This window comes from Trifolium pratense, linkage group LG2, assembly GCF_020283565.1.
Source record: "Trifolium pratense cultivar HEN17-A07 linkage group LG2, ARS_RC_1.1, whole genome shotgun sequence".
In the NCBI taxonomy this organism is placed as follows: Eukaryota; Viridiplantae; Streptophyta; class Magnoliopsida; order Fabales; family Fabaceae; genus Trifolium; species Trifolium pratense.
The window spans coordinates 33692357-33971368 of record NC_060060.1 but is presented as its reverse complement, the minus strand read 5'-3'; the positions used below and the strand labels follow the sequence as shown (position 1 = coordinate 33971368).

Below are 279012 nucleotides of genomic sequence, written 5' to 3'. Positions count from 1 at the left end.
GAAGTTCCTATCACAAAACAACCATAATCTGAAGTTTCTGCCACAGAAGCACCAACAACAGAAGAAACAACAAAAGAAACTCCAGTTGCTCCAGAAACACAAGATCCACTTGTAGTTGAGACCAAAGAAGTGGTAACAGAAGAAGCCAAGGAAGAGAACTCAGAAGCAGCTAAAGAAACAAAAGAATCAGTTGAAGAAGTGAAGGAAGAGGCAACAATAATAGAGGAGGCTAAAGCAACCGGTCAAGATGAGTCAGCTCCATCACCAGCAGCAACTGTAGTAGAGGATGAGAATAAACCAGTTGAAGAAGTGAAGAGTCAACACTAATAGAGGAGGCTAAAGCAACCAGTGAAGATGAGTCAACTCCACCACCACCACCAATAGTAGAGGATGTGAACAAACAGTTGAATCAGTGGAAGCTCCAGCGACACCAAAAACAGTTCCAGTTGAGACTCCAGAAGCTTAAGGTGGGGAGGAGGGAGACTGGGGGGGAGGTGGCAGAGGGGAGATTTCTAAGGACAAAGAAGAGCGTTACATGGAGGATCGAGGCATTTTCTGCTATTTTATCTATAGCACCTAATACACAAAATAATTGGCATAGAGCTGTATTATTTCATGATATCAATTGTTTTGTTACATGATATTTTGTTTTTATATGCATTTGTGACTTCATGTGATCACTTATAGTAAAGTAGTATGTTTTATATTGATTAATTTTTTTTCCCAGCTCCCCAATGTGATCGGACTCGCATTAGGTACTATTCGAGTTATCTAGTACAGCTACCACAGGCTGGTAGGGAAACCGACATTGACAGAGTTGTTGTCCAGGATGATTTGGGAGGAGACGGGAAGAATTTAGGCGGCATTCCCGTCATTAAGCTAGTGGATGTAGGTGGCCACCTCATAGAGAGGTATCATAGGGAGGTGGTACAATAATTATATAATTTATTTATCACACGCGGACGCACGCACGCACACGCAAGTGCACATACATACTACTTTACTATTACTATTATTATTATTTTTAATTTTTAATTTGTTGCATGCTTCATTAATAACATGTGTGTAGGTACACGCCTGTACGATCCATGCCATTTGCATTTACCGTTTGTCTTATAGTGAGCGCCGTATGATATTAACATTTGCGTGACTATTAAAAAATTAAGCTAATTGCATTATATATTATTATTTTTTGACAAATTAATATATTGATTAATTTTTGTCCCCAACTTCGAGTGTGATTGTACTCACGCTAGGGGCCATTTAGGTTCTCCTGTACGACTACTATTCACGGGTCGAGATGGAAGCCGACGTTGAGAAAGTGGTTGTTCAGGAGGTATTCCCGTCATTAAGCTGGCGGCATTCCCGTCATTAAGCTGGTGGAGGTAGGTGGCCACCTCATAGAGGTAGCTAAAGGAGGTGGTACAATAAGTATATAATTTATTTAACACACATGTACTCAGATTACCACATCTATAATTTATTTAACCCTCCAATTTGATAGACATTATATTATTGATCATAACAAGTTGATAAATAGTATACCATTTTTGTTAGTATTTGTTGTAATAATTCACATGGCCCAAAGTCAGAAGAACACCTTTAATTTCTTGCTTTAGCAAATAGTATTACCAATAATAATATAATATTTTGTAGCCGCCCACAAACTTCCAATTGCAACAGCGCGTGCATGTCACTACACTCTTTCTTTTTAAATTAATGCTTATTTTCAACTCCATCGTCATCTCCAACTTAATCAACATCTTATATATATCTTTTAAATAAAATCTCCAATTTCATTCTCTTACATATGAAAAATGTGATTAGGAGAAAACAAATGATAAGTGGATATTCGTTTAAGTGTAATAGAAATAACAAAGTAACTGAGAGTTAAAAGTGCATAGTATTAACACTACATAATTGCACAATGGAAAAACTAAGAATTATATCATAATTTTTTTCTAAATATAAATTATCTAAAATATTAAAATATAGACTTGTTGACACAATTAAGATATCAATCGATAGTTGGTTCAGTAGTGATTGACAATGAACTTGACAGATAGGACCACATCAGAAGAAAACTAAAATCACGTGATGCCAGAACTGACCTCTGAATCAAATTAGACGGTCTAGTAGACCGGATTATAATGGTGAAAATAAAAGTAACACAATTAAGATCAATCAAAATAGTCAAACTGGTTTAGTGTACATACCAAAAGTAAACCAATTTGGTTCACTTCTTGAACCATCACTAACAGTTTGATTCTTTAGTGATTCAGTTTTCCTCATAAGCAACTCATGAAAACAATTGAATTTTTGTGATGACATGATGATTAGAAACAAACAAAATATCTGCAAGTTGATGTAGCGCGTGGTGTACAATCTCTTGTTGAAAAGTCAGTAAAACAACTTACACACACACACACGACACACCTAACCAACACAACCAGCAGCCAAGAAAAATGACAGAAATGAAAGATCAGATTTTGACCAAACTCACTCATTGATTGTAGTATTCATTTTCTCAACTCATTCATCTCTCTCACTTTCTAGATTCTTCATTTTTTTCTTCACTCACTTACCCTTTTCCTCTTTTGACTCATCAATCATCACCCTCACTTTCCTAAATACAAAGAAAGAAACTTTTCAAACAACATAAGAAAAAAACATCTACCTAAGATTGTGTGAAAAAACACAACACAATCAAAAGATGGAGAAGATTGTTTTTTTTATGTTTATGTTTCTTAGCATAAACATGATGAGTATTTCAGCAGTTCCATCTACATGTCCTATGGACCTTAACTATGTCCTTAGAATACATTGGAATTCTTCTGCTTGTCAAAATTTTGACTCAAAAAAACAAGTAAACACATCAAGCACATGTTGCATATCACTTTTGTCACTTTTTGGAATAGGATTTGCACAACATCTTAAAGAAACTTCTCAATTCAATCTTCAAGACCTTCAAACTTCAATTTCATGCATGAATGATTTTCAATCAAAGCTTAATTCTTTATCACTTTCAAACAACCTTGCTAACTCTTGCTTTCACCCTCAACAATTTGTTATCTCTCGTAACTTTTGTGCAGGTATTGAAACTGTTCATGATTGGAATGAAAAGTTGGGTCAGAATACAAGTTTGAACACTGCTTGTAAACCAGATCTAACTGATCTTTCTCAGTGTGATGTGTGTTTAGCAGCTGGTTTACAGGTTAAGCAGAAGCTTGCTTCAATTGATGGTAATTCAGAAAATTCATTGAATTGTTTCTTACTTACAATTCTTTATGCTGCTGGAATTGTGAATGAGTTTGGACCTGAAAGTAATGGTGCTGTTACTTGTGCTTTTAGTGTACCTGTTTATTCACAAGTTGGTTCTGGTTCAAAGGGTCATCAGGGTCTTGTGTTTGGTTTAACAGGAGCTGGTGTTGCATTGTTTGTTATGTGTTCTTTGTTGGGTTTATATGTTTGGTTTGATAGAAAACGTATGAGGAAGCGAAAGCTTGAAACTTTTCAATTTGATTTTGATCCTGAGGAACAAGGTTCTAGGCGTAGACTAAGGCCTAATACAGGTTCAATTTGGTACAAAATTCAGGAACTTGAGAAAGCTACTGATAATTTTTCATCCAAAAATTTCATAGGGAGAGGTGGGTTTGGTTTGGTTTTTAAAGGAACTTTGGCTGATGGATCTGTTGTTGCTGTTAAGAGGGTTTTAGAATCTGATTTTCAAGGGGATGCTGAGTTTTGTAATGAAGTTGAGATTATTAGTAATCTTAAGCATAGGAATCTGTTGCCTCTTAGAGGTTGTTGTGTGGTTGATGATAATGAGAATTATGGTGATAAGGGAAGTCAAAGATATCTTGTTTATGATTATATGCCAAATGGAAACTTGGAAGATCATCTTTTTGTATCAAAGGATCCTCAAAAAGCAAACAAATCATTGACTTGGCCTCTTAGGAAAAACATTATTTTGGATGTGGCAAAGGGTTTGGCTTATTTGCACTACGGAGTTAAGCCTGCAATTTATCATAGGGATATCAAAGCAACCAATATACTACTTGATGAAGATATGAGGGCAAGAGTTGCTGATTTTGGACTTGCTAAACAAAGTAGGGAAGGTCAGTCTCATCTCACTACTAGAGTTGCCGGAACTCATGGATATTTAGCACCGGAATATGCGTTATATGGTCAACTGACTGAGAAGAGTGATGTGTATAGCTTTGGTGTGGTTGTTTTGGAGATAATGTGTGGGAGGAAGGCTCTTGATTTGTCTTCATCGGGATCACCACGAGCGTTCTTGATCACCGATTGGGCTTGGTCGTTGGTGAAATCGGGGAAAATAGATGAGGCTTTGGATGCTTCTCTTTTGAAAGACGATAATAATGCTAGTGCAAATCCTAAGAGCATAATGGAAAGGTATTTGCTTGTTGGAATTCTATGTTCTCATGTAATGGTTGCTTTAAGGCCAACAATTTCTGATGCTTTGAAGATGATGGAAGGTGATATCGAGGTTCCTCAAATTCCAGATAGGCCAATGCCTCTTGGACATCCTTCGTTTTATAATAATGATAGTAACTGCAACACTTTTAGCATATCCCCGGCATTAAGTGGCCTCAAATTGCAAGCTGGAGACATGCTCAGGTAATTAATTAAGAAGTTACCTTAATCCTTTGTATCGCTTAATAAAATGTAGAAAGGTGGAAGCTGTTTTCGATCTATGGTCTGCCCCAAATATAGTCAAATCGAGGTTAATAAACAGTTGAGAATCTGTATCATGTTACAAATGAATTTACTTCCACCTCCACAATCTGTTCTCAAGATCTCGCGCAGTCACAATTGTGCATCAAGAAACTGTATGTAGTGTTTTAAATAATGTCAACCATGAAGAAACTTAGCAGATAGGAGTAGATGTAATAGTTAGAATACTATCTTGTAAGAAGGTTGCATTAATGCCTTTCAGTCATTTTCTTGTAAAACAAGGCATGTGAAAATAAACCTGTATATAAAGGAAAATGTTTTGTTTGGTGAAAGGTTAGTTAGTTTTATTGGTGTTTTTACAAGTTTAACATGTTTTATAATGTTTGTTCTTAATTTGTCATGTGTATATTGATTGGAATTAAGTAAATGAAATGATATACCGTTTTGCTATGCTTAAAACAGGTCCATTAGTGAGAGATGAAATAGCCTCAAAGGGATCTGCAAAGTCAAGGATCTAGCTTATTTTGTGTATATGAAAACCATTAAAATGGAGCAAAAAACAATGATTTTTTTTGTCCCCTTAATTTTCTTTTTGCTTGTTCCCTATTGAAATAGTTTAGGTATACTTGTAAGTAGTTTATATAGATTTGAAGGTTGGCAAAGTTTCTGTATAAAAAATATGTATATGGTTATGTTTTGAATTAGTGGTGAGAGATTTGGTGGTATATGGTTATATTTAGATTCAAACCTCTCATTCTTTTGCACCTTAGTTTGCAATGACACAAATTTGATTATTGCTCTAAGGACAACTTATAAAGGCATATATACCAACAATGTCAGCCAAGAACCTTATTAAATAACAAACAGATGGGAAATTGGTAGCAAAATACACTCACCCCCATGAAAATATTTTGAACGAGACACCGCGCCCGCAAGTTAAAATGTGAACTCTTCCTTCACCCATGAAAATATCTCGAATGAAGCACCATATGAGTAAGTGACTGAAAAATGCATATTAATATATATGCTATATACCTCCTGTATGTGTGTTTAAAATGCATAACAGAAAAACAATGAAAGGAGGAAGAACCTTGTGTTTCCACTCAACTACCAAAAACTACACAGCATGCTCAAATTTCTTCGCAATCTAAAAACTAAAATAATCCATTGTTCCTCAAAAACTTTTCCTGCCATGTTTCCAACATTTTCATTCTGGTTATATCTTCTTTGTGCTTTCAACTTTTCGTCTAAAACACAATTGCCTCTACCTTAGGAAAGGAGACAGATAACTTGGCATTGCTCAAATTCAAAGAATCAATATCTAATGACCCATATGAAATCTTGGCTGGCCTCTTGGAATACTTCAACTCACTACAAGTTGCATGGCTTCATATCTCCCCATGTCGGCAATCTCTCTTTTTTGATAAATCTCAACCATGCAAACAATAGTTTCTTTGGAAAAATCCGACATGAACTAGGTCGATTGTTCCGATTGAAGAAACTCTCACATACCAATAACTCCACGACAGGTGAGATTCCTACAAAATTGACAATTAAGAGATCAGAAATTTATTTATTTATTTATTTAACTTATTATGTTGTTTTTATGTGCCATGAGCATACATATGGTTACCAAAGTGTTTAATTTGTAAAAGCATGCGTTTTCACTTTTCAAAACTGCTACATATTGGATTAATTAACAGGAATATTGAACAAGAAAATTATGATCTATATCAACTAACCATATTAACTTAAAGAAAGAAACAAAAAGAAAATAGACCAAAAAGTACATATATGAAAAGCCATAACATCAAATGGAGTACATGTGAAAAATATTATATAACTATCATGTAATTTGGATTTATGGATGTTTTCTTACATTTCTTATGATTCATGAAGGCTTCTTGCATGAGCAGACATGTTAAATATATAAAACCATTTATAAATTTGATGTGTCTCCATCCACTCAACAACTTTAAGATTTTGAGTTCCCAACAGACTCTAACTATGAAACATGTGATTTCAATTTTCAAAACTGCTCCATATTGGATTTGACAGAAATATTGAACAGAAAAATTATTATCTATATCAACCAACCATATATTACCTGAAGGAAAGTAAAATGAAAAGGACCCAAAAAGTACATATGAAAAACCATAACATTAAATAGAGTTCATAAAAAAACTCATAGCATCAACATATATACCTTGCAAAATGTAAATGATGCCATTCATGAAGCCCTTCTGGTGACTCTTCCATTCAATTTTTCTATCTGTTGGGGCAGAAAAAGATACTACTAGTTAAGGAATTGTGTTGTCCTAATAATATTTGATCTTCTGTGTTAAGAATACTTGATATGCTCAATGTGAAAACCAGCATAAGGAAATACAAGTTCTTTTATAACCAAAAACTAAATTTATTGATGACAAAAAGCAAGGAACTTTCCATTCAGATTCATAACTTTAACAAAACTTAATGTTCAAGAAGAACACAAACTAAACATGAGTAACTGTCCACACAAAAACTTGAGTACAACTAATAAAATTTATTCAAACATATGTTTTTTCTTTGGCGGTAACTCTATCATTAAAAGGCCTTCGTCAATTTTCCTTTTATTGGAAGGCGGAGTAGAATCATTTTCTGGTGCATTTGTTATCTGAATCAAAATATCCGAGTTCATCTCAGTTTCAGCATTAATCCCTCCATTATTTTCTACACGGTATACCAAACGATTTCCCTCAGGATCAGCATCAATGTAAACCGTTGTATTCTCATCAATTTCTTTTCTTATAAGCATCCTAGACAGCTCTGTCACTACCTTCTTCTCAATCCACCTTCTAATTGGTCTAGCACCATACACCTACACAAGAACAACAATAAAACCTAGTTACAAGCCGTGATGTCAATCGCGGATAGTGGATTTGTTAAAATTCCCCTATGTAATAAGGCTATATAGTACAGTACCACTAAGCCACTATTTGACAACATTTTATACTAAATAGTGTATTGCGAAACATTAGGGGTTTGTCCAAATCATGCTATGCTATAGTATAGTGCCGCTATAGCTGCTATTTAACAACACTTATAAGTAACCTTTTTTTTTATAAGAAAATGATTAAGATGATGATATAATAACACTTACAGGATCATAGCTCTGAGCAAGTATATAATCAAGTGCTGCATCTGTAACTGCCAATGCAACTCCTTTCTCAGCAAGACGATTAGCTACATCCTTCATTTGCAACCTTGAAACCTTCCTCAATTGCTCGTGAGAAAGAGGATCGAATACAACTACTTCGTCCAAACGATTCAACAATTCTGGCCTGAAATGCTTTCGTACTTCCTGCATTACTTGGTTGCGAGCAACTTCCATGGTACATTTTCCTGAAAGTCCACTTAGGAGATGCTCAGCGCCGAGGTTTGAAGTCATGATAATGACTGTGTTCCTAAAATCCACAGTTCTGCCTTGTCCATCAGTTAATCTCCCATCATCTAAGACTTGAAGTAGTGTGTTGAATACAGATGTATGTGCTTTCTCCACTTCATCAAACAGTACCACGCTGTATGGCCTTCTCCTTACAGATTCAGTTAATTGTCCGCCTTCCTCATGTCCGACATACCTAAAAATTCAATTCAAAATAAGGAAGAGAGACACAGGATGCATATTTTAAACTCAAATTTAGTGAAAGACCGACTTTGCAACGAAAAGTACAAGGAGAGAAAAATTTAAGTTATTATAAGGGCCGTTGTTTCTCAGGACATTCAAAATCTCAGAACCGGTCTTGTTTATCTCCAAGCATTAATTTAGGCTTTCACTATAATGAAATTCAGCAGCTGCTAATCCAATAACTTACCCTGGTGGTGCACCGATCAATCTTGATACAGAGTGTTGTTCCATGTATTCCGACATGTCCATTCTAACCATCTGATTTTCATTATCAAAGAATTCTTCAGCAAGAGCCTTGGCAAGTTCTGTTTTACCAACACCAGTTGGACCGAGGAATAGGAAGGAACCAGTTGGTTGTTGAGGTCTTCCTAAACCGGCTCTTGATCTCAATACAGCCTCAGCAACAGCATCAACTGCTTGGTTTTGTCCCACAATTCTATTGTGCAATCTCTCACCAAGTCTGACCAACCTTTCTATCTCATTTTGGCCGAGCCGGGTCACTGGTATACCCGTCCATCGGCTAACAACCTCAGCTATTTGGTCTGGTCCAACAGTTTCTGTCAACATCAAGTTCTCCCCATCAGTGCTACCTTCAAGCTGTTTAATTGCATTTTCCACCTCGTCGATTGCACCATAACGTAGGTCTGCAGCTCTTGCAAGATCATACCTCCTCTCGGCCTCCTCTAAAGACAAGATCAGCTCTTCACGTTTCTGCTTCAGCCTTCGTTTCTCATTGATCCTCTCATTCTCTTTACTATGCTGTGTCTTCAGAGGTTGAAGCTTGTCTCTTAAGTCACCAAGTTCTTTCCGCACCTACAAATAATATCAACAATGAACCATCCAAGTAAGTCAAAAGTAAATAAAAACTAATCTATACTGTGAAAAATACAGTTTAAAACCATTGTCTCACAGTTGCAGAAGCACAACGATAATATATTATAAACTTAAGGTTAAATGAATAATATTTGATTAGTAGTGTCAATCAATCGATAAATAAATTTTAATTGTCAAATACATCATCAAAACTTACAAGTTAAAACAAAAACTCAACATCCATACTTACATCTACAAGACGAGCTTTGCTAGCTTTGTCGTCCTCTTTTTCGAGAGCATGAAGTTCCACTTCCAATTGCATTATCTTCCTTTCAAGGATGTCAATTTCCTCTGGCTGACTATCAAGTTGAACTTTAACATTTGCACAAGCCTCGTCAACTAAATCAATTGCCTTGTCAGGAAGTTGACGTCCTTAACAAACAAAAAACACAAACATACCACCTGTTACCAAAACCATCCACATTCAATCATAGATAATTATAGTTAATATAAACAGAAACAATCATCAATCAAGAGAGTACAAAGAGCACGTATACCAGATATGTACCGACTAGACAACTGAGCTGCAACAACAATTGCGCGATCTTGAATTCTAACACCATGATAACCCTCATATTTCTCTTTTAATCCACGAAGAATACTGATGGTATCAGGCACACTAGGTTCATCAACATAAACCTGTTGAAACCTTCTTTCAAATGCTGCATCCTTTTCAACATATTTCCTATATTCATCAAGTGTTGTTGCACCAATGCATCTAAGTTGGCCGCGAGCAAGCATAGGTTTGAAAAGGTTAGCAGCATCCATTGCTCCTTGAGTTCGACCAGCACCGAGAACAAGATGAATTTCATCAATGAAAAGAACAACCTTCCCTTCAGCATCTTCCACTTCTTTTAAAACTGTCTTCAACCTCTCTTCAAATTCTCCCAAATACTTAGCACCAGCAACTAATGCTCCCATATCCAAAGCAATTAACCGTACATCAGATAGATCTCTAGGAATATCTCCTTTAACTATTCTCTGAGCCAACCCTTCAACAACAGCTGTTTTACCAACACCTGGCTCACCTATAAGTACAGGATTGTTCTTAGTCCTTCTTGACAAAATCCTCACAACCCTTCTTATCTCTTCATCGCGTCCAATAACAGGATCAAGTTTACCTGCTTGTTCAACCAGGTCTCTACCATAAAGTTTCAAAGCTTGAATTGTGTCACCATAAGCACTATCACCTTTCTCCCCTTCCTTAGCACGCTGCTTTTCGACCTCCGATTTAACGTTAGAAACATCCACATTAGATTGTTTCAAAAAGTCTTCAATTTGAGAATCCTCAAGAAGTCCCAATATCAATTGATCAACTCCTAAATGAGTGTCGCCGCGTGACTTCTGTGCTACCTGTGCTCTCTTCATGACATTCATAAGCGAAGTACTTGCAGGTACATCATTTGGCGGAGGAGATTGAGTAGGCAGTTTCTTCAATGATTGTTTTATTACTCTATCGAAAGCGCGTGCAGATTCTTGACCACCAACATTGGAAATTGCTTGAAAAAATATACCATTGGGTTCAGAAATTAGAGTTGATGCAAGGTGTAGGGGATTCAGTAGAACATGTCCTGAAGTTATTGCTAGTTCATGAGCACTGGCAACTGCTTCATTTGTTTTTTGAGTAAACGTTTCTGGATTAATCATTTTTTACCTACTACAACACCAAAAAATATGCAAAATAAATAAATAAAAATACTAACTTGACCAAAGAAATCATATATTTGTGAACAAAAAAAAGAAGACCTAGAACACATGCATGTTTGTTGTCGCATAGAATCATTGCAACCACCGTGATTTTGCAAAAACTATACCATAGTCACTCATATTATTAAATTTATGTTAATTGATATTATCAATCTGAAGTTTATATTAATCATAAATTAAGAGTCAAATTTCCATCAATGAAAAGTTGAGTGTAGGCTGATAGCACATGAGTTTTGTGTATCATAGAGAGAAAACAAGTCACACATCAGAAGTGTACTTAGGTTCCTAAAGCAGTGGTTCGCCGGTACTTAGTTAGATTTAATGAATTCAAAGAGAATTTCGACGAACCAATTCCCAAAAGTACCGCGAACCGGTAGGCGCGAACCTTCGCGGTTCTTCACCTTTTGGGAGAATTATGTGACTATGAACTATACTCTGATTTTATTTTATTTTTGTTGCAAAATCATAGTGATTGGTGGCTCACTGGGATTCTAATACTTGTCGTGATACCAAGCATAGAGTAAATCATTGATCCGGTAAAAACCCTACTTAACTAAAACCATTGTGTCAAACTGAAATGCTATGTTCTTTTCTCGCAACTTACTATATTGTTCTATGTTATTTCTATGTTTTTGCTGATAAACAACCAATAACAAGTTGACAGAAAACATAGAAAAACGACTCTCACAATAAAAAGGGTGTTGAAACATAATAATAGGCAATAAAAAGGGTGTTGAAACATAGAAAAACGACTCTCACAATAAAAAGGGTGTTGAAACATAATAAAAAGGGTGTTTACTTTTCAATCAGTTTTACATTATAATATTTGAAGGGGAAAAAGGCACCAACAAAAACAAAGGGTGTTGAAACATAATAATAAGAGTTTAAGGAAAGCATGTATTGAAAACATAATAAGAGTTTAAGGTTACCTTAGATTGCAAAAGAAAACTTCAAAAGATGAAGTGAGTTTTATTTCTGGATGGAACAATTTTTTTGGTCAGATTATACTTACCTCGCAGCAGAAGTACTCCGAACTACTGGGGTTTCTCCCCCCTAAACGATAAAAAATGAAAAGTGAGTGAGTGAATGAATCAGAATATAAAGTCTCCTACTACTATAGTAGAACGGCGAAGGAAAATTCGCATTTTTCTAAATCTTCAGCGAAATTCGATTTTATTTTTTTCAAAAAGTAAAATAAGACGTTTGGCATGATATGAGAAAAGAATTGATTGAAAGTTAGGGTTGAGTTCCCGGAAAAGAGTTAGAGGATCTGTTTGAGAAAACGTTACCTGAAGAGGGAGGTTCTGCGACGGGAGAGAGGGAGGAGAAGAGAAGAGAAGCAAGCAGCAGCTATGGAAAAGAAAGAAGCGCGCGTATTTGTGTTTGTGTGATACATTTGTGAAAATAGATACACGTTAACCTTAAATAACAAAGTCGGTATTCAATTGAGATTTGTTCATACTTTTAAAATGTTTATTGGTATTCAAAAGTCTATCGATTTTGATGAATTCTTATTTGGAATGAATTTGAGAGACTTTTTAGTTTTAAATATACTTGACAGACTTTTTCAACAATCTCACCAAAAGCCTTGAGACTTCTTTGAACTCTCCAAGACTTTTTACTTTCATCTGTATAAAATTTCTACTTCTTTATTACTTTCACAGTTCATCATCACTGCACCTAATTTTTTCTTCTTTTCTTTGTTCACTTTTTCGACAATCTCCCCAAAAGCCATGAGAATTTTTCAAACTCTTCAAGACTTTTTTACTTTCATCATCATTATACCGATTTTTTTCTTATTATTCTTTATCTATCAAATATGTTTTTTTGCAAAAAAAATATTTTAACAAATTCTACGTTTTTTTTACAAAGTTTAGATTAGTTACAACGGCAAACAAATTTTTTTCGTCACACATTTATCTGTTTCTATTTTCCATCAATGTGGTGGTGGTGATAACCTTTTTATTGGTGATTAGAAACATATACGTAAAAATGTACGTAAAAAAAATTGTAAGTTTTTTTTTAAATCTTTGGATTTCCAAAAAAATATAATTTATTTTATTAAAATTTATTGATTCTTTTAATATTTTCCTAATATACAAAAGTTTCCTAATATATAAAGTGTTATGAAATCTTGATTGTAAAAAAGTCTTTTGAAAAAATCTCTCAAAATCCATTCAAATCATGTGTTAAAAATTTTGATAGTAAAAAAGTCTTTGTAAAAATGTTTTTAAAATCTCACAAAATCAATATAGTCCAACAAAATCTCATAAAATCATCAAGACTTTTTTTTTGCCAAAATTGTCTCATAAAATCTCAATCCAATACACCCTAATAAACGATTGAAGTACTATGATATAAGTCTTAAGTTCGATCTTTAACTTTGTTATAAAAAAAAATAGAAATATACAAAAAAAAAAATTGGTGGAACCGTACCGTTAATCAATGGTGTTAGTGTTACGCCTGATATTTGTTAGTATAATTTTATTGGCTATATGGTCGAAGGCCCCTCCGTGGTATGACCATAAAGCCCATCCTCGTATGATTGTGATTGTGATTGTGCTAGTGAGTAGTGACTATTTCTTAACCTGTTGTTCTTCCTCTTGTTCCTACAATTGCAATTCTAACTAATACGATTCTCTTCTTTTCTGGTAGAGGTAATGGTCAAGACTCTATTTCCCCTAATTCTACTTACATTCTCGACATTTTCTTCATTGTTGAAACGTAGAGAAATCACGAAGAAAAAAAAAACAACATTGAGTGACTCTAAATACATTTCAGATTTTAGAATCCGAACAAAATTAAAGCTTAAGAAAAAAAAAGACAAATTGAAAACACGAGAAAATGTGTATACTAACCTCTTGTTTGAATTTTGAAAACTTAAAAACGTTAATGATTAAAGGTGCATTTGATAAAAAAATAAATAAATGAAGGACCGTGATTGATTTGTTGAGTTTTTTTTTTTTCAAGAGGTTTTAGAAAATGATAAAACAAAAGTGAGAGAGCAAAAGAAGGGGTTTGAATTTTTGAATCACATATATGATATATTCCGATTATATAATCTAAAAAAATGCGTCCGGATTTTAAATTTCAAAAAAGATAATGTTTTGGACTGGCTCGTGGCTCAACCTAACTTCATCCTTAAACCCAAGATCATTGAGTCTCAATCCCTCAAGAACTTTCACACAACTTTGGACCCGCTCAAACTCTCAACAATCCACAACAGATAATTAATCCATAACGCCACTCAATCTCAATATTAATGAACACCGTCTCGTAACAGCCCCATCAATATCCAACGACTCCTCTTCAACGTCTATACAAAAAACCTTTCACAATAAGACAAATGTACGTCACTATATTACCTCTAAACTTCTCACTCTTACTCTCACACTGACTTGAGCTTCATAATCCTTGCATATATTACCTCTAAACTTCTCACTCTTAAGTAGCGGTAGTGGAAGAGTAAAATGAAAAAAACGCATGACGCGCAAGTAACCGATAGGCGGCAAAAGTAAATCTCTTAAGCTGGAGGCTGGAGCAAACAAGTTCCACCTGGGCTGAACCCAAAAGCCCATTTAAGGTGGTCCGGCAAACTTCCAGCTGTAGTGTATGTCCCACTTCTTCATCCACGGAACCAATAACTATAGAGCTACATGTCACAATATTAACGACGTGGCAAATTACCATCAATTCCAATTTCATTAATATTTTTTTTTTCTTTCTCCATCAACAACAAGACCTGAATCACTGAGTCAGCGACCAAGACACACACATACAAGTGCAGAGAAAACAAAGAACAGACACACACACACACACACACACACACCTTAATTTAACCAAACAAAACAAATCTCATATCCATGGTAATGTTATTATGTTAATAAAACCCTAATCAAAGAAATGAGGTTTAGATCTGTTCGTTGTTTTTGTTGTTTTCTGTTTCTAGTTGTAACCACTTTCTCTCTGCTTATTGTTACCGCCGATAATCGAAGACCCAAAAATGTCCAAACTGCCCTTCGCGCTAAATGGTCTGGTACTCCTATTCTTCTAGAAGCTGGGTACGTCGTCGTTTTACTCATTCTCTTAATCTCTTATTCAATCAATCAATCAATTACTTTGATTAATTTTTTATCTAATTAATACTAATGTGATTTTGATTTGATTTTCTTTTTGCTTAAACAGAGAATTATTATCTAAACATCAGCAACACTTTTTCTGGAACTTCATTGATATTTGGATTAATGCTAATCCTGATGCTAATGATGATGTTGATTCTCATACTTACACAGCTAAATATTGTGTTAAGAAGATTCTAGAACATGGTAGTTCTCTTTTAAGTGAACCATTAGCATCATTGTTTGAATTTTCTCTAATTCTGAGATCAGCATCACCTACACTTGTACTTTACCGTCGATTAGCTCATGATTCTCTTTCGTCATTTCCACTGTTACATCATGATCATGAAATCATTGAAACAAAAAACAACACTACTCAATTCGACGGTGTAACTGTCCAAAGTCCTGGAGGGAAATGTTGTTGGATTGATACCGGTGAACACTTGTTTTTCGATGTTTCTGAATTGCAATCGTGGCTCCAAAATCAGAATCATCTTCAACAGTAAGTATTGTATTGTACTGCTATCTATGTTTTAGCCTTGTTCGGATAAACAACTTGTTTTGCAGCTTATTATATAACAGCATATTATATAAGCTATTTCTGTAACTCAAGATAAAATGAAGTCAAACTCTTTTTGTATAATCTATAAACTGTTTTCATAAGCTATACTGTGGTACTTATGTGTCATAAGCTGTTTTCATAAGTTCTTCCAAATAATGTCACATGTGGTTATGTCAGTAGATAAACTCAAGTAAGCCAATTCAAACAGGCTCTTAAATCTTAATTGAATGCTTATGAAATAAAGTTGTAGTGTTTTCATAAGCTATCATGGAGAGCTTATGGAAATAAGCTGAAAAGAGTTTATGCCATTTATCGACATGTCGTAGTTGTTTTTATAAGCTCTCCCGAATAGTCTTGCAGGTGCTTATATCTCAAATAAGTCAATCCAAACATACCTTTATTTCAAGGTTGTTCTTGATTAATGTTTGTGAGGTGCATAAGTTCCAACTAAGGTTTGATTTTTTTTTTCTTCTTCTTGTCATCAGTGTTGGCGATTCGTTTCAGAGTCCTCCGGTGTTTGATTTTGATCATGTCCATTTTGATTCAGCTACTGGGGGTCCAGTTGCTATCCTTTATGGTGCTCTTGGGACCCATTGCTTTAAGGAGTTTCATGTTGCTCTTATTGAAGCTGCTAAACAGGTTAATTATAATTTACAAGTTATCTTAAATTGTTGTTAATAACAACTCTTACGTGCTTCTGATTCCTTCATGGTGATGCTTTTTAGGGAAAAGTTAAGTATGTATTGAGACCAGTCTTGCCAGCTGGATGTGAAGCACATATTGGACAATGTGGTTCTGTTGGTGCGAGTGAGTCAGTAAACTTGGGTGGTTATGGTGTGGAACTTGCTTTGAAGAATATGGAATATAAAGCCATGGACGATAGTGCAATTAAAAAAGGTTCGAATTATTTTCATGTTTTTAAAAATGCAGACTACTACATAAGGTTTTATATTTTGAATGTAGAAGTAATTTTGTTTTAGGTTTGCAATAATTAATGATAAATGTTTTATTCTCGTTTTCATTGTTTAACTTTGGTCCAAATTTTGGAAGTGCTGCTTCTAAAGAAACTATGCAGTAGTATTTCTTTTTGTAAAATTTTGTTTAATATCTCAAAGTTTGCATTGCTACTTGTAGAATATGATTATTTAGTTAATCCCTTTAATGAAAGTTCTCCTTTTCGGGCCTTTGCTTTTTCTTTTCACCTAGGATGTTAATAGCGGCGCTATAGCGTGCGATAGCGCTATAGCGTAGCGTTTTACCACCTCTCTGCTATGCTATAAGGCTGCTTTCCGCTATTTAGAGAAGCGGAAATAGCGGCAGCTATTTGCAGGAAAATAGCGTTTTGGTAGCGGTGGCGTAGCGGTTTGGTAGCGCTATTTGACCGCTTTAGCGTTTTGGAGGGAAAAAAATTGATGAAAATCCTTATTTTGAAAATAAATCATAAGTGAGCGGTTTGGTAGCGCAATGGCACCATCTTCTAGAACTGCTGATAACAGAGGCTTCATTAAGCCTACTGATGACGACCTTGATATAGGTTGCAAGTGGAATTCTTATAAAGACAGCAGCAAGAAAACAATTATTTGTGATTTTTGTTTTCACCCTTCCAATGGAGGAATAACAAGAGCAAAGAAGCATTAGTTGGGGATATCGGGAGAAATAAAATCATGGAATGTTATTAGTCTTTATTTAGAACCTATTTTGATGGTAAATGACAATATTTAGTATAATTATTAAGTAAGAAAGTCCTTTTAATTTTGGGTATTTTTCTATTTTATGCATGTTGGAATTTATGTTTAATTTGTACATGACCGCTATACCACTATAGCGCTACCCGCTATACCGCAATAGCATTTTTGAGGGTCGGCGCTACACGCCGCTATCCGAGATTAACAACATAGCTTTTCACGTCATTTTGTAGTGTAATGTGTACTAATACTGATTGTCTACTAATTCTGTTTTGACTTTGGTTTCAAGTTTGGAAGCTATTGGTTTTGGAAACAGATAGTTGAAAATAAATGTTTCCCTATACAGTTCATTGTAAAATGGTCAAGAACATTTTTTTAATAATAAGCATAGGTTACATGTAGTTGTTAATAACTCTTATTAATACGGTTACAAATTTGGGTTACAGGTGTGACTTTGGAGGATCCCCGCACCGAAGATCTTAGCCAAGAAGTTAGAGGATTCATATTCTCTAAAATTCTGGTTTGTTCAACACCTATATTTGTTTTTCATCACGCACATGAAAAAGAAAACTGATGTTTGTAGCCATTTTTTTAAGCAATTGTAGCCATTTTTAATTAGTTTATGTTATCTGTATCAAATTAAATTAGAATGGGGTGTTTGAAGGTAAAAAAATTATGTAATACATGCATGATAAATCCCCCCTTCTCTTTATTTCAAGTAATGTTCTTTAGTTTGGCAACTAGGAAAGTGGCTTTTAACTTTTATCTGCTTTCATTTGAAGAGAAAAACAAAATGACAGCTGCACCACAATAGAGATTGGAGAATTAATTTGTAAAGGGCCATACATTAGTTAATTTTACTGACAAATTATGTTGAAACTTGAGCATACACACCAATAGGCTCCTGTCATCCATTTTCCTAAATACGGCTTTGTTAGATTTTTATATTGGGCCTAACTCATCCTTACAAAATCCGCTTCTAAGGTGAGGGGTGCCACTCTTTATAAACTATAGTCAGACCTTATCTTAAATCAATGTGGGACTTGGTTTTTCCAATAAACCCCCCTCACGCCCAACACTATTGGGCTTGGTGCGTGAATATAAATGGTGGGTGGCCCGAAACGATAGACTCTGATACCATGTTAGATTTTTATATTGGGCACAAAACCGGCTTGTAAGGTGAGGGTGCCACTCTTTATAAACTATAGTCAGACCTTATCTTTAATCAATGTGGGACTTGATTTTTCCAATAGGCTTTACATTCAAGATATGACAATTCCGGGTTGTTCTCAACGATTATACTTATATTTATATATGCTTCTTATTATGTGTGCATAATGTTAGTCTGGCTCTATATAGTCTGGCTCTAAGTTTACCTTTGTGGTTTTGCTTGTAGGATCGTAAACCTGAGTTAGCATCTGAGATAATGGCTTTCAGGGATTATCTGCTGTCATCAACCGTATCAGATACACTTGATGTTTGGGAACTGAAGGGTATTGGAACCTCTTTTTTCCTGATTATAGGAATTGATTAATTATTTATTTCCATCTTAGTTTGATTTAAGAACTGTGTTGTAATATATATTTTTATAATGACAACAGATCTTGGACATCAAACTGTACAGAGAATAGTCCGTGCTACTGATCCTCTGCAGTCAATGCAGGATATTAATCAAAATTTCCCTACCATAGTTTCTTATTTGTCTCGCATGAAGGTAAATTTTATTGGATCTTCCGATACAAGGCATGTTTGTCGAAAATTATTGACAAATGTTCTTATGGAACTGTGATGCACGGCAGCTTGACGATTCTGTTCGAGATGAAATAACTGCAAACCAGCGGATGATCCCGCCTGGCAAGTCATTAATGGCTCTCAACGGTGCTTTACTCAATGTCGAAGATATTGACCTTAATCTGTAATATTTTTTCTTCCTGCTGATATTGTTTAAATTATGATGAAATGTTTTTATTTATATATCATGTTATGTTATAGGGATACAAAACTCGTAATCCTAAATAAATAGTGAAATCTTACAAGATGCTCTAAGATACTATAAGTAAAATAATGGTTATGGTGTAATAGGTGCATGTCACAAGTTAAAAGAACAATTTCAAACTTACAATGTTTTATTATTTGTCTTTTGTTAGGTTGATTGACTTGGTTCATCAGGATCTGTTGTTGGCTGATCAGTTCTCAAAATTGAAGGTGAATGTCATCTAATCTTAATTTTGGCATATTTTTAGTACTGGACTAATGTCTAGTTTACTTGTTCGTGTTTACAACTATTAGTGGACAGATAAAAATTATCATCCGATGCATTCAAATGCTTGGGAATATATATGGTCAGGCACAATACAAAAACTAGAAGTATATATGATGTCATGTATCTATCAATGATAGGTAGCCTAAGAAAAATTGGGAACAAAGTGGCAGATAAATGGTATTTGCTTTGGGAACAGTTTAACAGTGTCACATTACTCACATATTTTGCTCTTGATTGATGATGTCTTGTTATATATGTATATACTATATAGACTTTAAAATTGATGTTGCTAGTAATTACAGATTCCTCATAGCATTGTGCGAAAACTGCTGTCAACTTTACCTCCGTCAGAGTCTGATACGTTTCGACTTGATTTTCGTTCTACTCATGTTCATTATCTGAACAACTTGGAAGAAGATGGCAAGTACAAATGGTGGAGGTCCAATCTAAATGAGGTCAACTACTGCTTGATTCTCAAACTGGACAATAATATTACTTTCAAAATATCCATGTAAGTTTTCATCTGAACATAGTCTATTTTTATTGTGCAGATCTTGATGCCGGTCTTCCCGGGGCAGCTACGTCAAATCCGTAAAAATCTTTTCCATGCTGTTTTTGTTCTTGATCCAGCAACCACTTGTGGTCTTGAGGCAAGTTTATTTCCTCAAAATTAACATTTTCACGCTGTTCTTTGCATATATTTCCGAGTGAAATCTCTCACCGCATAGCTTATTATTTGAAAACCTTGCAGTCAGTTGATATGATCATATCATTGTATGAGAATAATTTTCCTGTGAGATTTGGGATTGTATTGTATTCTTCAAAGTACATCATGCAGTTAGAGGATCATTCTACCAAAGAGGAGGGAGATAAATTTGAGGACGACATATCTAATATGGTAACTTCACCGCAGCGATTTAAAAATATACATACATTTTTAGGAGTTTACCTGCAGAACTGTGATACGCTGTTTTTGTCATTTCAATTTTCAGATTATACGTCTCTTCAGCTATATCAAGGGGAACTACGGTATTGAAATGGCTTTCAAGTTTTTGAGCAATGTATGGAATTGTTCAGCATAAGCTATCTTCTGTCACGGTGTTTCTACTACCTTGTTGTACTGCTGTTTTTATTTAAGATTTTAAAACCAAAAAATTATATACACAAGATCAACGTGATTGAAATCCCGAAGAGCACATATCAGGAGAATATCGACAGATCAACTTACATATTTCATATGCGTATTCTTCCATTTATCTTGAAACTACCTGTCCAAGGTCATCTTCTGAATCTGTCGAGTTTTCTGTTTTGTCTCGCTTATGATTCACACTTTTTTCTATTCTTCTCCTTTCCTATAACTACAATATTTTTCTAGATAATAACTAACTTATGAATTCAGGGAATTATTACGAATGAAGCCATTAACCTAGTTTGCATGAGAATTCACGGACTCCTATATGTTTCATCCCTACCCTGTTAATAGAGAAAACAAGAAAAAGGCTTATTTATTTTTCATATACACCGCTCTATTTTGTCTGTAAGGTTCCAGTTTAGCTTGTTTTTCCTATTTGGATTAAAATGACATAACTGTACCATGGATAAGCTGTTTGTGAACATATGTTGACATTGTTCCGAGTCATCTAAAACTATGTGCATTATTGTAGGTTAACAGATTACGCGTTGAATCAGATGATCATGTAGAAGATGCTCACCTTGAATCGCACCATGTTGAATCAGCATTTGTGGAAACAATCTTGTGAGTGTTTTTGGACTTTTTGTGGCCATTTGTCTGTGATTTCTCTAATATGACTTTTCTTTTTCAGTAGCATTATGTGTTTTTATTTGTCAGTTATGTAAAGACATGGATGATATTGTGCTGGGACTTCCTCTTAGAAAGGATGTACAGTAGTAGAAATAGGAGGGAAACAGGGGATGAGACTCCTGCATAATTGTGACAGATGTAACTGTTAACTGCAGTTAGTTAGTTAACTGTAGGGTGAGAAGTATAAAAGGGGGGCAGGGAGATAGTATTGGGTACCGAATTAGATCATTGTTGTGAAGAGTACAGGATTATCGAACGCCTGAAAATCAATTTTTACAGTTATTCTATAAAGATTCTTCTTTCTTCTTACTTTTCTGATCTAGTTCTATCATTGGAGTAAATATTCTCACTATTTTCTGTAGACCAAAGGTAAAATCTCCTCCTCAAGAGATATTACTAAAGCTGGAGAAGGAGCCAGAGTTGAAGGAATTGTCCCAAGAAAGCTCCAAGCATGTATTTAATCTTGGTTTGTCTAAGCTTCAATGTTCTCTGTTGATGAATGGGCTTGTTATTGATCCGAATGAGGTAACGAGTAACGTCATTGTGAATGTTTTCCTATACCTCATCTTATTTCCATAACAACTAGTTTAAAAACCTGTCTGCAGTTCAGCTGTTTTTTTTTTTTTTGTTAGTAATTTGGTCGTAGCTAACTTTGCAAAATTTTATACTTTCCTAGGTAGCTGGCCTAAGAATTGCATTCTCTGTTGATGAATGTGTTTTTCCTAAATATGCTCCTTGTATAATCACCAATGGTTAACCACTTCACATTACTCTATAATGTACAGTACACCCTTCTTAAAAAAAATGCACAATACACCCTGTACTGTGGAGGATCAGAATTCATTTTAGGTCCTGTTTGGAGAAGCAATTTAATTAAACATTTATAACATAAAACATTATATAAGTAATTATGTGTATGTCATTTCTATAACAAAAGATAAAATAAAGTTGCATTGTTTTCATAAGATATCCTGGAGAGCTTATGGACATGTCATGGACTGTTTTTATAACCTCTCCCAGACAGTCTCATAGGTGTTTATGCCCTTAGTACTGTGCTTGAAGTCCTGTTTAACTTTTAATATGCTTTATATGCTCAACTTTAGTTTCATTTACTAAATATTTTGTTGTTACTTTAATCAGTATATTTACAATTGATTTTACCAGGAGGCTCTACAAAATGCCTTGAATGATGAGACTCAGAGAATACAGGAGCAAGTATATTTTGGACAAATAAAATCTCACACTGATGTATTGGACAAGTTCCTATCAGAAGCTGGTATTCAACGCTATAATCCTCGGGTATAATATTTTAAAATTTCATATTTTCTGGGAAACTTGTATAATATGTTATGAGGCTAACCAGTTTCTGATTGATATAGATTATTTCTGATAACAAACCAAGGTTCATATCTCTTTCAATGTCTACTTTTGGAGAGGCGTCTATACTGAACGACATTAATTACTTGCACTCTCCTGGAAGTAAGTTGTTGATATACTAGAATAATAAATAGGTTAATTCCTACACACCGGTCTTCTGTCTTATCATTTGGTCTGTTTTTATCCTATGCAGCAACGAATGATTTGAAGCCTGTGACACATCTTCTTGCTGTTGACATCACTTCAGGGAGTGGGATTAAGTTACTTCGCCAAGGCTTAAATTATCTGGTTAATACTGATTTGCATTTCTGTTGAATATTCTTCTACCTTTTAGCCTTATGTCAGTCCTGAGTTGGAGTGTTGGACCTACTTATTCAGTACTTCTATTTTTTATTTGCACATTATGCTACAGATAGAAGGGTCCAAAGATGCTCGTGTAGGTCTTCTGTTTAGTGGCAACCAAACTACAAATTTGTTTAGCCTCCTTTTTGTGAAGGTTTTTGAAATTACTACATCCTCATATAGGTTTGTTTTTATAATTGTTTAACTTGACTTTTAATAATAGATCGATCGGTACTGCATATTTGATTCTGCAGTTTTATGCATTCTTTTCTAAGTTTATTCACAGTTTTTTTATCTATTGTCTAAATGCATGGTTTTGTGCAGCCATAAGAAGAATGCATTAGACTTCTTGGATCAGCTTTCCTCAGTCTATCAGCAGAAATACATCCTTACATCTGCTGTGGAAGTTGATGGGACCCAAGAATTTATTGATGAGATCTGCAAGCTTGCTGAGTCTAATGGGTTACCATCTAAGGGCTATAGGTCTTCCCTCTCAGAATTTTCTGCTGGTGAAGTGAGAAGGCATTTGAGTGAGGTACTTCTGGTTGCTTTGCCCTTTCTGAACTCAATGTCAGCCTTTCAGTGACATTCTTTTTTATTCAGTAACCATGAACGTTTACACTAATGAGGCTTCTTTTTATCAGGTGGAGAAGTTTTTGTATATAGCACTTGGGTCTGAATCTGGTGTTAATGCTGTCTTCACTAATGGAAGGGTAAGGCTGTCTTTATCTCCTGCGGTATTTCTTGTCCCAGTTGTTTGTGTATTCAAATTTGATTAGTTTTTTGTAGAATCTCTGTAAGTCCTCCCTGTGTTAACCTTGGCATTTATGTTTTACAGGTAACTTGTCCTATTGACGAAAGCACATTTTTGAGTGCTGATCTGCATCTTCTTGAATCAATCGAGCTTAAGAAGAGGACAAACCATATTGTGGATATTATTGAAGAGGTGACATGGCAAGATGTGGACCCTGACATGCTGACAAGGTTTCACTTCTTCACTTTTGCTCTTTTAGTTATGTCTTGTGGTTATTACTTGATGTTCTGGTACATCTATCACCTTCCTTTCATAAACATTAAAGTTGAACATTTCTAAGTATATGGCCAGTTATCATCTCTGTGCAAATTATAATATGAACAGCTTGAGTCACATAAAGGTTATAAAAATCGCATTCTGGGTACCTCAAGTTGTTGTGCCTTTTGCTCAATATACCACAGAATGAGATAGGCACAAACATGTGTAGGTTAAGATGGAAATGATAACTTAGGAAGCGTGGAAGTTTGACAACACTTCAATAGTCTTTGTGTAATCAGACAATTTTGAAAATGGCCACAGCATTTTACTTTTCAGGCAATGACAGACAATTTTTTGCAAAAATCATTTATATTGTTGATTCTTTACATGTTTTTGCAATTTCTTTTGCAGCAAATTCATTAGTGATATTATCATGTCTGTATCATCTTCAATGTCTATGAGAGAACGGAGTTCTGAAAGTGCTCGTTTTGAGGTTTTGAGTGATCAACACAGGTAATATTTTAGTTACTGTGAACTCAATTCATATAGATAGAATGGTTAGTAAAAAACTAATGGCACAAATTGTGGTTGATTTTATCTTCCTTTTAAAGGTTTATTCATTTGTTGACTGAAGTTTTAATCATATAGTGATATGAAATATGAAAGTAATATTGTTATACGGTTGTTTGTTCTATGCAGTGCCATTATTCTAAACAATGAAAATTCTAGCATTCATATTGATGCGGTTCTGGATCCTTTAAGTCCAACTAGCCAGAAGTTGTCCGGAATTCTTCGAGTTTTGTGGAAATACATTCAGCCCAGCATGAGGATTGTACTGAATCCATTGGTTGGTTGATATCTATAGTTCTATTTAAATTATAATTATTAAATATTTTTGTTTCTCATCACCTAAGTTATACCTTCTTTAATAGTCTTCTGAAGCCTTTGGGATCAAAATAATGAATAGGAAAAGAGAATTGTAATTATTTTTTCTGATACCTGTAATTTGAAAAGACAAAGTGGTGTCCTTGTGGCTTAACTAGGAACTCCGCTCTAGTTTGGCTTTACTTAGGATAGAGGCCAGCTGTCATGAAGTTGTATGTTACTATGTTTAGGTGTTTTTGAGTTGGCCTTTGTATGTCAACTTCTATCTGAACTGATGCTATCATTTTACTTGATCCGTTTGCATTTCTGTCCAAATAAGGTCGTAGAACTATCTAAGTTTGTTTTTAACACCGTAATCCATAATATATGAAAGTTGGAAATTATAATTCAAGCATTATATTTTGGCTTGACTGCAATTGTGGGGTTAAAGCTGCTTACATCTTACCCTCTAAAGACCCCACAATAGTAATGGAAACCTTTCGTTTATCTATATGTCTTGATTGCTATTTACATATAACCAATTGTATATCTGTTTCAAAAAAATTGTAACAAAAACATCCTGTCGCTATACATTTGGCTTTTATAGAGCATTTGGACCTGCAAGATTTTTTACCCTAATATGGAATTTTCTACTACCAAAGCTATATTTTCTTTAAATTTACCTCCAACACAATACACTAATATTCAATGATATTTTTCATTTTATGCCAGAGTTCCCTTGCTGATCTTCCTCTGAAGAACTATTACAGATATGTAGTACCGTCAATGGTATATCTTACACATTTGGTTTATAGATTATTCTTCACGCTATTTAATCCTTGGGTTCTTAGTTTTTTATTACTTTTGCAGGATGATTTAAGCAACATTGATTCTTCGATAAATGGTCCAAAAGCATTTTTTGCCAACATGCCATTATCTAAGACTCTCACCATGAATCTTGATGTTCCGGAGTCCTGGCTTGTTGAGCCCGTTCTTACTGTGTATGTATTATCTATATGCACTATCCTTAACATTTGTTTGATATAAGGCCACTTATGAGCCTCCATGTATCAGCTTTAGCTTTTAGCGGCATTATATCTTTGAAGATCAAGCTGTTGGGTGGGGGCTCAAGAAGATTGTCTGTTACTATTGATTTACCTTTATTTATTTTAGAGTAAATCACATTGACATCCCTTGTTTTAAAATTTTGGTATAACTGTTGCGTCCGTTATTAGTTCTGTGTTGGACATGCTAAACCGTGCTAGATATTAAAAGTCCCACATTTGATCAAATATTGCCTGGTAATGTGTTTGTATTCTCTTAACAAACTGGTTTTGTAAGGATGGGTTATGCCCAATATAACTTAATATGGTATGAGAGCTTATACAAGATCTTTTGGGCCACCTATTATCAGGTTTCCACTATCGGATCACTCGGGTCACACTCTTGATCCCAGTCTTGGGCATGGGGAGTGTGTGTTACGACTCCCACATTGTTTGAAATATGACCTGAGAATATGTTTATAAGTGGAGGCAGTCATCACCTTACAAGTTGGTTTTGTAAGGTTGAGTTAGGCCCAACCCAAACTCTAAGACTAGACATATTTGATGTTATTATATTTTGTTCAAAAGTACCCTTATATCTGACAATACAGAAGCATGTAATAGATAAGAATAAACTTTTAAACTTTAAAATGGTGTGAACTATGAAGAAGAGCAAATGGCCAAATATTAACATCAGAAAGTACTAAGTATCGCCCTAGGCTGGTGGTCCAATTCCAAAGATTAAAAAGAAAGAAACAGGAGGAGAGAAGAAGAGTGGGGGGAGATAGACCTCTCGAATTGCCTTAGTGGGAGTAATTTTTTGTAGTTCTTGACTGGTTCTTGTCATCTCAGTCGGAACTGGATTACTTTCCTGTCAATAGTTCTTCTTTCCCTTTCTGAACTAGTCTAACAGAATGCTGCATAATTTCTATAATAGAGAAAATTCATTTGTTATTTATTTCTGAAATTAAAGGGGAAGTAGATGCTGTTTTGCCTTTTCTTGAGGAAGGTATATGTAGTTAGCTTTAACTCTCTCTCTCTGTGTATATAATGGCTACCTCTGTGAAATTCATTTTTTTTAGTTTTTAATGTGGTTCCTCATTCTGCAGTCATGATCTGGATAACATTCTGCTTGAGAACCTTGGGGATACAAGAACACTACAAGCAGTTTTTGAACTTGAAGCTCTTGTCCTCACAGGTAAAATTATATTATGTTTATTTAAAATTAAAGATATAGGCTGGAAATTCTTTACGATGTTCTCATTTGTAATTAAATAGCACTAAGTAATGCTTCCTATGAATCTGTTACCGTTCTTATCAATTGTTCATCTAATCAGGTCATTGCTCTGAGAAAGATCATGATCCTCCACGAGGTCTTCAGCTGATTCTTGGAACCAAAACCTCACCCCATTTAGTTGATACCCTTGTGATGGCCAATCTTGGTTATTGGCAAATGAAAGTCTCTCCTGGTGTTTGGTTCTTGCAGCTTGCTCCTGGTAGAAGTTCTGAGCTCTATATTTTTAAGGAAGATGATGACGGAAGTAAGAATAAACAATCATCAAAACTCATCACTATTAATAGTTTACGGGGTAAAGTGGTTCATATGGAAGTAGTGAAAAGAAAGGGCAAGGAACATGAGAAATTACTGATTCCTGATGATGATGACAATCTGCAAGATAAGAAGAAAGTAAGTGCTTGTTTTTAAAATATTATTTTGAAAATTTGGTGTCAGGGTCAAAGAGAACATTATTATTCAAATGCAAATCATGACATTTGTTTTTTGTAGGGAAGTGGCTGGAATTCCAACTTACTAAAATGGGCTTCTGGTTTCATTAGTAGCAGTGAGCAATCTAAAAACGCTGAAAGCAATTCACTTGTGAGTTTCTTTTCTATTTTTTTTTTATTTTCTTTTTTTAAGTTTCTTCATTCCGTCCCTATTTCATGAATTCATTTTTCTCGTGCTAGATTTTGTTGAAGACCTTGTTTTGTGACTCTTAAGTAATTAATTATCAAATTCGGTGGTGTAATAATTTGTTTTGATCTGATTGATGTTACTTTGAGTTATGTAATGCTTTGCTTGAGAATTGAGATAGCTATAATTTAATTCTTGAATGAAAAGGCCATTGTTAGCCTTTGGGATGTGTCCAACCAATTAGGTATTATCAATATACATGATGAGTTTTGAAGTATTTTTTTTGCCCTCTCCCTTTTTCTATTTCGTCATATCAACCTACTCTATTTTACTAGAGTTGTAACCGAGTGAACCTATTTTTCAAAATAGGAGAACGGAAGAGGGGGACGGCATGGAAAAACAATTAATATCTTTTCAATTGCTTCTGGACACCTGTAAGTTGCTCTCTTGTTTCGATATGGTATTATATTTTGCTGTAAATTTTGGCCAAATAGGACTTGTCTCTTATATTTGCTTTCAGTTTCAACTTTTTAACATTTTTTTATATTTAATTTCTATCTTCGATTTCATTTATTTTGTTTGACACATTTTTGCCAGATATGAACGCTTTTTGAAGATTATGATTCTCAGTGTTTTAAAGAATACCAACCGTCCAGTTAAATTTTGGTTCATAAAGAACTATCTCTCTCCATCTTTTAAGGTTAGATATTAATTCTTTTCTACATTAGAAATTCAAAGCAGAATTTAACAAGCTTGCTTGACATGAACTATTTTTGTTGTCATCTGTACACACAGGATCTGATTCCCCACATGTCCGAAGAGTATGGTTTCGAATATGAACTAATCACATACAAATGGCCTACTTGGTTGCATAAGCAGAAAGAGAAGCAACGAATAATTTGGGCATATAAAATTTTGTTCCTGGATGTCATCTTTCCCCTTTCCTTGGAGAAGGTATCATGGTTTTCTTTTCTGCATCAAACTTAATGCTTCTTATATGTTGTCTCCACTCTCAATTTCATTGTGTCACATGCATCACATGTGACATTGACAAGTAATGACAAAGAAAATCCTATGTGAAATTGTGTGTTTAAAGTCTACCTATATTTGCAGGTCATTTTTGTGGATGCTGATCAGATTGTCAGGACTGACATGGGAGAGCTCTATGACATGAATTTAAAAGGAAGACCTCTGGCATATACTCCATTTTGTGATAATAATAGGGAGATGGATGGATATCGGTTTTGGAGACAGGTAAATGCCACTGTTTGATATTATTGTTTATTATATTGTACATCAACGCTTGGTTGTCATCACGCCCACACAATTAAATGTAGGTCAGTATTGAATGCTAATTTTTCTTTGCCTTGTTTTGGTTAGGGTTTCTGGAAGGATCATTTGCGGGGGAGACCGTACCATATTAGGTTGGTAGCTACTTTCTTGATGCTCTTGCCAAAAGATTTGGAGTATATAAATATCATTTCTCTAATAGTTGTTTCCCATTTCCGTGTACTTTCAGTGCTTTGTATGTCGTTGATTTGAAGAAGTTCCGAGAGACTGCTGCTGGAGATAACCTTCGAGTTTTCTATGAAACCCTTAGCAAGGATCCAAATAGTCTAGCTAACTTGGATCAGGTGAGAAATATTTTTTTTATTTTTCTATTTTCCTTTCAAAGAATCACTCAAAAGACTAAGTTGTTAAGTATGGCTGAATGTTTAGTAAAAAGAAAAAGTTTCATTTTTTTGGGTATCTTCCATATCATCAACTCTTCATCGTGGCCGCCATCATGGGTTTTTTCCATGCAAGACCAAACTATCTAGGGCAAGATTATGTTATCTATTCCTCCATATGCAATGTTACGTGATAATTATTTTAAAAAGATAACATAACTGCATGTACTTGTCAGCATATTTTACAGTGGAAGAACTTGATATGTTGGAATTAACACTTGTTTTTTATTACGTTGGAGCTGGCCTTCGCTATTTGCTACATAAAAATTGAATTATTGTTTCATAAAATCACATTAAAAGGCTCATAACTAGATAATTGTACAGTAGAAAGGGTTTAATTTTACACATACACAGGCAACAGTTTCATAAAATGATCTTTTCGTGAACGAATATTAGGTATTTTATGACCATATGGTTGATATATAGGTTTTGGATACCCATTATTTTATTAAGATGGAATCGTTTTCATTTACTTCCAATGTAGCACCCGTCATCATTGGTTAATTTTTGTTTTTTGAGGACCTCGGCTGAAATTTGCTCTCAATGGTTCAGGATCTTCCTAATTATGCACAGCATACTGTGCCCATTTTTTCTTTGCCACAAGAATGGTTATGGTGTGAGTCATGGTGTGGTAATGCTACAAAATCCAAGGCAAAAACTATTGATCTGTGCAACAATCCTATGACTAAAGAGCCCAAACTTCAGGTGAATATTTTCTGTTTCAAGTTTCTTCTGTTCTTTCTAGGAAACTTGCATTATATAACTGCCGATGTTTTTGTATCTCCACTTGTTTCCTGCATATACTTAATTAACTTTTCTCCACTTTGGTCTACAGGGTGCTAGACGAATTGTAGCTGAGTGGCCAGACCTTGATTTGGAGGCGAGAAAATTCACTGCACGAATCTTGGGCGATGACCTAGAACCTATTCAATCCCCTGACCAATCGAAGGATTCAACTAATGACGACTCATTGAAAGAAGAGGACTTGGAATCCAAGGCAGAGTTGTGATGCGTGGACATGATTGACAGAAAGTGTTATGTGCAGGTCAAAGTTCTTGGAAAAAAGCGTCTTATTTGATGCAGTCGGCACCGTATAGCATCACGGTATCTTAATTTATTACCATGGAAGGAGTGTTTGGTTGATATATTATTGGCATGCCACCAAACACTAACAACAGTGAATGCAATGAAGATTTGCCTTCTCTGTTAAGAATTTTTGGTTAGAGGGAAGTGTTGTTGGTATATTTAAATCTAATTTTGTAGACAGAGGTGTCTGTGCCATAATCTCATGAACAATCCTACACACCTCCAACTCTACCCCTAGTTCTTTTCAAGAATAAATCTTTAGAATGTGAGAAGAATGCTAGAATCACAATGTCAAATTTACCATAGTGATAGTGTAACTTTATTTTACATTATTTATCTCTTTTAATGGCTGCATAAACTACACATTCACTGAAGCAATATGATGGTTTAAGTCATAGTAGCAACTTTTAAATGTCATGTAAAATGATTCAATGACATGGAAAGTAAAATAATTACATTTAAAATTGATACAACAAAAATACTCCCAAGTGAACAATAGTGGAAGAAAAGTCTACTAGCACTTTAAACATTGGATGACTGTAATTTTGATTTTAAAAATAATAAAATGACTAACATAATGATTTAGTGAACAATAATCAAAACCAACTCATGAATGGATTTTTTCTTATAAATATACTATTATACCTCACTCAGATTAAATTTCAAAATATCTCACATTTCTCATATGCTTAGACGTAACTTAATCCATACTAAATGAATGCATAATATTTTGTTTGTCTGATAAAATTGTTAGCATGACCCATTTATTAAGTACATTTTTTCTCAAACATATTTATTATTAATTTTATATAATTTCTCTTAAAATACTAAAAAGAAATTTGAATTTAATTTATATGCACCGTCGGTGTGAAGTTATTTTGCACATGCGTCCAATAATATACTGACACATCATGTATGGTAATTAAAAACACATGATGTGTCACATTCATTAAATGATGTGGCAATGCGTCATTGGATGTATGTGTAAAAAAAAATTACACCGACGGTGCACAACAATTAAACTCAAGAAATTTATACAAAGTATACAAAAAAAGTTTTAATAATATGTACATACAAAATGACATTAAATTCAAACAGACTGTGTAAATTATATTTTCGCGGACATCCAATAAAAATTTGTATATTCCTCCACATCATCTATTAAAGTGGAATGTAGGAAGATTTAGCAGAATATATAGTTATGGGTATGCTAACTAGTGTCCCCGGGGCACTAGTTAAGGATACAAAAAAAGCAATTTTTGTATTGTAAATGACACTTTTTATACTTTACAAACATTGACTACACAAGTTTCGATGTAATTTTACTATAATTAGTATCCTTAACTAGTGCCCCGGGGGCACTAGTTAGCATTTAGTTATTACTATGTGACATTGTAGAATTATTTTACACTGTAGGTGATTTTTTTTTTTAAAAGATATGTGAGAAAAATAGTAGAGTTTAATGGACATAAGCCGACAAAATAAAAAACTTGACACACTAAATAAATAAGAATGTTTTAACCTTCCATGTCATATCAAAAAAGTGGAATTAATTGAGATGACATGGCGAAAAACTATTAGTTGAAAATGTAAAATTTTGCATATTCTTTTTTCTCAAAAAAAGTAAAAGTGGTTATATAAAGATCAAAGAGAGGAGTGTTATCTAAACACAAGATTTGGGGACACAAAATTGACACACTTTTTTACCACTCTATGCACGAAAATCAATGCATGCAAATAATATTAAAAAAAAAATGTATATTTATTATATTTTTATTTGAAAATTGTGTTGGAATAACATTTTCAAAAGATCAATAGGAGTACTTTCCCAACTAGCACAAAACTAGATTATAATTATAACTACTCCTTTATTTATACCCTTATTTTTATTTAAAATTACAAAAATACCTAACCCCTCCAACCAAAATTTCATTCCTCTTCTAACTCTCGCTCTCACTGGTGTGCCTCTCATCTCTCGCGACCAAAACCTCTCCGCCACCGCCTAGCGCCACCGTCCACCATCGCCCTTCTCTCATCTCTCCGACGGACCTCTCTCTCCCAGGTTCTCTCTCTTTTTCTTATTTCTTCCGATTTCTGATTTTTTATTGTGTTGTTCTTCCTTTATTTTTCCAGTTAATCTGATAAAATATTCATTATTAGTCAATTTATTTATTGTTTGTTTGTTTGTTGAATCTTCATTGCTAAAATGCTAGTAGAAATTTGTAGGTTTATTTTGATTATGCCTATAAAAAATGCTAATGATATCATAGTAGTAGTGAATTATGATTCATCAAGTAATTTATGATTCAACCTAAAAATTTGATTTGTTTTGTGGCAGATAATTGTTCTCCATATATAATGTCGGAAGAGGTTGGATCCATGTTGGCAGTTTATGATGATCCATCTGACCAACATTCACTGTCTTTCGGCGGCGATACAAGCAGCACCGAGGAATCCCCCGGTGAAACTAGACTCTCCTTGCAACCAACTAATGATCACATTCCATACATTGGTCAAAGATTTTCCACCCATGATGAAGCTTATGAATTCTATAGTGATTTTGCTAAGAGTTGCGGCTTCTCAATTAGACGTCACCGTACAGAGGGAAAAGATGGTGTTGGGAAAGGACTTACTAGACGCTACTTTGTTTGTCATCGTGCTGGTAACACTCCTGCTAAATCAACGAACGAAACTAAACCTCAAAGAAATAGAAAATCTTCTCGATGTGGTTGTCAGGCTTATATGAGGATAAGCAAAACGACGGAGTTTGGACCTCCAGAATGGCGTGTCACTGGTTTTGGTAACCACCATAATCATGAACTTTTGGAACCAAATCAAGTTCGGTTCCTTCCTGCATATAGAACTATATCAGATGTTGACAAAAATCGAATCCTTATGTTTGCCAAAACAGGGATTTCTGTTCATCAAATGATGAGGCTTATGGAGCTTGAGAAGTGCGTGGAACCAGGATATTTGCCTTTTACTGAAAAGGATGTAAGGAATTTACTCCAGTCGTTTAGAAAATTAGATCCAGAAGAAGAAAACCTAGATCTGTTAAGAATGTGCAGAAATATTAAGGAGAGAGATCCTAATTTTAAATTTGAGTACACACTTGATGCAAACAACCGTTTAGAAAATATTGCCTGGTCATATGCCTCGTCGATCCAATTGTATGATATTTTTGGTGATGCCGTGGTATTTGATACAACACATCGTCTGACTGCATTTGACATGCCGTTGGGGATATGGGTTGGAATAAATAATTATGGAATGCCCTGCTTCTTTGGCTGTGTGCTACTGCGAGATGAAACTGTCAGGTCATATTCCTGGGCAATAAAGGTAGTTAATGAAGAACTTATCAGTGTTTGTATAGTTTGGTTTTTTATTCAAATTGTGTTGTGGCCACTCGGATGCTGTTGCTTATTTGTGATATGACAACAAGGTTTTTTATTGTAGCTATAAAAAATAATGCACTGTCTAGGAATAGGATATACTAAATTGGAAGCTAATACAGATCACTGCCACTACAAAGTGTTTCTTGTTGAGTAGCCTACACTTTGTATGCAAACACCTTGTGCTAGTTTTTTTTTTCTTCTTTTTTTTTTCTTCCCAATTATATAACAGACTAGGTATTTTAATTATGGATGATTACATCTTTCTTTTATTTCCACTCCCTTGTGGAATGTTCGTTAATTTTTTAGAAGTTCAAGCATTCTTTAATTTACACTGGTTTTTTTTATTCACCTTCTTGGAAGGCTTTCTTAGGTTTTATGAATGGGAAGGCTCCACAGACTATATTAACCGACCAAAACAGTTGTCTCAAAGATGCACTATCTGCAGAAATGTCGATAACAAAACATGCTTTATGCATATGGATGATAGTAGCAAAGTTTCCATCTTGGTTCAATGCTGTTGTAGGGGAACGCTACAATGAATGGAAGGCTGAGTTTTATAGACTTTATAATCTTGAATCAGTTGAGGATTTTGAACTTGGGTGGAGAGAAATGGTATGTTCTTTTGGGCTGCATACCAATCGGCACATTGTTAATTTATATAGCTTGCGCTCACTTTGGGCATTGCCATATTTAAGAAGCCATTTTCTTGCGGGAATGACTACAACTGGCCTGTCAAAGTCAATTAATGCCTTCATTCAACGGTTTCTAAGTGCACAGACACGACTTGCTCACTTTGTTGAACAGGTATTATATCTTTCTGTCTCGTGTTTTGATACTGTTAAATTGGACTTTCAATGGCTATTCAAATTTAATAGCGACTTTTATCCTACTTTTTGGAGATATTAAATCCTTGAATTTCTGTAAACTTGGGTTTGCTTTGCACAACCAGGTAGCTGTTGCTGTGGATTTTAAAGATCAAACTGGAGAACAACAAACCATGCAGCAGAATCTCCAAAATGTTTGCCTCAAAACAGGAGCCCCCATGGAATCACATGCTGCTACGGTCCTCACGCCTTTTGCCTTTTCCAAGCTTCAAGAAGAACTTGTGTTGGCTGCGCATTATGCATCTTTTTCAGTTGAAGATGGTTTTCTTGTGAGACATCACACAAAAGTTGAAGGAGGTCGCAAAGTTTATTGGTCCCCTCATGAAGGAATTATAAGCTGCAGCTGTCACCAGTTTGAATTTTCTGGAATTTTGTGTAGGCACACTCTGAGAGTTCTTTCAACAGGAAATTGTTTTCAGATTCCAGATACATATCTTCCCATTCGATGGCGTCGTATCAGCGTGCCTTCTTCTAAGCTTGTTCACAATGCACCCAATGATCATGCCGAAAGAGTTAAGTTATTCCAAAATATGGTTTCATCTCTAATTACAGAGTCTGCTAAGTCTAAAGAACGATTAGATACTGCAACAGAACAAGTTTCCATTCTTCTGTCTCGCATAAGAGAGCAGCCAATTTCATTACAATGTGCCAGAGATATTTCAACCATTAATAGGAATCTATGATGAATGAACTGGCAATGTATGGTTTGATGAATATGAGGTACTGGACAATATTTGTGAGAAAGTATGGTAATTGGATTTTGTTGTGATATATCAACACCCCTTCCTCAAGGTGGGGTGTCGCCGTGTCGTATCAAATTATCCTATGGTGAGATTTCCTTAGATTGGTAAACCTTAAACCCCAAATTGCATTGTATTGCAAGGATTCTGTTCTGTACAAAATGTATAGGAAATTTGTTCCCTTTGGTTATTAATTCATGTTTCCTTTAGAATGATATAACATTCATTGAGATTAAGGCAATATGATTAGATTAAGTTATAACTTTTAAATGACATGAAAAGTAAAATTGTTACATTTAATTCACAAATATATTGTCACATCATTAATTAAGTAATTTGTTAGCTCATTTTTTAAACTTGACAAACAAAAATATATCCAAAAAAAAAAAAACTTGACAAACAAAAATATGTCCCAAATTCAATAGTGGGATGGGAAATAAGTAACATTTTAAAAATTGGGGACTGTATTTTTGGTTTTAGAAACAAATGGACTGATTTATTTTTATTTTTGATAGAAAATGGACTGTGATTTAGTCAAAAGAATAATTGAAGCTAACTCGTTAATGGAATTTTTAAATAAAATATACTCATAATATACCTCATTCTCCAATAGAACATCAACATATATATCACTTTTTGCATAGTACATTTTTAGAAATTACACTTTAAAATTGCAACTTCGTTTTTTCAAAATACATTTTGGTTAAGTAAAAAATTGGCTCAGAAAAATTATTTTGTTGGGTTAGCCCACACCGAATCTTAAAATAAAAATTATATGGAGATGAAATTTATTAGAATAAATGACAATAAATTAAAAATTAAGATTGCAAAAATATAAATAGGAGTATCTTTAATCAAGATACAACCTCATTTGTCACTCTTCTGACATGAAAGAAATTTAAATTTATAGAGAAATAATACAGTGATTTTTTAACAAAGGAAATATAGATCAACATATCATTTTTTTTTATCTCGGATGAAGTGATAATCCACTGAAATTAAACTCACATATAATTGTGAGATCCCGGGTACGAACCCGGGTCACGACGTCTGACCTAACAATTTCGACATTTTTACCAATTTAACTAAGACTTATGGGACAATCAACATATCATTTATAATTTTTAACAATATCAACATTAAGTGTATGTTTGGTTGTGTGTCACATTTACAAAAACCAGCAACACATAAACTTGATTTTATATCTTCTTATAATTCACAGTGGAAGCATGATGAATGTGCGTTTGTAGTTTAGATATGCACTGAGCTTGTATATATGGAGGAGGGAGAGAGTCCATTGAACATTAGAACGAAACGACTTTGAGATTAAAGTTTTTCAACAATCTCCACGCTCTTAAAGCACACACCATTGTAGTTGTTGCAATGTGTATGTGTACTATGTTCGTTGTGCCTTGAATTTATTTTTTATTTATATGAAATATTATAAATTATTAATTACTTTATCTTAGCATATCCATCTTATTATCATCTTATTATTAATTTTAAAAAATTTTCAATCTTATAAAATACCTATAGATTTATGAGTTTAAAGAATACAGAGTGAAGTAGAGTGACGTGGCGAAAAACATGATTATAATTTGTTGACAATTTAAAATTACTTTAAATTATTTATCCAAAAAAAAATTTAAATTATTGGTGCATATTCATTTTTCTCTAAATTTATAATATACAAACAAAAAATAATTTGTACTATTTGCACTATATAAGATAAGATTAAACAAGTTTTTTTTTTTTTTTATAGAAAGATAAGATTAAACAAGTTTTTACTAAAAAAAACCCCTTCAATTAATTTTGACATTTTTTTAAAGTAATTTTGACATATTCTTTGTAATATATAACCCATGAATTTGTGTTACCTGAAAAAATAAATCCCCGTCCGTCAAAAATAAAGGCTTAAATGCAGTTTTGGTCCCCTAAGTTTCACAATTGCTTAATTTTGGCCCCCCACGTTTCAATTGTTTGATTTTAATCCCTTAAGTTTCACAATTGCTCGATTTTAGCCCTCCAAGTTTCAATTGCTTGATTTTGGTCCTCCAAATTTATCCCTTTTTGCATTTGCTAGCCCCCGTTGAACTTTTTGATTAAAAATTGGTTATGTGGCATTTTTAAATTAAATAAGTATTTAAAAATATATAAATAAAATAAAAATTGTTTTTTAAAAACAAAATTATAAATATTTTTTTTATTATATGTAGTTTATAAAATAATTTTGTTATATAAAAAGGTAAAAAAAAATTATGAACTATTTCTTAAAAACTTTGTAAACTTTTTTTAAATAAAAAACAATTATTAAACCTTTTATTAAAAAAAACAATTTTTAATACATTTTTATAAAAGCAAATATTATTATTTTTTTAATTAAAACATATTTTAATTATTTTTTAAAATGTCACATAAGCAATTTTTAGTCAAAAAAATCAACGGTGGGGCTAGCAAATGCAAAAGGGGTAAACTTGGGGGTCAAAATCGAGCAATTGAAATTTGGAGGGCTAAAATCAAGCAATTGCGAAACGTAGGGTGTTAAAATCAAGTAATTGAAATGTGGAGGATCAAAATCAAGCAATTGTGAAACTTAAGGACTAAAACTGCATTTAAGCCAAAAATAAATAAAATAAATCCTTTCTTTTTCGTTTTTCCCCTCTTTTTTTTCTTCCATTTATTTACAAAAAAAAATAAATAAACTCTCTTCTTCTTCTCTTTTTCGTTCGCACAAAAGAAAGAAAACGAAAAAACGGCATCTTAGGGTTTTCTCACTCATCTCGACGCCATCATCAACTCGTCTTTCTCTCTCGCTGGTACCTCTCTGTCTTCTACTGATTTACAACTTTTATTCGTGTTTTCTTCACAATTTTTAGGTTCTAAATTCAATTCTGGAATTGATTCATTGTTTATTCAATTAGGTTATGAAATAGATTTTGTGTTTATTCAGTATTCTCAATTGTTGTGAATTCTACTACTTAGCGTAAAATTATAATAACTTATAAATGTGACTTTTATATAGTTGAAGTTAAATATTTTCAATGATACTGTAATTATAATTGCATCGGTTTTCAATGCCATACATACAAGTATATTGTTGCTGATGTGTATATGTGAATTTGTTTTTTTAGGATAAAGTAATGGAAGAAGGAAAACATAAATCGAGTGATTCTAAGAGGAGTCATCGAGATCGTGATAGAACTGGTGAAAGAGGTAAAGATAGAAGTGATGGAAGGCACAAAGATAATAGGGAGAAGAGGGATCGTGAGTCTCGAAGACATGACAGAGAGAAAAGTACTGATTCTGAGGATAAGCATGATAGAGACAGGGAGAAGCGCAGAGATGGTAAAGAGAAGGATAGGGCACGGGTTCATGATGTCGACCGAGAAAAGAGAGATAGGAAAAGGGAAAGAGATAGAGAAGAGAAAGAAAAAGAGAGAGTAAGAGAGAAAGAAAAAGAGAGAGAAGAGAAGGAAAAGGAGAGATTAAGGGAGAAAGAAAGAGATAGGGAAGATAAGGAAAAGGAGAGAATGAGGGAGAAAGAAAGAGAGAGGGAAAGAAGGGAGGAGAAGGAGAGGATTAGAGAGAAAGAAAGGGCAAGGGAAAAGAGGGATCATGAGAGAGAGAAGGAAAAAGAAAAGGAAAGAGATAAAGGCAGGAGAGGACGGGAACGAGAGCGGGAGAAGCATAGAGATGTTGATAGCGATAACAGTGACGGTGAGTTGAGGGAGAGAAATAGAAAGCGACATAAGAAAGACGACGACAGTTATAAGGGGCGGGAGAAGGAAAAGAGTTCTAGCAAGTCAAACAGGAAAGTTGATGGAATTAACGGAAGCCCTAGGAGAAAGAGCGATGGAGATGACTCTGATTCCAAAGAGAAAGAGAAAAGACTTACCCATGAGGAGGAAATGGAAGTTGAACAAAAGAGGTTGGATGATGAAATGGAAAAGCGGAGGAGGAGAGTTCAAGAGTGGCAAGAGCAAAAGAGGAAGCAGGAAGAGGCAGAAAGAGAAAAACAAGGTGAACTAGAGTCTGGAAAGGCATGGACACTTGAAGGGGAGGAATCTGATGATGAAGATGGAACAGGTAGACATACGAGTATGGATGTAGACGAAGACGACAAACTTGCTGATAATGAACCTAGGGAGTCAATGGTGGTAGATATTGACAATGGAACAGTTGCATCCGATTTACAGAATGGAGATGCTGGTGCTCCTGCAGACGATGAGATCGACCCATTGGATGCTTTCATGAATTCTATGGTTCTTCCTGAGGTTGAAAAGTTGAACAATGCTGTTAACTCAACACCTTCTGATAAAGCTTCTGACTTGAAACCTAAGGATAAAGAGGACGAGCGTAGTAATGGTCGACAATCAAGGAAAGGTTCAAATAAATCTATTGGCAGGATAATTCCCGGTGAAGAGTCCGACTCAGATTATGCAGATCCTGATGTTGAGGGGGATCCATTAGATGAAGATGACGACGAGTTCATGAAGAGAGTAAAGAAAACAAAAGTTGAAAAGCTTTCTTTAGTTGATCACTCAAAGATCGACTATATACCATTCAAAAAGAATTTCTATATTGAAGTGAAAGAGATCTCAAAGATGACTCTTGAAGAAGTTGTATTATACAGGAAGCAGTTAGAGTTGAAGATACATGGAAAGGATGTGCCCAAACCTGTAAAGTCATGGAACCAGACTGGACTTACTAGCAAAGTTTTAGAGACAATAAAGAAGGCAAACTTTGAAAAGCCAATGCCTATTCAAGCTCAGGCGTTGCCTGTAATTATGAGTGGTCGAGATTGCATAGGCATTGCCAAAACCGGGTCAGGTAAAACACTTGCTTTTGTTCTGCCAATGTTGAGGCATATCAAGGATCAGCCACCAGTTGTTGCAGGAGATGGACCTATTGGGCTTATTATGGCCCCTACAAGAGAACTTGTTCAACAGATTCATAGTGACATAAAGAAGTTCACAAAGGTAATGGGTATCAGGTGTGTTCCTGTCTATGGAGGTTCTGGTGTTGCTCAACAAATCAGCGAGTTGAAACGTGGTACTGAGATAGTAGTTTGTACTCCAGGTAGGATGATTGACATACTGTGCACCAGTAGTGGAAAAATAACTAACCTGCGTAGAGTAACTTATCTGGTCATGGATGAGGCAGATCGGATGTTTGATATGGGTTTTGAACCACAAATCACAAGAATTGTTCAGAATATTCGGCCAGATCGTCAAACCGTTCTCTTCTCTGCCACTTTCCCACGCCAGGTTGAAATTTTGGCTCGCAAGGTTTTAAATAAACCCGTTGAAATACAAGTTGGTGGGAGGAGTGTTGTGAACAAAGATATAGCACAGTTAGTTGAGGTGAGGCCAGAAAATGAGAGGTTCCTTAGACTCTTGGAACTACTTGGAGAATGGTATGAGAAAGGAAAGATTTTGGTATTTGTCCACTCACAGGATAAATGTGATTCATTGTTCAAGGATCTAATGAAACATGGCTATCCATGTCTTTCTCTTCACGGGGCTAAGGATCAGACAGACCGTGAATCCACAATATCTGATTTTAAAAGCAATGTCTGCAATTTGTTGGTTGCAACAAGTATTGCTGCCAGGGGATTAGATGTCAAGGAGCTCGAATTGGTGATCAATTTTGATGTTCCAAACCACTATGAAGATTATGTACATCGGGTTGGGCGCACTGGCCGCGCTGGCCGAAAGGGTTGTGCTATCACATTTATTTCTGAAGATGATGCAAGATATGCACCAGATCTGGTGAAAGCTCTGGAGCTATCTGAGCAGATTGTTCCTGATGATCTAAAATCCCTCGCCGATGGCTTTATGGCAAAAGTGACTCAAGGATTGGAGCAAGCCCATGGGACTGGTTATGGAGGCAGTGGCTTTAAATTTAATGAAGAGGAAGATGAGGTGAGGAAGGCTGCAAAGAAAGCTCAAGCCAAAGAATATGGATTTGAAGAAGACAAGTCAGATTCTGAAGATGAAGATGATGGTATTAGGAAGGCAGGAGGTGATATTTCACAGCACCCTGCTCTTGCTCAGATTCTTGCTGCGACCAAAGCTCCTCCAGTGCCTACTCCTATCTCTGCAACCCAACTGATTTCAAATGGTGGGCTACCTATTTCTTTGCCATCTGTTGTTGGTCTCCAGACTCCAACAGTCTTGCCTGGTACAGGGCTACCCCTTGCTACACATGACGGGGCAGCTCGAGCTGCATTAGCTGCTATAAACCTGCAGCACAACTTGGCAAAAATACAATCTGAAGCATTGCCAGAGCATTATGAGGCTGAGTTGGAAATAAATGATTTCCCTCAGAATGCTCGCTGGAAAGTCACACACAAGGAAACTTTAGGCCCCATTTCTGAGTGGACCGGAGCTGCTATTACCACAAGGGGACAATATTTCCCACCTGGCAAAGTCGCAGGACCTGGGGATCGCAAACTCTACTTGTTCATTGAGGGTCCTAGCGAGCAGTCAGTTAAGAGAGCCAAAGTAGAATTGAAGCGTGTTTTGGAAGACATCACTAACCAGGCTTTGCAACTACCTGGTGGAACTCAACCGGGCAAATACTCTGTTGTATAAAAGGTAAGATTCTGATACATTTGAGTTTATTAATGCTTATTTTAGTTGCTGTTCTAAGCTTTATGTTAAACACTTTTGAAGGGAAATGTTGGCTGTACAGCTTATTATTTATTGATTTTTGTAATCTTTTCTGTTCGTTGCACCATATAGGTGCACATTATCCTTGGCTATGCCTATATGGTTTTATATGATTAAGTGTTTTTCTCTGTCTTCTCTGGGTGGATTCATTTAGGTTCAGAACTAGCATAAATAATCTTTTCTGAGTTTAACTTGGGAATAATAAACATGATATTTGTATAGCAATGTTCTTGTTTAGTTTTTTTTTTTTAATTGAGAAGTTCTGCAACCTAAGAGTAAATCTACTTTTGGTAGTCAATCTGGAGCGAAAATGAGACACTGTTAAACACTCTTGTCTCGCACCCCAATCGGGGACAAGTTGCGCATATGACTGCCATGCAGCTCATACAGGTATGAGTATTATTATCATGGAAAGTAAACTGATTTTTTTTCTTCTAATTTTGCTATGTGTTTGCTTAGTATTGTAAATTCTTCTAAATTCTAATACTACTTTGCATACCATCTGATGCTGTTTGTTTTTATTAAATTTTAATTGCACAACTTTTCTATCCTCTTCATGGTTTCTTTTTTGTTCATCTTCCGCTTTGATGCAGCTAGGTCTTTCAAGCCTAATCTCGTATATTCAAATATTGTTCCGTCCTTGCACTTGCTTCGTGGATGTCTAAGGTGCCAGTCATGACGCAAAATTTTTCATCTAGTTCCTACTTGATTTCAAGCTAACATCCTTGAAATACTGATTTTTTTTTTCCATGTTATTCCTTGTCCTCAAGTTGTGAGATATTTATGCTATTATTTGTTCCTTTATCTGATTTTATGTGTGTATTTTTCAGGTTTTGGTTCGATGACCGTTTGTCTTGAAAAGGGATACAAAATGTGGTTCACATCTCATGTAATTGGGGAGATCACACAATTCAGTGATTTACGTATTTTCCTAACTGCAATGATTTGGATTTCAGCACATGTACACCATAAAACATATCTTTATATGAAATTTACCATTTAATGGATATGTCTATCATGGTATCCAAATCATCAGTTTAGGCTCATAATTAAGTCATGGCACTTTGCACTTGTCCTTGTTTTTTGTGAACTCAGCAATTCTATATTTTGTGTTGTAATTCAAATCTGTCAAATTTTATTTGGTTTGCTGAAATTCAAACATTATCACATTTATTATTCAAAAATCTACGTTGTGTATGCTTACTGGTCTGTTTTCGTGGGTTTAGTAACTTTATGTTGGATCAGAAGTAGACAAGGTGTGCTCATTCTCTGTTAAACTTATTGGATCAGCTGTGCTCACCCTATCAACATAAATACATCCTTAAATCATCTGTGGAAGTTGATGGCACCCAAGCATTTATTGATTAGAGCTTATGAAGAGCACAAAACATGTGGAAATGTGGAAATTATTAAAGAGGTGAAATGGCTGACATGCTGACAAGGTTTCACTTCTTAATCTCTGCTCTTTCTGTTTTGTCTAGTAGTATCATCATCCTGTCAAAAATTAAACCATATATGCGCATCTTCCTGTCACAAATTAATTTTAAGTCGCTTCGTATATGTGATTTCACCAGTTATTTTCTCTCTGCAAATTCTCATACGATGACCAGCTTGAATCACAGGAAGGTTATCAAGATCAGCATTCTGGAGACCATATTGTCTTTTTCTTAATATACCACTCAATGAGCTAGACAAAAACATAAGGCGAGCATTAGGAGGAAAATGATAGTAGCTTAAAAGGAGTGAAAGTTTGACAAAACTGTTTGGCACAAATGGTGATTAACATACAAAATCTGAATTTACTTTAGTATGTCAAGTCTATGTTCATCATTGCTCCAAAGAAATACTGACACATGATGAGTGTACAAGTGAAAATTTAGGATTCTGATTGTTTTGTAAGCACTTGCTAAACACACCACAATGAAAACCTACATGCATACTCAAAGATTTAAAGTGTATAGTAGTGATATAACCAATTAGAAAGGTGATTTTATTTTCTAAATAACTCTTCATGGAAACGTTCCACGAGGGTAAAAGGGTTATTGGAAAATAATGACATTGAATCTGACAAAAGAAAGTGCTTATATTTCAAACCAATAAACATTGTTTTGTTTTGGTTATATTTGAGACTGGATGAACCGATGAAGTAATCTTTACCCGCGAACCATCTTTGATAGACATGCTTCAAATCTCTGCATTGTTTTCTTTTGTTTTTGTCAAATCGATGTAAATATTCTGTCTCTGTCGTGAAAGCGAAGAAAATAATAATCTTTCTTTTGGGTATTTGGTCAATTGTTCTTAGTGTCTTGGGCAATTTTTAGTTATAATTTCAAGGGTGATCCCTTATCGAAATTGTTTACGATAGAACTAGGGACAAGCTAATATGAACAAACTCATATTGTACGTAGTTGATAAAATGTTGTCTCCCTTTCCTTTTCTCTCTTTTGTCCGCCATCCAAATTGTCTCTTTTCCATCATTTCCGCCACATGCACTATTAGAACTATGGAAAAATTGAATGGCCTAAGCCACTTTAGTTGTGACTAAATTGTGATCATCCTTTCATTTCCTATAACAACATAACATAGCAAGCACAATCACCAATCGACCAAATAGGATACACAAATCAAAAGCAGTACATTCTCTTGTGAGAAATTTACAGAGTAGCAAAAAAAATAAAACTATAGGCAGAACCATAGAAGCAGACATACAAATTCCCTAACCATACTCTAGCTCACCCTTATCGTTGCCATATACAACAACCTCCACCACTTAACCACCATCAACCGCCTCACCACCAATAAACCTACCAAATTCCACAATGAGTAAATTTGCACCACTGTAGTCATGGAGGTACCTTAGGGACCATTGATGTTGTTGCTGATTTGTGCTTCAATTTAAGATAGATGTAATGAATTTCTACATACTAGATGAAAAGATGAAAGAGATTGATGAGGATATTAAAATAAAGAGACAATTTTATGAGATAATGCATATAAAATCCATGAACTCGTATATTCTAACACTCCAAAAATATGATCTATAACTATCCGGAGAGTTTTTGTTTTAGCAAAAAAAAATAAAATAATGGTGTCCATTTAAAGCTACAACTAATTTTACACAATACGATTGTTATTAGATAACGGTGTAAAATTACTCTACATTGTCTATGTGTATCCTATTTTCTCAGTCAAATATGTTATTTATCTTTTTTCATGTCAATCTAATCTTTCATCTTTAAAAATATTTACATAATTTAACTAATTTTAGTTCTTATTTCTTATTTTCCTTCTCTTATAAATAAGAGATTGAAAAGAAAAAAGTTCTATTGTGTTTGATTTTATAACTATTTTCAAAATTGAATAAATTATGAAGCAAGAGGTCAAATAAAAGCTAAAAAATTCGACACTCATTAAACTCCAAGACAACTTTTTATCCCATAGGACATTAATTTTTGGAGTTTAAATTGTCACTTAAGATTTAAACAATTTATAAGTAATTTACACAATTTTACTCCAATGAGATAACACAATAAACAACTTATACCTGACTTCAAGTAATGAATAATTATTAATCTCCCACTTTTTTTGATTTGTTTCTTCAAGTAACATTAGTTCAAAATAAGCAATGCAATGTACCATGTAAGCGAACTCCAATGAAAAAACAAGCTACGCATCAGAACTCAAGAATAAGTAACTATCTAAGTTCAGGCTAATGCTACGTTCATTCTATTGAAAATGCTCTTGGTACACTATAATAAATTATTCAAAAGAATTTATCATGTATCATTTTTTTTAAGGGTCATGCTATGTTAGGCATACTTCAAATAGTAATTTTATCTTAAAAACAACAATGTTTGACTTCCACGTGTTATCAATGGTATTCTCCGCACACATGTGGAGACTAATCATCTCGAGGTAACTAAATTCATCTCTTCTAACAAATACTTCTACATAAGCACCGATCGAAATTCGAATCCAGAATCTCAAGTATCTACCACTTGTATCCCACTATATTTATCATGTGAAGATATTGTCTCCGGTTAAATTTGTCTCCCATGAAATCAAAACCCTTCGTTTCTTTTTTTAAATGTGCTTTAAGGTCCGTTTGGTTATATGAAAAGAAAGTGGAAGGAAAGAAAATTACGCAAACCAATGTATGAACTTGGACTAAAGTTAGTCTAAATTCATGCATTGATATACTTTACATCTATTAATGATTAAAATAATAATAATAATAATCAACATTTTATTTCCTCAAGGGGGATTGTCAACGAAGAAAATACATTCCCGTTTATCATGTATCATTTTATCATGTGTTTCATCATGTACTAATCTTTTGCAATTAGTGTTATACTACTCCCTCCCCGTCCCAATATATAAAACTTACTTTGACTAAATGTACTATTTATTTATCTTGTTTTGACCGTGTTTTTTTAATAACATATAGATGTAAACATTATCATATAAGATTTTTTTTTTGGTACAACATATGAGATATTGTTTGATTTGTTTTGATGAGTATTTTCAAAATATTAAGTTGTTATAGTTTTTACAAATAGACAATTAGAGATATTAGTGATCACAATTGTACATTGGCGTACAGTGGTCAACTGTATATTATACTTTGGGACGGAAGAAGTAATATTTTTGACCCAAGTAGATGTTGGGAACTAAAAAAAAAAAAACCGAAACACAAAAAACTGAAAAATTATTCAACTAAATCCTTTCACACGGCAAAAGTTAATATCCATAAGGGTCTTTTTATGCACAGTGCATAAGGCCTTGGCAACCATTAGATTTTCTTTACACGTGTATTAATCATAGCCTTCTTCAGCTCACACTCACCACTACGATCACGATCTATGCAAGAGGCGGAGCCACCGTGACCTCGCAAACTGAAATCAGACCACCATTCTGATCGCCACTACGATCACGAGCGTGAGCATCACAACCACCAACAAATTCAAGCATGTAACAAAACACAAAAATGAAAACAAAAAGCTTACTCAATTTCGGCCACATTTTACATGCGATTCGATCACCGATTTCGAAAATTAATACCGGAAACATTCATAAAATCGAACGACGATCAAAACGGTATAAAGAACGTTGAGTTTCGTTGATTATTGAGGGAGAACGAACGGGGTCGGTGAACCGGGTCGTCGTGACCCATTTCTGCAGGAAATGGGTGAGGAAGATGATGAACAGTGACGCGCGTCCACGCCCACTCTCACTGGCGGCGCGTGGGGACGCGTGCGGTGCCAAGGAGACTCCAATTTTTTTTATTATTTTTACATAAAAATAGTAAATAATTTTCTGAGAATTTTGGGACCAGTTTTGTATTTTTCTGAGACCTGAAACTATATTTAGTTAATTAAATGAGGTAAATATGTTTTTATAAATATAAGATATTAATAAAATTTTCCCAAAATTTTATTTAGGGTATTTGGAATTATTTGGAACGGTTGGGGATACCTCACTCTCTTCAGTTTTATATCGTCTTAAAAATTTAAATTTATTTCACAATTTTTATTAAGGGTTAAATATGTTTTTGGAGAACAACTCTTTGAAACCATTCCACAGCAAAAATGTTTCATACCGTCATACACTGAAACCATTAGTCTAGTTAAATGGTTTCATGGCGTTATACACCGAAACCATTATTATAGTTAAATGGTTTTATATGAGCATTAGTGTCAAGATGTTATACACTGAAACCATTTGTCTAGTTAAATGGTTTTGATACTGTTATACACTGAAACCATTATTATAGTTAAATGGTTTTATATGAGCATTAGTGTCAAGATGTTATACATTGAAACCATTAGTCCTTTTAATTGGTTTCAAGATGTTATACACTAAAACAATTTGTCTAGTTAAATGGTTTCATACTGTTATACACTGAAACCATTATTCTAGTTAAATGGTTTCATAGCGTTATACACTGAAACCATTAGTCTTGTTATTTGGTTTCAAGATGTTATACACTGAAACCATTAGTCTAGTTAAATGGTTTCATAGCGTTATACACTGAAACCATTATTTTAGTTAAATGGTTTCATATGGGTATTAGTGCCAAAATGTTATACATTGAAACCATTGTTATTAAGTAAAACATCACATAACCATTTTACAAAACCATGCTACATAAAACAAAAAATCATATAAAGCAATTAGGGTTAGTTTAGTTGAAAAAAATTTGGATAGTATGCATGAGATATTGGATTCGATCATTTTTTTATTTTAAAGAAAAATCGATATATATATATATATATATATATATGTAATTAATGTATGAGATTTTATTTATATTGTGATTATGATTGATAAAACTTAAAATTAAATTGTATGTTTGACAAGTATGCTTTATATATACATGAATCATTCGTTATTATGTTGGGCTTCGAGGGGGTGTATGACGAAAATTAATTAAAAATAGATTTTTATAATATATACTTCAAAGAAACAAAAGTTATTATTTAACTGGAAACGGGGGGCGCGCTAGAAATTTGGTGGGGTGCGCTAGAAGTTTGGAGAAGGGAAAAAAATTGGGGACGCGCTAGAAATCTAGGGGAGGAAAAAAAATTGGGGCGCTCACAAGAAATCTAGAAAAAAAAAACTGGGGGTGCGCTAAGCAAATGGGGGGCGCGCAAGTAATGAGGTAGTATATGGGGGGCGCGCGAGTAATGGATTGCCTAATTTTGGGCTTGGACTGACTTTTGGTGTAGGAAGCAAGTTTATGCATGGTGCATAAGTTTGGGCTTATGCACCATAACCACACCCCTTTCACACATACTGATTGATTAGTGCCTAGTAATTATAAACACATTCACATAACGTAATAATAAAAAAAAAACAAAAACTCTCAAAGATATTGCCACAATCTCAGAAGAATTGACGATGTAATTTTTTTTTTTTGAATGATGAAGTAAGAATTTTGCTGTTGTAAAAGAAAAAGTAAATATTTTAGTGACGAATATAGATGAGAACTAAAACTGCCTTAATTAAAATTATTAAAGTTTATAAATGTAAAGAATTACCTTGAGATACAAAAAAAGAATAACTTGACATAAAAAAAAGTTAAACAAAACTTATTTACAACTTTAAATTAAGTTAAACAACTAAAACAATTCTAATTTCGTTTTGCATTTTTCCCTAAATTATAGAAGAGAGATGGAAGAGTTCTTAGCCTTTTTTTAGAAGAAACAAAAAGAAAGAAGAAACTTTGTTTATTTTTCTTGAGAAATTTGAATCTTTGTGGTGTTTGTCCGGTTAAAAAATAAAAGATTGAAAAGAACAAGTTTAATTATATTGTGTTTAATCACAGTCTCAACAAATATTATCAATTTTTAGTTGATCTAGTTTTTTTTTTTTTTTTTATAAATAAAATTAAATTATAAGGAGTATAAGGTGTACTCAACCCTTACAATTCGAAAATCGCCATTAGATGCTATCAAGGCAAGCTATGAGATTATTACACCAATTGACATAAGTATACATGGTATTAGTGTATTACACCCACCTCTACCTAAAAACCAAAACCATGAGATATAGATAATTTGATCCACAAGAGAACTCAAACTCGGCAAAGCTCCCCCAAATATGACGTTACGAAGACGCCAAATACACCACGTTGTAGCGAGCCAAATTAAATGACGAAACTTTGACCCTTTTTTACTTTTCACAAAAGCACCAACCAAGTTAAAGTGATGCAACTTTCCTTCAAAATTAAAGTGGGCTACCTGCATCCAACAACAAATTTTCCTCCATACTTGTTCCGAGAAGCGGCACTGGAAGAACACATTAGTGGTGATTGGCGACTTAGAGAGGACCACAATTCGATCTATCGCAAATGCGATCAAAATGAGTTGGAATCACAGACCCTCGAATCAGATTAGACTAAGTCAGATACTATGTAGCGAAAAACGGAAGAAAAAAAAACTGAAATATTTGATATAAAAAAAAAAAACTGAAATATTCACCTAAATCCTTTATAGTTCACACAGATTAGTGCCTAAACCCTAGTAAATTATAAACACATTCACATAACGTAATTTAAAAAAAAAAACACACTCTCAAAACTCATAATTGTTTTTGTTTATGAGACTGAAGAAGCAGAAGAATATGGGGAGAAGAAACAACGGCGGTGGTGGTGGTGGCGGCGGAGGAGGAGGAAGGTCTCTGCAATTTGCTCTTCGCCGACGAGTTGAATCATGCAAATCAAAGTACACAACCCCCGAAGAAATCGTCGATCATCTTCGCTCCAATTACCCTGATTACCACCGAACTAAGGGCCAACAACTCCTTCGATTTGTTAACGATGCTCTTCAATTCTCCAATAATACTCCCTCACGGAAACCTAACCAGAAAAGCAATGCCGCCGCCGACGAAGATGACGACGATGATGATGAAGAAGAGTATCGAAATTCTTCTCGAAAGAGACGTAAGGATATTATTACCGATGAATGTGAAGCTCGATTGCAGAAAATTGAATCTCTTCATATCAAATCAAGGATGAGTAAGCAGATTCCATCATCTTCCTCCGAACCTGCTTCCAATAACAGTGAAGATGGTGAGGACGGTGCAGTTTCGACTTCAGAGGACGCGATTTATAGTGAGAAAGTTGAACCTGCTTTTGATTTGATGAAAGACATGCTGCGAAATTCATATACAGGGGCGAAAACGGTACCTGTGGTGGTGGCGGAGGAAAAGAATGTCGAATTGGATATGGGGAATTCAAGTAAAGCTACTATTACTGTTAATAGGAATGGCGGTGAACCACCGAAGTTGTATCGGACTACAAAGATACGATTGAAGGGTTTGGGTACGGGTTCTAATGTTGCCGGTGGTGGCGGTGTTGGTGTTGTTGAGATGAAAGGGAAGGAGGGTCCAATGTTTAAGGATTTGGGTGGGATGAAAGATATATTGGAAGAATTGATGATGGATATTGTGTCATTGTGCAATCCTCAATTGCCTAGACATTTGGGAGTGAAACCGGTGACTGGAATTTTGTTACATGGACCACCTGGTTGTGGAAAGACTAGACTTGCTCATGCTATAGCGAATGAAACCGGTCTTCCTTTTCATCATATTTCGGCTACGGAGGTTGTTTCTGGAGTCTCAGGTATTGCTCCAACCTTCCAACTTTGATTTGTGGTTAATTCAATTAGGATCAGTTTGGATTAGCTTTTAGTTTTTGCCGCTTTTGTTACTCTCAAGCTTAGTTTGCAATTTAAATAAATTTATGAATTATATGATTATTGGCTTATGAAAGTGCTAATAGACATAGATAAGTTAGATGATAGTTTCTGAATCAATTGGGCTATGTTATATGTGACTTTATGATTTAAGAAACTCTTAGTTATTACGAGATTGTTTTAATATTTATTTTTCGATAGTAATTGTGAATAAATTTATCCAAACTGATGCTTGGTCTTTAGGTCACTCTTAAGCTAAAGTATACTAAAATGTGTTCATTACCTTTGTTTAAGAATGGAGTTTCAAATTATTTAGCTGGCAACTGCTGAATGTTCTGCATTTTGCAAACCAGTGACTGGCAATGCTTCACTTATACTATTGGATGTATCAGAACTGTTTACATGAATAGTTGTTTCTTTCTTACTTAGGTGCATCCGAAGAATATATTAGGGAGCTTTTTGATAAAGCAAAAAGGACTGCTCCGTCAATTGTCTTTATTGATGAGATTGATGCAATTGCTTCGAAAAGAGAGAATTTACAGCGTGAAATGGAGAAACGAATTGTGACCCAGTTAATGACTTCCATGGATGAGCCGGAGAGTTCTGATGAACCTCGTGGCTATGTTCTTGTAATTGGAGCCACAAATAGGCCTGATTCTCTTGACCCTGCTCTTAGACGGCCTGGTAGGTTTGATCGTGAGTTTTTGGTTGGCGTTCCTGACGAATCTTCCAGGGAGGAGATCCTTTCCGTGCTTACTCGCAATCTTAAACTTGATGGTTCATTTGATCTGCGCAAAATAGCCAGGTCTACGCCAGGATTTGTTGGTGCTGATTTGGCAGCTCTGGCTAACAAAGCTGGTAATCTGGCAATGAAGAGGATAATTGATGAAAGGAAACGTGAATTATCTCAAGATCTCATGAGCGAGAATACAAAAGGCTGGTGGAGAGAACCTTGGTTGCCTGAAGAAATAAATAAGCTTGCTATCAAGATGTCTGATTTTGAGGTGCTTTAGATTTATTTACTTGTCATTATTATTCCCCTGTAGCCTTTTTCTAGATTTGTATTACTATCCTGTGTTTAGAAGGATATCTTATCCTGTACTTTTTATTCTCTCTAATAAAAATTATCTCTCTATACAAAGGATAAAAATGCTGTTATTATTCTTGTATTCTAGTCTTTGATTTTCCGTTAACATATACATGCATATATGACAATCATATTTATCTGGGAATTTACAGGAAGCAGCCAAAATGGTGCAACCTTCAGCAAGAAGAGAAGGGTTCTCTTCCATTCCTAATGTCAAATGGGAAGATGTTGGTGGGCTTGATATTTTAAGGCATGAGTTTGATCGCTACATTGTAAGGCGTATAAAATATCCTGAGTATTATGAGGTAATTTTTTAATACTAAGCAAACTGACTTTTATATCTTTGTGATTGTCTCCATTATGTAGCCAAATCATTCAGTTGAGCTTTTCTCTTTGTTATATAAAAAAGAAAGATATAGCTCTAAATAAAAAGGTATTGAATAAAATAAAGGGTGTGCATTGCATGTTTTGGATTTATGTAATTCCAAACCATAGGAACGATCCCAGACCACCAGGTGTAAGTTAAATATGAGAAAGAAATTCTGTTGGATCCAAGACTGTTGTAAGAGAGATGATTTGTTATGGTGAGGTAGCAGTAGTAGTAGTGTAAATAGGTTTTCGAGGAAGTGAGAGAACCGTGGTAGGGAATCCGTTTTGTGTTGTTGAGGATTATAGCTGAGGCTTGGGACTGGAAACACATTTTTCTTTCATCTAGGGGGTGATACTAGTCCTTTGGATGCCGGACCTTCCAGTCATCTCTGTCTTGATGTAAATAAGTAAACTGCGATCACTCAATTTCAGCAATAATAATCCTTGGCTGAGTTTTTGTTTATTTTCTACCAAAATTTCATTCACTTTTGGATATAATTGTTCTCAAGTGGTTTGGGAAAGGAATTGATGGAGGATCCTATATATTTTGTTTATTTTTGTCTTCACTATTTTCTGAAAATTATGGTAATTTGTATATCACAACTTCACTGATCTGTGTTATTGGATTTAACCATTTCAGGGAATTGGGATGAATCTTGAATCTGGATTCTTGCTTTATGGACCTCCGGGTTGTGGTAAAACACTGATTGCCAAGGCTGTTGCCAATGAGGCTGGAGCTAATTTCATTCATATCAAGGTCTGTCTAAATATTCCATACTTTTATCATTAATTTTGGTTTACAGAAAATGTTCTGCTGTTTTGAATGAAGCATTTTTTTTTTTGGATATTTGAATTGTTTTCATTGAATTCTTAGGGACCTGAGCTTCTAAATAAATATGTTGGGGAAAGTGAGCTTGCAGTGCGGACATTGTTTAATCGTGCAAGGACTTGTGCACCATGTGTACTATTTTTTGATGAGGTTTGTAGTTCTCTTTTCCTAAAAATGTTGGTTAACTCCCTATATTATATCAACACATAATCGTTTGATTTCAAACTTGTGAACTATAACTTCCTATGTTACTCTCTTCCGCATATGTAGCGATCATTGTGCATATTTGGAAAAACAATGTCTTAGTCTAATTTCTTACTCAGTTACTAATTTCTTTTGTCTATGAAGAAGGGCTTATATGAATACTCAACAAACCAAATTTGTTGTAAAATTGTTTGCAATGTAAGTTTCAAACATGTGTAAGATTTGACTTTTGCCATTTTCAGGTTGATGCTCTGACTACTGAACGCGGTAAAGAAGGTGGATGGGTTATTGAAAGACTATTGAACCAGGTCAAAAAAATTCTACTTTTTGGAACTAAATAAAAATGGTCACACTGACTTCTTACTCATTATAACAAGATGAATAAAACGAGACAATTATATGAAATTGCAGTTGCTTATCGAGTTAGATGGCGCTGAGCAGCGGAGAGGCGTTTTTGTGATTGGTGCAACAAATAGGTACCTTTGGTTCATGATCTCTAATTAGTTGTTTGACTTCCACATCTTGTTGTATTCACTTAGTCTCATTTTACAGGCCTGAGGTGATGGACCGCGCTCTCTTACGGCCTGGCAGGTTTGGTAAACTGCTTTATGTTCCTCTTCCAAGTCCAGACGACCGTGTTTTGATTTTGAAAGCTCTTGCAAGAAATAAACATATTGATTCTAGTGTGGATTTGAGTGCCATTGGAAGAATGGAAGCATGTGAAAACCTTAGTGGTGCTGATCTTGCAGAATTGGTATGTATCTACACTTTTTTTTTTTTTGGATTTTTAGTATTATCTCTGCTCTATAAGAAAAAATGGAAAGTAAATTTCGGAATTTGCTGATTTTCTGGTGTATTCAGATGAACGAAGCAGTAATGGCTGCTCTTGATGAGAAGTTGGCCTCAATTGAGACAACTTGTGAATCATTGACCATTAGGACAAGTCATTTTGAAGTAGCACTAAGTAAAGTTTCTCCATCCGTGTCGGACAAGGTACGGTTAATTCTTGTAAATTTATTTTGCTTGTGAAATCTGATATCTTATGTTGGATAAATTAGTTGTAGAAATTTATATAAGTTTTTTCTTCTGAGAGCAGCAAAGGCAGTACTATGAGCGTTTGTCAAGAAGCCTTAAAGCGGCATGAGAGGCACGGGTAGCACGGCGATGCCTTGTTCTGTTTCTTTACAGTAGGTGATTATTATCTTGAGGAGAAGGTGAAGAAAACCATTTTTGTTGGAGTGTAGTGAAGTTAGGTTTTGTATTTGCGTGTTTATGATAAGTATGTTTTTTGTGTAATCAAGATTCATTCGGCAAAAATTTAGGTGATTATTATCCTGAGGAAAAGGTGAAGAAAGCCATTAACAACCAATGCATAAAAAAAAGGCGAAGAAAATAATTTTTGTGGAGTGTAGTGAAGTTTGTGCAACCAAGATTGAATTTTTGCCAAATGGCTGTAATATGGTTCACTTATTCCTTTCACGTAGTATGGGACCTTTCACAATCACATAGTATGGGATTTGTTGCAACCAATGTACTAGAATATCAATAAGAAAAATGACATAAATTGCCTTTCTGCGTTTGCATTTGCATCATATTACTGTGTTTTTACCACTAAGAAAATCATGATAAAACAATGTGGTGTGTTATGGTGCTTTACTTTCATGTTCAAATACTAAGTTGTACTAATATGTTGCTGATCATAGCACTTAATTACTACATACAATTAATTACTCGGACAATGAAATAATTACTACATATGATTAATTATTCGAATATTTGATTTTTTTTGTTTACAATGAAGTTGAGAATCGAACCTACGACTTATAACATACTACCCAAATTTATCAACCAAACCTAGCACCTTTGAACAATGAAATAATTACTGGTACTACATGATTAATTAATCGGATAGTGAAATATTCCATGATGGATAAGTCATAAGTGAAGTGTTAATATTAGTGGTACATCAATTATTAGCGAATTTTTTCTTTTTCCCCATATTTCTCCCAAACCCCCAAATTTACAATTTTACCCTTAAACTTATTTAAGAAAACGTTTTCCTAAGTGCAATTTTTTTTTTTTTTTTTGCGTAAAGAAAAATAGTGTAACTTTATAATGGTTCTTATTTAATGACTCGCATTTCATGGGTGCTGGAAGAAATATGGGTGTGGGGGGAGTGGGGGGCTGGGCAAAGGAAAATTCATTATTAGCAGCATGGCACTGAGTACTCAACCAAATAAGTTAGAGATTATTAAAAAAAAAGAAAAAACACCAATGTATGTTCAAAAATTACGATTGCTCTCTACATCGTTGCATATTTTGAAAGTGTTGCAAGATATTTTCATTTTCAACATTATCAAATATATCAATCCCTATGTATGTGACCAATCGATTATTCAGAAAGTCATCCCTATATGGTTGCCCGTTTGATTCTTCAGAAAACTCATTGCTGAGAAACCCCTTTCTACTATTGTAGTTGCCACGAGCAAAAGTAATGCTAACTTTAGAAGTAAATACACCGTTGGATAAGCAATGTGTTTTTAGTTTCCGCCATCATTCCTGAAAGATCAATACTAATTCCATGTAAATTAGAAAATTGATCACTAGATCGAGCCAAATTAATCAATCTTTCCTTGTCAAATGCAAAAAAAATGAATCTTGTTGACATAAGCTTGCTACACAAATAAGCAATTCACTATTCACCTCTATGAATCTTATATTACGCTCTTGAAGTTTTTTGTCAATCACATGCTAAAATACCTCAAGTTAGGAGGGAGTATCCTTTACTAATGTTTTGAATATAATTTTAACTCCTCTAGACTTTATTTATTTTTAGTTGTTAGGATGTTGACCGTCCAATTAAGATTAGACGATTTAAAGTTAAAAATTGGTAATTTTTATTTAAAAAGAAAAACTTTAAAAAGTTTTTATAGGATCCTTCAATTTCAATAAAACCATTATGTGACCGCATGCAATCAATGAATCACATCTGTTGACTTCTTTTCTCCTGTCACTTCACTCCATACTTCTTTATAATAAAACCAAATATTTGTTCATATGGTTATTTCACACAAACTTTGTGATATGATGGCCTATTAAAAACACAAACTTCGTGATTGGTTTGCATTTCCCAAAAAAAATTGCAAGTGTTTTGATATGCAAAAGCAATTCTTAATTTTTGGTTTACGAAATTTGGGTTACATAAAGGGGGGAATGACACAGTGCATGAGAAATGCATATAACAGTTGCATTTTAAAACTTCCTTCTACTTACACTAAAATAAGCTGGTTCTTTATATTTGAACTAAAATATATACCAAATCCAAACTTCAAATGGTTAAGTTAAAGCTTATCATCATGAAAGCTCTTTTGCACAATTACTCTTCTTTCTTAAACCTATTTGTCATATCCAAAGGTTCAATCACATTTACACAATCAATTGCAGCGATAGCATTAATTTTCATATTACTTTACATTTTTTTCAGATCCACTAGTGTCTACCTTATTGACTATGTTTGTTATTTACCTCCTGATAATTTGAGAATCCCTCATTCCCATTTCATAGAACACTTTCAATTGTGCAACTATGACAAAGAAATCATAGAATTTCATACCAAAGTATTGGAGAAATCCGGTATCGGAGCTGAGGCTTGCGGACCAGAATCAATTCATCAGCTCCCTCCTGGTACTTCTATGAAGCATGCACAAGCCGAAACTGAGATGGTTCTTTTCACAATCGTCAACGATCTTCTTATGAAACACAATGTGCATCCTAAGAGCATTGACATCCTTGTATCAAATTGTAGCCTTTTCTGTCCCACACCATGCATTACCTCAACCATCATTAATAAGTTTGGATTTCGAAGTAACGTAAAGAGTTTCAGCCTAAGTGGAATGGGTTGCAGTGCTGGATTGCTTTCAGTAAGCTTGGTCAAAGATCTTCTAAAAGTTCACAAAAATTCACTGGCTTTAGTTCTAAGCATGGAGGCTGTAGCTCCCAATGGTTATACCGGCAATACAAAATCCAAGCTTATTGCGAATGCATTGTTTCGAATGGGAGGAGCAGCAATTTTACTATCCAACAAAAATCAAGACAGGGGAATAGCCAAATACAAGCTTCAACATCTTGTGCGAACACATTTGGGATCAAAGGACAGGGCATATCAGTCTGTTTATCAAGAACCTGATGAAAACAATATTGTAGGCGTTTCCCTCTCGCGGTCGTTGTTAAGTGTAGCTGCTTCAGCTTTGAGGATCAACATAAAAACCTTAGGGCCTCTTGTCTTGCCTTATTCCGAGCAACTGCAATATGTGTTGTCAATGCTTCGCAGTAAAATTTGGGCAGTGGAGAATAAGGAAATGTATGTGCCGAATTTCAAGAAGGCTTTTGAGCATTTTTGTATTCATGCAGGTGGTAAGACAGTAATAGACGGTATAGTGGAAAATCTGAAGCTGCATAGGGAAGATGGAGAGGCTTCAAGGATGGCATTATATAGATTTGGTAATACTTCATCTTCATCTCTGTGGTATGAACTGAGCTATTTAGAGGCAAAAGGGAGAGTAAAGAAAGGACATAAGGTTTGGCAAATTGGGTTTGGAAGTGGATTCAAGTGCAACAGTGCAGTGTGGAAGTGCCTTTCTGATATTGATCCAAATGTAAGGAGTGTGTGGTCGGATAGAATCCATTTATATCCAGTTGAGATACCTGTGTTTGACTGTTGAAGTTATTGTATAGGTTCAAGAAGTATTGACGGGACCAACAAAGATGAAAATTGGGCACTTAATGACTTATTCATTTTCTTATTTATACCTTATTGTCTTGCCGGTATAATCAGCATTTTCCTATAAGTTACTTTTTCTGTCTACCATAATAAACAGCAGGAATATGTTGATCATCCCTTATATCCTTCATTTAGTCTATTTAATATTTATCATTGTCAGTGTAGTACTAACCACATACAGTTCAATTTCAACATAAGCATTTGAAGTGGGGTTTCAATTTGCAAACCAAGACAGGTTATTGACCAGAGCTCAAAAAAGTAAATGATTTATTTGACATGATACATTTACATCTGTTTATATACATCCATTAGAATTTAGGTGTACAACTACAGGGGTTATCTACCGTAACATAAAAAAAAATAAGGGAAAAAATTAAGTGAGACAATCTATGGTTGCATGGTACTATAGATCTTGGGAACCAAAGAGGATCGAATTATCAGTACAAACCAAGGCTATATAATCAATTGCAAAATTTTGCGAGCTTTATCTAGTGAGATTTTTTAGCTTTTAACTTAACTGGTTGCTTGGACAAAACTTCAGCAATGAGCTGACGACCAAATAAGTGTGAATTCTTGAGGATTAGGTTCCTTGTTGATGGATCAACCACATAACCATGACCTGGCATCCATTGTAGCAAGTGTAGAAGCAAGTCTTTCTTTTCAGGCTGACCTAAATAGCGTGATACAGCCATCTCAAATAAATCCTGCATCCAGGGAGGATATAATTAATTTTGGAGTGAACAGTTAAAACTTGAAACAATATAAAACTCTAATCCTAGCTACAATCTTCTGAAAATGTTTCAACTTGGACCCAGCTGACCACTAAATCAGTTGCTCTAATTTGAACATTTTTATTCAAATTAATATTTTTTTTTAATTCAAATTGAATCCATTTAATGAATATTAGCAAAAGGAATTTCAAACTATAATAAAAAAATTAAGTTTAATTGCAGTGACAAGATATTTAGTTGTAGTTGTTAGTGTGGATGTGGTTATTTTTAAAAAGAAAAAGAAAATTAAGCCATGAACTAATTGTAGTACTAATAACGGTATTCAAATTGCAATACTAGCAAGATTATTACCTGACCAATCTTGAAGCCACAACTATGGAGTGTCTTCATAACATCATTGATCAAGTTGATGTTACCTGACTTCATAAATGCACTTGCGAACTTTTTTGTGGTGGGACCAGAAATAAATATTGCATTATCCTGATTAGGATAAGATTCATCAGACGAACTACAATGCTACAAGAAAGAAACAAATTATTCACTCCTAAAACCTGCGGGAATACCTTGAATACTACATATGCATCTTTCAAAAGCTTTCCTGCTAGGAGAATGTGCAGAATCTTTTCATGAAGTGCCTTGCATATTGTTCTCTTGCTATATTTCAAAATATTGTAAACAGAAAATGCCTCTGAATAAGCACTTTCCTGACCAAGGTGGTATATTAAAGAAGAACAGAGCTCCTATTAATAGAGGAACATATTAGAAATTTTATTTGGTCTCTAAGTCTAAACCGACAATAGATGGAAAAACAATCACAGAAACCTTCATTGAGATAAGGAAAATAAAATAACGATGAACATCAAATAACATTCAGCAGGAAATATAGTTGTAGAAAGCACAAACATACACCAAGGATCAATATTGTGAAAATACTGGACAAGGATGCAAACAGATGTTGGCAAATATTACAAGTCATAAAACAATTAAAACGAAGTATTACAGTCAGATTTCATACAAACACATCAATATGTTAATAAAATAGTGTACCTCCGCTGGTTGATAGCCTTTACTGTTCATGTCCTCCATGGTTCGATAAGCTAATAAATACATGTTTTTCTTACAGAAGTATTTTATTAGAATATTGAAGGTATAGTAATCAGGACTGATTGCTAACTCATCCATCTTTCTTAGTATTTCCATCACACTTTCCATTTCACCTACTCTGCAGAAAGCACAGAGCATTGAATTCATTATAACCACGTCATATTTGTTGAAAGTAGTTTGAAAATCATTGGCCAACTGCATTGCCTCCTGAAAAAGCTTTTCTCGGCAAAATGCGGATATCATGATACTGTGAGCATAGCCATCTGCATGAGGGAATTAAAATTTTAAATTATTACCACGTTAAAGATCCCAATCTTGGAGGGTTGCTAGAACTGATGCTTTAATAATAAAAAAATTAATAATAATAGAAAACTCAGTTAAAAGTTACTATGATATGATATATCTAGGGTCATGCTAAGAGGTAAATTTTGTACTGAAAAGAACATTTTTTATATTTTGAAAAGATGGATTACACAAGTTTCAAGACCATTTTACTATATTAGGCTCCTTAACTAGTGCCCCTGGGGCTCTAGTTAGCATTTTCCGTATATCTATTATTAGCTCCAAGAATAGAGATTCCAGCAGAAATTCAAACAGTGGAACAAATATAGAAACAGAAGGAAAACATGTGAACATATTTGCAGAACTCTTATTGATCTCCATTACATATGAAACTATTAAAGACAACTCTTCTAAAAGCTTAAGCTGATAAGTGGATGCCTAATAATGCCCATATGTAAGCTTTAGATGTTACATAAAGACCCACCAGCCGTATTATATACTAATATACCTAATGGAGAAAATAGATTTGATAAAAAATACTAGAAAACCAATTAAAGGATTTGAGTCTTTCAAGTCCATCATAGCGAAAAATATAAATAGATAACCTGAAACAAATATATATGGCAGATGAAAATTAATACTTTGTTATAATTTGGTCACTTCAAATAGATAGACTAGTCAAATAATCCCTTCAGAATAAGTAAAAGTTTATGTAGATTTCTAGGCACATGGTGCTTTGTTTCATTGAAGGAAACTCTAAACGAAAACTTACCAGACTTGACATTCTTTTTCATCATTTCATCAAAAACTACTTTGGCTTCATGCGTTTGTCTTGCCTTAGCTAGGCCATCCATCAATACACAGTATGACATCTGCATACACATCCAAACTAGTGAAACAAGACATTAAAAAAGAGAAAAACATTGAAAAGGTTAAAAGGATGTATATTTTATGATATTAGTTTAAATTTAGGCATCAAAATAGTATGGATAATGCTATGAAATGATTTAATAACATTTCAGATACAGAAAAAACAACCTTTTGTTGTTCAATTCAGATGTTACTATTACCTCATCTTCAGCATAACCCAAAGATTCCAGTTTGGTTAGTAATTCTCTTGACTTCTCAAACAAACCTCCTCTAACATACACTTTCAGCAAGGTTGTCAAAATTACCTGCAATTATATATATAAAACCACATGTATTATATACTACTTGTCACAAATTTTCGTCTTAAATTTTGTAAAAAGACAAGGAAAACAAACCTTGTTTGGTACTAACCCTTCAGATTCCATATCTTGAATCAACGCATCAGCTTTTTTGACGTTTCTACTTGCTGAATAAGCATTTAGCAAAGAACTGTAGTGATAAACATTTGGAGAATGACCTTCACTCTTCATCTGGTTAAAATAGTTTTCTGCTTCTTCCCATTTACCATTAGAAGCACACACTGCCATTATTGCCCCATAAATTACATCGTCCTTTCGCATTCTATTGTCTTGCAATTCCTGAATTAGCTCCAGTGCCTTAGGATATCCATCTTTTACTTTAACGCAACCTGCAATAAGCTGGGTATGAGAACAAAAATATTAGGCAATAAAGAATTGAATCATAAAATCAGCACGGTATATTTTTAGTTGTGCATACCAAACAATAAAAAGTCAATTTTTAGATAAGAAATAAAAAGCAGGCAGAGAATATTAAAGAAACACAAAACAATGGAGGAAAGAATTACATACAGTGCTATAGGTAACAAGATCCGGAACTAGACCATCTTGTTTCATCTGCTGAAAGAGTTTAATGGCGGTATCAAACTTGCCTTTCTTGATTAGACAACTGAGAACAGAATTACATACATAGACATTGTCCTTCACCGATTCATCTTGAATGTTGTTATACAGTTTTAGCATCGTGGAAGCATCGAGTTTATTGGCCATGAACTTTATATAATGGGAATAAGAATATACATCAAGCTTCTTGTTCTCTTGCATCCATAAAAAAAGCTGCAGCAAATGCAATAGTCATGGTAAATGAGTTTCGTACGAATGCATGAATGATGTAGGGCTAATGACATTAACACTTGTGAGATTGTTTGGAAGAGCTTATGCAAACAGTTTATGTCATTGTCATATGCATAAGCGCCTCAAGATAGCTTATTAAAAGAGCTAACAGAAATAGCTTATGCAAACAGTTTATGTCATTGTCATATGCATAAGCGCTCCAAAATAGCTTATTAAAAGAGCTAACAGAAATAGCTTATATGAAAACAATTTAACTTGGCGTGTCTGGATTAGCTTATTTGAGCTTATCTACTACTGGCATTAGCATTTGTGATCCTGCTCAGTGGGAGAACTTATGGAAACAGCTCATGGCATGTTCATAAGCTGTTTTCAACTTATTTTTTCTAAACTCTACAAGATAACCTATGAAAACAGCTTATAGCGTATACGAAAACAATTTAACTTTATTTTATCTTTTGTCATTTAGAAATAGCTAATACATAAGCACTTATCATAATAAGTGTCTATGCTATAAGCTACATATTGAGCTCTATATCCAAATCTATTGTTACAAAAATAGCTTATACATAAACATATATAAGTGCTTATCCAAACAAAGCCTTAGTAAGAATCAGCAATTACCTGAGAGATATGGTTAAATTTGTTTGAATTACCAAAGTGGTGCAAAGTAGCATTGAGGTCTTTCACTGACAACTTATCTCCTACTCTGTTAATAAGCAATTAATTAAAAATTGTGAAGTGAAGATTGAATAAGATGAAAAGAAGAATAAAAAATAGTACCTTGTAAGAGTAGAAATCAAGTTCAAGTTGGAAGCATGTTGAAGTTGAAGTTTGGGTGATTTTGTTGTTGCGGTTTTAGAATTAGCGAATTTAATAGATTTTGTAGATAAGCGCGTTTGAGAAGAAGAAGAAGACGAAGCTGAAAATGATGATGAATGGCATCGAAACGCCATACTAAATGCAACTGCTGATGATGATATTGATATCTCCATTATTCTTTCATTCACAGTGCTAATTGCTAAAGCTTCGTTGATAATATACTGAAAATGAATTATTAATTTTAATATTAATATTTAATATTATTTATAGAAGAATATTAATTAATCTATTTATTTTGATTGGGCTTCCTCAACAATATATTTTACTAGATACACCACCCTTTTCTAAGGAAGGAGGATTTTTTTTTTTTTTTGTTTGTTAAGTAGCATAGTGTTTAGAATTCTATCAGGTGAATAAGTGGAACAAGGTTTGAATACGTAACATGCACGTTGTTGGGTTTTTCTAAAGATTTAGATTATTAAAAGGATTCATGTGTTTACCTCTTGAAGCGTCAAGGAGATGTCGAAAAAAATTCTATTTATCACGAGCAAAGTGTAGCGATCTACTCATCCACACGAACATAATTTCTCTAATGATCGGTGCTAGCCAAATCGAGTGGAGCTTCAAGAAAAATAGAATTTTGAATTTTAGGACTAACTTTTACGTTAGAAATTCAACACATAGTCCCAACTAGCCGAGCTAAGATCATAAAGTGATAAAACAACGAATTGAATTTCTATCCCACTGTTTAATGTCATCCGGACAAAAAAATAATAATTTAATTCTTCAAAATACATATTGCTTGAGAATTTTGGGTGGAATGAGTAGTAGCTCAACTGGTTAAAACAATGTGTTGAATGAGCAGGAGGTTCGGGGTCAGTCCTAGCAAAGGAAAAAAAAACTAACATAACTTTGTAATACTAACAACTAACATTGCTTATAAAAAAACATATTGATTGAGAATTGTTACTATTCATGCACAAAAAAACATTGGATACAACATGTGAGCTATTTTATGGAACTGATTAGATCGTAAAAAATAAAATGGAACAGTTCAGGAGAGCTCCAAAAATATTATAAAATGAGCATATTTTTGGTCATCAAGGCACATTAAGTTGTCATCCATCGTCTCTCATTTGTTCTCTAGCACAATTATGTTCGTTATATCCCTGAACTTAATTTATGATTTAGTTTTTTATCTTCTTTTTTACATGTCATTTTAGGCATAAATCTGTAATTTTCTTTATTTGTGTGCTCCAAATCATAAATATATGTTATGCTCAAAAAAGACGTGTGGAAAGACTATAAGTCCAAATGGATTTGTTGGTGATCCGTTCAACACTTGTGGAGTGGGAATAACGGTTGTGTTATGGGGTGGAGTCTTATGAAAAGAAGTAAGAGAGTTACTCATTTATGTTTGTAAAATTAAAATTATTCATATTTTTTAGGGGATTTGGATCCTCTCATGTTTTTTCTCTTCGGTCCTCTCTCTCCTATTCATTTTATGTGTCTTTATCTCTCATCATTTTCTTCTCTTTCATCATCATTTCTTTATTCTTAATTTTTTTCCTCACACTCACAAAATAAAAACTGCACTCTTACCGCAAATGAGGGGATCCAAATCCTTTTTTGGGATGTTAATAGATGTACAAACTAATATAGGCTGTATGTAATGCGAAGGAGGTATAAAGATGTTATATTTTGAGTGTCTGAAAAATTATAGGGGTGTTACTTTTCTAGATGAATAGTTGTTTAGCTTACAATCTTATTAGTGGAATGAATAATGATATTACTAATACTCATTCTTTGTTTGATCAGGTTTGGCAATGGCAAGGACCAACTCGAGTTCGCACAATTCTTTGAAAGCTGGTTCATCGATCCTTACTTACTAATGTAGTGAGAGCTCATCAGCAGATGACAAAAAATGACTTGTGCCCTAGGTATCAATCTCAACCTGAAACCATCATGCATATGCTTCGAGATTGTGAAGATGTTCAACAATATTGGAATCAATTCATCACTGAAGACTGTTGGGCTAAATTCTTTAGCCTTGGAGCTAGTAACACCGATTGACCTAGTTTTTTTGGTGTGTCAGTTTGGGCTCTTTGGAAAGATTGTAACAACCTAGTTTTTACTAGAGAGACTGAACTTGGGAACCACCTTACTTCCAAGGTGGTTAATATGGCTTATCAAATCGAGAAAGAGATAAAATGTCCTCTTGCATCTCGGGATGAGAATATATATATATCTAAGGGCAATATTCATTGGATAAGACCTCCTGCTGGTTTTGTTAAAATAAACACTGATGACTCTTACAAAAATGGAAATTCAGGTTGTGGCGGCCTCATTAGAGATCATCGTGGTCATTTTGTGAAGAGTTTTTTTTGCGTAATTTCGGAACAGGAAATGCCTTGCTTGCCGAGTTATGTGGTATTTTATTCGGTTGTCAAATGGCTAGAGATATGCGTTTGACACATGTTATCTTAGAAATTGATTCAACTCATGTCGTCAATATGATCAACAATCGGTTTACTTCCATCTTTTATCTCCAACGTCTTCTCCACGAGGTTATCTCTCTTATCCACCTTCTAGGTTGGACCATCCATGTCAATCATATTCACCATGAGCCAAACTCTTGTGCTGATGCTCTTGCGTTTAAAGGCCATGATGTTGGTTTCACTCATGTTTTGCTAGATTCAATTCCTGATTATATTAGTACTCTTCTTGATAAAGACTTAAGGGGAATCTGTTCCTCTATAATCGTGCATTAGTTTTTTTTCCCTTTATTTATATAAAAAAAAATTAATAGTTGTTTATGTTTCATGCGCTTTATGCCCAACTGAATACCAAAAATAAATAAGAATAAACCTAAAAAAAAATTCGTTGATCCAATAAATTATTGATTGTACTCACAAACTATGTTATGATAAAATGTGTGAGAATAATCACTAAATTATTATTAGTGGTAAAATGTTTGAACTTTGTTCCTGCATGTTCCTAGTAGTTACCATATTTAAGATTAACTAATGTACCAAAGACTAACTATATACTCTCCCTCCGTTTCTTTTTATTTGTCGTTTTAGGGAAAAAAAAATTAAAAAAGTGTATTTTTGCATCTTATCTCTTTATTATACCCTTATTTGAATTTACCAATAATTTTTTATTGTTTTTGCACACACTCTCTCTTTCCAATAAATTTAATATATTATGTACAAAAAAAATTAATATTTTTATGTACCAAAAAAAACTTTAGTTTTCCAATATATATTAAATCTTTTACGATGTTAACAACTACTCCTAAATATTTGGAATTTACTTGAGGGTATAATAGACAACGTATAACCTTAAATTATCAAAACAACAAGTAATTTGTAATAAAATTATTTTTCTAAAACGATAAATAAAAAGGAGGGAGTATATTTTGATCTATTTCAAAAAAAAACTATATATATATTTTGACCTTTTTTTTATGTGAATGAGAAGAAATAAAGATTTCTTGAAAAAATAAATAAATAAAGATTTGTTACTTGATGGATTAAAAAAAAAAAATTGTTACTTGATTGGTAAGTACCCAACCGACTTTACTATCTTTTCAAAAAAAAAAAAAGATTTGCTTAGCTGGATCTTACTCCGTATTTACCGCGAGACAGCAACGAAACAATCCATTAGATATTAAATCTTTTCCATCTAAATCTTTTCCGTTAGATATTATTGACAACAACAAAGCTATAAATACTAATCATCCTCATTATTATCTAAAAACATTACAATAAAATTTTGTGAATCAATTGAGGTGAAATTATCTTTTCCAAAAGAATGGAACTTCTCAGTTCATTGAAGAAAGAAGAGATTTTAGAGGTGCTTTCTCATGGTGGCTTGTGTCATTGCTGTCAAACTCTTGTTCATGATCGAATCGTCGGAACCCTTCATAAAAGTAACACTCTTTTCCTCTGTTTTCCTCTGTTTTTCATTATACGTCTCTTTCTGCAATTTTGTTTTTTAATTACCATAACAATTATCAATTCAAGTTTTCTCCTTTTTATCTTTTGTTAAATGGGTATTTTTAGTACTAATGCTGAATTAAAAGTAACATTTTTATCTTTTCAACACAGGAAAGCGAGGTGAGAATTTGTATCAAGACTTGGAAGATATCAGAAGGAAGAGTCGCAGACACAATTTTGATTCTTCACATAAGGAATTATCTGATTTGGAGGAACCAAAAGAGCTTATAAGATATTCAGAAGTTCACTGCAAAAAAGACTTCACCTACATTGAAAGGATAAATGGGAGAGCCATAAACTTGTTACAGGGTCTTGAACTTCACACTGGTGTTTTCAATGTTATGGAGCAGAATGAGATTGTTGATTATATATACCGGTTGCAACGGCTAGGACAAGAAGGAAGACTTAGAGGTATTTCCAAAGCTTCTTATTTTCTCTGTTTACTCTTTAATTCAGTCACTATTTCTTTGAGTTATTTTTAAACTTTACCATATGTTTTTCATCATTTCATATCATATATGTACATATGTTTGTTGCACCTTTTTGTTATGCTGTTTGTTGATATGATTCTCAAACCAGAACTAATACCAAAATTAGTACACTTTTTTAGGATACAAAATTGTGGAATTAAGTCTGTGTTTTGATTTGTTTTTATAATGTGAATACACTTCCATATATGCAGAAACTGAGATGAGATTCAAAATCAACTACAGTTCAATTTTTAATAACTTTAGATATGCACTAGAATCTATCTAGGAATGTTCTGCACAATAATTGATACTATTATGTGTGATTCTTACATTTATTGGCTTGTCTTGATCACAGATAGAACATATTCAAAACCAAGAAAGTGGATGCGAGGTAAAGGACGCGAAACCATACAGTTCGGCTGTTGTTATAATTATGCGGTGGTAAGTATTAAGCAAGGTGCATCTTAGGTTTTCATTTCATTTCTAACAAGTAGATACCATTTTACCTAATTTATTTTTGTAAAATGTTTCAGGACAAGAATGGTAACCCTCCAGGGATAAGTAGAACTGAAGAAGTCGACCCATTACCACGCCTGTTCAAGCAAATGATAAAGAGGATGGTTCGATGGAATATAATTCCCCCGACATGTATTCCCGATAGCTGCATCGTCAACATATACAATGTAGGCGATTGCATTCCGCCCCACATCGACCATCACGATTTTGTCCGCCCGTTTTATTCGGTATCATTCTTGAGCGAAGCCGAAATCTTGTTTGGTTCAAATTTAAAAGCTATCCGTCCTGGAGAGTTTTCGGGTCCCGCATCCATTTCCTTACCTACAGGGTAAGTTTCTTATGTTCCCTAACTTCTCATGAATAAATTTTGGATCATATGACCTTTAATTTTTATTGCCAATGTATTTATTGTTTAGAAACTTATACTGTACTTATTTTGATCATGCAGGTCAGTGTTTGTTTTGAAAGGCAATGGAGCAGATATTGCTAAACATTGTGTTCCATCTGTGTCATCAAAAAGGTACTTTAAATACCACAAATTCATATACACTTAAAAATCGTTTCTTGTTTTAATGTATGGTTTTTATTTAACATTTGTCTTTTGTTGCAGGATTTCTATTACTTTTAGAAAGATGGATGAAAGAAAGTTGCCCTATAATTTTTCACCTGATCCTGAGCTGGTGGGAATCAAGCCACTTATCAATTCACCTCCAATCAAAACCAGAAAGGAATTCAGAAACACATGACAAAGTATAGATTGATTAATGTTAGCTACTTAACCAATTGTATTAGTTAGTTAGTTAGTTAACTTGCATTACAAGCAAGTAAGTTAGCTTTTGGTTAATTAGATGAGTTAGTTAGGAGTTTGTTAGAAGCTAGCTCATCTATATATATATAGCTCATAACACTTGTACACTTGCTTAATTCAATCAATCAATACAAATCCTTCTTTTATCTCTTTGTTATTATCTTCAAGCTTGAGCTCGTTATCTCCAACAATGGAGTTTTATCTTTACATTTTTGTTGTTATCTGTCACATACTTTGGTATGGTATCAGAGTGTCTCAATTGAGAGCTCTGCTGCGCCATACTTCTCACTTGGAAGCTGTGATAATGAAAAATAAGCTGCGTTTTATGGATGGTTCTTGTCCTAAGCCAGATCAATTTGATCCCACCTATGAGCCATGGATTTGTCTCAACAATTTGGTCTTATTTTGGTTGATGAATTCCATTATCCCTACTATCTCTCAAAGCCTCATGTATACTGACAATGCGTCTCAAGCATGGGATGATCTGAAGGCACGATCGGGTAGGAGTTTCTTCTTTACAAAGGGAAACATATGCTCTTCGTCAAGATACTTGTTCTGTCACTGAATTCTTTAGCAAATTGAAGGGTTTATGGGAGGAATTAGAGTTGTATCGCCTTGTCCCTGATTGTATGTGTGATGCCCAGCAAAATGCCAAGAAGTTTAAAGAAGAAGACTTGGTTCTCTCATTTCTCACTGGCTTGAATGATCACTATGCTATGCTATGGTAAGACCACAGATTCTTTTAATGGAAGCTTTTTCCTCAATTGAATGCTGCTTTTGGATTAGTAGTTCAGCATGAGAGTCTCAATGATTTGGATAATATGGAGGATCAATCTGATAACATTTCTGCTTCCATCAATTTTGCGCGCAAGCCTTATGGCAAGAATCATGCTTCATCCAAAACTGACAAAATGTGTACATATTGTGGATTTTAGATAGTGGGGCCACAGATCATATAAGTGCCTCATTAAGTTTGTTCACCACATATAGAAAAGTTAAAGCTATTCCTGTAAAATTACCTAATGGTAACACAGTTCTCACTGATATAGTAGGATATATCAGCATTACTACTGAGCTTATTTTGAAAAATGTCTTATATATGCCACATTTTAGCTTCAACCTCATATCTGTCTCAAGATTTGGACTGTATTTTTGCCTTCACTGATAACCTGTGCATAATCCTACTCCCCTTGGACATAAGTCTATTGAAGGAAACTCTAAATGAAAACTTACCAGACCTGACATTCTTTTTCATCATTTCATAAATAACTACTTTGGCTTCATGCCTTTGTCTTGACTTAGCTAGCTAGGCCATCCATCAACACACAGTATGGCTAAACATTGTGTATTGCTAAACAAACATTGTGGTATCTGAAAGGTTACTTAAAAAATTTGTGGTATTGCTAAACATTGTGTTCCATCAGTATCATCAAAAAGGTACTTTTAAATACCACAAATTTATAAAAACGTTAAATATATAAATTTGTAGTATTAAATATATAATCAAATTTCTTTTTCTTTTTTGCGTCAAAAAAAAAAAAAATCTTTTATAGATTGATTCAATTTTACTTTCACAACTCTTTACTCTACCAAAAGTAATTGAACCCAATCCAATCTTGATAGTGACTCGCAACTCTTTAACACTAATCTTCTTTTTAACTCTATCCTTTTACTAGAAAATATTTTTTTGATAGAATATTTTTTTTATTTGAAAGAGAGAGAGAGAGAGAGAGGGAACTACCAATTGTGAGGTAGCATGGCCAGAGTACTTCTCTTTTACGGTAATAATAATAAGGCTTGCCTTATGCAATGCAACACCATTTTCTCTCTCTTTTTTTTTTTTTTTTACTAATCAACATATGAAACCATTGTACCACAATATTGTTGCAAGAAACATAGTTGCGCATGTGAAATGGTGAATGTTACTCATGTTAGAAATAATATAAAACTATTGATTTAATTTTATCATAATATTTTAAGTTTTTGGGATAATCGGTTACTTGACATGGTATCATACTATCAGAGTTACTATGACTAAGTGGTCTAGAGTTCGATCTCCACTCCCCTCATTTTCTAATTAAAAAAGTGAATTTAAGCATATGATAAGTGAACATATGTATTATCTACATTTCAAGCCCAAGTGGACTCTTGCGTGAGGGGGCAATGTGACTCAATAATCTATATGAGCTTTAATTGAGACAAACTTTATTTTTACCACAGATAAAGTGTTTCTTTTGCTTTTATTCTTGTGCTATAATTATGCGCTATCAAATTGTAAGCAATTAGTCCACAAGTCTTATCTCAACGGGTAGAAATATTGAAATTGTTAGGTTAGACGTTATGATCGAGATTTGAATCCCACTTTCTACACTTTATGTGTGTGAGTTTGCAATAGTTTTTTTTAGCAAAAGAACCTATTTTTCTGATCTTGGAGCTATCTTAGGTGACTGTAACTATTTTAACTTCTATTCTTGTGAACTCCCATGTTAAGTTCATCAGGAGATAAGCAAATGAAGTTGTTCATAGACTTGTCGGGGCGGCTACATCGTTAGCTAGTTTCCAGAATTGTATGAATTGAAAAAGTTGGTTTGCATCCTTGAAGATCCACTAAATGCATGCACCATTCACTTCCAAAATTTGTTCTGGATTTATTGTCTTCTTGTGCACATGAGAAATGGCTTGGAAATGAATAAGTGTGTGTTTGGTTTCAATTCTATACACTCTAGAATTCATTCTACCGTTAAAATGAAAAAAGATAAAGAAATTGTGTTTGGCTATTCTCCAAAATCAATTCTAGGGTAGTAGAATCAATTTCAGTTGAAGCCACAATTCCTAGCTTTTATGATGGGGAGAATCAATTCTAGATTTATGACATACAAACTTCTCGATTAGTATTTCTTGAAGAAAGCAAAAATAGAAATTATTAAATGTTAATTTGTGCATTTTAACTTTTGAAGCATTAAATTTCTTGTATCATTAAATATTGAGTTTCTATATTGAGATATTTTAACATGTGCCCTTGGGGCAATGACACATGTTAACAAGACCCTTTCTTTAAATGCCCTCTTTAATCAATTCTGAATTATTGTATCCAAACATAAATCAATTCTGTCAAACTCAATTTTGTCAACATCAATTCTCTCAAACTCAATTCTGTCAAAATCAATTTTGTCCACAGCAGAACCAAACACATGAACAATTCAAGAACAAGAATACACAATTGTCACGTGGGTTTGTATGCCTCTATTTGGAATATTCACGGATAGGCGTGGTCTACTACTATTTTAAGACTTTTCTTTTAACAAATTAAAATAAATAAATACAGTTTCATAATTTATAATTTCAATTAATCAATGAACATATAAATAAATAAGTTAATTAATCAATAAACATAAATCAACACTTGAAGGTCATGGCATAGCATTTCAAATGCAAAGCAAGTTGCAACATTCACTTCCAAAAAAAAAAAAAAAAAAAGCACTTGGTCTTTTCCATCACTTTTTCCTCCCAAAGGCATGCACTTCCTTGCTTCCATCTAAAGCTGCATTCAAAAAGGAATAAAGAGTACAATATCTCAACTCAAGGTGATAGACTGATGTACTTGATGAATCATGGCTTGGACTTGAAAGAACTCACTTTTGATTTCTTTGACTCTTGTTTTGGTTATATGTTGTATTTTGCAACCAATAAGAAATTAGTATATACTTTGTTTTTATAGGAAAAAATATAAAATGTATACATTTAGGCTAAGTTTTAGGGATTGGATCCATAGTACACTTTTTAGTCATAGTCAATATTTGAGAAATTGAGATCACTAGCTAACAAAAGAAAAAAGAGACAACAAGAAAGCAAAAAAGAACTGCAATAGCCGCCACACCTCTTTCAGATCAAAAGAAAAACATATTGAAAGGAAAATGTTTGGATATTTTCTCTTCTCACCCTCTCCAAATTTCTCTTTTCATACAGAAAATTTCGAAAAACGTTTTTTAAAATTTTCTGTACGTTTTGCACGATAAGAAAAATTTGAAGGTGGGAAAAAAAACCATCAAATGTTTGTGTTAACCGTCTTGTGCATCTTATAAATGTGTGGATCCACAACAAGACGAAAAACAATGATGAACAATCGTAACTTTTCAAAAACTAATAATCTCGTGCGTTGTTAACAAATTTATTTCTTCAAATACATTGTGATTTCAAACTAACATGCATTTACAAAAAAATATGAATGAATTAATAGAAGCATGTCAACAAGAAGAACAAGCTTGAAGAGAGAGAACGATTATATGAAAAAAAAAAAAAAAAAAAAACAAGGCAAACTATTTTCATAGACCGAAATTTAGCAAGAAAAAAGAAAGTTAGGAATCTGAAACCCTAAAGATGCTACATAGATACTAGATCAGACATCTATTCTGACAAGATGCATAAATTCAAAGTCCTGTAACTTTACATTAGTTAGAAAAAGCTAGTAGTAATAACAATCACACTCACTTCTTTAAAAAAACACAATCACTAACTAATCATAACCCAAGAAAAACAATTATTTACCTGGATTTTGGAGCCTATTTAGTCCAAAAAAAAAATTGTAATATGTTCTCTTGGGAAAATCAGTATATAATTTGTCTAGAATACTATAAATAAAGTACAAAATTATTTTTCAATACAAAATTTCTACACTTGCAAGATCCTTAGTTATTTTTTTTATAAAAAAAATCCAATAATATTAAAACTCTCATTCCCGAGCACAAGGCGTACCTGGAATCGTAGAGATGTTGAAACTTGAAAGAGATGGTGCATAATATATGCAACTAGCACAATATAAAGAAGATGATGAACATAAAGTCATCAAAAATCAAGTCTCGCCATCATATGACTTTATCATGGAAAGAGATCCTGAGAGATCAAGTTGACGGGAATGAAGCCTGGTCCGAGATCACATCTTCAAAATCAAAAACCTTACTTTGAACCTCTCTTATTTTCAAAGACAAAAGAAATTGAGTTAGTTAGTTACCTCGAGCCAAACAACATTCCCATCAACCATAATCTCCCTTTTGCAACCACCATAGCCACAAGCCCACAATAATATGTTTGCATACTATACCTAAAACAATTTAATCAAACCATATAGTATATGATTCTCATATGAAAGATGAAATAGAGAAGCATGTAATAATGTGTAGGCAAATGTAAGTATAACCCATATTTATATATACTCATAAAATCTAACCTAACCTTGTTAATGAGACTTTGATCACGCTGATTCTTAGCACGTGTCATCAACGCTCTTCTTAAATCAACGGTCATTTTTTATTCATTACAAGTACTACTTTGGCATCTTTTGTCAATATTCTCTGTGAATACGGCCAACTTAATTAGGACGTAAATCGTGGAATTTAATACTATCATTCATTCATATTTAATCACTGCCTTATTTAGGATTACTACATGATATTCCTCGATCTTTGCCATTAAATTTTTTAGTGGCAGAATATATCTTTTTTAATTTCTTTTCAAAGAAAAGTACTATACTATATACTTACTTTGCATCGTTTCAAAAGCTCATTTATCTTAAAAGATTCTCAAGACAAAATATTGCTATTATTTAATACAAATTATTTCTAACCAATTTGGCTTTATATAAGCTTTTTCATTTTTCAAGTTAACTACTACGGCAATAAATTTTTATATAATATTACCTCCGATCCTAAATATAAGAGAAAATTCACTTTTTAGATTTATTGATAATCTAATGTATTTGGTCTATATTATAGGCTAAATACATTGAATTATCAATAAATCTAAAAACTTGACTGTCTCTTATATTTAGGACCGGAGGGAGTACTTAGTAACTAGGAAGCACTGACACCTCTATGATTAGGCGTGTCGCGGTGTTCGACACGTGTCGGTGTCCGACACTCGTATGACACTCGTCCAACACGTGTCGGATAACTCATACCGGTGTCGGAAAAAAATCAATTTTTCCTTTAGTTTGACACTCGTTTGATCGGTGTCCGACACCTGTAAGACACTCGTATGACACGTGTCGGACAAGTGTCCCAAAAATAATTATTTTTTCTTTGCTTATACTCTCCTTAGGCACATATCAGATTTGTCTATAAGAGCTAAAGATGTCTAGAAACAACAATATTGATCAATGAAAGATTGAAGACATTACATTTTGATTACGATATTTTTAGTTTTTTCGATCGTAGATGGATAAATAAACGTAAAATACTATCATATCTTGTTTTAAAACTTTTTTTAAAAAATAACTTCCTCAAATTAGATTTACTTGTATATATTTTGATTCTCAATATATGTTTTATAAATATGTAGCGGTCTGTCGGTGTCCTATATTTTTTACATTAACGGTGTCATAGTGCCCGTATTCGTGTCGTGTCGCGATATCCGTGTCGTAGTCCGTACTTCATAGCTTAGTAATAATAGATTAGTTCAAGTGGTAATAGACTAATAGTTTTGACGCTTTAAACATGTGGTTTGCATGCATATGGTAGACAAAAAAAATTACTCGATATATTGAAATGTAAACATTCCTGGTGGGAACACTAAATTAAGTGGTTAATTAGTTTCCTTTAAGACAAATAGTTTGGAATAATCTAAGTTTAATTTTTGATGGAAATAACTTTTAGTCAAATTTTACTTATTTCGCGAAAAAACTCTTGATTATCGAAAATCAAAAGTTAATACCAAAAAAAAATGTAAACACTAAATTTTAAAAAGAGTGAAAAACCCTCACAGTTTTTTTATAGCTCAATTCAGTTCCTAGTAAAAATAAAATTTAAATTAAACTCTAACATATTGGAGACAAATTAATCTATGATAATCTCACCAAAAATGTTAGTCTAACGATGCCACGATGGTACGTAGTAACTACAACATGTCATCATCAATATATAACTTTGTGTACATATTTCACTTATCATAAAACAAATTCTTAAAGATAAAAGGTACGTATATTATCAAGTGAAAAAGGACTTATATGTATTATTATTGACAATGTTATTTTGACAAAAAAATCTCGTAAGTAGCTCAATTGATAGTTATTATGGACATTATTAGAGGGTTGAGATTCGGATCTTGGATTTTTCACTTCTACATGTTTATAGTGTGTGATTATAGCCCTGGCCCTAGCTAGGCTACTAGATAAAAAACACAACAGGTAATAATTTACAATGGAAACATTAATTGTTATACACCGACCTTGTTAAATTATTTATAATTTAATTACATTACATGTTACTTTCATCTTAGAAGTGGTATCTGACTAAAATTTCTAGCATCTGTTGTTCCTTCTATAAGTGAGAGGTGCAATTTATTTTGTGGTGGAATCAATAGAAGTTCGTGAGATGTTGGTGTAGGGTCTTGGTGGTCTGGGTTTTTTTTACCCTTCTTAAAGCAATCCTTTTTCTTTTAGAGCTCTCCTCTTTGCTTTTCAGGTTTTTTTTTTTTGAAGAACATGTGTTTTTGATATTCTTTAGTCTTGTGGTCTAGTATGTTATCGAGACTCATAGACATCAACGGTGATCGATAAAAAATGCATAAAACAATTAATCTTCACTATTTTCTTTCACTAAATAGAGTAATAGGAAATCGGTTAAATTGGTTTAAAAAATTCAATCGCCCACAACTTATTTTCTGTGTCAAACAACGAGCATCATCATCATCATCGTTCAACCACATCCACTTGTCAAACATCCTACGACACTCGTTGTTCGGCTGCACTAGTAAATCACATTCTTTCCAACGACAAAGATGATGGTTACCAACTTACCATTCTTTCCAACGACGAAGGTGACAGTTCTGTCGACCAAACATAAACATAAAGAACAACAAAAATCACAAAACCTCACAAAGAAAGATTCAGGTCTAACCTCTGATCATGTAACTGGTGCTAGAGGTGGTCGGAAAGTTAAAAGAGAAGTTGCACTATTGGTTGGAACAAATCAAATTGACAACATTTTGAATAACTATCTCTCATACTCTCATTATATTTTTGAACATATTAAAAAAAAATCAATTTACAACAAGATGTATAATTGGATACATGTATATGTACAACAATACAAGATATTTTTACTAGAAATTAGAACTGGTACTATTTAAAAATCATCACAACTGCTAACAAAAACCACATGAGAGGACACAACATTACAGTACAATTCATTGATTGAATTGAATTGAATTGAAATGAATTATGCATCACGAGCTCAAATTTTGAATTAATTTGGTGCAGTTTGTGTAGGTGCTGTCAGCTGGCATTTTCATTTGCATCGAGGGGGGGCCTTTCAAGTAAAACAAGATCCACGTACTCTCTCTCTTGACGTGGCACATTTTGGTTGGTTATAACTTGAAAGTGTCAGCATCAATCTGGTTAAGGAAATTATATGTTAATGATGATAAATAAATGTGTGACCCCCCAACACCTTGTTACAGTCTGAAAACCAAGTACTAACTACAACAACACATACCCTTTCTTAATTTCACTCCAATTTATTTATTTCAACAGTGTTTCAAGTTCAGACTTTGTCTTTGACCACTCATTTTTTTAATCGATTATTTACAGTACACAAGCTAGTTTTTTTTAGGAGAATGTTAACATGTGCATATATGGCACATGTTAAGGTAGTAAAAATAGAAATTATGTCTTAAAATTTGTGCATTTTAATATTTCAAGCATTAAATGTCTTGTATCATTAAATGTTAAATTTCTATATTAAGATACTTTATCATGTGTCTTATATGCACATGTTAACAAGACCCTTTTTTTTATTTACCATATAGCTGATGATTGAACTTAATTTTTTTTGGCATATTATCAAATTCCCACCACTAAATCAAAATTATTGGCTTGATACAGAACTTAGTTTTGTATATTGATGATATATTGACTTTAACAACTAAAGTACTAACGAAACAAAAATAACAACTACTATCGGCTAATATATTTTTGAAAGTCGAAAAGACAAATACATCTTGAAAATAGTATTAATTGGTAGTGATGAAAGGATGACGTGGTGCCGGTGGTGGTTTTAATTACAACTACTATCGGCTAATTAATTGGTTTTAATTGGTAGTATTAATTTGTGTATCGATACATAAAAATTAAATCGTGTACCCCAAACGTACTATATTTTAACAAAACGGAAGAGTGCTTCCGCGCCTTATTATTAGAGGATGGTCAATTAACTTTTATGTGTTTGGCGAAAAATGTGAAAAATCAACGAATTGCAAGTGTTCTAGTTTGTTGTGCAAAATTCTTTTTCTTTTTGAAACTGAACAAAATATTATTAAGACTCAGGAGAACAAAGATATGGCATCATATCGTTTTGAATATGACCTACGATGTGAGGGGGTAATAATAAGCCACTTCCTTGGGTAATAATATGACCTACACCATTTTTGTTCCTACTGATCCATTGAACAGAGATTTGGGGTTTTCATCAATTGATTCTTCTCTAATCTTCCCAGCTAAGTGCCCCCATATCAATTGACCCCAAATAACAACTACACCATTTTTAGAAGTATCAATTTGCACAATGAGAGTTTTGAAACAATGAAAACTCAAAATCTATCGATATACGTAGGAGAATGATAAGGAGAGTAATAATAAGCCACTTCCTTGGAAAAAATTCATCATTGTAATTTGTAATTGTTGAATCATTGAATGTATAACCTAATTCATTCTTTTGACTTTTGAGATATTCCATAAACTCTTTGCAGCCAGGGAAATCTCACTAAACTCATAATTTTAACAATGTTTTATCTGGTCCAATTCCTTAAAACCGGTTGGTGTTTTTCGTTTGTCCTTGTTTGAATTCAGAACACATTTTCTTTATGGGACAATAGTTCATTGATTCGAATGTGCTTAAAATACACAATTAAGAGATTGTTAACCATAAGAATTTTCATTAGATATGATGCAAATTAGGATTTCAGGTTCATAAACTTTTTTTTTTGTGAGAAAATTTGAACGAACATGGTCGAAATCGTCTAATGCAGTTACGATGCGGCCGTACACGTGAATTAAAAGTGGCATCTTTATGGGTTGGATTGATGGTCTTCTTTTGTGGTGTGGAGGCCGATGAGTTTCCTTCTAAAAATGAGATTAGAAATGTATCTAGGTGGTTTAGGTTTTAGCTTTATTCATTGGTGTTCCGTTAAAAAAAAAAATCACACCATAATTGTGGGGCCATGATGCGGTTACATGTAAAAATTATTATACAACCTAGCTCTCATTATTCCTTCAAAAAAAAAAAAACCTAGCTCTCATTAATCAAATATAAATTCACAGCCCCTTGGGCACACACACACACATTTAATAATTTCTGTAACATTTTGTATTTTGGATGTGGGAATCATTATATATATGTCCTAACTCCTCATCAATGAAATATAAGTTTACAGCAACTAGAGCTCCTGGGACAGACAGCTAATTTCCTTAACATTTGATGCTTTGCATTCGAATCTATGGAAGATGCACTCTGAACTATCATGGTACGTAATACTTTTGAGTTTTGCATAACATATTCTGCAAATTGAAGCTCACACTTTCTACCTCTCCATTCTTTAAGTAAGCAAGTTCTAAGCTGAGATGAAAGACATTTCGGAATAGTTTCGGGGTCCTGCCAATTGTTCGTATAAATTCCATCTTCTATCAATTCCTGTAAACAATTCAAATAAATTTCCATAAAAAAAAAAAGTATATATTCCATGTCTCATTTGAGTTGTGCGTCGGTTCTTAAGAAAATGATTAACTATGTTGATTTCAGTGATTAAATAAGTTACATTTACTAAAACACTCTTATTAATTATAGTCAGTGAAATAGTTAAAGAGGTATGTTATTCAAACATCAGATTTTACTGACAAAAATACGACAAGGTAGTTCATCCACTCAGACCACTCTATGCACGCACACTGAGACAGCTCAAAAAATTATTAAAAATGTCAAATAGTGCATGTTGTCGTATTTTTTATTGTTATTTGATGTGTCTACATAACATTTCTCATAGTTAAATGCATTGTAAAACCTGACGAAGGGTAAGATGTTGAAGATTGGGACTATGTTGAAGCATTTCCAGCATCCACTTCCACTTCTCATCCCAAGGTTTACCCCTAAAGTTGCAGAAGAATATCTCCAAATGTATTAGATTGTGAAAAATTGGGACTTGGATATATAAGGGAAACATCTGCATGAATTAAAAAGACATGGGTAAATAGTGTCATACCCCCCTGCAAAATAGGCGAGTTTTGCGTTACCCCCTGCAAAATATTTTTTTGAGATTACCCCCCTGCAATGTCAAGATTCCTTGCGTTACCCCCCTGGCTCAACAAGTGGGCATATGACATGGACGAATCTTGACGTGGCATGACACGTGGAAATTAATTTATTTTTTATTTATTTTTAATTGCCAACTCAGTAATTATTATTTTTTTTATTAAAAAAAAATGAAAAAAACTTTTTTTTTTAAAGAAACTTTTTTTTTTACGGTAACTTTTTTTTTAAAGAAATCTTTTTTTTTAAAGAAACTTTTTTTTTTAAAAAAACTTTTTTTTAAAGAAACTTTTTTTTTTAAAGAAATTTTTTTATTTAAAGAAACTTTTTTTTTTCGTTCCGTTCATATGCAGCGATTGTTCTTCGTTTTCAATTTCAATTTGGGGGTTAGGGCAAAGCGATTGTTCTTGCATTACTATGTGATTGCGGTGTTTTTTTTTTGTTACTCTATTATTATTAGTTATTATTATTATTATTATTAGTTTTTTGGTTACTATTATTATTATTAGTTTTTTTTTCATCTTCGTTTTTTTTTTTTGCTTACTCTATTATTAGTTATTATATATATATAAGAATTTTTTTATATATATATAATAACAACTTTTAGTAAAAAAAAAAAAAAAACTTTCTTTTAAGTAAGTTCATAAAAATATAACAACTTTTAAGTTTTTTTTTTTTTCATTTTTTTAATTAAAAACCCACATTAATTAATGAGTTGGCAATTAAAAATAAATAAAAAATTAATTAATTTTCATGTGTCATGCCACATCAAGATTCTTCCATGTCATATGCCCACTTGTTGAGCCAGGGGGGTAACGCAAAGAATCTTGACATTGCAGGGGGGTAATCTCAAAAAAATATTTTGCAGGGGGTAACGCAAAACTCGTCTATTTTGCAGGGGGGTATAACACTATTTACCCAAAAGACATTACATTATAAACCAATCATTTAATTCATATACATCAATGTCAACTTTTACACCGTCGATTAATCTTAATCGTAACAAATATATGATGACTTCAGTTTTTTTTGTTTACAATGAGCTGGGATCGAACTCATGACCTATAGGGTGCGTTTGATTTGCCAAAAATCACGCGACTTGACAGAACAACTTTTGCTGTACTCTGTTTGATTTGAAATTGGTTATGGACTGGACAGATTAGGTAGCAAGGGACAGGACAAAAACAAGATTTTTTGTCCTCACTAAACCACAGGACAACTTTTTGTCCACAGTACAACTATAAAAAATATGAAAACACCCATTTTATTTTCGAATATAAAAATATTGTCGTCCTATATCTTTCCGGTACAAGTTTGTCCTGTCCTGTATTATCTTGTTTTGTCCTGTTCTGTTCGGTCCTTATTGTTTTACGAATCAAACGCATCCATAATGTACTACTCAAATTCCTCACGACTAGACCAAACCTGCTAGTGGCATGATGACTTCAGGTTTTTACACATTCACGGTATATAAAAGATTAAAGTCTTACTTTTAACATTAATATAGAAATAAAATCATACCAGATTAATTCTGAGAATCTGTGCACCAGAAAACAGAAAGAAAGGAATATTTAGATTTGCAAAAATACCCGCTCTCACTAAATTGGGCAAGTATTGAATCGATCCACCAGATGGAATAGTGAATAATAGAGGATTAACGAAAGGAATTAAACATGTAATAAGAGTTTGCAAATCCTCTAGAATGGGACAGCCTAATAGAAACTTAATAATTTCTTTGTAATCCTTGAACATTACTCTAATCAAATGAAGAATCTTAAGCAGAGGAATATGTACTTGGTGAGGAAGATCAATGAGACGTAGATTCTTCAACTTGAGAACCGTGAGTGTCTTGCAATTAAAAATGTTAATATTTAACTTATTTACAAGATGATCATTGGGCCAAGGAAGACACATAATAAGTTCTAGGGTTTGAATTCCTCCTCGATTTAATGCTACATTAACCAAACGGTTAATGTCGTTGATGTTGACTCCATTACAATCCTCGAGGCAGAGTGATAGTGATCGTATTGGTAAGGAAACATCTCGGGACAGCATGACTAGGTATAAGACATGGCGAATGGTGATATAGTTGTTGAAGAAGCTTTCGCCGTTGAAGTGAAGATCAAGAACTGAGAGCCACAATGGCTTCCATCTCTTGGAGAGAATGGATGTGGCCGCGGAGGATTTGGTTGGGAGAAAAGAGAGAATGTGGGAGAGAATTGAGTCCGGAAGAGAGCTAATCCTATCTTCCGTTCGAATCGTTGGATGGTGGTGAGAGGAAGATGTTGACATTGCAATTAACTATTATGTTCAATGGTGCTACACTGCTACTGTGTTGTGTGCAAGACAAAGTTAATCACCCCTTAATTTTAAAATTTAAGATACTTTGATAGGGTTAAAATATTCACATTATTAACATTATGAAATTAAGAAAATAACATTACATATCTTAAGTATTATTAACGAGAATCACTAGTAGAATTATTTCAAAAAATATTGTTAGTATTATCTTAATATGACATTGTTAGTAATATCCAAAAAAAAATATCATAGTAAATTACAGTACATTACATATCTTGGGTATTATTAAAAAAAAAATCAATAGAATTATTATTTCAAAAAATATCGTTAGTATTGTCTTAAAATGACATCATTAGTATTATCCAAAAAATATATATCATAGTGAATTACATTACATATCTTGGGTATTATTAAAAAAATCAATAGTATTATTATTTCAAAAAATATCGTTAGTATTATCTTAAAATGACATCATTAGTATTATCCAAAAAAAATATATCATAGTGAATTACCTTACATATCTTGGGTATTATTTAAAAAAATTCAATAGTATTATTATTTCAAAAAATATCGTTAGTATTATCTTAAAATGACATCATTAGTACTATCCAAAAAAATATATCATAATAAATTACATTACATATCTCGGGTATTATTAAAAAAAAATCAATAGTAATATTATTTCAAAAAATATCTTTAGTATTATTTTAAAATAACATTGTTAGTGCTATCCAAAATAATAAATATAGGATAAAGCAAACGGACAACAAACTGCATCGCTAATCATTTTTGAATGGCAAAATCAACTCCCTCAACCTCGTGTTTAACGTTTAAGAGCAATGTCTTAGCTCAACCATCGAGGTACAATAATTTTATGATCACGACAAGTTTAAGAGTCCTAATTTGAATCACTTAATTTTATAATTTTATTGCTCCATAAATAAGATGATTATGAACTTATAAAAAAAAAGACGATTATGACTTTAATGATACATTGTATATATGAATGAGAAGTCAGAATCTAATGTCACTTGTGAGAAACATTTAGTAAATTAAAGCAAAAAAGCAAGGTATTAGTTTAGAGATATTATCAGTATCATGGACAAATATTATTGTTTTTAAAGATAGGTCATACTAATTAAGTCTCCTCTCCCTGAAGTTGCTCTCACTACTCAGCAGTCACTAGACTTAGTACTAGAGTTCGATTTCACAGTAAATAGTAGTAGTAGTAGCCAAAGACATATATGCAAAACTTAGTGGTTATGAGAAAATCAAATCTAATGCAAATTGGAAACAATAATGATAATGTCACAGTGAAGCCGAGGAGGCTGTGTAATTTTCTTAAATTGCATATGCAAAATACATAATTAAGCACAAAAGCTTTGGATAAACCAAACAAATTGCACAAGGGTCATTTCGATCCAAGGGCAAATGACAATTTTGGTCGGGATTTGTTTTTTCCCAACAACTTTATTTGGTTTATACGTTCTTGTTCCTCCTCCTGTTTCTTCCTCCGCATGGCTTCTTCTTTCTGTCTCTGTAGCTCTTCTAGCTCTCGATAGCGTTCCTCCTCTCTTCTTTGCTGCTCTAATGCTTCCTTTCTCTGAGATTCCTCGATCTTCCTCCTGTTTTCCTCAAGCATCCTTTCAAGATCTTCTTTCTCCTTACGGGCTTGTTCCTGGAAATTAGCACAAATAAATGATTTTAATATAAACTTATTCAGATTGACTCATTTGAGCTTATTTACTGGTCAGTATAAGCACTTGTGAGGCTGTTTGGAAGAATATATGAAGGCATCTTATGAACATGTCATAAACTTTTTTCAGCATATTTCCATAAGATTTTTAGAAAAGCTTATGAAAACAGCTTATAACTTATATGAAAACAATTTCACTTTATATTATCTCTTTTATAGAAATACCTTATATATAAGAACTTATATAAGTGCTTAATTATATAGTTTATCCAAATAGGGCCTGTTTCCTGATGGCATCATGCTTATTCATGTGAAAATATTTTTGCTTGTGCATGAAACAAGTGCCCTTTAGACATAGAAACTAGAAATCTCCAACTCATATTTCATGGAGACATGGACTGACTCAAACTAGCTCTTTGTATTTCGGTAATAAAAATTATCTTTTCATAAATAAGGTAGAAAGTCACCGACGCTTGTTAATCGGATTATCAAAAGAATTAAAATATTAAAGCCTTTGAATGATAACCTTCCTGGACTTATTCTACGTAGAATATAGTATGATTTAAGAGACAAGACAAGTAACCCTATCATAACTCCACCATCATATGATCACCTTTAGTAAACCAAACAAATTTGGAAATTGACAGATTAAAAAGGATCACAAAAAAATTACAATTTTATTTTCTAGCAAAGCAAGACTGAAGATTTGTCAAATAAGAGTGTGATATTCATATCTTGGTCACTCCAAAGAACAGAATTAATCAGAGTATAGTGCAATTTGAAATATATACCTCCTTTTGTCTAGCCTCAATAAGAGCTGCTTCTTTTTCTTTTTCAAGTTGGGCAGCAACTTCATCATTAAGTTTCTTTCTTCCCTCTTCCAACCGCCTTTGAATCTCCACCCGAACCTCCTCAGAATTCAAGCTTTCTTCAACTCTCTTACGAATAGCTTCTTCAACCCTCTTTGCAGTCTCTTCTTCTATTAATTTCAACTCTGCTTCCTGCTGACGCCTGTGAAAACATACAAAATATTAAGCAGGAAACTGGTTACTCAAACAGGGGAATGCCACATATAAGTAGCCTCAATATTGCTTATCATTGGCATCTCACATAGAAACTGGACAATAAACATGTATGCTACAATTTTTTCAACCCTTAACATTTTCCCCTTCCTTTTCAATTTTATACTTTCCTGTAGTACTTAATAGAAAACCACAATCAACGACAAACTAACCTCCATGGTGATAAAGGCACTAAAAATGGTTATGCTTTTAAGGCATACCTCTATTGAATCCTGATCCAAACAAATGTTTCAAAACTGGTGAACAGTAGATAAATGAGGCAGCCAATTTGATCATCAAACATAACAAGTTGAATTATAGCAGTACCTTCCTTCAGATAAGCCTGTGGAGAAGAAATTAAAGTAACATGCTGCAGTTTTAAACTAATCATGGAAATACTAGAATTTTTGCATTATACGTCTCTGCCAACTTAGTTGTTGTAAAATAGGTCAAATTCTTTCGCCAGTTAAGTGATAAAAGCATCAAGGCAATTGACAAACCATGTTTCAGCACAATGTTATACTATTGAAAATAATATTTACTCTTCATAGCCAACAATTTACTCTAATAAAATGCCAAGGTTAAGCTACAAATGAAAAGCAACAAAGGATGAGCATTGCAACCAAAGGGTTGAACTGGGAAAAAAAAATGTCCAAACTTGAAAAGAACCCAGTCTGTAAGCCAGCTTGACACCCAGAACCTTTGAGATGGGTTACAAGGTCAGGTCTATCTCTCATTAGTCAATATCAGTGGTAACAGCAGCAATCACAACGGTGTGTAGCGTAGAAGAGGTCCGGCGCTACACAAAATGCTGTGGCAGAGCTGTCATGTATTGCTGCTGTAGCGCTGCACGTGGAAGCAAAATCGCAGAAGAAACACGCAGAAACCGTGAAGATGAACGCAACAGTGAAGATTAGCAGAAAAGACACAAAAGCCCTTGTTTTAATTATGAAAAAGACACAGACGCCCTCATTTTTAATCAGAAAAAGACACATGCCCACAATGTTTTAGCGTTTTTGACTTCTGCAACCTAAACAACTTATCCTCCTATATGCCTTCGCCCATGACAAATAGTTAAGTGATAAAGGAAACTTAATGAAAACGATTACCACACAACAACCAAATCTTTTCCAAATAGATGGGGGTAAGCTACATGAATCAAAAAACACCACCATAACGCCCTATCATCTAATAAGTTTAAAGATAGAGTCATAATCTCTGGATCTCTTTTAATGGTGTTGAAATATAGTTTCTCTTGGTATTCCCTACCTCTTTCTATTGAACTATCCTATATCCGGTCAGCCTCCTCGAAAGTGACAGTGTTTCTAAAGATCTTCTCGAAACATGCACAAACCACCCAAGACAAGACTCTGCATCTTTTCTACAATGAGAGCTTAAGTTCCCATTAGAGTGTTGTGAAGATCAAATAATCTAACTATGTAACTTTACTTAAGAAGTAGTTCACTCCATTTTACTAAGAAAATGCATTGTATTTAAGTAGATATTCTAACCCTCAAGCCCTCAACAAATAAGTGCCATAAAAGGGTGACATGCTAAGAATGGGACAAGTCATAAAAAAATAATGGTCAATAAGTGCAACATATTTTAATAATTTGACATTTACAGTGTCAAAACGCAGAAATCAAACAACAGAGCTATAGCTCAACTTCCTTTTCCATCTCACACAAATGTGAAGAATTGTATCCCATACAGTTTCAGGGACTCAACAAATATTATGTGGCTGCTGACAGCAGAAAGTAATAAATATAAATTATTTATCGCCTTTTCAGTTTAGTATAATCACACACATTTTGGACCCCGGGGGGTGGAAATGGGGAATGTGGAGGATCAAACTCCCACAAACAACCACAACCCCCTGGTAAAGACCAAGGAAGATAACAGTTTGCTATGCTAAGCTGGTACAAAAATAATAAATTGAGACACGGAATCAATCAATGTGATAATTACTTCCTGCAAGGATTGAGCTTTATCCAGAACTAAGGTCACATGTACAATAGAGAAAGAAAGGAAAGTAAGATGCAACGTTTTCCTTTCCAGGCTGAAAGAAAAAATCCAAACAGAAAAGCAAGGGAGAATAAGAAATCCTCCAAAAACAACCAAAACATAGAGCATTGGGAAAAAAGTAAGAAAAAAATGTATGGCTTCTAATCCCTCTGCAAATTCATGAGAAACCCCAAGAAAGCATGACACCCACAAAGGAGACAGATACGTTCTGCTTCATAAGAAATGCAATATCCTATTGGTTTTACATAATTATTATTTTATTTTTGTTACAGTCAAGAAGACCACCAACTAGTCAAAAATCCTAATGTTCATATTACAAGTCTAAGAAGGGGTGGAAAAGCAATAGGAGCAAAACATAATAGCATGGCCGTTAGCCTACAGATCTGCAAAAGCAGGGAAATTTTCCATTACCTAATACATATGTCTTGAATGATAGCCAACATGTTCTATACAATAAGAAATTAATCATAATACAAATCAATAGAATAGATGCCCTGGAAATAGAGTAAGCCAATTTCCAGCTATGATATATAACAAAAAAAAAAGGAAATGGTTAAAAAGGTTTCCCATAATAACCTTCCTTTCCTAATTCCCAGCCAGTCCGTGTCTTACTGATAATATGCACCTTTTGTGTATAGGAGTTATGTGCATTATAAATAATGTCAATGTTCTATAGTTTCAACAATAAATTATAATTAAAATACTGAAATTCTCATAAAAAACCAGAAGAGCCAACTAATGACGTCCATCTTAACCTTTTCAAAAAAAATGACGTCCATCTTAAAGCATGAATCAAATAAAAGTGAAGTAAAAGCAGAATTAGAACAAAATCATAAGCTTTTAATCTACCTTTTCTTCTCTTCTTCTTTCCTTTGTTTTTCAATTGCAGTTTTCTGCTCTACTGACCCAAGGCTTGAACTAGAAGATTTATGAGCAGGAGACAATGAGGAACTCCTACTTCTTTGTCTTCTGTATCGTTTTGCAGTTGGAGACCGACTTCTGCGACGACGAGTAGTTGTAGAAGGACTTCTGCGGCCTCTTGGTGAAATAGAACGACTTTTTCGCCTGTGGGGTGATACAGATGATCATAAGCAAAGAACCCTCATAAAACCAAACAGCTATCTTAAGTGAATATAAATCCTGCTCACCATCTAGCATGTTAATATGAAAACATGTACAGTTACCTCATAAAACAATCATTGTGTGCTCCATCTTTTATCACACGAAGAAGCAAATGGTACAATCGAGCAATGAAAAAACACTTATCAGAACCCACCACCTGTTCATATCCCTCGCTTTCCATGTTATGTGAAGAAACTGATGTTTCTTATTTCATTATGCATACATCATATATCCTATCTTGTTCTCTACATAATGCTCTATATATGTTTTATTAATGATTTTCAACACACAAATAGGAAACCGCGCGAAAGAAAAAAACCCAATAACAATTAACAAGTAACAAAAAGTACGTGACACCATCACCAGACACTTATTATGACAAGGTCTTCAAATACTTGAATATTAGCAATGTCAATCATCCATCATAACAGCATGCATCTCATTCAGTGTCTCAACTAATCAACGAGCTTAACACAACAGAAGAAGTCCAATGGCATACTAGAATAAATCTAGCCGTCCATTCTTGCCCAATCGATCACGTACAACAAAGAAGCTGAATGATAAAAAACTACGGAGTATATATTGAATTTAAATTACATTCCACCACAACCAGCATTTTATCAACAATGGGGTTTAACATTGACCACCACGTTTTAGTCATAAATACACAATAGCTCTGTAGTACTGAAAGTGTGAGGACTACCTAAGTTTATGTCCTCATCAAAGTGTCAGTATGCATTTCTTCAAACAAAGTAAATAGTCAGTTTTCCGCAAATACTCCCTCAAAGATATTCAAAAATGTATTGTTTTACATGTATTGTTTTACATTTAAATAAGACGTTAATATAACGGAAAGATGAAGAGCCCAACTAAAATGTAATGTTTTACATGTTTGACCTCAGAGCTAACCCCTGGTCAATCAAATAGCCCTTGCCAAAATATCAGTTCAATTATAAATACAACATTTGTAGACTATTATTGTAATAGTATAACACCCTTGTTATGTCCATAGAACATAAAAACTGAAAACAAATCTAATATATATGGTAGAATCAGGGTCTTCCTGAGGTTTTGAGTGCCTTATGCGAACTACGAAAATAATGCCCCATTACTTACTTGAATGATATTATCCTTGCATTATTTTTAAATCATTAATAAAAATAACTCATCCATGTTCAAGGTTCTTTAAGAAATCATTTTTGATAGAAATCAAAGCAAAACTATTTGATATACCTTGTAGCATAGTAGATCATACATGCGATTTTAACAAATTCAATTTAGAAAAACTTCTCACAGTAAATGCAATAGTAACATGATGGTTAATACAATACTCGGAGCTGCAAATAGGTACAGTTTACATCATAAAACATTACAGCAAAATACTGACAAATGAAGCGTTAAAGATACACAGCAAATAATTTGTAAAACACAAGTCTCCTATCACTCTAGCTCAATAAGAGATATATCAGAGAAAAATAAACATCCAAACAGGATCACCTGCTATATGAATATGGAGATCGGCTTCTATCTCGTCTGCTCCTCCTGCTATATCTGTGTCCCACCGGAGACGGTGAATGCCTGCGCCTATAGGGAGGCGACCGGGATCGCGACAAGTCTCTAGGCATCTCCCTAAACCTGATCCCCGATAAGCTTAAACTATCTTTTTCACAATTAGATAACAAATTAAAAGGAAAAAAATTTCCCTGAAAAAGCACAACAAACAAAATACAAAATCAGTATTAACTATTAATCAATGAATTAACCAATTATCAATTAACCGATTATTAAGTTATTAAATGATTATCAGAACCAAAATATACTAATTAATGAATGATTGAAGATGCATGAAATCAAAGCGACAATCCTTTACATGAGTTTGATATACCAATTTAATTTTTTGAAGCATAATGATTAAAAGGGGAAAAAACTAAAAACAAGTTTTCACCTGAAAAATTCAAGGGAAACTTGAAATTGAGCAATAAAGGAACGGAGATGTGGTGGTAAAGAGTTTAATTTCTTGTTATTGAAATGGAAATTGGGATAAATTGCGGTGTTTGAGGGTGAAATTGAAACTCTGAAAACCCTAAGAAAATTGGGGAAGAAAAGAAAGACGAAGAAGGACCAAATACATTTTATATTATATTAGAAGCATTTTACTAAACTCAAAACGACGCGTTTTAGCCAAAGACCAAAAAGTGTAGGATCGTATTCGTAATAGGTACAAAATTGTTAAAAAATACCCTCCACTTGTGGTAATGTACCTTAAGCTATGTTTGGTACAAAAGTACTCCGATGTCGTATGAGTTTTTTTCTAATTTTTATCCTGATTATCTTAATTGAAAAATTCAAAACCGTTTGATATTGACGTACGACAAACTTTTAATAAAATCGTTGAATTTCAATAATCTGAATACATAATTATATTTTTTAATTTTTATAAAAATTTGTGGAGTTGATCTACTCAATAAGATCTTTGAATTCAACGGTTGGATCGAAAAAATATAATGCTGATATCGAGTTATTAAGCGGAGTAAGTCAATGGAGACTTACTCCTGAAGTCAACGGATCCATCCTCTAGATTTATTTATAAGTTTGTTAAGTATTTTATGAAATAATAGCTATGAAGATACAATTTTTACTAGCGAAAACATATGATTTAACATAAAAGCTTATTTATTTGCACAAACTCTAAAATAAACTAATCCAAACGGACCCTAACCCCAAAGGAAGAATCAGTTAAACAACAAATGACTCTAGGGATATTTGTCCTCATAACATCAGCTAGCAACATGTAGCTCAACCTAGAAGGACAATGTTTGTACAATCAAAGTCCATGATCATGCTCACAACTCGTGTTAGCAAGAGCATATGCACATGAATTCGCCGCATGATAAAAATGACAAGCCTTGATTGCCCAATTTAAAGATAGCAAATGGACCTTAGTGCTATTAAGCGCACCACAAGAAAAACAGTGTTTATCTACGACCATTTTTGCCATTACCCACGGCTTCTCTCTGAGTATATGAAATTTATCCATGCTGCCGTCCATCAGAGTTTCTGAGTAAATCGCCACATCCAGCTTAACATCTCCTCCTTGTCTGTTCAAACTAACTCAACTTTCTTCCTGACATTGCCAAGCAATAGCATTTTCCACCTTCTGTTTAGTTGAGAGCACAATACCACTAACATCAACCGGTAATAATTATTAGTTTTTTTTTTATTTGAAGTAAATAATTATTAGTTAAACATATACTTTTATGTCATTTTATTTTCTCCAGCTAGTAAAATTGATAATTTTTACGAACACTTCATATTTAATATATTATTTTAATAGTTAGAATTAAAAAAAAAATTTGAATTTATAATTACCAAATTAGATTTCAATTTTATTTAACTTTGTATACATGAAAACGTTGTTAAAGGGCAAAAATATGATAATATTAGAGTGTCACGGTACTTCTTTGGAATCAATTCCCTTTCAAGTATATTTATTTTGAATATGTATATACGAAAATTCTCTTCAAATTCCCTTTCAACGCAAAAGTTATTCATTCTAACTTCACCTTGAATCGGTTTTAATGCCCAAAATTGCGTCGAATTATACAAAACCAAATATGTGAATTAGCACTAAAATAGCATTTGGCTTCTTCATCAAAAAAAAAAAAAAAAAGCATTTGGCGTCATCGAACTTGCATTTGAGGTTCTTCAACCAAGCAATCACTTAAACAATGGCGTAGTTACTACAAATACTATTATATATATATTTGATTCAAGAACACAAAAGATCGTGAGTTCGTGAGACATCTCCACCAAAAATTTTAATACATTGAATACATAGACAATCTGTTTATACTTTATATACCTGACGTTTAATTCATTCATAATCGATGTAAAATTACAATTACTTGAAGAAAAATAAGGGAGGTGAATGATGAGGTTGACAATTACCAGAAATCCCACTAGCTTTGTGCCCATTAAATTCTACATCTTATGGAGATGGTTATGTGATACAAAACTAGATGTGTTGAAACATATCTTCACACAAAGGAAAATGTTTGTTAAAAAGTAATCCCAGATAAGTAGAGCAGTATCAAGGACACACCTCATGCATTCAGAGATCTAGTAACAAGATTCAAAAGTACAACTTGTTATCTGTTTGACTTCTATATATTCATACGTAATTATCTTGAATATATACTTTAATCTAGCACGGTTGTTTTCAGATTAGATAATTCACAGAATATTCGGACCTTGATTTATTTATTTAAAAAAAATCCAAAATAAATAAATTCGAATCATCTAATCTTGATCCAATAATTATCGATAATTATGCACTACTTAGTGATCTAATTTTCTACTTTTTTCAAAACAAAATGGAAGAAAATGAATTCATAGTTATCAACTACTAAAGAAATATTTTTATTTTTCAATATATAGTAAAGATAAATAGATATATAGAATAGAATTAAGTTACATATATATATATATAGATTAGATTGTGGATACATATACATCAACTATCAAGATGGATGAACCTTGCCAGAAGAGATTCCTTTCCAAGCAGATTTCATAGAAGCAGTAGCTGAATTCAAAGCAGCTTCAATATACTTCTTAGAAGCAACAGAAGCACTTTTTTCCATTAAGTTTCCCATTTTTCTTGCTTTCTCAGCAGTTTCAACTAAACTATCCACTTCATCTCTTGAAATCCTCTCTAACTCTTCTTCAAACCTTCTGAATTCATCCATGGCTCTTTCCATCGCGGACTCGAGTTGTTCCTCGGCTTCTTGCATTGCATCTTCAGCTTCTTCAACTTCTGTCTCTTGCTCAAGTTCTGCAGCTGCCCATGCTTTGTATGATTCGATCTCGAATAGTTTCATTAGATCTTCGATCGTTGATGGATCGAAGGTCTTGTCGTCTAATGATTGGTCTGAGAGGAAGGTGAATTGAGAAAGGAGAGCTTCCATTGTTGTTGCTGAATTGAGAGATCTAGCTAGTATGGTTGGTTCAGTGTTCAGTGGAAGAAAGAGAGAGAAGTGGGGTGGGTGAGTGGGTGTGGAATTATATAAAGGATATGGATACTGTATTATCACACTCACACCCATATTGGATTCTATTTATAGTATTAATTAAATTCTTATGGACACTAAGCATAACCAGTAACATAGATATTATAGAGATTAATTAGTCTATATAAGTTTAGCTCAATTGGTAAATACATCGTATTTTAATACATGAGTTGAAATTCGAACTTCAAACACTCCACTTATTTATTTTATGGTGAAATTTTTAGTCACTGGACTACTGAACCATAAAAAAATAAATATATATGATTAATTAATTTGCAAACTCCAACTCAACATACAAATATTGATATTGTTAAGATGCTCACTTTTACACGAGAACTCGTAGTTGTGTGTTTCATGTATTCTTTAATTTATATTTTTCGTTGTCCAACTATTGTAAATTTGTAATTGAGTGGTAGTGTGGAAAATCACTAATGGTGCGTTTGATTCGTAAAACAATGAGGACCGGACAGAACAGTACAGGACATAATAAGATAATATAGGACAGGACAAACATGTACCGAAAAGATATAGGACGACAATATTTTTATATTCAAAAATAAAATGGGTATTTTTGTATTTTTTATAGTTGTACTGTGGACAAAAAGTTGTCCCGTGGTTTAGTGAGGGACAAAAAATCTTGTTTTTGTCCTGTCTCTTGCTACCTAATTTGTCCAATCTCATAACCAATTTCAAATCAAACAAAGTACAATAAAAGTTGTCAAGTCCAGTCCCCTGTTTTTTCGCAAACCAAACGCACTCTAATGGTGTATATAAATGAAACTTCTAGTGCAGCACAATATTTTTTTGTTTTTGTTAGCTTTTTATAGTTAGCATTGGATTTATAGGTTGATTAAGTTTGTGGTTAAAAATCAGTATAAAAGATCCACTATAGTGACATGCTGTTCACTTTGATGAACTAACCGTTGTATGACTTAGAAAAACTTCATTTTGATGTGAAAAGGACTTAGAATTGAACCGTTGAAGTTTATTCACTTCTTATTCATTCATTCATCATTTTACATAGAAAGGTATGGAATAATCACCTTGTTTTTTCCTCTCTATTATTATGTTGCATTTGGAAGATGGCTTTTTCTTATCTTTATAGTTGTGGAATCTTAATCGTAGTGGTAGAGTGGGCCCGTTGCTTTGAAATTTTGATGTCCTCATAATAATTCTCAAAAAAATATAGATGGAATATTGTGGACTTTTTGCACCTTAGTTAGGGTAAAATAATGACATTGGAATGCATGTTAAAGCAACGGGTCACACAATTATATATGCGACTTACTTAATTCATGATTCAATTTAACTTTGATCATAGTTTGGATTTCATTAAAGCATTGAACATACGTGATTTGTCTAGACTCTAGAGAATTGAGTTGTTAGTTTTAAAGCTCCTTATTAATTATGGCACTCCTTTAATTCTAAAATTAAATAAATTGAAAAAAAAATTGACTTTTTTTAAGCAGAAAAAGAATTTACTTTTGAAGCGTAGATTTTGTTTGGTAGATAGATGAAATAACAAAGTCATGATAAATCCATACACACAAATGAGTGAGCAGGAGTTCGAAATGGCCTAACAACTTCAAACTTTTGAAGCGTAAATATGTTTAAAATAAACTCAGACCAAATAGTAATTACTTATAGTTAACTTTAAGGCTATGTTTGGATTGGTGGTACAAAATGGAATGGAGCGGAATGAAACATAATGGAATGGAGTGGAATGAAGCGGAATGGAGTAAAGATATCATTCCATTGTTTGGCTATATTATATAAATATTCATTCCATTGCATACACCCCAATTTGGAAGGGAAAGAAAATTAGAAGATTGAATGGTATGGGATGGAATGAGTTCCATTGTGTTCCATTTCACTCCATTCATTTTTTACAAATCCAAACAATGAAACTTAGTTAGTTACCACTTCATTCCATTCCATTTCATCCTTTACCATCAATTCAAACATAGCCTAAGGCTGTCTTTTACATAATATTTTTTAAATTAACTAATGTATTTTAATTAGTTCTCTTATAAAAAGAAGTATAAATGTAAAAGATATATATTGAATTAGTGGCTTCGCTAAAGGACTAGACAAACTGTAGTGTAGAGGTGGAAGAACTATGGGGAGCTTGGGATTTAGGATCCAAGCATGTTGAGTTGTCCCCGAACAAAGATTTTGGCGTGTGCATGTTGCAGGTTGGAGTCTTTGTAAATTGTAAAAGGATTTGGAGAATTTTATACTCCCTCCGTTTTTTTTTTTTTAATTGTCCAATTTTGTACCACTCTTGATGGCATGGCAATGGGAGGCGGGGACGGATTTTGTCCTCCTCAAACCCAAATCCATAAGGTCCAGGTTTCCCCAAACTCATCCCAAATTCGAGCGGGGATAAAAATGATAACCCCAAACTCATACCCAACGAGATCGGGTATCTCCATCGAGTTTCGGGTATCCCCATTATACCTCTTTCCACATGAATTTAGATTGTGTTTTAGTATTTTTTTTATTAAGAAAAAGTTAAATGTCTAAAATTATTTTCTCTCAATAATATTTTTTAAAATAAAGAAAAAAAAATAGAGAAAATGGTTTGTTTAATACTCAAATTTAAAATAAAAAATAAATATATGAATGTAATTTAAGAGATTGTTTAAGCGTTTCTAATTTAAAATAGGTGAAATCTAATTATTAATATAAGCGGGGCGGGTTCGAAGACGGTTTCGGGGTGGGTATCAATGTACCCATTACCCGCCTCAAACCCATATTTTGAAATCGGGAAAAACCCAAACCCGAACCCAAACTCAGTTAACTTGAGTTTTCCCCGTCAAAACGGGTATGGTTTAGGCAGATACCCGTGAGTATGAGTTTTATTGCCATGCCTAGTTTTGATTATGATATACTTGAATCTTTATTTAGTTTCAAAATGCAAAAAGCAGTTACGGTGAAGTGAGCATGGATTCGTTATGCTTTCGCGTTTCATGAAATTAAATTTCAATAAAATCATTAAATTTGTTTGACCAAAGCAATTAATTAATTAATTAAAAATACACAAAAAAAAATAATATTTTATAGATTTTTTTAATAAAAATATACTATATTTTAATGGATAAAAAACAAAATAAATATAGAAAAGGAAACAACAAAAAGATAGTCATAGGAACAAGAAGGGAAAAACATAAATTGTAGGAGGCAGAGAGAGAGAGATGTTGTTTTTGGTCTCTTGGTCTTATCGATAGAATTCAAATCAAAATAAAATCAAATCTTAACATTGATAATTAGATTAAACATCGTGCATGTACATAAACATAATAATAAATTAGAGAGAAAATCTTATAAAAAAAATTAAAAGAAAAAAAAAACGGTGAAGGTGTTATGGGGAAGAACAAAGCTTCATCTATATTTTTGGCATTCTTGATTTTCTGTTTCTTCTCAATTTCACAGGCTATATGGATCTCTTTACCTGCCTCAGGTACCAAATGTGTTTCTGAAGAAATTCAACATAACGTTGTTGTTTTGGCTGATTATGTTGTTCTTCAATTTGATCAATCAAGCCACCCCACTGTTGCTGTCAAGGTACATTTTTTTCCCTTAATTCTATCACCCTTTTCAATTTTATTTCATGGGTTGTTCTTAGATTTTAGGGTTTGATCAATTTAGGCCAATTGTATTTTTTTATTTTTTTTTTTAAGGAAGGCCAATTGTATTTGTATTCACATATGCATGTATAATGCTGTTTTTTTTGATAAATTATAGGATTGGATATTTATGTTACATTGATTAAAGGTGTGACCGATTGATAATTTTAGAGAATGAATGGTTTTATTCTGATTATGTGTTTGGGAATTTGTTTCTGAAGATGTTTTGATGGTAGAATAATGTTATGCGTGATTGACCAACAATGAATTGGTCCAAGTGATAAAGGTATTGGTCATTTATGCATGTGGTTAGGGGTTCGATTCCTGAAGAAAATTCAGGTGGGAGGGAAGAACCCATCTTGTGTGCCTTACAAGTTCTCCGACAGAGATTAGTCATCGCTAACGGCGGTGAAAACTTTGTAACAATATCATGGTAACAAAAAAATAAGATCACGTGGATCGATTATTTTACATTGTGGGCTTGTCTTACATATAAATCGTGATTGTATTATATGATTACTTTAAGGACAAAATTGAGGTGTTGTCTTAGTTGTTCCTCGATTATTAAAATAGAGCTTTGTTATTTTGACAAAAAATTTCGACAACAACTTAGATGATTAACGGAATTGAAATATGTGATTAATTATGTTTAGTGGATGATTAATGAATATAACAAGGTATCACAACTTATTAACCATCCATTGACAAATGGAGATTAATGAATATCATGTATATTTGAGCATAGTTTGGATGATTGATGGATGTATGTATATGTGATCAACACAAATTAGATAATCTGATTTGTTGTTACTTTAACCGTGGTGTGAGTGACAGACAACCTTGAGACATTCAAACGTTAAAATTATCTATTTCTTCTAGATTAATGGATGTATGTAACTTGTTTTGTTTAGGTGACATCACCATATGGAAACAATCTTCACCATAATGAGAATGCTACAGTTGGTAATTTTGCCTTTACAACTCAAGAGAGTGGTAACTACCTTGCATGCTTCTGGGTTGATAACCACCATGGAGGTGTAGCTGGAGATGTCAATTTGAACCTTGATTGGAAAATTGGAGTTGCAGCCAAAGATTGGGATTCTGTTGCTAGAAAAGAGAAGATTGAGGTAAACATTTTAATCACACATATATTTAGTAACATGCTCATGAATGTATTGTACAACTTTTGAGTACTGCTTCTCAAGGATTGACATTTACTCAATGGCCTATTACGTGCCCGATCGAAATGTCTTGTTTTTGCTTTATATTCTTCATTTGAGGCCTTGTCAGTTGCTTTCACCAGCTGCGCTTATGCCAGTAGAAAGATAAATGATTTTTTGACATAAAAAATTTGATGTCAAATACGGTGTCATTTGATTTTTATGTGTATTTTTTGATTGCGTGCAAGTTGTAAACAATAAAAAGTAAGAGAGGGATCTAGATAAATATACACAGTGTTCCATACATTGTCTGTATTTTAATGTTCAAATAACACATATCTGACAAATGTGATTGATGTTTAGGGAGTAGAGCTTGAGTTGAGAAAGCTGGAAGGATCAGTGGAAGCCATCCATGAGAATTTGATTTATCTTAAGGGCAGGTAATTTTAATTATGTCAATAGCAAACTACCCTCTTCCTCAAAGTACTCCCTTCGATTTCATATATAAGCAAATATTCATTTTTCAGGTTAATTGAATAACTGATGTATCTCGTCTATGATATGAACCAGATACATCAATTATTCAATGAACCTGAAGAAAAAAAAAATATTTGCTTATATATGAAACTAGATGGAGTAAACTCTATTGCACTTGATCCTAACTTTATGATATAACAATCCTTTATTTTTTGGGATATTTATCAGGGAAGCAGAGATGAGGACAGTGAGTGAAACAACAAATGCAAGAGTGGCATGGTTTAGTATTATGTCCTTGGGAATCTGCATTGCAGTTTCAGTTTTGCAGTTGTGTCATTTGAAAAGATACTTCCAGAAGAAGAAGCTTATTTAGATGCTGCTAGAGTGCTTGTTCAAATTTAAAGATGAAATTTGATGACTTGGAATATTTTTATCACCTTTACTACTTCTTCACATGTAGCAAAAAGAAATTTATATACATGTATTTTGCAAGAGTTTTTCCAACTTTTATCCACAAATTTTGATATAAGGCATTAAAGTGGGTAAGATGATCAATGATAATAAAATACATTTTTTATGTCAATAAGACAGATTGTTAAATTGTTTCTACACTAAATGCGTTTCAGGCTGAATATTAGGTAAGTATTAACACAGACAAACGGCATTACTATAATAATTTAAATTTAGTTATGTAAATTGCCAAGGTAAATTATCTTTTCAATCATCAAGAAAGGCAATGTGTTCACAACATATTTTGCGTCATTGGTTGGATTCACAGTTCAATTTTTTTTGAGCCACATCTCCTTCAAACTTTGGGACAGGAGAACAAAGAAGCATGACCTCCCTGATTTTGGTTTTTAGTTACATAAATTTGAAGCAAATTTGGAGGTATAAACTCTAGGATTTGAAGAGGAGAATTTTAAGATTCATTCTAACTTAGTTTATAGTGAGGACACATCAGATGTCGCGTCATTTTTTTTTTGTCAAGTTGTTTAGTGGCTAGAAATTTCACATTTAAGATAGATAAGTGGGATGACCGAGATTCGAACCCCGACTCCCCTGCATATATAATGTAATGTCCTATCAATTAAGTTAAGTTCACAGGACAATATCGCATAATTTCTTATTAACAACTTTTATGCATTTTTCACATAAAAAATCAATGTAAGGTAACAAAGTAAGGTTAAAGAATCAAAATAACACCTTTTAAATCTACCCAATGTTTTGTGAGTTTAGTATAGTTGGCATTGGATTATATATATAGGGGATTGAGGTTCGAACTCCGGTCATTCCACTTATCTACTTTAATGGTGAGAGTTTTTAGCAACTACTTGACCAAAGAAAATCTACCCAAATTTTTTTTATTAAAAATAAGTTAAAGACACACAAAACGTAATCAAACTTTTAATCTAAGACAAATATTTTAAAAACCTGAAACGGTCAATTATATCTTCTAATTTTTACTGGAACGGTTAAGATAAAAAACTGAAACGGTAAATGTGTGAACTGTGAACGAATGGAAGCCAAGCCACCGACGAGGTGGCCGCCGTCAAATATAGATGTTGGAGCAGCACCACGGGGGATGAAGAAGAGGAGATATGATAGAATCAATTGGACATGTTCTCTTTTTTAATCTAAGCCATTGATGACATCTAATGATTATATTTTAATGGTCCACCAGTGAATCACTTAAGTCAAAATAAGCCGTTAGCTAATAAAAATAAGTTCTAAGCTTCTGAAATTGTTTTTGGGAGTGTGTCATTGTTTAGTAAAGTCCTTCTTTTTTCTTTACTTGCTCGATACTCATTTAATCGGTGTCCGACACTTGTAAAACACTCATACAACACGTATCTGACAAGTGTCCCAAAAAAATTGTTTTTTCTTTGCTTATACTTTCATTAGACACATATCAGACAAATCTACAAGTGTTAAAGATGTGTCAAAACAACAATATTGATCAATGGAGGGATTGAAGACATTACATTTTGACTACAATATTTTTTATTTTTTCGATATTAAATAGATATATAAAGGTAAAATATTATCATAACTTGTTTTAAAGCATTTTTCAAAAAATAATTTGCTCAACTTAGATTTATATATATATATATATATATATATATATATATATATATAGGGGGCTGCTAACTTAGACCCAGTTGGGTCTAAATTAGCAAGGTGCACCTTTTGAGTTGGACAAAAATACCCATTTTTTAATTTTTTGGAAGAATAGAGCAACAGGGGCATTTCTGTAATTTTATGCAACAGTACACGCGCCCCCACTTCTTTTTCCCCCCCAGGACACGTGTCACGCGATTACAGGACAAAAATCACGCGCGTGCATGACACGCGCCGACAGGTGCGCGTGGTGGACAGGATGGGAGGAGAGAGAAACTTTGCTTTTGAAAAAGGCAGCCACGTGTCACGCTATTATTGGGTCTGCGTGATTTTTTTCATTTTATACTTTAAACTCGATTATTTCGTCGTAAATTAATTTTTTATTTTTTAATTTTTATACCAAAATTCATAATTTTTTTTTCTCTACAAATAGAGACTTGGTTTGTTTGATTTGGACACCGAAAAAAAAACGCAATTTTTCACTACTTTAAACTCGATTATTTCGTCGTAAATTAATTTTTTATTTTTTATTTTTTATACCAAAATTCATAATTTTTTTTTCTCTACAAATAGAGACTTGGTTCGTTTGATTTGGACACAGAAAAAAAAAACCCAATTTTTCACTACCTTAATCTCATTTTTCACTACCTTACATCAACTCACTGAAACCATTCTACCAGAAAAATGGTTTCGGAGTACAAATCTCTGAAACCATTCTACAAGCTAAATGGTTTCAGAAGCAAATAACTAATAATCAACTTACTGAAACCATTTTACCAGCAAAATGGTTTCAGTTTACAACTCTCTGAAACCATTCTACCAGATAAATGGTTTCAGAAGCAAACACAATTAATAAATTACTCACTGAAACCATTCTACCAGTAAAATGGTTTCAGAATACAACTATGTGCAACCATTCTACAAGGTAAATGGTTTCAGAAGCAAATAACTAATAATCTACTTACTGAAACCATTCTACCAGCAAAATGGTTTCAGATTACAACTCTCTGAAACCATTGTACCAGATAAATGGTTTCAGAAGCAAACACAATTAATAAATTACTCACTGAAACCATTCTACCAGTAAAATGGTTTCAGAATACAACTATGTGCAACCATTCTACAAGCTAAATGGTTTCAGAAACAAATAACTAATAATCAACTTACTGAAACCATTCTACCAGCAAAATGGTTTCAGATTACAACTCTCTGAAACCATTGTACCAGATAAATGGTTTCAGCAAACATTAGTTTTTAATTATCGTTTTATCTCATTTAAGGTAGTGAAAAATTGCGTTTTTTTTTTCGGTGTCCAAATCGAACGAACCAAATCTCTATTTGTAGGAAAAAAAATTATGAATTTTGGTATAAAAAATAAAAAATAAAAAATTAATTTACGACGAAATAATCGAGTTTAAAGTAGTGAAAAATTGCGTTTTTTTTTCGGTGTCCAAATCAAACAAACCAAGTCTCTATTTGTAGAGAAAAAAAAAATATGAATTTTGGTATAAAAATTAAAAAATAAAAAATTAATTTACGACGAAATAATCGAGTTTAAAGCATAAAATGGAAAAAATCACGCAGACCCATTCATATGCTGACACGTGGCTGCCTTTTTCAAAAGTAAAATTTTCTCTCTCCAGCTTATAATCTAGTGTGGCGCAGACAAGATGGTAGGATGATCTGGGCTGTCTGATCAATCAGACAGCCTTAATGAGATCACATCTTGGCTGTCTGATGGAAATCAACGGTCTGTAACCATGATCCTTCCGTACGCGTGCGACACTGGATCCACGTCTATTAATTTTTAAGAAGGTGGGGGCGCGTGTCAGTATTTTTTTTTTATGTAAAATTACAGAAATGCCCCTGTTGCTCTATTCTTTCAAAAATTAAAAGAATGGGTATTTTGGTCCAATTGAAAAGGTGCACCTTGCTAACTTAGACCTAACTAGGGTCTAAGTTAGAAAACCCCATATATATATATATATATATATATATATATATATATATATCTATATATATATTTTAACTCACAATTTATATTTTTTATAAATATATAGCGGTGTTGGTGTTTTGATGATTTGTAGAGATTGAGTGATTTTGATTTTCTGCCTCTTTTTCAATGCTATATTCTCTTCTCTCTCTCTCTTTTGTTCAATTTTTGTGGTTGGACTTATAGACAAGTTAGTATTAGGGTTTGTTTGATGCAGACAAATGTGGAATCGGAAACACTACCTTTAGAGGTTGGTAAAAGGCTTGCCAATTTGGGGAAAAGGTTAAACCTTTGAGTTTGGAAAAAAAATGGATGTTACTTGAGGGAGAAAGCCAAAAAAAGGATGTTACTTGAGGGAAAAGGTTAAACCTTTGAGTTTGGAAAATAATCACATGCTTACCTATTCTACAATAGTTTTTCCACAAAGAATCAATATTTACACCCATCCAAAAAATGCAGAGCAATTCAATTTCTTAAACCTAGATTTTGAGAATTTTCCCCCAATTTGATTTTGCAACCCTTGCAATTTCAGATGCAATACCAAAATTAGCACTAATTTTTCAAATATTCAATCTCTCTCCAACTCATCATGTATTAAAAAGTTCTAAATAGATTCTACTAATAACTCTACATTTTTATAAGTGATTCCCACAAATACATATTTTAAGAATAATGCTTCTTATAACGAAAGACTCAGTAACGAAAACTAAGATTAACACTGTAACACTAACAAACCACCCGTTTTTTCTGTCAAATTGCGATCTATAAAAAAAGTTATTTAAAAAAAAAATAATTGGTCCTTATACCCACATTTTGAAAATCTCATTTAACATTACTTTGTGATAAATAGCGGTCTGATATTTTAATGAGGAAAGAAAGAGCGCTTATATAAGAAGTATTATCTATTAGATGCTCAAATGTATTTTGTTCTACTGATAGTATCTAATAGATACTCTTATTAAAATAGTACTACCATTAAATAAAGATGGTCTAACCCACTTTCAACCGATCAAGTAAACTAAAGTACAAGAGGAGGTACAAGAGAGGTTTTGGTAACTAACTAGTTAAAACTAATTCCCCAACAAAACAAAATAGACAGTAAAGGGGAGTGATAAAGTGTTGAATGAGTGTTTGGAAACTTAGAACTAAAGTACTAGAGAGGTTTTGGGAACCAGCTAGTTAAAACTAACCCCATAACAAAAAGAAACACTAAAGGGGAGCAATAAGGTGTTGAATGAGTGTTTGGAAAGTTAGAAATATCCCAATACAAGAAAAAACCAATCAAGCAAACTAAAGTACTAGAGACTAATTGTACCAAAAAAAAAGTACTAGAGACTAGAGAGGTTTTGGTACTAACTAGTTAAAACTAATCCCCAACATAAAAACATTAATTAAAGAGGAGCAATAGTTAAAATAAGAAAACGGCAGCGATTTAAAGCTATGGTCCAAAAATAAGGATTAAAATAAGTTGCAACTGCAGGGAGCTGCATGTAGCAGATGATCTGTTTCCAACATTGAACTATGGTATAAAATAAATGACATCAAGTTTAAATTTAAACTCAATTTCTTTATTACAAACAAGGTAAAAAAAACATGACAAAGAGAAATTAGGGCTCAATGCCTCACCAACTTGTGCCCATGGCATCAGCAAGCAATAAGCCATCCATCTCTGTAGAAGGTGAATCAACAATCACCAAAGGAACATTGCTTTCGGCACCCATCTTTGCTAGGAAGTCTACACAATGAGCACAGACTCGGTAACATATTCTTGATCAGCACATTGTCATAACCAAACCTTTGATTCTTTTGGTCCTCCTCCTGAATAAGCTTGATTGTATGCAAGGAATCAGTGTAACATAATTTTCGCAACATTGTTTCACTGTGCTTTTGACAATCATGGGAGATGAGGTAAACCCTTCATTCTCTAAATTAGATAAAAAGAGATTATAAAATTTTAAATGTTCAAAACAATAAATTAGCTCCACAAAGGGAAAGCCATGATCAATTAAGAAGTTCAGCTGAAACTGGAAATCAGAAAGAAATGTCCTGTAATAAAAAATGCATCAAATTTTATTCTATTCGAATAATCTCACGGTGCATGTATCTAAACCGGCAAATCTCATCAAAAAAGTCATCAGCACTGTTATGTGAACCCTTCATCTGAAGAATCTTGATAACCATGGTCCTTAGATTTTTCCCATACTTCAACAAGGATTCAAGAGTACTCATTTTTTGTTCAGCATTTAATGGTGATCTCACAGTGATATAGACCTCCTCCAAACATGGAATCACAAATTCAGAATCAACCTACAAAGTAAATGGATACCTTGTTTAGATAAAATGTTATAGAACGGATCAAGCAGATTCATAAGATCAAAGTTATTATGAGCTTCAAGTCTGTTTTTGCAGTGATTTCAATTCCAATAACAGTCAGGAGATATAACGACAATTTGGTGGTTGGGGTGGAGTGATGAGAAGGTCGGGGGTTTGGTTCTCACAAAAAATGAACAATAACTAACAATATTAATTACTAACATTGGGCGTTTTAAAAAAAAATAAAATCAAGAGCAGTCCTTCCAAAAGCTACAGTTTGTAGATTTCTTGAAATCACGGTTATTAAATACATTGAAATGCAAGAAATTAAGTTTCCAAACATAAACTTACATGTTTTAGACTATTCTTCTGGCATAGTGCTGCAAACATGGCTCCATGGATGTCAAACTTGCGGAGCTTGGGATGGCTATTGAAGAAATCAACAAAATCAATCTCTGGAAAGGGTTGAAGAGCATCATAGTTCCCAGTGAATTCAACCTTCATGTAAAGATGTTTCACATCGCTTGCCAATTTCAGCATTTGACATATTGCAGCCCAGCACCACTGTATCCCCCGCATCGATAGGAACTCCAGGGCTTCCAGGTTTCCAAAATCAACCATGTATACTCTCCCTGGAAGCAATTAACAAGAAAGGAAGCAAAATTGAGCTCACAAAGCCAATAATTTTGTAATATATTACATGGGAGAAATAAAATAAAAAATCCAATAAGAAATATGAAAGTATAAGAATCACTTTAACATTCAACTACCTCCGCTATTAGAAATTGAAAGATTCTTCAAATGATTGGTTTCAGGAACCTTAATCACACTACAGCCTTGTACCTCAAGAGATTCAATTTTAGGGGAGATTAGTGTAAGCGTGCAGTTCCCGAGGCCATAAAAATCCAGCTTACACTGCTCTAGATATGGCAAGTTGATTGAAATTGAATGGACGCCTTCACATCCAAGCAGTAGCAGCCTTGTCAGATTTGGACATGCCTGAATCACTGCATTCACTGCAGCATCCTCCAATCTTGCCCCAACAACTTCAAGGATCCTAAGGTTATGGAACACATCCCACTTAGGGGTACATTCAATCAAGACACCCCACAGTTTTAGGGTTTTCAAATTCATTGCTGCACCAACACAGTCCAATTTTGACGGGCATTCATGTCTAATCGTATTGTCGCCAAGGTTGTCCATTCGAAGCTCGAGATGAGAAAGAGATGGACCTGCAAGTGATAGCCAAGAAGCAAGACCAGATTGGGAGAAAGGACAGTAAACAACTAACTCTTCTAAACGCTCAACTGCCGATACCATTCTTTTCACAATCATGTCAGCATTTTCATTGTGAGAAGGGTTGTCAAATGCATTGCGAGTAAAATAAAGACTTTTGATATAAGCCATAGAGTTCTTCCATCTCTTAGAAACACAATTGCAATATGCAACATCACGGCCATTATTGATATGCGACAATATAAATTGAAGTACCCCATCGGGAAGCAATTCAATTGCTGAGAACAAGAATAAAAAAGAATAGTTGTCAGTATGCGAACAAATCAAATAACATCTTTCCATATTAGCAATATATGAATAACGAGTACAAATTAAAGTTAAAATCGGTTCCGTGAATCACAAGTATTAGAAAAACCTGAAAAACTAAAATCATATAACTCTCATAAACTAATTGAAACATTTCATTCCTCTATCACAAGTCCCAAGTCCCATAACCTCTTTTCAGTTTAGCTCTCATTTCTTTTGTGCTTAAATAGTTTGTCGATGTGGAGACAGATCAAAAAACATATTTCCAAATTGGCAATATATAAATAAAGAAATCGGTGCTGTCAAACACAAGTATTAGAAGAATCTGAAAACCACAATTCATCTTATTCTCACAAACTAATTCAAACATTTCATTCCTCTAATTGTCTCAGTTATCACACATACAAAAAACCCATAACCCCTTTTGAGATTAGCTACAATTTCTTCAAATTACCCTACAAATTAACACCCCCTAATGCCAACTCTGAATTGAAAATAACCAATTAAGCTAAAGTACTTACATTACAATTATCATGAATTCTCTACAAAAGAAGCTCAAAAAATCATTCTTAAATACCATTAGCTTAGCATTGTTAGCAACTAATTAGATTCAAAATAATCTTAGATTGAAAAATAAAACCCAGATTATGAAATATGGAAAACAAATTAAAACACACACAACACAATTAGATAAACCCAATTAAGATCTAATCACCATATCATATCACAATTCGAGTTAACAATGAAACGAAATCTAAAAATTGCATGCAAATAAATAAATACATGAAAATGTTGAATTAATTGTGAGTGAATTGAGCTAAGAAGGATAATTGAGAGTAAGAGAAAGTGCTTACACATGATGAATTGATGAGAAGAGATTGAAGATCTGGAAATTGAGGGTATAGGGTTATTATGAATAACCCTATCTATGTGATTGAGAGAGAAATGTGAGATTATAAATATGTGAGGGTTTTGGATCTAAAATGAAAATTTTGGAGAATTGAAAAAGAGCCCGCGTTTATGTTTTAGATATTTCATTTCAAATTTGTTTGAATTCAATTTCATTTCATTTCATTATTACACGCGCACACAACACAACAAACAAACCTATAGACAAAGAGACTTCTTTTTTATCGGTCAATTTGTGGAAAGATGAGTTAATTATTTCATTTTTACACATGCACTTTATTTAAAACATATATGGTGACATTAATTTTACAAGGAAAATATGAAGAAAAAAAAAATGCACTCACAGAGTAAAATAATTTTACACTATCAACTAATATTAATCATGTTTTCCGTCACAATACTCTACTAAACCTCATTTTCTTAATATGATGTGAAAGAATGTTTCATTCTTATTAGTTATCAATGTAAAATTAATTTACACTGACAGTGCGTAAACTCGAAAATATGATACAAATTTGACTACTATTTTTTACTAATAATAATTTGATAATTTGATTCACTTGTCGGTAAAGAGTTAATCCGTATTCAAATACGCTATATATTGTATTATACAAGAGCATGTGTTTCATTCGTGTGGTTGGTGTAATAGATTCAACTTTATTTAAGAAAGCTCACAACTATAGATTTGAAGAAACTTGAAAGTTACCCTAATAGACTAGCACGGAAAATGTCATCAACTTCTATTTAATTGAGGGATTTAATTGAGACTATTGTTATCCATTATTGACTAAAATAAATTCATTCAAGGTTGGAGTATTTATAGACCAAGTCTTATAATTGGGTATTAGATCTAACTTATCCTTACAAAACCGACTTGTAGGGTGAAGATTCTCTCTTACTTAAAAAACCATTTTTCAGACCAACTTACATCCGATGTTGGTTTTTTTTTTTTCACGGAACATCCAATGTGGGATTTCTTAACACCAAGGTTGGAGTATTTATAGACCAAATCCCTATATTTTATAGTCGAAGTACGAAACAATTTATTCAGATCACAAGATTTTAAACAAGAAATACTTAGTAAGTTCAAAAATCAAACTTTTTTCATAAGTTGATTATTTTTCGGGTTTGTCTAACTTGTACAATATTGCACATGTTAAAGCAACCAAAAGTTGTAACAATTTATTGAAAAAATAACAATTATTTACTAAAAAGTTATGCGTTTAATATAAAATACACAACCTCCAGTACAAACTTACTATTTTAAACTTTTTAACATGTGCAAATTTGGCAAAAATCAGACAAATGAAATATGGCGTGTGTTAGATTGCATTTAATTGGCAAAGTGTAACTTCTATAAATATCGGCGTAACCTTACGACTCGTTCTATCGCACGAATCTCTTACTAGTTTTATAAGGAAAATATGATACAAATTTGATTACTATTAGTTACTAATGATTTGATTCACTTATCGATAAGAAGTTAATTCATATTCAGATACGCTGTCTATTGTACTATACAAGAGCGCGTGTTTCGTACATGTGGTCAACATAATGACCTTTTTGGTAGGTAGTTTGGAAGTACACCGTTTCGCGCGTATCTGTGCGAGCCAACTCACATACTATTTTTTTTTTTTATAGAAGAAAAAGAATTTAATTTAGATTGTCCTTGAACTTGAAATACATTATAGTGAGATTTCAATTTTATTTAAAATGACTATTTTTGGTTAATGAGCTCCCCCTAGAAGGAATCGTTCGGGAGAACCCAAGTTCGAGTTATGGTTAAGAAGAAGACCATGTATTAGGTGTATGATATAGTCTTTCAATATCATTTTTCATCTTTTATTAGGTTGTTTTGATCTAGCCAGTTTACATACCCAAGTTTTGATCTTTCAATATCATATGATCATGCACACCATGTTTCAACTATAAAACTAACAAAATAACAACTAACTAACTATTAACATTTGTCACATTACTCTTATGTAAACATTGAACTATAATAAGCTGACGCATGCGCGACTCTTCATTCTAGTTCTTCTGCATTAGGATTGTCCAATCTATAGGTAGTTCAATCCATCGAGTTGCCATGACACTGCAACAAAATTCACTGAATAAGTGTCTTGAGTTGGATCTGTGATTCCATTTCTGCTGTTAGAACCGTTGATGTTGTTTGCCATTGACGACGAAGAGAGGATTTGATCTAACAGAGTTTACAAGGAACATAAAATGGCAAGATAAAAGTTGTGAGAAATAATGTTGGAGAAGATCGCTGCGAAAGTAGAGTGGAATTCATTCGCTTTGGTACATCTCAGTAAAATAAACGATAATACAATTTGCAACAAAACTTATTGACAGCTTCGTCTAGGCATTTACGTTGCTTTCATCAATTTTAACAAAGACTATATTAACAAGTGTCTAAGATAGATAAATGTTTCTCAATCATTCCATGCCTTCAGAACAAAGCTTTAGCTGATAATATATTCATATCAATACGTAAAGACTTTCGAACAACTTTTAAATCAGTTTTCCACATTCAAGGAAAAGAAAGATGCATTACATTATTATATTGATTCACACTATTTCAATTTACCTAGAAACTTTGTACAGAAAGCACAGTTCCAAAATGCTTCAAGTTAGCTTGCCTTGAATAGTGGTTACACATTGGCTTGCTAGTATAAGTTCCAACTTCAGAAAGAAGAAAACACGATGGCAATAAGGCGCTATCTATATATAGTATATAGTGACAACATATCATGCAGGAACCCGGTAAGATGGATCCACCATTTTCAAGATGAACAAGTTTCCTTTGTCACCTCTTGATACCCTGTCAAAATGAGAAAGTATGAAAACAAGTACTTGATAATATCTATATATATATATACCACATGGTGATAGTAAATCAATTTAAAGTTGAGATTAGGTACACAAGGTCTAATGCAGTTTATAAACATACAAGAATAACGTGCGACTCACCTCAGTTCTTCATCCAAATATGTTATTTCCAGTGAACCGCGAGCTGTATCAGGAGCCTTAACAGGTATCTGCAAATGTAACATTTTGCTGGATCTTGTAAGATAATTAGAATTAGAGGTTCCTAAGCCACCTCATCTAGAAACATTTCAAAATTTGATTTCAATGATGATTATTGAGACTCGATCTGAATACTCACGAAGCCTGCAATTTTGAAGGTGTCGAATTTCACAGCCACTTTTCTTGCATTAAGAGGTGTTAAATCTGCTGTCACCTACACAATATATTGATTCATTTACACATGCAAATGTTAGAGCGAGAACACATAAATGGTGAGAACTTATCTCAATTTCACTTAGTGTTACCTGGTTGAAGAATGGCCTAGATTCCATGTTTTGGGCCCTGAGAGTATCGGCATTGATTGCTTGATAATTTGTAACTGATCTCAAAAACTTTGGCCTCTGTCATTACAGTTTTTGAAAATGTTAGTACACTGTCATTATCTAAGAGATGAAAACCAAAAAGGCAACTAAGCAATCCTTTAACTTCATTCATTATCAGTTTATCTAAGAGAGGAACATATAAAAGTAACACTGCCAAAATGTACCAGGCTAGATCGTAGTTTAGGAGGCATGTTTAAAATTTAAATGAAGTCTTAAACAGGCGAGCCCGAAGACCAGAAAGTTAGCTCACAAAACCGAAACAGAGTAAAAAAAATCAAACCAACCAGTTTTTATGAAATTACGAGCTTACTGTTTTTTTATTCTAAATGTGATTTTTAGTATGTATTTTGTGTAATACAAGTATAAAGTATTGTTAACAGCGAGGCTTAATAAACTAAATCTCTTTTTTTCTTTCCTTTTCTAAATCTATTGAAGAATCCTCTAATCTCACAAAAATGAAAGGGAATAACAAAAGCAAAATATATAACCTAGGAATTAGAGAAAGGTTGTTAAGACTTACGATATAAGTCAAGTTCTGCTGTAAAAGAAATAGACATTGAGCTAGCATTTCCTTCATTATATGAGTATAAATAAAAAACCTATAAAAGCCACTAGCAGCATTGATCAATCTAGATGGGTAGTCAAATGAGTGGATATAGTAGCATATAAATGTTATGTAGCTGCTTACATTTTTCATATGAAATCTAACACACAACAAAGGAGCAATGGCGGATAGAAGTAAACAACATGCAATATATGCTCACAAACATTAGATGCATCATATAATGCCTAACATATATCGAATGATTTATGAGCGCGATACAGATATAAAACCAAAAAGGAATTATGATCTATCTGGATTGACTTATTTGAGCTTATCTACTTTTTTTTTTTTTTTGAAGAAGCTAAATTAAGCCCACCCAAATTGGCACCAGAGAGAATCAAACCTGAGACCTCAAGGAGGAGCACACTCCCAGGTCCCAAGCCAATACCACCAGACCAACCCAAGTGGGTTTTGAGCTTATCTACTTATAGAAATAAGTTATACATAAGCACTTATACAGTAAACTCTTATAGCATAAACGCTTAATTAAACTATTTATCCAAACAAGGCCTACATATATGGTAAGGAAAAAATAAAAATAGTTTACCTGAGTTTGCAAAATAGACTGAGAGGTAGTGTATATAAGCTCCCATTTTCCGTCCAGTAAACTAGATTTGAGTGGCTCCTTTGTTGGATTAACTGCTTCAAGTTTGCGTGCAATCTATTTAATTGAAAATGAATGAATTCCATGAATGAATGAATGAAGAATAAAAATGCATGGATGAACTTCAAAAAGTTGCAGAAAGCAAAGCATATAATAAAAGGCAACCAACCTGATCAACCCTTTGTTGGTCTTCAGGAGTGGCATCAGCTCCTCTATCAAGAGGTTCAATGGCTTCGAGAAGTTCTTCTTTGATGGTATTTGCATCTTTGCCTTTCTTTAAAAAAGCAGGAAAAAATGAAACATTTGTTCTCCATTTATGAGAGATAGTAGCAACTTGGTTGTGATTGTGGTGGATTAAGGGTGGTCTGGTTGGGAAGTGAGGAGAAGAAGAAGAATGGAAATGGAGTAGTGGTGGTTTGAGAAGTGGTGAAGAAGAATAATCAGTGGTGTTGAGAAGTGAAAGGAATGAAGTAGAAGAAGATAAGGCCATGGGATGAGTTTAAAGCGTTGCTTTTACTCTAACTAAGTTCCCACCTCCACCTTTAATTATTGGTTTGGTTTCATAAAAAGTTTTCATTTCCACACATGACATGGGGGGATGTGGGTGTCCAGTGTCCAGTGTCCAGTACGTTCCACCCAAATTTTCACAGTTAGATTCATACTATACCGGGGAACTTGTGGCCACACAAGGTGCCGCAAGGTGGCCCAACCAAATTTTCTCGGAACGCATGAGTTAGGAATCGAACCGCCAACCACATGTTTAAGGAGATCAAAATCTCACATGGACCAATTTATTATTGGTTAATGATTGAGATTTTATTCAATAGATTGGAACATATAAGATTTAACTTGAAATTATTTTTGTGCATCCCTCTTTCATTTTCTTAATGTAATGGTAAATTGAACCATAAAGTTAAAAAAAAAAAAAAAACAGAAGAGAGAAAAATATAATGATAGCATGAGAGAATGGACATAAGATGATAAATGGTGATCGAGATTTACGGTTGAATTTCAATCGGGGTTTAACGCAAAAAAATAATCTATATTGTTAATTTGAAATCGGATCATTCAAATCGTACTTGGCACTATCACCCCACCACCATCAACATAATTACTTACTGGTATATAGATTCGTTATTTATATACCATTTGATCAGAAACTAAGGAAAAGATATATCAGCTATCCAATAAATATAAAAAAATAAAATATTTTTTATATTAAAACAGTAGAGAGTAGATATATAATATATAAGAATTATTTTGGTATGAAATATTTAAAACTGTGTACCATAAACTCCATTGCCGACCAGTATTTTTCAATGTGTATCCAAAGACTAAAATTGTGAACCACAATCTCCATCATGGCCAACAAATAGGTATAAGGTTCCCAAAAAACTAAAAACTCTACACAAACTTCCGAAGGGAAGTTCAATCAACTAATTTTATTATTATTTTTCCAATCTTCATCCGATTATAGTTGCGGGAGATCCAACCGTGATCTTCCTAAACGCTAATGACCACTTAATTGGTTCAATCAACTGACTTTATTAGTCATTAGTGTGTGTTTTGGCACGTGCAATGCCACCTTCACATTTGCTTGCTTCGGTGGCTCTCTCACCTAAATCTAAACACACACACGATAAGTGCAAATAATACTCTATCTCTCTCTCTCTCTCTCTCTCATATGAACAAGAGTGTTTTTTTATTCTTTCTTTCTAGCTTTTTATTGATTTTTACTTGAGCTTCTGCTATGAACTCTAAGCAAAAGCTTAAACTGAATCTTGAATAATCAACAAGTGAAAAAGGTAGTAGAAGAAGAAGAATGGGACCAAAGTTTCCCATGACTCAGTTGAAGACACCCAGTTATCATGTCATTTCTTGTTACAGAAAGCATTCTAGAAGAATACTATCTCAGCAAAAATTTCCATTCAAGTCTTTGGGTGATAAATGGAAGCTCAATGACCTTAGTGCTAGTATGATTACTCTTTTTTCCCTTTACTTTTTAAGTTTTTTTTTTTGGGGGGGGGATAATCACTTATTTATTTCAGTTATTAGATGTGTGTGTTTCTAATGAAATTATTATAAATATTAGTAGTTGTGGTAAAAAAAAATGAATTTTTTATTGTTGTTTATTATAGCAAATTTTCCCTTATATATGATCATGTTTTAGAGGCTACCATTAGTTAAATAAGCATGAAATGAAACACCTTGAGAAGCTACCATTAGTCTAGCCTTGTTTAATTTTTGAATGTCACTTATTGTTAATGTAAATTATAGTTAAGTTCTAAATTCTCCTAATTATCACTTGTTACTCAAAGGAGAAAGTAGGATTTGTATTTTGGATTATAAAAATTGTGTCTTTTTGGATTGACTTATTTGAACTTATCTATTGACATATAAGCCCTTTGTGAGATTATATAGGAGAGCTTTATGGAAAAGCTGACTTGAAAACATATGAATGTCCATAATTTTTTCAGCTTACATGAAAACATATGACATATCCATAAGCTGATTTCAGCTTATTCCCTAAGCTTTTCAGTATGACTTATGAAAACAACTTATAGCTTATATAAGTTAACAATTTGACTTTGTTTTATCTTTTGTACTAGAAATAGCTTATTCATAAGTACTTATATGATAAGTGTGTATGCTATAACTTTTTATCCAAACAAGGCCTTAATACTTTCTGTTTTTTAGCTTATGTATTAGAAGGGGATTGTAAATATAGTATTTCCTAAAATTGTGTAGTGTCTAAGTCTTTCTTTTGTTGTCTCTTTTCTTGGCTATTTCTTCTAATTTTTAACTTTTAACTTCTTTTTCAAAGGTTCTATCCAAGAAAGATTGAATGTATTGATGTCGAGGACCCAAAACTTTTTGAATGAAGTAACTTCTCCGCTTCCAAAACCCGGCCAAATTAAGAAGACTGATCCGGAAAAAGATCCCGGATTTCAAGTTATGGAAGATATATTTATGGTAGAGCAAACAGTTAACCGCAGAACGCCATATGGGACTCTTTCTTTGGCTGCTGTTATATGCATTGAGCAATTCAGCAGGTGAATTACAATATGTGCATCATTCAACTTTTATTTTGTTGGGTGTAGTTCTTCTATATTGCTACTTGGGCCAGTGCATACACCAAATGGATAATATATTAACAAATTCAAGATATAATAGAAGTGTTGTATTACATACTGTTTGAACTTTGGCCCTTGTAATGCACAATACAATTATTTACTCCCAATGCTACAATAAAAACGATGTAGTAAGAGAAGGCATTGAAATGTTTCTATGTAGATTCTGATAATTTCTTGTGTTCTCTTCACAAGTTGATGGCTTCAATTCAAAAATACGATATTTATGATTCTTGTTGTGCTAGCTATGACTAAGTTGGCTTTGTTAATTTAATATCAATTGAAATCTGAATCCTGGAAACTCCCTTAACGATGGCCTTGTCTTTTTGTATTTGTTGCTGACATTTATGCCTATCAACCTGATACAGATACTATTATTTGACTTTTTGGAAATAAGATATGCAGGATGAGTGGATTGACTGGGAAGAAAATGAAGAATATTTTCGAAACACTTGTTCCAGAAACTGTATATAGTGATGCCCGTAATTTGGTTGAATACTGCTGCTTTAGATTTTTGTCAAGGGACGACTCCGATATTCATCCTTCTCTCCAGGTATTGAATACTGTTCTTTGGATGCTATATTGAAAACCATGTTCATTTTCTGTATTGATTTGTATAAGTTCATTGTGGTTTAATCAAACTTGCACTTGGTATTTCTTGGTTTTCCATTTAATCATTTTCCATATAAAGTTTACGGTTAACATTTTAATGCTGCTTATTGCTCTTGGACATGTTTATAGGATCCTGCTTTCCAAAGGCTGATATTCATAACCATGCTTGCTTGGGAAAATCCTTACACTAATTTCATTTCCAGCAATGCAGAGAAAGCTTCTTTACAGGTTCACTTCTCTCCTTTATGAATTTAATTCAGCCACTCTACGAGCATGTGAATACACATCTGATTGGATGCAGGAGATGTGCAAAGAGTGATTTTTTTGTTAGTTGGGAATTCACCCTCTACAACCCATCGTTTGTCCAATGATTAGTAATACAATGTTTAAACTTTTAAGAGTAGTAGACTGAATGTGTCTACTGGAGAGTAGGTCACTTAAAATTCGGATGTTGTCCCCTTGTTGTTGTAGTACCGAAAAAAAGTCATCAGTCAAATTCAACCACTGATGTTCTGATAGAGAATTGGAGTTTCTTGATATTATGATACAAGGGTTTCCTGTTATAATTTTCGCCATAATTGTATTATTGAATTTAGTTCTTTTATCTTTATGATTTTGAGAGATCAGTTTGGGAACTTTGCAGAGTAAACTGGTCACCGAGGAGGCTTTTGTTCGTATTGCTCCTGCAGTCTCTGGTGTGGTTGACCGCCCCACAGTGCACAATCTTTTTAAGGCTCTTGCTGGTGATCAAAAGGGCATTTCTATGGGCACGTGGCTAGCTTACATTCATGAGTTTGTCAAGTGAGTTTCTAATAATGATTATCTTTTTGTTGATGATATTATAATGGCTATAGGAGAAAACATCCAAGCAACATGTGTTTCCGATCCCTAAGTTAAAGATATATTAATGGTGTATGATGATTTGCCAGTTTCAAATGCTTCTAGTTTGCTAGGTGTTCCCACTTTATCTGGATAGTTAGGGCCGTATTCCTCCCATATTTCTGTTTTCATTTTCACTTCAACTAAAATACACATAAGAGAATATAGATCCAACATTTTTCACATAATTTTCTGTTGCAATTTTGGAAAATAGATCAGAAATTTTTTCGAAAATGTCAACATTATTTTCATTTCCTGAAAATGCATTCTTTCTAGATTGTTTTCCATGTTCTCTCTATCACAATTGTTTATTACATTAGTTTTTCATCTCCTTGTTAGCAATTTAAAATAAACTTAACTTTTAGAAAGTGAAAATAGAAAATGTTTTCCGAAAGTAAACAGGCCTTAGTTTTTGAAAGAATTATTCCTTTTACTATTTTACATGACAAGGGGATTAAAATTTTGTCATGAGAACATGTTCTGAAGTTATGCTCATCATTTGATTGTGCTGGAATGCTTTCAGAATACCTAACCAGTCTGTCTCTGGTTCTATAGATTTTCCTGCTGAATTTGTACTGATATTACTGTAGAGTACGTCGAGAACATAGGTCATATCAGATTCCAGAGTTTCCTCAAATTGATGCGGAGAAAATCTTATGCATTGGTTCCAACAATAAGCAGCCTGTTCTGAAATGGGAGAATAATATGGCATGGCCTGGCAAACTCACTCTTACTGATAAAGCAATCTATTTTGAGGTATAATTCCATTAAATGTTCATATATGGTATCTCACAGGTTATGGGATTTTATCTATAGCAATACAAGGCAAATGGATTTCTGTATGCTAAGCACAGCACACTATTACCACTCTTTATAATTTAATTCTGTATACGAGCAAGTATATTACATGACTGAAATGATGTGATTTTAACAATTAGCACATTTAGTTCTTTAGTGGTCTTTTGAGTTTTGAGAACATTCCATATTTTCATAATTAACCATTGCAAGTTATTCAACTGTAAATAATGATTGATTGTATCCATGTTCTAGGCAGCTGGCTTATTGGGAAATAAGAGAGCCATGAGATTGGATCTTACATATGATGGACTGCAGGTAGAGAAGGCAAAAGTTGGGCCTTTAGGGTCTTCACTTTTTGACTCTGCTGTTTCTATTTCTTCTGGTTCAGAGTGCGTAAGCTTCTTCAAGCATTCTTTATAAGTTTTATTGTCTTAGATTTGTGATATACATTGTAAGAAATTTTGATGATCTAATCTAACCATGTGCGCTCATGTTCTGGTTGGGATATGATTATGGTTTATAGTAAATTTTGATAGACTATGTTTATCATATATTTTCTTACTTTGACAGTAAACACAATTGTTTGATTCAAAATTTTCCAATTAGTTAATTTATAATGTATTAAATTTGAATCTTGAGCTGTAGCATTGACACCTCATCTATTCATTTAGTATCATTTTGCCACACCGACAAATTTGCTTATGTATGTATCACCACTAGTCTTTCAGTGTTTTCTTTTTATCAAGGCTTTAGTTATTGTTTGATCTGATAACTATAAGTGAATAACATAAATCATTACTTTAGCAAGCATTCACCATGTATTTAGATCCCGCAATATTTGTCCTCCACTTTTCTATGTTGCTCTTTGCTGCATTTCATCAACTTTAAATAATCTGTTTTTCTATTTTTACTTGCATTCAAACTTAGGTCGAATTGGTGGGTGCTGGAATTCATCGACTTGGGAGGTGAGATGAGGAGGGATGTTTGGCATGCATTGATCAGCGAAGTCATTGCTTTACACAAGTTCATGCATGAGTATGGAGCTGAAGAGTATGGACCTAATGTTTACGGGGCTCGTAAAGGAAAGCAAAGAGCAACAGCCAGTGCCATTAATGGTATAGCTAGACTCCAGGCCCTTCAACATTTGCGGAAGTTGCTTGACGATCCTACCAAGCTCGTTCAGTTCTCATATTTACAGAATGCACCAAACGGTGATATTGTCCTCCAAACTTTAGCTGTTAATTATTGGGGAAGTCAACTAGTTACAGGATTTATGAACACGCGCAATAAGCCAGAAAATCGACCTTCTAATGAAATAGATGACAGCTATAACCATGTTCTTGACATCGATGGAAGTGTCTACTTGCAGAAGTGGATGAAATCTCCATCTTGGGGGTCTAGCACTTCTACTAGTTTTTGGAAGAACACTTCAACAAAAGGTTTAGTATTAGGTAAGAATCATGTTGTGGCTGACCTATCACTCACTGAAAGAGCAGCCAAAACAAGCAAACAAAAGACCCAGGTTGTGGAGAAGACTCAAGCCACCATTGATGCTGCAACACTGAAAGGCATACCCAGCAACATTGATCTTTTCAAGGTTGGGATTTTTCCTTGATTTTGTGTTCCTCTAATGATTTTGAGTAACTGTTAGTTAGACTATGATTATGGAACCATTTAAAGTACTATCTAAACGAGTAATGTAAGCATGCATTTGTTATATTGCTCATTTTCTGGTGATTTGGACTTCCTATTCTCTTTTCCACTAAATAATAGTTTTAACTTGTGATGCAATAACGGAAAACTAGTCGGTGAAAAATCAGTTATGAAAATTTACATTTGGTCATGCTAGCTATGGTAGTAAATCATGAGAAAACCTTGATCAATTCTATTTCTAATCTGATTTTTTTCATTTGTTTGGGTCCCAAAAGTCATACGGTCTTAAACAGTAATACTGTTTCTGTGCAGGAGCTAATATTTCCTATCACCTTAACTGTCAAAAACTTTGAAAAGCTAAGGCACTGGGAGGAACCACACCTGACTATTGGGTTTCTTGGACTTGCCTATACAATGATTTTTAGGTAAATCCACACCTCATTTTTCTCTGATTGCCTTTGAAAAATAACATTACTTTTTTCTAAGGTTGTTTTTTTAATTATTTCTTAATTCATTTTGGTAATTAGTTTTCTCATTTTCAAGGTTTATTTTCTTCTCAAAATTTCTCATAGAACATATTTAAAATTTTGATTTTCAAGTAATTGATGCCGGACCCAGTTGTTTCTGAGCACCTTGTTAATTGATTTTTGAGGTGATGTATATTTGCCTTTCCAGAAACTTGCTGTCATATACGTTTCCAGTGATGCTGATGATCACGGCTGTTGGAATGCTGACAATAAGGGGTCTTAAGGAGCAAGGCCGCCTTGGACGATTTTTTGGTGGAGTCACAATACGTGATCAGCCACCATCAAATACTATACAAAAGATCATTGCTGTAAAAGATGCCATGCGTGACGTTGAGAATATGACACAGAAAGTGAATGTCTCGCTACTCAAAATACGTTCAATTTTACTTTCTGGCAATCCACAGGTATTATAATATCACACATGGTTAATGAGAGATTTAGTTATATAACATTCATTTAAACATCTTCATATTATTATGTTCTTAAGTGGATTTTTATTTGATCTAATCCTTTGTCAGATAACAACTGAGGTTGCTGTGCTGATGTTAACTTGGTCAGCCATTCTCTTCACTGTTCCATTCAAGTACATTCTTTCCTTTCTTCTCTTTGATATGTTTACACGGGAGCTTGAGTTTCGGAGAGAAATGGTTAAGAAATTCATGAAAATGTTAAGAGATCGGTGGCATGCAGTTCCTGCTGCACCAGTAACAGTTTTACCATTTGAAAATGAAGAATCTAGACCAGAAGTTTCCTTAAAGAAAATTGAGAACAAATCAAAGTCACAAGGAAACCAGAGCAGTGGTAAGTCCAAATAGGCAGTGATACCATATTTTTTAGTGTTGCTTATTACACAAAATGTAAAGATGTGAATTTAGTTCTAATTTTTATGTAAATAAAAATAGGAAGCTCTTGTACTAGCCTTTAACTAACTCTTTGGATTTGTCATATTATACGAAATCGTATTGAGTTGGATAGATTTCAGTTTCTTGTCATTTTTTTTAAGGAGAGGAGGATATCATGTTATTGATTATTTAGGGGACACAAGAGGCACTAGACCATAAATATATGATTAATTTAATTACAATTACCAGATAGAATTAGTAACTATCAAGTCATGAATCCTAACTATTCTTTTTTTTTTTTTTTTTTGACACAAGCTAACTATTCTTATTTAAAAACATAAAGTGTCATGTCCTTGTGAATCACAATGTTAAAAAGTTGAATTGGTTTTGTCCCGTAAGTACAACTCAGATGGTAAAAAAACTATAGACACGTTTGATATGTTGGGGCGTGTGTTTTGATTGTTGGAATCGAATATTAGGAAGAAACTTCCCATTCACGGTTTCTACATCACTAAGAAAAGCTGGGTATTATTACCCATACAACTTCCTCAAGAAAACCAAAATTAAAGCACTGTTTGTGTAACTTGTCATCATCATTCAAGCATCTTTTGTTTGCCTTATAAAGAAGAGACTCATTATGTGAGGAAAGCAAAACATGATGACATAAACCAAAGCAGAGATCACCAATAGTAACACACAAATGAAAAGGAATCCCTTTCTTATTGTGGCTTCAAAACCAAAGCCATCCCTTTCACCCTTTTTCTCCTTCCTCAAAACCCACATATAAAATCCTTTCTCCAACATTTTTCTTCCTTCTTCCTCAACAACACACTCCACCTTGTATATCACCATTTCATTTCATCCATAATATGTCTCTCACAGGCCGGCCTCGTGTTGTAGTCAATGGTGTTAGAAGAATGAGAACCTTCCATTATTTCTGGTGTCTCAATTGCCAACGTACTGTCAGAATACCCTCAACAAATACTATAACACATGGCTCTTTTTGCCCATATTGCTTCCATCAATTGCGTTATGAACTTGATATCTCACGGCCAAGGCTTCTCATGAATGTGACTAACAATAACATGGAATCTCCTCCTTCTACTAATCAATTAATGGGTAACTTAGCTTTCATTCTTGATCCATCTCTCAGGAGACAAGATCAAAACAACATAACACCACAATGGGAAACAGAACATGAAGATGATCAAAACCAAAATCAAAATCCACAAGCATGGATTACACTCCGATTCGTAAGACCAACTCGTCCACCAAGGCCTATTGCACCACCGCCACAACCACAAAACTTGGCACCCCAACCCAATGACAATGACGCTCCTTCGTTAGACGAGTTCTTTGATGGGATGATTCACAACAACAGCAGACCAGGGCCACCTCCCGCATCACCTTCCGCCATTGAAGCCTTGCCAATGGTGAAAGTGACAGAATCCCATTTGACAAGTGACCCGAATTGTCCAATATGCAAAGATGAGTTTGAGGTTGATGTGGAAGTGAGAGAGTTACCATGCAAACATTTCTACCATTCTGACTGCATTCTACCTTGGCTTCGCATGCACAACACTTGCCCCGTATGCCGCCATGAGATACAAGGGATCGATAATAGTAATGCTAGTTACTACTTTTCCCATAATGAGAATGAGCAACATGGGTTCATTGGGTTTGAGGAATTTACAAGCAGCATTAACTGGATCTGGAGCCAACTTGCTTTGTTTAGACCTATTCGTGCAGTTCTAGATTGGACGCGGTCCTATTTTGAATTCCATGCCCGTGCTCATAGTAGAAGTAAGATCAAACTCTAATGCTGCTACTACTTTTTACCTTTTGATGATATCAGTTTAATTTAATTATAAGCCAATAACTCCAATCATTAGGCAGGAGGGAGATTATAATTTAATGTTTAAATCCTAACGAAGCCGTCAGAAAACTGTCTGCAGGTAGCTCTTGGTGGCGGGCATTGCTCATTTCGTAGATTCGTCTATGAAATCTCACACTGAAGCATGGTTTTTCATGTTGGGATTATTCCATTGTTTATGGTAATTCATTTGCTCCACTATTGAGGGGTATACTATCAAATTGTGTGATGCACATTATAGTTCCCACTAAATTTGGTGGCTATGAGAGTGTGCATCTCACATGAAATCAATTACACTGTATATCTGATAATGTGCATAAATATATATTCAAAGATTGTTTTTCCTATATTGTTATTAAGGCATATATCCCCTACATTTTGTAGTGTTTTTATTTTCTTCTAAATCTAGTTTCTTCTGTAAGTTTTTTATTGGATTTGCTTGTAAACTTTATTCTGTTTTTGTTTCTTTTGTAAGAAAACTTGAAATTTCTTTAACTCTTTAGTTTTAAATACAAAAGATGAAGAAAAAAAAAAGAACAAGAAAACATGCAGAATAGCAATGTAGCAGAAGTAGTATCATGATTTGTTTAGTGAAGAAGTTTGTGTGTGAAATTGGAAAGAGTACGGTAAATTTCGATGTGCCCCAGCCAACCATCGCCAACGCCGCTTACCTCCATTGCACCAGTCACCATCTCTGCCTTGAGGTTCTTCACTCCTGTTTCAAGGTCTTTTTTCATTTATCATGTGCCTAATTTCACTAAAAATAGGAAAACTTTATTTAGAGTTGAGTTTGAATCAAATTTTATATTAATCATCTTTTCCTCAGTTAGATAATGGAAACCTATTGAAATATGACGATAGGAATGAGAATAGAAAATAGGCTATGGTCAGTATTGTGGCCAAATATATCTTTAAAAAAATGTTGCTATTACATTGATAACTTAGAAAGAATAAATAGATTTTGCAACTACTTTTAGTATGATTCTGCTTGTTTATTGATGTGTTGTATATCAGTATACTTTTATTCTTAGTTAGGGGTACTGCTGCTTTGGTCCACTTCTAATGGTAACTTGTATTTCTCATGCAGGTTGTAGGATTATAATCCATATTGGCATTAAATTTGACAATTGGGGACATGTAAGTATAACATTGCCTTAATACATTTACCAGTTCTTTCTTCAATCAAGAGCGATTGTTTGTAAGTCAACCATTGTATCAACGATTAATTTTCTTATGTCCTCAGATCTTATCTTATAATCTTTGTTCATTTTTTGTGCCTGAAAATTAACATGCAGTCACAAATTTAATCACAAAGCTTCTCCTTATGAACAAGTCATGCAATTACTGCATTTTCTGTGGAGTAGCAGATTTTTAGCAGCTTATCTACCTGCCTATGCTTACTAAGCCACCCTTTATAATTAACTGATGATTCCTTGTGCAGTAAGTAACCTTTGTCAATAAACTAAATCATCATAAAGATCATGCAAGTGCAAACTAAGTAAGTTAAATATAAGTTGTGCACTAAGATAAAGTCAAAGCTCATAGTTCAAACCACCAAATTCAACAATGGCATGGTCGAAGCTAATGAAACAAAAGACAGAATAGATAAACTACTACTGCTGCTACTACTACTACTACTACTACTACTACTTATGTATCATATAAGTTAATAAATTGAAATGAAAGCTGACATGTGGCAGAAGCCCTTGGGAATGATGATAACTTGCTTTCTATTTCAGAGAACCGTTTTCTGTTGCTCCAGATTGTCATGGTTTTCAAAACTCTTGCCTTCTTCATAATAAATGTCGCTAACATAATGAGACTTTCTAGCGTTGTAGATACAAAGTCCCGAATAGTGCAAGTTGTAAGGCTTGATGAAAGACAGATTGGAACAAGCTCTTCATCATCTTTCGTAATGTACTCATCCCTCCAAGCATATTTTAACTTCTGTAAATAATATAGATAAAATGAAACAATACATAAAGGCATGTTAAGAAAAGATAAATTTAAATACGATTCTTAAATTCAACGAACCGGATAAAGTTCAAGATTTCGAAGCTTAGGGCAATGTTGGAGCACTTGTACAGCTAAATTACAATCATAGTTGACCGCCAAGTGAGTCAAATTATGGAATGTAGGAAAACCATCGGGGAGATAAGTATAACCCTACATTATATAAAAAACAAAAAGATAAAGTATTAGAAATTAAGGTAAATTCCCCAAAACTAAAAATACAAATGATTGACATTGTTGTTTTTCATTCCATTGGATTGGAAGACACATATAATCATAATAATCAAACAAACCTTCCATAGTTCTATGCGAAGAAACTCCACATTTGCTAGTGCTTTCACTGGAAAATGGAAATAACAGTCAGTGATATGAGCTCTTTTCAACTTTCTTAAGCTTGAATTTTCAAATTGTTCAAAATCAAAGTGTCTAAAACTTTGAATGAAGTGTATATATGATAGTTGAAGATCTTCAAGAACCGGACATCCATCTAGAAGCAGCATAAAATCTTGACATTTATCAAAGTTCATATCTTTCAAATCTAGAGTTTTGAGTGAGGGAAATCTTAAAGGAAAAGGAGAAACTTTATCCACATAGAACCAACTAAGGTTAAGAACTACAAGGGTTGTACAACTGAGTATACTAGCAGGCAATTTAGGGGGTATTGTTTCGCATTTAAGACGAGCATGAAGATAAAGATGGAGATATTGAATTTTGCTTTGAACAGCAAGGTTGACCCAATTGTTGATATTGGTAATGCTGCTGGGATGATCATAATAAAGAAGTTTAGAGATATCATATTGAATGTCGAGGAAAAAAGTGTTGATGGAATGAGAACTAAGAGAGTTGTCCCGCGAATGCAAAACGGCTTTGACGAATTGGTTGAAGTGATGAATGTCTTGGCTAGAATTGAGTTTCTTGTTGATGAAGTAAAGTGCGGGAACATGGCGCCATAGATGAATCCATCTCTTAGAAAGAATGGAAGTGAAAATGGCTTGTTTGGTGGGAATAAAAGAGAGAATGTGACAAAGAATCTCGTCTGGTAAACCACTGATCCTATCTGTTGCAAGTTTGTGATGAGACATATTCTATTCTATGATAATATGAATGATCACCTTCTTTTTCACAATAGCAATGAAGGCATATTGTTAAGGTAGGTTACCAACAGATTTGATTATTCTAATCCTAAAATCTGGTAACAACCTGCCTCATAGTAAGATTAGACCGACAAACAAGGATTTATAGTTAGCTTAATTGTTTGTTATGACGAAAATTAAGAGTGGGGAACTTTTTATTTACATACGATGAAAAAAAAAAATATTTTTACACGGACAATATTCTCATGTTCTTGTTTTTCTTTCTCATATTTTATTCATAACTATGTAACTCTCTCTATATATAGAACTACATAAAAACAAATTATATATTTTAGGGTTAGGATCAATCGACACTAGAGCTGTCAAAGAGGCCGGTCCGGTCCGGCCTGGCCCAGCCTTGAGAGGCCCGGTCAAATAAAGGGGGCTGACCCAACCCGGCACGTTAACTTCATGGTCTGGCCCGATAAACAAAAGCCTACATGGCCCGATGGACCGGCCCACTAATTTTCATAATATTTTTTTTTTTGAAAAAAAACATATTCTACTAAATTTATGTTATATTTCTCAACTAAATCTTCAAGAAGGTAATTTGTATCCCTATATCTTCTCACATAATCTCCCAAACAACAATATCTTCCTCTTTATCCTCATCAAACAAACAAACAAATCTCTAACAAATAATCTCATTCTAATCCAATAAGTTTTTTGTCATATTATTATTATTACTACAAAAAAAATTTCAAGTTTTATATATTTCATTCATCCATTGTAATTTAAGTAAAAAAAAAACAAAAATATAGAAAGAATATAAAATAAATACAATAAAAAGGTGATAGGCTTAAAATAACCATATTCCAAGTTTTATATTTTTCGTTGTAATTGCACAAAAAAAATAAAATGATATGCTTAAAAATAGGAATAAAACAGATTATAGATAGGAACAAAACACAAATAGTAACAATAAAACAACAAAAAAAATAAAAAAAATAATATATGAATTTATGCATAAAAATAGGACCAAAATATAACAATAAAAAAATTATAAAATTTTTTAAAATAATTTTTTAAATTCTTTAAGGGGCCGACCCAAAAGCCTGTGGGTCGGCCCATGACGGCCCATGGAAAAGCCTGGCCCGATAAGGTCCGGCCCGATAAGGCTCGCCCTCCTTTTTATGAAGCTCGGCCCGTGTAAAAGGATAGGGCTAATGGGTCGGCCCGATAGCCCGACCATTTTTTACAGCTCTAATTTATACCAAGGTGTCAAACTTTAATTTGACACCAAGCTCTGTAACCATTTTTCTTTTTTGGTCATGGACAAATATAGAAAACAATATGCTATTTAAAGAAAGATTGTGAGACAAAATCACTAAATATTTATTGCAATATATTTTAGTGATTATTTTAGGCCGTTAGATTAAATATAAAATGAATGGATGAGATTTAGTGTCAAATTAAAGTTTGACACCTACTGGAGTATAAATCTTAAACCCTCTTATTTTAAATATAAATTTAAATTATATTTAAATATAAAATCGTAAAAAAAAATATTTAGACATTATTCTCGACCGATATTTGAGTTCTTAATATATATTCTATATTTTTTTCACTTCACCCACAACAAATCATACAACATGTATACTGATAATCAGTTATATGATACTAAAATAATTAAAATAACACCCAATAATCCAATTATATTACAGTATATAACAAAGAATATTGAAAGTGAGGAAAATTATAATGTGACAAATCAAAGAATGGCATCGCTAACCAAAGATTACTGACATAGTACATTGTAAACACTATTGCAAATATGGTTCGCAGAAGCTAATGGTAGATGATGACGACTCATTAATCACTTGATTTCAATACCTAACAGATTTGATATTCTAATCCTAACCATCTGGTAACTTAACAATCTTCCTCATAAGATTGAGTTCAAGTAGATTAGACCGACAAACAAGGATTAGACCGACAAATTAAAATCAAACACAATTGTTCAAAACTAGTTAAAATCAACCATTCATATCATAAATCAATAAGACATAGAGTGAAAGTATATGATGACCAGCTTCATAGCAACAGCACATAGTTCATCAAACCACCAAATCCAACAATTGTTTGTGTGGTAGAAGCAAATAAAACAAAAGACAGAATAAAAAATACTACTACTACTTTATCATATATGTTATCAATAAATTGAAAGTTGACATGTTGTAGTTGTAGAAGCCCTTCGACACGAAAATAATTGTCTTTTTATTTCAGACCGTCCCCAGTTGCACCAGATTGTCATGGTTTTTAAAACTCTTGCATTCTTCAAAATAAATCTTGCTAACATAATGTGACATTTGTAAGCCTGCAAATGCAAAGTCCCCAATAGCGCAAGTCGTAAGGTTTAATGAAAGGCAATGTGGAACAAAGTCTGGATCTGCCCAATTTTCGTTATCATCTTTCGTGTAAGTGTGGCGATCGAGTAAGTTCTGTTAATAATACATATGAGATAAAATAATACATAAAAGTATGCTGAGAAAAGATAAATCAAATATGATTCTTAAATTTAAGAGACCTGATAAAGTTCAAGATTTTGAAGCTTAGGACAGTGTTGGAGAACTTGTACAAACTACTATATCCCAATCACAGTAGAGCACCAAATGTGTCAAATTAAGGAATGTAGGAAAATCATATACATGAGTAGTGTAATTGCCCTATATCATGTGGAAAGACAAAGTATTAGAAATTATAGCAAAATTCCCAAAAATTATTAAAATTACAAACATTTTCCATTGGCACGCATCATCATATGCATAATAATCAAACAACCTTCATAGTTGTATGTGAAGAAACTCCAAATTTGAAAGCACTTTCATCGGAAACGGGTAATGTCGGCCGTTAATATATGCTATATTCAGCTTTCTTTTTTTTCATCAATTTATATCACTTGTGATATTCAACAATTTCCTTTTTTTTTTCATCTAAAACTTTAACGTTGCTTGACCTTTCCATTCACCATAGTATTTAACAGAGGATGAAAATATTATTTCCTAGTTCTTTGAATTTGCCCGCATTAACTAGATTGTCTCTAAAAAAAACTTCTACTTTTACTCGAGTGATGATGATGATGGCGAACCGAACCCTTTTCAGTCTTGAACAAGTTGGATACTTTGATCATTGAACATTGTAGAGTTCTAACTCCACAAATTCTATGTATATCAAGTACAACCCTTGTCAATTTAACTATGCATGGATATCAGTACAATTACAAATTTAAGTTATCTACTCCGAGTCTTTGTAACTTTGCTTGAAGTGGCGGTCCAAATCAAAAATTATGTATGAGTCATTCTTATTCTATTAAGCACTTATAATTGATACCAGAAATGATGTAAAAAAAAAATGCTAAATTCCTTCTCAGTTTGGCTCCATGAGCTTGATAATATCAAATCAAAAAGGATGGAGCCAACCGAGTAGGAATATAGTATCCTTTTTGACATCATATCTGGTATCAGTTACATCAATGTATAAGTGCTTAATAGAATAAGAATGACTCGCACATAGTTTTTGATTTGGACCGCCACTAAAAACAAAGTTACAAAGACTCGGAGTAGATAACTTAAATTTGTAATTGTACCGATATCCATGCATAGTTAAATTGACAAGCGTTGTACTTGATATACATAGAATTTGTGGAGTTAAAACTCTACAATGTTCAATGATCAAAGTATCCAACTTGTTCAAGACTGAAAAGGGTACCATCATCATCATCATCATCACTCGAGTAAAAGTAGAAGTTTTTTTTAGAGACAATCTAGTTAATGCGGACAAATTCAAAAAACTGGGATTTCATCCTATGTTGAATACTATGCTGAATGGAAAGGTCAAGCGACTCGAAGTTAAAGTTTGAGATGAAAAAAAAAAAAGCAAGAAGGAAATTGTTGAATATCACAAGTGATAGAAATACGTTCATTACGTGAAACAACATGTTCTACAATACTTTTGAGTATGTCAGGCTCGACGAAATCATGGGATTCCATAAAATCAACCGTGTGGAGTGCCGCATCTGCCCAATTTTCTTGATCATCTTCTTTAATGAACTCAACATTCCGTTAGCATTGTAACTTCTGTTCATAATACAAATAAAATAGAATAAAATAATATGAAATAAAAATATGTTAAGAAAAGACAAAATTAGTATAGGAATGTAGGTAAGTCATAAGAGGGATACATATCCTACAAAAAAGACAAAAATTAATATAGAAAATTAGAGATATACTATTTGAACATCACATTCTGGGACAAAAAAAATGACATCTCTCATCTCCCTCTTTCCCCTCACAAGCATGGAAACTGAGACATGTAAAATTCACCAAAATTAAAAATACAAATGTATCAGATTGTTCATTCTCATTCATCATCATATTCATAATAATCAAACAAACCTCATAGTTGAAAAGTTGTATGCGTAGAAATTCCAAATTTAATAGCGCGATTTTCATCGAAAAAGGGCAACAACAGGCAGTAATATCTGCTATTTTCAAATTTGTTGAAGCTATAATAGTCTGGTAGGTTTTTCGGTTTCGTGTTGGTGAAGTCAAGAACAGGAACAAAACGCCATAGATGATGAGTCCATCTCTTTGAAAGAATGGTTGTAGTAAAGGCTTGTTTGGTGGGAAATGTGACAAAGGAGGGTGTCTTCTGGTAAACTACTGATCCTATCTATTGCCTCTTCTGTTGAGATGATGTCTTCTTCAGACATTCTATTTGTATGTGCCGTTTTTCACAGTGTCAATGAAGACCAAATAAGGGTTTGTGGTTTAGTAAAAAAAACAAGGGTTCATGGTTAGTATTTATATTGTGTAAAACTTTGTTAATTTGTGAGTGAAATCCAATCAAACTCTCTATGCGTATATCATGTGACCTTTTTTTATGTTGTAGTTTCTAAAAACTGTATTAAATAGTTCTTTTTTTTAAAGGGTAAATGATCATTTACCCCCCTGCAAAATAAGCAAATTTTCGTTTACCCCCCTGCACAGATTTTTTTTCTGTTTACCCCCTTGCAAAAAATAGATTCCCTCATTTCACCCCCTGGGTGTACAGCAGGACAAGTGACTATGCAAACCTGTTGACGTGGCTTGTACATGTGGAAAAAATTATTTTTATTTATTTTTTAAATTCCACGTCAGATAATATTTTTTTAAAAAAAAATAAATTTCCTACAAAATAAAAAAAATTCTGTTTTTTTTCCCCAAAATTTTTTAAAAAAATTCCTACAAAAAAAATTAATTTTTTTTTCATACAAATGATTTTAAAAAAATTTCCAACAAAAAAAAAAATTTCCTCCCAAAATAAAAAAAAAATGAATTTTCTTATTTTTCTCCCAAAATAAAGATTTACTCCGAAATAAAAATTTTAAAGATTTATTTTCAAACTTTTTGAATTAAAAAAAACATAATCTTTATTTTTTAAAAACAAAACTTTATTTTTTGTTATTCTTTTTGAATTAAAAAAAATAGAAAAAGATTTTTAAAAAAAATATAAAATAGAAAAACAAGTTTTATTGGTGTTTTCCCCTTCTATCAAAACCATTTGCCTTAAAACTAGAAAAATATAAAGAAGCAGAAGACAATAATGAAGTAGAAGATGATTTCGGCGATTGAAGAAGACGACGACAAATACAATCATGACGGTGGAAGCAAACGATTACGGCGAAGATTCTGTTTTTTTTTTTAATTCAAAAAGATTTGAAAATAAATCTTTATTTTTGGAGTAAAATAAGAAAATTCGTTTTTTATTTTATTTTAGGAAAAAAAAAACTCAATAATTTTGTACGAAAAAAAAAAGTTATTTCTAGGAAATTTTTTTAAAAATTTTGAAAGAAAAAAAAAACAAAATTCGTTTTTTAAATTTTGTATGAAATTTTTTTTTTTTTTTTGAAAAAAAAATTATCTGACGTGGATTTTAAAAATAAATATAAATGATTTTTTTCCATGTGTACCAGCCACGTCAGCAAATTTGCACAGTCACTTGTCCTACTGTACACCCAGGGGGCGAAATGAGAGAATCTATTTTTTGCAGGGGGGTAAACAGAAAAAAAATCTGTGCAAGGGGGTAAATGAAAATTTCCTTATTTTGCAGGGGGGTAAATGATCATTTACCCTTTTTTAAATAATTAACAAAGGGGATTAAGCCCGAAAAAAGAAACTACAACGAGATAAGACATCTTTTTCGTAAAAAAAAAAAAAACCGAGATAAGACCGATAAGAAACACTCACGGCATCATCATCAACAACAGTGCTAGCCATAAACCCTTCTTTGAGTATCATTTTTTTTTGTGATCTAATAAAATAATTTCAAATCTAGAGTTTATGTCGCTTTTTTTTTTTCTTTTTCAAAATTTACCCCAAAAAATATATCTCAAAAAATATAATCAAAGTTTTTTGTCCATTCAAAATAATAATACATTTTTTTATACTAAATATTATTGTGAAATTTATTTATATTTTGAATTTTCAACTTAATTATTAAATATATTAAAATTTGAATAGAAAAAACGGGAGCTTCTACGGTACATTCAAATAATTTGAATGTACCGGTACATCAAGTCAGTAAATTGATAAATTAACGATTATTTTTATGAATTAAAAAACTATTAACCGATTATTATATTTTAAAAATAATAATATCACAAGAAAAAACACAATATATTGTTTATAAGCATGATACTAATTTTTCTAATTTCTTAGAAAAAAAAATTCAATATTGACTATAATGATGAATAAAAATTCAAAAAATATCAAATTTAATATTTTTGACAATTTTGATGAATAATATTTAGTTACTATAATCATTTTAATGATAAGAAAAATGATTTCCTTTAAAAAATATTCATTTACAAATTAATTTAATTACCTGATGTACCGGTACATTAAGAATTATCACATGTACCATAAAATTTGCCTAGAAAAAACACCTTTGTTTGTACAATAAATAAATAAATAAATAAAATCTTGGTAACAGTTGTTGGAAAACTGTTTGTATTTTTTTATTTTATTATTATAATGAGGGTAGATTAAACTAGGGGCAGTAATCCCCATCATATCATCTACAATTAAGTCCTTAATTTGATCAGGACAATCTCATAAAAAAGTGATACCAACCAAAACATCCGCACACTTATTAGTTTCTCTATAAGAGTGTGAAATTTTCCAAGCTAATGACATAATACTTGAATTTTCTTCACCAAAGAATATCCCATAGCACTATGAGTTCTTCCTTCCCTAATAACTTGGACAACCGCAACCGAATCAACATTAAGCTCCACTTGACGAAATCCCATCCTTCATACATACTTCAAACCTTCCACCACACCCCATAGTTCAGCCACATAACTCACTACATGTGCCAAGGAATTTTGAGAAACCACCAATCCATTCCCTATGGTTATCACGCAATAAGCCACCACACCCGGGTATTCTCATATCTTTATAAGCACCATCGGTATTTAACTTCGTCCATCCGACATCTGGAGGCTTCCATCCAATATAGTTAATAATGCTATGCACCTGCGTAACGACATGTGAAACTAAGTAACTAACTAACACTACTTGACAGTTGGCTTGTTACACAAGCAACTGTCTTATTCCTTCACTATCAACAATGTTGGCTGTTTTCGGGATTGATCGATTTTGCTGCATTGGTCTTTTATATATCTTCAGTGTATTGATCTTGTTATGACTCTTTGTATTGCTTTTTTATATACTTTTTACATATCTTGTGCTTAGTGTAGTTGTTAACAATTTTAATCAACAAAGTTTTTCCCCAATGACAAGTTCAAACTAAATCAGTTAAATAGAAGCTAATGAAACAACAGTCATTAAGAAACTGCTACTACTTATATATCCTTATAATATATGTCATCGATAAATTGAAAATAAAAATAAAGTTGACATGTTGCAGAAGCCCTTGGACATGCAGATAATTGTCTTTCTATTTCGGACAGTTCCCTGCTGCACCAGATTGTCATGGTTTCTAAAACTCTTGCATTCTTTAAAATAAATCCTGCTAACATAATGTGACTCTGTAGGTCTGCAAATGCAAAGTCCCGAATAGTGCAAGTCGTAAGGTTTAATGAAAGGCAATCTGGAACAAAGTCTGAAACTGAATCTGCCCAATTTTCTTCATCATTTTTCCGGCAATCGAGTAAGTTCTGTTAATATACATAATACATATGAGATAAAGCAATACATAAAAGTATGCTGAGAAGAAAACATAAATCAAATATGATTCTTAAATTTAACAGACCTGATAAAGTTCAAAATTTTGAAGCTTAGGGCAGTGTTGGAGAACTTGTACAACTATATCCCAATCACATTGGAGCACCAAGTGTGTCAAATTATGGAATGTAGGAAAATCATATACGTCAGTAGTGTAAATATCCTATATCGACGTAGAAAGACAAAGTATTAGAAATTATAGCAAAATTTCCCAAAATTAAAATTACAAACATTTTCCATTGGCATGCATAATATATAATCAAACAAACCTTTGAAAGTTGTATGTGAAGAAACTTCAAATATGAAAGCAGTTTCATCGGAAAGTGGCAACCGCAGCCTTCAATATATGCTTTGTTCAACTTTGTTAAGCTTGAGCTGCTTTCAAAGTGTTCAAAATCACTTTGATTAATAGACTTGATGTATATAAAAGATATTTCTAGATTTTCAAGAACCGGACATCCATCTAGAAACAGCATAAAATCTGAATATTTATTAAAGATGATATCATTCAAATGTAAGGTTTTGAGTGAGGGAAATCTAGAAGAAGAAGGAGAAACTTCATCCATATAGATAGTTTGAAGCTTAAGAACAACTAGAGTTGTACTACTGATAATGGTAGAAGCAAATCTATAACTCAATGGAAGATGTAGACTGAGATATTGAACATTGTTACATTCAACTACATGTTTGATCCAATTGTTGATATAGGTAAGGCTAATTTGCCTATCATGTTTGTCAAGTTTAGAGTGATCGTAATGAATGCCGAGGAAGAAAGTGTGGATGGAACCAGAGGCGGCAGAGGCTTCTGGCGAGAGGAAATTGGTGTTGATAAATTGGTTGAAGCGATAATTATCTTGTTGATTATTAACTTTCGTGTCGAGGAAGTTAAGAACCGGAACAGAACGCCATAGATGAATCCATCTTTTAGAAAGAATGGATGCAATAATGGATTGTTTGGTGGGAAGAAAAGAGAGAATGTGAATCAGGATATCGTCCGGTAAACTGCTTAACCTATCTGCGGAAATTTGCTGCCCAGACATTGTATTCACCAATGGCGGCACAGCACAGCACAGCAGCCTTTGTGTTTAGAATCCTAATAGTAACCAATTGCATAAATAAGCTCCGAAATTTTTTTTTCTACCCAAACAATCTTCTATCTACCCCAACATTTTTTCTAATATTCCCATTATACCCTTATCAAATTTAAATATATTTTATTATTTTTTTACTTTATTAGTTTGTAACTTTTTTGGTAGACTGTTTGCACCCATCACCCAGTGTTCCGGTACGTTTTTTTTTTCAGGTTTGTCGAATTTACCGGAACTCTTTTTCAAAGTGTTCCGATTTGTTAAATTTCCAGTTTATTACCGGAACACTTTTCAAAATCGTTCCGGTATTACAATTTTCCAGAAACGGTTGTGTCTATACCGAACACTTATAAAAGTGTTCCGGTACACAAAAGGTGTTCCGGTATACAACAAAGCGTTCCGGTATACATAAACGTGTTTTGTTGTTTACCGGAACACTTTTCAAAGTATTCCGGTATACAAAAAAGTGTTCCGGTATACAACAAAGTGTTCTGGTATACAAAAAGTGTTCCGGTAATTACATGTGTGTTCCGGTGTGTTGAACAAGTTGTAAAAAGTGTTCCGGTACATTAAAAGTGTTTCGGTATAGCATAGCAGTTTTATTAATTTTATTTTTCTTTATTTTTTTTTAAACAGATATGGCTCAAATCGGCAATACAAGTCAAATATTAGTAGATACTACAGATGTTTTTACAACTGATCAAAAATTTGCTACACCGGATGCTGTTCTCACATGGGCTCGAGATGTTGGAGATGCCAACAAAGTCAGTATTATCATTACTCGGTCAGATAAAAAGAACGGAATAAGAGGTAGAAATGACAAGTTGGTTTTAGGTTGTGATAAAGGTGGAAAGTATGACTCTTCACAAAGTTTCACGACAACTGCATCGAAAAAATGTAACTGTCCATTTAAAATTAGATCTGCACCTTCAACAGATGGTTCAGGATGGAAAGTTCAGGTTATTCATGGAGTTCACAACCACGGGCTACCTGACCAATATCATGGTCATCCTCGCAAGGCATGTTTAACCGCTGATGAAAACAAACGTGTTCAAGATTTGACAAAGCGTAAAGTAGCACCAAGACACATTGTTTTAGATTTGAAAGATCAAAATCCAGAGTCTGTTGTTGATGCCACACTTGTATATAGGAAAAGACACATGATGCAAATACAGGAAAGAGACTCCAGAACAGAGCTGCAACACTTGCTGCAGTTGTTAGACGATGCAAAATATGTCAGCTGGAATAGAAGAAAAGATGATGGCTCCGATGTTTTGAGTGATATTTTTTGGGCGCATCCAGATTCAATCAAGTTGTTGAACTTGTTTCCCATTGTTTTGGTTATGGACTGCACATACAAAACTAATAAATATAGACAGCCACTACTTGAAATTACTGGCATAACATCAACTAACATGACATTTGTTGTTGGATTTGCTTACATGGAATCTGAGAAGACGGCCAATTATCATTGGGCGTTAGGTAAGTTGAAGGAATTGATTACTAAGCAAGATATATTTCCATAGAGTAATTTTGACTAATAGGGAGTTTGCTTTGATGAATGCAATTAAAGATATATTTCCACATACTACTAATATGCTTTGTACGTGGCACATACAAAACTAATAAATATAGACAGTCACTTTTCGTCATTAAAAAATTTGTGTTGGGGTAGATGGAAGATTGTTGGGGTAGAATTTTTTTTTTCATGAGCTCCACTTTTGAGGCCCTGGGCTGGATGCCTGATTTTCCTGGCCCAAAATCGGGACTGTTCACAATTTTTTTAAAGTATTTTAGTGGTTGAGTTGAGATTTTAAACTCACCATCTCTTTAAATGTAGGATTTAATTTAAATACACCGACGGTGTCAAATAATTTTACACCGTCAATCAATACCAACCATGTTTTCCGCCACATCACCCCACTTTCTTGATATGACATGGCAAAATGGTGGTTGTTTATTGGATGATCGTGTAAAACTATTTTACACCGTCGGTGCATATCAATTAAACTCTTAAATGTATAACTTTTAATTAATAAATAATTGTTACTAGTATTAATATTTTTTAATAGTTATTACTTTTAGTCTATGATTGGATTGGTGGTAAAGAATGAAATAGAATGGAATGAAGTGGTAACTAACTAAGTTCCATTGTTTGGATTTGCAAAAAATGAATGGAGTGGAATGGAACACAATGGAACTCATTCCATCTCATACCATCCAATCTTCTAATTTTTTTTCCCCTCCAAATTGGGGTGTATGCAATTGAATGAATATTTATAAAATATATTCAAACAATGGAATGGTATCTTTACTACATTCCGTTCCACTCAATTCCATTATGTTCCATTCCGCTCTATTCCATTTTGTACCACCAATCCAAACATAGCCTTAAGTTACTTTAATATTAATACTATGTGCAATATTGAATGGTTTAGTGGGAAAATTGTGACAGCTATTGAGATAAAGAAATTATGTGTCGATTGGTTTAGCAATCAATGGATAGAATCATAGAAATATTCAACACGGTGAGTGGTTGGGATTTGAAAAACAACCTAAGTCAATTTATGCTATATATATAATATATCCTTTCTCCAATTTATCCAATTTATTATTATTATTATTAAATTAATTAATTAACTTTACAAACAGAGTGCTAGCTTTTCAATATTTCAAAGCTAATATAAGACCATTCCCATAATAATCTTACAAAAAGTGAAGAAGAAAATGAAGAGTGTGTTCTTGTTATTTTTTGTTTTAGTTGAAGTAATATGTTGTGAAGGTTGTTGGAAGCAAGAGAGAGAAACACTTATGTCTCTTAATTCCCGTTTGGGAAATGGTCTGTCTTGGGTAGATAACACTGATTGTTGTCAATGGGTAGGAATTGAATGCAACACCACCACTGGAAGAATTGCTAAAATCACACTTCAATCCTATATTGGACCTCCATGGCATCTTAACTACTCTGATTTTCTTATCTTCAAAGATTTGAAGATTCTCGACCTTTCATCTACTCAATTATCCAATTGTACAAGAGTTGCTCAAGGTTATTTTTCTCATACAAATTTTTTTATTTTCATCATTATTCTTCGAAATTTACTAACTACATGTTGGTTCCACTTTGTAATAGAAATATTCATTCATTAGCTACTAAGTTACCATTTCTTAGAACTTAATTACAATTTATGTTATGAAGTCCCACATCGGTTACAAGATGGCCCAATACCCAACTATAAGATCCGTCGGACCATCTGTTATCAGGTTTCCGCTATTGGGCCACCCACCGTTTATATCAACGCATCAAGCTCAATAGTGCTAAGCATTGCGAGATGACCTATATGTGTGTTTTATAGGTGAGGGCAAATCATCACCTTACAAACCGGTTTTGTAAGGATGAGTTAGGCCCGATATCCAACTCTAAGAATTTCCTTTAAGATTTAGTTAGTAGGTAGTTACGGTCAAACGCTCTATGAGCTTACACCTCGTCGACAAGAAGTAAATGACTATTTACTAAGAAAAATGTTAACATCTCTTAGGAGTTAATTAAAAATGTCTATTTTACAAAGTTCACTGCAATTTTTGAAAAATTCAAACATCTCTAAAGTAGAACTGAATATATTTTGACATAGTACCAAATTGTAACCATCATTTTGATTTACATATTATGCAGGGTTGAAAAATCTGGAAGTCATAAACTTGGGTGGTAATAATTTGGATAATGCTACCACCATCCTGTCTTGTTTAGATGGACTTTCATCTCTCAAGTCTCTATCGTTGTCCGGGAACTTGTTCGATACGACTTCTTCCCAAAGTGAGACCTGATATAGTTTTATTTTTTAAAGGCAATCAATAATATGTTTTTTCTGTTTCAGAAAAGTAATTAACTAGGACTAATACATATATATTTGTACCTTAGTTTTTCAGATAGTTTTGGAGAAACTTTCATCAAAGTTGTTGCATCTTGAGGTGCTTGACATAGGTTACAACAATTTGACTAATGAAATCCTGCCATCACTTAGGGGGTTCAGATCTTTGAAGGAATTGCATATGCCTGGCATTGGATTAGACTCGGATCTTCACATTCAAGGTAGGCTATAGAGATGTAGCAAATGAATTGATCTTCTTCACATTCAGCTTATAGTTTCATTGGAGGAATGTTGATTGCTATATGCATAACACAGTATGTATATTAAGTATTAACTTAATTAATAACGTGTAGGATTATGCGCCGTGTTGAAGAATGTAGAGATACTTGACATCTCTTACAACAACTTCAATGACACTGATATTGCATCTCCTCTTAGTGAGCTTTCTTCCCTCAAGAAGTTAAATCTACAAGGGAGTGAAATTACTCAGAGATCTATTCATAGTATGTCAAACTAATTTATATTTTTAGCTTAAATGAAATTTTGTTCCATCTGTATGGTCTCATTTACAATTTTTGTCTCTCTATTACTACACCTGTGATTTATGTCTCTTAATTTTTAAAATGATTTCCTTTTTCTCCACCTATATATTTTGAGGCTTAATTTTGACAATATGACAAATGGAATGCTTATTTGACATCTAATTTGATGACCAAAATGAATTAGCAAGTGAGAATTTCACCTAGACAATATTTTACATCAAATTTAGTTGTTTTTGTGATATAGATTAATGTAAATTAATGTTTAAGATTCTACTTAGAAATTTTCATGTCATCAACCAAGATGTCACATAAATATCTCACTTTAAATAAGAGTCTTGATGCATATTTTAGCTCGACTAAAATATGGGATAACAGCCACATCAATAGAATCAAGCTACAAAATGTATAGGCAGACAAAACGTCGGTTATTTAAAACCACGGAGGATTAAAATCACGGGTTTAAAAATTGACCAAATTATTGAATGAAACTAAATAAGACGGTCAAAATTGAATTTTGAGCCTTTTTGTTTATTTTGAAAGGCATATTATGTAAGTCTAATCATGTATGTTTGTATATTATTATTAGATATATCAAAATTAAGGTCTTTGGAGATCCTTGACTTGGCTGGGAACAATTTGAACTTATGGCCTCGAGGTTTGTTGTCATCATCTGATAATTTATGGTCTCTAAGTAGTAAGTTCCTTATTCCTAGTGAATAGTATACAGATAATGACATGTTCTAAAATTTCTTATCAGAGAATCATGGATTTGCATGGCCAGCAAGTTTACAACATCTTGTGTTAAGGGCAAACAGTTTGAATAACAATATTCTTTATTCCCTAAACGGTCTTACACGTCTCGAATCTCTTGACTTAAGTATCAACAACTTGAAAGGATCACTCGATATTTGTGGTGAGTATTGCAATTTAGATTATACTACTATTTGAAATTGGTTTGATATTCTTTGTTCTTGAATGCATGTCACAATGTCTTTTGATAGTCATTTTAGTGATGATTGTGCGGTGATTAGACAAACAATTATGTAGTTAGACAAATAAAAGACAACTTGCTCTTGGAAGGAGTATAATACTTCTGATTTATCCGTTGATACTATTATTAATCTGTCTGTTATTTACTTACCTCTTGCAGGAATGTCGACTTTAACCAGCTTGAAGATTCTCGATTTTAGAAGGATAATAGACTGATCAAAATGGTTTATGTGGAATCGGAGTGACCATCTATGTCAGCCCAAACATGAGTGTAGGCTTTTCTTTTTTGTCGAAAACAAAGAACAAAAATACCAGCAATATGTATGTGGTACAAGTTGTAGGTTAAGCTTGACACTTACAACCGTGTTCAAATCCCAGATCTTAGTGTGTACTACATGAGTTTCACTCATTCGGTTTTGGAGGCCCGAGACAAATAATAAAAAAATATAATCTTTTTTTACAAATAAATCATTTATTTAAATTATAAATAGTATCAACAACATAAAAAATAATCATTTGAACTGATAATCATTTAGCAGCAATTTCTAACTTGTAAGAAGTACCAATAATAGAGATTGTTAAACATTTGCATAGATGAGATTTGAACTCATGACCTTTAGATACTGAAACCTTAACCAACACACCAACTGACATTTTTGAAATTTGTTCTCCAAAACACTACTTAACTTTCAAATCATGGACTTGAAAAAAAAAATTGAGGCCCCAATTTTTTGGACTTCAGAATCCTAAAAAACAAAGTTAATAGTAACAAAATAATAGGATGGTTTCTCTCCCAACCCCCCTCAATTCTTTTCTACCCCCTGAATTTCCGTTTTTGCCCCTGGGGGTACTGCGGTTTATACGAACCGAAATAAGCTGACATTCTGATAAATTTCGGTAACCACTTACCGAAATCTGGGACATTTCGGTTCGCAGGTACCGAAACAATTATTTCGGTAAATTTCTACCGAAAATGGCCTAATTCCAGCGACCAACGTACCGAAATCTAGGACATTTCGGTTCGCAGATACCGAACAAGCTGACGTTCGTTTTTTGTGTACCGAAAACGCTAATGTTCGGTTTGCAATTACCGAAATGGTCTAATATTTGGCTTCGGTGAATACGAACCGAAGTTTTTTGGCAAAAATGTTTCAAACCGCAAGGGGCAAACTTGGATTTTTGGAGGGTAGAAAAGAATTGAGGGGGATTGGGAGAGAAATCGTCAAATAATAGGGATGGGCATAACCGTTCAATCCATTACAACCGGCCTAAACCAAACTGATGCCCACCACTACAAAATAGGGTTGGAAGGATATTAGACCGATCAAAGTAAGTGTAGGGTTTTTTTTTTTTTTTGTCAAAAATAAAGAAAAAAAAACTTGCATTATGTATTTCTTTTTTTTGTTACATCCAGCAATGTGTATCTAACAAGTTGACACTACTAAAAAAAAAGGTTTAAGCTTGACACTCACAACTGTGTTCAAATCCGGATATGGATTAACTAAAGTTACATAAGCATTCAGTCACTGCAGCCGGCTAAGTTCAGTATCAAAGTATGGAGAGCTCCATTGTGGATGCATGGTCTGTCTCAACCATCCCATTTTCAAGGCATTAATAGTGGGACGAGCATAAATCGACTCGAGCAGTGAACGGTTTGTATCTGAATTGCTTTGGAAGATTTCTATTCAGAGAATGTTTTTTGACATTATCAGATAAATTTAGAATTAATTCCTTGTATTCTCAAAAAATAATCCTTTATTTTTTTTTAGAGCAGTCCGCTTTATCATTCCTAGCTACTCACAAGTCACAACAACTATTAGTGATAGCGTCATCCACACCAATTTGTTTACTTGACCATTTCACTCCCATTTCAAAGAACAATGTAAATGTGGGAAATTGACCAAGAAACCATATAGTTTCATTCCAAAGTATAGAAAAGGACTTGAGCATTGAATTTGGTTCTTTTCACAATTGCCAACGATGTTTTCCAAACACAATATACATCTAATAGAACATTGACTTTTGATTCAATGGAACATAAAGAGTGTCAATCGAATTGTGACAACACACTTGTGATCATATGACTATGCAAAGGTGGATTCACAAATTTAGTAGTAATTATTTTGATTACTATAAACACTATTCTTCACTCATTAAAACTTAATGTTTTATAGCTTAGTTTTGAGTATGATTTATGATTGAGTTCTTCCCATCTGGCCGACAATCTCACCGGTGAAGTTATAGCTCTCTAACAAGCGATGAAGGACGAGATTGCCCGGGTCAACGGATCTAATTTCATGTATGAAGTAACCAACCAAAAACATATACGACCAAACTAACTAACAAATGATACATTCAAGAATTAGAGCATGTGCAATGACCAAAATGTGTCGCTTGAATTGTGTTGAAAATGAACCGAATAGTCTACAATTAAAAATTTCGCAGCTTCGGAGACGTTAATTAAAGATCGGACAATTCAAATTACACATTAACAAAGTCAACTATACACAATATCAACTGTCAATTTTAGTATCGGACGACTAACACAAGTATCAATGTGTGCTTTAAATCCAAATTCTTTTATTTTTCTTTGAAGAAGTTAAATTAGTTAATACAAATTGACAACAGATAGAATCGAACTTGGGCACACTCCAGGTCCCAAACCAATGTCACCGGATCAACTCAAAATCCATTGAAAGCAAAAGAAACAAAACACAATCAAACAATTAATTAATCAATTAAGTACGTTTCTTCTTAGAATTAGCATAACTCTTGAGATGAAAATCAAGAAAAAGAACCAAAAGAGAAGCATTAAAAACAGCATTGAAGCACCAAGCCTTCATCCCAGAGCATCCACCACCACCACCACCGGATCCAAAGTGGTAATAAAGCATGACACCGGAGACAGCGAAGCTGAAAACAAACTGAACAATCTGGCAATCCGTGACGGCGCGTTTCCACGGCGGTCGAATTCCGACTGCCGTGAGAAAATAGTAAGAGTACATGATGACGTGGACGGATGAGTTAGTTAGAAGAGCGATTGGGAATAATGACTGAGAAGAATTGAGCCATAGATAGCACATGATTGGAACAGTGGAATGATGGTACACGTGGAGGAAGGAGAGACGTTTGATTGATCTAGAGAGGATGATGAAAAGAGTGTCTATGAATTCAAGGAATTTAGAGAGGTAGAAGATGTAAGCCCAAAAGAAGAGTGGCCCAGTTGGAGGGGTGTGAATAGGGAAACAGATGGTGGAGTGGAGATTGGGGGTGTGAGTTAAGATGGTGAGGGAGGTGCCAATAGCCATAGTGAGGGAGAGGATGGAGAGAGTGAGGTTATGAAGTGCTGTGAAGGGTTTGAGGAAGTGAGGTGGGAAAGGTGGGAGAGGGAAGAGAAGAAGGAAAGTGAGGGAGAGATAAGTGGCTATGGAGAGAAAGAGGAATAGTGGGGATGAGGCTGGGGTTTGAGGAGGGTTCCATGTGAAGTTTAGGATTTTTGGATGGTAGACTAGCCAGTATTGGAGGGTTTTGAGAATGGGGTTTTCCATTCTGGTTGGTTTCTCTCTCTGGATAAGGAAATGTTGTTGGTGAGAAGAAGTGGGGTTGTTTTATTCGATGTTAGTGACAACTGGGATACTTAATTAATTCACAAAAAAAAAAAAAAAATGAATCTGTTGCTGAACTGAGAATGAAGTAATATCAATTAGAGGTTTAATTGAAAAATTAATTAATTGTATATTAAAAACTGAAAGAGGTAAATTATCCATCAAAAAAGAGAGTCAAAGCAGGGTTGGTTCAACACCTAGAGATCTAAAGGCAAAAAATTTAGTGATACTTAAAAGTTAAAAATATAAAATCAATAGCTTATAAACTAAATTAAAAAAATCAAAATTATTAAGAGCCATTGAATTTTGGTCAAAGAGAATATGAGTCATTCTTTGTAAAAAAAAAAAAAATGAGTCCCGAGCTAGACAAATATTTACTTCCTCCGCCCCAAAATATAATATAAAAACTCATTGGCATGTTGATAAATAATTTTGATTACGAATATCTTTAATTCTCTATTGGTAAAAATTATAAAAATTTGATATTTTAAAAATATTCATCGAAACATATGATACTCCTTATAAAATGGAGAGAGTAATATTATATTTATACACATTTAAAAAAATACGGTCAAAACAAGACATATGAATAATACATTTAGTCAAAATAGATCTTATAAAATGGGACCGATGGAATATAATTTATTACTATATATTTGTAACTAAATAAAAGTCTAATATCCCCTTAATAGTCATCACTTTCTTTCTTTTTGTAGTCTGGAATCGAACCCAGGACCTATACTACCCAAATCCCCAACCACTGGATTAAACCTAGTGGCTTCAAAAACTCAGTTAGAAAGACACTTACTTAAATAACCACTTACTTTACTTACTTAAATAACCTAAATTCCTTACCGCTAGGACAAATCTTGATATTGATGACTTGGTATTAGATTCTTAATTTTAAAATCCTTATACCGTTAAACCCTAAAACGTTACTTTACCTTAGGGATGACAACGGGCGCCCATGGGTGCGGGTTTGACACTTACCAAACCCACACCCGAAATCATCACCCAAACCCAAACCCAAACTCAAATGTTGTTCGGGTGGCAAAACAACACCCACGCCCACACCCATTGGGTTCGGGTTTTTTTCACCCAAACTCAAACCCGCAACACATTTGAAAATAATTTGCAAATTTAAGAAATTAAATTTCAACATAGACTTTGAATTAAATTACAACTAAAATTAAGGTCTTCCAAGGAAATTCAAACATAGACTTTCAAGAAATTACAACATAGACTTTCAAGAAATTAAATTATAACTAAAATTTAAGGTCTTCCAAGGAAATTGAGGGAGATTATGAGGGTAATTAGGTAATTATAAAATATTTCGGGTGGGTGTATGGGTTTCGGGTGTGGGTTTGACTGATACCAAATCCACACCCATATTATCGGGTGTCACCCGAACCCAAACCCAAACCCAGTCAAATCGGGTTTCGCCCGTTGACTTGGGTTTGGGTTCGGGTGGGTCTCTCGGGTTTGGGTTTTTTTGCCATCCCTACTTTACCTTGCAATATCTTATCTTAATCACTTTAACAAGAAGACTCCATCGTTATTGTAATCCAGTTTAGGTTGCAAATGGAAATTTCCTATTTGTTACAAATACTTTGTTTCTTTTAAGGAAGAAAAAACAGAAAGTTATTCATATAGTTACACGTCCATGTGACAGAATCATCAGCAGTCATAACATTATTTTCTTGACCATGTCTGTTATATTTGTCTCTTGATAATAATTTAGAGTCGCACTCCCATTTCAAGGAACACTTGCAATTGTGAAAATTTGACCAAGAAACCATAGACTTTGATTCCAAAGACAAAAGTACTGGAAAGATCTGATATTGGAGTTGAGGTTTGCATGCCAGAAGCAGTTGTTCATGAGCTCCCCCTGGTATTTTACTAAAAACAGAGTTGAATTTGGTGGTTCTTCTTTCGAAACACTATACATCTTAAGAGCATTTACATCTTTGTGTCAAATTGTTCCATTCTCCCTCTCACACCATGCATTAACAAGTTTGGATTTCAAAGCAACATTAAGAGGGTCAGTCTAAGTGGAACAGCTGCAGTACTGGATTGTTGTCACTATGTTTAGCTAAAGATCTTCTGATAGTTCACAAAACTCATTGGCTTTTGTCCTAGGCATGGAAGACATGGATTCTAATGGCTATAGATGCAATGCAAAATCCAAGCTTATTAACAATGGATTGTTTCAGATGGGGGAGCTACTATTTTATTATTGTCTAGCAAAAAATAACAAGGCAGCGGAATTACGGCTAAGTACAAGGTTTAATATCTTAAATGGATTCAGAGGATTGCCATGATATACAATGTGAGAATGCAAAGGCAGATCTTCCACCATTTTTTCTCGCCGGCGAAAGAGATGGAAAGGGAAAAATCTAGGGCAAGACTGAAAGTGGGAGAGAATATAAAGAAAACATTTAATCAGGAGTATTCCAATATTTGAAGCTGAAAGGTGAGCGAGAGAGAGATCGCAGATAGAGAGGTGAAGTTTTGGGCATTCTATATACATGGTGTTCCTAATCAGTGCTAAATCATGCATCAGTGTGAAATCGTCAAAAGCCTGTCTTTCTCCTTTCAAGTAACCACCAAGACTCAGCCGTTTCCTGAGGCTCAAATCTGCACACAAAATAAAAAATGTTACATGTTGATTGAATTGCATAAATTCAATAATTTTTAAGTCAATCTTCCCATATAATACTTATTTCACTAACTTCAAATGAGACTACAGAATCTTTACCTTCCAATGAGAATTAAAGCTAATGCAGTTTCATTCCTCAAAAGAAGGAAAAAAAAACTAATGCAATTCCTGCTGACGTATAAACAGTTAGAAAAGCTGACGTATAAACAGTTAGGAAAATAACATGACATATTTCAGTGAGACAACAAATTCACGGATTACCACGTGAAAGTTCCATTAACCTTACTTAATCAATTTCCTTTTTGTTTGCTTCGAAAGTGCATAAAAGGAAAAAGCTTCATTGGAAAGGTGTTTTAAAATGTTGTTGGGATAATGGTCATGATTGTGTCACAATCTTTGTTATTGCAAAGAACCGCAGTCAAATGCTGTTGGTGCGGCCTCAATAACAGAACCTTGATGTTGTGGCCTAGATCACAATAACATAATATTTATTTAATACCTTGGTTCTTAAAACACTTGGCGTTAAATCTGAATTCCGCATACAACTGCCCAGAAAATGGATAAGCATTGATCTAATTGATGTCATAAACATGTTCAATAAATAAATCAACAACAGGTAGACCGGTCCTAACTAAATCATTTATAGATGATTTTTCCTTAACTTGTGTAGTGAAACAAAGTCGGGAACTTCATAATAGCACATAGTTCAAACTACCAAATCATGCTAGGGTAGAAGCAAATGAAACGACAAGCATGATAGAGAAACTACTACTTACATAGTCTATACGCTATCCATAAATGAAAGTTGACATGTTGCAGAGGCCTTTGGGCATGGGGACAACTTCCTTTCAATTTCAGGCAGTTCCCTTGTGGTCCAGATTGTCATGGTTTGCAAAAGTCTTGCATTTTTCAAAATATATTTGGCTAACATGAGTTCAAATTTTGGGCCTGATAAGTGTTGAATAGTACAAGTTCTAAGGTATGATGAAAGGCATTGGGGAACAAGTTTTGGTTCCACCCAATTTTCTTGATCATCTTCTTCATTCAACATTGCCTCGTATAACCCCTATTAATAGTACACATAAAATAAAATAAAACAAAACATAAAGGTGATTGAAGAAAAGATAAACTGAACATGATTCTTAAACTTAACAAACCTGATAAAGTTGAAGATTTTGAAGCTTGGGGCAATGGTGGAGTACTTGTAGTACCAAATCCCAATTATTGTGGAGCTTCAAGTGCGTTAAATTATGAAAGATGGGAATGTCATCAGAAGGCGGCTTCAGTTTATTCACCTAAAATATGTACAAAGACATACTATCAAATCAAGGCAAAATTGCAAAAAAAAAAAAAAATCACATTTTTGTTTTCCATGAGGGCAGATCTTCATTGGGGCGGGAAGGAGCCGCGGCACCCCTCAGATATCTTATATAATATATTACGCGAGAATTAATTACATGATATTTGCACCCCTCAGATACCTTTTTTTATTTTTTATTGTATTTTTATTCAAAAACATAGACATTGAGGGACTCGAACCGAGGCCATCAAGGTAATAAGCAAACATTGTTAGCCATTGAAACAACCTATTTTTTATGTCTGATTTTTAATACGGTTTATATATACACATACATATTACCAATTAACTAATGAATTATATTAAACCATTTCCTTTTTTTCAGCACACCCAACAAAATCATTCAAGATCCACCCATCTCATTCAATCAGTGTATTATATTCGATTGAGATATATGAAGTACTACTACACGCCAAGAGTAATAATAATGTGAGAAAAATAGAATGCATATGTCGGTGTGTTAAACACGGTCAAACACCACACGTCTTCAATATGAAATGTGCGCGCTATATACATAGATTGAGATCTACGAAGCACTACTACACGTCAAGAGTAGTAATAATGTGAGAAAAATAGAATGCATATGTCGGCGTGTTAAACACATGTCTTCAATATGAAATGTGTGCGCTACATACATAGATTGAGATAGCATGCATGATATCCATAATAAAACAAACCTTGTAAACTCTGTAGTCTTTTGTGCACAACAACCAGGATGTTTCTATGCAGAGAGACACCGAAGTAGAAAGTGCTTTCGCCATATAACACGAACACCAACATTGACTCACATCAGCTCTAATCAATTTAGGTAAGGTTAATCTCTTAAACTCTTGAACAGTAACAGAATCTTCCGCACAAAAGAAGTATATATGAGAAGCTTTCAAATCCTCAAGAATTGGACATCCAGTTAAAAGCAACATAAAATCTCGAACTTCTGAAAACTTAACGAATCTCAAATGAAGAGTTTTGAGTGAGGGAAATTGAAATCCATTTGAAGAAAAAGAAAAATCCTCGACACGAAACCAACGGAGATTAAGACTTACAAGTGTTCTACAGGTGAAGATACTAACAGGCAATTTCGGGTGATATGGAAAACCAACAAAATTATAAGGAAGTGGCACATGGAGATTCAAATGAAGATATTTAAGTTTTCGTTGAACAATAAGGTTGATCCATTTGGTGACATTGGGAAACCCTAAATTATAAGCAAGATGAGAATTACCGTATTGAATATCGAGATGGAAAGTGTCTATGAAATGAGAGGCTGCGGCGGTGTCGCGAGAGGTTAAAACGGAGTAAACAGATTCGTTGAAACGGAAATTGGATTCGACGGTGTTGATTGTGATGTGAGGGAAGTGAAGAACGGGAACATGGTGCCATAGATGAGTCCACCGTTTGGACAAAACGGTTGTTGCAACTGATTGTTTGGTTGTGAGGAAAGAGAGAATTCGGCAAAGGATTTCGTCCGGTAAAGTGCTGATTGTATCCGTCGGTGATGAAATTCTCGGTCGCTGCATTTCTTCTTCTTCTTCTTCTTTGCAGAGGTGTGATTAAATCTGATTTGTAGAAAATGGTGCGACAGGGGTCAAATAAAATCTAAATCTAAATCTAATGCATAGTTGCGGTAAATATTGGACATTCAATTTGGAGTTATTTTTGGGTGCTGTAAAAAATATAGTTGGGTCTGTAATAGAAGGAGTTTATTTATGAACATTAAATATGAATGAATCGGGGTCTCATGTAAAAAAAAAAAAAAGTTTGGTCTATCATATAACATTCGTTTTTACTTACTTTTTACTTACTAACTTGTAACATTTCTGTTCATCAAAAAAAAAAAAAAAAAAACTTGTAACATTTCTGTAGGTGACGACTTTTTTGTTAGCGCTATCTTGGATTCATATATTAAATTTAGGATCCATGGATTTTCAACTTAACTCAAAGTTTTTTTATTTTATTTTTATTTTCATCCTCTAGTTCCTAGTAGTTTAGAGTTTGGGGTGAGTTCTGGGATCAACTGGTTTCAGTTTCCTCCCAAATGCAGTTGCGGGGATCGAACCGTTGTTCTCCCTACCAAGTTCAGCGTAAATCACCACTGAACCAACTAACATTTAGTAACTTAACTCAAAGTTGGTGATAAATGATTTCCATTAAAATAATCTTTACTTAATAAAAAAATTTATGAACATTAATATGAGTTGGAGATATTTATAATCCATAAAAAGGAAATTTGACCAATTAAAAATTGGCTAATTATTCATGGAGAAGAGAATAGTTATAATTTGAAAATGTATAGAATTTTTTTTTTCTCTTTCTTACTGAATAGAAATTTTCAACATTAACTAACCAATTAAATCTCGCTTTTGCCAAAAAATAAAAACACTCAGATAATGGGTAAAATGTTTAAGCCTTCAACTATGTAATTTGACATTGCTAGCTCGTAATATTGTCGTGATATACTAACACATTATATGACTACTTTAGTAGAGGTACTTTTCTTTCTCTTTCATTCATTTTTATGTTTTTCTAATATGTAGTATTGGTTAACTAAGTCATTTATTTTGGTACATAACAGTATTTAATCATGTAAATTTAGTCAATGGCAGGTTGCTAATGAGCTTTATGATGGAATTTTTTGTTTGGCATCAATAAAGTATACCGAGTTTTTGCAGATGGGAGTGATGGTAATTGTTTAAGGTTTTATATTACATAATTTTGCAAATTGTTCTTTAAGAGGTAGGGAGCTATATTTTGTTGTTTTTATCAAGGTGTATTTTTGGATCTATTGCACTGATACAGAAACACAACAAAAACAATTAAAAGTATATTAGTTACAGTCTTATAGACAAATTAAAAGTTTTTTTTTTTCTTTTTCTTTTTGATAAGAATAGACAAATTGAAAGTTGACATGTTGCAGTGGCTCTAGGGCATGAGGAAATTTTTCTTTCTATTTCAGGTGATAGCTCCCTAACACACAAGATTATTATCATTTGTAAACTTCTTTAAAATATGTATCTTGCTAATATAAAGCCACCTTATAGACCCCTAGATTGAGATTGGATGTCCCGATTTCATTGACTGCATGCAGTTGTAGTTGTTAAATGCACTAAATCCAAAGCCAAATAAAGCAATAGAGTTGTGCACCAATATATCAATTAGTAGTATTACATCCATTGCGACAACAATTTTGATGTGTTTGTTTACATTTTAAAAAAATGGCTCTCTTGTGCGAATGGATGTACAAGTTAACTATTTTGGAGGGGAAAAAAACCCATAAAATTTAGGTTAATTGATTAGGCATATGTTTGGTTTAGCGTCTACCAAAATATTTATCGCGTTAGGCACTCCAACCATAAGAATACTGAAGCTACAAATTGTCACTTCAAATTGGACAAGCGGCTAATGCTATCCTACCACTAGACATTCAATTATGCGAAATGAATTTCAACATTTTCCTTGAATTAAAAGTATGCCAAATTGGACAAGTAGAAACGTTAGATTTTTATTTTGAAATGTCTTTTTACCGTTATACCTTTTTTATTTTGAAATGTCTTTTTACCGTTATACCTAAAGACGGTATTCTAACTTGCAATATTCTAACAAGCTCAAAAATTTGAATTGGTTATTTTTATCAGACTCCTTTATTATGTAAACCAAGTTTAGGTTGTAAACTTCCTAGTTGTTACAAATACTTTTCCATGGCTTACATACATATCCCAAAAGAAAACCTGGCTGGTAACAACACAGGGCAAGTGTCATTATTGGAAATGCAAATTTTATTATTGATTTTGTGAAATTTGGGTTTTATAAAGGGAATAACACTTTTGAGTCAAAATAAATAAATAAATAAATAAAGGGAATAACATTTTGCATGAGCTCCCACTGATGCCTATAAAAAACAAAGTTGAATTTGGTTCTTTTCACAATTGTCAATGTTCTTCTTTCTAAACACTATATACATCCTAGGAGCAATGATATCCTTGTGTCAAATTGTTGCATTCTCCCTCTCACACCATGCATTAACAAGTTTGGATTTCAAACCAACATAGAGAGTGTCAGTCTAAGTGAAATAGCTGTATGCAGTGCTATATTGTTGTCACTTTGTTTGGTTAAAGATCTTCTGATAGTTCACAAAAACACATCGGTTTTAGTCCTAAGCATGGAAGCCATGGATTTTAATGGCTATAGTAGCAAATAGCAATACAAAATCCAAACTTATTGCCAGTCTATGAAGCGCAGACACCGGGCGCGACACAGACACGTCAACACCGACAATAATTTGAGAAAATGACATAATTCAGTGTAATCATAAGTGTCGATGTCTGACACAGACGTGTGTCCGACTCTGGGGCACGCCTTAACTAAGGAGTGTATGTGCTTTATAGTTGCTAGTGCAATGTTTTAGATGGGAGAGCTACCATTTTATTATTATCTAGCAAAAACTAACAAGACAGGGGCATTATCTAAGCTTCTCCTCAATGAGAAATCATGCAATTACTGCATATGGTATAGTGGTATATTTTTGGCAGTTTATCCACCTACTAAACCACCCTTTATAATGTTTCAAAAAAAAAAACCACCCTTTATAATTAACTGCAGACTAAATAACCAAATATATTCATAAATATCATGCAAATACAGACTAAATAAATTAAGGATCAATTTTATTTAACTAGTGCACCGAGACAAAGTCTGTGACATTCACATATAGCTCATAGTTTAAACCACCTAATCTAGCAGTCGCGTAAGCGTAATAGAAGCTAATGAAACATGTAAAGAAATCATTATTTGCATATCCTATATGTTATCGATAAAATGAAAGTTGACATGTTGCAGAGGCCCTGTGGCATGAGGATAATTTATTTTCAATTTCAGGCAACATTTCCCTAACACATGAGATTTTCATGGTTTGTAAAACTCTTGCATTCTTTAGAATATATCTTGCTAACATAAAGTCACCTTGTAAGCTTGTAAGTGCAAATCCCCAAAGAGTGCAAGTTGTTAGGTTTAACGAAAGGCAATGTGGAACAGATTCCGGATCTACCCAATTTTCTATAATGTGCTCATCTGAACCACTTTGCATATTCTGTTAATAATAGAAATAAAATAAAATTAAAACATAAGATATATGTTAAGAAAATATAAACAAAATATGGTTCTTAAACTTAACAAACCTGACAAAAGTTGAGATTTTGAAGCTTAGGGCAGTGTCGGAGCACTTCCACAACTCTATCCCAATTATAGTTAAGCACCAAGTGCGTCAAATTATGGAAAACAGGAAAGTCATTACAATGATAGTCCTAAAATTATGAAGAAAGACAAAGTATCAGAAATTAAGACAAAATTCCCTAAAACTAAATAAAGATAATTCACATCTTTTTTCTTTCATTTTCATTCCATTGACATAAATTATATATCCATAACAATCAAACAAACCTTCCAAAATCCTATGCTCAGAAACTTCGAATTTGAAAGTGCTTTCACCCAAAAATGAAAATAACAGTCTCTAATATACACTTCAGTCAAATTGTTTAAGCTTGAGCTTTTAAAGACTTGATCAAATTCAAAAGCAGGTACCAAATCCAAACTCCGAAATTTTATATCAGATACAAGTAAATCTTCAAGAACAGGACATCCAGCTAGAAGCAAAATAAATTCTTCATATTCATCAAAGTACATTTTTTTCAAATGCAGAGCTTTAAGCAATGGAAAACCCTCAAAATTAAAAGAAAAACCTTCCTCCATAGAGAACCAATTAAGCTTAAGAACAACTAGGGTTTCACAGGTGAATACACTAATAGGCAAATTTGGGGGTTTTTGAATATTACCACCACCAACAACAACATCTAAATAGAGATTGAGAAATTGAACTTTCCGTTCAACTACATAATTGATCCAATTTATGACATTGGGAATGCCATGACGAAATGCGAGTTTCGGCGAATTGTATTCGATGTCGAGGAAGAAACTGTTGACGGAATGATTACTAGCGGATTCTCGAAAGAGTATAATGGAGTAAAGGAATTCGTTGAAGCTATAATTGTCTGCTAGGGTTTTCAATTTGGTATCGAAGAAATGAAGAATGGGAACAGAACGCCATAGATGAATCCATCTCTTTGAAAGAATGCTTGTGGATACGGCTTGTTTGGTGGGAATGAAAGAGAGAATGTGGATTAGGATCTCGTTTGGTAAATTTCCGATCCTATCCATCGCCGACGTTGATATTTTCTGCCGGAACGGTTATATTCCGGCGTTAATGCTAACAAAATCTAGAACCGAATGCTATGCATAACTGTGACTCATTATGAGCAAAAAATTTGATTTTTATGGCTTTGTAACAAGTCCTCAAAATTGTGCATACAAGTAGTGATTTATATTATAATGAATATTAATTTTACAAAAAATTTCGTTGAATTGAAATTTTATATCATTTATGAAAAATTTGAAATTATTTGAAGATGGATATACGGTGAACTAGTTGTGGTCATAAACAAGTTTAATGAATAAAAATATAAATAAACATGTAGAAAAGTACCAACTAAATTATTTGAAGATGATTTTTCCTTAACTTGTGCAACAAGACAAAGCCGTGAACCACCAAATCAAAAGTTAAAACCATCAAATTAAGCAATTGCATGGTAGAAACTAATGAAGTGACAAGTAGAAAAGAGAAACTACTACTTACATATGTTATCAGTAACTAAAATTTGACATGCTGGAGAGGCCTTATGGCATTGAGACAACTTTCTTTCTACTTCAGGTTTATCCCTTTGGCTGCAGAGTGTCAACGTTTGTAAAAAATTTGCATTTTCCAAAATATATTTTGCCATCTTATGGTCACTTCGTTTGTGTGAAAAGGTGTCCTTAATAATGCAAGTAATTCTAAGGTATGATGAAAAGCATTGTGGAACAATTATTGGTTCCATCCACCGGTCATCGATCATCATCTTCTTGATACCACCGTGCGTTATGTACATCCTATTAATATTCAAGTGAGGTCTATGAAACATTAAATACACAACGGACACTGGTTAAAATTTGATTTGAGAAAGTAAAATGCTAAACAATGCCTATGTGACAATGAACAATGGTTAAGAAAACAAAAATAGTGTGTTGAATACCTTGAAATTTAAAACTTTTGCATTTTATTTTCTTAACCATTGCTCGAGAGTCACGGTTTAGCATGACCCTTTGAGAAAAGGGAAATTGTCGAATGTAATCACATGTATCAAATCATACATGGCATGATATTAGAAAGACAATTTTTTTACATTCTTAAAATGTTAAATACACACGATAACTTTGCTTACGTGGCTACTGATGTTGCCAAGTAACACACTAAATATGGTATGTTGAAAAGGAAAAAAAATGTCAATAGTCATTTTCTACGAGAACACTCCTTTTTTAACAGGTTGATAGTGTATTTATTCTCAATCTGAGAAATATGTCTGAGCTCATAATCATATTCACTAACATGTATAACAATATTACTCATAAATAAATCATTTACACGTACATATAAGGGATAACAAAAAGCAAAGTTAATGTTTTTTTAGAAAAACTAACGAAAATGATCAATATCACAAACATAATTAAAGTTAAAAGACCAATTTATAACGTTAATTAGTTAAATGACGAATATAAAACCAATAAATAAGTTAAGGGATTCTTGTCCAATTTAAGGTGTGTTTGGTAAGTTCAATAAGCTAGCTTATAGCTTATTGGACTAGCTTTTAAGCTTGTTTGATAAAAATGAACGTGTTTGGTAACAAACTTATCTAATTAGCATGCAACTTTTTTTGATATGCTATTTCAAGTAGTGAATGAGTTTATAGCTTATAGTATTTTACATTTTATTTCATATTTATCTTTAGGCTTAATTAGTAAAATGGTCCCTTAAAGACATTTTTGATTTCAGATTGATCCCTTAAAGAAAAAAAGGTCCAAATAGGTCCCTAAAAGAAAAAAAATTCCGAATAGGTCCCTTAAAGACATCCCCGTTAATCAGTTTGGTCCTATTTAGGCCTATTTTTAGGGACCAAACTGATTAACGGAGATGTCTTTAAGGGATCTATTCGGACTTTTTTTTTCTTTAAGGGACCTATTTGGACCTTTTTTTCTTTAAGGGACCAATTTGAAACCAAAAATGTCTTTAAGGGACCATTTTACTAATTAAGCCTTATCTTTATTATTTTTATTTTTTTAAAATTATAATAACTATCTACTAACCACGTACTTTTATGTCATTTTATACTCATATCAGCTAAATTTGTCTAATATTTTAATTTTATTCTACTAACTTTTCGGTTTATTTTTAAAAAGAGGAGGAGGTTGAGAGGGTAGGTTAGTCATTTGATGTGAGAATTCAAGTCTCTCTCAAACTTTACCTGCAAATCGAAACCAAATGAGCCGTTTGTAAACTGTGTAGTCTCTCCCAAGTCTCTCTCTCTCTCTCAACCATAGTCTTCTTCCTTCTACAGTGATAAACAGCAAAAATGCAGCATTCGAACTTAGCTGATGATTCAGATTCATGGCTTTCCACTGCTGCTGCTGCTTCATCTGCACCTAATTCCAATTTGAATCGTGACCTCTTCAACGATCTCGTTCAAATTGTCCCTCTTGTTCAATCCCTCATTGTAAGTAACAACCCTCACTGTTACTCAATGCTATTAACTAATTAAAATAAATAAAGTTTTAATCTTTCATTTCAATTATGAACTTTGTTAATTAACTCGGATGTTTAATTTATCATTTTCATTTTAGGATAGTAAAGCTACTCGTTCGTCGTTTACTCGTCGTGGTTCCATCATTTACACTAAGACACCTGCAAGAGAATCGTTGTTTAAAAAGGTAAGAGTCAACCTGTTTGGATAAACAGCTTATTTTAAGCTTATTGCATAAAATAAGCTATTTCTATAGCAAAACTTAAATTATTTTTGTATATGTTATAAGCTGTTTTCATAAGCTATCTTGAAGAACTTACGAAAAATAAGCTAAAAAAAGCTTATGAAAAATGTCAAGTTGTTTTCATAATTGCTCCCATGCCAGGAGATAAGCTTAAATAAGTCAATCCAAAAGGGTCCAAGGGCCTGTTTGGATTAGCTTATTTTTTAGCTCATGCAAACTGCTTATGCAATTTTCATGTATTATTATAAGTTTGTCAAGGTATTTTATGATAAAATAGCTTATAAAAATATAATTTTCACTAGTGTGAACTTATAAAATAGCATAAAACCTAATTTATATTACATAAGTTGTTTGCATAAGCTCAAAAATAAGCTAATCCAAACGGGCCCCAAGTTTACAATTATGTGACTCATATTTTGTTTGTTTTCTATTATGTCTGTGATTCTGATATTTGTATGCTTGTGTTATATGATTTTCATTTTTTAACTATTTTGACTTTGTTCATGAATGGCAGTCCATAAGATATCGAAGCACTGCTGACTATCCTGTTTTCACATTATATTATTTGCCTCTTGTATTATATAACCTTTTACATACTTTATCACTTGATTAAACTATGTTTGAATATAAATTTTCTCACTTTTATTTAAAGTGAAAATATTAGGAAGTGTGAATGTGAATGGGCGGAGATTAGTGCAGAAAACATGTCATCTGATGCAAAGAGATTTGGATTTTGGAGATTGCTATAAGCCACACATTTCGGGAAGCAAATATGTGTGCTGATGGTTTGGCATCTTGGTTGTTGTGGAAACATGGATCTAATTATTTATGATGTGTGTCCTATTCAAATTAGAATGAGTTACCTGATGATGTAAATGGAGTTACTACTCCTCATTTAGCTTAGTTCATTCGTAGTTTCTCTTTTTTGGGCATAGGCCCTCTTTTATCCCAAAGAACATAAAACTAATAGGTATGTATTCCTATAGGCTATAGGTTTGGTCCATTTGAATTCTCCACCAGACAAATCTCTATTTGGCCACGGCAGCACAACAGTTATGCAGCCTCCCTATAAGTGCTTCTTCATTTAGTTTCGACCCACTCAGTAGGGCTTGAAAAATAAAATTTATTTCCCTTAATGATTTAGACTAGAAAACCCTCAGGAAGATGGTTTCCAGAAAGTTTTCTTTGTGTGTTTATAATGTGATTTCTCAATATTTGATAGCACAAGTGAAACATTGCTAGGCCTATTACTATTAGTATGACCCTTAGACTCTGGTGATGTAAGAATTTGTTATTCCTGGTTTCTACATTCTACTTAATATAACAATATTTCAAGACTCTGGTATGGCTCTAGACTTGGGAGATGTATGATTTTGTTATTCCTAGTTTCTACTCTAAATGACATAGTAATAATTGGCTTACAAGTTACAATAGAAACTTCACTGCATGTTTATTTCACTAACTGTATATTGTTTGTACCATGTAGCCCTAGTACCCTGTGATCTGTTCTGAACTAAAATGTTCAAATATGATTTTAGTATTTTACAAATTAGACTATATTTTTAACCATTCTCATTGTTTTTGTTTTATTATTTTTTATATTTATTTTGTTGATCCTGTTCGTATAGAAATCTAAAACTATCCTTTCAAATGAATGATTTCTCTTGTAAAGATGTGTGTTCACGACAAATGAATGATTTTTGTTATTGTTTTATAAATTTGCTGTGCACCGAGCTTTATGACTGATATTTATTTGTTGTGAACACCATACCGAATCATTTATGTACTCTGTTAGGCAGTAGATTCAAAAGGCAGGAATGTTGCTCAATCCATTCCTGATACAAAGATAAGGGATGAAGGAGCAAAAGAACAAGCAAAAAATGGCAACAATAATTCTGATGCTGATGATAGCTTTTCTATGTTTTCTGGAAGAGCTTTTGCATCAGAGAAGGACGCAGAAGAGTTAGCTACATTGAAGGAAAAGATGGAGGAACTTCAACTGAAATTAAGGGAGAAAGAAGAACTTTTAAAGTCAGCAGAAAACTTGAGAGACCAGATGAATGCTGCTAGTGCAAAACTCGATGAAATGAAACACCAGGTTTCAGAAAAAGACGGTTCACTAAAGTATACTCAACAACAACTATCTGATGCTAAGGTACTAATCTCATTATGTTTTTTCATTAATAATTTAGCACAAGGAGTTGCAAATTCATTTATAGTTAAGCACAGTCCGTCTCTAAGAATTGGTGATAGTGATACATTAAAACTTTTTCACTTTGTACATACCCTTCACACACCCCTGGAACATGGCATGCATGGCTTCTGATTGTTGTTGAAAGCTTGATTCTATGATTCTCAGTTCTATTCTATTTAGACATGTGTTTTGATTCTTCTCAAGATTGATGTTTTTCTTAGAAACTTTGAATATAGTTGAAAATTTTGATCATGTGTTGTCCTATTTTAGGTTCAGTGGATAGAAAAGGGGGAATAAAATGGTCATTTCATTTAAGGGAATGTTTAGAATGTTTTCTTCGTATGCATTTACTGGTCTCTTTTTCCACAGATTAAGCTTGCAGATAAGCAAGCTGCCCTTGAAAAGATACACTGGGAATTGATGACATCCAACAAGAAAGTGGAGAAACTCCAAGAAGAGCTAGATTCTGTGCAAACAGATATTTCATCATTCACATTGCTGCTTGAAGGCTTAGCAAAAACCGACACTGCTAAGTACTCCGATGACTATGACACAAAGCCTTATGTATTCAATCATGCACCTGATATTGTGAGTTTGTTAACATTTTTCCAATCAATATACACAACATATACTTGCACACATGTTATATATTATATGGTGAGTGGTGTGACAGTTTCAACCCACCACTGTGATGATGACCTTCCTGGTTCAAGAGGCATGAATAGTTTGTTTGTTTACCAACATCCATGGCTTCCACTTGTGCATGCATGCATTGAATTTCAGCGGTTTAGCATTTATAGATTCTCGTCATATTTCCTATATCTTATTTTTCTCATAGGAAAGGGTATGTGGGTAAGACATGCATCGGTGAATGGCATAATATGACATTGTTCTTGCCTAATTAATTGGTATCAATGTATATCTAAGAACAGAATTGTGTTAAGTGTGCAGAACTATCTAATCCCTGGATGCTGACCTTTTCAATTAAACATCTCTGGTTTAACAGGATAATATGGATGAGGTGGAATGCCAGAAAATAGAAGAAGCAAGAAAAGCTTACATTGCCGCAGTTGTTGTTTGCAAAGAAAAACGAGATGAAGAATCTATTGCTGCAGCTGCTAATACTAGGTTACAACTTCAGTCACTACTTTTCAAATCCAAAAATGCCAACCTGTGATTTAACTAATTTCATTTAACATGTTTACACGCCGGGTCCTTTAGTCATGAATGGTAAAGCACCTATCGAGCGTGGGAGGGAGAGATTTGTTTGTTTACATGCTTGTTTGTGAGCAAAATATAAACTTGTGTCATCTTATGTAACAAATCAATAATCTAGAGCTGTTCGACAATTCAAAACAGTAGCAAACTCTTACTGTCATGACTCTGATTCCTTTTTCCTACTTCCCCTATGTCTATGTGTGGGCATGTACTCAGCCTTTAGTCAAGTTGTCTTCTGGTTTCATACTTTCTGTGTGGTCCATATCTTTGTAAACAAGCTGGACCTTATGCTATGCTTTATTTCTGTATAAATTCTGTAGTTAATTTCTTTTTGTATAAATTCTAATGAAAAGGTGAAAACCTACTTGATGCATTTCTTCTGGAAATGAAATGCTACCTTCATTTATTGAATATGATCAAGGCTGAAAGCTAGCCATTTGAATTCTTAGTTCCTCCATCACATATTTACTTGTATGTAAAGAGGCAAAACAAACGTGTGACACAAATCCTGATATATTACAATAAAGAAAGATCTTAACAAAATCATCACACAAAGAAAATAGAGCCCTCTTTCATGTACCCATGACACCATAGTCTAAGAAATAAATATACAAAACACACAAAAGTTAAATCTAACAGTTGAACGAAGATGCCATAGCAAACATGCATTTTGGTAGGCAAATCCATTGTCCAAAGTTGTAGATTTCTTTCTTTTCTTCAACAAAGAATATACTGCAAATCACAAAGAACTATAACCTTGAGATCAACTGGAATAAAATAATAAATATATAAAATTAAATCGAAGAGTGCTTTAAAGCTTGGAGCATGAAATTAACCCAAACAATGGCAACAAATCGAAGAGTGCAATAAAAAATTAAACTTGTCAAACTACTACCAGAGGCCAGCTACCACAATTTTTTTTTTGGTATTCAGCTACCACAATATTAGCAAAATCCATTGGCATAATAAAGTAGCTACTAATTAATGATTTCTAAACCCAGATAATGGTTCATCTGGTTAATTTCATAAAGGCAGTAATTTTTTCTATTGCTATATGAACCGCAAAATAAATAATAATGGTAACCAACTACAACAATCATACAATGTTATTGGCTCATGTTTTGTCCATCTAGAGTGGTCTTCCAACATTAATCAAAGATTTTGAAATTTTAATATTTGAAAGGGAAAAATATTAGCAAAGCTCTGAGTGGAGAGAAGAGCTAATCAAAACCGTATAATCGAATCATAGAATGCATTGATGTTGTTTTAGTGTTTGCTATATGTTCTATGAAGAAAGAAGTATTAGTAAATTTCTTGACATACCCGCAAGAAAGAAGATTGACACTTCGGCTTGCTGATATTCTGGTGTATGGATGGGTAGGAGGGAAACATGTTTGTGTAGATTCGACTGGAGTTTCTCCACTTGTGGGACCTGAGTTGGGGATTTTAATTTTTTGAATAAAAAATTTCTTTAAATTGAATCCTTAAAGAGTGCCCCGGGGACACTCATTAGCAAGACCCATGTATGTACAACCAATATCGAAAATAGCATCTTGTATTGTATTCTAGATATAATATGAGGTGTTATATTTGGTATAACCTATTCTACCCCATTTAGATTGTCATCTTTGTGATATAAGAACAACAATATGCAACTTTGATCATTCCTCTAGTATGATGATATAAAGTTGTTTATTTCAATTTCACTCTTCAGTAGTGCAAATTTTTTTTTTTTTTTAACCATGATATGTGACAACTTATAAACTAGTATTTATATAATTTAAATGAAATTATGACCACACCAAATCAATTTGCGAGTTCCTAGAGAGCAACGCCAAATAATATGGTGAGTTTCTAAAGAATGCCAAATTGATGAATTCCTAGAGAGCAAACGCCAAATTATATAGGGAGGGAATTTCTTGATAGATATGCTAAATCATATGGTGAATTCCCAGAGATGAACGCCAAATCATATGGCTGAATCCTAAAGAGCAATGCCAAATATAATGGTGAGTTCTCGAGGTGATATAAATAATTGTATTTTTAAAAACATATTAATTATTATTATTATTATTATTATTTTGCTTCGAGTTTGGGGTTTAAGGTGTTGGGGTTATGACGTTGGTGTTTGGAGTTTAAAGTTTGAGTTTAGGGATTGGTGCTTGGGGTTTAGGCTTTGGGGTTTAAGTTGTTAGGTTTAGGGTTTGGTGTTTGTGGCTTTGGATTTCGGGTTTGGGATTAAGGGAATGAAATGCTATTTCTTGTTGGAAAATCGGCAACTGGTTCAATTGATATCCAAAGACAACTAGCATACGATATTCGGTTACTCACAACAACCTGAATGCACAATAGAATAATCACAAAAAAACTACCCTTTATAATTCCTAATACATCCATGTGCAACTTAACTTCCTAGTAACCTATGTAACCCAAACCAAATCTTCAAACAGATCATTTAGATATACATAATTTCTTTTCAATGAGACTATCAAAAGATTATATGCTATCAAAAGGCAGACAGAGGATAGAGAAACTACTACTTACACGATCTATATGTTAGCAACAAAGTGAAAGTTCACATGTTTCGGAGGCCATCGGGCATATGGATAGTTTACTCTCCATTTCAGGCTGCTCAGTCTTGCACCAGATTGTCATGGTTTGTAAAATTATTGCATTCTTCAAAATATATTGCTCCAACATAAGCTCACTTTGTAGGTCAGAAAAGTCGTGAATGGTACAAGTTCTAAGGGATGATAAAAGGCACTGCGGAACAAATTCTGGTTCCACCCAATTTTCTTGACCTTTTTCACACCACATTGGGTCGCATAAACCCTGTTAATCGTACATGTGAAATAAAGGTAAAAACACAAAGGCGTATTAAGAAAACATAAAACAACTATGATTCTTAAACAGAACAAACCTTACTAAGTTGGAGATTTTGAAGCTTAGGACATTGATGGAGCACCAAATCCCATCTATTGTGGTAATGGAGCAGCAAGTCAGTCAAATTATGAAAGATAGTAACGACATCATAAGGGCGCTGCAGCTGATTAACCTAAATAATGTAGAAAGAAACACTATTAAATGAGGACAAAATCCCAAAATGAATCACAATTTTTCTTTTGTTTTCCATTAATGTATTGATTTTTCTTTTTGAAGAAGCTAAATTAGCCCACCCAAATTGGCACTAGAGAGAATCGAACCCGAAACTTTAAGAGGAGCACACTCCCAAGTCCCAAGCCAATACTCCAGACCAACCCAAGTGGTAGCAGCATGCTCATGCATCGTATTCACAATCAAACAGACCTTCAATGTATTTATGCACAGATACTCGACGGTAGAAAGTGCATTCACCGGAAAACATTGACAACCAAATTGAACAAATTCTGCTCTTTTCAATTTGGGTAAACTTAATCTCTTAAATTCTTGAAGTTGAAGGGTAAGAGAATCTTTCTCAAGAAAGAAATCCATTTGAGATATGTGTAGATCCTCAAGAATTGGACATCCAGCTATAAACAACATAAAATCTCGAACTTTAGAAAAGTTAACCCATTTCAAGTTAAGGGTTTTGAGTGAGGGAAATTGAAATCCAGAAAACGAGAAACCCTTGACACGGAACCAACAGAGGTCGAGACTTACAAGTGTTCTACAGGTGAAAATGCTAACAGGCAAGTTAGGGTAATCAGCATCATAATCAAGACCATTATCATCAAGGTTATCAACATCTAAACGAATACAAAGATGCTCGAGTTTGCGTTGAACAGCAACATTGATCCATTTCCTGATATTGGGAAACCCTAAATCAAAAGCAAGATGAGGGTTATCGTATCGAATGTCGAGAGTGAAACTGTTCATGACATTGTAACCGGCGATTACTTCTCGAGAGAGTAAAACGGAGTATACAAACTCGTTGAAAAGAACACTGGATTTAACGGTTTCAACATTGATGTCTGGGAATTTGAGATTATGAACATGGTGCCAGAGATGAATCCATCTTTTGGATAAAATGCTTGTTGCAACTGCTTCTTTGGTGGTGAGGAAATAGAGAATATGGCACAGAATCGCGTCCGGTAAACTGCTTATCGTATCCACCGTTGATGCTGCCGCTGTTGAATTTTTCAACCGCCGCATTTCTCCTTCTTCTTCGTGTTTCTGCGCAACGTGCAAAAGTTTTGAGCTTATACAGAGATTATAAGAAGGAGAGAAAGAAAAAACTAACTTTTATAATTTTTAAGATTTATATTTTATTTTATTTAACATAATTAATAATCATTAAAAAAAAATTGGAAAAAGAAATACAACAATTTGCTACCTTGTTTTGGGAACTTTATAGTAAAATGACACTTAAAATGTACCGGAGGAGGAGTATTTCTTACCTTATAAAATATCATAAAATATAATTTATATTGCATAAGCTATTTATATAAGCTTAAAAATAAGCTAATCCAAGAGTCTTAACTTGATTTTTTGGACCAAATTATACCTAGGAAAAAAAGTTCCCACGAAGAAAGGAGTTTTATTCCCAAGTGATGATGGTGGGAAATTTTTATTCTCATAACCAATTTTTATGCGTAAAAGACTATGTTACCCCACCAAACCCACTAACCCCATTACATAACCATGGGCATATCGTTTGCATGAAGGGAAAAAAAAAAAACTTCCTACACATTTAATTTATTTTCTTACATAAGAATTTATTAATTAATTAGAAAAAGTAAACATTTTATCAATATGCAAAAATTACTATTAAAACGAATGAGTTAAAATAAAAATAGTCTTATTTTTTGTGCAGAAGGTCTTACCTCACTTATTAAAAAGTATGAAATCAAAGGCGATATTCATGGAGTAAAAGCATGTAGAGGAGTTCCTAGCCTCTCACACCTACTTTTCGCAGATGACTGTGTTCTTTTTTTCATGGCAGACATTAGAGAAGCTCATTGCATGAAGAGGATTCTAAATAAGTATGAGAAAGCATTGGGACAAGCAATAAATTACTTTAAATCTGAGGTATACTTCAGCAGGAACACTCCTAGTGACATCAAAGGAAATGTTTCTGAGATCCTTAGGGTAACTGAAGTTATGGGAACGGGTAGATATCTCGGTATCTCGGTATGTCATCCATGATATGATGCAATAAAAAGGCATTGTTTGGTTACTTTAAGGACAAAATGTGGAAGAAAATTCAAAATTGGTCAAGTAAACATCTATCGAAGGCCGGCAGAGAAGTACTAGTAAAATTTGTTGCACAAGAAATACCTGCATATTGTATGAGTTCCATCCTCTTGCCGGAATCATTAGGTGATGAATTGGAAAAAATGATTAACTCATTTTGGTGGGGATCGAACAAGTCGTTCGGAAGGGGAATTAACTGGTTACGCTGAGAGAAATTAGCTATGAGAAAAGAATATGGAGGAATGGGGTTCCGACATCTGTATGGCTTCAATTTGGCGATGCTAGGGAAGCAAGGTTGAAAATTACTAACCAACCATGATACTATTTTATCTAGAGTCTTCAAAGCTAAATACTATCAAAAAGAGGGATTTCTTGATGCGAAATTGGGTCATAACCCAAGCTATGTATGGCGTAGTATCCAAGTTTCTTGGGTAATTGTCAGACGTAGACTACTATGGCGGGTGTGAAATGGTATGAATATCGATGTATGGAGAGATCCGTGGCTTCGGAATAGTAAACCATACATAACTACCACGATGGTAGAAGGAAAGGAAAACATGAAGGTATCAGATCTTACTGATCATAGCACTGGCATATGGAACCGCGAGGTAATCTACCAAACTTTTAATGCACGTGACAACTCTGAAATACTCAAATTACCATTGAGCTTAATCCAAGGTCATGATGTTCCGATATGGAACTTGAGTAGGAACGAACTATATTCAATACGCTCAGCATATTACCATCTTATGGAAGTTATTATAGACAATATCCACCTTAAGGTGGGAGGTAACCGGCAACGACTATGGAATACAAGTTCCTAATAAGATACAAATATTTTTGTGGCGAGTACTCAAAGGATGTCTGTCGGTACGTGGAAGGTTGGTTCTAAAGGGAGTGCAATGCAACAACATATGTCCTTGTTGTGACACAAACGAGGAAAATGAATGGCACTGCTTCTTTGGTTGTATGGCTGTGAAAGAGGTATGGATGAATACAGAATTATGGCTGCTGGTGCCCAATCCTATATTGAACGCAGCAGGATTTGTCCCTATGGTTTTTGAGATGATTGAAACTTTTGATAATAGTACCATGTCAAAAATAGCAATGGTGGAGGATAAATAAAAAATGCTGGAATGAAAAGCTGCCAACAATCTTTGAAGTGATTAGAAGATCACAAGAAACATTACAAGATTGGCAACTAGCACAACAACAACGCAACAGAGATGCTGGTGTTAGCATCGTAACAAAGATACAAAAATTGCTTAAACCAACTCTGGGATCCTTCAAATGCAACGTAGATACAACTTGTTATGTGGAAGACAACAACTATTGTGTCGGACAACTAGGGACGTGTGAATAAGAATTGCCTCCGACTCGAAACGAGTTGAGCTGAGTCGAACTCAGTTCAGCTAAAAAAATTGGTTCAAGTTCGACACAAACTCTTTTTTCAGCTCAAGTTTGGTTCGTTTAAAGTTCACGAACAGTTTGATTTGGCTCATTAGGTTCAACTTGTTAAGTTAAATCGCATGATTTTAAAGTCAATTTTTATTGTCAAAATTTCATCTTTAACCTTTTAAACTATTTTTTTAAAAGAAGAAAAAGCAAATATTAAAAAAAAATATTAAATTAAAATAGAAGTCATCCCAAATGTATAATGGATAAACACTTACAAAATTTAAACCGACATAAACCGATACAAGTAACAAAGCAAAAACCAACAAAATTCCACAATTATAAAGATTTGGTAACGGGATAGTGGGTAATAGCCGTACATAGGGAACTGAAAGTTCATTGATGTGTACGGGTAAAATGATTTGAAAAAATTACGTATATAATCGAGCTAGTTCATGAGTAAAGCGAGTCGAACTATATATAGTTTATGTTCAGCTCATTTATTTAATGAACTTAATTTTTAACTTAAGTTCAGCGCATTTGATTCACGAATCGAGCTTCGAACTATTTGACAAAAGGTTATTTTGATATTTTAGACAACTTGTGCAAAAGACAAAAAGTTGTCCCGTGGTTATGTGGGGGACAAAAATTTCAGTTTTTGTCCCGTCCATTAGACACCAGTTTGTCCAGTACCGATAACGGTTTTAAAATAAAACACAATAAGACCGATGTCCGGTCCCTTATTCCTTAGCAGAGCAGATCAAATGCACTCTAAAAAAATGTTAATAAACACAAGTTCCTTTTTGTAAAAATAAATATAACAAAAATATCACAACAACCCTTTATTAAAGACACTTGCGGAGGCAATCAAGTGTAAGAGAAAGTCTAATATGGGCACAATCCCAAATGATTTTATCTTACGCACACTCACAACAAAGGTAAAATATTAAAGAGAAAATGATGAGAATAATGTTGATCGATGTGACTATTTTATTTTTCTTTTAATTTTATAAATTTATGTGTGTGCGCCTAATTTGTGTCTACATCATGTGTGCATATACATCATGTGTGCATAGATAAGAATGCCTCTCAAATGTAATTTGACATGTTGCGGAGGCCACCGGGCACATGGATAGTGTTCTCTCCGTTTTAGGCTCCTTAGTCATGCACCGAATTGTCATGGTTTGTAAAATTCTTGCATTCTTCAAAATATATTGCTCCAACATAAGCTCTTTTTGTAGATCTGAAAGGTCGTGATGAATTGTAAAATTTCTAAGGGATGATAAAAGGCACTGCGGAACAAATTCTGGTTCCACCCAATTTTCTTGATAATCACCATCTTCATAACCATACTACATTGACAACCGAAATCCCTATTAATCGTACATGTTGTGAAATAAAGAAAAGCATAAAGGTGTGTTAAGAAAACATAAAATAAATATGATTCTTAAACAAAACAAACCTTATAAAGTGTGAGATTTTGAAGCTTAGGACATTGGTGGAGCACTTGTACTACCAAATCCCATCTATTGTGGAGCTCCAAGTGAGTCAAATTATGAAAGATAGGAACGACGTCATAAGGGTGCTGCATCCGATTAACCTGAATTATATATACATAGAAATTCAGATGAATCACATATTTCTTTTGTTTTCCATTAATGCATGTATTGTATTTAATTTAGGTAGCATGCTTCGTATTCACAATTATCAAACTGACCTTATACCATCTGTGGACCTTCAATGTATCTATGCACAAATACTTGGCAGTAGAAAGTGCATTCACCGGAAAACATTGACTACGAAATCCATATAAATCTGCTCTAGTCAATTTGGGTAAACTTAATATCTTAAACTCTTTAAGGGTAAGAGAATCTTCCTCAAGAGGAAGGAATTCCGTCCGATATATTTGTAGAACCTCAAGAATTGGACATCCAGCTATAAACAACAAAAAATCTCGAAATTTTGAGAACTTAAAATATTCCAAACGAAGGACTTTGAGTGATGGAAATGATGAAAATCCAGTAAAAGTAAAACCCTCGAAACTGAAACAACGGAGGTCAAGACTTACAAGTGTTCTACATGTGAAAATGCTAACCGGCAATTTGGCGTAACCGTAACGCACATCAATATAATAATCAAGGTCATACGTGCTTAGACGGAGACGAAGATACTTGAGTTTGCTTTTAACAGCAAGGTTGATCCATTTGGTGATATTATGTAACCCTAAACGACGAGCAAGATCAGCATAATGGTATTGAATGTCGAGGCTGAAACCGTTGATGACATTGTAACCGACGGCTTCTCGATCAAATAAAAGGGAGTATACAAACTCGTTAAAAGAAAGAGAGCATCTATCGGAATAGACCTTGATGTCTGGGAAGTTGAGATTGTTAACATGGTTCCAGAGATGAATCCATCTTTTGGACAAAACGCTTGTTGCAACTGCTTCTTTGGTGGTGGCAAAAGACAGGATGTGGCACAGAATCGCTTCCGGTAAACTGCTTATTATATCCACCGTCGATGCTTCTGCTGTCTGCATTTCTCCTTCAAATTTGTTAAAATCTTTGGGCAACCGGAACAGTTTTCCTGGGAATGTTGAGAATTTGCTAATCTTTTTGTTTTTATTTTTAACCCTAATTGCTAATCCTATTTTTAACCCTAAATGGATCTTATGAAAATTTTTCAGATTTGGCCCAATACTCACAACAAACCCGTATCATATTATTAAATCTGATTTTTATTTTATTTTTTTATATAGAAATCTGATTTTCATTTTAAATTTATCCGTTTCCTTTTACTCGTTATTTGGTACCTAATTCGTTTCTTTTTCGATTTGATGATTTTAAAAAAATCATCCAATAGTTGATAAGATAGGTGCTACTAACAATATATATTAAAAGTAACTACAATCAAATTATTTAATTTGTTCTCAATAATTTTAATAATATTTCAAATTTTTTACACTTAAATGTAATTTTGCATATTTTTTGCCGAAAAATTTACAAATAAAAAAAGAACATCAAAGAAGAATAATAAACATAAAAATAGAAACAAAAAATAATAAATGATAATGCAAACAAAACTAAGAAAAATACTATAAAAATAAGAAAGGTTAACAATAAGTGGCTTTCATCAAAAAATAAAATATTAACAATAAAAGGCATAAGGTATGCCTAATCGAAAGATAAGAATTTCTCCTTACCACAAAAATAATAAGATTTTCTTACGATATAATTCCCGCAAGCAAATTTGACTTTAAATTGAATTTTCTTCATTAAAAAAAAAAGTTAACAAGAATTTTCTTGAGTATATTAAGATATTTTCATTCTAAAAATTGGAGTTACTAGATCTCTCTCTGAGTCAAAGGAAATTGGTTCAAGATATGTATTGCTTTTTTAGTATCTCAAACCCTCTTAAGAAAATAAAATACAAATCATGTCATCAACTGTAGCCATAAAATCAAAATATTGGCATAACACTAGAAATCCATGAAATTAGGCATTCTGATCAGTGCTGCAGTTGAGCTCATATAAAATATGTAGTATATTGCCTTAAGATTTTGACAAAAATATCTAAAATAGTTCTTAATTATGCTTCAATGTCAAATCCTCAACAACCTGTCTTTCACCTTTCAAGTAACTACCAAGACCAACTCAACTCTTTTCAGAGGCCCAAATCTGCATGCAAAATTAAAAAATATTACATATTTTTCAGCACTACTCTCTACTCTCCATCATTTAACAGTGTACGGGGGGGGCATTAATCATTGAGTGAGAACAACGTATATATTAGCATTAGGTAATACCATAAACTATAAAGTCTTTATTACTAGAAAGATAAATCAAGGTGGATATTGTAAACTAGAAAAATCTAAAGAAACTAAACATTACAGCACATAAATGATAGCATGCATTTCCCAAGTCCTATTACCCGTTGCCAACTAGGGACGTGTAAGTAAGCATTGCCTCATATGTCACATTTTATAATTCTTTCTTCAATCAGAACTCAGTGACAACCGTTTGTAGGTCATTCGGCAGCCTGGGGAAGATTTTATGAAGCATGATGTTGTAGGTCATTCAGTGTCGTGTATCATCAAGACATTTGCGGAGGCCATCGGGCACATGGATAGCGTTCTCATCATTTCAGGCTGCTTAGTCTTGCACCGGATTGTCATGGTTTGTAAAATTCTTGCATTCTTCAAAATATATTGCTCCAACAAAAGATCACTTTGTAGGTCTGAAAAGTCCCGAATAGTAAAAGTTCTAAGGGATGATAAAAGGCACTGCAGAACAAACTCTGGTTCCACCCAATTTTCTTGATGACCTTCTTCATAGCGCATTGAGTAGTCGGATACCCCCTATTAATTGTACATATGACATAAAGAAAAACATTAAGCGGTGTTCAGAAAACATAAAACAAATATGATTCTTAAACAAAACAAACCTCATAAAGTGTGAGATTTTGAAGCTTAGGACATTGGTGGAGCACTTGTACTACCAAATCCCATCTATTGTGGAGTTCCAAGTGAGTCAAATTATGAAAGATAGGAACCACATCATAAGGGCGCTGCAGCTGATTAACCTAAATAATAATGTAGAAAGATACACTATTAAATGAGGACAAAATTCCAAAATGAATCACAATTTTTTTTAATTGAGGTAGCATAGCATGCATATCAAACGGACCTTATACAATCTGGGGATTGCTGTGTACAAATAGTTGACTATATTAAGAACCTTCAATGTATGTATGCACAGATGCTTGGCAAGTTGGCAATAGAAAGTGCATTCACCGGAAAACAGTGACAATGAAATTCAGAAAATTCAGCTCTTGTCAATTTGGGTAAACTTAATCTCTTAAACTCTTGAAGGGTAACAGAATCTTCCTGGAGAGGGAGGAAATTCATGTAAGATATTTTTATATCCTCAAGAATTGGACATCCAGCTATAAACAACATAAAATCTCGAACTTGGGTGAATTTAACAGATTCCAAATGAAGGGTTTTGAGCGAGGGAAATTGAAATCCATTTGAAGAAAAAGAAAAACCCCCGACACGAAACCAACGGAGATTAAGAGTTACAAGTGTTCTACAGGTGAAGATACTAACAGGCAATTTTGGGTGATATGGAAAACCAACAAAATTATAAGGAAGTGGCACATGGAGATTCAAATGAAGATATTTAAGTTTTCGCTGAACAATAAGGTTGATCCATTTGGTGAGATTGGGAAACCCTAAATTATAAGCAAGATGAGAATTACCGTATTGAATATCGAGATGGAAACTGTGTATGATCTCATTCAATCAGTGTATTATATTCGATTGAGTTATATGAAGTACTACTACACGCCAGCCCAAGAGTAATAATAATGTGAGAAAAATAGAATGCATATGTCGGCGTGTTAAACACAGTCAAACACCACACGTCTTCAATATGAAATGTGCGCGCTATATACATAGATTGAGATCTACGAAGCACTACTACACGTCAAGAGTAGTAATAATGTGAGAAAAATAGAATGCATATATTAACACATGTCTTGAATATGAAATGTGTGCGCTACATATATAGATTGAGATAGCATGCATGAGCATGATATCCATAATAAAACAAACCTTGTAAACTCTGTAGTCTTTTGTGCACAACAACCAGGATGTTTCTATGCAGAGAGACACCGAAGTAGAAAGTGCTTTCGCCATATAACACGAACACCAACATTGACTCACATCAGCTCTAATCAATTTAGGTAAGGTTAATCTCTTAAACTCTTGAACAGTAACAGAATCTTCCGCACAAAAGAAGTATATATGAGAAGCTTTCAAATCCTCAAGAATTGGACATCCAGTTAAAAGCAACATAAAATCTCGAACTTCTGAAAACTTAACGAATCTCAAATGAAGAGTTTTGAGTGAGGGAAATTGAAATCCATTCGAAGAAAAAGAAAAACCCTCGACACGAAACCCATGAAGGTTGAGACTTACAAGTGTTCTACATGTGAAGATGCTAACAGGCAATTTGGGCCAATTAATATCCCACAAACCTATATGGAGATGAAGATACTTGAGTTTGCGTTGAACAACAAGGTTGATCCATTTGATGATATTGGGAAACCCTAATTTAAAGGCATAATAAGGGTCATCATATTGAATATCGAGGCTGAAACCGTCGATGACATTGGAACCTGCAGCTTCTCGAGAGACTAAAACAGAGTATACAAAATTGTTAAAAAGGCGACTGGATTCAATGGTATCAACAATAGTGTCTGGGAAGTTGAGATTGGGAACATGGTGCCACAGATTAACCCATCTCTTCGACAAAATGCTTGTTGTAACTGCTTCTTTGGTGGAGACAAAACAGAGAATCCGGCACAGAATTGCATCCGGTAAACTGCTGATCATATCCATCGTTGATGCTGCTCTGCTCTTGATTTTTTTTTTACAGCCGCATGTCTCCTTCTTAGTTTAGCAGCGTATTAAAGTTTTGAGCTTATAGAGTCTCATGTATATATATATATATTATGGGCTTATAATTGGCCCCAAAGGCATTGATTTGAGTTTAAAAGCTCTGTTTGGTAACAGTTTTTAAAAAAGAGATTATCACTTATTTTTTAAACACTATTTCAAGTAGCTTATAGCTTATAACTTATAACTTTTTCTTCCAATGTTACCCCTATCATCTTACATTAATTAAACATATATTTTTCATGTCATTTCATACTTATAAGCTAGTTCAACCGCTAATTTTACCAAACACTACAAATTCAATCAACTAGCTTATTTGCTATAAGCTAAAAGTTAGCTTACAAGCTATCCGCTATAAGCAAAATACCTCTATGATTAGGCGCCGACTTTGTTGGTAATCTTCGTAATAATGATCGCCAACCAAAGCATCAGTGTGGCGATATTGTAACAACACATTATAACAGGATTTAACGTGCCACGCAACGCCACCTTCAAGGATATTCGATTGTAAAGAAAACCCAACGAGCAACTCCTTGAGAGATTCCAGGTGTTGCTCTTCACTAGTTGTTGGTATTAATTTTTTCAACTTGTCAATCCTAAACCTTCACTCCTTAACTCCTTTCACCTTAACTCAAACCAGATGAAGTATCCACTATTTCCTTCCACTTTTTAATTATTAACATGAAATTACAATACTCGTTCCAATCTAAATTGAACCCCTTTCAATACATTATTTCTTTATAATGAACTTGAGTACATATTATTTTCATCTCCAATAATTAAAATAACCACATTGTAATAACTCCAAAGAGTAAATGAAAAATAGAGAAGATGATCATGTTGATTGCATGATATGTGCGTCAGTCTGGGAGTGGGATCATTTGCTAATAATAACGTGGTGCTACCACTAGACATAAAAAAGGGGAAAGAATCCATTCTCACTATTAATCCATCAAATTATTCTATTGTTTTCATTAGGTAATGCCATAATTAAGTCCTTATTACCAGAAAGATAAAGCTTGTAAATTAGACACATCTAAAGAGAACTAAGACATAAAAATGAATGCAGAAGTGGAAAACAGAGTAGCCACTCCACCAAGTTAAAGGATTTAATTCACATGTGTGACAACAAACTATTTGGAAGAACAATTCAATGGACAACCCTGCAATGAGAATCAAAGCAATGCAGTTTATGCTGACAAATAAACAGTTGTGAAATAGCAAGATATATTTCTAATCATTGTCCCTACTCCCTACAACCCAAAAATAGCATACTAGATCCTTTTTATATCATTCAACACGACACTCTTCAGTGGTGAAAACAGACATGTATTTCAAGTGTCAGTTATAGGCCTATTATCCATTAAAATTGACAATTAGATTTAGGGACATGTAAGTATAACATTGTCCTATATCTCACATTTTCTGATTCTTCAATCAGAAGACAACCATTTGCAGGTTGATCAGTGTGTCAGCAGAAAATTAACATGCCACCACATTTTTAATAGCATTGAAATTGAGAAAAATATTAGAGCCAAATATGTACCAAAATCAGCAATCCACATGAACAAAATTTAAGCTGAAAAATAAAGGCTAATTAAAAATCTGAAATTAGCATACAGGTGCCTTGTGCAACAAATCTGAATTTAGCATACAAGTGCCCAGGAAATATAATAACCATTGATCTAATTGAAGTCATAAACAAGTAGACAAGTACTAACTTAATCATTTAAAGATAATTTTTCCTAAACCTGTGAAACGAGACAAAGTCATGACCTCATAATAGCTCAAAGTTCTAACCACCAAATCCAGCACTTGCATGGTTGAAGCTAAAGAAACGACAAGCAGGATGGGGACAATACTCTACCTAACTTACATGGTCTATATGCTATCAATACACCAAAAGTTGGCACGTTGCAGAGGCCTTCGGGTACGGGGACAATTTTCCTTCTAATTCAGTTTTTTCTTGATTCCACTCGCTCCAGATTTCCATGGTTTGTAAAATTGCTGCATTCTTCAAGATAAATGTTGCTAACATAAAGTCACTCTGTACGCCTCCCATGTTCCGAATAGTGCAAGTTCTAAGGCATGATGAAAGGCATTGTGGAACTAATTCTTGTTCTTCCACCGGAATTTCTTGAACATCATTTCTATATTGCCACCCTATCTCCTATTAACAGTACACAAAAATTAAAACAAAACATAAAGGTGCGTTGAGAAAAGATAAATCAAATACCATTTTTAAACTTACCAACCTTAGAAAGTTCAAGACTTTGAAGCTTAGGGCAGTGATAGAGCATCTTTATCACCAAACCCCAACTATTGTGGAGCTTCAATTGGGTCAAATTATGAAATATAGGAATTTCAAAGTAAATGCGCTGCACCTGATAAATTTTATATAGAAAGACAAACTATCAAAATCATGGCAAAACTACCAGCAAAAAATATTTTATGCAATCACTTGTGTCAGTGTTGGTGACGTAATATCTATAAAGCACGGGCACTCCTATTGTGTCCTGTGTCAGACATGTGTCAGTGTCGGACACCGACACGACATCGACACTTATGATTACACTTAATTATGTCATTTTATCTTGTCAACGTGTCAGTGTCCATGTTTGTGTCCGTGCTTCATAGTGTAATATGCATCATATCATCTCATATTTATAATAAAACAAACCTCATGGTCTTCAACATTTACCCGGTCTTCCCAATACAACTTCAATGTATCTAAGTACAAAGACTTAGCAGTTGAAAGTGCTTTCAGTGGAAAATGGGACCAGTAACTCTCTCTAATATCTGCTCTAGTCAATTTGTGTAAGCTTATGTTTTGAAACATCTGAATAGATTCAGGATCTACCCGAAAACTTATACCTCGACAACTATTCACTAATTGTAGATCCTCAAGAATTGGACATCCAGATAAAAGCAAAACAAAATGTCGACCATTACCGAAGTGAATATCATCAAAATAAAGTGTTTTGAGTGAGGGAAATCCAAATTCAATGGAAGAAACAGAATAACCCTCGACACTAAACCGACGAAGATTGAGACTTACAAGGGTTCTACAAGTGAGAATACTACGAGGCAATTTGGGTAAATAAGCCTCTTGTTCAACATCGTAAGTATCTTGTTCATCGATCTTGTGATCGATATGAAGATGCTTCAAATTACATTCAACAACAAGGTTAATCCATTTAACAACATGTGGGAAACTGCGCTTGTAAGCAAGATGAGGAGTACCATATCGAATTTCGAGATGGAAACTATCGATATTATCACCGGCGGATACATGAAAGTGTAAAAGGGAGAACACAGATTGGTTGAATTTTTTATTAGATCTGATGTTATCGATTTGGATGTTGGTGAAGTGAACAAAGTTCCAGAGACCAATCCATCTTTTCGACAAAATGGTTGTTGCAGCCGCTTCTTTGGGAGTGAGGAAAGTGAGGATATGGCAAAGAATTTCGTCCGGTAAACTGTTTATCCTATTCCGCCGATGCATTTCTTCTTCTTCTTCTTCTTCTTCTTCTTTGAACAGTTAGGGTTTCACTCCATTTTCTTTTTCTACCCTGATTATATGTATGAAACTTCCCGCCAAAAACACTTTTTCCCTCCCAAAACTATCTTTATACTCCCACCAAATTTTTTCCAATTAAATAATTAACTTATGTTTCTTTATTTGTGACGCAATCGAAAGCGGGAAGAATTACCAAGCTAACAAGAATATAGGTTTGCAAGCGACAAATTTGCCTGATAAAACTCTGAAACCCACTAGATGAAGGAAATAATTTGGAATCCACCTCCTTTCATAGTACACCAGAAAGAGAATAAACTCTCAAAATTTTATGATAAACATAACTTGAATGGATTCTAAATATGTTTGTGTCATTAAATAGGCTCACAAAAGAAACAAAATTTAAAAAGATAATATATAATTTATTCTAAATTTATGATTTTTTTAAATTTAAAAGGTAATTATCCTAATAATATATAACAAACTTAAAGAAAAACATATGACAACTAATAATATTGAAAATAAAACAAACTTAAAAAGATAATAACAACTAATAAGGATTCAAGCTCATCTTCTTCTGACGATGCACAATTTATTCGAAAAGCACATTTGGCCCTCTTACATCAATTTGTTGCCTAGTGATTTTTCAATTAATTAAATTATATTTTTATTTATTTAGTAGTATAGTGACTAGACTCGCGCACATTTAAAAATTTGAAAAAGTAAAAAATCTAGAATTTGAACCTTGACCCGAGTAAATAACGTTTGTTGTAGCTGTTAACTTAACTGTGACAATTAAATTATGTAATGTTAAATTTAAAGATCAAAATTAACTTGGTTGAAAAAAAATGCTACAAAAAAAAAAACTTAAAAGACAAAATTATCAAAATAAAACAAAAACTTTTTTTTTTTGCTAAAATGAAAGTCTAAGCTTAAACTAAGAAGCAATTACACGAAGGGTATTAATCCCCAACAAATCAGTTTAAAACAATTCACTCAAGTACGACGGACAATTCTCATAAACACCGCTGGTTGATTCCTTATCACACCCAAAATTTATTAGCGCATCGAACTTAATTTTAAAGATTAAATCCCTAAAAAATTTGGGCGCATAATTTTATGTTTTAAGATTCAAATTTTGAGGAGTAGGTCAAGGAATCTAACTAACATTGAGTTTATTTCACCAATAAGAAATTAGAATATAAGTGATGTTTAAAGATTGGAAAATTCTATGGTACATTCCTTAGTTGGAATGTTTTGGTACATTCCAAAACTGGCCAATGAGGATGCAATGTTGACCAACTTTGAATGATATGGTACAACCTTTATGTATGATACTTACCATGGAACTTACCATCTTTTAATATTTCAACTAAGTCCCTTACATATTAAAACTTACACAATTACCCCAATATTATATTTTGTTAATTTTGTAAATTAATTAAAACTAAATTAAAACTAAATTTAAAACTAAAATTAAATAAAAAACAACATGACAAAATAATCGTTGTAATTATTTTTGAATCAAAGTTCATTGTTTTACTTCTTCTGAACTTCATCGTCTTCATCGTCTTCATCACCAACATTGGTTTCGTTTTCCTGAACTTGTTTTCATCCCCAACAAAGTGTAAACAACAACATTAACCTCCAAAACGGTCGCAATTGCTGGACGAACAGACTTTGCTAGTTCATTGTTTTCCTTCACCTGAGTTTGAACGGAACTCCATTCGACGGCGAGTTTGTGAAAGAAGATTGCGTGTGCAGTTGCTAAGGTAAATACGAAACAGTAATAGTTATTAAGAATTAATTTGATTTCAATTTGGGAATTAGGGTTTATGCAGAAAATCAGTTTGATTTCGTTTGGGAGTTAGGGTTCATGCTGAAATTGAATTGCAGTTTTATTTGTAATTAGTTATTAAGAATTAATTTTGATTTTCAATTTGGGAATTAGCTTTAATTTGTTTTCTGTATAAAATTAGTTGTGTGAGTATAAATTTGATTTTCAGTTGTGTTAGTTACCTTTCATTTTGTTTAGGAATTTTGGTGGTATTGTTATTGATGGTGACAATTGTTGTGTTTTAGGTTCACAACAATGGTAAAATTTGATGAATCTCTAGATGTTGATTCTAATGAAGTTAGTTCAACTGATAGTCATACATCTGATGATGAGAATTCCAGCTATTCGGCATCCAGTGGGCATGATAGGTCAGATGATGGCGATGATCATGGTGACCACCATGATGATGGTGATGATGATGATGATGATGATGATGGCAATGACCATGATTTTGCTGATGAAGCATCTATAGGTGAAAGAGCGGTACGTATTAATTCTATGACTGCTGATGAAATTCGTGGTATGGATTTTGGTAGTGTTGACGAAGCTTATGAATTTTATTATCAATACGGTAAATGTAAAGGTTTTTCCGTTAGGAAAAGTGATGATAAGAAAAAAATAGGGCCTGATGGTAGTAAAATAATAACAAACAAGCTTTTTGTATGCAGTAGACAAGGTTTACGAGATAAGAGACACATATCTAGGTTAGATAGGAAAAGAGAGCACCGACGTTTGACACGTACGAAATGCACGGCTAGGTTTCGTGTGACATACAAAGCCGATAAGGGTAGATTTGTAGTGTCTGTGTTTGAAGAGACTCATAACCATGAATTAACATCAGCTAGGTTTGTGCACTTACACCCGGTTTATCGTAAGATTAGCGAAGCAGATAGAGCTCAGGTTGATGGTATGCAGTCACGTGGAATTAGAACTTGTCATATTATGGGGTACATGGTTGCTCAGAAGGGTGGATATGGTGGTGTTGGGTTTACGAAGAAAGATCTTTATAATTATTTTGATAAAAAAATGCGTGATATTGTTAAAGATGGTGATGTTGCCGCATCGCTACATTATCTTAATGCAAAGTCAGCTACTGATCCCATGCTCTATGCTGAATATGCTGCTGACACTAGCAATGGACGGATGAAGTCTCTTTTTTGGGCTGATGGGACCAGTAGATCTGACTACTTCTGTTTTGGAGATGTGGTTGCATTTGACACAACATACAAGAGGAACAAATACAACCTCCCGCTGGTTATATTTTCAGGTTGTAACCACCATTCCCAAACAATAATTTTTGGCGCTGCGTTGGTATCAGATGAAACCACGGAGACGTATAAGTGGGTGTTGAATTGTTTTTTGGAGTGTATGGAAAATAAACGCCCAAAAGCTGTGGTGACAGATGGAGATGGGGCTATGAGGGAGGCTATAAAAGAGGTTTTCCCCGATTCGACTCATCGGTTATGTGCCTGGCATTTGAATAAGAATGCAGGTGAGAATGTGAAGAATTCAGGTTTTCTGAAGGGATTTAAAAAAGCCATGTTCTCAAATTTTTCAAAGGATGATTTTGAAGAGTATTGGTCAGAGATGATTAAAGAAAATGGAGTTGAAGGACATCCGTGGGTTATCAAAACCTACGAGAACAAGTTACTATGGGCAACTGCATACCTGCGGGATAAGTTTTTTGGACGTATAAGAACTACGTCCCAATGTGAAGCAATCAATGCAATAATAAAGAGTTATGTAAGAAAGAAAGGATGCATCTTTGAATTTATGCAAAATTTTGAGCAGGCTCTAAGAGGCTACAGAAACAATGAACTTGTTGAAGATTTTAAGTCAAAGTTTTCAGAACCTGTGTTGACAACTCAACTACGTTTGATTGAGAGCAATGCCGCTAAAATCTATACAGCGGAGATTTTCAAAGAAGTGAAAGAAGAAATTATGAAGGCCGGTGAATTGATTGTTAAGCATAAAAAGGAAATTGGAGATACAAAGTTTTATACTTTGACTAAATATTGTCGGGATGCGTATGAAAGAACAGTTGTTTACGATGGTGATACATTCCAATGTTCGTGCAGGTTGTTTGATTCTCGTGGACTTCCTTGTTCTCATATTTTTCATGTGATGAAGGAAGAACATGTTGATCACATTCCTAGCACTTTGGTATTGTCGCGATGGACCAAGGATGCTAAAATTGATTATTTGAACATGGTGGATGTTAATGATCCAGTTGATTCCGATGTGATTGAGCTTGCCCGTTTTGGTGCATATTGTTCTGTTCTGACATCATTTTGCAAAGAAGCTTCTAAAAAGAATGGTGTGTATGGTGACATTATGGATGACCTCATGAATTTAAAAAAAAAATATTGCAGTGTTGAGGATCCTATTGGAACACAAAAGTCAGTTGTTGGTGATCCTATCCCGGTTCAGAGTAAAGGTGCTCCAAAGAAAAAAAAGAATGACGCAAAAGCTCTCAGGCATTGTACTCATTGCAAGAGTACAACTCATAATGCGAGGACTTGTTCGGTAATTTTAATAATTCTTGATTGTTTATCTTTCGAATCATATAATATGTTTTATTAATTATATTGTTTTATATTTGTAGTAAAATTTCTTTTTTATTGTTATAAACAGGATAAAAAGAGAAAAAAAAGTTGCAACGCTGAAAGTAGTGTGCAAGACATAAATTCAGAGCTACCGGTTGACGTTGGTGAAAGTAGTGTGCGACAGAAAAAGAAGAAATGTGCAGAGCAACCGAAAGACCTTTGCGAAAGTAGTGTGGCACCAAAAAAGAAGAAATGTTCAGAGCTACCGAAAGACCTTTGTGAAAGTATTGTGCAAAAGAGAAATAAATGTTCGGTGCAATTGAAAGAGCGTGGCGCTAATGTGTCAACACCAACACATATTGATGTTACTAGTGCGACCGGGCAATTCACTCCGATGTATGGATTTCAACATATGATTCCTATGTTACATCCGGTTATGCAACAGATGCACGTACCATCTGGACAACATGTTCCACCTGCACAACATGTAACTTCTGTACCACATGTACCACCTCTATACCAACTGTATGGAATGAATGTTGGTGCAAATTCAACTTCGTGTTATGGTCTGTTACAACAGGTGATGAAATCTGCTGATGGTAAACAATGAGGTTTTGTTTTATATATTAAATGTGTTGGATGTACTATGTGATCGAATTTGAGATTTGGGCTGTAATGTTTATGATATTTTGAAACTAAGTTTTTTGTTTTTAATGTACATTTACATTGAGATTTGGAAAGAATTGAACTAGAAATTATTTTTTTTTAAGGTATTGTTAAATTGTGATTGAATTTTGGGACATAATGTTTGTTAATACTATTACTGAAACCATTTGTTAAAGAGAAAAAAAAAAAAAAAAGAGAGCAAGGCATATGTTGAAGCAGGCTATCTAAGTATTTGTGTTATTTATGTTTTGATGCGCGAAAGAATAACAAATTAATTGATTTGGTGCAGTGGTTAGGGCGTTTAACATGGAAAGACCTGGCAGGAGTTCGAATCCTGTTGGTGTCTTTTTTCACATTATTATTTCCAATTTTATGTTTTAATTATTTCATTTTGAATGATTTGTAAAGTTGTAGTTAATTTGATATTTAAATTTATTTTATATTAATAGACATATATCGGTGACTTTTAAATTTTAAATGAGTAATTATTTATTATTCAAAATTTAACTCGTACTAAACTTCGGTTATCTATTAGGAAACGATTGACCTAACTAACCTTAGACTTAGGTGCTTGGTCCGGTTTCGATATTTGACTACTAGCCTTATCGTTTGACCTAACTAACATATATCGGTGACTTTTAAATTTTAAATGAGTAATTAATTGAATATTCGAAATTTAACTAGTACTAAACTTCGGTTATATATTAGGAACCGACAACCCTAACCTTAGACTTAGGTGCTTGGTCCGGTTTCGATATTGGACTACTAGCCTTATCGTTTGACCTAACTAACATATATCGGTGACTTTTAAATTTTAAATGAGTAATTAATTGAATATTCGAAATTTAACTCGTACTAAACTTCGGTTATCTATTAGGAAACGACAACCCTAACCTTAGACTTAGGTGCTTGGTCCGGTTTCGATATTGGACTACTAGCCTTATCGTTTGACCTAACTAACATATATCGGTGACTTTTAAATTTTAAATGAGTAATTATTTATTATTCAAAATTTAACTCGTACTAAACTTCGGTTATCTATTAGGAAACGACAACCCTAACCTTAGACTTAGGTGCTTGGTCCGGTTTCGATATTTGACTACTAGCCTTATCGTTTGACCTAACTAACATATATCGGTGACTTTTAAATTTTAAATGAGTAATTAATTGAATATTCGAAATTTAACTCGTACTAAACTTCGGTTATCTATTAGGAAACGACAACCCTAACCTTAGACTTAGGTGCTTGGTCCGGTTTCGATATTTGACTACTAGCCTTATCGTTTGACCTAACTAACATATATCGGTGACTTTTAAATTTTAAATGAGTAATTAATTGAATATTCGAAATTTAACTCGTACTAAACTTCGGTTATCTATTAGGAAACGACAACCCTAACCTTAGACTTAGGTGCTTGGTCCGGTTTCGATATTTGACTACTCGCCTTATCGTTTGACCTAACTAACATATATCGGTGACTTTTAAATTTTAAATGAGTAATTAATTGAATATTCGAAATTTAACTCGTACTAAACTTCGGTTATCTATTAGGAAACGACAACCCTAACCTTAGACTTAGGTGCTTGGTCCGGTTTCGATATTGGACTACTAGCCTTATCGTTTGACCTAACTAACATATATCGGTGACTTTTAAATTTTAAATGAGTAATTATTTATTATTCAAAATTTAACTCGTACTAAACTTCGGTTATCTATTAGGAAACGACAACCCTAACCTTAGACTTAGGTGTTTGGTCCGGTTTCGATATTTGACTACTAGCCTTATCGTTTGACCTAACTAACATATATCGGTGACTTTTAAATTTTAAATGAGTAATTAATTGAATATTCGAAATTTAACTCGTACTAAACTTCGGTTATTTATTAGGAACCGACAATACCTTAATTGGTTGCTTAATTGGGCCATGTTTATATTAATACCCCCGCTTAATTGGTTGCTTAGTTGGACTAATGAGGGGCACCAAATGTTATTTTGAAGATGGTTGGTCATGAAGGGGTTGTTCTAAAACCTATCTATGTATCTATTTTTAATTTGTTTAAGAACTTGTGTTTTGCTTGTTTTTAATTTGTGTAAGCAGTTGTTGTGTTGTGCTTGTTTAAGTTTTGTGGTTGTTTAATTATTGACAATTGATAACTTGTAATCCAAGTTATCGAACTAGTAATATAATGGTTATTTTGGTCTTATGAATTGTGTGGCTAAATTGTTATCTATTTACCTAATTTCTTTGGGACTAATAATCAAATTTGCGTAACCAAATATGAAAAAAAAAAAAAAAAAGGTTAGCACTAATTCTGACTTTACGTTTTATAAATAAATTGTTTCAAAAAAAAAAGTTGTATAAATAAGTAAAAAAAACTTACGAATTTTTTAAAAAAAATGCTTGATTAGTTAACACTAATTCAGATTTTTGAGTGATTCATGATTTGGAATTTTAAAGACAAAAAGTATAATATTCAAATTAGGATAAAAAAAGAAGTATAATATTCAACTTAAATAACAAAGAAGGCAATTTACATTGTTTATATTTGGTTCGTTTCTGCATTTCCAAAACATTGAGGAAATACACATTGTCATAAAAAAACAAAAAAAAAAACATTGAGAAACATTGAGCACACCAAATATTAGTTGATGCTTGGCCTTCTAGCCAACATGCTAATAATTACAACTAAAGTATAGACTAGATGCAACTTCCAAGAACAAACCACATCAAACCCTCCAAAACCTTTCAATTAACCTAAGCTACCCTAAGTACCATTACTCCACACTCAACTAAACACACAAACCGTCCAACATCCAAACACAAACATCTTCATCATCCAGCAAAAAGAACACCATGGAAAAACCAGATGCACCAAGTCCAACCAAAAAACGCACCATGCCAGAAAGCAAAGGAAAAACCAGTAACAGTAAGAGGGGAAAAGAATACGAAAACACTACTACAACTGAGAACATTACAACTGAGAAAATCAAAACTCACCAGCAAATCAACTCTACACAAGTCAGTGAGCAGTATTCTGAGACTACACAAAAGAACATCAAACATGAGATTATTTACATATCATCCAGGTATTTCTTATTGTGTACACACATGAAAAATACTATCAACATTCATAAAGAAAGTTTCTTATTGATTCAACAAATTTCTAATGAAAGATCCTTCAACAAAATTATGATTTTTGTTTCATGAGCAATCATATTTGTTTAAGCTATATGAATCTATGCTGAATGTAAACCCTTTATATGACAAGTGCATTCAACATTAATAAACAAACAGTCTTTGGAGTTGTATGTGCATGTGTTTTTGAATCTATCGTGAATTTCAAAACATGTGTGAGTGTGTGTTATTTTATATGATATTCAACAAATGTGTATGTAAAGTTATCTGTGAAGTTCAATTTTTGAGTAGGTTTTGTTGTTCCAAATTATTTGTAAATAACTCTAACTGGAAAGTATACCCTAAATAATCTTAGCTTTCACTGTTTTAGTTAATAATTCCATATTGTATATGTCAGTTACTTCATATTATATGATTTAATCCTGGTATATAACAATAAATAATTTTATTTTATTTTGTTTATATGGTTTGAATAGTCACCACACTACCACCCAAGGCTGGAATGACCAGGAAGATTCTGCAGATTGTGATTCAACAGCATCAACCCCTAAGCAACCAAAAGATAAGGCGACAAAAAAACAATACCCTGCCACAGAGAGAAGGGCATGCAAGAAAAAACTGTGTGACAACTTGGGATCAACTTCGGCACCGCCGAGACTGAAGGAAATCAAGGAGTGGACTGCAATGCTTGAATCTAAGCAATATAAGAAGATTAACAAAATTCTGTTCTGTCAGCCAGAAGAGCAGGATGACAATGATTTTCAAATAAACTACCATCCAAAGAGTTCGATGGGATATGAATTTTTCGATACCGGAGTTCCTATTCCTGAAGTAAGTGGTACTATATTGCTATTTTTAAACCTAATACATAACTTTCATTTAGTACTAATAAGAATCTTTGTTTCACATATTTTTTATTACAGTGGATGCCTGTGAAATTTAGGCCACTACCAAGCATGAATCTGAATGATATTTGCTCTTACACCATTGCATACATCTTTATGAGCGACAACGAGCATAAACATGAGTATGTGTTTTTAATATATCTTGCTAAACCATTTATTTAGTCTATTTAATTTGAATTCAACTAACAATTCATAAATCTACCTGTTGCAGTGATGAGGTTCTGATTAAAACTTCAACAGATGTTTATGGGGACAGAAAAGCAATTAAGTCGTTGATGCCTAGGTGTAATGTGGACCAAGAGGTTATATTTTGATCTAACATTGTAAATTTTTTGGCTATACAATGTGAAAGTGAATTAAAATTTGATCTAACATTGTTTTCATTTGGCTATACAGATAATCAATCTGGTTGTTGCACGAAGCAATTGGCTAATAGATTCGTTAGGAAAACATAAATCTGTTTGGTATTTGCCTACGTATTTTGCGGTAATTACATGACCAACACTGAATTATGTTACATTTACATTTACATTAGTTGAGTAATAACTACTGACTTAAACTACATTACTTTTTAAGCAATATGCTCTGGATAACAAATACAAGGCTGATTATATCAGGAGCAAATTTCAAGACAAGTACATGCCACCAAACTCTATAGTTTCAAAGGTGAGTTTCCTATAAAATCTGGTTAGTGTGTAGCAACACATGTTTGGTTGATTCAGACTTGAAAAATCTGTTCTAATGGGTAATATGATTTCTATAACTACAGATTTTTATTCCTATGAATGATGAGGGAGCACATTGGTTTTTGGTGGTTGTTGATTTTTCTGAAAGAAAAGTTTATTGGTTGGACTCTTTACCTTCAGATGAAAGATATCATCCTAGGCGTCATTCAATTATTAGATTGGTATGCATGTGATCTATACTTTGTTTTACATTCAAATTTATTTTTTGCTTTTTTAATTCAAATTTTATATTTACTATTGTGGCAGATTGTCAAGCTTGAGGAAATCCTGCTTCTTCCTTGTTTTGTTAATGTTGCTAATCTAATTGGTCATGATAACCTAATCACAAACTTCACCAAGATTGAACCTACGTGCCTCCCGCATCAGCGACCTGGATCGTAAGTATTCTTAACCCCTATCTCTATTAATGATTTTACTTAAACTACATATTAGTGTGATACTAATGCAGTTTTATCAATAATCATAGGAATGATTGTGGAGTGTGGGTTGCTAAATGGATGATTGAATGTCCATTCAATAGTAACTACGGAGGCATAACTGTAAGTTGAATTAATGTCATAATTATTTGTAAAACATATCCCATCTAAGTAAATTTATAATTCCTTGTTCAAAAAAAAGTAAATTTTTAATTCATCCACTGTTTGTTTCATTATATGTAGGTTGCCACTGCCACAAGGATGAAGCTTGCTCTATATCTTTGTCATTCCTCTAATAATGTGTTGTTACAATCACTGTTGTCAAAGTCTGCTCAATATTGGGATGATATGCACAAGAAAAGGAAGGCTTTGGTTGATGTCTGAAGTTTGAAGTTTGGTTCTTACACTATGGGATGGAAGCTTTGGTTGATGTCTGAAGTTTGAAATTTTATTTTGGATATTTTGGTTTATTTTCTGTTTTTATTTTTGGTACTGTTACCTTAACCAGTGGGTTTGTATTTTGCACAATATGGTGGTCTTATATTTTGGATATTCTGCTTTATTCGGTTTGAAGTTTTATTTTGGATATTCTGGTGAATTTAGTTGACAGTGTTCTATTCTGGTGGATATTGTGGTTTATTCGGTTTTAGGATTTATTATATGTTTGTCTTAAGCTGTAGGTATCTCATGCTATTATCCAATTTCATGCTATATGTTTTACTTAAATACATGACATAACTATTTTGATTTATTTGTTTGTTTCATACAATTTTCAAAACATTATATATATATATATATATATATATATATATATATATATATATATATATATATATATATATATATATATATATATATATATATATGTTGGGAACATACCTCTTAGTTCTATGTCTATGTAAAATTGATATGAATCACATTCTCCTTCTTAACATTTTTGACTTCAAGTCTAATCACCATGTTGAATGCATATTCATGTAACCTGTTTCAAATTGCAATAAAACTTAAGTTTCTGTAATTATCACCTAACAAACATACATTTAGCATTGTAACAAAATTTGGTATTGGAAATAGACATTTTCATGTATTTAATCAAAACTATTTAAAAATTGGATAATCAATATCAAAAATGTTATTGTCCAAAATTACACAACATTGTTCAATAAAAGTTGGATAATCTTCGTTAAAGTTACCAAAACTTATTAAAGTTACGCCTTTCTCATATGATAACTTACAAAACTTATACATCTTTCACATCATGTACATTCAACAACCTTTAATTGGACTTGTGTGATCAGTTAATGTACATTGAGCAGATTACAAAAGTTGCATGTTTCTCATTACATGACATGAATAATACATTATGAATAGTTAACTTAAGCTTGGAGCAACCTTTAAAAGTTAATTGGAATTGTTTAAAAAATTTCATCTTTCACATTACATTGCATAAATCATAGCTTATCAAAAATTAAGGTACATTGAACAGCCTCCAAAAGTTAATGTACCATGTTTTACTCAAGTAAAAAAGATTACAATATTCAATTTGAAAATTGTTACTGTACTACAGCTTAATGTAACACTGAGCATTAGCTAAAATATAGCACTGACTTCATATCATTAACTAGTGCTTATTCAACTCAAATACATATCACTAACTATAAACTTAACATTATAAAGCTTGATTTGTTTACCCTTCAAGCTCTTCTACATTGCCTGTTTTCCAGTTCAAACCTCTTAAACACAGGATTCCTTAACTGGGATCAGAGTGGATATATTACCATCCATTATTTAACTGCAGGAGATATGAACACTAATATCAGAATAGCACACTAATATCACATTCAAATTAACATAAGCACACTAATTAAGTGTGAATAACATCCCAGTCTAATTTTAACCCTAATCCCCAACTCAAATGACATCAAATTCATAATTATAAGATTTTGATAACACAGTATTCCTCAATTGGGATCAGAGTGAATATATTGTCATCCATTACTTAACTGCAGTATATATGAACAATAATTGATGCAATAATTCAGGAATATCACACTAATATCACAGTCAAATTCACAATAGCATACTTATTATTCCTATGAATCATACCAGTCTAATTTCACAATTAAAATGACTTACAAATCGTAATTCCCAATTCAAATGAAACCATAATTCCCAACCCATAAGTAACAGTATCAACATATACATTCAAAAATCAAATGAATTCAAATAAAATTGACAAGCAGAATTTAACAATTTGATAAATACAAAACCAAATCCCCAATTCCAAATGGATGGTTTATGCAGTAAGAATTCAAAGCAACTTCAATTAAAAATGCAACCCTAATCCCCAATTCGATCGTTTCAGGGTAACAATTTGAATCAACTTCAATTAACGTTGTAAACCCTAAATCGATAATTTCATAGGCTAAAATATATATACGAACAATTACCTGTGAAGTACACTACGATGCTTTGAACAATAGAACAATCTTGCACTGAAAATAGTTTTTGGGTGAACACAGATACGAATTATGCTTTAGTTTTTGGCCAGGAACACAGATACGACATTGGGTGAAAAGTCGATAATGCTTTAGTTGGATATCAATGAAATGAAACGAATGAAAACAAAGTCTGAGAGAGGCATAAGACGATGGATGACGAAGATTAAGACGAAGAAGAAGAAGGGATGAACAATCGAAGAAGGAGAAGAAGGGATGAACAATCGAAGAAGGAGAAGAAGGGATGAACAATCGAAGAAGGATAAGGTCGAAGAAGGATGAACAATCGAAGAAGGAGAAGGACGAAGAAGGATGAACAAAATGGAGAACAAGTGGGAATTTGGGATTTAGGGTTTTCACTCTCAATTTTAATTTGTTCAAATAATAATGTTAAAAATAATAATTTGTTCAATTTTATTGTAAATGATTTATGATTTTAAATTGAAATTAAAAATGTTTTTGATTTGTATTTTTAATTTGATGGAGGACTCATATGCAATAAATAAAAGTTTATTAAGAAAAAAGAGACTCACCATGGACCTTAGTTGATGTGGCAATTAAATTGAATTCTATTGGTTAAAAGTTTGGAATGCACCCATACATTCCAAAGCTGGAATGCACCATAGAAGCTCCCTTAAAGATTATGATGTAAGGGGATTTCAACTAACTTCTTGTAGCTTAATCAACTCAAAAATATAAGATAGTAACTTGCAATAACACTAAGCAACTCCCTGTAAATGATCCCTTAAAAGTTAAAACCCTGCCACTTGCAGTTGCAAACATCAAACTTGTAAACTGATTGTACTACTCCATCAGAGTAATATTTTATTTTTATCGGCCGTAGAGTAATATTTCATTTAACCCCATAACCAATATATAAGGACATTGAAACATATAAGGACCGAGATTCGAATCCGAAATTCCGGCCACTAGACTACTTAAAAAAAAAAGGTAACATTTCATTTAATTAGCTAGTAAAGCACTACAGTGTCTTATTGTCATCCCTCGATCGAAGGCTTCATTCCAACACAAGTTGAGATGAACCATGTAACTAAGCAACCAGCCATTGATGCCATAGCATGAGCCATTTACTTTCTAGAATGTGATGACAATAAAGAACTAATGAATGAGAAGAAGCCTACCACTTAGGTTTTGCTAGACTTGATGATAGATCCTCATCCTGTGATTGTATCATCAGAGGGCACACTTATGATAGAATTTCAATTTCCCACTATGCTCACCACCCCAGTTCTAAATGTGGACAAAGACTAATTCACAATGTTCTAATACCAAACTATGCAGTAAAGAGCCTTGTTCACCAATGGTGCAATGAAAATAATGTGACAGTGAATGAGCCAACTACTAACAATAACAATAGTAGCAGCAAGAGGCATAAGAACGAGAATGATATTTCTGGTTGGAAATTGGCAACTGCTTCAATTGATATGCACTCTTCAACCTTTCATAGAAGGTGAATAGAGTCTTGCTCACTATGATGACGAGCTTGGACCTTTACTAATAAAAATTAACCATCGAAAAAAATTAGTCCAACATCTTGTTGAAATTTTTAATATGTGTGGTTCTAGAACATATGGTTAATCATAACACTGAGTGTTAATTTAAAACAACTAGTGAAGATAAAATGAGCCATTTAGTTTCTACACAGTGCTGCAGTTGAGCTTATATAAAATGTATTTTCTTGCCTTCAGATTTTGACAAAAACATCTAAAATCACCCACAAAGTTATGCTTCAGTGCCAAATCCTCAAGAGCCTATCTTTCACCTTTCAAGTAACCACCAAGAAAGAAGAAAGATTGAACTGTTTCCAGAGATCCAAATCTGCATGCAAAATTGAAAAAAAATGTTATATGTTAATTGAATTGGACAAATTCAATAACTTTTAAGTCAATTTCCCATATAAATTTGGCATCAACACAAATACAGTATAATACTTGTTTCTCTAACTTTACAAATTGTTCGGTGATTAAAGTAGGAACATATTTATGTCATTCCAATACAGCCAATATTTGTTTTTAATTTTATCTGCTGAAAAATATACCGCTTAAGACAATTTGAATATATTTTTTTCATTCGTGTCTATATTTGGCAGCCATTCTCCAATGTCACCTGAAATGTTTTTTTAAATCATTCCAGAACACAATGCCATTGGAGGCAAATTAGCAAACTTCGTAATCTAAAATAACAGAAGCATATAAAAGGGTAGCCATTTAACTTAGTGAGAACAATGTAGATATTATCATTAGGTAATACCATAAATTATTAAGTCCTTATTTATAGATTCTTATTTGCAAATTTGATAAAGGTCAAGTTTTTAAACAGCAATTAGACACTTTTTGTATTAAAGTTTTTAACATTTGTATTCTTATTTACTTTTGGAAGTGAGAAGGCAAGGGCATGGAAAGCAAAGAACTATACAGAGTGTGAAAAAGAAAAAGTATTCTCTTTGTATGTCATAGTAGATGCTCAAAGAACCCATTAATTCTTTGTATATTATACACTTGATCGAATACAAGGAATGGTTCTTTTGACATCTAAAGCCAATTTTGCTTTGAATCATGCTGTTTGTTAGCTTGATCCCTTTGGGATCAATTTCACACTTCATATATCATAGATGAGAGGCCTGCCAATTTTCTGGCTTTGACCTTAACCCACCAAAACTTTACAATTTGGTTGTATTGCATGCCAGAATTTAAGTATGGACATTAAGTAAAATTTGTCGGAAGCTTCTTCCTTTGTCTGCGCAAAACTTTTGAAGCATCATTAAGCTATAGTTCTTGTATGGCTTGTGGATCCTTCTTTAGGCAACATCTCCATGTCATTGAAATGTAATGTCATTAAGAAAAACAAAAGACACTAATAGCATACAAAATCCCATTAGCAAGATTTATCTACGCAAATCACCGCCACCTGCTGAAGCTGCACAGAAGAAAAAGGAAAGAAAAAAAGTATTAAGACACTAGTATGCATGTCAACTGACCGGAACTCAATTAATTCATTTAGTTAACAAAAGAATCTGAATCATCTGATTCAACAACTAATGCTTTTAAAGGTAGTAATTAGAAACAACTTCAGTCTTCAACAATTTCAAATACCACATTTGAAACCAGAAAGTGTATCAGAAACAAAAGAACCCAAGCTTGGGTCTAAGGACCATTCCATCATATGCACGAACAATTACTCCAAAGCTCTAATTTGAAAATAAATAAAAGACCAAAATGTTTCTGTACTAAAATTGTGCTAATTTTGTTTAGAAAAAGAAATACTTGTGAACTGTTTTAAAATCTGGTATCCATTACAGCAAGGATTAGCACTAGCAGCAACAAAAATATAGAACCAACACTTCAAAAGGATGCAAAAATAACGTGTCATCAGCATCAAACAAAACTTATAGTCAGTTCCAACTATAGCCAAGCAAGAGAAAGGAAAGCAGGGTTTATTATGCTAAATAAACTTACATGGAGAGGATGGAGCAAGCAAGTGAGACACCATCTTATTGGATCTCTCCTCATCTCGGCGAAGCTTGAATCCATGAGAAACCTCGGGTACACGACGTGACAGATCAGGAGGAACCCCAGCTGTGTGGCTAGCAGTATATGATGTAGGGGAAGCGACAGGAGAATAGGCTGGAGGATGCTCAGTCACAATGGATGGTGAAGGTGAGGATACTTCACAGTCAAAACAAGGTGTCTCGGCAGTTACTGGGGATATTGGAGAATAAGAAGGAGAATGATATGGTGAAACTGATGGCTCAGGGTGATCAGTTAACTGTGGGGATGGAGCAGGAGCAGGTGGGTAAACATGTAGTGTATCCTTTAAAAAAGAAGACAACCTGATTTCTTTGACTTTGCCAAAAACTACGTTATTAAGACCGAGATTTTTTCTAGCAGAGCCTCTTATGGTTTGAGCTATTTGTTTCAATCTTTGTGGCATAAGGCTCTCAAAACCTCGCATTACTGAAGCCTGCACTACTACCGGACTAGCTACCGTTGAGCCGTGTGCATTTGTTATTTCCACATACACATTCTGCAATGGCAAACAATTAGGCAGATCCTTGTTAATTGTTATAGCATCTGTAAATGGACTTACATCCAACTTCTAAAATTTCAATTTCTCAAGGTATTAAACAGAACAACTATTCATTCTTAATCAACTCATGCTTTATACTATGTTAGTTTGATTAGGCAACGAGAGAAAATTATAAAATTGAAAACTAATAAAATTAGATGAAAAACAAGAATGTAGAAAATGGTAATGCATCTGAACTTCATTGTATTTAAAAATAAAAAAAAAAGGACATTGTTTTTCACCCACTCAAAAAGATACATCCTTTAATATCGCCATAGACACACACCATAAGGTATCAGCTTCTAGTTAGTAACCAATGGAGAATTGGTTTTTTAATCTTTGACCAAAAAATGCAATATAATAACAATAACACCAACAACAACAACAATAAATAATGAATCTTTCTTATGGAATAAACTTCAACAGCCTTTATATTTTAAGTTAGAAATTATGCTTTCTCTGTTTCTTCCATGAATATTTCAGTAAACTATTCAGGAAATATGAATAAAAAAAAAGCAGATAAGAAAATTTTGTTCTGATTTTAAGAGAAGTTGGAAATATGTTAGAACTTTAAAGTTTTGGCTTTTGTGAAACGGCAGTTATAAAACCAAAATTGCAATTCCCAAAATAATAAGTGAAACAGGTTATAAGACTACACCTCATCAGTCTTCAGTTGCAATCCAAACCTCAATTCTTCCTCGAAGTCATCAAACTTATCCAGGACTTCAGATATCGAGTTATGAAGAGTAAAATTAAATAGAATCTCGCGTATCTGCCAAATAGAAGCGGACTGCTCTGGTATTACAGTTAACCCACCGGGAAACTTCAAGATCTCAAACAAAGATGTGTTCCCAATTACTGGTGTTGTGAAAGTCAGGTTGGATTGCTGGAGAAACAGTTCAATTAGTGATGACTTCAGGACACTCAAGTGCACTGGATTTATTGGAACATTCATTGGATCAGAGAGAACGCCAAATACCACGTCAGACCAATTAGGTGCAACACTTTGGTGGATGGATAGGATAGCCACCTATTAAAAGTAAATAGCTTATGAGCCACTTTTTACGTCTAAGTAGAGACCTGAGGGAAAAAAATTAAGAGTAGAATCCTGGCTAATACCTTTGTATTTGGCAGAGCTATTTCACCAAATATATCATATTCTAATCTTTCGATGTATGGAATAAGCTGTGAGACTGGATTTTCCAGCCTGAAGGATGCCTGAACAGTAGCTGAAATTTGTTCAAGGAAAAAAAAAAAGCATTATCACTAAATTTGGTAAAGTCGCCAATATTACGAATTCAAATGGAGATCTTTAACACAGAAGATTAATCACATGAAAATAATACAGAAAGAAATCATAACAAAACAGAAAAAGAAATTTGTTTTCGCCAGTGAAAGATTGCTATTTGCAACCTAAAATAATTTACTTATTTGGCAGTAGTCACAAACTGCTAATCTATCAATGCAGTGGTCAAGGACATTAGTGAATTATATTTTCCTTCCAAGAGTTTAAATCTATAGAACTCACAGGTTGCTAGGATTCCTAATAAATATCCTAATATTCTGTAACAATATTTAAAAAATTACATATAATTAAAAACAAATATTGGTAACGAAGTATTGTTCGGCTTTTTTACAGCCGTAAGCAGCCGAATCTCAGTTTCTGAATATATGCTTGAGTGAATAAAACACTCAGTAGAATGAAATATTTAGACGAATCAAGATTACAAAGATAAAAAATTCTGAATGTAATTTACAAGAGGAAATAATTAGACTGACTCTGTTGCCTAAAAGATACGATGAAATGAATCTGTTTAACTTCTATATAATTAATCTAATACTACATGGAAAGTGAACATTAATTCGATTCTATTTCCAACAATAACTATTACTATCAAACACTTCTGTATAAAAGGATTTTTATTTAAAAAAGTACTCCTAACACAAATTGCTTATATGATTTACCTGAAGGTAAGAATGACAAACTATCTACATTTACCAAAACGAGGAGCACTGTCAACATACTCTGAGACTATGATTTGTTTATTTCCTTAAAGGGAAAGGCAGCGCATTTTTAAAAAGGTGATCAATTTACAAGATAGACACCATTTACCTATTTTCTCAACGTGTATAGTACTTAATTATATATTGATTATTTACAAATAGACCAAACATCAAGAGTGTCATCAATAATTGTAAAAAATGACATATGTTGCTAGCATTCCTCTTACCAAGCATAATACTCTCTTCCAAAGTAAGGAAGGATCTTGCCAATGAGTCTAATAGCAATTTCTTAGGTGGAAGTCAACAATAAGTCAATAGTCACTTACTGACGATTTCAACTTCCATTGTTAAGATAATATTTTTCCAGTTTTACAGAACACTGATGTAAATGATTTCCATAAACACGCCTCAGTTCGTCGTAGGCTTGTATGCATATCAAATTAGCATAAAAGGGAAGTCGAATCCCATGACGGAAAGTAATCACACACCCAATCAAACAGACAACCCCAGTCATGCACATCCAATGCTATCATATGGTTTGCTCTCCGAAAATCAACGATTTAGAATAAACATAAATCACCTATGAAGCATGGACACTCCTCAGATTAGCCGTGTCCCGGTGTCGAACACGCGTCGGTGTCAGACACCGACACTTATGATTACACAAAATTATATCATTTTCTCAAATTATTATCGGTGTCAACGTGTCAGTGTCTGTGTCGTGTCCGTGCTTCATAGTAAATCACAGCTTCGAGCAGATACTTTTGCAGATGCTCTTAACATGTTATGCCTAAAATCTAACAACAAGAAAAATTGAATCCCTACTTTTGTATTTGTCAAACATCAGTCAAACTCAAAAGTGATCACTGATCACAAAAACCAGAATCAGTATAAACAACACAATTCTTGAATTCAACAAATAACAAAGAAGAGGAAAACCTAATTACACAACAAAACCTAAATATATGAATAAAGATCATCAGAATCAAAAACTGATTTCATCACAACTCAAATCCAATCAAATAGTTAAAATATCATAATGAAATATCGAAAACATAAATTAATTAGGCGAAATTGAATAATAGTGAAGGGAAGAGAAGAATTAATTACCACTATTCTTAATTATATCTTTAGCATCAAAGCTAATTACAGTTGTGTGTTTAGGAAGAATCCAGAAGATTCCAGAAAGAAAAGCCGATAAACTGAAAAAGAGAATGAATAAACACTTGAAACTGAATAATCTCAGAACCACCGAACACCGTCGTAAATCTTCTTCACCGTCGTTGTTCTCCCTCTGTTCTTCTTGTTGCACATATTCATCTCCAATTTTCCCCATTGCCAAAGCATCTGGAATCTCCCTCTCTCTCTCTCTCTCTCTCTCTCAATAAATACACAACGCGTAGTTTTATTTGAATAGGGTAAGTTAAAACAGTGATGATGATGGTGTTAATTACTGTATTAATTCAATTAATACTATAACTTAATTTAATCTCTTTTCACAGTTCACACTTGCAAGTTGCAACTGTAAATAACCTGTGAAGTGTGATATACGCTGGCAAATTTGTACTACAGTGTTATCACTAATTTCCTTTTTAATTTTTTAATTTTAGGATTAACTTTTTAGGCTACCGAACGTTGAGGAGAAGCAAAGGTGAAAAGGAAAGAGAATGAGTACAAGAGTATAAAGCCGGGGGAATATCCAATCCAACCGTAATTTTATTATTATTAGTACTAATAATTAATAGTAATAATAATAATAAATAATACTTATCATCATGTTCATGGATATAATTTTAATCAATGATGATAATAAAAATCCCACTCGTAAAGATGATAAGAGGGATCAGAATAAGTTGTTGTATAATTGATTTTGGTCGTTGATTTAGGATCTAACAATTTAGATTTAAATAGTGGAGATTTAACCGTCTAATAAGGTATTTGATCTTAATTCTTTATTCTTTATGGAACAGCCAATAACAATTACTGCATTATGCAGTAACTATGCTAAATCTAAATCGCTATAGAAATGAGCAAGTAAAATCATGATAAATTAGTTGAGAAAATTTGTAATAACTTGAGTGTGAATCTGAATCATGCTTAAAACTATTGGTCAATTTTTACTTACTCCTATCTATTAAATTTTGGAGTATTAAGATGTCTTTTCTTAAATCATAAAAGCTTAAGAAGTAAATACGTTGAGCAAGTATATTATCGTGAGTTTAATTTAATAGGTAAAACATCATAATTTATATGCAGAAATTAGAGTTTAATGGTCCGTTTGGTACAACAGAATGAAAGATGGAGAAAAAAAAATTACGCAAAAGAATTCATGAACTTGGACTACATTTAATCTAAATTCATGTATTGATTTGCGTAATTTTCTTCCTTTCACTTTCTTTTTGTTGTACCAAACGGACCCTAAATTTTAGACACTCCACTTATTCTTTAAACAAAATTTGTTTCTAGATCAAGATGCTTGGTAGGTCAAATGGAACGAGATATAGCAAGGATCTTATAATTGAGATAGATCCTCCTCACTCATAACCAAAATTTTAGTCTTTTTTTGTTCTTGCACACTCTCTCTGGCCTTAATCATAAGTAAATTTTCACTTTCTAGATTCTTTGGATAACTAATGTATATGGTCTATAATTAAGGTCAAATACATTAGTTATTCAACCAATTTAAGAAATGGAAATTTATTTATAATTGAGGCCGGAAGAAATATATATTTAGTAAATATGCTACTTATATATACTTTTTAAGAAACAACTTAAAGTTTTTACACATAATGACGAAAATAATCTTTTTTAGTCTTATCAAATTATTTTTACTTATTAAGACTATTTTTTCCTCTTTTTAAATAAACTTTTTTTTGGTTACCCTTTTTATATAAATAATTTAGTGGTTAAATTTATACATTTCAAATATAGATAATGAAATTTATTGTTCAATGTGCGACCACTATAATAATGTTATAATAAGTAGCAATAAAACCACTTTTTATAATTTACATTTCTAAATCAACCCATCTTTCAATACACTTTATTTCTGAATCTCTTAGCATAAGGATAAGATTATTAGAAAATTGAAAAATAATAAAGAGATAATCCATATTAAGCAAGGGAATATTAAAGGTGTTTGTTTTGTTGAGTAAAAACCACTTATATTGCAATTGGTTCCAAATCATTTGATTAAGATAAGTTACATCTGACTTTTACCATCACTAGAGTAATTTTTCTATCTACAATAAATCATTAAAAATGCGAGTTTCATATAGAAAGTTATGAATTCGGTGTGAGAGTTTATATAGGATTGAACAATTTTCTCCTCTAAATCATAGTTTTGAGGAAGTTAGGTTCACTCCGTATCAATTGGTATTAGAACAGGTTTGATTCTCGGGTGCTGAGACTAATTTTAAGATAAAGTTAGGTTTAATCCATACCAACACATATCTGCATAATAACAAAGGACGGAGAAATTGTAACAAAAGAAAAACAGAGTGTGGTGTGGAGAAATACTATAGAAGTGTTATTTCTTAAAAAAGAAAAAGAAACTATGGAAGTGTTGTTTCTTATAAACCAAGCAACCTATGTGTGTGGAATATTTGTTTTTGTAAATGAAGTAGAAATATAATAACTCCCGCTGTACTAGTATTCTTTAATTGTTAATTAATGGTATGTGATTGCGTGGAATTATTTTTCATGCTTTTGTGAGGATTAAGCTAACAAATTGACTTTCTTCAACAACAAAAAAATTAAATATTTCGGTACACATATTATATGAATATGTATCGTATACTGCTTAGGTGGATAATTGTGCTTAATCCACAAATATATTTAATATAAAAAAATTAATAAACACTATTTATAAACTAATCAGAATCATCAACCTTAACAAATATACATACATGATACATACATGTATATCCATTATGCCAAAGAATTCAGAAACTAACAAATTGACTGTTGAATTGAACCCCTAGCACGTGGAATTGAGAAGTGGTGCATATTCTTTTATGGTTTTGCAAGTATGTGCATGTCATGTCACACGGAAATTAGAGGACAACTATTTATTTGGATTGGCCAACGCATTCCAACTCCTGTCCCATATGATGCATATATGTATTTTGTGGTACTATATGACAATGTCCACAAATGCATTCCAACTATTTATTTGGAGTCTCTATCTCTTGGTTGGAAATTGTCTTGTAAGTTAGGGTGTGTTTGATTTGATAGCTACATTAGTTAGAATTGGAGGAGACTTAATTTAGAGGATTAAATCTATATTTTGAGGTATATTTGAGATTTTTTAAAAACTTAAGGAGTCACATAGTAAATAATCATATAATATTTCAAGCACCGTTTTAATTATTTTTAAAACATTTTTTTCACAATTTTCTTAATTTAAAAATAAGTGTTTCTTCTTCTCTTGTTTTAAGTTCAACTCTCAAACATAGTATTACATAATTTATAAAAGGGAAAACCACTGGATTTGTTCTTATTGTGGGAGATATTGATAATATGCATAAAGCTCTATTTTCGATTCTCATTTGCTCTGTTGTAAAAAAAAGATAGAAGGGAGTTTAAAACTTTAATAAGGAGTATGTTGATGATCATCATATATTAAAAACTCGAACTTAGCTAGACTTTGTCACGTTAAAAAAATACATGATTCAAACCTAACATATTATTTACTATACCATTGTATTTTAACAACACTCATTAATTTATTTTAATACAATTCATTAAACGAGGTTTGTAACATGCAAGATTTTGTTATTTATTTAAGATATGTTTGTATATTTAGACATCAATAAGACAGAAGAAGTCATAAGTTAGTTTGGTGGAACAAAAACACGAAAGTAATAGATTGTACTTTATTCTCTTAAATGTAAGAGAAAAATCATATGAACACACATTTTAACAACCACACCGTATTTTTATACGGTTGGAGGCTTCAATTCACTTTTCCACAATTTTTATTCATCTTTGGTTTCCGTGCAATATTTAAATCAGTCTATATCATGTTAAGTGTCGATACAATATTGGCAAAAAAATGTGTGCAAATAGCACAACTCCAAATGTAAATCACATTTGAGAAAAACCATTTTCCAGATAGACCGAAGAAGCTATAACATGGTTTGGAGGGACCAAAACATGAAAATAATTTTTACTAAGACTAAAAATAAAAATAGTTAACCTTTATTATTCAAATAGGAGATGTCTTATAATTTATTTATTTTTTGTCAGATAGACTAGCGATTAAAAATTTCACTCTTAAGGTGAATAAGTGAAGTGTCAGAAATTTAAACTCCAACTCTCGTATATATAATGTGATGTTCCTACCATTTGAGAAAAGTTCACGGAACAATATTTTATGATCTCTACCGGAAACGTATGACAATGGCATAAGTGAAGAGTGAGCGCAAGGCGTTTGGTACAACACCAAAGGAAAAAGATACATTTAGAAGTATTCAACCACCAAGAATTTGATGTGGTGTGCATATAGCAACTTTCATGGTGGTTGAATTGTTGGCATGTGCCTGTCCACTACTGTGACAATGTAGCAACCCAGCTTCATAATTAAGATTATGTCTGACAGATACATCGGGTTACTTTTTTGTAGATAAATTATCAAATTAATTTAATTAATTAACACATAAGAAAAATTTAAGATATTTTATCAGAATAATTTAATAGAAGATAAATTTTCTCTTTTTATTACACTAGACAAGACTTAAAATGTAACCAAAAAAAGACAAGACTTAAAATAAAAAGATAAATTATGTACCAAAAAAAGAATAATAAAAAGATAAATTTAATAGAAGATAATTTAACAGAATAATTAATTACTACATTCCTTTATTTCTCGCTATTTATATTTTTTCTCGATATTAATTTAAGAAACAACATACTATGTATACGGTCAAACCATCTCTGAGCTCGATAAAAAATTGTTTGGACCTCATAAGGTGGAATCGAACATACAAGTCAATCCAATGACTTATACCTGACTCCGGTTGGATAAATATGAGGCAAGTATGACGTGGTAAAAGAAAACAACTAATTAGGAGGATTGACACCCTGAATTACGAAAAAGGATGACAGATTTTAAAAAATGAATGTAATGCGCGCAAGACTCGAAAAAGATTTCCGGTAACCATTTCCCTTTGGAGTTAGGGGTATATATATTATATACTAGGAGTTGGGATTAAACCAATCATCTACACTTTATAAATCACAAAAAAATGTAAGATCTTTTTCTAACTAAATGTTCATTGAATAACCAAGATAAAAAACACTATGATTTTTTTTTTATAAGAAAAGAAATTAAACTACTAAATTTATGAATTTTTTTTACACATTAGTACTCACTTCCTCACTTGTTGTTTGTTGTATAGTACTAGTTAATTTTGTATTCTCCCACAAGAGACATGTTAATTACTCACTCCAAAGAGGCAATTAGTGTATAAGCATGACTCATCTCTCACTCCCACTTCTACTCTTCCATTCAAATGTAGAATTGATTCCAATCCATCACAACTAAATCTTGTTTTCGCACCCCCACCACCAAAATTCAACACCACCCACATCATATTACCATCATCATCCGTAGCTAATTCTAAGAAATGGAAGAACATGGTTTCATTCTTCCAAGGTTTTTCCACTGGTGGTGGCAAAGGAAGGGATATCCAGAGCCTCAAAGTTGAGCTCTATGAAACAATTTCACCACTTGACCGTGGCGCAGAGGCTACTCTTGAAGATCAACAACGTGTGGACAAGGTTAAAGTTACTCTTGCATAATAATTTATGTTTATGTGGCTTTGTTTCACTGTCTTTTATGGTTTTTTAGTTTATGGTTGATTGTGTGTGGTTCTTGTCTAGATTGCTTGTAAACTTGAGGCTATGAATTGTGTTAAGGAGCCTCTTAACTCTGATTTGCTCAATGGAAAATGGGAGCTTTTATATACAACTTCTCAATCAATTTTGCAAACACAGGTTTGTTTGTAGAACTTTTATATGCACTATTCTGGAATCTGATGATACTGTATCGCAAATGCTAAAGACAATTTTGTTTGAAGTTTAATTATCATCCTCATCAAAATGTGGTAATTAGAACCCAACAACGTTTAGATTAGATGACGCGGGTCTCTTTAAGGTTAACCAAGGTCATGGGTTATAGCGTTAAAACTGTTAGGGAGAGTTTGCCTCTCATTTGGGTCCCACAAGACTCGAGAGATTAGGTTTTGCAGTTGTGCGCAGAGATACCTGATTTACGCCAAAAAATAATGTGGTAATTAGTAGTACATGGTATAATGATTCTAGACCACTCCCCTTTGTTCTTTTGATAACAAAATAGACTCTTAAGTTTCGGGTCTAACTCGATCAACCCCCTAAAATAGACTTCTAAGACGAGGATTGTCCAGCTTTATAGGTTTTATCTTAAGTCATAGCTCTATGGAGAGCATTGAGTCTTTCTCAATATATAACCACTCTTTATCGTGGTCTAAAATTTGGATAGTTCATGGTCCGGAAGAAAAAACAAACTGTCCTCGGTAAAACTTAACTGACATTGAATGGTTCATTGGTTATGTGTTTGTTTGAGTGTGTTTTCAAACCAAACTGAATGCCGTTACAGAAAACTAAACCCTACGTTTTTTTAACTAAAATGATTCTTTATGAACCACACTGTGCCAAATTACTTTTTTTAACTATATATTATGACTGATAAATAAATAGATACTTGGAGTGACAATTTAATGATTGAGAATTGGGGTATAGATTAAGTCATAACTCATAACAATAATGAGCAAGTCAATTTTGCTTAACTTACATTCCTTGATTAGCTGATCTCAATTCAAACAAAGAATTATACATAGATTATAATTCCCTTTTTGTTGTTTTAATTATAACATGATTGATTTTGCAATATGGTTTTATATTTATGTTCATTTGCCTTGGTAAAGTGATAATTAATTGGTGTTAAACTATCCTAGAGACCGAAATTCCTGCGACCAAATGGAAAGATCTACCAGGCAATTAATGCAGATACATTGAGAGCTCAGAATATAGAAACTTGGCCCTTCTACAACCAGGTACTAAAGTTTTGGACATCTGTTTACATTGCGTAAATTTATGCAATTGAAACGAGAATAAAAATCTGGCTTTTATATGAGTTTTTCAATAGTAGAATTCAAGAAACTTTGGTGTTAGCGAATTTTAGTTTTGCAACGTATGCTGATATGATTATGTTTTGAAGACCATTTTCAAGATTTTTGATAATTCAAGTCCTAGTTAGGTGCTAAACGCCATTCCAAAAAATTAGCTGCTAAATGTATAAGTAAATAAATCTTAATAATCGGTTAACTGTAATTTAATCTGTTTAACTTCATCAAATTCATAATATTTCGTAATCTGTATCCCTCAAGTTTCCACTGTTGTTGTAGGCCACTGCCAATTTACTGCCACTTAACTCAAGAAAGGTGGCTGTCAAGTTTGACTTCTTCAAGATTGGTAGTCTGGTATGTTCAGCTTATGAATTTTCTTATTTAGTCTATTTGTCATATTTTAACAGATGATCATACGTTCAAGTCTGCAATCACAAATCTGCGCGTTCATGTAGTAAGAACATCAGTGACCGTAACTGTTGTATTTAGATCTGACGGTGCAGAAAGCAAGTAAATTTTTGTTAAAACTATAAAGTATGGAGCTTGACACCCGACCGTTTGGTCTTGATCTAAACGCTACCGATATACTGAGTATGCGATTTGTGACTAAAGATGATCCAACTACATGAAGAATACGTTTTCCTGACAAATGAGTGTACAATGCTGATTACAGATACCTATAAAATCACCCGGGTCTGGTCACGGTCAATTGGAAATTACTTATTTGGATGAAGATTTGAGGTGAGTTTTGTCAAACACAATATATATGCATATTGCATATATAAGATCAAAGTAGTACATAATAGTTTTCATCAATAATGCATTATTAATATTAAGTGATCAGGGTTAGAATTCCATTCTGATTTAGTATGAAATTCTTTCTTGTGCCTTAAACTTGACAGAATATCAAGAGGTAATAGGGGCAACTTGTTTATCTTGAAAATGGTAGATCCATCCTATAGAGTCCCTCTTTGAAGTGTGTTCTCCAAGAATTGCTGCTGATAGTGGATGTCTTCGACTTACGCTTTTCCGCATGAACTTATATGCTACCAACATTCAAGTCAAGAAATAAAGGTTCACTTTGTGTGTCTAGAATTTCTGTCCTTTTATGCTTCCTCTCTATTATATTTATTTAAACCAAGATTTTAAAACTTTGGCATAAGATGATATACTTATCATTCAAAATAAATGATATATATCATTCTCTTCTTATCCGAAATTTGAGAGATGCAATTAAGATGCCACAATCACACATCATCATTTCACACAAATGACTCAACAATTAGGCCATTAGATACATTTTTGTAAATTTCACAGTTGAAGTTACCTCTAAAATCTTTAGCTTATAAATTTCAATTTCGCATACACATTGTCAGCCCATTGAATTGTTGTGTATAGCAAACGCTATGTTGATTTTGGTAACTCTGCTTGGCTACAATGAGCTCTAGTTGGTACTTGTTCCGCTCAACTGGTTTGAACTAAAGGTTAAAAGATTCAAATCCTAACGAAATTATTGAGCATAAATAAAATAGTAAAATACTGTAAATTGAGCATAAATACTTAGAAAGTCAATTAAGTAAAATCATGAAACAAATTATAGAGTTATATCATAAAATAAAATAGTAAAATACTGTAATTAATATAAAATATATTCTTAAATTATATCTCTAAATAAAAAACAAATCATAAACTTTTTTTGAAGAAGAAAACAAATCATAAACTATTCTAAACAGAAACAAATTTTAAATCCTAATGAAATACTATTGAGTTAGTCTATAGATAAACCTTGACACTCAACTTGATACTCAGGACTCAGTGGTTGTTTAGTACAATAATCATAAATAAAATAGCTGCTGTTTCGGATGTTGTTGTAGGCTTGTTTTTGAAGAGGGTTTAACTCCCAAAACTTTTGAGCATTCCACCAATACATAGAGGAATCACATGGTTGAAGATTAGTGCTTTGTGCTTGGCAAGCATTGATGCCAAATGATCTATAGTGAGCTTCAAAGGGTGCATCATTCCAGTTAATTGGAACTCCACCAGAGCCCCATGGATGAGTCCATATTGTTGCATAAACCTTCATTGCTTGTGTTCGATAACTTCCTCCTTTATCTTTGCTATTCTTGAACACTCTTATAGGTGTGCCATCCACAAAAAATCTGAAACATTTCATATAACAAACTAATATTTAGATTTGCAAACTAAGATCTTCAATTATTTTCATATAAAAAAAGTACATACAATTATTAAGGATCTTCAATTTGATTTCAAAAGGTCATCTCAACTATTTTTGGAAAATACTGTAAATAAAAGAAACTATTTATCGAAAATTCATTATATCTAATAGTCTGATTGGTAGGGTTTTAAAGGCTAAGTCCATATTTTAAAATATATTTGATATTTAAAAAATAAATAAAATCAGAGAACAATATGATGAATAATTGTATAATATTTCAATTGCAGTTAATTAATTTTAAAAAATATTTTATAGTGCCAATAATTTAAAAGAGAAAAGTAAGCCCTCTCCACCTTTCTAAAATATTTCAATCCAAACATACGTACCTAATATTGTATACATATTTTTCAATCACAAAAATATGGTTTAATCTAACTTATTTAAAGGAGAATATTAAGTTAAAATGTCAAATTAATCACGTGGGGTTTATAAATTCTATTTAAGCCTAATATCATCCTAATGTGAAATTTTGAGATTTTTCAAATCCTTACAAAAAAGATAAAAAATAATAATTCTACAGGAACAAAAAATAATACAAGGCAAGAAAAAAAGAGAAGAGTAATGAGAATATTTGTTACATACACTATGTGTTTTTCATTCAGAAGAAGTGTGTAATCATGAAAATCCGCCGTGGGATCAAACCAAAAATGAAATTGTTGCTCCCTACCACCTTGCCCATTAATATAAATGTTTGTGTGCAATATAGGAGGTTCATTAAGATTGCCACCTAAAAATTCAAAGTCAATTTCATCTCGAGTAGGTCCCTTGTCTGAAATCAACTGCAACAAATAGAAATTTGGAAGCAATAATAAAATTATTTAAGTTTAAAGTGTAAACTAATACTATGAATTAAAATAAATTCATATATATACGTGCAAAAATAAAATCACAATAATATTGATATATTAGAAAAAGTACATAAAAGGTTGTGATGACTGCCGTTGAATCCTTTGGAGGCAACTTAATTCTCATGCTAAACCATCCGGAACCAAAGCTTTCCATGGATTGAAAACCAGAACCTAAGATTAAAACAATTGTTAGAATTTTTTTGTTAAATAATTTTATTGCCTTAAAATCACTAGAAAAGGTTAAAATAACAACGTAAATTAGAGACAGGAAAATTATATTATTTATCAAATTTGGTGTCGCTAACACTCAAGTGAAGAAATTTAGAAATTTTCTTCTTTGAGTTTTTGTCACTATTTTAACTTTTTCTAATAAATAAAATTTGCGTATATATAATGAACTATGCATGTCTTACCGGAGTTTTGATCCAACGTGAGTTGAGCTTCCCGATTTTGATCGAGAAGTCGCATATTTTGTTGCCCCCAAAGAGAAACATAATTTTGCTCGAATGGAACATTGTTCCAATCAGCACTTTTGACGTGTGATAGAACAAGAATGAAAAACAACAAAAGAAAAGCTAGACGAGAAAAATTCATAGTGTTTCTTTTTAAAAATAATATGTGAAATTGTTTAATTGAGTCTTATTACAAGACTTTATATATAGAGAGGACACGATAAGACAGACATGATTGGACAAAAAATACAATAGAAACAAAAAATAATATAAGAAGTTGGATAGAGATATGACATTATCCGATGATGTGTTTGACGCACACATGATAAGAAACATGTGTTATGTGTCATCAAATATTTGATTGAGAAAAAATATGATACAAACATTTTACCATGTCACTATATCAAAAAAAAAATAAAAATTACCATGCCTCTTATCTTTCCCACCAAATAAGTCATAATGTTTGATGAGTCAGCATATATAATATAATATTATAATAACTTAATATTGAAGTTTATCATGTGCTGCGTTAAATTTTCATCCTTGATAAAGACTCTATTAAAACAAACAAAATATATGATTAGAAAATAATTTATATAATTAAGCACATAAACTATAATTTTAAATATAAAAAATTAAAATTAATAATTAATAAATTATACACATATCGGTAATCTCATTATTTATAGTACATTATTAGAACTATATGCCTTGCGTCAAAAAAAGAACTATATGCCCTTATAAAATTGGTAAAAAAAATTGAAACTAATTAATAAAATTAAAATATATATTAGAACTATACCAACTAATAATCCCTTACCAAAAAAATACGAACTACTAATCCAGCTCAATATTATTATCCCAGTTCCTAATAGGCTATAAAATATTATGGGTATGTTTGGATTTACTAATTTTTAAGTTTATGAAAAATACTTTATGTAAATAAATAAGTTTTTATGTTAATTCATAAATTCTCACTGACGAAAATTGTATTTTTATAAATTGTATTTTCATAAACTATTTTGATAAACTTATGAATAATACATAAAAATTTATTTATGTGGATAAATATGTTTTCCACATGCTCTACAATGATAAACTCCATAATCAAAGGTTATAATTGCTACTACCTCCCTCCCAAAACAATGGTCTTTTACGCATACCAATGCATAATTTGAATCATTAATATTTTTAGTTTTCTTTCATGAAAAATTGTAAAAATTTAATATTGTGAAAATATTCATTGAGACAAATCAAACAATATCTTATTTGCTAATATTTGTCTTTATACATTAGTAAAAAAATACGATAAAAAATAAATGTCAACAGTTAACAAGGACAATTGTTTTAGGACAGAGGGAGTAATTGCTATGACAAGTGACAGCAACGGGATACAACCAATCCTCTTCATCTACGAATCCATCCCCTATTGAAACTTGCAACAACAAAAGAGTATTCATTTTCGATGTTAGACCATCTGCAATAGTGTACTACATATTAGGTATTTATGGTACTTATTAGGTACTATCATTGGAGTACCACCCATTTGAGTACCTATTAAGTATCACTTTTAAAATAAGAACTCTCTCTCTTCTTAAACCCACTTTATTTTTCATTAAAATATTCTTTTCATGGGACTCACTTTATTTTATATATTCAATTTTAATTAATGAATATTTACACAAAAACACAATTTTTTTGGGTACATCACAAAAACACAATTTTTGAATAGGCGGACTCATCTTCATCTTCAAAATTAATTGTTTTTTTGGTACATCACAAAATTAATTGTTTTTAAAATTATGTAATGTTATTTTAAATTATTTTTTAATTATGTAATTCTTTAAATTTGGCAATATTATTTTAAATTAAATTTCAAATTTTAATTATTTTTTTGAATTATAAAAATAAAATAGTACATACTAATTTTGTAATTTTATCATTCAATCAATTTATATTATAAAATAGATAATTAAATAATAAGTTATTGTAATGATGCAGAATTATTGATGGGACCTATTTTGGAACTTTTTAAGAAGTGCTAGGTTGGAGGGGTTGAGTATCTATTAGATACTATTATTAAAAAATAATAAATTAATGATGTGTCCATGTGAGACTCATTTAAGTACTCAAATTTGAAGTTTTCCATTAGATTTCAACTGTGAGATGTTTAAAGTTTCATTAACTGCTAATGCTTCCCTGTGAGATTTGAAGTGAGCCAACAATTAATTTTAATGGTGCCTAAATTTATTTCATCTAAATTAATTCTAGAAGTCACGCAAGTGTGCATTCAACTTTAATTGTAGTTTAATTCCCACGGTACTAATACATTGGTTGGATTTTTTTTATTTTTTTTTCCAGACGAAATCACAAAGTCATTATAAACTCACACACAAAAGTAAAGAAGTTGAGATTCAAATTCCAGTCGTGACACCTGACATAACAATTTTAACATGTTTTTATTAGTTGGGGTGTGACTTATAGACGGTTGTATTCTATTTCTTTTCTTGATAAAAGTACATGGTTGTATTTTGTCAAAGTGTCATAACAACTCTATATATTTATTGGGTTATGCTAACCGGTGTCCCCGGGGCACTGGTTAAGGAAACCAAAAAAGGAAATTTTTAAATTGAAAATAACACTTTTTAAAATTTCGAGAGGTCGACTGCACAAAATTCAATGTCATATTACTATATTTGCCTCCTTAAACAGTGCCCCAAGGACACTGTTTGGCATTTTCCATATTTATTTCTCGCAAGAAGAAGAGTCTTTAAAAAAACTCTTTAGTAGATAACCATTTTGTTCAACAAAAAAAGAAAACCATTTTGTTCCTCATAATTTTCTAACGGCTCAATTCAGCATGTGACAAATAATAAAACTTGAATTAATCTCTGACATTTTAATGCTTAAGACAAATTAGTTCTCCTATTATAGACATAGAAACAAAGTGCGTACCTAGAGCTGTAAAAAAGGGCCGGATTATCGGACCGGCCCATTAGCCCTATCCTTTTACATGGGCTGAGCTTCATAAAAAGGGGGTCGGACCTTATCGAGCCGGACCTTATCGGGTCAGGCTTTTCCATAGGCCGTCATGGGCCGGCCCACAGGCTTTTGTGTCGGCCCCTTATAGAATTAAAAAAAATATTTAAAAAAATTGTATAATCTTTTTATTGTTATATTTTGGTCCTATTTTTATGCATAAATTCATATATAATTTTTTTAATTATTTTTGTTGTTTTATTGTTATTATTTGTGTTTTATTCCTATCTATAATCTGTTTTATTCCTATTTTTAAGCATATCATCTTTTTATATTTTTTTTTTTGTGCAATTACAACGGATGATATAAAACTTGGAATATGGTTATTTTAAGCCTATCATCTTTTTATTGTATTTATTTTAAATTCTTTTATATTTTTTTTTTACTTAAATTACAATGGATGAATGAAAGATATAAAACTTGGAATATTTTTTTTGTAGTAATAATAATAATATAACAAAAAACTTATTGGATTAGAATGACATTATTTGTTAGAGATTTGTTTGTTTGTTTGATGAGGATAAAGAGGAAGATATTGTTGTTTGGGAGATTATGTGAGAAAATATAGGGATACGAATTACCTTCTTGAAGATTTAGTTGAGAAATATAACATAAATTTAGTATAATATATTTTTTTTTTTTGCAAAAAAAAAAACTATGAAAATTAGTGGGCCGGCCCATCGTGCCAGTAGGCTTTTGCTTATCTGGCCGGGCTAAGCGGGCCGGGCCATGAAGTTAACGGATCGGGGCGGGCCGGACCCTTTATTTGACCGGGCCCCTCCAGGCCGAGCCAGGCCGGACCGGGCCGGCCCCTTTGACAGCTCTGCGTACCTTGAACCAGTCCCAAACCTATCTCGTTCGTATCAAAATTATATGTTTACTCCTCTTAACTTAAAAACCATTCAACAAACTCTTAAATTACACGAATTCTTTATTTATTTTTTTGTTTAAAAAATTATAAAAATCCAGTACAAGATGATACTGAGTTGAGACAATTGATTGGATGTCTGAATCCAATCGCATTTGGAGTTAGGGTCTATCTTTTATCCGGTCAGAATTTAAAGTAGATATAGAATACTCGAATTCCATCAAATTTAAAGAAGACAAAATTCATCTTAATTTATTTTAAATATAAAAATATCACAACAAATGTAAATTTTATTTATATTGTATCATAGTTATAAGAGATTAAATTGAATCTCCCTTCATCGATAGTTAGTTGGTTCAACAGTGACAGACATTAAACTTGGTAGGGAGGACCATGGTTTGATTTTTCGAAACCGTTATCGGAAGAGAGCTTGAACCACTTGATACCAGAACTGACATCTGAACAAAATTAGACGGTCGATTGAACCACTTGTGCCAAAAACCAAATAAAATAAAATTGAATATTTCATCAAAAACTCAATATTCTTTATGATGTTTTTAAAAACTAAACTTGAGTACCCCACTAGAACTAGAATTGGGTAAGAAAGTTAGTTTGGTGTATTACCACAAAAATGGGGTTCAAATAGCTACCTCCGTCCAAAACGAAAACACATTCATTCATCATCGTGAAAATCGAAATAACGAAAAAAGAGTAACAACGGTTAGAGGATTAAGTACCGTCGTGTCCTCACACCGTCCTCTCTCCGTTACTCCTCCGTTAACCAAATGGTATGCATGGCCCCAACTCCAACCATCTCCTCCCTTATCTCATCTTCTCAATCTCACCGTTACCGTTACCGTTTCCGTTTCCCTTCTACTAACGACGTTAACTCCATTCTTCTACCCAAGCGCACTCAATTCAGTTACACACCACACGTTCAACAACACTCCACATCTCCTCCTCCTTCTTCTTCTCCTCCTCCGCCGCCGGAAAAGAAATCCTTCGCTGTCGTAACCGGTGAACTTTTCTTAGGCATTGCTTCGCGCCTAATTAAAAGCAATTCTCCCGCCTCCGATTCGGATCCTGTTTCAATGTTCGAGAATTCGAATTCGAGTTCGACTGTAATTTTCAATGAGAAGGAGAGAATTGGAGCTGTTATGGAAGATGAGATTCAACCTGATGTGATTTGGGAGCAGAGAGTGAAAGATGTTGAAGCGGAACGTAATCGGCGAGTTGTAACTACTCCGGGATTTAGCTTCTCCGCCGCGGGTCTACTCTTTCCTTATCATCTCGGAGTCGCTCATTTTCTCATTCAGAATGGTTACATTAAGGTTCGTGAATTTTTTTTATTTTTTATTGGTTTTTTAATTCTAGAAGCAATTAGGAATTGTTTGGAATTTTGATTGACTTATGAGTTATGACATGTTGATAAGTCGTTTTCTGCTTATTTTCATAAGTTCGCCAAGACAAGCTTATAGGTTATATGTAAACAATCTGAATTTAGTTTACCTTTTGTTATAAAAGTAGCTTATACATCAGAACTTATATAATAAGCACTCGTGTAGGTTTACCTTTAATTAAGGTTTTTATCCAAACACGGTCTTAGTGTAGTGTCTTGTTTCAAGTTAGAGAGCTTTTGTTCCTGAGAGTTACTAATTGAAATAGAATGGGAATTGTTGATAAGGTTTTTATGTTTATCTTTATCTATGGATTTCAATTGGATGCTTATGGAATTAGGTTTGACATTGGTTCTATGGAGTTTATTTACAGTATCTTGTTCATTTTGAAGTGTAAAATTGGAATATGCTTTGATAGGTGCAAGTTATTGACTCTGTATTTTTTTGTTGGCATGCTTTGCTTGTGGTGCAAGTTATTTAATCCACCATTTTTGGAAACAATTTTATGTCCGAAACTCCGAAATCATGGTTTGAGTCTTGAGTTTATAATGATAGTTTTATGATGTATGACTAGGAAACCACACCGTTAGCTGGTTCTTCTGCTGGAGCTATAGTCTGTGCTGTGATTGCTTCTGGAGCTAGTATGGAAGAAGCCTTGAGTGCTACTAAAATATTGGCTGAAGATTGTCGGAATCGGGGGACTGCATTTAGGCTGGGGGTATGCCTCTATTCTTGAACTGAAAGTACTTCATGTTGTTGTTCTCGCTGTCAATCTTAGTTGTCAATTCTTGTTTGATCTTGGTCTAATGCCCCATTGACAAGAATCCTTTGAGCTTGAAGTGTGGATAGACGATAGTCTAAAGTCCAGTTTACCTTGTATTGAAACTTGAAATTTTACTTTTATTGGGACAACAAAGGTCAAATTCTAGAGCACAAACTGTGCCAATAATAGTTGTTTTTATATTACATTGCTAACAAGAACCTTGGAGAACGGAGACAACTAAAATAAGATCACTGTGAATTGTAGGAGCCAAAAAGAGTCTTAATAGATAGGATTTGGTTAGTGCGAGATCATGTGATAAGTGGTTAGCTCTCCACTGTTTTTTCCTTTGAAGCAATGCCACTTTAAGGTAGAACCTATCTCGAAAGTATATTAAGTATCAGTTATTAGTGATTTGGAAAGAAAAAAAACACTTCAGCATTTTTACAAGATTAAATGTTGATGATATTTATGTTAATCAATAAAACTGTTTTTTAATATGAATGGGAGCTTATATGATATACAGAGGTCTGTGAAAATGTCACTAAGTTATTATCCATGATGGAAAGTTGAGATTTTCTTTAATTGTGATTTATGCATGTGTGTTTTTTTAGAGAAAAAAAAATGAGCGTTCAAATCTCAAAGTGCTCTTTACAAGATATATGTATAATTTACTTTTGTGGCATACTTTGTTTCTCTCCATAGGCTGTTCTGCGTGATATTCTTCAGAAGTTTTTGCCAGATGATATTCATATAAGATCTAATGGGAGAGTTCGAGGTAATATTGGATGCTCTGCACTTCAGCTATTTTAATTATAGAATTGGCTTGTACAATGAATTGAACTGGAAAGTCTTCTCCTTATTTTTTAAGTCTGGAGCTGGAAATAACGTATACTTAATGAGAGAGAACGTAGTGTGTAGTTGTCTACAACAATTTATATTTGTTATTTTACTTTTAGTTATTAAATTACTTTGGGGGCAAGAAGTGAATTTGGATGAGTTCCTTAGAGTTGTCTTTAGTAGTGACTGAAGAAGTTTTTTCAAGTCCATCTGGTCTTAATGTACAGTGTACTTCTGTTGCAGTTGCTGTGACACAGCTTCTTTGGAGACCCAGGGGTTTGTTGGTTGATCAATTTGATTCCAAGGAAGATCTCATCAATGCAGTTTTTACTTCTTCCTTTATTCCAGGGTGATTTGTCAGTATAGTATATTACCTTGGTTGCATGCGATGATTTTACTCTTTATAGATGCTTAACAAAATTTCAAACCTTATACTCCCTCTAGATATCTTGCACCAAAGCCAGCAACGATGTTTCGAAATCGATTATGCATTGATGGGGGGTTGACATTGTTTATGCCACCGACATCCGCATCACAGACGGTATTTTTTTTTTTGTTGACAATTGGACTATTTACCTATTTGATTGATTATTTAGTGATACCCCTGTTTAAATGCATTTGAAGGCCTTACAAAAAAAAAATTGGTTTTGGAGTATGTATTAATTTATGCCTGTACTTTCTATTAATTTAGTTCTGTGTCACATTTATCATTTAAGAGGGAATTCTTTCATCAGAATACTTTTTCTAGTGAGTACATCTATCCAGGCCCAGTGCAGGAGCTTAAGCATAAGTAAATGATGATTGCATACTCGGTCTGTTATTACATGGTTTCATAAGGAGGGCTGGTGTTATACAATACTATTGAGATGGTTATTGAATAATATTCCCATACAATATTTAGATAATCTACCAATGATTGATTAAGAGTAAACTTCAGGGTCTGAAATGTTTTTTTAGGTTATTCATTTACGGTACTTTTCAGTTTCAAAGTGAGCCTTTGAAATATTAGTATACATGTTGTGATGAGCTTAAAAAATTGAAACTGCGTAATTCTATTCAACAACTAAATTGAGGTATTAAAATAAATTGATGGCTAACAAAATAGTAGTAATTCTGACTTTCTTAGGATATCTGAGAAGAGATGAATGCCATGAATATGAGTAGGTTTTGCTTTTATTGAAGAAATTTATATAAATCAAGAGAAAGCCGTGTGTGTTTGTATAAGCGAACTATTGAAAGTATTCATGCACTGCAATTGTTTTGCTTCAATTCTGTTGCGATTAAAAAGATTTATAATTTAGCTAGTTTGTTATCACATTTTAACGTTGATAAACATTTGTTGCTTTACAGGTACGTGTTTGTGCTTTTCCAGCAAATCGTATAGGATTGCAAGGGATAGGAATAAGTCCAGACTGTAATCCCGAGAATGCATCTACACCCCGTCAGGTAACCCTGAGTTTTGTGATTAGCATAATAATCTTCTTAACAAGTAGATGAGTGATGAGTATTTTGGGTGGAACCGTTTCAGCTTTTGAATTGGGCACTTGAGCCTGCAGAAGATGTAATTCTTGACCGACTCTTTGAGCTTGGATATCTTGATGCTGCTGTCTGGGCAAAGGAAAACCCAGTTGAAACAATAGTTCAAGATGATACTCCTGCTCCTGCATTCGGAAATAGCATTGTATAACAGTGCATTATGGATTGAAGATGCACGAGGAAACGACAAATTGAATTCAATTATGCTACCCTTGAAATGGACATCACATTAGCAAAAAACCATGGGGGGGAGGTCTGCAGTTCATTACTTCTAAGGGTATAAATCTCATTTGTTTCATATATTTATTGTATATTGCGATTGAATTCATGCCTTGGATGAGAAGAGGGGTGAAAAAAGAAAAAGAAAGTAGAGACATTTTATTTAAATTTACAAAATAGGGTTGTCATGTAGTTTGAAATAGATTTATTGTTGATTACAGAAAACTAGAATTTTTAATCAGTTTCCCTATGAAAGTTATGGCACCTGAATTTTCTCTGAAGTCTGAAATGATGTCCTATGATATTCAGAAGCTAATTGAAGTTTTATTTATTAAGGGCACAAATTGTACTTGATTTTGTACTTGGAGACAAATTAAGGGGACATCTGGAATAGTTAGTTTATTTATATAATTACATTTATCTTATGATATAAACACTTGTGTAATTATTTGGAAGAACTTACAAAAGTAGTTAATATATATGCCCACCAATAAACTATTTTCTGGGTTCTTTTTATTATTAAAATCCCTCAATATAGCATCTAGAACTAGTTTATATAAAGTTAATGAAGAATTTGCCTCCACATCTATACATCTTCTTTATTCAAGTGATACAATGTGGGTATACTACAGATTTTACAAAGTGGCTCCGCAAGCACAAAGTAGTCTATCTTCTTTTGTTGTCAAGCTGGCTAGAAATTTCATCCTTAAGATGGATAAAGTAAGATGACCGGGGTTCAAACCCCGATCCCCTGTATTTATAATATAATATCATTGTCAACTGAGTTAAGCTCACGGAACAAGCACAAAGTAGTATTTTTAGCAATTTATTTATGCGCATGTTTCGATTCAGTTTTGTGAGATAGAAAATGAATTTTGCCACCCATTGATTGGTGTTTTATTTAACTTGAAACAGTTGTATGCATATAATACCTGGTTAAAAAACAAAAAAACTACTCCAAATAATGATATACTTCCATCTCCCTGGCTAAAAACATTGAAATGAAGGGTTACAAATATGCATAGAAAACCAACAGGATGATGCGTATGGGATAGCTTATTATCTTGTTGGGCCCATAATGGAACCACTAGTATAATATAGAGTGGTCCCCTTTATTCAAAAAAGAAAAACGTATAGGAGTGGTCCCCTCCCTACTCTATGACCTGTGATGTGATATCAAAATTTATCATATTCTTTTTTGTTTTTAATTAAAAAAAAATCTCAAAATTCAACCCTATTTCATGGATTATTAAAATGGAAAATAGTCAAAATACTAAGGAATAAAAATAATGATGTTAAAAAATATTTTTTAATCATCACCATTATTTTTTACATTAGAGAATGAATTCTTTCAAATTTTTTTCTTCTCAATTGCTCAATTGTTTAATCATCACCCTTAAATTTATTTTTTTGCTTTTTCTTTTTCTCTTTACTTCCAAATCAATGGCTTAAAAAAATTTAGCTTAAGTCACATGAGAGGATCCATTCTTCACCGTAAGTATTCTTAAAAGTTTACAAAATGTTTAAATTACGATTAATAATTTAAAAAAAAAAAAAGACCGAAGATGTAATAAAAAAGGTCATGTTTACTATTCACATAATTTACTTTGACGATAAATTTTTATTAATATATAAAATCAAATGTTAGCAAATAAGATATTGTTCGATTTGTTTCAACGAATATTTCAAAATATATTTTTTTTTTTAATTTTTATAATAGATAATTAAATATATTAGTGATCATAATCAGAGGCGTCTTTGATACATGTGTCACATGAGCCATGACATAGGGTCTCATAAAAATGGGGGCCTAAAAAAAATTAAACGATAATAGTATTAATAAATGAAAGGGTATGAAACAAGAGATTGTGGACTTTCAAATGAAAGATTGTAGAGTTCAAATATTTGAGATTGTTCTATTGTGAATAAAAATTTTAGATGCTTTATAGCTAATTGTTATATTATAGTTTTATGATGTGTGTGATATAGATTTTCTTATTTATCAAACGTTTTTTATATTAGTGAAAAAAATGATTATTTTTAATGTTATTGATGTTATTTTTTAGGGCATGTTTTTAATAATCCCACATGACCTCCAAAAAGTTGGAAACGCCACTAATCATAATTGTGCATTGACGTAGTAAAAAATAATGCATAAACCAATCGTTAGTTAGTTCAGTGATGATTGACCCTAAACTTGGTAGGGAGGATCACGATTCAATCCCCGCAACTGTGATCGAGAGGAGGTTGAAATCACTTAATGCCAGAACTGACCTCCGAACCAGATTAAATTGGTGGTCAAACAAAAAAAACTTAAAAAAAGAGGAGTGTATTATTATAGTTAATTAAGTAGTAAAGTTAGTTAACAACACAACTTACTTTCTTTATTACAAAAATCCTATATCTATGAACGATAAAATACAGTGAAGAGTATCTCTGAAATTTAATACATATAGGTGTCAACATTTATGTTCTAGTAGCATCTTTTTTTAACATATGAAATTTTCACCGTCATTAGTGATAACTAATTTCCATTGAAAAATTGTGAGGCACATAAGGTGAGTTTTTCGTCTTTCAACTAAATTTTCTCAATACGTATGAGCTAGAAGTCGAACACATAACCACATATTTAAGGAGACTAAAAACCCTTATCAATTGGGCCCAGTAGTATCATTTTTCTTTACCCTTAATATTATAGTTCCAAAAGTACCCCTTGTAATAATCTACAGTAAGATAATGCATACATGCAAATGAAACAAAATTTTATTGGCTTATAAATAGATTTGGACACACTTCCATTGTCCACTCTCTCTCTCTCTCTCTCTCTCTCTCTCTCTCTCTCTCTCTCTCTCTCTCTCTCTCTCTCTCTCTCCTCAATCAGCAACATTAGCAGCTATCATCATCACTACCTTCAGGTGCCGCCACTACCTTACCATGCACCTTTCTTTTCGTTTTTTTCACGCAATTCTGTTCCTTTATCTCTTTCAATGTAATGTGGATAAATTCGATTGTATTTGTTTAGTTAGCTACTAAACATAAACTTGTTTAAATTTGTAATACGATGCAATGCAATGTCTCAAATGTGATGTTAATGACAAATTTATTCAATTGCTTTATATAATTGTGCATGCTGAGTTTTAGGAATGGATAGTGGTTAATATTCAACATCAATATCTAAATTGTTGAAAAGGTTTTCTAATTGACATTGTGATTGAATTGATCTAATTTTTTTTGCTTTTGGTTTATGAATGTATTAGATAAAGGCTTAGATTCACTTTTGATTTCTAGCATTTTAGTCCCCTAGCTCAAAAGCCGGGATTTTGGTCTCGAGTTTCACGTGTTGCAATTTCGGTCGTAATCTAGATTTTCGACCCTAGTAATGGTGATTTTTAGGCCATAAAGTGCCGATTTTTTGTCGTATAAGAGACAATTTTTGGTATTTCTCTTCAAATTCGACATCGGGAGAAAGTCATCATTTTTTGGGTCAAAAATTTGGTTTGAGATAAATATTGTAACAATGTGTGAAATTGGGGGATCAAAATTCTGATTCACGTGAAATAGAGGACCCGAAAGTGTGTTTAAGCCTTATATACATAAATCGGTTTCATTGATATATGAAGGCCAAATGCATTCATAAGTCATTTAAGTTTCGAGTTTGTAACAGTTAGTTCATTTAAGTTTTTTAGGTAACAAATAGGTCCTTACAAGTTTTACACTTTTATTAATTCTTAATCATTTTGCTTTTAAATTAGCTTGTTTCTATGACCAACTGTTTATGAAACCAAGTGGTAGCTCAACAACTTTTGAAGCTAGATTTTCTATTTCATTGTCATGCACAATTTTTTAATGTAGTTTTCCTAATGAAGCTTCTGGAAGTTGTGTTTTCTCTGAACATTGCACGCGGTTAATACTCATTCTTTCTTTGAAATGACAGAAATCACATTAGGTGGTGAAAGTTGAATTATGGCTGATGATAGTGCTGATCCTTTTCCAATGTTGGGAAGTGTGTATAGAGTCTCCGGTTCCAAATTCAACCAGTTGAGCTGCAAAGTAGCCGATACCAAATTGAATGCAGAACAAACTGGTGAATCCAAGGTGATCCCAATAGCTTGGTGTTCTCCAAAGTCTAGTTCAAATGCATGGAGCCATCCAAATGTTATCCAGAATCTGACAAAGAGGGGTAATAGTGGATCAGGGGTAGTTAACAACAACAATAACCTACAGGAGAAAAGCAATTCTCCAAATACTCTAAATGGAAGCGAAAATGGAGTTTCGAATAACAGCAACTTACCTCCACAGTCAGTAAAATCTCCAACACCAGAGAAAGGATTATATTCATCTGATGATGAAATTTTCGATAGCGAATCTGATATTGTGTTTGATAGTGATGATGATTTTTCTTTAGATGACACTGACTCAGACACAGGCGAGAAAAGCCATGAAGGGCGCATGAAGAGCAAGTGGTTCAGGAGTTTCTTTGATATTTTAAATAAACTGAAAGTTGAGGAGATCAATTCACAAGCAATACGCTTGCACTGCCCAGCATGCCAAGGAGGTACCGGGGCTATTGATTGGTATCAGGGATTGCAGCCCCTTCTTAATCATTCGAGGACAGTAAAAGTTAGAAGGGTGAGATTGCATCGAGCATTTGCTGAAACTTTGGAGGAAGAGTGCTCCAGGAGAGGAGCTTCATTGCTAATGGTAGGTGAAGCCCATGGACTATGGGAGGGTCTTGATAAGAAAGTCAAGGATCATGAAATTGTTTGGCCTCCAATGGTTGTCATCATGAATACAAAATATGAGCAAGATGAAAACGAGAATGTACGCTACATTTTATTTCTTTCTAGGTTGATGAAGTATATATATAGTCTTGGGCTATTTCCATATATTTGTTTTTTAAATTGCATATGCAGCTACTTGCTGGTGTTTTACTATTAAACAAAATTATGTATATCTTGGAAGAGTCTTTTGATCCTTTGTTATTTTCTTTAAATTTTTCTCACATGAAGTTCCACTGTAGTTTAACCTCATTGAGCTGAATTGTAGTGGACTGGAATGGGGAACCAAGAACTCCTTGATTGCTTCAGTGATTATGCTGCATTGAAGGCTCGACAGTCATATGGTCCGCGAGGGCACCGAGGAATGAGTGTTTTGATTTTTGAAGTATCCACAGCCGGCTATTTAGAAGCTGTGCGGCTCCACAAGCATTTCAAAGAACAAGGAAGAGATAGGCAAGCTTGGGATCGTTGTAAGAATCCATTTGTCCCAGGGGGGAAACGCCAACTTTATGGTTACCTGGCTACTAGAGAAGATTTGGATATTTTCAACAAGCACTCTGGAGGTCATTGTTACTCTCCCTTAATTGGTTTTTTGTCTATATTCTATGTCGAGCTGTTCATCTTATTTGGAAAGATCAGGGATTGAAATAATTTATGATGAATTTGAATATGACAACACTGAATTGCTTAACTGCTTTGGTAGTTTAAGAATTCCTAGAAGGAATACTTCTCTTTGTTTACTGTTAGGTGATATTGTTTGTTTGTTTTAAGGAAATTGCTTTTCCTTCTCAGTTTCTGTATAGTATTTGGAATGAATGTTGCTGTCTTGCTGATATATGATATATCCATACTTGTTTAGGAAAGTCAAAATTGAAGTTTGAAATGAGATCATATCAAGAGATGGTCGAGAGCAAGATAAAGCACATCAATGATGATGGTCAAAAGCTTGATATTTTTAAGGAGAAGATAGCTAAAGAACAACTCAAATCCAAAGTCTTTGCAGACACTTTATGTCAAGTAACTGAGAGGTTACGCAAAACAACTGTCGAAAGCCGTGTTGTGCGTGAACGTACTAAAGAATATCATCAACAAAACAAGGAGGAGGTACTGTTATGAGACTAAAATTAGATTAATATTATTCTTGTAATGCACATTTTTTTGTCTAAGAAAATGCTCGATTGTTTTATTATTAAGAAGCTGTGCATAGAATTGGTGAGGATGCTTTCCATTTTGAGGGTAATCATCAAAATGTGTTTTACTTTTGCAACTTAGTTTATTTGTCCATGTTTTTCAAAGTTCCATTTATTACTTGTTTGATTGTGATCTTTCATCGGTATTGTTAGGATATAGATTTAAGGGGAATTAGGGTAGTTAAGTTAAGGGTGTTAGAGCAATTCGTTCTGTCGGCTAGTTTGTCATGTTGGTGCTCAGCCAATCAACAAGTCTTTATTGAATTATTGAATACCGTAAACATTTATGAATACAATATGTAAGTAGTGACTCTATTGTAGAAGAGAAAACCCTTGGAGGAGAAGTTATCTCTCCTAGTCTTTCCTATTTTCTCAATAAAATTTCTGATTCTTTTTTATTCAATTATTGAGTTCCTAACTGGTATGAATGTTATGAATTTACAACTTGGTTGTATTTCTTGATTCTGGTAGATTATGCAAAAAAATATTTCTATGACTGATCATTTTATGTACCGTTTTTAGATGGATGCACAAGAAACTTTTTTCCTTGATAAAATGCAAATCATCCATCAAGCTATAGCTGCAAAGGAAGATGAGTTTGCGAAATCGCAGCAAGCAAAACGAGAAATGATATGTGCTGTTGGAGATTCTTCTGTGAAAGAGGACGACAATCATATGTAATATTCTTTATATTCCCTTATAGTTCACTAATTGAGACACATTTCAAAATTTGCGATATATAATAGCTCATTTATAGCATATTAGCTTTCTTTTTTCAATTTTGGCTAGTAAGATTCAATTCTTGATCTTTTCTAAAGTAAAAAATTCGATCTGCTATCAACTGAGTGGCTAGTATGTAGATTCAATTCTTGATCTTTTCTGAAGCTCAATCTTCTATTAACAAAATGGAGAAAATTTCTAGTTTCATAAAGTCCCAAGACAAAGACATGAGGCAATTCGAGGCTGAGAGAGATGATATCTTAAAAATCAATGAAGAAAAGAAGTTGGCTCTGAAGAAGAAGTATTGGCAAGAGCTGGTTGAACTTGAGAAGGAATTGGAAAATGAACTATCTGAGCTCATGAACAAGTACACTTTAAGCCAGTCTCAAAAAGAAAACCGTCAACAATAAATCGCGCCTAAGTCTCGTTAACATGGAAAACTTGCAGAGAAGTGGTAAATTTTGGCTGAATTTATTTAGTTTGAAAGTTGAAAAGTGAGAGTTGATGAGGCCATCACCAAAATTTTGATCCCATTTTGACTAGTTCTAGTCATTTTTGCTTTTGTTGCAATTGAGTGTTTTGCTCACTGCATTTAAATATAGTTAATCAAGAAATATTATTGCACATGAAACAGTGGCAGAGGCTTCATGTTATTTTATGTGAGGGACAAAACAATTTAAAATTTTATGAATACAATAAACTATTTGAATACAATTTTTCAATGATATTAAAATTGGTCAAGTGGTTAGCATCATTATTTTGTGGGAAGAAAAATGCGGTGTAAATCATTGATTTTGTATTTTTGAGACTTTTATTTAAGTTTTGCACAAGAAAATATCAAGGAGTTCCAAAAATATTACTTCTAAGGATTGAATGAGTTGTGTTGTGTATGTAGTTTAATTATGATTCTATTTATAAAATAATGGATTATAAAGTAATGGCCAAAGCCAAATATTGTCTAAATTATGATTTCTATAATGATTTATTGAATTATAAGGAAAATTTGTTCCATAAATTAAACCCGAATTTCACTTTGAGGATGAAATTTTAATCAATAGACTATTTCATAAAAACAAAGTTTTAATATTATATCCTTGAGGTGAATGGTATTACTTCTTTTGCTCGTTGTTTCCGCGGCAGTAGTGATGAGTTTTTTCATGCTCAAACTTGTTGGCAGACAGAGATTATGTCTACTTTGGAAGGGAAAGGTATGACATTATTATATGCCAAATGTGACACAAGTAGCTAGGCAGCATTACTCACTTAGGTTGGTCTAGAGGCTTGCGATTTTGGAGTGTACTTTTTATAAAGTTTTGGGTTCGATATCTTTGGTGGAATTTTCAGTAGGTAGTCTATACAGAGCAAAAGAAAAAAAACAACCAAGACTTTAAATTGTGCCCTCGAAAGTGTACGGTATGATTGATCCCTTCTGACTAATCGATCTTTGGGCTGAATACCAATTTATTTATTTTAAAAAAAAAGTAGCATGGATGGTACCGGCGGGCGGCCCGCAAGCCCGAAAAAATTAAAATTAAAAAAATAAAATAAAATATAAATATAAATAATTTGTTTTGGATGATTTTAAATTAGTTTGTAATATAAATTATAAAACATCGTCCGCTACTTAAGTAGCAGATGAGTAAAAATATGGCACCCAAGAAACTCGTAGGTAGCGGATGAGTAAAAATAGGACATACGAGAAACTCGTACGTAGTGGATGAATAAAAATAAGGCGAGCGAAAAACTCGTACGTAGCGGATGAGTAAAAATAGGGCGCGCGAGAAAGTCGTAGGTAGCGGATGAGTAAAAATATGACGCACGAGAAACTCGTAAGTAGCGGATGCATAAAAATAGGGCGCGAGAAACTCGTAGGTAGTGGATGAGTAAAAATAGGGCGCGCGAGAAACTCGTACGTAGTGGATGAATAAAAATAGGGCGCGCGAGAAACTCGTACGTAGCGGATGAGTAAAAATAGGGCGCGCGAGAAAGTTGTAGGTAGCGGATGAGTAAAAATATGACGCGCGAGAAGATCGTAGGTAGTGGATGAGTAATAATAGGGCGCGCAAGAAACTCGTAGATAGGGGATGAGTAAAAATACGGTGCGCGAGAATTATTATATATATATATAGCGGATGAGTAAAAAATAGAACGCGCGAGAATGATTAATGCTATTTATATGGTTGAGTTTTAGCACTAGAAGTAAAAAAAAAAATTAAAAAAAATAAACCGGACCTGCCCGAAAGCCCGACTACCCGTATCGGGCCGGGCTCGGGCACTAATTTTAGTAGCTCATTTTTTATCCGGCCCGACGAAGCCCGAAGCCCGACCGGGCCGGCCCGAAATTGGTCGGGCAGCCCGTTTTGACAGCTCTAGTACTATGTGATTTTTGAGAGTCATTCTCAAACATCAGTGAACTCTATTACTACTAATAGGGATTTAGAATTTAGTTCTACTTGAGTCAAAAAAAAAAGAATTTAGTTCTACTATTGTTTAATGAATTAATTTATCTTAATTATCTGATTTATGGTACATAATTAATGACTTAACTATTAAATTAAAAAATTAATAAAAAATAAATGAAGCAGCTGAAAAAGAACACAAAGTGTGGTATAAAGAAGAGCTAGATCCATGGGTGATGGTAATAGCAATGTTTGATGTTCCCATCTCATCCACCGTAGAGACTGACTCTGCAACGACTCATCTTCTTTCTCTTTCCCATTCTTTTCGCAGATCCAAATCCAAATCCATAGATTCACACCATTAACTAACCAAATCAAGATCCATGTTGTTCGCATCATCTTCTTCTTCTTCTTCACTCCTATATTTACTCTCATTATTATTCTTACTATTATTATTCATATCTTCCTCATTTGCTTCTATTCACATCTACAATCATGAACCATTTCAAGAAATCGGCAATGCTTTTCTCCTCTCCGGTGGCAGCGAAGGTATCTCCGCCTCCCTCACCACCGCTCCCCATATCGCTTCCATTCACGACGGCCATTCTTACATTCGGTAATCTCACTCTTTCTGCTTCCATACAATACTTGATTTTCATGAAATTGTCAATAATTTCTACTAATTATTACTAGTATGTGGTTATGCCAATTCATATCAACATTGCAAAAAAATTGATGGAAAATAGATGCCAACTCTGTTTGGTAAAAAATAGCAGATAAACTTTTAGCAGATAGCTTATAAGCTAGCTGATTGAATTTGTAGTGTTTGGTAAAATTAGCGGGCTTATGAGTATGAAATGACGTAAAAAATATATGTTTAATTAATTTATTTTTTTTTTCCAAGTAAGATGATAGGGGTAAAATTGGAAGAAAAAATAATGATAAGCTGTAAACTCATAAGCTAATTGAAATAGCGTTTTTTTTAAAAACTGTTACCAAACAGAGCTTATAAGCTAAAAGCTATAAGCTATAAGGTAGCTTATTGGCCTTCCCAAACAGAGCCTATGTGGTTATGCCAATTCATATCAACATTTCTCTGTGCAAAAACATTGATGGAAAATAGATACTATATTAGACTGAACTATATTAAATTTTGATTTTTCACAGTGAAAAGTTCTATGCCATGTGTAAATAATACTGTTTTTTTGCTTATGGGTGATAGGTTTGAGAATATAACATTTAGGAGAAGAAAATCTGCAGCCAGGGCACGAGGTACCGTGCCAATACACATTATAATTTTCGAGGCTGCTGATCGTGATGATATAGGCGGTTCTGCTTATGGTGGACAACGTGCAATCTGTTGCACCTCTGATTTAGCTAAGATGGGAGCTTGTAAGCAAGGAGAGGTTATCAGGAGACCTTCTGCAACAGACACTAATTGGCCGGTCGTTATAGATCTATATTTCAAGGGGAAGTCTAATCTTATTAGTTTAGATTCTAAGGAAGTTCCTATCACGAAGACTGGAATGTATAACTTGTTTTTTGTAGCTTGTGACCCCAAGCTTAAGGAAATTGTAATGAGCGGGAAGACAATCTGGAAAAACCCTGATGGGTTCTTACCTGGTAGGATGGCTCCGTTTAAGAAGTTCTATGTATTTATGACGTTGGCTTATGTCTGCCTCGGCATTGTTTGGTTACTTCAGTATGTGAGGTTTTGGGATGATGTACTACAACTTCAACACTGTATCTCAGCTGTCATTGGTCTTGGATTGTTTGAGATGATTCTTTGGTATTTTGAGTATGCCAATTTCAATAATACTGGAATCAGACCTATTGTTGTCACAACATGGGTTGTCACTGTTGGGGCTATAAGACAAACGATAGCGCGACTTCTCATACTCTCCGTTTCCATGGGTTATGGTGTTGTGCGACCCACTCTTGGTGGTCTTACATCAAAGGTCCTTTTGCTTGGAGTAACTTACTTGTTTGCATCGGAGTTGCTGAATATTACTGAATATGTCGGGACCATCAATGATATATCAGGAAGGGCAAGGCTCATTCTAGTTCTTCCTGATGCTTTCTTGGATGCATTTTTAATTTTATGGATTTTTACTTCTCTATCAAAAACACTGGAACAGTTACAGGTATCCTTTCCTCAAATTCCTGTTATTTTACAGCACCCTGCCTCTAAAATTTTCTGCTTTGGATTTCTGACTATCCTCTTTTTGCCAATATGTTTGGCCTTCTTTTTGTATCTTCCTTGTCAGGCAAAACGGAGTTCTGTTAAGTTGGATATATATCGGAATTTCTCAAATGCACTAGTAGCAACGGTGACCGCCTCGGTTGTCTGGATAGGTTATGAGGTAAGGCTTGTAGTGAATTTATTTATTTTCTGCAATATAACATGTACCTCTTTTCAAGCTTTCTTTATTCTCTATCCATATTACCTTTGCATATAGGTACTGGGCCTGTTCCTTTAATTTCCTATTTCTCACAAGTGGTCATGTACTGGTCTGGTAAAAATAGAGTAATGTGATTCATTTGTCAATGTATGGGTGGGTGTATATGTCCCAGCTAAGGGCTCTTAAGCCTCTGTAATGTGCAGCCTTTGCCCTAGCTCCCTCATGTTTGGAAACTAGCCACTCCTTTAGAGCTTATCTATGTTGTTTTTCCTGCAGTGTAGAAACGCTAGCATTTGGAACTAACATTACTTTAAGAAATCTTAACCTGTAGAGTAGCACCTGTCTGTTACCATTTGTTACTTTTTCCTTGGTAAATATCAAGTGGATATGTGAGAAGAAGACCAAGAGGCTTCTGATTGGAAAAGGGAGAGGAAGACCTGAGAAGATAATAAGAAAATCAATGGTTTTATAAAAAAGATATTTTTAATAGAGCTGAATGATACTGATCCATGTAGCTGACCTTCTACCTATTAGAATAAGGCTTTTTGTTGTTGTTGTCGTTCAAATATCAAAAAAAAACAAATTATTAATAGAGAAGAGGCAGCTCAAAGATCCCTGTCAAGAAAACCTCAACAAATTGGAAACTAAATGTGTACCACTCAACCTATCAGCCATATGAACAAGAGGAAAAATGCATGATCAAAGGAGAACACAGGAAATGCACATGCATTTAAAGTAAAATTGATCAGATGGTGGATAAATCAATTGATGACTAAATGGGATTCTTCACTTTGTTGATACATTTGAAAGAAACATTTCAGAGGTGTTTCTATCATTGGTTTTATTTGTTGTTGACTTATCTGGAACTGCTTGTCTCTATTTCAAATAAATTACTGAAATGTAGTTTTCTTGTGGAAATATACTGTCATGTGGCATTCTTCAATTTTTTTTATCTAGGTCGCCATCAGCTAACTTTACTTTTACAGGTTTACTTCAAAGCAACCGATCCATTTAATGAACGCTGGCAGAGTGCTTGGTTCATCACTGCATTCTGGGACATTCTAGCATTTGCACTACTATGTGTTATATGTTATCTCTGGGCTCCCTCCCAAAGTTCTCAAAGGTGCATTGTATTTTTCAAGTTGTAAATATGGCTTTTTCTTCCACCATTTATTACTTGTTATTTTCTATTTTGAAGTGATTCTTTAGATGAATCTCATCAATAAGTAAGCTACAAGCTTTTGAAATTTACAATTCATCTGATGGGTTTGCCTTGCCCTGAGAGGAAACTTTATATTGTGGAGCAAAGTTGTGCCTACAGAGTCTCCTTAGCAAAATTTTCAGTATATTCTGTGGACTGGATGGTTTAGGCATATTATGGCATTTAGTCATTATACAGGATGTGGCTACCTGTGGATTTTTTTTGACTTTGTGCTAGCTTCATCTTCTAAGTACTACTAATCTATATTTACACAATGATAATGTAGTGTTGTGTGGGTGAGGCTAATTGTAGACTTGTAATAGTGAAGCGGTAAAATAATAAAAACAAAAAAGAGTATGTCATTTCATGTTGTAACGTCTGAATGGTTTCCGGCAGAGCCTCACTTCTTTTTGTTTTATTTGCCTCTTGAAACTACACATAGGTATGCATACTCAGAGGAAGTGGGAGATGAATCTGATGATGAAGAAGCTCAGTCTCTAACTAAGGGAAAACAAGAAGGCCGAGGAGAATTAAGTTTAGTCAGGCAAGAGAAGAATGTCCAAAATGATGCATCTTCTGACGAAGACGACGAATCAGAAGAGGATAAAAGGGAATAAGCTTTTAACAACTTTCTTTTACCACATTTGTACTGTTTTCCCTGCTGGGTTTTTAAGTCTTTTGACCCGACCCTCAACAGGAGGCATTGTATACAATTTTGTTCATTTTGTACTGGAATGTAAGTGCTTCATATTCTTTGTTCCAAAATTGTTTTATATATCGTGTAATTAATGTATAACAATTGTGGTGTGGTGACTCGCCAGCTTCTAGATTTAGTTTGTTACCATTATGTTATTACCTTGTGTTGACTGACAGAGAATGATCATGAAATGAGAAATTAGTATTTTCCTTTCTGTCTTCTTCTTAGGAAGTTTCTCTTCCTTCCAAGCAAAGAAAAATACTCTCCATCGAAAATCTCTCTTTAGCCTCTCCTCCCTGTCTCCATTCTGGTTGATTCGCTTCTTCCTTCATGCAAGTGCTTGGTTCGCCCCTTTTGTGTTGCATTTTTTTGTGATCCCCCGCTTCAGTTTGCGTTTTTCAGATACTAACAGAGAGAAAGTATGGGTTTGAGTTCATTCATTTAAAAAAGTTTTAATCAAACGTTTATTGAGAAAGGTTTTCAAAGACATTTAAACTTTTGAGGAAAAAAAAGTGTTATTTAAACATGAGCACCGAGTCATGCCTAACTTCCGCATAACCTGGGATCTTAGTGTTCTCACGTCTGAGTTAATGTAACAAGGATATATACATGCAGCTCTTTTTTTTTACAAAAGATGACATAGCCCAAGAACAAGACAAAACTAATAAATTAAACGCACACATGAAAGTTTCAAAGATGCAATAAAAAAAGAAACTCCAAATCTCATTTAGAGGTGTTAATTGAAAATTTTCAAAGTGTGCATAATAAGGTTAAAATTAGCGAGTCAATCTGCACTTTTGTTGCTTCATATCAAGTATGAGTTATTTGGATGTGCCAAGACATAATCCCCAAAAGGGGAGTACTCCCACTCAACTTGCACTTGTTCATAATCATATAAATGAGAATATTTGAATAATTTTTCAGACTTGGGTGTGAGATGCCCTCCACACCAAGACATAATCCCCACTTTTTTGTATGGAGACCATCACAGGCCCCAATCTTCTGAGTATAACATTTGAGTCATCAGCCACTAAAGTCACAAAGAAGGTCAGCATGCCACAGCCAACACACCATTGCCTTTATCGCAATTGAGCTTGATTTATTCTTCTTGGGGACGCTTCTAGCAAATTAAAATTGTCACCTTATGTTGAAAGTTCATGTATAAAGAATTATTACTCGTCCAACCTTTGATTACACAAAGAAAATGACAAGAATAAAATCATTTGATACTTTGTATAGATAATTTTTAAAATAATAGTATTATAATATTGGGTAGGTTAAATATATGTATAAAACTTTTTTAAAAAAATTACTAAAATTCTTTGATTTTTTCTCCGTAAAGAGTCTTGTGATTAAACTCCACTAAATATACAAAAAAAGTGAAAATTGTAAGTTCAGACCCTCTCCTACCAAATGTCTCCACAGAGAGTCTCCACAACTTGTATCATTTTGAAGTATATCAAATTTTAGATTCTATTATTAAACTATTACTCTTTTTTGGGTAAAAACTATTACTATTATTAAACTCATGAAAATCACAATTTGTGTCATGAAAACTATAATCAAAGCAAAAGAACAATTCCTTAACTAAACTTTTTCCTCCTTGTACAATGGCTCAAAAGTCTAACACATGGAAAAATAAAGTTTTACATGTTCAATACGGAAAAAAGAAAAACTGAAATACATAACTAAGATGTGTTTCTATTGACGAGAAAACTCCTTATGCCTCCTTCTGCTTCACAACTTGAATATCGGAGGCGATTGTAGTTTCCCTCATCCTGCAGAAGTAACCAAGAGTTATTTACATCATTCATTTTACACTTTGCTCAAGACACAAATTTTCTATCCTTTAAGCAATGTGATGCGATTATATCAATTCATTTTACACACTTTCTATAAGACACATGCTTTCTATCATATAAGACCGAATCCTCTATAAAAAGTTTTTAAAGAAAAATTAAATTCCAAACACATCCTTGACATACGTTGCTACAGCCTATGGTAAATACCGGATTCTCTCATTACATTAAAGAAATGGGCAGTCATTACACAGGCCCCCCAGGGTAGCAAACAGTCCAAAATGTAAATGTTTTCTATTAACTGCAAATTAATGATATGAAATTGGTGTGCATTTTTATGTAAGAGTGTTTTACATTACATCTACAGTGTCAAACAATGCAGCAGATGTAAGCAACTACATCAATCTAACTCACATTAAGAATGCGTATAAAATATAAATTAAACAAGATTACAGTACATTAACTACAAATGCCAATCAGATTTTTTTCCCATGTTCTTACAATGCCAGCATAAAATTATTCTAGAAAGCTAGTGTATTACATTGATCAAGGACTTTCTGTTATTTTGCAAATTGGAGGCAACATTCTCAAAGGAGGAAAAAAATATAGTAATTAATCAGGATCACAATAACTACATAAAACCTTAGTTTCTTATGCATTCATTCTATAGAGTTAGGCTTGTATAATCTCTTGTACTTGTATCAATGCAGTAACTACATCTTGATGTTTACAATGATATTGATTAATTGATAACATCTTAGCAATAAACAATTGATGAAGGATAACACCTTATTACCGCAAAATATGTTCACATAGAAATTTAGCCATAGCAGAAGTAGATTTAAAACAAGAATTCACTTCTATCATCAAACTTTTTACGTAATTTACAATGTTACATTACAGAAAAATTTAACATCAACAGCAATACAATTTAGAACCCATGAGCATAGCTCAGTTAGGCTTGTATATTACATTGCATGTAATATAGGGAACCGAGGTTCAAACACCGATACTTCCATTTATTCACCTTAAAAAGTAAAATTCTAGCAACTATGCTATTTGACCCCCAATGAATAGAAATTCACCAATCAATCATCATAACTAAGAACAAACTAAAGCCATGCATTGTAAGCAAACATGCATGCTACGATTATGCAAGAAAATCATGAATACAACCAAACAAAGAACCCACTTTAATTCAAATTATTCAATTTATATATACTTCAAAAAGCACTTGATTCATATTAAGCACGAAAATCAATAATTCATATTCAAACCAACAATTCTATCAAATTAAATAAGTTCACAAATCATAATTTTAACACGAGCTAATAAAATCAATGAGATGAATCAAAATATAATAATACCTAACCAGATCCAACGATGATGTTGTTAATTGGAATGAAAATGAGCTTAACGAAAAACCCAACGAATCCCATCACAACGAAACCAATCGCAGTACGAACAGCAACTTTGGAAAATTCTGCAATACGAAAAAAAGAAACATAATCAAAATCAAGATCTACAGAATCCAAATCAGATGATCCTGAATCAAATACTCTTAATAGCGGCTTTTACCTTTGCGATCGGGTTTGTGGCAACGCTTAACGAGTCTAACGCTGTCTTTGGCGAATTCTCTGAGTGGATCGAAGACGGAATCAATGGCGTCCATTTTCTTGATCTGTTTGGGATTTGGATCTGAGAAGAGAAATTGAATATGAAAAAGAAGAAGATGAATTTTTGGTTGATATAAAAGAAAATTGCAAAAAGGAAAAATAAATTGGGATGGGAAGACACGTATAATTGGCCAATGGTTTTTTGACACGCTGGAATTTTATTTGTCATGCCAACTTGGACTCAAACTTTTTAGTGCTTTGACCAAATTATATTACTTTTTTTTTTGGACAAAATTAAAATATTAATTTAAAGAGTTTAATTGATATGCACTGACGGTGTAAAATAGTTTTACACGATCGTCCAATAAATAACCATCATTTTGCCATGTCATGTCAAGAAAGTGGGGTGAAGTGGGGTGATATGGCGGAAAACATTGTTGGTATTGGTTGACTGTGTAAAATTATTTTACACCGTCGGTGCATATCAATTAAATCCTAATTTAAATTAGATGAACACTGCTAGGTAAATGAATATTAATTTAAATGGATATGGAATAATAGACGGATGATTGTGATAGGTCTATAAATAGTATGAATATAGAAAAATAAATAAATATTAGAGAAATTTTATGGTACATATGAAAATTTTCAATGTACCGATACATCAAATCATTAAATTATTAGGTAAATGGATATTTTTTGAAAGAAATCATTTGTCTATCATTTAAAATATTATAATAACGAAATACTATTTATCAAAATTGTAAAAAAAATAATAATGTTTTACATTTTTTTTTTATCACACATAATAGTCATTATTGAATTTCTTTACGAAAAAATGTAAAATAGTTAGTAGAATGCTTATAAAACGTTTAACTTGTGTTTTTTCTTATGAAATTATCATCTTGAAATACAATAATCGACAAATAGTTTTTAGATTTGTAAAATAATTTTCAATTTAATAATTAATCTATTTGATGTATCGGTACATTGATATTTTTCATATATACCGTAGAAGCTCCTAAATATTATTGGTAAACCAAAATCTTCGACCTCGGCAAATGTACCACTACATATCCACATAATATGTGCACCAAAGAATACATCGTCGACAATGTAATTTTTTCTTGCGCATGCATCCAATCAAATCACGACAAATAGATTTTTGTTGAGAAATTTTAGGAACTAACATATAAAAGTGGCACTATGATGTAATTTGATTGGATGTATGTATAAAAAAGTTTTACATCGTCCGTGTATAGCAAATTTTTTTTGTTATTGGGTTATCATTATATTGGTATGAATTTTTCATCACGTTGGTGATGACTAATATCTTCTAGAAAATTTGTGACCCTTACCACTTGAACCAATTTGTTATTGGTTGAATAGCAATTAATCTCTAAAATTATTTTCTTCACTTACAAAAAAAATTATCTTTTTATTTGGTGAATCACAATATTTATATTATTATTTTGGAATATTATTAGGTTTCTATTTTTTTTATTTTGTAAAATAAAGTTTTTGGTTTGTATATGGAATTTTTAGATTTTTAGATTTAGGGTGTGTTTGATAACACAAATAAGCTAGCTTATAGCTTATTATATGAGTTTATAAGCTTGTTTTAAAAAATTAGAGGTGTTTGATAGCAAGTTTTTTTACTGGCTTATAGTTTTTTTCCATATGCTATTTCAATTTTCAAGTAGCGTGTGAGCTTATACCTTATAGTTTTTTACACTTCATTCTATTTTTACCCTTAAATTTAATAATTATCCTCTCTAAAAAAAACTGCTCACTATTAATTATGTCGTTTTATATTTATTAACCATTTTAAAAGTTAACTTTACTAAACACTTTAATTTTAATTAGCTAACTTTTCGACTATCAAGTTTAATCTTATTTTTCCCAAAGAGAGCCTTAAATATTAGACTATTGGCTATTTAATTAAAAAAAATATATAAAATTGGTTCCCATGATTTAAGTTTAACTCAAGAAATTTAAGTGAATAATCTGAACACGGTTAAAATTTAAGGTTGTACTTTGTGTTTTCTTTTATACACAAAGGTTGTACTTTGTTGAAGAATTGTTTGGAAAATCTATGAGTGAGAGAGAAAGAGAAAGAGAAAGAGTGATGTCGAGCACTGACAGAGGCGAAGATCAAGTGAAGAAGCAGAATCAGCAACAGCAGCAAGGTGAACGGATTCTCGCCCCGACCCGTCGACCCGATGGAACATACCGAAAACAAGTTCGCATCAGAGCCGGTTATACCCCTCAAGATGAAGTCGCTATTTATCAACCTAAACCTGCCCTCGTATGTTTTTTCTATAATAAAGTCTCAATTTTTAACATCAATTTTCAAACCCCAATAAAAATATCATAATGGGTTGTGTTCAAAATTCATTATTGTTATTGTTATGCAGATGAGAAAGGAAATGGCTTCACACATTGGTCCTCCAGGTTATGACCCTCAATTGGATTCTAAACCAAAAACCAAAGCAGTTAAGAGGAATGAAAGAAAGAAGGAAAAGAAACGCCTTCAGGTTTCTCTCTTATACCATAAGTGCTTGTGTATAAGCTATTTCTATAACAAAAGATAAAATGTTAAGTTATTTTTGTATAAGCTATAAGTTGTTTTAATAAGCTAGCATGGAGAGTTTATGAAAATAAGTGGAAAACAACTTATGAACATGTCATAAGTTGTTTTCATAAGTTCGTGTAAGTGCTTATGTCAGTAGATAAGCTCAAATAAGTCAATTCAAACAGGCCCTTAGTACAAAGTGTTGTCAATTATCGGCTAGCATTGTAGCATAGTGAAATTTGAACAAACTGCTATTTTTTGTGATCTGCGATTGACAACAATGGTGTTACGTTAGAAATTAAGCTATTGGGAAGTGTATATGTGTATATGTAGTTTTGGTGATTGCATCCTATTGTTGTGAATAGAAAAATTAAGTTGCCAGAGTTATTTATTTCTTGCAGGCAAATGAAAGTAACTTAGAACCAACTGTAGTTGAAGATAGTATTAAGCAAGAAGCTGTCGTTTCATTAACTTCTCAGATCAATGAACTAGCTGTTTCTGGAGATACCTCAATTGTTACTCCAACCACCAACTCTGTAGAAGCTTCAGAGCCAATTGGCTCGGCTCAAGATTTGGACAAAAGAATACGAGCGCTGAAAAAGAAGGTACTTGTACTGTGCTTTATTTAGACTTTCTGCATTAGGAGAGATTAGCTTGACATCTCTATCTCTCTAAAGCATGTATTTGATAATCTCTATCGCTCTAAAGCATGTATTTGATAAAGATTCTATAAGCATTCATTTGTTTTGAGTGTTTGATGAGGTTATTTCTAGTAAACAGGAATTCTTAGTTGTCATACATGTCTACATAGTAGATACCTTGAATGATTATATTTTTATGTGTTCTCGACACAAAACATTTAATGACTTAATGTAGCTAAGATATTCTTTTAGCATAAAGGCTAATGCCTGAAATTGAATTATACTGATTCCAAGTGGGTAATTAGGGTGAGGCGAATGATATCGATTAAACTTTCCGGTCTCCGATGATATTTAAAATGAAGCATGCAACTAGAGAAAAGCAATGTTGCTAGTGCTGGTTGTGGACATAATTTTGGTCCTTTTAGCACAGGTTATCTTATGAACTATTCCATTGGATTTAGGTACTTTTAGCACAGGTTATCTTATGAACTATTCCATTGGACACACGATAGTAGTACATAATTATGGTATTAGCATTAGTATCGTAACATGGTATAGGAGCATTGTTGTTAAGTGGTGGAATGGCTTGGCAGACTTTTAGGCAACCGTTTATCTGTTATAAGCAATTTGTGAAGGGATGTCCATCATGCTGGCGTCACAGGCCGCAATGGCTGGTTTTTTAGCCTTCTGCCATATTCCACCATCTGCTGGCGACAACATTGTATAGAAGTACTTGAGGTGCTACTGTTATCCAGCATTTTTCGATATAAGGTTGGGGGCTGTACAGAACTTTAAACTTTTAGGTAGCCTTTAGGTTGTGTCCAAAGAAAAACTCACCTCCTATTTATTCACTTCATATTAATCAACTTCTTGGATTCACTCAAATATTTGGCTATTAGTCAATGATCATTCATTGAGCCAACAAGGATCCCCTGCTCTTTCTAGATTCAAAATTTCAAATATTCATTCTCTTTGTTTATTTATGCTAGCCACTTCCATGTAACACTCCCCTTTCATTGTTTTTTTGTCTACCAAATGAGAATTCATGCTGAAAATGGTGTGCTTGGATACCCTGGAAAATGTGTCTAACAGCTGTGACAATGTTTAGCAAGAAGCCCAAATGAAAAATGTGTCATCCATATTCTTCTTGTCTAGCGGCTTTAAGTTGTGGCCAACGTTTGAGTTGTTTCCGTTCCAAGGGAGTATTTGGTTGGAAAGGGCTCCTAGAGTTTCGAGTTTATTTCATTAACTTGTTTTTGTTACGGGATAGGATTGTATGGGGATAACTATCATGACACAGTAGGTGTATTTTAATTTTATCTATCTTGCGGAACGACTAGGGTTCACGTAGTGCTATTTTTTCTTAACACTTGACTGTTGGATGCAGATTCGACTTACGGAAGCACTACAGGAGAAAACCGCAGAGCAAGATTTAAAGCCGGAGCAGTTAGAGAAGCTAGCAAAACTGGAAGATTGGCGTAAGGAGCTAAAACAATTGGAGGATAATAAGGCTGAAATATCGGCAGCGTGATTAAAGTGTTAAAATTAGGATGATAAGAATTTGTAGTTCTTAATGTTTCTTGGTTGGATATAAACTCTAAATCAGTAAATCAATCAAGGATTTTCTTTTCGTCAGCTCTTTTTACCTTGCATTTTTTTGCTATAATATTTTAGACTTTTTAGTATATAACTGTTAGGGAGTTACCCATCAAAAACCTTATATACTTAGTCATTGCTAGATGAATGCTATCTATTACCTGGTCACTTGTTCTCCAATTTGAGAGACTAGTTTTTTCATTTATTTGGGTTGTAACGCTCACCTTCTGAGCGTACTCACTCTCGACCTCTGCAAAGAGCTTCCCTGGCTGCTTCTGACTCTGCTGTGAGCGCCCCTTGCTACTGCATCCGTTGTGACTTGTGAGGTTGTCATTCCACTTCATTATAGAGACTTTTCTTTGCTGTTCCAACTGGTTCATTGAGATAGTGGTTTAATGGATGAGTTTTTGTTATCGATGACTTAAGAAAATCTAGTGCTGAACATACTTGCATGACAGTAATAGGGTAGACTCACAAGTGAAATGACGTGGGATATAAACTTAGTTTATGGTGGTGACTAACATCAATTTTACACTGTTGTTAAAGTAACACACAGTTTTACACAATTTTTGATTGTTTACACAATTTTTTATAGCATCCATTGATCTTAAATTGGACAGTTCATACTACATATTAATAAAACTATAAACTATCATTTTCAACCTTCTTTGCCCCATAGTTACAATGTTGAAATAAAAGATTGAAGTATGACTTTTTTCTAATCATTTTTTTCTTTCATTTTTCATATACTCTTGTAATTTACAATTTACATTTTAATAAATAAGCAACTTAGTAATTTTTAATACTACAAGGATTATATTTACACAAAATGCAACGATGCTATCATTTAAATACGATTAAAAAAAAAATTAAATCGTCAACATAGCCAATCCTCTGCCTTCAAATAGATTTTAAGTATTTAGTTTTTTGTTGATGTAAAACGAAAATTAAACATTAGCAAGTGGAAAGTGGAAGTGCCTTGCGTTCACAAGACTTGGAGAATCAAAAGCTTGTTAACAAGACTTGAAAATTGTACTTCATGGAACATAAAATTTGAAGTTTTGCAAATGAAAAGCTTGTTCACAAGACTTCAAAATTTGATAATATAAATTGAATATTGATAGCAAAAATATTTCTTGTTCACAAAATTTCAGTTGTAAGTTACGAACAATACATGTCTTTTCCTTGCTAAAAATAATACGCTAAAAATAATACATTCACCAACTCTTCTAAAAATACATTATATGAAAAACTCCAATACTGCATAGTACTGTATCACTACATCAAGGTCGCCTCCAATGTAAATTGAATCACACTATGTCTTGTCATCTTCAACATTCTAACTCATTTACTATCATCATTCAACATCTGAATCACCAGGCCCGTCAATTAAGAGTTCAAAATCATCAGAACTCCATCTGCAAACCAGGTGCAGTCGAAATGTAGCCATCATGACTCCCATCAAACGCTGTCAAAAGCACTAACAATGTCAGAAGCATATAAAACGTTGATAATTTACATACCATAACAATACTGTGCTAATTGACGCTAGCTTATATGCTTATTAATAACCCAAGTTATCAATTACTTCAATTCTTAAAGTCAAGAGGTTGGATGGAACATAGTATTGAGAATTTAATGAGGAAACAAAAACATAAGCAACATTTCTATGTGAGTATCACCACCCCCACACACAAGAAAAAACCAATGGTGGCAATGTGAACAATCGATGCTCACTATATAAAAATGAAAGATATCGAGAGGAAAAATTATATTAAAGTTTTCAAATGTTTACAAATCATCCTACTCCACCGTGTTCTTATCTTTGAACCAAAATTCTTAAAAGACATATCTTGCTAGAGCAACTCATAGGCAGGAAGTAGTTATTAGGTTAAATCGCTCCTAGAGTAATGTTATTTCAAGTTTATTCCTGGCCACAATTTATGCTCACTAACATGGCACAGATGATTTAGGTAATAACAAAATAACTAACTTTCAAAAAAACAAAATAACTAACTTTCAAAAAAACAAAATAACTAACCAGTATGCGAGATGCTTCAGGTGATAAAGGCTTTCCCTCCTCACAAACAACATAGTCAGAAACAAGCTCAACAACTCCTGAAAAATTTTGAAAACGTAAATCATCTGTCTTCTATTAGGAGATTCACTTAATTACACTCCAATGCAACAGTATACCTTTATTTAACCGAACAGGCATGCCTTGCTTCCGGAGAAAAGGTTCCATCTCATGGGTGAAATGCTCTAAAGGACCCTCTTTGAGTTCCACCTGAAACAGTCAGATCCTGGGAGTATGAGTTTTATTTACAAAATTTATAAGGCATGCCATGTGCATGAGCGCCTAAAGGATAAAACAGGAAAATTGTACAAGGCATTCGAATCAAATGCATCAAATAAATTATGTTGACTATAAATTAGATTCAGACACCTTTTCAGTGGCAATGCTTCCTGTTCTTGCAAAGTCGTATCCCTCAAATTCATTAAACAGCCTGCAAATGCATCAACGAAAAATTCAGGTTCCACTCAAAGAAAGGGCAGTAAAACATCTAGACCAACCGAGTTCGAAAATGTAAAAGATTGTTTTTTAGAGTAAACCATCAAACGAGTCCCTGACACCATAGGACACTCTAAATTAGATCCCTGACTTTATGCATGTTTCATAAAAGTCCCTGACACCGTTAAATTGCCAAGTTAGTCCCTATAAGTACTTACTATCAATTAAGTCCTTGTATTTTACCACTTACTATCTTTTTGGTCCATAGGTTTATCAACTTGTCCCTAACATATTCTTGGAAGGACTATTTATGTTAATATATATCATTTTGGCTTCTTCAAAAAAAACATATTCTTGGAAGGACTATCTAAGTAAAATTTAACAAAGTAAGGGAACTTTTTGAAATATTCATAAACTTGAAGTTTTTGGGTGTCTTACAATTGATCATCAACTACTATAAAGTGATATAGACCAAAAACACATACATTACTATCCTCCATAACTAAATTTTTTAAGTTCAATCAATAGAAAATATACCTTTCAATTTCTTCTCTAGAAAGATTGGTAAAAACCATCCCAGCATTTCCACGCAATAGCTATAAGAAAAAATAACAAGCAAAATAAAATAAGAACTAAGAAAAAATTATAAAAAATCAAAATAAAAAAAAGAGTTAGAACTAGAATTAGAAGACAACCTTTGAAACCTTATGAAGATTAGGTTTGATTTCATCAGAAGGAGAACGACCAAGAGCAACTTGCATTACTTTATTGGATCCAAGAAAAAACCTACTACTTTTTTGTAGTTGATCTCTAAACTCTTTCAATTTCTGGTTCCTCATATTCTCAAAAGAAAACACATAAACTGAATTGTAATTTTCAGCTGCATCTCTTATTGCATTCACTATCAATTCTTTGTGACCTCTTCCTTTTTTCGTTGTCTTTGAAAGTGTAACTGCAATAATAATAATAACATAATAATCATATTCATTGTTAACATCATCGTGTTTTGTTCTTCAATTCAAATAGGGATTATTCGAATGAAATAAAGAGATAACATAATCATAAATACCTTGTTTGTTTCTCTTAGACTTTGGCATCGTTGAACTACGGAGGCGATTTCGATGTGTTTGTGCAGAGAGAGGCTCGTTGTTTATGCTCTCTGCGAGTGTTGTGTTGTAGGGTTTAACAAATGAACTTTGTAGGTTTTGTCTTGTTTCTTCGGGTTGGGCTTATAATTGGGCTCTTTTTTCAACCTCCAATTCAATATGGGCTTTCATTATGCGAGCTTATTTTCCTTCTATGTTCTAAAGATATTTTCTCTCCGGGCCCCTCATGTATCTTTTATACCCCCCAATATTCCAATTTTGCCCTTGATAAAAACTTCGGTTCGCAGAAACCGAAGTTTTTTCTAGTTCAAATTCAGGGAAATTTCGGTTAACAGAAACTGAATTTTGTTTTCAAGGCAAAAAAAATTCGATTCGTAGAAACCAAAGTTTTTATTGAAGGGCAAAAAAGTTAAATCCAGAGGGTGAAAAAGAACCATGGGGGGCCTAAAGAGAAAATATCTGTTCTAAACACACTACCCCTTTTCTTAACTTTTCGACAAATTTTTTTTTTTACACAAACTTGTCCTTTTATTTTAATTACAAAAAAATTTGAGGGAGAGAATGGTGTCTCAATTCAATGAATGAGAGATCTTAGGGATTAAATAGTGTTTATAAAAATATTTATATTTGTCTCCTAATTGTCCCTCCTTGAAATTAGACATTTGGACGATTTTGTATGGAAGTATGCTTCTTCGTGATCTCATAAGTGGAATTTATAAAAAGTATTAATTTCTCTCTCGCTTTAACCCACTTTATTCTCTATTACACTAACATTCTCAGTTAATGCTTGATTCACTCACTCATGTGTATGTTTCGATATACATATACTTCTCCGTATAATCTGAATGTCCTTGTAGAAATACACATTTGAACGTGAACAATATACATCCTTGTGTACATCATGACGATTTTAACAACAAAAAATTCCCAATTCCATTCCAAGTTTAGAGACTCATTAAATGAATTTTCTCTTTCTTGATAAAGTATGAGTAAAAATGATTTAACCTATCATTTTTTATTATTTCATAATCTACGTGCAAAATTCTAGAATGACTAAAGTTTTGGGACGAAGGGAGTATAACCTATAAGACTATATCTCATAATCTCAAACTTTGGCATTGTAAAATGAAACCATAATTTAAGGCTACCGTGGGTAATATTAGACATAACAGCAAGAGACAAATGTTTAATGTATTGAACAAAATTTGTTTTTTACGATGTTTGATGGAAATAGTTGTTATTTTATTATTTTAGACAACTTGTACATATGATAAAAAGTTGTCATGTTTAATAAGCGACACCATTTTTTTTTATCCAATCTCTTATTAATACTTGGTTTGTCCAATCCCAAAACATTTTTCAAATTAAATACAGGACGATTTTATTCTATCTCTTTTATATTTTACCATATCAAATGCAAGAAGAAAGTGTGAAGCCACTCCTTCAAGAGTTGTTATTTCACACAAACACTTGAATTACTATAAAATTTGACTACACTAGTAAAATTAACTTGCAATTTTTTTGGTGACACAAACTTGTGATAAAAATTTGACTACGTAAGTTTATTCGTAGTGAATAAAAAAAATTGTTCACGTACTCTCTCCGTCCCAAAATGTGTGAGCAATTTTGAGTTTTTGATTATACATATAGTAATTCAACTCTTAAAATAACCATAGTGAGATGCTACGATAGACATTGATCCTTATGTCATAAAAACAACCATTATTAGGGTTGGGAATAGGTCAGACCCGCCTATTGGGGCATACAACCTAGCCTATATCAGCTCATATCAGGCTAGCCTATTTCTTTAAGTAGAACCAACAAATATATATTTTTTTATAAGCTTATTTTGCTAAAAAGATCATCATTAAAAAACCTCTTAAGTAAATATGACTAAAATAATTATTATATATTAAAATTTGTCATTTTTCAACCGGTAGTAAAAATATGATTATTATGCCAAATTTGTTTTTCTTAATTTTGCAAGAAAGTAGGGATAACCAAATTATTCTCAATTAACAAAAAAACAAAATTATTCTCACATTCTGTAGAAAAAATTATCCTCAGTTTACAAGAAAAAAAGAAAAAGAGGTAAAAAAAATAAAAAATGGGTAAAACATATTTTCCTGTGGGCTAAAGAAAAATGCCGTTACATTTTATTTATTTATTTTTTGAATTGAAATAAAATTGCAAGCGGAATTGTTGGCGCCTTCGAAATTAAGCTCCCTCACACACTTCCATTTCCTAATTTTTCACATCACTTCTTAAATCGCATTCTCTCTCACTTTCTCTCTCTATAGCTCTCGCTATGGCTTCTTCCACCGAATCATCTCTCATCTCTAAGCTCAAAACCTCCGATTCTACAGAAATCTTTACCCTAATCTCCGATTACCTTCAGCCTTTCTCAGATATCATTTCTTCATCTTCCTCTTCCTCTTCCAACCAAAACACAACCCTAATTCGTCAATTACTGAAACGTTTTCTACCATTCATTAACACTTCATTATCAATTCTCCCTAAACGTATTCCAGAAATACCTAATTCAAACGAGATCTTAATCACCGAATTGTTCAAAGTTTATCTTCTCTGTTTGAATTGCTTAGAATCAGTTTCTTCTCAATTGGATGCTAAACCCTCAACGTTTCATCTCCAGAGAATTCGAATGATACGTTGTTTTGAGTCTTGTAGTCGGTTTCGTGAGGCTGAAGTTGAAGTATTAAAGCTTCTGGAGAAGGTTTATGGAGTGAAAAAGAAGAAGAAGACGATTCTCCCTGAAATTGATAAATGTGGTGGAGATGATGATAAGGGTTTATTCGTGGTTTTTGTTGAAATTGCTGTGACTTTAGTTAGGTGTGCTTCGATGGCTTCGGATAAAGACGATGTTTACTTCAGAAGGGTTCTTCATTTGATGGATGAAGTGAAGCCATGGCTTAGGTAAGGTCTCAATGTTTTACATTTTGTATTCGTATTGTGTTTGCAACAATTTTCCATGCTTATACAATTTACTGTTTCAGGAAATTGGATTCCAATTCACATGAGAAGTTTCACAAGGTGTTAGTATATAACTTGGGTAAATGTGCTTTAAATTTCCTTGAGAAGACTTCATTCTCTGATAAAGATTTGGTGGTCACTTTTTGCCGAACGACATTAATTGAGTATGAAAAGTCTTCAATTAAAGATCAATTTTTCAAGGTAAATTAACTATTTACTTTAAGTTATTTGTATCATTAAATATTTCACTCGCAATGCTGATGAGATTTTGAATGCAGATTGCTAAAAGGATGTGCTCCGTACTTTTCATGTTGGAGGAGGATAGATTACTGTATATCATGGATATACTGGATTGTGTTGCTCGTGAAAGCAAGGTAAGGATGTATATGAAACTCTATGGCTAGAACTCAGTGATTTTGGATAAAATTTTGCAAATCCAGTGACACTGTTTTTCTTAATTTGATTCAATTGAATTTTGTTAAGTTCATTTTGTAAGAATATTAGTACAAAGTAATTATACAAAGCTGCTTGGCCTAGCTATTTTAGCCTATATGCATTGCCACTATCTAAGCTACCACCCAGTGTTTAAAGTTTATTGTTATTGGACTATTAGAAGAACTACAAGCTGATTTTATTTATTTGATCAGTTTTTGTGCAAGACCACTTTTAGTTACTAATTTAGTTTGTTTACCATCTAAACAACAATATTGGTATTTCAATGTTGGAGTTCTCGATTCTTATATTAGTCAATTATATTTATCCTTCAGGTCGAAGAGGGAAATGCTGGAACAGATTTTGTTGAACTTGTATATTATTGTGTCAATAATTGTAAGACTGCAAATGCAAGTATTTGTCATACGTTTGCAGCATATCTGAATAAAACAGCAGAACATTATAAACAGGTTTTTTTCTTTCTTCAAGGTTTCTCGTTTGTAGTTTTTATTTATGCAGCTGCTTCAACCTTTTATATTCCACTTTGATTGAAGTAATTTGGCACTTTGGCAGTTTATGAAACCCCTTAATTCAATACTGAGGCTCTATGCTGCTGGGTTACTCCTCGTTAGCTGTAAATTGAGGTCCGGAGCTGAAGATGTTGTATCCTCTGGCAATGCAAAATTTGAATGTTTGCTGGGAACTTTACTTGAAAATAAGAAAATACTACAGAGTTCACCACCTTTGCTCGGTTCCTTGCATATTTGCAGCAGAAGTAGTTGTATCTCACTCAGTGTTGAGGACCGACCATTTGATGGCCACACATGCACACAATCGGCTTCCGATTGTGAGGCTTCTAGGACTTACCTAACATTATACATAAAGGCATTGGAAGTTCTATGCCTACCACTTGCTAAATCAGTAAATTCAGAATGGAAACAGTTAATAACTGAAAAGGATGATGCTTCTGCTACAACTATGCTTTCCACAGTTGAAGATGCATTTCACGCCCTTTGTCAATTTATTCTTTATAGTCAAAGGTATATTCAGCGCGTATCTAAATTATGTTGGTGAAGTAGAGTTTTTCCTGTTTGGCTTATATTATATGCCTTTCTATTTGATTATACCTTTGCACCTCTAACATCTCGAATGGAGAAAAACTTGTCACGCTCTTTCATTCACTATTTTTTGTTCTCGTCGCTTCAAAACCTCGTTCCTTTTCTCTTGGAAGACAAGAGTTCCGATCCCCCTTGTTTTTGTCTTATATGTTGATTTTATCTCTTTTATACTGTCATTTTCACTTGTCACACTAACCATTTCTAAGAAAATATTGTTTGCCTATTGTTTATTAATAAAATATTGCAACAAGTTTGATGAATTATACCTTCTGTTTATTTCATCTTGTGCTATTTGTGATGATAAACATCTAAATTTCACTTCTTTCTCACTGCAGTTGTACATTTGAAACGAATGGTGACGGATTTGGCGAAAAGAGTAGAACATTGTGCATTGTAACTCTGGCAGCTTTCACTCTTTCCATCAGAACCAACCTTAAACTTCAGGTTCTCCTTATTATCACGAAGTGCTGTTTACGTGTTATCCTTTCTACTATAATATTTTCCCAATAAAATTATCTTATTGGATTTCTTAAATGTTTGTAGAAGGCTACTCCCTCTGGTCACTATTATAAGCAAAAAGATGCTTCAATTCTTTGTTACTATTATAAGTAAAAGTTAACTAACTTTTCAACTATTTAATGTTATGTTATTATTCCTAATATACCCTTCATTCAATTCAAAAACATTTAATGTATGTAGTTGAATGAATTTTTGCACTGAACATAGAAAGGACAATTTTGTTAGTTTGACTTGTGTTTTACATGAAATCTAAAAAATTAATTGCAACGTGAAATTAGCTTTTTTTTTTGTTGGCTCATAATAGTGGCTGGAAGGAATATGAAGTTGTGCTAAGTAAAACTAATGTTTGTTGCCTCTATTTCAGGAGAGCACACAATTGATTAAGCATATTATCGCTAGCAAGTGTATTGATACAGAAGAGTTAAAATACATAAGTAATTGTCTCCGTAATATTGCTGTAGGTTTGTACAAAAACAAGCAACCAAAAGAGGTATTCCTTTTTTTTTTTTAATTGAAATTTGCTATGCAATGTAATATTTCATGGAAACATCTTACAATTGTTTTGTAAAATATTTCCAAAAGCATTTGAGCTCCTGCTAGGAGCTTTTAGACACCAGTAAGCAAATCAGACTTGTAAAAAATACATCACATTTATCTTATCTGGTGCATTTTATAACTAAATAGCTTAGCCTGAAAGCTTCAAGTATTTAGTAAGGACCCACAGATGATGCATTTTAACTCAGATATGGCCCATATGAAAGGCCTATAGAGTTGTAATGTGACTGAATAATGAAACTGAATCTTGAATATAAATCTCTGAATAATAATATGAAAGAAAGAATCAGAATAATAAGAAGAAACACCCTTTACTATATTGGAACACTTAGAAAAATGAACAAAATGAAACATTTCACAGCTCTAAAAGCTGCGAGCTCAATAATATGGTTGAAAAAAATTCTAAAAATTAACTACCGGACTACTCTCTTCACCTCAATAACCTGTCCGTAATTTTTTGAAAACACCACTCCTTCACTTGGGATAACAACGTCCTCCTATATCTAATTTCCACATTTCCCCTATTTTTGTATCGAATAAATTCTCCATATCTTTGGTCGATGACTAAATTAATCTAGCATTTGGTCTAAATCTTCTCTGGGTATGCATTCCTGGTCTCTATCAGTTTGAAATGTGTTAAACTCTACTTTGATCTGAAGTGCACACTACTCTTAGCCGAAACATAAGTTAAGACTGAGCGGTAAGAATCAAATTGAAGGTTATCTAATGAACCAACCTTTTGCCTTATCTCTATTGAGATCCCTCATCAACTTGACATGAGGCCAAAATTGTCTTTTTAAGTCTTGGGCAATCCTCACTTCATGAGAAATTTTTAGTGGCTAAATTCTACTAAGATGGAATAAAATCCTATCCAAGATTTATTATTGGGTTATCTGTATTTTTCTAGTTATTCAGATTTCCATTATGAGGCGTGAGAGTGTGTGCGGAATTTCACCTTGCACTTTTGTGTGTGCTAAAGATTTTCAGTCCTCGGCGAGAGGGTTTGTATTAGGATACCACATTGACTATAGATTAGAGTGAAGTTAAGCAAAAGGGGATGTAGCTTATCAATTGACACAGCCAGAAAAAGAACTACATGTTTTTCAAATTGACACGGCTCATGACTCATGAGACAAGGTAGACAATTTTCGTATCTTGGCAAGACCAGGATGACCCAACTATACGTGGCCTTGGTTGAGAGGATGACAGTACTCCACCAAACCTGCACAAGTATCCGACCTGAACTCTATTTCTAAAAGAAAGCATACGCTTCAGTGAAGGAAACAACACAGTCAAGGGAACAAGTCAAACAACAAATGGATTATAAATTAAATGGAGAGCAGAATCATCGGTTAATAATTTATTTTTTTGAAAAACAGTTTACATAAAAGTAATCTTGCTTAAACTATGAGTAATCATGCAAAACTGCTGTATTTGTTCTATTGGTTATGATTTGTGCGAAATTAAATAAGTTCAAATGTTTAGATTTTTGTTGAACAATGAGAATGTGAAGGAGGTGATTCTGAAAGTAAATAATCAGAATGTAATATCTTTTGCTAAGTATGTTACTTTTTTTTCTTGTATGATGTATCACTACAGGCTGTGAAAGTTCTAAACTTGGGCTGTAAAGCATCGTGGCTCTGTATTAAATGCCACTGTGGTAATCTGTCAGAAGGTGCTTTGAAAGAGTTTGTAATGGATGCTTACACAAGAAGTGCTATGCATTTAGATTTTCTCTATGAAACCAACAATCTTAAGATAAGAAAGAAATTGATTGAAACCCTTAAAAACTGGTCCAGTGCTAACAATCTGTTTGAGAAGCTTCCAGCGCCTATACCTGTGGTGAAGCAGTGGGTGAAGGTAGCATTACAAAACATTTTATTTTTGTATTCAACTGGTTACATTTTAAGTTTGTTTCTTACTATTTATTGTTATACTTATATCATATCATATGCATACAGATAGAATGCAAACGTGCTAAGGATGATGAGAGGGTTGATTCTCCTAGCTTATACAGTCTATTGTCATCTTCTACAGAATTGTCAAAGAGGGACATTGGCACGATCTTAGAGCAGGTTCAGTCGCTTCGTAGACATTTCCTTCGAATAGAAACTTCGTAACAATTTTATTGCTATGCATTTGGTGTTTATTGGACCTTTTGTGATTGTGTATCTTTTCTTTTTCTCCATCATGTCTGTTTAGGAACTTACTGCATACGAGGAGATGAGTTATAAATACCCAGAATTTTGTCAGAAAATGCAAATGAAAATTGCAAATTTCCTCCTTCAAAATATATATATCACGCCAAATAGTTGTTTTCAAAAGGCACAAACTCTAATCAGAAAGGGAAAGGCATTAAGGTTTTGCGGCATATCTGGTCTCCAGGACTGCATTCAGTGTTTGTCAGAAGCAATCATCATTATGGTAAGCTGTTCGGTTCTTCTTGTGTCTCCCTCAAATATTTAACCTCTATTTTTTGTAGTTTTTTATATTAGAGATGCATAGGCCATTAATATGAAGTCCATTTCCGCAGAAGGAGATTTCTGGTGAGATGTGTACCAAAGCAATTCCCCTTTATCATCAGTTTTGTGTGGCATTATGTCTACGTGCACTGTCTACCCAGGAAGCTGAACCTGGTTCAGAGGTACTACGACATGCTGATAATTAACACTTTGTCATTAGACTATTTCTCTCTAATTTTTTTTCTGGGGCAGTAAATTGTAACTGATGATGTCTACTCAATAGTCAATTTTCTTGGTTTCCCTTTCATATATGTTGGGGGATTTAGCAACTTCATTGATGTATGCTTTGTTCTCTTTTCTTTAAGTTTTCTTACAATTTTGAAGGTTTATTTTTTATTCTCCTAACTATTTGTAATCATCTTCTCATTATTAATCAAACATGCTTATCTTTGATTGTACATTAAGCAGCAAATTTTTGAAGATGTCAAGGCTGCTTTGGATCTATGGTTGGGCATTTTTTGTGTGGATTGCTTTGAAGAGGGAGAATGTTCTGTATTGTCCGACAGTATAATGATTCTACTTTATAACATAATTGATTTATTACACTTGAAGGTCCGTTTTTCTTCTTAAGTATTATTGGTTTATGTAGTTTTTGCACAAGATATATGGTGACAATATTTTGGTTTCAACAATATCTCTTTAGGGTTTCATGGAACTCTTCAATGATGCATACCGGCTGGTGATCAGAATGTTCACATTGAAGAGTGTCTCAATGGAGAAGTGGCTGATCTTATTATGGGAAAGTAGAAGGCTTAGTCATGCTCTCTGTGTTTCGCCTGTGAATGAGGCATTCATCCTAAATTCATCGGACGAGTTTAGCGATTTTTCAAATATTAATTTCTGGATTAATAATCTTAAGGAAAACCAATCCTCGTTAATAGGGTTTCAACAGAATTTCTCTTTTTTGTTTGCAAGCTCTCATAGGAGTTCTTGCGATCATGGTAGTTCTTTTCAAGTAGAAATCACAGTTGACGAAGTTCAAAAAGCTGCGCTCAAACTGATTTCAAATGTAAGGTCCTTCTTAGACATAATTATCATACTTTATTTTAATTAAATTCATCACTCTATTCTCTGTAATCTTTTCCTAGGTTCCTGTTCCAAGTCATTGCACTTTTCTTGCTGGATGTCTTTACAGTGATTTGTGCCAAAGACTCATTGCAAATGGGAAGCTAGTAGAGGTAAGTAGCAATAGTTTTAATTTTAGTCCTTACAATACTGATCATCATCCCTTTAACTTGACTAAAGATCATTGCTATTTGAAGCATGTCTCATATTTGTCATAAGTGCTTCTTTTTGTGTGAGAGATGCAACACTGCTGATTAATTTTAAACTTCTATATGGTTTTTTTCCTTCTAGTCAACCATAACTGCGCTGGACTTAATGTGTGATAACTTATCAATTTTCTACCATACTGATCTTTTTCGTTGGGTAGGGGAATAGTGAACACTTATCTGAGCACAATTTAAGCATAGTTGGAAAATTAAGAATGTAAAAGCATAACAGATTTAGACTTGATTATTTATAGTTTCTTGTCCTTTTCTCCATTTTTTCCCTATTTAAACAAGCAAACCTAGATTTTTTAATGTCAAAGCTTGAATTTTATTGTCACTCTTCTGCGATCTTTTTTCTAGTTAAACAAAACTAGTAATGTTTTTTCAACCTGAACAATCTTCTTGGTTAGGTAGGTGAACAGTGAAAACTTATCCGAGCACAATTTAAGCTTAGATGAAAAATTAGAATGTAAAAGCATAATGGATTTAGACTTGTTTATTTATAATACCTTGTCATTTTGTCCATAATTTTTTCCTATTCAAACAAGCAAAACTCGAATTTTAAAAGGAAAAGCGTGTAATTTTGTAAACTTCAAAGCTGTGTCTTTTTTGTAGGCATTTATAGATGACCTATGAATGGAAGTCATAATATTTGTTTTGTTTTACATCTCTTTGCCCTTGCTATGTTTCCCGACTTATAGTATTTCTTTTGCCTTTTGTACTTATTACCTATTAGGCGCTTTCATTTGCAAAAGAAGCTCATGGATTGCATGCCAAACTCTTCAAAGTGAAATTTAGGCACATTTTTCAGAACCATAATGAAAAGAATAATTTAACAGTTGATTTTTCGAAGAATCTTATGGACGGTGTTGATAAAATTGAGGTGGACATGTCAGTTGTCAGGGAAGTGTTTCTATTTGACTCGAAACCATGGGACATAAAAGACAATTATCTGAGTCCATGGAAAATTATGCAGTGTTACCTTGAGAGCACTCTTCAGGTTTGGCTTATATCTAGTCCTCCTATCATTTATTGAATTATATTATTTGTAGGAAGTGTTTTATGGACTGCATTTCAATGTCATAAATGCATGCAGATAGGAGCCATCTATGAAATTATCGGAGATGGAATTGAGGCTGAAACCTATCTTCGATGGGGGAAAGCTATATCCTGTTCACTTCAATTGCCTTTGTTTATAGTTGCTTTCTCTTCCCTCTTAGGTATGTAAGTTACTTGTAGTTGTAGTCTTATTAGTTATTACCCCATTGGATTGGTGAGTTTTTTTTCCTCAATTTTCGATGTAAAATTAATTTGCCATTTTTTGGTTTGAATTACTAGGGAAACTCTACGTTACGAGAAGACTTTGGGATTTGGCAGAAAAGGAACTTCAATGTGCTGAGCAGATTTTGAATGATAACTGCACACCATTTTGTTGTTCAAAGTGTAAATTAATACTTGAAGTTACTCTTCATGGGTATCTTGGAGATTTGTGTCAAAGTAAATTAAACGCTTGTGACGATGGTGCTTCTAAAGAGACTGCAAAAAATTGGTACACATCAGCTCTGAATAAATTAACTCTTTCTGAATGGAAAAACCCTCTGAGTTGTCCTGAAGACGACGGTGATGCAACTGCAGCAACTGCAAAATGTGATGCAGGAAAGACTTGCACTTGTTCTATAGTGAATGAAGTGGGTGAAGATGTAATGAAATCTACGAAAGTAGGGCCCGGAACCAAGACCGGACCCAAACAAAATAGAAAGTCTAAAAATGCAGCCAAGGTTATATCAAAGGAACCAAACATAGTAGTTGAGAATACATCAAGGATAACTCGTTCCAGATATCGCTCTATACAGAACCAACATATGAGCATTTCTAGGAAGTTAGAAGTCAATGAAAATGTGGATGGGAACCAAATTTCTGATCCATCTGACATGCGTAGTCAGAAGGAATCAATTTCAACGGGGACAGATTGCAGCATTTCTTCAAGGTGTGTCATAACATGCGCTTTATCTAAAATGAAGCATTGGACCTACCTTCCACCTGAAGTTGTGAAATCTGGGTTATTGAATGATTTTATCATTCTTAAATGGGAGTTTGTTCGGAGGAAACTTTCAATGAAGCTACTAACTCGAGTAGGTATGTGTACCATTTCATATTATCTGTATTGTGTAAATGCATGATTTTTCTGTAGTCATCTGCACCTAGTAAATAGAGTGGTAACAGACTTCCATAATCTCCAAGCATTAGCTGTAACTTCACCAGATTAAGCATCGGTTGAATAATTAGCTTGCCTCTAAAATCGCAACATGCGTCTTCATGCATTTGCAGAGACTTTCTGGAAAATGGAAGTTTACTCGTGTTGGCATGTAAATTGCTCTTTAGTTCAATTCATGTATTTTTTTTAAGGATATGTTTGGATTGATAATACTAGATGGAATGAAATGAAATAGAATAGCCGAGTTATATTTAAAAAAAAAATGAATTTTATGTCATTCTACTTTTTACCATCAATCCAAACATACCCTTATGGAATAATGTTTTTGCCTCCTTTTTCTAATACGAATGTTCATCTGCAGTGAAGTGTTTTGCATATCCTGGTCAAATCGATGAAGCACAAAAAGTTCTTCTACAAAGCATGTCACTTCTGTTTAACAGAAACCCATTCTACTACACGTTTTCATCAATTCCTCTAGATTCTTTTCACCAATTGGTTGCAAAGGAGATACCAGGAGACGTATTTGCTATCGAGCGTGCAGATATAGTTTATAGCATATGTTGGCATTCTTTGAAATGCTATCATTCCAAGTTTACAAGGTAGGCATTGACATCCAAAACATTCTGACACTGACTGGCCTCTCAGTTCAGCAATAATATACAAATGGTTTACTAGCTTGTGATGCATATGATAACACTGTTTGTTATGCTTTCTGAAAATGTTTGAGCCTTCTAAATATGGCGTTTGAGGTGTATATTTGTCATCATCAAGAGTAATGTGTTTGCTTAACTAGGATTGTTCTCTAGGTGTGTTTTATAGACAAGAGTTGGCAGTCTTTACCATACAATTATCGGATGATATTCTGATAAACGAAGCACCTGGAAATTGTAGCAAAAATATTGATTTCTGAATCTATTTTTTTTCCTTGTTCTTAAAGATCCATTGTGCTCTTGTGGAAATATTTTGGTGCTTTCCTGTATTCCTACACTAGTATCTCCCTTTGAGTTATGTTTGTAAAATTTCTATATTTGCTGCTCTGGGAACATAACATTTTATAACTAACTTTTATAGACTTTGGACATTTTGGTTTTTCCTTACAGAAACATTTTTTGTAATCTATCTCACGTCAAGTTTGAAGACATAGCTTCTTGGCTGATGGTGGCTTTTGTTCTCTCTCGTGAGGTTCCCATAGTTTTTCAAAAGGTTGTATTCTCTATCTTTATGTTATTATTCTGTGACAATTTTCACCTAATTGGTTTAGTTTTTTGATTGGCTATAATTTCACAATAAATATGAACACCTTAGACATTGATACTTAACAATGTTTAAAGCATAAAATTAAATCAAGTCTGAAGAGTGTATATCTTGGCTTTCTACAACCCTATTATGGTAGCCGATATCAACATCCCATACGTGGAAAGCTCTACTATATATATCCTTCCATGTTGATACTTGAAAATTAAGTAGAAGTTTCCAACATAGCAACCACATGGTTTGTAAGTAAAGCATCGACTTTATATAATTAAAAGAAACTCAGTTTAAGAACATAAGTTGTGGTATACTTAAGTTGTTGTCAGTAATCGCTGGATGACTCATGTTGTTTTATGAATTGCAAATGCTTGCCGTGTTACTTAACAATCCAAATTGTTAGCTTTTTTATCTCTTCCTTGGTTTCTATTGTTTTATCACATGAGCTCTTTCGCAGTTTATGATCTTAGTTTGCTAATGATATTGCAACAGGTGTCTAACTTGCTTGCTGTGATGTTTGTGGTTTCTTCCTTGAGTGAACAATTCTCAATGTCCTCTTTTAGCAAAGTTTTCGAAGAAAATTATTGGTCTTCATACTTCCACCAAGCTTCAATTGGAACTCATCTTACTTGCCAGTTTCTTTCACATTTAACTGGGCGATGCAAGGTACAATCTCTTGTTGATGTTGAGGCATATCTTTCATGTTTATCAATATTGTGGAATTTTATCCATGGCTTCTATCATAAGTTATGGCTCTTGAAATTAATTGTTGGAAATATTTCTGAATATTATTTAAAAATATTGCCAAGTGTACAAACATTAGGTGTTTTTATAGACTACGATTTATACCTAACATGCCTGATTAATGGGCCGAATACAATGATTAACATAATTACAAATATACATCTATTCAAAAGACTTTCACTCAAAGTTGGTGAATGAGTATCTATTATTCCTAGCTTGCAAGTTGGCTGAATAATTTTGTTGGTAAGCCCTTTGCTAACACATCTTTCAGTTTTTTTTTTTTGAAGGAATAAGTTGTACTTATAAAGCCACTATTCAACTTCTCCTGGATAAAGTGTTGGTCTATTTCAATGTATTTTGTCCTATTATGTTGAACATGATTATAAGAAATAGTGGTAGCCAATTTATTGTCACAAAACAACTTCATAGGATTTTGGCCAGAGAAGTGCAAAACAATCAGTTATAGTGCCAAATCCACATACACATCCAAATCCACTCTTAAAAATACGGTTATTTCTAAAATAAAATTTAACCAGTCCATTTTTTTTTCACATATGGTTGAGTTAACCAAATTTGAAAAGTGGCGATTTCATTGATATCCATATCCAAAACCAGATTTCTTAATTTAACCTCTGCTGCTATAGTTGTCAAAACCATGAACCATTATTTCAATTTCGTCACCCAATCTTCAGATTCTGCAAAATTGAAACAATCTTTAGATTCATTTCATAAGGTTTCTAAGAATATACCGAGAAAAAGCCTGCAAAACTAGAGAAAGAGCGAGAAAGAAGGTGTGTGTGTGACAGCGATGGCGTGATGCATAGGGCTTCTAGTTCTTGCATATTCTTTTTTGATTGTTCTTCTTTCCTAAGTAAAAATGATGCACTGTAAATACAGCAGGTCTTATACTGTCAATGAATGTTGATTATGAATAATAACATAATGATGTATACGGAAAAACGATGCACCTTAGGGCCCAAGGGATCATAAGTTGAACAACACACTACAAGTAGGGGTAGGGCTATAGGATCCTGATTGGTATTTCTAGTTCTCTCTTGGTGTTAATGGGGTTTGGCTAAACTGATAAGCTATCTATTTGGCTATTTTCAACTTTAGGATAGTGGTATCCATAGGACAAGTAGTTCACCTCTTGTTTTCTCAATAACAAATATAAAGGAATTTGTCACATGCTTCATATTTTGTTTTTCTATGTTCAATAATCACTTTTAAAATCAAACGTGGAGTTTGTATTTTAATACTGTCCAGTCCTTCATATTTTAGCGAATCAAATGCATCCTAGGATTTCTTGCTTCATGTTCAATGCTGTATGCTGCATTTATGATATATATGACAGGCACAAATTACCCATTAAATTAATCAATTTCTATTTCAGGATCCACCTGTTACTGGATCTTCTTGCATCAAAGAAGTCACAGTTGACTTACTAAGGTAAAAATTGTCGTTATTGCATAATAAAGAAATGAATCAATTCAAATACAACCTGAAGCAATACTATAATTGTATATGTTTTTTCGTGTTGCAGGACTGCACCTGATTCCACCATAGATCTTGCAGAATATGTGAAGAAGTTTATTGCCGGTCTTCCACTCACAACCATAATCAGCATAAGTTTGCTCGAACGTGAATATAGTAGTTTGCTGCAGGAGTTGTTGCCTTATCCTGCATGTGTTCGAGCATGGATGTTGGTTTCACGACTGAATTTTAAGACCGAACCTGTTGTGATGTTGTTGCCACTGGATTCTATTTTACAAGGTATATAGCTCCTGTTGGTACAAAGTAACATCATATCAAAATCATATACTTATAAATTTCATGATGTTTGACAATTTATAACTGTTCATCACCTTTTTCAGATGAGGGTGATCTGAGTTCAGACTTTTTTCAAATGTGTGAGAAACCTAATAAAGTCTGGCATTGTCCATGGGGTTTTACAACGGTTGATGACATTGCACCAGCCTTCAGAACCATTTTGGAAGAGAATTACTTGACATCATCGTCTCGTTTTGAAGAGACACAAGAGAATAGGATATTATGGTGGAAGCAGAGAACCAACCTTGATCGTCGTCTTGATAAATTTCTGAGGTGCGTTACTTTTGTACGATTTCATCAATTTGCAGACTTTGATTTAAAACTGCACCGTGCATACTTTGCATCCTTTCTCTGTAGTTAAAAAACTATGGAACACTCACTTTATAAACTCATTACTAACAAATTTCAAGTTTTAAACAACAGTATCACGCTGACATCATTGACAGGGTAGAAGTAGTTTTAACCTTAAAGAAACTAATTGTTATTCTGTCAATGAAAAATAGAAACTAATTGTTATATCTCCTTTACCAGGAATGTTGAAGATTTGTGGTTTGGTTCTTGGAAATGCTTGCTTCTTGGAGAATGGCTGAATTGCAAAAACTTTGACTTGGTGCTTAAAAATCTTGTAAATGATCTAAGATCTAAGTGCAAATTGGATATAAATGAGGGCCTTCTTAAAATTATTCTTGGAGGCTCCAAATATGATTGTGAAGGAAAGACATTGCTTTCACTGCTATGCTCAAAGAAAGACTGCTACATTGCTAAAGGAGGCTATTGTGATGAAGCAAAGAGTGGGATATTTTTAAATGCGGCCAATAAATTAATGTCATTAGAGGTTGCTTCTGAACTAATAAATGAAGCCTTAAATGCGCTGGAAGTGGATGACTCTGTGAATAGAGAGCCTGTAATTCTTGTGTTGGATTCTGAGGTGCAGGTAAATCAACTGTTTCTGACTTCCTTATTATGTTGTTTTGAAATAGTTTGAAGCATTACGTTCTACTTTTTAAATGATTGGGACTTCGATAACATAACTCCACTGCTGCAACAGATGCTCCCTTGGGAAAATTTGCCCATACTAAGGAACCAGGAAGTTTATCGCATGCCTTCAATTAGTAGCATCTCCGCTGTTCTTGAGAAAGGCAACAACCACAAAGAACAAGTGGGAAGGAATTTGGTGCCCTTTCCTTCTATAGATCCTCTGGATGCTTTTTATTTATTAAATCCAGCTGGTGATCTCAAGTACACTCAAACTGTATTTGAAAATTATTTTAGAGATCAAAACCTTGAGGTATTGCATCTGTTAAAAGTTATTTGATAATATCTATGAAGAATATTTATGTCTTATTTATATTCCTGCTAATTGTTTTATCTACAAGTATAGTGAATAAACATGTCATCTTCTCTCATCATGTTACTTTTACAGGGAAAGGCAGGTTCTGAACCCACAGTCCAAGAATTGGCTTCTGCTTTGGAAAGCCATGACCTTTTTATATATTTTGGGCATGGAAGTGGTAAAGCTTCAGAAAACACATCTAAAATAATACATAATGCATACATTATATTTGTCATTCCATGTGAGTCTTATATTTATAAGGGCGGTTGAATTGTATATCTTTGCAGGAGTACAATACATTCCCAGGCATAAGATTCAGAAACTACAGCAATGTGGTGCCGCACTTCTGATGGGGTGCAGCAGTGGTTCATTGACCTTACATGGAAGCTATGCGCCGCAAGGTGTTCCCCTGTCATATCTGCTGGCTGGTTCTCCATCCATTGTTGCCAATCTATGGGATGTAACAGACAAGGATATAGATCGATTTGGCAAGGCTATGTTTGATGCCTGGTTGAAAGAAAGATCTGAAGTTGCAATGCAATGCTTACAGTGCAACTTACTATCAGAAGAATTGGAGGCCATGAATTTGAAGGGTGGCAAGGGTAGAGCAAAGAGAAAAGTCCCAAAGAAGAAATCACAAGAGTTGCATGAGATTGATTCATCTAAGAACAACTGCAGCCATAGACGCAAAATTGGGGCTTTCATGGGCCAGGCACGTAATGTTTGCGTCCTTCCTTTCTTAACAGGGGCATCTCCCATATGTTATGGTGTTCCAACCGGAATTTGGAGTAAAAAGGATAGCTAGCCTTTCAAGCCCAACGAGAGGTCGCCTCTACAACCACTCGGTGTTGAATTGCATTAAAAGGGTTCATCTAATCCCAACTCACCAAGTCAACTCACTAAACAAGAACCCTACAATAAGAATTTCTGACAGCCGGTTCAATTTATTTATTCTTGACCCTGAAGGAGGGGCATACAAACAGGGATTTCATTATTCTTTAGGGAGTTTGAATCTTTTAGTTCACCTTGACTGCTAATTTTAGTTTGAAATGAGTTTTGTGTAAATATATGTAACTTGACTAACTGTAGGCTTTCTTGTTAGAAACATACAAGCTAGTTCCACCCAGGGACAGCAAACCACTGTCCAAAAAAAGCAAGGTAATAAATGATTATTACGTGGAAATTGATATCTGACACATCTCAATCAATATAAATTGATTGACATTTATTTATATGATGATGAAATGAGTAATAGTAAACAGTACCATACTAGTAGTAGTATGTTTATAAAATCTTATATAATGCTATGGTTAATACTATAGTTTATATAATGCTTTTACCAGTGAGCTTTTGGAATCAATGTCAATACTATGACAATATAAATATTTTCTTCAAAAATAAATATTTGTATTATTTAAAACATAAAGTGCAATAAACATTTTCAATATTGATGTTTTACCTTTGTAATTTAATGGTTAACCTTGAGTGTTGATGCTTTACTATTTCGATGTAGTCCATGGGTGAAGTTTAATAATTATCTTAACAACGTTAAATTTGAGTTTTTATTTTTCTATAATCAAGACCTAAATTTATTAAGTTAAAGGCTTGACATTAGAACCTCCAACATGAAACAATACAATAGAATATGTAAATGAATAAAAACATGATCAACAACAATAATAGGAAACTTTTTTCTCAAAAAAAAAAAAAAAAAAAATAGGAAACTAAGCTGAATGGCCGTTTTGATAAATGATCTCCTTAATGAAAGTTGAATTATAACGAGTAAAAGGGTTTACAATTCAAGAACATACGTCTTAGATACATTGGAAGCAAGCTAAAGGATTGCTACATCAATCAGAAAAGCTAGATTAATATTGGTTCCTAATCGGTAAATAATTTTGTCCATTATAGAAGATACATCGATGCATTCACCTCTAAACAATATATTATTACGCATACGCCAAATACTCTATATCGTTGTCAACCAAATGATATGCCAAAATTGCTTACTTTTTCTGTCGTTTGCTACTTTGCCAAACTTATAGAAGTGTTGTTGGACCTGCAATGGTGATGTAAAACTTGCATTCATCCATCTTAATATATAAATTAACTTTTTATTGAATATAATTAAGGGTTGAATATGTTTTTTTTTCACTATAGTTTCCCAGAATTTTCATTTTAGTTCCTGAAGAATTTTTTCACACTTTTTAGTCCCTAAAGTTTTTTCCGTCAATGTTTTTAGTCCCTACTTTTCATTCGGCCCGTGCTTACCATTTTAAATTTTAATTTTTTTTTTCCAGTCATGTTTAGTACATTATATGAATCTCTGTACAAAAATTTAAATTTTTTTAACAAAATATGAATCAAATATGAATTTTTTAGGTTTTTGCTCATAAAGATTCTTAAATAATTCGTCTTATGTTAAAAAAATTCTAAATTTTTATTGGAGATATTCTTATAATTTTATAAACATGCATAAAAAAAAACCATTCAAAAATGTGAAAGTATACACGAGATTGACAAACTTTAGGGACTAAAAAGTATGAAAAAAATCTTTAGGGACTAAAATCAAAATTATAAGAAACTATAGGGACAAAAAATGTATTTAACCCTATAATTAACCACCCATGATCATAACTCAATTGATAAAGACATTAGAAATTATTGAAGTGATCGAGGTTCGATTCATGTAAGAACCGAGGTTCAAATCTTATACTCCCACTTATTCATTTTAAAAAGATAAAATTCTAGTCATGGACAAGAAAAACTACATAATTTAACTGCAACTAAAAACCAATTTTTTTTTTCTACATAAGTTTCTGTTTAGAAAATAAATGATTAGTAACTTGATATAAAAAAAAACTTAGATAAATGACAAAACAAAGTTACAATTTTACCAAACCTAACTAAATCTAGAAAGGTTTATAAGTGTGCAGTAAAGTAAATAAAAGTATGATATGCGTTTGAGAATTGTGAGGGTTTAGTAATCGCAAGGACAGTGAGAACAGAAACTCGTTCTTTCTTCTTCTCACTGACACCAATGGCGAGTACGGTGGCGGCGGCGGAGAAAACCGAACAAGAACTCCGTAACGAGATCGATGAGCTTCTTCGTCAACAACGCGAGGTTCATCATAATTTCTCTATACTCTCTCTCTCTCTCTCTCTCTCTAGATATATACAGTTACATTATATTGAATTTGATTCATGGTTCTTTGATTTTGCATTCAGATAAATGAGAGGCTTCGAGATCCTCGTGGCCTTCGCAAAGGTGCTTTATCGGCTCCTATTAACCGCAATAATTCTATTCGCCAACGTCCTTTTATTCGTCCTGTGAGTCTATTTCCTCTGTTATTGTTAATTAGGGTTCAATTTAATTCAATTAATCTCAATTCTAATTCAATTGATTTGTTTTTTCCATCAGGGAGGAGATAATCATGATTCTGAAGATCAACCTCCTGCTAAACGTCGACTTTCATCTGCTGTTGTTAAGGTATTTCACTTAATTTTAATATCCATGTTTTGTTTTAAAATCTGATTCCTTTAATTAGAATAGATTATAGATTATGTGTGTGTTTGTTGAAAATTCAAATGTAGTAGTGTGCATTGTCTGATAATTTAAGGACATGTTTGTTACCGTCTTAATTGCTTAAATTGTTTGAGTAGCTTTTCTTGAAAACCATTGTTGAAAGATGATTCTGTAAAAAAGTTATTTTTGTTATGGTAAATTAAGTAAACACAAAATAGTTTATGTTTTTCTTAAATATCTCTATAAATTAATAGAGTATAAATTATTGCATGCCAAGATCACGTTTTTTCTTTATAATCTTTAAAAAAAGGGGTCCTAAATCATAACCATTAATGTCGTGCCCGTATTTTTGTGCCTTCCTAACCACTTAACTCAAAGGGGAAATATAAGTGTATTTTTAACCATTGTTATCAAAATCGCGAGTAGAATAGTGAAATCCTGTGAGTTTGCTCACCCTAAAGGATCTGTATCCCGAGTAGAATCCTAAATCAAAGCAAAATCCCAGTAAAATCGTGCGGTTCTGTATGGATTCTACCGATTTTTGTTTTGTTTGTGATTTTTGAATGGGTAAAAGATATCCTGGTTTGAGGTTTTCGACCCTGCTTGTTTAAATATAAACGGATAAACTTTGAAACTCGGTTGTTTTAAGAATTCAAACTTTGAGTAGTTGCACTTTATAATATATATTTAATATTATATTATGCGAGTAGAATCTTTCGATTTTGGTTGCGATTTTTTATTTTGTGATCTTGCTTTCCCCTTTCAATTCTACAAAATTAATTGAGTAGAATCTGTTGATTTTGGTTGCGATTTTAGGTTTTGCAATCTTATTATCCTATTTCGATTTAAAGCAAACACACGATTCTGACAACCTTGTTTTTAACTGTATATCTTGGTTGGGAATGAAGGTTGGTGATGGGGAGTTGCCTGAAGATGCTGATGCTGGAAACATAAAGGATTCAACTAGCGAAGGTGTAAATGGGAACTCTACCTTTGCTCAGAGTGATGGGAACCATTTTAATTCTCACCAAAGTGGAATGTCTAGAAGAGACGGCTATCAAAGAAATTCGAAGGTGGTAAATGTAATAAATGACTTACTTTCTTGGTCAATGATGATTGTTGCTTTGAAATTTATATCTAATATGATAGCCTGTTATTCATGTAAGGCTTCCGAGGTTCCCACTACAGAACATGTTCCAAGGGTATTGCCCAAGAACCAGGATCCAAGCTTGGTTAATAGAAACAAAAGAATGCTGGGTCAGCTTTTGGGAACTCTGGAGGTAATGTTAGTTTTACTACTTGGTTTTAAACACACTCCTAGGTTGTTGCATATATTCTAAGCTCAATTCACTTGTTTTTTTACCATGTACATTTATATTCCCCCCCTCTTCTCTAATTTCATCATTGTTGCTATTTGTTAATACAATTCTTTCTACATACTTATATTTTTCTTTTGTTATGAACTGTCAGAAATTCAGAAAGGAAGATAAGCAACTCTCAGGAACAGAGGCATTCATGCGAAGATCCAATTCTTTGCAGAGAGTAAGTTCGTTCGTGCCCATTTTTATATGAATATTCTTCACATGAAAATAATTAACTCAATCCACTTTGTTTAAGGATATTTATAATTATGAAATATACCTTTATTGATAACTGATAAATTTATGCTTAGCCATTGCCCTTATTGATATTATTTGAAATCTCTTGTAAAGACTCGGTGAAACAATTTGATGAATACATCATAGTTTGGATTATTTGTTTTTGCAGAAATACTCATTTGATATGTTCTAGTAGGTAGATTTTGATAGGCAGTGGGTATAAATTACAATTTGGGACTTTCATTTAGGCAGGATTCAGGAGAGCACATAATATGTTTTTATCTTTTTTTAAGCAAACTAGCCACATCATGTCTAAATGTTTCTGTATGTAAATCAGTTTTGTGAGATAATGCGTTCTTTTTCATGTTTCTTGTTATTTCTTTGAATATGCACAAGATTAATATGTTAGGTAGCATTGCCCTTTGTCATCCCTTATTTTCAGGTCTAGTACTTCCCTCCTTTTGTTTTTGCCTAACTTGTACATTTGGCTATCAAAGTTTATGTTGAACTTTTAAAGACTACATAGTGCATACAATATTAAGATAGATGATAGTTGGGATTAAAAAATTCCATTAAGTTGAACGAACACATTTTACTGGGTCCAAACAAGGATGTTATAAGTTTTTTTAGTGGCAAACATGTACATTTATTTGACAATGATATACATACCCACCAAAAGATTCATGGAATATCATGTATAGATAATAGATGTTATAGATTAACTTAGTGCTAATTTTGTTGGACCCGCCAAAAGATTCATGGAATATCATGTATAGATGTTATAGATTAACTTGGTGCCAATTTTGTTGGACAAGTTGAAAATTATCAGAATAATGTTAAGACTATGGCACATTCTGCCATTTTTTAATTAGACTTGTAAATATTGTGCCAAAGTCAAATGTACCATTTATTACTGTGCTTTCAATTTCTATGAAGCAGTAAAGTATTGTTTCTGACCACTTTGTCTTCTCTCTCTCTTTCTCTCGCGCTAACATCCAAAGCTTCATAATAATCTAAAATCCCTTGGACTCCTTCACAGGCTGAGCAAAAAGCACGGGAAGAAAGTGAAAGGCTCAGGAAAGAAGAACGTGAACAGATTGCTGAAAAACGGAGGAGGGATTTGGTAGGCTATCTAATGATAACTATTCTTTGCTCCTCATATTCACAAAGTTTCATTATGATTTCATTAATAAATGTTTTTATATACATTTATTTTGTTTCCCAACTCTCATCAGACTCTTAGAGCACGTGTGGCTGCTAAGACAGAAGAAAAGAAATTGGAGTTACTGTTTCTTCGGTGGAGTGAGCATCATAAAAGACTAAGCAATTTTATAAGGTTTGTCCCCATTAACTGTAAATTTTTTAGGCAAGAGTCTATTCATGACAAAAAATTTAGCTAGTATGTTCAACAGCTGAACAGCTATTATTGTATCTAACGGTATACCATGCAATGATCTGCAGGTTATTTTTAATTTTGGTCCAAAAGTGTCCATATTCACATTTTATTGAGACGAAGATAAGTTTCTGTTCATGTGAATTGTAATATTGAAGCAATTTGATGACTGGATGTTCATGCTAATTGCTGGATTTTAGATGAACAAACGTTTTTCTTTGATCTTTTTGGGCTGTTTTTTGATTGAATGTATTTTTGCAGGACTAAAGCAGAACCGCCAATCTACTATTTGCCTAAAAAGCCCTTGGATGAAGATGCTGCGTCAATTGAGAAGCGCAAAGAGGAGGTTGCCAAACATAGGCATTTCATTTGTTTTGATGTTACTTGTTATTACATCGATGTTTGTCAATGCATTCTCACAAACACATTGGATCAGGATTATTGCCTTTTAAAATTTATCTTGTTATTTGACATAGTTTCCATCGTTGCCATTTGCAGGATTTCCTTGAATGGAAGAATGCAAGAAGAGAGGAATTGTCTGAGTATCAAAAGCAAATCGGGGACCAATATCTTGCTAATGTTGAAAAGGATTTGGAGAGATGGCAGAATGCAAGGAATGCAAGAAAAGTAAACAACGACCATAATTTACAAGAAACTATGGACAAAGAATTGGATACTCATAGGCTCGAGCATGGTCCCAAGAAAAGGAAAATCCCTGATGGAAACAATAACGAAGATGATGAGGAAGATGATGATGTGGAAGATATAAATGTTGCAGAGGATGATATGATAGATGATGAATTAGATGATGATTCTGGTAGGAGGATTGATGAAACAATTAAGATGGAAATGAGCAATACCACTGCAGATCCTGCTGCTGATGCTGATAATATAGACCTAAACTGATGGTCCTCCATGACACATTCATCAATTATTCAATGATATATTATGTTTCGTAGTTTATCCCTTGCTATGCTAGGCTTCTGTATTAAAATTTGTTGCTTTATTATTTTTCTGTAATCAAATGAACTTTCTCTGCATTTTGTCTTTGATTGTTGGGTTTGTTTTTGTTTCCTTAACAAGCAAACTAAGAATGTCTCTATCTTATTTTAGTTTGAGAGTTTTCACTCTGGTATTTGTTTTTCCAGGGATGTGTACATTTTTATGTATTTTTCTCTGTTTTCTTTCTCCATGTAAGGGTTTGTTACCATTGGTTATAAATCACCCTACAGGCAGACAAGGCATGAAATTTCCTGTCATGTGATGTTAACAGTTGTTTGTCTCTAATTAAATTGGTTACTCAGGAAGTGAGTAAGCAAATTATATTGCACACATGTTTACAATTTCAATTAAGAAAACATGCAGTAAAAAGCTCTTGAATATTTGGACATCCAATTTTGAAAGTTATAGTTAAGGTATATAGTAAGAATGTGTGGACCTTCTATTGAAAGAGAATGAAGTGGATAATGAGGTTGATCTTTCAAACAATGCATTGAAGAGTTAGAATAATTCTTTTATAATTTAATCATATATGGTGAGAATGTGATTGTAATAGATTGATTCATGATAATTAGAACATTTACTTCTCAATTTGAAAGCCATTGTAGGTCATTTGACATCAACTACTTAATGATGACTGTTCTCTTCAATTGTTATGGTCTGAAACTCAAGTATATGTCTAATTTTCTAATTGCTAATTTGTTGGCTTTTCGTTTCATCTGCAAATTCCTTTTGTTTGAAAATATCACTACTTGAACTCATGCTTTCTTATTTACCTGGGATAGAAGATTCTTAGAAAAAGAGCGCTGAAAAATCAATTTATTCATTTTGATAAAAAAAAATTACAATTCTTGTGGGTTATATTATATATACTACGAATTATGGATCCAAAGTCACACACTATATGAGTCGTATAGAAGATTCTTAAAAAACAAAAGGGATATAAAACAAATTTATTTGTTTTGATATTTTTTTACAATTTTTGTGGGTTATAAGACTACAAATTATTATTTTTTCAAACTCTGTGAAAAAAGGATTTGTATGATATCTCACCTAAATGTTCGTATAGAAGATTCTTCCAAAAAGGGGATAAAAGAACAATTTATTTATTTCGATAACAATGTGTTGAAAATATATGGGGCGATAACAATGGGTTGGATAACAGATTCTTCAATAAAAAAAAAGGGATTGAAAAATAATTTATTCATTTCGATAGTTTTTTTTTTACAATTTTCTGGGCTATGGACTACAAATTATGATATTTTCAACATCAACTACTATGCATCCTCGCCCTCGCCACCACCATTCTCACCACCACCTATGGCACCATCTGCCAGCCCACCTCCCATGCCCTCTCCCCCTTCACCACATTCGCCCACTTCTGCCATCGTGCCACTCTCTTCCCCTCCACCCTCTTCTCCCACCTCACTAGTCTCTTCCAATTCACCACCTCCGCCCCCTTCTGCCACCTCACCGGTGCCACCCTCTTCCCCGTCACCGCCTCCTTCCTTTACTACCTCACCTCTGCCTCCCACCACCACCTCACTGGTGCCACCCTCTTCCCCGTCACCGCCTCCTTCCTTTACCACCCCACCTCTTATGGCCACGCCCTCTGTCTGCTCTCCTCTGCTGCCCTCTTCCCCTCCTCCGCCTCTACCCCCTTCTCCTACCTCACTGGTGCCACTCTCTTCCCCTTCACCACATCCGACCCCTTCTATCACCTCACCTCCCCCTGCCACCTCACTGGTGCCACCCTCTTCCCTGTCACCGCTGCCTCCCTCTACCATCTCACCATCACCACCCTCTCCCACCTCGCATCTGCCACCCTTTCCCTCTCCCAACTTGCCGACACCACCCACTCTCACCTCACCGACACCTCCATCTCCCCCCTCCCTGGCACCGCCCTCAACAACATCGCCACCCTCTTTCCACTCCCTTCCACTCCCCTCTTCCGCCTTGCCTACACCACCACCGACCGGCAGCTCAATGAGTCGACCACCGTCCTCCACTATCTGGGTGACACAATCCCCTACCGCCTCCACAATGGGGCCAACACCTCCCAGAGCTGCTCCGTCCTCTAACAGTCGTCCACCGGTCTCAACATCAACAGCTCGGCTACCGGCCCTCGAATAATACCAATATATGCACATATGGAATGTCCCCAATATGAATCCAATTATATTGGGTAACTGCAATAAAAAAGAAAAAATAGTTTAATTAATAAATATACGTAAGTGGTAATTAATAATTTAATAAAATTGTTGTTACTTACAAAAACGTTAACATCTTGATAAGTATCTTTAAATAGGCCGAAGAGAGACCACACCACCGCATTAACTGTAAGACAAAGTGATAGAGCAAGCGGCATATACTCCACGCTTTTGGTTCTAATAACTTGTACCTGAAAAATATATACAAAAGATAAAGAAAAGAAAAAGAAATGGATGTATCAAATAAATAAATTTTAAATTATATTGAATCCACTTACCACAATGCTAAGCGGTGCCACATAGACGCAGATGGATACAAATGTACAAATCCATCCTAGTACCGTCACACGATCATTCTTAGCTATGGCAAAATGCATAACTAAAAATATCGCGCCAAATAAACCCCCATTCAGAATACCAAAAAAAAAAAATAAACCCCCATTCATTGCTGCAAACAATGTGAGGGTTGATCGCTGTAATATTATAAAATATACAAATATTTTTACAACGATTAGAATTTTGATGAGGAATATAATTTATAAACATAAATAATTTAGAGTTTACAAGTTAAAATTTACCCTAACATTTCTCGGTGCAAAGAGCATGTACAAAATGATGTAGATGGTCTCCATGACACATCCTATACTGTTGATCGAAATCACCAGTATAGCATCCGTTTGGATGAACCCAAAGTACAACCAAAGGGATGAGCTCAATAAAGCCACCAGATACGGCAGCGATTGAAAACTTCCGGTACTCTTATTTTTGTATATCCTAATAAAGGTTGACCTACGATAATATATTCACAACAACATTAAATTATTTCTTATTTTTGTATATTTAATTTAGTTGATAAATTTTATATATAATAATAAATTAAATATAATATACTTACACCGGTGCCAAAAGTACCCCCAAGGAAATAGCATTTCCTACACAACAAAAACAAAGGCATTAACGGGATTTTTTTTAAAAAAACTTAGTATCCGGTCCTAGGACCGACATTAACGGGATAATTAATATTAATTTTATTTATTATTATCTTTTTGATAAAAAATTATTTATTTATTTCACTCTTTTCTATTTTATCTTTCACTCAAACTCCATCAACAACACCACCACCACTCATTATGTCTTTCTCTCTTTCCATTTTTTTTTCTCATCCTCTTCTTTTTCCTCATCTCCCAAATTCACTTCCCCTTCCATTGAAATTTAACACTATAGCATTAACAAGTATCAATGGAGCAAGTAAAAATGAGAAGCTAGCTCAATCTAAATCCATGTTGGTCCATGGTGGAAGGGAGTGTTGTACACGGAAACATATTAGTTTTTGTTTGGATACATCAGTAATTCTTATTAATTTATGTTGTTTGAATTGTTTAGATCAAAATTGCCTTAACTTCTTCTTTTCACGCCTTCTGAGTCTTGCACGCACCCTTCGGCCTTTTAATTACACCTCCTCACAACGTAATGCGAGTGTGTAAAAATAAAAAATTAGGATAAAAATAATTTGCATTCTAAAATACGAACTTTATAAAATTTAATATTTTTATATCTGTCACCCTTCCTTCACCCTTGCATTCTATATAATAGACATCTAATTGTCCAAACCTATAAATCTCAAACTTGATTATGCTTGCCGTGAAAGCTACAAATTATAGCTTCGGCCAGAGACTAGAGTCCATTCTTTCTATATAATAGAAGCACTTTGTTTTTTATAAACCAAACAACTAAAAAATGCAGCAAATCACGGTGAAAGCATTTCAACTTATATCCAAACATATGCATCATTACTTATTATTTATTAACCATGCAATTCATACAGATAAAAAAGAAAAGAAAAAAGGAATAAGGTCAATTTAGTAATTACCTAATAAGCCAAACCCGGTGTTTAAACTGTGATACATCCACGTCTTTGGGATATCCATGATTAACCTGTGGCTAGTTAGCTTCAGAATATGAATCCAATCACACTGAGAAGCTGAGAAAAAGATAATTAATAAATATATTAGTAAAAATTAGAATTTTTAAATATATAAAAAAATGTAGCTATATTTATAAATTTATAAATATATATAAAAAATAGTTATACCTGTTGGGTTTTTGTATATTGGCTACATTTTGCGAAAACATATTTTAGCCAAGTGTTGAGACAAATGTGCTGACCCCAAGTGTTGAGACAAATGTGCTGACCCCAAGTGTTGTGACAAATGTTGTTACACTTTGGAACAACACCTGACTCTGTTCTGCGCGCGCCAGCTAGATGTTATTATTTTCTACTCAATCTTTTGAAGATCTGTTTGAAGAATTATTTCGTGGTTTCTTATACAACAAGGCGCACGTGATCAATGTGTTTCAGAAGGCAGCTGAACCCTAGTTCTATTTTCCAAAGGAATTATATTTTTGGAAAATATATTTTTGTGTTTCAAAAATAGAACTATTATTTTCAAAAATATATCTTGTGAAGATTGCTGCAGAAAATATAAAAGATTTATTTCAAATAAATCTTTGTGCTTCAAGAAGATTAGAAGATTTAATTTTAAAATATATTTACAACAAATATATTTATGGGAGGAATATTTGATGCAAAGAAAGATTTGGTAAAAATATATATTTTGCATCTAGAAGATTTCTTGGAGCTGAAGCATTGTGAAAAGCCCACGAGGCTGTGCTATATAAAGGGTGCTGCTAACCCTTATTATGGACCGAAACTTGAAGCTAAAATAGAATATCAAAGATGTAGTCTTTTAAGGGTTTCGTGTCTTTAAGCCACTCTCTAGGAGAGTTGGTGTAAAGTGAACCACTCGGGTTGTGAGATGGTCACTATGTCCTCACTCAGAAACCTGTAGGTAATGAGTTGAGTATTGTATTTGGAGGAAGCTTTTAAGCAACTCCAAATTGTGAACTTAGTCGTTGGCTAGGTGGTGATGTTATTGAAGTGTGTCTTCATCTTTGTCAAGGAGAGTGTCTCCATTATGTTGTTATTGAAATCCTTACTGGTTGTAAGGTTGAGGGGAGTGAGACGGGGTCTCATATCTAGGAGTTCCTAGGTAGAAGTTGCATTGGGTAGGGATTAAGTGAGGAGTTGTAAACGGGGGAGTTTAGCTCCGAATTAATACTGCTGATAGTGAATTTCCTCCTGGATTGGTATCCCCCAGATTAGGCTGTTAGGCTGAACTGGGTTAACAATTATGTGTGTCGTTTATGCTTTTCAGTATATGTTTTTAATGCTCTGTTTTATTGTTCTTACTGCTAAGACAAGTGTTGCGACAAGTGTCGGCACATCGTGGACAACACTTGTCTACTGTGTACCAGAATTTCAATTGGTATCAGAGCAGGCATCCTGTTCTGTATCTGGGTGAGATCCTAGGGAAGATACTTTCTGGTTATGAACAAGTAAGGAATACTGAAAAGTTGTTTGGACTTGAAGAAGTTCATATTTGTTTGAATGGTCCCTAGAAGTGGAGGATGGACTATTCATGGCACAGTGTATAGCTTTGATGTTTGAGCTTCTGTATGGTTTGATTTATTTTCAAACCTATGTTAACCTGTTGCACCTGAAGTGTGGAGTTTGTGCAAAGGTCATTATGGTGTGCCTGAAGTTTGTTGAGGAGTTTTCTGGTTTGAATTCCGCTGCATACATATATGATGGGAAAACTCCTGGTGGTTTTGAGTGTGCTACACTCTGTTCTCCTCTGGTGAGGTTCAACTAACTTGTTGGAGATGCCAACGATACTTGAGGGTGATCTCAAGTCCACTCATAAAGGCACTCATATATGAGTTTGTTGAAGAGAGATCTGAACGAAGTTGTGAGCAATTTATTTTTGCTTCTAACCCTAAAAGCCAACCTCCAGTGGCTTTGATAAAGGATCTCTTGGTGTGTTCCTTGAGAAGGGGACTGATGTCGTCCCAGATGTTGCTACATCTGACCAGCAGTATGCAGAATCTTGTTGGATTTATTTTGACACTAGAAACTTATGGTTGACTTCTTGGGTGAGTTTATTTCTGATCCAACTAAGTGGTAGTGCAGATGTGTGTTTTGCTTTTCCTGTGTAAGCTTGATAAAGGTATCTCATTCAAATTCTTTATGTGGAGGTCAAGCTTAAATGTCAAGGACATTTTCTCTGACATCTGGAGAATCCTTCTGATCAAAGGAGCCAGATTTATGGAATCTTGTTTATGGCCATGAAACAGATTCTGTTTGGAGGAGAGTAACTTGTGTATACCAACCACTAGATGTGCAGCTATTGAAGGGGGGAATGTATAATTCTCTAGAGTGCTATGAGAAGTTATTAATGAGGAATCCTTATTCTGAAGCTGTGAGATCTTGAAGACATGTCAGGATGGAGGTTGTTTACTCTAACTTGATATTATCAAGTCTATGAGAGCATAGAACTCTTGTTCTGTTGTAGTGAAAAGAGCTTCATGGGATTATGAACATTGGAGCTGCTTCAACCTATGTCCAATGGTTGAATTGTTATCTGCACTTTGGAGTGTCATCCAAATCACATAGGATAGGCATTTCAGTTGTTTCTAGCAAGGAGAAGTTATTATTTTTGGGAGCAAAGGATTATTGCTCTTTGGTATTGAAAGTTGATCAACTACTGATGGTTGATTCTCTTGTGACCCCCTGCTGTTGTTAATTGTGACTTTGGTGCTTCCACTAATGCCACAAGTGATTGTATTGCTGATTCTCTCAAGGGAACTGTCCTTGAGACTGATGTTGTATCAAATATTGACACATCTGTGGCACTTGAGACGGATGTTGTGTCAGATGTTGACACATCTATGGAACTGGAGACAAATGTTGTACCAAGTGTAGGTACATTTGGGGTACTTGAAATTGTCACAAGTGACACTGCTCATAATGATGCTACTGAAAAAGAAGGAATTCCTGTGGTAGCAAAATCTAGTAATAATCTTGTGGATTACTCTGAATCAGATGAAAGCAGTAAGTCCCTATCTAAAGGTAAGGGAGTGAGTGATTCTGATGTTGTCTTCATGCATGAAAACGTTACAGGTGACAAACTTGTGACAGAAGTGTCTGATACTGGTGTTGGTAAAAGGACTAGAAGTAGGACAGGTAAAGGTGTGACAACTGTTAGTACACCTGTCCATCACTCTGAGGCAGAGAAGTCTGCTAAAATGGCTGGGAAGAAAATTGTGACTGGTCCCCCTAGAACCAGGAGCAAGGTGATTCCAACTTCTTAGGTCAAGAAGAAGAGCTTAAAGAGAACAGAACCTCATTCTAGTGATTCAGACTTTGAAAGGGAGACAAATGTAGCTACATCTGGTGGCACGTCTTGAAGAAGTGTGAAAGGTTTGATGAGAAAAGTGTCTGATCTAGGTGACTGTTTTGATAAGCTGGTAAGGGAATTTGTAGTGAATGTTGCTGACAATTGTGATGACCCTAAAAACCCTGAGTATAGGCAGGTTTTTGTGAGAGGAAGGTGTGTTCACTTCTCACCCTCTATAATCAACAAATTTTTGGGAAGAAGTAATGAGGAAGTAGCTGAGCTGGAAGTCACAGATAATGAAATTTGTAGAACAATCACTGGGAATAGGCTGAAGCAATGGCCTTGTCAAATGAAACCTTCTGCATCTCAATTATCTCCTTTATATGCAGTTCTGAATAAGATTGTTGTTGTTAATCGGGTTCCTACCACTCATTCTAGTAATGTAGCCAAAGAATTGGCTAGGTTCATTTATGTTGTTGGAACTAAGGCCAGGTTTGATTATGGTGCTTATGTCTTTTATGCCACTTTGGAACATGCTAAATCTTTTGCTCTACAACTACCCATAGCATTTCCTACTTTACTGTGTGGTATTGTTCTTGACCAACATCCAAATATTCTTGTGGACACTGATGTCCCTTGTAAAAGAAAAGGAAAGCTGAATATTGAGCAAAGGCTGCTTGCAGGGACAAATGTTGCAGCAGGTGTTGGTACATCTGTCCAGCAAAAGCTGGTGCTCTCACTAGGCAGCAAATGATAACTGACTTGATTGAGTCTAGTATAGCTCTCAGGAAACTGAAGACTGTGATGATCCTTTGAGCAAAGAATTCATGAAGGTTTTTGACATGGGTAGATGTGTTGAATTTTCACCTGATGTGATTAATAAGTTTTTGGGCAGGAGTGAAGAACCTGAAGCTGAGGTAGAGTTTTCTGACAGTGCTATAGGCTTGAGTAACTTTATCTACACTGTTGGTACCAAGACCAAATGGGATTTTGACTCTTATATTTTTCAAACTACTAAGCATGCTAAGTGAAGATGCCAACAACATTTCCAATGTGCTTTGTAGTACTATTCTTGATCAGCATCCTAGTATTTTGATCAGCTCTGATGTTATCTGTAAGAGGGAATCTCCTCTGACATTGCACTATAGACTAGTTGAAGGGACAAATGTCTCACATAATGTTGCAACATCTGGCAAGAAAATTCTGGCTTCATGACAAGAAAATAGATGATTGCTGATTTGATGAACCTATGCAAGTTGACAACCTTGGTCGAAAGAAGTATGTCTTTTTAGTTGTTGATGATTCCTCCAGATTTACTTGGGTAAATTTTATTAATATCGAATCAAATGTTGTTACTCATGTTAAAGGTTCTGTCAGTTCAAATGTTGTGGGTAGTGTTGGAACATCTGTCAGATGTACCTCTGAAACTTTCAATCTGGTATGAATGTTGCTGTTGTTGATGACACTATTGTTGAAATCGTGCATGTGTCATCTTCCAAGGTTGTTGGTTCTGACACTTTGTCATCCCTCACTAAAGTTGTGGTTGAGTCCCCCAAAGGAACCTAACATAAGTCTAATGTCATATCGGATGTTGAAACATCCTGGACCAACCAGTTAGTGTTGTTGAAACCTGTTCTGCAATCCCCCAAACTTATGCTGATATGGTTCTGAGAGTCCTCAATCTAATAAGGTTGAAGATCAACTAATGGTGGTTTGGAGTATTAAGGTTTTGAATGTGGTAGAAGAAACTAATCTTGATGATCTTCCACTTGACCAAAGTTGTTGCTCAAAGTGTGACTAAAAGAGAACTAGCATGGTACGATTGTTTGGATGTGCATTCTGCTGAGAAGTATTATATGTGTTCAAATGTGTTATGATCAAATGCGATAATGCTCAGATATGTGATGATCAAAGGTGATTACTACTATGGTAAGTGATTGTTTCAGACCTGTTTCTGAAACCTCTAGTTTGATGTTCTTATGTGATGACAATATATCTATTATTGAAGATGCTTTTGGTATATGTCTCTTGAGATTGACACTGAATAATACTCATCTGTGATTGAATAACTTGTCTGTTCTGGTACGAGATGTTGTAACATCTGTCTCAACATCGTGTTATCTCAAGTGTTCCAACATTGTGTACAACATCTGTCACCAAAATGCTAGAATGTGGTTGACTATGAGCCAAATATTGAGGATGATGTTCTGGGCATCATTGTCACTTGACAGGAAGAGAGTTGACATCTCTTCTGTCCTCTTAGAGAATGTTTCATTCATTTTGAAGAAAATGTCCAGAAATAGAAATTTGTGTTTTAAAGGAGATAATGCTACGAGAAGCTGGATTTTTGAACAATGTTCTCTCATGCTCTTGTCATGTTGTGGAAACAAGGGGAAAAAATCTGTTTTATGAGTGTTGACTATGGAGTTTGATGTGGTGGATATGATATGGTTCCTCCATTTCTGATTTATATCCCATAGTGTTATGTTTGGTTGTAGTAGCTCTGTGCACTATGTGGTTGATGTGATGAAGATAGTATAGGCTTATGCCTTGTTACTTATGATCTTCATGCTATACTGTTGGAGTTTGGTCATGGTATTGTGGGTGAAAGTGCGCATGTTCTCTTCCCACTACTTTTGTTCTCCGTATCTTTCGTGGGCTAGGCCATGGATTTCTAGCACCTCTGTGTGCATTATGGTCTGTATTGTGTGCACTCTGAAGCGTTTGTCTGCTACTCTATGTTCTGATATGTATGATGTTTGTCAAAATTATGACTAAAAAGGGGGAGTAGTGTGTGTGTGTGACAAGTGTGTGGACAGATGTTCCCACATCTGGTGACTGTTTTTGTGCTAGTGTTCCTATGCTCGTATTGATGTTCTTATGCTTCTATGCTCGTATTGAGGGGGAGTGTGAGTTATCTATATATGCATGTGTTGAGGGGGAGTAATGCTATTCAAGAGGAGTAGTAGTGTGTGACTAGCATGATAATGTGTTCTGATAGCTTATGCTCTGATAGTGTGCTTGATGGTTGTGGGAGTGCTATGTTCTTGATGTGTGATGTCATGCCTGATGTCTAGACATCCTGATCTGATGTGTGAGAATTTATTTTTCTCCCTATGTGGTTCTTTTGTGAGAGTTTAGTTCTCTCTGTTATGTAACTTGCACTTCTGATACTACTATGGTACCTCTTTGCCTCTATTCTTTTGTTTAATGCACACTGACTTTATTTGTCAGAATTTGTGGCTAAAAAGGGGGAGTAGTGATCTGTGATATGTAAGATCTATCTGTGTGGACAGATGTGCTGACATCTGGTATCTGCGTGATGTGTGGACAGATGTGCTGACATCTGGTGTGTATGTTGTTGCGGTTTTTTTTGCGATGTGTTAATCTTCTAGGCCTATGTCTGAGTGGAGTAAATGTTACCTTCAGCTCTGTGTGATGTGTTGCAAGAATTCCAAAAAGCATTTAAATTTGTAGCATAGGGCATGATCATAATCATAGTCATAGAAATATGGATGATTCATCGTGCTTAGTAATAATCATAGAAATATGGATGACTTTTATGCTTAGGATCACAGTCATAGAAATATGGGTGATTTAGGTCACATTCATAGCAATATGGGTGACTTAGTTAGTTACATTCATAGAAATATGGGTAACTTGTACATGCTTATATATGAATGCACACATGTGTGTCTACAACAACTATTAAGCGTTAATCACTCTGATTGAATGCTTCTGCTATTACAAGGATGTTGTAGTTCCTATGGTTGATTACATTGTATGCTTGTGCTATGTCATGCATAAATTCAGGGGGAGTGGTAGTATGAATAAGTGACAAGTGTGATGCCAGATGCTGAGACATCTTGGCTTTATTCTCTGGTGGCTGGGAATTTATTTTTCCTAGTTCTATGTTTGTGGGAATTTATTTTTCCCTGGTGATCTTTTGTTGAATGGATGTACTCTGATTATAGGAGTTTATTTCTCCTATCTTTGAATCCACTATGAGAGTTTATTTCTCTCTATCTGCTCTGTGAGGCTATATGTGCTTATTCCTGCTATTGCATGCCTCTGATGCTACTTACCTCTCTTGGAAGTAGTCTTACTATGTGTTACTTTCTTTCCTAGTTGTGTGATCATGTTGAATCGAAGGAAAGGTAATATTGTATCTCTCCATATACTGGTCTAATATTGTTTTAGCCAAAATTTGCCAAAGGGGGAGATTGTTGGGTTTTTGTATATTGGCTACATTTTGCGAAAACATATTTTAGCCAAGTGTTGAGACAAATGTGCTGACCCCAAGTGTTGAGACAAATGTGCTGACCCCAAGTGTTGTGACAAATGTTGTTACACTTTGGAACAACACCTGACTCTGTTCTGCGCGCGCCAGCTAGATGTTATTATTTTCTACTCAATCTTTGGAAGATCTGTTTGAAGAATTATTTCGTGGTTTCTTATACAACAAGGCGCACGTGATCAATGTGTTTCAGAAGGCAGCTGAACCCTAGTTCTATTTTCCAAAGGAATTATATTTTTGGAAAATATATTTTTGTGTTTCAAAAATAGAACTATTATTTTCAAAAATATATCTTGTGAAGATTGCTGCAGAAAATATAAAAGATTTATTTCAAATAAATCTTTGTGCTTCAAGAAGATTAGAAGATTTAATTTTAAAATATATTTACAACAAATATATTTATGGGAGGAATATTTGATGCAAAGAAAGATTTGGTAAAAATATATATTTTGCATCTAGAAGATTTCTTGGAGCTGAAGCATTGTGAAAAGCCCACGAGGCTGTGCTATATAAAGGGTGCTGCTAACCCTTATTATGGACCGAAACTTGAAGCTAAAATAGAATATCAAAGATGTAGTCTTTTAAGGGTTTCGTGTCTTTAAGCCACTCTCTAGGAGAGTTGGTGTAAAGTGAACCACTCGGGTTGTGAGATGGTCACTATGTCCTCACTCAGAAACCTGTAGGTAATGAGTTGAGTATTGTATTTGGAGGAAGCTTTTAAGCAACTCCAAATTGTGAACTTAGTCGTTGGCTAGGTGGTGATGTTATTGAAGTGTGTCTTCATCTTTGTCAAGGAGAGTGTCTCCATTATGTTGTTATTGAAATCCTTACTGGTTGTAAGGTTGAGGGGAGTGAGACGGGGTCTCATATCTAGGAGTTCCT

The 279012-nt window shown here is 33.5% G+C and overlaps 39 protein-coding genes across 59 annotated transcripts; 21 read left to right on the top strand and 18 right to left on the bottom strand.

The window, feature by feature from the left end:
* The first annotated feature begins 2433 nt into the window (after positions 1–2433).
* On the top strand, positions 2434–5211 carry LOC123910718 (probable receptor-like protein kinase At1g11050). The gene is made up of 2 exons (XM_045961912.1): positions 2434–4641; positions 5161–5211. The coding sequence occupies exons 1-2, from the start codon at positions 2714–2716 to the stop codon at positions 5177–5179; spliced, it is 1947 nt and encodes a 648-aa protein (XP_045817868.1). The 5' UTR covers positions 2434–2713; the 3' UTR covers positions 5180–5211.
* A 399-nt stretch (positions 5212–5610) lies between these two features.
* On the bottom strand, positions 5611–12343 carry LOC123910717 (chaperone protein ClpB1-like). Of its 3 annotated transcripts, none has more exons than XM_045961909.1 (8): positions 12235–12343; positions 11875–11998; positions 9736–10895; positions 9429–9610; positions 8553–9178; positions 7841–8318; positions 6905–7558; positions 5611–6236 (listed from the first exon to the last, which is right to left on the bottom strand). In XM_045961909.1, the coding sequence occupies exons 3-7, from the start codon at positions 10883–10885 to the stop codon at positions 7244–7246; spliced, it is 2751 nt and encodes a 916-aa protein (XP_045817865.1). In that variant the 5' UTR covers positions 10886–10895; positions 11875–11998; positions 12235–12343; the 3' UTR covers positions 5611–6236; positions 6905–7243. The 3 variants fall into 3 exon arrangements, with proteins under 3 accessions (XP_045817865.1, XP_045817867.1, XP_045817866.1); XM_045961911.1 differs by having other exon boundaries at positions 11958–11998; positions 12235–12339; XM_045961910.1 differs by having other exon boundaries at positions 9736–10892; positions 12235–12329.
* A 2271-nt stretch (positions 12344–14614) lies between these two features.
* LOC123910716 (UDP-glucose:glycoprotein glucosyltransferase-like) lies at positions 14615–31093 on the top strand. Of its 2 annotated transcripts, XM_045961907.1 has the most exons (37): positions 14615–15006; positions 15131–15565; positions 16111–16264; positions 16351–16522; positions 17757–17830; positions 18707–18803; positions 18912–19024; positions 19110–19225; positions 19458–19515; positions 19876–20028; positions 20125–20223; positions 20325–20471; positions 20566–20634; positions 21238–21329; positions 21758–21920; positions 22560–22694; positions 22775–22874; positions 22966–23060; positions 23185–23297; positions 23439–23649; positions 23759–23827; positions 23953–24098; positions 24538–24639; positions 24826–24973; positions 25723–25779; positions 25861–25991; positions 27143–27231; positions 27371–27720; positions 27820–27909; positions 28315–28379; positions 28543–28645; positions 28741–28899; positions 29059–29199; positions 29326–29369; positions 29465–29579; positions 30228–30380; positions 30511–31093. In XM_045961907.1, exons 1-37 carry the CDS (start codon positions 14849–14851, stop codon positions 30682–30684), a joined length of 4890 nt encoding a protein of 1629 aa, XP_045817863.1. In that variant the 5' UTR covers positions 14615–14848; the 3' UTR covers positions 30685–31093. The 2 variants fall into 2 exon arrangements, with proteins under 2 accessions (XP_045817863.1, XP_045817862.1); XM_045961906.1 differs by having other exon boundaries at positions 14695–15006; positions 25723–25991.
* A 1544-nt stretch (positions 31094–32637) lies between these two features.
* On the top strand, positions 32638–36050 carry LOC123910715 (protein FAR1-RELATED SEQUENCE 11-like). Its single transcript, XM_045961905.1, has 4 exons — positions 32638–32823; positions 33100–34100; positions 34517–34960; positions 35106–36050. Exons 2-4 carry the CDS (start codon positions 33120–33122, stop codon positions 35721–35723), a joined length of 2043 nt encoding a protein of 680 aa, XP_045817861.1. The 5' UTR covers positions 32638–32823; positions 33100–33119; the 3' UTR covers positions 35724–36050.
* Positions 36051–38442: 2392 nt separating this feature from the next.
* Positions 38443–43607, top strand: LOC123910714 (DEAD-box ATP-dependent RNA helicase 42-like). 6 transcript variants are annotated; one of them, XR_006810257.1, is made up of 5 exons: positions 38443–38596; positions 38912–42379; positions 42749–42844; positions 43048–43120; positions 43285–43607. XR_006810257.1 is itself a non-coding variant. In XM_045961904.1 (3 exons), the coding sequence occupies exon 2, from the start codon at positions 38921–38923 to the stop codon at positions 42374–42376; it is 3456 nt and encodes a 1151-aa protein (XP_045817860.1). In that variant the 5' UTR covers positions 38471–38596; positions 38912–38920; the 3' UTR covers positions 42377–42379; positions 42749–43607. The 6 variants fall into 6 exon arrangements, 1 of the variants encoding a protein (XP_045817860.1); XR_006810260.1 differs by having other exon boundaries at positions 38471–38596; positions 43052–43120; XR_006810258.1 differs by lacking the exon at positions 42749–42844.
* A 6840-nt stretch (positions 43608–50447) lies between these two features.
* On the top strand, positions 50448–55732 carry LOC123910713 (cell division control protein 48 homolog C-like). Its single transcript, XM_045961903.1, has 10 exons — positions 50448–51578; positions 52081–52655; positions 52891–53043; positions 53748–53864; positions 53982–54086; positions 54383–54448; positions 54552–54616; positions 54693–54894; positions 55002–55133; positions 55237–55732. Exons 1-10 carry the CDS (start codon positions 50555–50557, stop codon positions 55282–55284), a joined length of 2487 nt encoding a protein of 828 aa, XP_045817859.1. The 5' UTR covers positions 50448–50554; the 3' UTR covers positions 55285–55732.
* Positions 55733–57486: 1754 nt separating this feature from the next.
* On the top strand, positions 57487–58911 carry LOC123910712 (3-ketoacyl-CoA synthase 7-like). Its single transcript, XM_045961900.1, has one exon. The coding sequence runs from the start codon at positions 57497–57499 to the stop codon at positions 58859–58861; it is 1365 nt and encodes a 454-aa protein (XP_045817856.1). The 5' UTR covers positions 57487–57496; the 3' UTR covers positions 58862–58911.
* A 248-nt stretch (positions 58912–59159) lies between these two features.
* Positions 59160–64108, bottom strand: LOC123910711 (pentatricopeptide repeat-containing protein At1g10910, chloroplastic-like). Its single transcript, XM_045961899.1, has 10 exons — positions 63839–64108; positions 63680–63764; positions 62777–63040; positions 62303–62605; positions 62108–62212; positions 61810–61909; positions 60699–61018; positions 60215–60391; positions 60003–60131; positions 59160–59624 (listed from the first exon to the last, which is right to left on the bottom strand). The coding sequence occupies exons 1-10, from the start codon at positions 64048–64050 to the stop codon at positions 59409–59411; spliced, it is 1911 nt and encodes a 636-aa protein (XP_045817855.1). The 5' UTR covers positions 64051–64108; the 3' UTR covers positions 59160–59408.
* Positions 64109–67620: 3512 nt separating this feature from the next.
* LOC123910710 (RNA demethylase ALKBH9B-like) lies at positions 67621–69818 on the top strand. The gene is made up of 6 exons (XM_045961898.1): positions 67621–67811; positions 67990–68289; positions 68704–68789; positions 68882–69192; positions 69313–69384; positions 69475–69818. Exons 1-6 carry the CDS (start codon positions 67694–67696, stop codon positions 69608–69610), a joined length of 1023 nt encoding a protein of 340 aa, XP_045817854.1. The 5' UTR covers positions 67621–67693; the 3' UTR covers positions 69611–69818.
* A 14706-nt stretch (positions 69819–84524) lies between these two features.
* LOC123910708 (uncharacterized protein At1g10890-like) lies at positions 84525–91303 on the bottom strand. 2 transcript variants are annotated; one of them, XM_045961897.1, is made up of 5 exons: positions 91114–91303; positions 89231–90871; positions 88896–89111; positions 85752–85971; positions 84525–84942 (listed from the first exon to the last, which is right to left on the bottom strand). In XM_045961897.1, exons 2-5 carry the CDS (start codon positions 89347–89349, stop codon positions 84676–84678), a joined length of 822 nt encoding a protein of 273 aa, XP_045817853.1. In that variant the 5' UTR covers positions 89350–90871; positions 91114–91303; the 3' UTR covers positions 84525–84675. The 2 variants fall into 2 exon arrangements, with proteins under 2 accessions (XP_045817853.1, XP_045817852.1); XM_045961896.1 differs by having other exon boundaries at positions 90666–90871; positions 91114–91298.
* A 2097-nt stretch (positions 91304–93400) lies between these two features.
* LOC123910707 lies at positions 93401–94256 on the bottom strand. The gene has a single exon (XM_045961895.1). The coding sequence runs from the start codon at positions 94130–94132 to the stop codon at positions 93689–93691; it is 444 nt and encodes a 147-aa protein (XP_045817851.1). The 5' UTR covers positions 94133–94256; the 3' UTR covers positions 93401–93688.
* Positions 94257–97404: 3148 nt separating this feature from the next.
* LOC123910706 (transmembrane emp24 domain-containing protein p24delta4-like) lies at positions 97405–100033 on the top strand. The gene is made up of 4 exons (XM_045961894.1): positions 97405–97801; positions 98775–98990; positions 99387–99463; positions 99729–100033. Exons 1-4 carry the CDS (start codon positions 97601–97603, stop codon positions 99871–99873), a joined length of 639 nt encoding a protein of 212 aa, XP_045817850.1. The 5' UTR covers positions 97405–97600; the 3' UTR covers positions 99874–100033.
* A 5069-nt stretch (positions 100034–105102) lies between these two features.
* Positions 105103–108560, bottom strand: LOC123910705 (F-box protein At1g10780-like). The gene is made up of 4 exons (XM_045961893.1): positions 108321–108560; positions 106695–107438; positions 106276–106556; positions 105103–105918 (listed from the first exon to the last, which is right to left on the bottom strand). The coding sequence occupies exons 1-4, from the start codon at positions 108322–108324 to the stop codon at positions 105682–105684; spliced, it is 1266 nt and encodes a 421-aa protein (XP_045817849.1). The 5' UTR covers positions 108325–108560; the 3' UTR covers positions 105103–105681.
* A 2218-nt stretch (positions 108561–110778) lies between these two features.
* On the bottom strand, positions 110779–114005 carry LOC123910704 (probable plastid-lipid-associated protein 4, chloroplastic). The gene is made up of 6 exons (XM_045961892.1): positions 113169–114005; positions 112943–113056; positions 111714–111809; positions 111548–111622; positions 111352–111419; positions 110779–111202 (listed from the first exon to the last, which is right to left on the bottom strand). The coding sequence occupies exons 1-6, from the start codon at positions 113487–113489 to the stop codon at positions 111130–111132; spliced, it is 747 nt and encodes a 248-aa protein (XP_045817848.1). The 5' UTR covers positions 113490–114005; the 3' UTR covers positions 110779–111129.
* A 276-nt stretch (positions 114006–114281) lies between these two features.
* On the top strand, positions 114282–121573 carry LOC123910703. 2 transcript variants are annotated; one of them, XM_045961890.1, is made up of 11 exons: positions 114282–114972; positions 115824–116052; positions 116536–116683; positions 116872–116970; positions 117386–117543; positions 118212–118377; positions 118672–118808; positions 119347–120016; positions 120385–120497; positions 120748–121003; positions 121118–121573. In XM_045961890.1, exons 1-11 carry the CDS (start codon positions 114822–114824, stop codon positions 121412–121414), a joined length of 2424 nt encoding a protein of 807 aa, XP_045817846.1. In that variant the 5' UTR covers positions 114282–114821; the 3' UTR covers positions 121415–121573. The 2 variants fall into 2 exon arrangements, with proteins under 2 accessions (XP_045817846.1, XP_045817847.1); XM_045961891.1 differs by lacking the exon at positions 114282–114972 and having other exon boundaries at positions 115915–116052; positions 116528–116683.
* A 737-nt stretch (positions 121574–122310) lies between these two features.
* Positions 122311–124516, top strand: LOC123910702 (E3 ubiquitin-protein ligase RNF126-like). Of its 3 annotated transcripts, XR_006810256.1 has the most exons (3): positions 122542–123244; positions 123397–124039; positions 124402–124516. XR_006810256.1 is itself a non-coding variant. In XM_045961888.1 (2 exons), exons 1-2 carry the CDS (start codon positions 122557–122559, stop codon positions 123429–123431), a joined length of 723 nt encoding a protein of 240 aa, XP_045817844.1. In that variant the 5' UTR covers positions 122542–122556; the 3' UTR covers positions 123432–124066. The 3 variants fall into 3 exon arrangements, 2 of the variants coding, with proteins under 2 accessions (XP_045817843.1, XP_045817844.1); XM_045961888.1 differs by lacking the exon at positions 124402–124516 and having other exon boundaries at positions 123397–124066; XM_045961887.1 differs by lacking the exons at positions 123397–124039; positions 124402–124516 and having other exon boundaries at positions 122311–123261.
* Positions 124517–124964: 448 nt separating this feature from the next.
* On the bottom strand, positions 124965–126409 carry LOC123904613 (FBD-associated F-box protein At4g10400-like). The gene is made up of 4 exons (XM_045954250.1): positions 126147–126409; positions 125621–126059; positions 125349–125480; positions 124965–125261 (listed from the first exon to the last, which is right to left on the bottom strand). The coding sequence occupies exons 1-4, from the start codon at positions 126407–126409 to the stop codon at positions 124965–124967; spliced, it is 1131 nt and encodes a 376-aa protein (XP_045810206.1).
* Positions 126410–128682: 2273 nt separating this feature from the next.
* LOC123904612 (FBD-associated F-box protein At5g56370-like) lies at positions 128683–135728 on the bottom strand. Its single transcript, XM_045954249.1, has 3 exons — positions 134958–135728; positions 134717–134851; positions 128683–128901 (listed from the first exon to the last, which is right to left on the bottom strand). Exons 1-3 carry the CDS (start codon positions 135726–135728, stop codon positions 128683–128685), a joined length of 1125 nt encoding a protein of 374 aa, XP_045810205.1.
* Positions 135729–136414: 686 nt separating this feature from the next.
* LOC123904609 (protein FAR1-RELATED SEQUENCE 5-like) lies at positions 136415–137302 on the top strand. Its single transcript, XM_045954248.1, has one exon. The coding sequence runs from the start codon at positions 136415–136417 to the stop codon at positions 137300–137302; it is 888 nt and encodes a 295-aa protein (XP_045810204.1).
* Positions 137303–138408: 1106 nt separating this feature from the next.
* On the top strand, positions 138409–141568 carry LOC123910701 (putative receptor-like protein 8). The gene is made up of 7 exons (XM_045961886.1): positions 138409–138822; positions 139447–139587; positions 139693–139863; positions 139996–140145; positions 140771–140839; positions 140942–141097; positions 141335–141568. The coding sequence occupies exons 1-7, from the start codon at positions 138504–138506 to the stop codon at positions 141388–141390; spliced, it is 1062 nt and encodes a 353-aa protein (XP_045817842.1). The 5' UTR covers positions 138409–138503; the 3' UTR covers positions 141391–141568.
* Positions 141569–143732: 2164 nt separating this feature from the next.
* On the bottom strand, positions 143733–144778 carry LOC123910699 (elongation of fatty acids protein 3-like). The gene has a single exon (XM_045961885.1). The coding sequence runs from the start codon at positions 144720–144722 to the stop codon at positions 143913–143915; it is 810 nt and encodes a 269-aa protein (XP_045817841.1). The 5' UTR covers positions 144723–144778; the 3' UTR covers positions 143733–143912.
* A 1556-nt stretch (positions 144779–146334) lies between these two features.
* On the bottom strand, positions 146335–150388 carry LOC123910698 (FBD-associated F-box protein At5g56370-like). 3 transcript variants are annotated; one of them, XR_006810255.1, is made up of 5 exons: positions 149473–150372; positions 148596–148733; positions 148215–148504; positions 147538–147983; positions 146335–147416 (listed from the first exon to the last, which is right to left on the bottom strand). XR_006810255.1 is itself a non-coding variant. In XM_045961884.1 (4 exons), exons 1-3 carry the CDS (start codon positions 150310–150312, stop codon positions 148220–148222), a joined length of 1263 nt encoding a protein of 420 aa, XP_045817840.1. In that variant the 5' UTR covers positions 150313–150388; the 3' UTR covers positions 146335–147416; positions 148215–148219. The 3 variants fall into 3 exon arrangements, 1 of the variants encoding a protein (XP_045817840.1); XR_006810254.1 differs by having other exon boundaries at positions 147538–147606; XM_045961884.1 differs by lacking the exon at positions 147538–147983 and having other exon boundaries at positions 149473–150388.
* A 3026-nt stretch (positions 150389–153414) lies between these two features.
* On the bottom strand, positions 153415–155141 carry LOC123910697 (putative FBD-associated F-box protein At5g56440). Its single transcript, XM_045961883.1, has 3 exons — positions 154229–155141; positions 153967–154092; positions 153415–153878 (listed from the first exon to the last, which is right to left on the bottom strand). Exons 1-3 carry the CDS (start codon positions 155000–155002, stop codon positions 153597–153599), a joined length of 1182 nt encoding a protein of 393 aa, XP_045817839.1. The 5' UTR covers positions 155003–155141; the 3' UTR covers positions 153415–153596.
* Positions 155142–157175: 2034 nt separating this feature from the next.
* LOC123910696 (protein MICROTUBULE BINDING PROTEIN 2C-like) lies at positions 157176–161513 on the top strand. Its single transcript, XM_045961882.1, has 5 exons — positions 157176–157428; positions 157556–157642; positions 159495–159854; positions 160263–160481; positions 160900–161513. Exons 1-5 carry the CDS (start codon positions 157288–157290, stop codon positions 161068–161070), a joined length of 978 nt encoding a protein of 325 aa, XP_045817838.1. The 5' UTR covers positions 157176–157287; the 3' UTR covers positions 161071–161513.
* On the bottom strand, positions 161498–165287 carry LOC123910695 (F-box/FBD/LRR-repeat protein At4g00160-like). 3 transcript variants are annotated; one of them, XM_045961879.1, is made up of 4 exons: positions 164418–165287; positions 164032–164166; positions 163656–163943; positions 161498–161843 (listed from the first exon to the last, which is right to left on the bottom strand). In XM_045961879.1, exons 1-3 carry the CDS (start codon positions 165240–165242, stop codon positions 163668–163670), a joined length of 1236 nt encoding a protein of 411 aa, XP_045817835.1. In that variant the 5' UTR covers positions 165243–165287; the 3' UTR covers positions 161498–161843; positions 163656–163667. The 3 variants fall into 3 exon arrangements, with proteins under 3 accessions (XP_045817835.1, XP_045817837.1, XP_045817836.1); XM_045961881.1 differs by having other exon boundaries at positions 161584–161843; positions 164751–165284; XM_045961880.1 differs by lacking the exon at positions 161498–161843 and adding an exon at positions 162486–162543 and having other exon boundaries at positions 164418–165284.
* Positions 165288–168718: 3431 nt separating this feature from the next.
* On the bottom strand, positions 168719–170217 carry LOC123904608 (F-box/FBD/LRR-repeat protein At4g00160-like). Its single transcript, XM_045954247.1, has 3 exons — positions 169396–170217; positions 169141–169278; positions 168719–169030 (listed from the first exon to the last, which is right to left on the bottom strand). Exons 1-3 carry the CDS (start codon positions 170215–170217, stop codon positions 168719–168721), a joined length of 1272 nt encoding a protein of 423 aa, XP_045810203.1.
* Positions 170218–171168: 951 nt separating this feature from the next.
* On the bottom strand, positions 171169–174233 carry LOC123910694 (F-box/FBD/LRR-repeat protein At4g00160-like). 2 transcript variants are annotated; one of them, XR_006810253.1, is made up of 4 exons: positions 173293–174233; positions 172122–172259; positions 171609–172035; positions 171175–171355 (listed from the first exon to the last, which is right to left on the bottom strand). XR_006810253.1 is itself a non-coding variant. In XM_045961877.1 (3 exons), the coding sequence occupies exons 1-3, from the start codon at positions 174079–174081 to the stop codon at positions 171751–171753; spliced, it is 1212 nt and encodes a 403-aa protein (XP_045817833.1). In that variant the 5' UTR covers positions 174082–174233; the 3' UTR covers positions 171169–171750. The 2 variants fall into 2 exon arrangements, 1 of the variants encoding a protein (XP_045817833.1); XM_045961877.1 differs by having other exon boundaries at positions 171169–172035.
* A 1501-nt stretch (positions 174234–175734) lies between these two features.
* Positions 175735–177689, bottom strand: LOC123910693 (F-box/FBD/LRR-repeat protein At5g56420-like). Its single transcript, XM_045961876.1, has 3 exons — positions 176819–177689; positions 176394–176522; positions 175735–176308 (listed from the first exon to the last, which is right to left on the bottom strand). Exons 1-3 carry the CDS (start codon positions 177641–177643, stop codon positions 176030–176032), a joined length of 1233 nt encoding a protein of 410 aa, XP_045817832.1. The 5' UTR covers positions 177644–177689; the 3' UTR covers positions 175735–176029.
* A 1658-nt stretch (positions 177690–179347) lies between these two features.
* On the top strand, positions 179348–182703 carry LOC123910691 (protein FAR1-RELATED SEQUENCE 5-like). The gene is made up of 3 exons (XM_045961875.1): positions 179348–179427; positions 179738–182018; positions 182127–182703. The coding sequence occupies exons 2-3, from the start codon at positions 179748–179750 to the stop codon at positions 182646–182648; spliced, it is 2793 nt and encodes a 930-aa protein (XP_045817831.1). The 5' UTR covers positions 179348–179427; positions 179738–179747; the 3' UTR covers positions 182649–182703.
* Positions 182704–192849: 10146 nt separating this feature from the next.
* Positions 192850–198027, bottom strand: LOC123910690. The gene is made up of 5 exons (XM_045961874.1): positions 197608–198027; positions 195613–195722; positions 195152–195523; positions 193884–194451; positions 192850–193344 (listed from the first exon to the last, which is right to left on the bottom strand). The coding sequence occupies exons 1-5, from the start codon at positions 197831–197833 to the stop codon at positions 193313–193315; spliced, it is 1308 nt and encodes a 435-aa protein (XP_045817830.1). The 5' UTR covers positions 197834–198027; the 3' UTR covers positions 192850–193312.
* A 4826-nt stretch (positions 198028–202853) lies between these two features.
* Positions 202854–206888, top strand: LOC123910689 (probable plastid-lipid-associated protein 4, chloroplastic). Of its 2 annotated transcripts, XR_006810252.1 has the most exons (7): positions 202854–203280; positions 203383–203496; positions 204495–204593; positions 204945–205019; positions 205339–205406; positions 205568–205739; positions 206540–206888. XR_006810252.1 is itself a non-coding variant. In XM_045961873.1 (6 exons), exons 1-6 carry the CDS (start codon positions 203137–203139, stop codon positions 205638–205640), a joined length of 573 nt encoding a protein of 190 aa, XP_045817829.1. In that variant the 5' UTR covers positions 202854–203136; the 3' UTR covers positions 205641–206264. The 2 variants fall into 2 exon arrangements, 1 of the variants encoding a protein (XP_045817829.1); XM_045961873.1 differs by lacking the exon at positions 206540–206888 and having other exon boundaries at positions 205568–206264.
* Positions 206889–212744: 5856 nt separating this feature from the next.
* On the top strand, positions 212745–217141 carry LOC123910688 (patatin-like phospholipase domain-containing protein 2). Its single transcript, XM_045961872.1, has 7 exons — positions 212745–213439; positions 214080–214223; positions 214971–215043; positions 215349–215454; positions 215550–215646; positions 216456–216551; positions 216634–217141. The coding sequence occupies exons 1-7, from the start codon at positions 212894–212896 to the stop codon at positions 216790–216792; spliced, it is 1221 nt and encodes a 406-aa protein (XP_045817828.1). The 5' UTR covers positions 212745–212893; the 3' UTR covers positions 216793–217141.
* A 2590-nt stretch (positions 217142–219731) lies between these two features.
* On the top strand, positions 219732–224179 carry LOC123910687 (protein SUPPRESSOR OF GENE SILENCING 3-like). Of its 2 annotated transcripts, XM_045961871.1 has the most exons (7): positions 219732–219775; positions 220795–221158; positions 221246–221681; positions 221907–222201; positions 222498–222742; positions 223351–223505; positions 223733–224179. In XM_045961871.1, the coding sequence occupies exons 2-7, from the start codon at positions 220824–220826 to the stop codon at positions 223956–223958; spliced, it is 1692 nt and encodes a 563-aa protein (XP_045817827.1). In that variant the 5' UTR covers positions 219732–219775; positions 220795–220823; the 3' UTR covers positions 223959–224179. The 2 variants fall into 2 exon arrangements, with proteins under 2 accessions (XP_045817827.1, XP_045817826.1); XM_045961870.1 differs by having other exon boundaries at positions 220795–221681.
* A 1947-nt stretch (positions 224180–226126) lies between these two features.
* Positions 226127–230461, top strand: LOC123910686 (transmembrane protein 87B-like). Its single transcript, XM_045961869.1, has 5 exons — positions 226127–226563; positions 227170–228091; positions 228215–228310; positions 229336–229472; positions 229993–230461. Exons 1-5 carry the CDS (start codon positions 226331–226333, stop codon positions 230165–230167), a joined length of 1563 nt encoding a protein of 520 aa, XP_045817825.1. The 5' UTR covers positions 226127–226330; the 3' UTR covers positions 230168–230461.
* Positions 230462–231809: 1348 nt separating this feature from the next.
* Positions 231810–233814, bottom strand: LOC123910685 (protein transport protein Sec61 subunit gamma). Its single transcript, XM_045961867.1, has 3 exons — positions 233625–233814; positions 233414–233529; positions 231810–232025 (listed from the first exon to the last, which is right to left on the bottom strand). Exons 1-2 carry the CDS (start codon positions 233716–233718, stop codon positions 233414–233416), a joined length of 210 nt encoding a protein of 69 aa, XP_045817823.1. The 5' UTR covers positions 233719–233814; the 3' UTR covers positions 231810–232025.
* Positions 233815–235671: 1857 nt separating this feature from the next.
* On the top strand, positions 235672–238509 carry LOC123910684 (partner of Y14 and mago-like). Its single transcript, XM_045961866.1, has 4 exons — positions 235672–235970; positions 236080–236199; positions 236639–236842; positions 238266–238509. Exons 1-4 carry the CDS (start codon positions 235758–235760, stop codon positions 238407–238409), a joined length of 681 nt encoding a protein of 226 aa, XP_045817822.1. The 5' UTR covers positions 235672–235757; the 3' UTR covers positions 238410–238509.
* A 1061-nt stretch (positions 238510–239570) lies between these two features.
* Positions 239571–242167, bottom strand: LOC123910683 (mRNA turnover protein 4 homolog). The gene is made up of 7 exons (XM_045961865.1): positions 242056–242167; positions 241682–241938; positions 241524–241582; positions 240921–240981; positions 240671–240761; positions 240516–240592; positions 239571–239942 (listed from the first exon to the last, which is right to left on the bottom strand). The coding sequence occupies exons 1-7, from the start codon at positions 242081–242083 to the stop codon at positions 239832–239834; spliced, it is 684 nt and encodes a 227-aa protein (XP_045817821.1). The 5' UTR covers positions 242084–242167; the 3' UTR covers positions 239571–239831.
* A 2112-nt stretch (positions 242168–244279) lies between these two features.
* LOC123910680 (separase-like) lies at positions 244280–260098 on the top strand. The gene is made up of 27 exons (XM_045961864.1): positions 244280–245026; positions 245107–245284; positions 245362–245457; positions 245851–245985; positions 246089–246555; positions 246969–247077; positions 247517–247642; positions 249307–249567; positions 249669–249782; positions 249910–250131; positions 250241–250351; positions 250638–250781; positions 250873–251238; positions 251318–251407; positions 252237–252500; positions 252597–252720; positions 252839–253636; positions 254077–254314; positions 254816–254918; positions 255456–255629; positions 257101–257156; positions 257251–257480; positions 257582–257810; positions 258069–258471; positions 258586–258825; positions 258961–259048; positions 259158–260098. The coding sequence occupies exons 1-27, from the start codon at positions 244401–244403 to the stop codon at positions 259673–259675; spliced, it is 6510 nt and encodes a 2169-aa protein (XP_045817820.1). The 5' UTR covers positions 244280–244400; the 3' UTR covers positions 259676–260098.
* A 1718-nt stretch (positions 260099–261816) lies between these two features.
* Positions 261817–266544, top strand: LOC123910679 (pinin-like). Of its 2 annotated transcripts, none has more exons than XM_045961863.1 (10): positions 261817–261994; positions 262099–262200; positions 262292–262360; positions 263305–263469; positions 263563–263676; positions 263867–263938; positions 265034–265117; positions 265230–265330; positions 265649–265733; positions 265886–266544. In XM_045961863.1, exons 1-10 carry the CDS (start codon positions 261911–261913, stop codon positions 266291–266293), a joined length of 1284 nt encoding a protein of 427 aa, XP_045817819.1. In that variant the 5' UTR covers positions 261817–261910; the 3' UTR covers positions 266294–266544. The 2 variants fall into 2 exon arrangements, with proteins under 2 accessions (XP_045817819.1, XP_045817818.1); XM_045961862.1 differs by having other exon boundaries at positions 263305–263478.
* The last annotated feature ends 12468 nt before the right edge of the window (positions 266545–279012 follow it).

Coding starts and splice junctions, on each gene's coding strand:
- LOC123910718 (XM_045961912.1), top strand. CDS start 2,714: ATGGAGAAGATTGTTTTTTTTATGTTTATGTTTCTTAGCATAAACATG.
- LOC123910717 (XM_045961909.1), bottom strand. CDS start 10,885: ATGATTAATCCAGAAACGTTTACTCAAAAAACAAATGAAGCAGTTGCC. Junction 9,179..9,428: donor GCAAAGCTCGTCTTGTAGAT/GTAAGTATGGAT, acceptor TATTATTTGTAG/GTGCGGAAAGAACTTGGTGA. Junction 8,319..8,552: donor TTGATCGGTGCACCACCAGG/GTAAGTTATTGG, acceptor TTGAATTTTTAG/GTATGTCGGACATGAGGAAG.
- LOC123910716 (XM_045961906.1), top strand. CDS start 14,849: ATGAGGTTTAGATCTGTTCGTTGTTTTTGTTGTTTTCTGTTTCTAGTT. Junction 16,523..17,756: donor CGATAGTGCAATTAAAAAAG/GTTCGAATTATT, acceptor TTTGGGTTACAG/GTGTGACTTTGGAGGATCCC. Junction 29,370..29,464: donor GGGAGACCGTACCATATTAG/GTTGGTAGCTAC, acceptor GTGTACTTTCAG/TGCTTTGTATGTCGTTGATT.
- LOC123910715 (XM_045961905.1), top strand. CDS start 33,120: ATGTCGGAAGAGGTTGGATCCATGTTGGCAGTTTATGATGATCCATCT. Junction 34,101..34,516: donor CATATTCCTGGGCAATAAAG/GTAGTTAATGAA, acceptor CCTTCTTGGAAG/GCTTTCTTAGGTTTTATGAA. Junction 34,961..35,105: donor TTGCTCACTTTGTTGAACAG/GTATTATATCTT, acceptor TTGCACAACCAG/GTAGCTGTTGCTGTGGATTT.
- LOC123910714 (XM_045961904.1), top strand. CDS start 38,921: ATGGAAGAAGGAAAACATAAATCGAGTGATTCTAAGAGGAGTCATCGA.
- LOC123910713 (XM_045961903.1), top strand. CDS start 50,555: ATGAGACTGAAGAAGCAGAAGAATATGGGGAGAAGAAACAACGGCGGT. Junction 53,044..53,747: donor AATATCCTGAGTATTATGAG/GTAATTTTTTAA, acceptor TAACCATTTCAG/GGAATTGGGATGAATCTTGA. Junction 55,134..55,236: donor CTCCATCCGTGTCGGACAAG/GTACGGTTAATT, acceptor TTCTGAGAGCAG/CAAAGGCAGTACTATGAGCG.
- LOC123910712 (XM_045961900.1), top strand. CDS start 57,497: ATGAAAGCTCTTTTGCACAATTACTCTTCTTTCTTAAACCTATTTGTC.
- LOC123910711 (XM_045961899.1), bottom strand. CDS start 64,050: ATGGAGATATCAATATCATCATCAGCAGTTGCATTTAGTATGGCGTTT. Junction 62,606..62,776: donor ATCTTGTTACCTATAGCACT/GTATGTAATTCT, acceptor TCTCATACCCAG/CTTATTGCAGGTTGCGTTAA. Junction 59,625..60,002: donor GTGGCTTCAAGATTGGTCAG/GTAATAATCTTG, acceptor CCCTGGATGCAG/GATTTATTTGAGATGGCTGT.
- LOC123910710 (XM_045961898.1), top strand. CDS start 67,694: ATGGAACTTCTCAGTTCATTGAAGAAAGAAGAGATTTTAGAGGTGCTT. Junction 68,790..68,881: donor GTTGTTATAATTATGCGGTG/GTAAGTATTAAG, acceptor AAAATGTTTCAG/GACAAGAATGGTAACCCTCC. Junction 69,193..69,312: donor TCCATTTCCTTACCTACAGG/GTAAGTTTCTTA, acceptor TTGATCATGCAG/GTCAGTGTTTGTTTTGAAAG.
- LOC123910708 (XM_045961896.1), bottom strand. CDS start 90,793: ATGCCTAGAGACTTGTCGCGATCCCGGTCGCCTCCCTATAGGCGCAGG. Junction 89,112..90,665: donor TCTCCATATTCATATAGCAG/GTGATCCTGTTT, acceptor ATCACCCCACAG/GCGAAAAAGTCGTTCTATTT. Junction 85,972..88,895: donor AAAGAAGAAGAGAAGAAAAG/GTAGATTAAAAG, acceptor ATGTTTTCACAG/GCGTCAGCAGGAAGCAGAGT.
- LOC123910707 (XM_045961895.1), bottom strand. CDS start 94,132: ATGGAAGCTCTCCTTTCTCAATTCACCTTCCTCTCAGACCAATCATTA.
- LOC123910706 (XM_045961894.1), top strand. CDS start 97,601: ATGGGGAAGAACAAAGCTTCATCTATATTTTTGGCATTCTTGATTTTC. Junction 97,802..98,774: donor ACCCCACTGTTGCTGTCAAG/GTACATTTTTTT, acceptor TGTTTTGTTTAG/GTGACATCACCATATGGAAA. Junction 99,464..99,728: donor TTGATTTATCTTAAGGGCAG/GTAATTTTAATT, acceptor GATATTTATCAG/GGAAGCAGAGATGAGGACAG.
- LOC123910705 (XM_045961893.1), bottom strand. Junction 106,557..106,694: donor TTCAATTTCTAATAGCGGAG/GTAGTTGAATGT, acceptor AATTGCTTCCAG/GGAGAGTATACATGGTTGAT. Junction 105,919..106,275: donor AGAAGAATAGTCTAAAACAT/GTAAGTTTATGT, acceptor TTTACTTTGTAG/GTTGATTCTGAATTTGTGAT.
- LOC123910704 (XM_045961892.1), bottom strand. CDS start 113,489: ATGGCCTTATCTTCTTCTACTTCATTCCTTTCACTTCTCAACACCACT. Junction 113,057..113,168: donor ACCAACAAAGGGTTGATCAG/GTTGGTTGCCTT, acceptor TCAATTAAATAG/ATTGCACGCAAACTTGAAGC. Junction 111,203..111,351: donor TATTTGGATGAAGAACTGAG/GTGAGTCGCACG, acceptor TCATTTTGACAG/GGTATCAAGAGGTGACAAAG.
- LOC123910703 (XM_045961890.1), top strand. CDS start 114,822: ATGGGACCAAAGTTTCCCATGACTCAGTTGAAGACACCCAGTTATCAT. Junction 118,809..119,346: donor TCTATTTCTTCTGGTTCAGA/GTGCGTAAGCTT, acceptor ATTCAAACTTAG/GTCGAATTGGTGGGTGCTGG. Junction 120,017..120,384: donor GCAACATTGATCTTTTCAAG/GTTGGGATTTTT, acceptor GTTTCTGTGCAG/GAGCTAATATTTCCTATCAC.
- LOC123910702 (XM_045961887.1), top strand. CDS start 122,311: ATGTCTCTCACAGGCCGGCCTCGTGTTGTAGTCAATGGTGTTAGAAGA.
- LOC123904613 (XM_045954250.1), bottom strand. CDS start 126,409: ATGTCTCATCACAAACTTGCAACAGATAGGATCAGTGGTTTACCAGAC. Junction 126,060..126,146: donor CTTAGTTCTCATTCCATCAA/CACTTTTTTCCT, acceptor CAACAATTGGGT/CAACCTTGCTGTTCAAAGCA. Junction 125,262..125,348: donor GAAATCTTGAACTTTATCCG/GTTCGTTGAATT, acceptor TATTATTTACAG/AAGTTAAAATATGCTTGGAG.
- LOC123904612 (XM_045954249.1), bottom strand. CDS start 135,728: ATGTCTGGGCAGCAAATTTCCGCAGATAGGTTAAGCAGTTTACCGGAC. Junction 134,852..134,957: donor TTCACATACAACTTTCAAAG/GTTTGTTTGATT, acceptor ACGTCGATATAG/GATATTTACACTACTGACGT. Junction 128,902..134,716: donor AAAATTTTGAACTTTATCAG/GTCTGTTAAATT, acceptor TATTATTAACAG/AACTTACTCGATCGCCACAC.
- LOC123904609 (XM_045954248.1), top strand. CDS start 136,415: ATGGCTCAAATCGGCAATACAAGTCAAATATTAGTAGATACTACAGAT.
- LOC123910701 (XM_045961886.1), top strand. CDS start 138,504: ATGAAGAGTGTGTTCTTGTTATTTTTTGTTTTAGTTGAAGTAATATGT. Junction 138,823..139,446: donor TTGTACAAGAGTTGCTCAAG/GTTATTTTTCTC, acceptor CATATTATGCAG/GGTTGAAAAATCTGGAAGTC. Junction 140,146..140,770: donor TACTCAGAGATCTATTCATA/GTATGTCAAACT, acceptor TATTATTATTAG/ATATATCAAAATTAAGGTCT.
- LOC123910699 (XM_045961885.1), bottom strand. CDS start 144,722: ATGGAAAACCCCATTCTCAAAACCCTCCAATACTGGCTAGTCTACCAT.
- LOC123910698 (XM_045961884.1), bottom strand. CDS start 150,312: ATGCAGCGACCGAGAATTTCATCACCGACGGATACAATCAGCACTTTA. Junction 148,734..149,472: donor AAGACTACAGAGTTTACAAG/GTTTGTTTTATT, acceptor TACATATTTTAG/GTGAATAAACTGAAGCCGCC. Junction 148,505..148,595: donor AAAATCTTCAACTTTATCAG/GTTTGTTAAGTT, acceptor TACTATTAATAG/GGGTTATACGAGGCAATGTT.
- LOC123910697 (XM_045961883.1), bottom strand. CDS start 155,002: ATGGATAGGATCGGAAATTTACCAAACGAGATCCTAATCCACATTCTC. Junction 154,093..154,228: donor TGAGCATAGGATTTTGGAAG/GTTTGTTTGATT, acceptor TCATAATTTTAG/GACTATCATTGTAATGACTT. Junction 153,879..153,966: donor AAAATCTCAACTTTTGTCAG/GTTTGTTAAGTT, acceptor TATTATTAACAG/AATATGCAAAGTGGTTCAGA.
- LOC123910696 (XM_045961882.1), top strand. CDS start 157,288: ATGCAGCATTCGAACTTAGCTGATGATTCAGATTCATGGCTTTCCACT. Junction 157,429..157,555: donor CTCTTGTTCAATCCCTCATT/GTAAGTAACAAC, acceptor TTTTCATTTTAG/GATAGTAAAGCTACTCGTTC. Junction 157,643..159,494: donor GAGAATCGTTGTTTAAAAAG/GTAAGAGTCAAC, acceptor GTACTCTGTTAG/GCAGTAGATTCAAAAGGCAG.
- LOC123910695 (XM_045961879.1), bottom strand. CDS start 165,242: ATGCGGCGGTTGAAAAATTCAACAGCGGCAGCATCAACGGTGGATACG. Junction 164,167..164,417: donor TGTGCATAAATACATTGAAG/GTCTGTTTGATT, acceptor TACATTATTTAG/GTTAATCAGCTGCAGCGCCC. Junction 163,944..164,031: donor AAAATCTCCAACTTAGTAAG/GTTTGTTCTGTT, acceptor TACGATTAACAG/GGTTTATGCGACCCAATGTG.
- LOC123904608 (XM_045954247.1), bottom strand. CDS start 170,217: ATGCAGACAGCAGAAGCATCGACGGTGGATATAATAAGCAGTTTACCG. Junction 169,279..169,395: donor AGGTCCACAGATGGTATAAG/GTCAGTTTGATA, acceptor TATATAATTCAG/GTTAATCGGATGCAGCACCC. Junction 169,031..169,140: donor AAAATCTCACACTTTATAAG/GTTTGTTTTGTT, acceptor TTGTCAATGTAG/TATGGTTATGAAGATGGTGA.
- LOC123910694 (XM_045961877.1), bottom strand. CDS start 174,081: ATGGATATGATCAGCAGTTTACCGGATGCAATTCTGTGCCGGATTCTC. Junction 172,260..173,292: donor AAGACTACAGAGTTTACAAG/GTTTGTTTTATT, acceptor ATTATTATTTAG/GTTAATCAGCTGCAGCGCCC. Junction 172,036..172,121: donor AAAATCTCACACTTTATGAG/GTTTGTTTTGTT, acceptor TACAATTAATAG/GGGGTATCCGACTACTCAAT.
- LOC123910693 (XM_045961876.1), bottom strand. CDS start 177,643: ATGCATCGGCGGAATAGGATAAACAGTTTACCGGACGAAATTCTTTGC. Junction 176,523..176,818: donor TAAATGTTGAAGACCATGAG/GTTTGTTTTATT, acceptor AAAATTTATCAG/GTGCAGCGCATTTACTTTGA. Junction 176,309..176,393: donor AAAGTCTTGAACTTTCTAAG/GTTGGTAAGTTT, acceptor TACTGTTAATAG/GAGATAGGGTGGCAATATAG.
- LOC123910691 (XM_045961875.1), top strand. CDS start 179,748: ATGGTAAAATTTGATGAATCTCTAGATGTTGATTCTAATGAAGTTAGT. Junction 182,019..182,126: donor ATAATGCGAGGACTTGTTCG/GTAATTTTAATA, acceptor TGTTATAAACAG/GATAAAAAGAGAAAAAAAAG.
- LOC123910690 (XM_045961874.1), bottom strand. CDS start 197,833: ATGGGGAAAATTGGAGATGAATATGTGCAACAAGAAGAACAGAGGGAG. Junction 195,524..195,612: donor TAGCTCTGCCAAATACAAAG/GTATTAGCCAGG, acceptor TACTTTTAATAG/GTGGCTATCCTATCCATCCA. Junction 193,345..193,883: donor GCTTGCTCCATCCTCTCCAT/GTAAGTTTATTT, acceptor TCTTCTGTGCAG/CTTCAGCAGGTGGCGGTGAT.
- LOC123910689 (XM_045961873.1), top strand. CDS start 203,137: ATGGTTTCATTCTTCCAAGGTTTTTCCACTGGTGGTGGCAAAGGAAGG. Junction 205,020..205,338: donor TCTTCAAGATTGGTAGTCTG/GTATGTTCAGCT, acceptor TGCTGATTACAG/ATACCTATAAAATCACCCGG. Junction 205,407..205,567: donor TATTTGGATGAAGATTTGAG/GTGAGTTTTGTC, acceptor TAAACTTGACAG/AATATCAAGAGGTAATAGGG.
- LOC123910688 (XM_045961872.1), top strand. CDS start 212,894: ATGGTATGCATGGCCCCAACTCCAACCATCTCCTCCCTTATCTCATCT. Junction 215,647..216,455: donor CGACATCCGCATCACAGACG/GTATTTTTTTTT, acceptor GTTGCTTTACAG/GTACGTGTTTGTGCTTTTCC. Junction 216,552..216,633: donor ATGCATCTACACCCCGTCAG/GTAACCCTGAGT, acceptor GAACCGTTTCAG/CTTTTGAATTGGGCACTTGA.
- LOC123910687 (XM_045961870.1), top strand. CDS start 220,824: ATGGCTGATGATAGTGCTGATCCTTTTCCAATGTTGGGAAGTGTGTAT. Junction 221,682..221,906: donor AGCAAGATGAAAACGAGAAT/GTACGCTACATT, acceptor GCTGAATTGTAG/TGGACTGGAATGGGGAACCA. Junction 222,202..222,497: donor TTTCAACAAGCACTCTGGAG/GTCATTGTTACT, acceptor ATACTTGTTTAG/GAAAGTCAAAATTGAAGTTT.
- LOC123910686 (XM_045961869.1), top strand. CDS start 226,331: ATGTTGTTCGCATCATCTTCTTCTTCTTCTTCACTCCTATATTTACTC. Junction 228,311..229,335: donor TTGTCTGGATAGGTTATGAG/GTAAGGCTTGTA, acceptor TTACTTTTACAG/GTTTACTTCAAAGCAACCGA. Junction 229,473..229,992: donor CCCTCCCAAAGTTCTCAAAG/GTGCATTGTATT, acceptor AACTACACATAG/GTATGCATACTCAGAGGAAG.
- LOC123910685 (XM_045961867.1), bottom strand. CDS start 233,718: ATGGACGCCATTGATTCCGTCTTCGATCCACTCAGAGAATTCGCCAAA. Junction 233,530..233,624: donor CCACAAACCCGATCGCAAAG/GTAAAAGCCGCT, acceptor TTCGTATTGCAG/AATTTTCCAAAGTTGCTGTT.
- LOC123910684 (XM_045961866.1), top strand. CDS start 235,758: ATGAGTGAGAGAGAAAGAGAAAGAGAAAGAGTGATGTCGAGCACTGAC. Junction 235,971..236,079: donor ATCAACCTAAACCTGCCCTC/GTATGTTTTTTC, acceptor ATTGTTATGCAG/ATGAGAAAGGAAATGGCTTC. Junction 236,843..238,265: donor TACGAGCGCTGAAAAAGAAG/GTACTTGTACTG, acceptor TGTTGGATGCAG/ATTCGACTTACGGAAGCACT.
- LOC123910683 (XM_045961865.1), bottom strand. CDS start 242,083: ATGCCAAAGTCTAAGAGAAACAAACAAG. Junction 240,982..241,523: donor TCTAGAGAAGAAATTGAAAG/GTATATTTTCTA, acceptor ATGCATTTGCAG/GCTGTTTAATGAATTTGAGG. Junction 240,762..240,920: donor GAAGCATTGCCACTGAAAAG/GTGTCTGAATCT, acceptor TGACTGTTTCAG/GTGGAACTCAAAGAGGGTCC.
- LOC123910680 (XM_045961864.1), top strand. CDS start 244,401: ATGGCTTCTTCCACCGAATCATCTCTCATCTCTAAGCTCAAAACCTCC. Junction 251,408..252,236: donor CAAATGGGAAGCTAGTAGAG/GTAAGTAGCAAT, acceptor ATTACCTATTAG/GCGCTTTCATTTGCAAAAGA. Junction 257,481..257,581: donor ACTGGATTCTATTTTACAAG/GTATATAGCTCC, acceptor CACCTTTTTCAG/ATGAGGGTGATCTGAGTTCA.
- LOC123910679 (XM_045961862.1), top strand. CDS start 261,911: ATGGCGAGTACGGTGGCGGCGGCGGAGAAAACCGAACAAGAACTCCGT. Junction 262,201..262,291: donor AACGTCCTTTTATTCGTCCT/GTGAGTCTATTT, acceptor TTTTTCCATCAG/GGAGGAGATAATCATGATTC. Junction 265,734..265,885: donor TTGAGAAGCGCAAAGAGGAG/GTTGCCAAACAT, acceptor TGCCATTTGCAG/GATTTCCTTGAATGGAAGAA.